This window comes from Corvus hawaiiensis, chromosome 1 (assembly GCF_020740725.1).
Source record: "Corvus hawaiiensis isolate bCorHaw1 chromosome 1, bCorHaw1.pri.cur, whole genome shotgun sequence".
Classification (NCBI taxonomy): domain Eukaryota; kingdom Metazoa; phylum Chordata; class Aves; order Passeriformes; family Corvidae; genus Corvus; species Corvus hawaiiensis.
In genome coordinates, this window is record NC_063213.1 from 5,485,811 (window position 1) to 5,774,168 (window position 288,358).

The following is a 288,358-nucleotide window of genomic DNA, read 5'->3' on the forward strand; positions in this document are numbered from 1 at the left end:
GGACCTCTGAAAGCTCCTTATGGCCTGTTGTGAGGTATCCAGATAGGGGCTGCCACAGGGTGATCCAAGGCTGTGTTTAATACGTGGCTTTCAGAGATTTAACAGCAGAAAGGAAAATGCATTGTCCCTACTTCCCCCCAGAGCGACTTCTGGGCTGCCACAAGGTCCCAGGTTGATGGTTCTCCTGATTGATGGATATGCTCACCAGGGAGAACCCAGCTGGCTGTGTTGATATGGCATTTTTAGGGACTCTTGCAGGCTGGTTCATTCAGCCTAGAGAAGGGGAGATTGAAGGGAGATCTCATCATGGTCTGCAGTCTCCTCAGGAGGGGAAGCAGAGGGACCGGCACTGATCTCTGTGACCAGTGACAGAACCCAAGGGGACAGCACGAAGCTGTGTCAGGGGAAGTTTTGGCTGGATGTTAGGGAAAGGTTCTTCACCCAGAGGGTGGTTGGACGCTGGAACAGGCTCCCCAGGACAGTGGTCACAGCACCAGCCTGACAGAGCTCAAGAAGTGTTTGGACAATGCTCTTGGGCAAATGGTGTGATTCTTGGGGTGTCCTGTCAGGGCCAGGAGCTGGACTCGATGATCCTTGTGGGTCCCTTCCAACTCAGCCTGTTCTGTGATTTTGCTGCTTGAGTGAAGGTCCCCAGCCAACATTTCTTTCACATCCTTCACACTGTGAAACCCCATTCCTGGAGCCCACCCACAGACACATAGGAAGCCACAAAATTAGGAAACAACTTGGGAAAATGCAAGTCTTTGTGCAAAGCAGAGTGTAGAAGTGAATGGAGTTGGCCTAGAAAGCCAGAGTTGCATAAACCCCACTTGTTTTGCATTGAAGAAGGACACTGTGCTGGGACAACATCAAGCTCCCCTAACACATGGTGTGGAGAAATAAGGATGTGCTGCCTACTCTCCTAAAATCACCTCCTGCTGCACAGCAGTGACTGAATAAATGTGAGAAATTGAGTCCTGAGGCTGCTGGACTGGCAGAGGAGGGAGAAAAAAAAAAAATAAAGAGAAAGAAGTGTTGCAATCAGTTAAGGGACAGAATTCTTTTCCAAGGAGGCAGTCAGTAGGGCAGGATACAACACAGGGATGCAAATAGCCTGGAGGAACACGCTGGTGGCTTTAGCACTTCTCCATTAGCGGGGAGGGATGGCTCAGCCGGACACGCGGGGTCACTTTCCGCTGGGGTTCCTCCCAATCAACAGCTCAACCAACAGGTGCAACCCGGTGTTTAAATCTGAACAGGGACAGTGGAGAGCTGCCAGAGCAGCGAGGAGAGGAACGGCGTCAGATGCCGGTGGAGATGAAAGTGGGGATAACAGCACACAGGCTCCAGGGAGGGACAGCGAGGAGAAGAGAGGTTCAGTCCTTCCCCAGCACCACGGCTGCTGGATATCCTGTGTAACATGAGTGGAGGATCGGGACACAATTACAAGAGGTCAAGTATCCACATCAGAAAGCTATGAAAATCACGGGAAGTGATTATTTATAGCCATAGCAGAGACGCTGGGGACTTGGCAGGTGGTCCTTTCACAAGAGGGATGTACCTGTTTTGCAGGGACAGCAAGGTCTTGTCCCTTGGTGCTGTCAATCAGCCCTTTCTCTCTGACAGAAAAGGTCTCTGCTGCAGGAAAAATACAAATGGGAGTGAATAAGAGCAGTAGGTTGGACGTGTGTCCTGCTCTGAGCCACCCTTTATGTGAAACCATGGGCAAAGCCTTCCTATGCCATCCCATTTCCCATCCCACACAAGCAAATGATTATTGTCTCTCTTTCTCTTGTGGCCAAGCATTGGACAGATGAGGCACATGGGAATCATGAGGGAGATGGTTTTCAAAGAACCCCTGGGTCATGCTTAATGCCCTGCCTCATGACTTCTCACCTGTAGGGGCAAAATCTGATTTTCTTACCCTAAAATTTCAGGTATGGGATGTGCCTTGGGGTAGAGAGGATCTGCCCTGAAGAACTGGACTTCCATTGCTTCCAGCAGGCATGAGATCCAGCAGCAACTCCTGCTTTGGGCTGGGTGTCACACATCACAGAAGCTACCAGGTCATAAGCCAGCAATTGGTATCAGCAGTTTCCAAGCTTTCAGCCAGACCAAGGCGGGAGCATTTTCTCTCTCTGGATGGGTGACTTCCCATGGAACAGCCTCGTTTCTGCCAATCCTCTCCTTGGTTTGCCTCCCTAACTTGGGCTTCTCTATTTAATCTAGAATCCAGTTACTCAAAATACCCAATTTACTATCCTGGGAGACACCAGAATGTACCAGAAATTCATGCACATTTCTCCTCAGTAAAACACAACTTGTTTTCAAAATGGTTTCACTTTTGGGGGAAAGAGGGCATGGGACCAAACTCCATCCAGGAGCACCGCTGAGGATGATGCCAGATTTGGGAAACCCCTGAGGATGATGCCAGCTTTGGGGCAAGTTAGTTCTCTGGTCAGAAAAATTCTTTCTCTCTGGGTGTAAGGATGAGAAAGATGTGGTACATGCTGCTTCGAGGGGGTTAGATAGCAAATGCATCCCTGGTGTTTTCTTTGAAACAACTCTTTCTCCTCCACTCTTGTGGAAAAACAGCTTACAATACCTGCATTTCCAGGGCACCTTATTTCTCTCCTAGTCTGAAGCCCATAGTTGTTATCCTGATGCAAAATAAAATATGTAGACATAAAATGGTCAGAAAATCCCTCATCTGCTAAGCAATAAATATGACTAGTGCTGCTTTGTTCACTCTGAGAGTCTGCAAAAAAAGGTCTAAAAATTTGAAAACATAGATTACCAGCAAACCTTAAAGGTCATCTTGACACATAAGGCATTTAATGAATTCTGGATTGATCTTTTCCTTAGTTCTTCTGGAATTGGATTATAATGATTGCATTTGCAGAGTTTTATTTTTTTTGGAAACAAAGTGTTTGGTTTCATTAAATAAACTGGGGGCTTTGCTTCGGAAAGTTTAATTGCAACTAAAATATGGATCTAGATGTTGCAATAATCATCCAGCTCCATTATCGTTTCAGTTATTCTAGTAGTCTGATGTACAAGAAAGGAAATTCAGCTTCGAGTTGAAGGCTATGTATAGTTGGAATTTTTTACTTCAGGGGATATTTATCAGCAGATTATTTTGAGAAAATTCATGCAGGTAGGACTAGGACTGCATTTTTAAAGAGATTGTGTACAGACACCAAAATAAATGATCATAGCTTATGATAGTTCAGCTTGACGATCCTCTAATAATGTAGGTCCAAACACTTGAAAAAACTCAGATCCAGAGCTTCCTTACACAGAGGGCATGACATTTTCATAAATGCTTAAATCTACTCAGGAATTACCACTAATTCCAACTTCCAAGAGCTACATTGAAAATGTGCTTATTTAAAATTGCTATTCAGCAGTTCCTTAATTATAGTTTACAAAGCCTGGGTGTGCAGGAACTCCCACTGGAAGACCTGTAATTTTTGGCAAAGGGCAGGATTGAAGATGTGGTGCTTTTTTTTCATGCTCCTGCAAGGCAGCCTAGGGAGCTTTCTGCCATTCAGCCTTCCTGGTTAAGGCACCAAACCTCTTCAGATTCTGTGTGCAGCTCCCCTATGCCCAGCTCAAGGCTGCAGGGTCCATGAGATGTCAGGGAAATAAAAAGTCAGGATGAATATTGTAGCATTTAACCCAAGTGAGTCAGGTTTCCAGGAGGGTTTATGTCCTAGCACAAACTTCAGCAGTTAGTCCTGTAACATGTGTGACGTTTCTGAAACCTTATCTTCTCTTTATCAGTTGAATAATGCAGGCCTCTGCTTAGCCAGATTAAATGGGATTTTAATTGAATGTTTCCTTTAAAAAATCAATGGCATGGCAACGACAGGGTCAGTGTTGCTTGAGCATGTGCTCCACCCTCCCAAATGATGGCATGCACCCCCCAAACACATCCATGTGAGCAATGCAGCTCTAGTGTGATTACCATTGTTATAATAGACTTCTGAAATCTGCATTCAGCTCTCATTTCCTTGGGCTATGGGTAGGCATACACTTGGGGAGCAGGCAAGGAATTCTAAATGTTGCAGCTGGTGCCCGTCACCTCACCCAAAAAGCCTGAGATGGCTGCAGGAATCGCTGGGCACATCCTCATGACCTTCCCTCACCGTGCAGAAAGGCAAATCAGATGAATACTGTGGTCTCTTCTTGTTCCTGTCCTTGCTAAAATAAAAGTCACCCTGTTCCTCACCCCGTGATTGGTTCCCGAAGGCAAGGGCCAGCTCTCACATGGCTTTTCCAAAAACCCATGCACCACAGTTTGGATGGGCTTTTGCCTGTTCTGATCTGATTGCAGGAGACAGCCGGCCATGGATCTGCAAGGGATGGGGCTGTATTTAAGGGCTGGCCTAGACTTCGGTCTAAACAGAGAAAAAAACGTCTCTCAAAAGGAGTCAGAAGGGCTGGGACTCAATGAGAGCCCTTGGCGGGTTCAGTGCGAGCTTCACCCGTCCACAAAGAGAGCTGTGCCTCAGACTTGGCATCAGGCACCCTTTGTCTCCCAGTTTCAGCCCTCCCCAACAGGAGGGGTGGCCTAAGCAGTAGTTTGGTGGTGGTGGGCTCCCAGCACAGCTCGGATGACCCACCAGAAATGCTTCTGCTCCATCTCCTCTCCATGGATGGGATGGGTATTCCCAGCTCAGCTTCTGCAGGTGCTTCATAGTGGCATCTGCAGCTACAGGGCTCTGTTCCTGCATTTTGCTGCCCCTTCCCATGCCCACAACCCATGTCCATCTATCTGCCCCTTCTCAGTCATTCCCTGTGCACTGCCACAGGGCCAATTCTGAGCCCATTGGTGCTCGCTCAGCTCAGATAAACATGGTGTGTGCTGTAATTCCTGCTGGTTTTCCTTCCTGTGCCCCAAAAGGGACACATCACGTTGTTCCCCCAACCAAACTGAACTTGCTTTGCCAAGTTGGCCCTTTGTTGGGTTTCCTGGCCCCTCTGATGCATCTCTGCAAATCTGTCCCCTTTGCCTACACATCCCCTCTGCTTTCCCCCATCATTCCCTTCACTGTGTCTAGACACACCAAATTTCAAAGCTGTGGCTCAAACAGGGACATTTTTAAGCTCTGTGAGCACTCTAGAGTTAAATCCCTCTCCAGACTTCCCTTTTATTTTTTTTTCTTAACCCAAAATAAGGATGTTTTTTTCTGGTTAACTCATAATATCTGCACCCCTCTTTGCTCCCAGCTACATCTGAGCCACTTCCCAGTAGTAACAGAGAAAGAAGAATTCTGTGCAGTGTGAGCAGGAGAGACAAGGGCTGCTGTGCAGCAGCATCTGCTTCTGGGACCACTCCACGTCTCCACCTGAGCAGAGCTTGCATGGATGACTCAGAGCTAAAAAAGGTGTGTGCCCAGTACAGTCTGCACAGTAGAAATCTAACCCTGTGCTTGTGGAGCTAGAAGCTAAAGAATTCATACCAAGATCAAAATGCAGTTATCCCTTTCAGGTTTGCTGCCAACTCAGTGAGGATGAATATCAGTCATCTTCATCACAGCCTTCTCCAACCATTGCTTTCCAAGCTTTGCTTTCCCAGCCTGAGGTCCCAGGTATTTTCAAAATATTGCAGCAAGGCAGTTGCAGTTTCTGGGACATTGATGCCAGTTTTAACCTACAGAATGAAGAAAACCTTTAAGAATCCTTTTCTTTTTCTTTTTTTTCCAGTTGAAAACTCTGCTTTTCCCTTTAAAAGAGCAGGAACTATTAAAATCAGATGTTCTGTAGCCCTCATAGCTCTAGGATGGGCTATTATTGCCCTACCCATGTTACAGCACATCAATCTCAGTAGCATCAAGGCAATTTTTTTCCCTTTCACCTCCAGGCTTATGTTACCCATGAGCTGAAGGAAATGCAAAAGCTGGTGTTTGACTTCGGGGTGAGCTTTTTGGGGGACCGTGTTCCACTTGTTTTGCCACTTGCTTTGCCAGCAAGGCAAATGTTTCTCCACACCCCCTGCAGTGCTTGGCTGGCTTGGCACCCGTGCTAACCCCACCAGACTCCTTCAGACGGCACCTTGGCTCAGAATCCACCCCCTGGCTCTCCAGGGAAAGGGCTATTAGAGAGAACATGCTTCCCTTCAACTTCCCCTGGCTCACTCAGGCTTGGAAATTCTCCATCCGCAGCTGCTTGTACCAAAGGTCAGGGTTTTCTGTTGGCTTTTTTTCTTCCCTCTCTCTGGCCTGGAAGAAACCAGCAGAACCACAGGTGATGCAATTTGATTAGAAGCTCCTGAGGCTTAAATTAAACAGAATTACTTATCAAGTGTCTCGGCCATTCACCCTGTCTCTAGCAGCAGCCATACCAGGACCTCTCCCTCTCTCCTCCCAAATACATTTCCCTTCCCTTCCAAGGGCTCAGTGAGATCTAATAAAATAAACTAAATACCCCCCTCCTTTTCAAAAAGAGGGAAATGGCAGTGACAATAACTAACAAGTGACAGCAGAGCTGGATGCTGGATGCTTTGCACAGCTCTGGCTGTGCTGCATCCCTGGGGGGCAGTGATGCCCCCCCAAGCCCCTCCAAGGACCATGTGGGTGTTGTGAGGATGGCAGTGCTGCCCATTGCCATTGACCTTTCCTTCATCCTCATCCTCAGCCTGCACAAACCAGCCAAGCCTTCATCTGTATGAATAAATCGGAGTCCCAGGGGCGTGTAAGATCACTGCCAGGCAAATTTGCAATGATGGAGACTGCACTTAGCACTGTGCATTCCCCTGATGCTCTTCCAAGGGCTGATGCTCCCTATGCTGCCACCAATATCCCACACCTCCATCCTCACCAAGGAGCACCCTGAAGAACCAAGATCTCATGGCTGAGACTGTGTGCATTTCGTTGGTTTTTTCCTCAAATTTCTCTTTAGCTTTTTTGTTCCCTAATTGATGAGAATTTAGGTTTCAGGAGAGCTGGACTTGTTCATATTTCACCTCTGCCACAGCAGCTGGGCTTTATCTGGGGCGAGACCTTGTAATGAAAGTCAGACTCTGCTCTGCCTTGTTGATGGAACTCGGAGCCCGAGTCAATCATCAAGTTATTTTGCAACGTAAGGTAAATCCATAGTAGCTGATAATGTGGCAAATGATCTCAGTGTTGCTGAAAGGAAATCAATAAACTGGCTGAGCCTGGAAATTTTTACTTCTCTGGCTTTCACATTTTATGCCATAGGTTCTCTTTGTCTGCTCGAGTTTTTTTCTCCAGGACAAAATCAGTCTGACAGACACAAAATTTCTGTTTACACTGAGAAACTTTGTTCTTTCCTGTTTTCCTGCTTAAGCAAACTAAACACTTTAAATTTTAGTCATCTCCAGCATGCCTGCCCTGCAGGAATGTTACTTGTGCTATTTGCAGAGAAATGATGCTGAATAAAAGAGCACAACTCATCCCTTGGTATTTTACACTTCCCCTACCCTTGGCTGATTATCAAAGGTTTCAGTTCTATTTAGTACTTCTTCCCAGCTTTATCCAAATTATTTGTCTTGAACAATTTTTGTCTTGAAAGCACGTCAAGTTCAGTCTCCCCCATGGGAATTCCAGGACTTCTGCTCCAGCTAGGAAGTACTGTGAGTGCAGCCTGTTCCAAAGCAAATAAATCAGCTTGCACAAGGAAAAGTGGCAGGAAAGCCTCTCCTCCAAAAATATCATTCACCTCTTGGGCCAAAGTTTGGAAACGCTTCTGTTTGACTTGCAGCAATTTATCAGTTCCCAAATGAAATAATCACACAGTTAGATACAGACCAAAGCAATCAGAAAACGTGGGAAATGTGGGGATAAGAAACCCACAGAGCTTCTATGAAGGTTCTGTATTTATTTATATGTATAAAGACAAACTTTACAAATATAAAGAAGATACGGATTTACTGTCTTCAAAGAAGAAAGGTCTGTGTTTCATTTAATATTTAATTACAAGTATCAAACATTAAAGTTCTTCCAAACTCTTGCTTACTAATTGGAGGTCTGTCATGATGCTTTGAAATGGTATTCAAAGGGAACCCGTGTTGAAATAAATGAAGTAATATACATGATTAAGGTAAATATAGCAATTGTCTGATGAGGTATACAAGTAATACAATAAATCTTATTTGAAAGTATGTTCTGACTGCCTCCTGAGCGGGGAGGCAACTAAAAATTAAAAAGGAATGAAAAATCCAGCTCAAAATGTATCACACCAGAACTGTTCTTTAGACAAAGGGCAAAGAAAAGTCCCAAGGCTTAGTGGTCACTCCTAAAGACAGAAAGAATTCAGGCTTTCTGAGTGGACTTTGTTTTTGACAAAACAAGTCATCCCATGTCTGCATTAAATCATAACCTGAAAATAAAGGGCATTTCAAATGTCACAATGATGTAGTGCTCTGACATGGCTGCATTTTGATAAGAAACCTATCTTTAGCTAGATTTCTCTTTAAAGTTTGTCCAGTATCCTTTTCATGTTCTGCTGCAGCACCACAGAGATATAACCTCAATCCTGGCCTTTTTTCCACTTGTCTGAGCTGGGCTGCACAACCTTAAGTCCATTGTCTGTATGTGGCAAATACTCACTTCAAGAAAGACACTGGGGGGCTGGGAGCACGTCCAGAGAAGGGCAACAGAGCTGGTGAAGGGTCTGGAGAGTGAGTTCTATGAGAGGCAGCTGAGGGAGCTGGGGAAGTTTAGTCTGAAGTAAAGGAGGCTCAGGGGGGACCTTCTCACCCTCTACAACTCCCTGAAAGGAAGGTGCAGCCAGGTGGGTGTTGGGCTCTGCTCCTGGGAAATAGGTGACAGGATGAGAGGACACAGCCTCAGGCTGAGCTACGGGAAGTTCAGGGTGGACATCACAAAAAATTTCTTCACAGAAGGGGTGGACAAGCATTGGAATGGGCTGCCCAGGGAGGTAGTGGAGTCACCATTCCTGCAGGTGTCCAAGGAATGACACTAAAATGGAAATTTTAGGGAAAATTTAAGGCTTTCAAAGAAGAAGGAGGAATTGCTGGGTTTAGGAAGTTCCCATAAAAATGCCTGCCTTGAGCCCACCTCGCCAAGCAAAGTCAGGTCTCCTGCGCTCCAAAGTGACTTTGGGCTTTGGTCCAGTTGACACAGTGGGGATTTGTCAAAGGTTGGACTCGATGATTTTAGAGGTCTTTTCCAACCTAAATGATTCTGTGATTCTGTGGAATACAGATCCTATTTTTCCATTTCCTTACTTTTGCTCTGGTCATTCAGATCCATGCAAAGCCAGCGCAAAAAGTCACAACTGTGCTCATGCAAGGTCAGTCAATGCCAGTAATGTTGCCTCAAAGTTAATTGCCCTCTACTTCTGGAAAGGGGGGGTAAAACTACGAATATAATCCTGAATTTAACAAACATAAAAGAGCATTTAATTATTCTGGTTACATTGTTATCCCCAGACACTTTCTAGTTCTGGACAGGATCTGCGCCTCTAGGGCAGGAGGTAATTGCTTATTTCCTTGTACGCTTCAGTGATGGTTCTGGAGTAGTTAATGATTTATTAGGAGAACTGGGAGTGTTCAGCTGCTTTTCAAGTCAGCCAGCATCTCTGTGCCCAGCACCTCCGATGCTGATAACAAAAAATCCAACTGCCCAGAATCGGGGTCACTAATCAGGAGTGCTGCCAGGCGGTGACACAGTGATGACACAGACTCTGCAGAGATTCCCCTCCTGCCATGAGTCAGGCCCTGGGAAGAAAAGATAATTCTAGTGTTCTGACAACTCTCCCACCCCCTGTTTACCTGCTGAAAAAGCCTCCTCCAAGCCAGGGGAAGCCCAGCTGCATTGGCACAAACCCTGTGGTCTGGCTGAAACTCTCCCCAGACTTATAGGTTGTCAAATGAACATTTGCATCAATTAAATTTTCAATGACTCATGGTTGAATGATTCAGTCCCTCTCTGGACAGCCTTCAGATGGATCTGACCTTTCTTTCAGAGCTTGACCTCAGGTTGGGATTTAGAGGAGGAACAGGGGAGCGATTCAAGCACACATGCCAGAGTCAGGCAGCTTTGGCTTGACAAGGTGCAGCTCGCAGAGGAAGAGCTGTGACTGCAGAGATACCCCTGATTCCTGCTTTCCTGCTGCCTTGGATCCATTAGCAAAGAGGACAGCGTGGATAGGGACAGGGCAGGGAAGCCACTGCAGGACAGAACAAGAGCAAGTACAGGGACCTTAATGCTAAGGCTGAAACGTGTCTGTGAGGGGAGACCTACCAGCTGGAGGAGACTTACCCTGCTGAGCCTCTTTGTCCTGGGGTGTCTTTTTCGGCCACAACAAACTGGGACACCTCGGTGTTAAATATCAGTAGAAGGGAGTATGGAGAAGTACTTGTGGGGGACACACCAAATTTTCTGAAAGCAGAAAGGCCCATCCCTTTTCAGCCTCTCTGACAGCTCCTGCAGGTCCATGTGTTGCCCCCAGACACCTCTCTAGTGCACAGAAACAGTGATTTAACACCCAAGCTGTCAGGCAGGGGAGTTTTGATGACCAGTCCCTCTACAGGGTATTTGCAAAGGGCCTGTGGACTCATCACTGCTGGGGAAGCAGAAGGGGCTGCAGCACATGGCTTGAAGGATGCAGAAATCAAATGTGGGGGTGACTTTTGTGCTTTTATAGAGGGGGAAGGCAAAGCTATGAGGGGAGACAAGCACCAGAGCAGGAATCCACTGATACCACTGGGTAAGATTTGCCAACCCACCCCTCTGGATGCATCTCCTGCTCTCACAAAACCAGCAAGGGAGCACACACCTGAAGTAGGTGGTCAGTCAGTCTGAACTCTGTTGTCAATACTTGTCCCAAATTGCCAAAATGTGGTTGGACAAGGTTGGGCTCAGCCTCGCAGTCACCTCCTGAGTGCAGCATGCCACTCTTACCTCACCACCACCAGCTAATGGGCCACCAAACAGAAGCTTCTGGAGGATGTCCTGGCAAAAGACTCACACAAGTCCAGGTCTGCATTCAACCCATGGTGATCATCCTCCACACCTCCCTTCCCTGCCCGTGTCCCATATTCCATATCTACAAAGGTGCAGTATTAAACCGTTTCTCTAAAGCACCTACTTCTTTACACCATCCCAAACAGTTCAGAGGGAAACTCAGGTTGGATGGGACCTGCTCCAGTCCTCCTGTGCTGTCCCACTCTGTTTCTTGGAGGAAAATTAAAGGCTTTCAACGAATAAGGAGGAACTGCTGGGTTTAGGAAGTTCCCATAAAAATGCCTGCCTTGAGCCCACCTCACCAAGCAAAGTCAGGCCTCCTGTGCTCCAAAGTGACCCCATTCCCAACTTCCCTCCCCTTCTTCTTGTGTGTTCCCACTCTTCAGCACCCTCCACATCAAAAATCCTCCTTGCTTCACCCAAAACCTCTTGTTTGCCTCAGTTCTTTGATTTACTCCAGCTTTGGGAGCCACCAGCAGCCTCTGTACCCTGCTGCAGTCAAGAGGGACACGAGCCTGATGTGGAACATTCTGTCTTCTCCTGAAGGCTTGTTTTTTGGAAACTTTCTGTTTTCAGAGGTTACTGGCTTGCTCTTATCATGAAAGCTGCTCCTGGCAACACTCGTCCTTCCTTTGTGAGAAAAACATCCCAGGCCTGAAGTTATATAAGTGTCACATGGGTTTAGGGCATTTTTTCCCCTCTCACTCATAAGTGTCAGCCAGAGTTTCTTATCCATGGGCTGGGAATCTAGGAGCAGTTCGTGTCTCTTTGGCTCCCCTATCTCATCACAGGGCACTTTTCACTTCAGAAATCTCTCTTCTCTTCTCAGGCTGCTCCTCAAGTCAGGAGAAGGATGATCAACTGATGTCTGAAAGGGGGGGGTCAGCCCACCAAGTGGCTTGTTGGGGGATATTTATGAGCTGGAAAGATGCAGGGTTCTGACCCTTTCACCTCACATTTCACTGGGAGGGATTTGCACCGGTAATTTTCCCATGCGTCATCAAAAGGGACACCAAAGAAAGTCCCTAAAAACTGCTCTAAAAACTACACAGCAAGCAGCAAGAGTTCCTTTGCTTGACAAGTGACTGCATTCAAAAACATGTAGATAAGCATGAAAAACTCTGGGAAACAGAGACAAAAAGCAAGAGAAAGAAAAGTAGTCCCAGGCTGTCCCCATACTTGAGCACTGAGCCAGCCACCAGCAGCACATGCAGGCCCAAGCTGGAAAAGCCCAACAAATCTTTGTCCTTCACTCTGTTGTGGGAATGTTCCTGCAAAAGCATTGCCAAAATCTCCCGGAAACCACGGCTTCCCAGGGTGTGAAGCTGTGTTGTTCTCCACAAGAAGCACAAGAAAATCACTAGCAGGAGATAGGCTCAAATTTCTCACACATTGGACAAGATAGATAAGATGGGAAGATGTCATCCCATTTTTTCCTGACCAGAAATAATTCCATTTGTGATGGTTGTGAGCAAGAAGCACAGGATTTGGATGAATGTCTCTCGTACCTCTGAAATTTGTCTTGCTGATCTATAAACTGTTCCCATGACTCAGCCACAAATTCCAGCTAAGGTTTAATATAGCTCTCTTTTCCCTCATGCTACATATGCCTGATTCACCTCTTTTCACAGACTCATAGAACCATTAAGGTTGGAAAAAACCTCCAAGATCAAGTCCAATAAAATAAAATTCAGCTAAATACACGCAATGTCACAGAAACACAGTTGCTGCCATGCAAGGAAATACTTTCCAGAGCTGAGGTTTGTGCTCTTGTTGTCCCTTTCTCCGACATGCTCACAGGTTATGGTTGGCAGAAAAGTTTAATATCTAAAATTAGAGTCCCACTGTGGACACTGTGATGTTAATGTTTCAGCCAATGCCCTTAATCCTTTACAGACGGGTGTAATGCGTTACCTGGTTTTAGTTTAAGTAAATTTTGCCTTTTTTTTCTGATGCTTTGATCTTTTACAAGATCTTTACAGCCCACCGCTGGGCTCTTTTGATGTGAACTGTCACTGATCAGGACTGATGATACAGCAAAAGCCTGATGTGATGGGTTTCTTCACACCTCAGTCATCCATATGTTAATGAGAGCAGTTCCAGATCAATTGTGTTGCTGTGCACAAAACCCTCTAATATAAAATATCTTGATACATAGCTTGTTTTGAGGTTTTATTTGGTTGGGTAATTTTTTTTTTTATTTGATTGGTTGGATTTCTTTACAGGCTACACGAATATATCTTGTTTAATAGAAACTCAAAAAGAGGGCATAAATGTAGACCAAAAGCAACTTAGACCCTTGGTGCACCTACAGATAAGAGAGCAGCTGAGCTATGGCTTTTAGAGCTTGGCTCATGCTGAAATGTCTGTCTTTAATGTTTTTCTTTTGGTTTTTCAGTTAAAGTTTCAAGAGATTGGAATTCCCAATTAATTTTACTTCTCCAGAAGGTTTTAATGGGTCATTAATATGTGCAGTTTATTAAGCAGGCGATAATAGCATTACAACAGGAAAAGAAGGGAAAAACTCAGTGCAGTAACTTAATCAAGTGGCTAAGCCTGCAAAACTGGGCGAGGGCTTCTGGGTTTCACTGACTCCACGTCTGACCTTGAGACAGCCCTGTCCATCTGCTCATTCATCAAAATGATAACCTGCATCACGGATGTGCTCCAAACTTTCAGTCCTGCCTAGGGAGTCCTCGAGGAGCAGGTGATGAGTGGTACCTCCGTGCCCTTCACAAACCGAGTTTGCAGCAGCACGGCTGGCAGGGAAATCCTGCCACGGGAGACAGCGGAGCAGCGCCTGTTAGACCATGCGAGCACCCGGTTCAGACCCCGCTGTTCTCCCACTTACATTTCTTTCAGTAAACTTTTATCATCACCATTGATTGTTCTGCTGATACGGGGCAGCAGCCGACCAGCCCTCGATCAATTACCTGAGCAGGCATCGCGCCCCATCACCTGCCTAATTGCATCCCTGAAAGAAATGATGCTCAGCCCGGTAATGCTCTACTTAAAGGTAATACAGTTGTTATGGGAAGCTGCTAATGCTGCTGTGCCGCGTTCGGAAACAACACAGCTGTTAAAAACTCATTTGGGAGGAAGACGCTGACGGTAGGTATTGAGAGGAGAAGTGATGTAAAGCCTCTGTGCTTGCTGTTCTAATTGTTTCATGCAGGAAAACTGGCCCAGCTTGTCAACTCTGTCTTTGTTTTAAAGACAGAGCCCGTAATGTGAGGGCGGACACGGGGAGGACGGGACACACGGCCACTGGCAGGGGCTGGCACGGGCCCAGCGGGGTCGCCACACTTTGGGCAGATTTTCCATCAGCAGCAAACCTGGCTCTGCAATTGTACCTCTCCAAGGAGATAATTGCATGTTTCATGGCACGCCCTGACTCACCAGAGCAATCCTTGGTGCTGATTCCTAAATAAAAGTGCATCTCGGAAGGGTTTGGCACTGGAGGCACCGGGTGATCTGCTGAGGGGATTAATATGTGCACAAGGACAGCAAAAATACTGGGTGTCTTGCTACACTGGGATGATCCAGACTGCCTAAATTGTGTCTAGCTACGTTGGGATGATCCAGACTGCCTAAATCCCTTCTCCCTTCAGTGGGAGGAGACCTCTGGAAGTTGAAGCCGGAAAGCTGTAGCTGAACCAGCAAGAGCTGGTAGGAGGCACCAGGCAGAGACAGCTACCTGAACTCCTGCCTTTCCTGGAGCTTGGGTCTCCCATCAAATATCTTCAGTCACTTTGAACTGTCTTGTGAAATGAAAGGAGAGCTCCTGCTCTCCAAAACACCACCAGTGAGGGAGCCACCACCCTGCCTGTGCAGGATATGTTGGTACTGGTGTACCCTGGGGCAGCTGACAGATGGGAGGTTGAGTTTCTAAGCAGCAAGAATAGAGCCAAACCTACAGCTCCTCAGTTCCAGCCTCCCACAGGCTGTGGGTGTGCTAAGACTCAGGCTTTCTCCGTGCCCAGCTCTGGAGTTGGAATGGCCAAGATGGACCACTGCCAGGTTAGAGAGATGGAAAATTAGACCATCACCCTCTAGTGCAGGCCACACACAGGAGGACAGAACTGCTTTCTGGCCTGTCCTCACGGGACCATTTCTGAGTTTTTCAGTCAGTGACTGTCTCCTCCAAAGGGAATAAGCCACGATTAAAGCAGGGATCAGCACCCAGGAAGACCCTCAGAGAAGACTCAGCACCACCCAAGGATCACCTGGGCCAGAGTGTCACACGTCACTTCATAGTTAGGATGGCTTTCCCTCAAGCCTAACTTTGATTTTCTTTGATGACAAAATACAGCAATTTGTTCCTGCTCTTCCCACAGAGACATTCCCCACCATCCCAGGTTAGAAATTCCTAGCACACACAATAGGACCAGGACTGCTCATTTCCACATTCTGGTCACCATTTGCTTTAGTCACACCTCTATAATATTTAATAAGTCCTCACTGGATGTGACAGCAGTCATATGCACAAGCACAGACATGGCATTAGTCATATTTCCTCTGGGCTGGAGTAATGCAATCATGGCTGGGTAATTAAAACTGCCCCTTACTAACATTTTGCTTCATGCTTTTCCTTTTATATATTCAAAATCTGGTCATTTTTCCCTGCTGATCAGCCCTGTCCGAAATGGGCAAAACCTTGTGAACTGCACAGTGAAGGCAGTGCCAGAACACCAAGGAATGAGGGACGAACAAATGAAATGAGAAGAAAAAATGGAGAAAGTACACAAAAAACAGTAATGTGGATGGAACAGTGAGGGGGGGACTACCTGCAAGGCACAAACATCTTGGGCCATTTTCCAGTACCCGTGCAAAGTCACCCCAAAAGTGAGGTGGCCACACCCATCCACCTACCTACCTCTAAAGAGGCAAATTTCCTTTTTTATGAAGAGCCCCCTTGGAAGTAATTGAGAATGCTTGTGTGAATAAGGGTTAGTAGGATCACACCTGAAAACTTTTAAGTCATTTGGGTAGGAACCTCACTTTCTCACACATACACAGACACAGGAAGTAAACACTTTAATTCCTGTTAAGTTATACATCGCAGTCAAGACCATGTTGGATCTGTTCTGTGCTCCATTAAAAAGAGTGGATCTACTCAACAGCTGATGGAACTGGAAATCTCATCCTATGTTTGCAGATACAATGTCAGAACCAGAGGGACCCCATGTTTAGGATGAACTCCTTGAGCAGACCTGTCCTTTCATGACCTTCAAGGCATGGTCAGGTATGCCTGTACTAGTAAATTAAATAGGGTGCATATAGAATGGCTTGCATTAATTACTGTGTCTCTTCCTCCCCCCAAACTGGCTACTTTTATCCAGATTTCTCAGGAAGAAAAGCCCCCAGCCCATGTCATCACCCCACCTATGTCCAGGTGTCCCACAGAGGAGTGGCAGATGGCATGGGCCAAGACTGTGATAGAAACTGTGCTGCCACTTTGCATTGTCCTAGCATTCTCCCTGCTGCCTTGGAGTTCCCAAAAGCAGTTTCTCCAGCCTCCTGCCCAGCTCAGGCAGCCCCACTGCTTGGACATAACCCCCTCCAGCAAAGGGATGTTGGACACCCTTGGAGCAGGGCATGGAACTGGTGTGTCACCACGGGGGATTTCACCTGCAGCCAGTGTCCTCTGGCATTTTTTGTCTTTTCTCCACCAAAACGTGGTGGACCTTTGCTGCCAACTGCCTGGAGGTGGCCTCAGGAGGAACTGGGCAGCTGCTTCTGCTTTGCCCCAGCAGGCAAGCCCTGCCAGGGTGAAAGCAGCCCCTTTTGGGATCTGAGCATGCTGAAACCACATCTCTCCTGTCCCTCAGCCTAAAAACAAGATTATACTTCCTTTTATAAGCCCACTCCTTCTTTCCAGTTCCCAGGGATCTCTGAAAGGTCGTGAAAGCTGCATTAACAGTCTTTAGCAATATGTTTCTTTTCTACTTGTGTTACATGTTGGACGCTGCTTAATAAAACATTTACCTGAAGGGCACAGAAACACCCCCTCAGATGCACACACATATATCCTGTGGGTAAAAGATCCTTCTAATTGCAGCAGGATATGTGACATTTCAAACTGGGTGGATGAAGGCACAAATCATCCCTGGTGAGGAACGATCCTGCGGGGATCGGGAGAGGGAGTGCGCAACGGAGCTGCTCCTTTCCAGCTCAGTGCCAATGTGCTATGGAATGTATTTTCTTAATTTAATAAACAGCCCTTCCCTCCCTCACACTACCCACTGCTCAGGAGGCAAATCCGAGGTGGGGAGAGCCTGTGTTGCAGCAAAAGTGGGAAGCTGGTTCTGGTTGTGAGAAAGTTCCTCCACTTATTTGTACCATATGCAAATAAATTATCTCCTGCTTCCAGGTTGTTAAGGAGGCAGGTGGTTCATTGCCATTGACAGACTTGTAGCCTCCATTTAATTCTTTTTTATCTCAAAAGGGAGGAAATCAGTTTCACTTTTATATGAATACAAGCATATATCTTAAATATGCCACACATAAAGCTGCTTTACTGCCTGTCATTGTCCACTCCCACAGGCTGTCACAGCTCCTGCAGGAAAGCCAAAAAATTATAGTAAATTCAGACCTTCACCTCAGTGTAAGCCCACATATATGCACTGGAATACCACTAGTTGAAAGGCACTTGAAATGACACATAGACACACTGACACATGAGCACACAGAAAATAAATTATCCGTCTCTAATTAAAAAAATGCCATCTACCCTCTTCTCACCACCAATCACTCCTTCTCAGGCACAAATTTGCTGCATGGATTATTTTTTCTATCTTTCTTCCTTACCCCACCTCCTTTCACAGGTCCAGGCTCTGCCATGGGATGGTAGGGGGGAGCAAGGCTCAGTCCGGTGTGCCCAATGCCTAGAGACCCAGCACAGGCTGGGCACTGATTAGGTGGGCACAAGGCCCACGAAAGGCCCACCAGGAAGGGCTGATTGCTGCGTGCTTAACTCGCACTCCTCAAGGCTTGAACATGCCAAAATTGGGACAGTGTTGCCATCACCAAAGACACCTTCCTGCAGACATGCTCAAGATGCTTTTTAGAAAGTCTGGTAGGTGGTGCACCTCCTGCCCGTCCTTTGGGCAACCCAAGAAAGGTGAGATTCATCTTGGACTCATCTCAAAAGATGCATCCTTCCCTGCAAAGGCCTTGCCATGGCACATAAGGGAGAGGGAGACTTTCCCTGTGTGGGAGGCTCTCCCCATGCAGAAGAGCATCAGCATTGTTTTCAATGAGCAAGGTGTGCAGGATCAGGCATCAGGGACAGATGCATCTCCAGGCATCACTGGGATGCTCACACAGAAAACAGGAGACACCATTGCACGGATTGAGGAAAAATTGAGCGTTGTCTTCAGCTGCAGTTCAGCATGAAGTGGGTGGTTCAACCACCTAGAGCTGGGAAATGTTTCATGGCTGGCACTGGTGGGCCCCTTGTCCTTGGGCCTTCCTTAGCCCAGAGGTAGCCGTGGCCATTGGAGTGGAGGGGAGGGTGTCAGGAGGGACACAGGCTGGGCTCCTCCCATCTACCTCCCAAAGCAGTTTGGTGAAGGGACAAGGAACATCAGGGTAGGGGACACCCCATGCAGGGACACAGAGGTGAGTACCAGGATATGTGCCCACAGGACACTGAGCATGGCACAGGCAAACCTGACTCAGTGGGAAAAGGGATCTGGCTGTGAGTGGCAGCATCATCCTGGCAACAGGTACCAGGCTTTGGGCTCATGGGAGCTGCAGCAGGGATGTCCCTTGGCAGGGTGTCACCACTACCAGGTGCTCCCCTGGGCCCCTCTCCATCATTGCCTCGCTGGCATCTTGCTTTTCTTGAGCTTCTCATTTCAGTGTTACAGTACAGCTGTACTTGAGGTAAAAATTTGTTGTCTTGGCAGAAAAAAAAAAAAAAAGTAATTTACTGTGAAGCACTGGCTGAAAATCATTTTCTGAACCACTGCACAATTTTAATCAGACGACCATACTGTATCCAATCAAGGGAGGATTTGTGAGGGGGGCAGAGGGGTGTTTCTCTGTGGCCTTCCCCAGAGGACAGTAAATCCAAGCTCTGCTCAGGAAGATGAGACATCTCGGGCTTCACAGCCTGCCCAAACCTAATTTGCACTAGAATTACATGGCCATTACTAATGTATACAGTGACTCAAATTGATTACCTTGCTATTAGTAAGAGCAACACGCTGGCTTTGGTGATGGCAGCTTCCAACAGAGGAAGAGGACAAAGGATCGAGAGCAAAGTGAAGTTGCTGTCTGTGGGGATGAGGGGGATGAGGGGAATGAGGGGGATGAGCAGGTGAGGAGGGCCATGGGGGTGAGGAAGGTCACGCTCCAGGGAGAGTTCAGCAAAAAAAAGAGCATGTGAATGCCTGGACTTCATATTTTCTGTGCTTGTCACATGTTGCATTAAAAAATATCACCTGGCCTTATCTTCAAGTCCCTGAGATCTCAGCCCATGTAACAGGAGTGTCTCTAATTCAGGACTCCTAAGGCCATGGGAAATCCCGGATCTCCCAGGGTTCTCCTGTTCACATGTGCAGCACTGGTGGTGCTCCTGCACCTGCAACATGCTCCTGTGCAGCCTCACCCACCTCTCCGCAGCACTTACAGCCTCTGTGGGGCACAGACCCACACCTTGCGGCACCCACAAGCTCTGCAGTGAACACTGCATCTTCCCTCGTTGGCCCAGTGGCAGCCAAACCTTCTGAGCAGTTTTGGGACAGTAGATGCACTTTAGCAGGAGAGTTCACATCCCACTTCTTGCTACACCCCTACTGAGGACATGTTGCCCCTGCAACTGTGAGCCCAAGTTCAAATCCCCGGTGCAAATCCGGCGCAGGGGTGGTTGAATATTGGCCTCCAGCGTTTCCCATGTGTTTATGTGCTTTTCATATGATTTTGGAGAAGAACATGGCCTGCCCTGGACACAGAACTCCTGGGAAGGGCTCAGGACAGACAAGCCCAGAAGTGGTGAAAGTGCTGCTCTGCTACCAGTGGGACTTACCCTGATGGCAGCAACAGCAGCTTATTTCCTGAAATCTCCCACGCGCCACAGCACAGATCTCACGTAACGAAAACACCACCCTGGAGCCAAAACTCCTCTCCCACACAGCCACACGCTGATCCCAACTCCACACGAACACACATTTTACATTCCTGCCCACGGGAATCTCCTCACACTGTAAAACACCTGAAGACTGGAGCAGAGACAAGAGAGGATGGGGAAATTTCCATGCGGATTTTCGCTGCTCCTGCACAGCTTCTCCCTGCGCAGCTTTTCCCTGTTATACTTGCTTGACATCCTGGGATGCCTGTGACACAGGACAAGGAAAGGAATAAGGTATTGTCTCCCAGGATAACACACACCAAGCAATCTCTGCATTTGCTCTTTAACCCTGGCGGTACTTGCAGGGCTCCAAAGACCCCCACTCCCCAGGCAGCAGGGGGCAGTGGGGAAAGGCAGCCCTGTCACCAGCACACCTCTCACCAGTGAGGTCCTGAACTCTCAGTAAGCACTACTGGATTCCCTGATTAGATTTCTGTCGGCTGGAAAGTCAGTCTGATGTATTAATAATACAAAAATACAGTTAGCAGTAGGGTAGCAGTAGGAGTAGCAATACAGATGTCTTCAAGACACAGCTAAATCAAGCTAGGTGAATCCCAGCACCTTTTCCTGGAGCTCCAGCACATCACAGCTTGAGGTGAGCTGATGCCTCATGTCAGGGGGATGCTCTGTAGTCCCTCAGTTCCCACTGAAGCAGATCAGGTTCAGTCCAAGGGACCTGATGAGGGGCACAGTTTGGCATCTTCCCCTCTAGCAATGCCATCGGTTGGGTCAGCTCTCTCACCTACTTTCAAACCTTCCAGTTTTAGCTTACCTTGCACCTTACAACACTCTAACAAAATCCAAGCTTAAGCTCAGTTTTACAGCCAGGTTGCCTAATCCTTTGTGTCCCACTGTGGCTCCCCAGGAGCTTGTGCATGGCCGCCTCACTTTTGGAGGCACTGCAGCACCAAAGAGTCACAAAACAGCCATGTGGACAGGAATATCACATTTCTTAATATATGGGAGTAAAAGGAGGCAGGCAGGGATACGGGATGGTCTTCCTCCATGTGGATGCATCGAAGGAAAGATGGGACAGGACATAGGGCTGTTGAGCACCAGCAGCTCAGCACGTGCTCCCATTCCCTCCCTGGCTCCAGACTGCTCGATGCCAATCCCTGCTCCATCAGCTGCTGAGAGCTGATAGAGAAAACTTGCATGGGCTTTTATTTGTTGTCTTGGGAAATATTTATTCTTGACACAACCCAAATTTACTTCTGTGATCTGCTAAATAGCTCTGCTCTGTTTCTTAAGCAGAGTTGGAAGCATTTCCTTCCAGACCTGTTTCCTGCCTCTCTCCCCACCCACTGATGGAGACATCAGAATGGCAGCCATCGTATTTCTCAAACCAACATTATCAGCCTTGTGTTCAGCTCTCAGGAATGAGTATTTTGGGAATACTACATTGCCACAGCTGTTCATTTTTCACACAGCAGGTGGGGAACCTGCCCTCTTTGAATGGCACGATGGGAAAGGCCAGTTGTTCCATAGTAATTTACAACATGGGAAGGTGGGGGTTGTTTGTAGCCAGCACCGAGTTCCATCCCAGAGCATCCACACACACACTTCAGATATTTTAAGCAAATACTCAAAGCTCTGGTTCAGTCTTTTCCGCCACACTATGGCAAAAGCAATTGCACGGGTAGATGGTTATTAGGAAGTGTGTGAGAACTGGCTGCACCACCACTGTGTGGGCAGAGCTGATTAGATGGACCTGAATCAAAAAATAACAACAAAAAAAAGAAACATTGAAACATTTCCTACATTTCCTTTGCTGCATAGTGAGAAAAGCTTTTCCCCTGTGACTGCAGAAGACAATTAAAAAATACCAGCAAAATTGCTCCTCACCTCCCCCCTGAGCCGTGTTCTCAGCAACAGCACGCTGGGGTTTATATGCAATTCCTCCACAGCTTCACTGCTGGGAAACAAACATACATGCACCAGGATTGGCACAGGAAGGTTTGGGGTTTCCTCCACCAGGCTGGCAAAGGTTAAACATGTAAAGAGACCCAGGTGCTACAGTACCAGAGGTGCCACTGCTCTGCAAACTGCCTCCAAAAAGTCCCTTCCTTTTCCTCTGCTGTCCCAGCTCTGCTTTACCCACCTGGCTGGCCCTACCTGGGGAAGCATCTTTGGAGGAACTTCATCATGGAGACCTCCCACCAAAACCAGCCAAAGCAAGGTTGCTGTACTTCAACAATCCATTCCATCCACCAGCACAGATGCCAAGGGCACCTGGCAGGCAGGAGACTTTCAAATTCTCTGGGGCTGATACGGCTGTGTCTCCAGCCCCAGGGACAGCATGGTTCTAGCTGCCCAGTTTGGTAGGGATTGCACAAACTGTGGGTTTCCACTAGAAAGGTCAGGGGCTTCACATCCATGAACCAAATCAAAGAAGGCTGTAAAAACACATCTGCTTGGACACCTCACTAAACCAGGTAGTGTAATGGAAGAACAGAATCATAGAAATGTTTAGGTCGGAAAAGATCTTTACGGCCATTGAGTCCAACTGATGCTAAGACTACCACTAAACCATGTCCCTGAGTGCCACATGTACCTGTTTTTTAAATACTTCCAGGGATATGACTCTACTGCTTGCCTGAGTAGGCTGTTCAAATGCTTAACAACCCTTCTGGTGAGTAAATTTTTCCTAAAATCCAATCTAAACATCTTCCAGCATAATCTAAGGCCACCTCCAGCAATCACTGCTTGTCAGATCAGCAGCTTATGCAAACCCTGGGTGTTGCTACCTATTTGTCCAGGGAAGTTGTGCAATCACCATCCCTGGAAGTGTTCAAAAAACATGTAGATGTGGTTCTTAGGGACATGGTTTATGGGTGGACTTGGCAGTGTTAGGTTAATGGCTGAACTTGATGTTAGAGGTCTTTTCCACCCTTAATGATTCTATGATTTATATTGCAGGAGACACATGAGTGTCTTTGTCAGGGAGATGATTCCAGTGATGGAAAAGACACTCAAAGGAGGGTGTTGCAGCACCACTGAAATCCTCTGAGAGAAAAAATCCTAAGATTTCTGGTTGTGTATCTTCTGCCCTTCCAATTGTTGCCTGGTGTATCCAATATACGTCACTTTTTCAGAAGAGAAACCGTTTCTCTATAGTTTAGTGCAGCACTCAACACAACTAGCAAATAAGATCCATCTTTAAAACTACAGGACAAATTGAAAATTGCTCTGAAGTAAACCAACCACACAAAAATAAAAAGTAGAACTTTAAATTCCACTGCCTTCCCCCACCCAATTGTGCTTATAGGTGCAAAGCAACAGCACTGCAAGACATCAGTGCAGGGTTAAATCCTCAGTTAAATCCTCACCTAGAATGAAATTCCTGAAGAATATGGAGACAAAACTGTCTTTATAGCAAATACACAACTTGGGTGGTCAATGTGAAAGCACTTCCAGACATTATTGTCAAAACCCTTATCTAGGAAAAATCATTAGCTTCATACTGCACTTGATATAATGCTTCAATATAATGCTTGAAACAGCTCATTTTAAACGGGTATTTCAGTATCACAGAGAGAAATACAGTTATTATGGGCCAGAGACACTCGATCCATGTCTCCCGTCATTTTTGGCTGCCGGGGCTGACACTGTGGAAGGAGTCTGCCCTCAAAAGGCCAAATACCAAAGTGCACCGAGCGCAGCCCAAAGTCCACGAGCACAGCAACAGCTCTCCCCTGCATTCCCTGCCCATCTGCCTGTCTCCCATCACTTTCACCCTGATTCCAGACCAGCAGAAACAATCAAGAGCAGACAGTCAGGGGAATATCAGAAAATCACTGTATCAGCCTAGCTGTCAACTTCCCCCCGTGATTTGGTTGTTCATCTTCTAAAACAAACATAGAAGAACAGTGGAAGAACAAAGAACAATTTTCTCCATTTCCAGGACTCCTGCTGCTTAGCTGCAGCACAGAGGCTCCCCTTGTCACTACAGATGCACGTGATTAATTGTGCCACAGGAATGACAGATGGACATGGACACCAGCACAGTTCTCATGGACGTTGAATCAATTACTCCCAGAGGTGGCTCAAACAAGTGTGTAAAGCCTCACCCCTTTGCTATTACTCATCTTGTATTTCCTACAGTAAAGAAAGCACATTTTTTTCTCCATGCCAGACTCCACAGTTAATTGAGATCAGGGAACCAGCAGGAGGGGAGCAGGTGAATGTTCACTTTGGCACGCAGCAGCTCTGGAAGTGGTTTCACGGTTCACCACCTGCTGCTGCCCTCCGAGGGGAGCTGAGGAACACCAACCACGCTCAAACAGGGCTGAAAACGATCCCGGGAGCCCAGTCTGTGCTGTAAGCCACGAGGCATGGAAATTATGGTAACTGGGGCTCTCAGGAATCCAAGGGGGCACGTAAGGCCTGAAAAGGTCCTCTTAGGGAGCAGCTGTCGCCATAGCAGGATTCCACAGGAACGCACTCGGCACTTCTGTTGCCATCACAGTGGCAAGTTGACAGCAGCGAGGGAAGGTACCTGGAGCTCCTCAGGGGCACCTGAATTCCTCACATACACCTGGCACTGTCCCAAGGCAGGTTTTTGCTATGGATGGACACGAATCTGTAGCACTGAGATCTGCTTCAGCTGTACGTGGGCGTGTGAGCATCGCAGGAGAGATGTGTAACCTCTCAGCTGAAAGGATGAAAAGGAAGGTGGAAGGCTGAATTTAAAAATGCAAATAATTCAAATAATGGGGTAGAAGAAAGAAAATGCAAAGGGCAATGAACTGGTACCTTTTCCAAAGGGTCACACCAAGGCAGTACCCAAAGGCTGCTCAGACTCCAACAAAGCACAACTGGACTACCAAGAGGCATGTGAAGCATCTGGCAATTTCTTATTCCATGCAACACCCCCTGACAATCTCCCTGCAAAGGGAAATGTGGCTTCTTGTACTGCAATTTACTGTTTTTGTTACATCTGACAGGATTTACAACCACAAATCAAAATGAGCAAACATTTTGTCAGGATTTCACCCAATTTCTCTCTAATTCATGTGAGCAGTAGGCTTTTATGATGGCCTTAGCTAGTGACAATTCTCCGGATTTAAATGTCTGGATTTTGTGTACATGTTCTTGGCAAACAGGAAAGTGTCATGGGAACCATGGCTTGTTTTATGAAGTGATCTGCTTTGGGATACTGCAACTGAGCAGAGATGAAGGAAACTACAGTTCTTAGAACCCCCAGCTGATGATTCACAGCATCCAAATAATGCTCCTGATTCATCCCCAATGAAAACAGCCCCATTCAGCCAGGCACTACATGACCCTTCTTTCATGTGAAAACTACTGAAGGTGTTTATGGCACAAACTCCAAATGTCTATCAATTCTCACCTTCAAAAAAAACTCTACATATTTCCAGATTTTACTCTTTCTTTCCAGATATAAGATGTCAGAGGATACAAATCACAGTAGGTTGCACAAATAAAGCACGAAACTAATGAAAAAAAATTTCATTTAATCTTCCAATAAGATGCAAATCTGAGAAACATCAGTTGCCACTGAAAAAGAACTGGAAATGCATTTTCAGTCAATATAAAAGTTTTGTTGCACAATTTATAGTTCAAAGGCAGATGTTGGGGAAAAAAGCCAGTGACTACCACAACCATGAAGAAAGCAGTGCTCACCTCTCAAATCAAACAATATACAAGAAAACATGTTTATCCAAACTTAGTGGTGAAAATTAAATATTAAGCTTACATTAATTTATGAAAACACAACCTACACTGGTAGTCACTTGTGTAAACTTCAGTTCTGTTAGGGTTTTTTTACAAAAAAATTTGCAGAATTATACATGAATGCAGTAAGTTTGCTGCAAATGACAACAGCTGACAGCTCCTTGATGTCAAGAGGCCTCCTAGACACAGAGACTGGACGGGAGTAAAATAATAAAATAAGTATTTATTTGAAAAGCCTTCAAGGGTACACCCTGAGAGCCACAGGCTACTGCCAAAAATGGACCCCGAGATGGATGGCAGGTCACGAGTTCTTCACACCTTTATAGGTTTGGTTCATTTGCATACCAGGGTTAATTCTCCAAGAAAAGCTTCAGTTCAGTAATGTAATTTCCCCTCTGCTTGCCCCCCTTAGAAGCTCTTTGGATAATACTTTTGGGCCTAGGACAGTCTGGGTGACCTTGGAGAGCAGGCCCGGAGAGGCTTTGTTATGTCTACTTAGCACAAGAGAGCAGAAATTAGCAAGCTACAAGAAACCTCAGAGTTACACTCTAAGCAGTACAGAATCAGGAAAATACAAAAGCTAAAACCTAGGCATCATCCTGACATGCCAAAATATCCAAAGCACACAAGATGAAGAGAGGTTTTGGTTAGTATAACTAAGGGAAGACCATAAGGGGTTCAGATTATGTCTTATAGGTCTCTAATAAAAGTGTTAAATTAAATACTTCTTAATTAATTTTCAAAATATTCCAGAAAGTACAATTGCTTCTACAGCACTGCAGTGAAAGACATTTGTGGGCAGAATTCCATTTAAACATGTTCCAGTTGTACTCCCAAGGTGTCTACTGTCTATTTTTGTGATATTCCTAGAAGGAAATCCACAGAAACCCTAAGTTTGATGTCCCAGGTGGAAAACAGCACAAAGCCTTTCCTGGAGGTCCAGTGATCTACTCAGGCCAGAAAGGGGTCATTTACACTTCCCATATCTAAGTACTGCAGCAAACCACGTGTTTGCATCGTGTAACACAAGAATGAGCATTATTCCAAACCCATCAGCTTCCAAATATTTCTTTATTGTTTTCACAGCTCAAAAACAGAGTTTTTCACAAAAAAGGATGATTCAAGGAGCCCTTGTCTTTGTTTGCTTTCAGTTCCCCTTTCCAAAAACCCAAACAACTTCCTGAGGACTCAGCCAGCTCTCCCCTCTCTAGCTGCTACTGGTTTTTCCTGCAGCAGTTCTTCCTCCTTCTTCTTGTGAAGCTTTAGGAGATACTCATCAGGCTCAATTCCTGCCTCCTGTAACTCTGCCATGGCTTTCTCCAGCTGGCGCAGTGTCCGGGCGCCCTGCACTTTGCGGGCAGTGATGTACAACGTGAATTCCTTGAAGCCCATCAGTTTGCAGGTATCCACCTCACAGATATTTTTAACGTCTTTGGTCTTGTCCACCTGGGGGAAGAAAACTAAACCTGACATTTTTTCCAGATCTTCAATACTGACTTGGAAGTCAGTCAGCTGGTGTTTGAAGCCTATGGGATCATTTGGTACCACGAAAGCGCCCAGGACCAGAGGCTCTGAGGATATTCTGCTCCGTCTGGCGAGGATCACCTTGTACAGGTGGGATGGTACAGCCACGTCATCCTTTCCAATCACCTGCCAAAAGGAAAGGACTGTTACAGGTACAGATCACAGAATCATAGAATTGTGTTGGTTGGAAAAGACCTTTAAAATTATCAAGTGCAATCATTAACCCAGCGCTGCCAAGTCCACCACTAAACCATGTCCCTAAGCACCACATCTTCATGTTCCCTCTCTCTGGAGTCCCTCTACTTTTTATAACTACAATAATTTATATTATAACATATAATAAAAGTTCCTGACCTGACAGTTCCAAATCATGGAGGTTTTAATAAACACTTCAAATCAAGTCTAAGTTATCGTCTGTCACTCATTTTTTCTCTATTACCCACACACAGGAAGCATTTAAAAGCTACATTACCTAAACAAGCATTTTTTGAGAGGACCTGAATACAAAGCACATATAGTAACTGACTATCCTCCTGAAAGAGAGGCCTATCCAAAGAAAATGCACCTATTTCTTCCATAAATTCCACATGATCCAACTTAAGTGCTCGTACATGCTGGGTTTCCTCCTCTGTCCCTCAGACCAGGACCCAGGGATTTAATGGATCCCCAAGAGTGGAGGATCAGGACTGTTAAAATCTCACACTCACATGTACACAGCAGACACCCCACCCCGTGCCAGGGATAACTCCAAGGGAATACACCTATTGATGGCAAATGTAATCTCCAGGACTCAGAAAGTTATCCATGCACTGAATTAGGCTTTTTTTTTTTTTTCTTCACTATTCCTGAACTGAATCTGTCATCTTAAGAGAGTACAACAGGCTCACATGTGGAAAACCTGAGTTTTGCATAACCCTTCTCTAAGTACCTTCTCGTATCTGTGCTTTTATTCTAATTGCAACAGAAGAAGAAGACATAGATCCCTTACAAAAACCACAAAGGCATTTTATTCTATATATAAAATCCAGTAATTTGGTGCTTGCAATACCTGCAAAAGCAAAGACTGCTTGTTTTGATTTTTTGACAGCTCTTTTTAGATACAGTTAAAATACCCTTTCAGGCAAAGCAGGTATTTATCACATCCACTGAAAGTATTTTACAAACTAGTTCAGCGTTATCAGCTCAGACATGCCTTGTCCACTCATATATTCAGTACAACTCTATCACATAACAAACACTTCCTATGTACACCTTTTTCTGAGTATTCAGCCCTTCCTCAAATGAAAATGTGTTTTTAAAATTAAATTTTGCCTGTGGCTACTGAACCAAGGTTCAAGTTAGTAATTCCAACAGTTAATTAAATTTTAGTTACAAATTCTTTCAGTGCTTCAAGTGTGTCCTGTACCTCTGTTGCCAGTTTTTTAAGTGACTGGTCTTTAAGTCTGGTTAGAACAAAACCAGAGAAAGTACCTGCAGGAGAAAACTCTCATAAATTTTTTTCATGTTTTGTGCAGTAACACAGGGGAAACATTACTCCTGTTTCTGGAAAACACGTGCTCTTAGATTTCTTTGCTGTGTTCTGAAATACTTCTCTCCCTGGCCCTAAACTAGGCTATTTAATAGTTTTCCTGTAGTTTAAGCTTTTTTGTTTGTGGGGTTTTTTTGGGGGTGCAGTGGGGTTTTGTGTGTTTTTTGGTGGGTTGGTTTGTTTGTTTTCGTTGAGGTTTTTTTGTTGTTTGGGTTGGGTTTTGGGGTTTTTTTTTGGTTATCAGTTTCTTGTTTATTTGGGTTTTTTCTTAATTATCATGGTTATACCAACCTTCTCCCAAGTAATACTCTGCCTAGACATCAGTCACTGAAACTGATTAAGGAATAAATGCCTTATGCCAAATGTCCTCTTCCTTTCAATGATGACAAACGTGTTGATAGGGAAATTAGAGCTCCTGAGTGTTAAAGCACTTTGCATTTAGCATTCCGTGTAGGTGAAATCAGAGCTACAGCTCCCCAGGACCATAAATAATCAAAACCAACTGATGAACAGGTAATGCTAAAATGTACTAAAACCAACGCAGCAACACTCTGTTCTATCTGGTGAGTTAACACTGAATTACAAAATGAATGGTGCTGGGAGTTTTAACCTATTTAAGATCAGTGGCACTTGAGCTGGGGAGTAAATACTGGGGCAAAATACTGGGGGTGAGAGGGAGGGAGCCAGGAAAATCCCTGAAGGGGAGAGTAAGGAGTTCATATTTCCATATTCACCCAAGGGCACCCAGTGATGACACTGCCAAAGGCAGGAGGCTGGGGCTCCTTTTCTCCCCTGGAGCAGGGAGCTGGCAGAGCCTGCACTGCAATCCCACCTCCAGCATGTTCCTAGGGCAGGGAGGAACGGGAGGAGAGGACAAAGAGGCTGTAGCCTCCTGAGACAAGGCAGAAGTGAGGCTAAACCCAGTCCTCAGCTTCTCCCTGGGCCAGCAATCTCCTGACCTGCAGCATTCCCATGCCTGTACGGCCTTTTCCAGGCCTCTTTGCACACTTTTCCTACTACAAATCCATGGATATGTACTAGGTCCTCCTTAGCTCGGCTCCCTCCTTCTCCACACCTCCCACACACATCCACATCCCGGCATCCTCACTCTGGTGCACAGAAGACCAGGGGAAGGGCGATCACACAGATGGAGCTGTACAAGGATCTCCAATTAGGGGGTTCATGGAATATGTAAAACAAACAGGTGAATGCGTGTGGAGCGAGCTGAGGGAACTTGGGATTGAGGCTGAGGGCTGAGTGGGTGGATAGGGAGGCTGGGGAATGAACAGAGCTGCACACAGAACAGTTAGGTATGAGATGGAAATGCTGAATGCCTGAAGTGGGTGTTAAGGGAAAATAGACTCTGTGCTTGTGTAATATTATGCAAATATATATATTCTATGCAAAATAATGCACATTTATGCAGAGTATGGGCACCTAGGAAGAGAGAGAAGAAAGAGAAAGGACTAGTTCTAAATGAAGGAGGGGCTTTTGAGAAATGTAGATCTAAATTCAACTCCATACATGCAATGGCCAGATATGTAATTTATATACCATTTCAGTTCCATGTAAACTCTCTTCTGAGAATTTAAATAAAATTTAAGCAGTGCACAGGCTTCATACCAATTCTCTGAGCAGCAGCAAACTACTACTGCAATGACTTCACTGAGTGCTAATACTATTAAAGTGGCTAAAACCATCTTCAGCTGCCAAACTGCCAGAGTCCACAGGTGTCCCTTCCTTACTCAAAACAGGGCATCAAAGTTCTATCCCCAGCTAAGTCTGCTGGAGGTGAACACCATCAAAGGGCAGTGCCTGATTTCTCTGACAGAGCAAATATGCATGACTAAGAATAAATGTCTTTTTCTGCAGTTTAACACTTAATGTGAACCATGCACAGGATGCATCACCAGTAATTTCTGCAGTGTGACCCAATGATTTCTGTTAAAAAAGGAAATGCAGCTCTGGAGCACAGTAAATTATTTCCATCATTACTCCCTGTAATATCCCACAATTTGCTTTTTTATGGGAGTAAATAGAGAAGCTGCAAATCGAGAAGATAAATGTTTCCATAGAGCTGCCCCTCCACCAGCTCAGCTAGCAGGGAAAGAAGTAAAGCGTGACCCTGCAAAAGTGAAGTTTGGAATAGAAGCAAGAGGCAGGAAAAGCAAACTCCACAATTCCATTTCCTATTGCCACCTAGAGGATTTTCCTCCTGAACTTCAGCAGCCTCAATCACTATTCAGATCTGCACCATCCCATTTATCTCAGAGCTTTGCCCGACAGAGGCAGAGAGCATATGCTCCCACTGTAACAGGATGGAAAATGGTTCCAGATTATCCATGCACAGATGTTGACTTTGATTTGTGCCTGTCTATCCACAGGCAGCAGATGATCTTTCAGAAATCAAGGCCTGAAACAGCTCTCTGTCCCAGCTGGAGAAGAGCAGCGGTTTTTAAGGGTATCTGTGATTCTAACAGGAATTTTGTGCTCCAACACAAGCAAGAAAATACAGCAGTGGCCTGTTGAAATCACTGCTGTCCCATATGCTTTCACACTATGTGGGTAACAGCCCAAAAGGCAAATTTTTGTGCAGTCCTTTGAAAATTCCCATTTTGCTATTGCTATAAAATTTTGCTTAATCTTTCTAATTTTCAACACCCTCACAACATGAAAAAAAAAATGGCACTCAAGCTAAAAGCCTTCTTTTTATAGCATTAAATATATTTCTTTCCCATCATCATTTGGGAAACCAATGTGAAATTTCAGACACTTTGCTGTCTGTATCAGTTCAACGTAAATATGTGCATTGCCCTAACTTTCTGCAGCTCCTTCTTCCTTTCATTTTTGTTTTTTTTCTTTAACTGAACTGGTATCTCCTAACAATGTAACATTATCATAATACCATTTTCAGAGTAGTGCTTACTATTTTTCCATCATTACTGGCATTGTTACTGACATTCCACAAGTGTGTGTGAATTTGTTACTCTTCTCAAAGCCCAATTAAACATGGGCAGCTGTCACGAGGGCAGGTCATTAAAATGTGTGCAATTCCTGACATTTAGAGATGTTTACACATCACTAAAACAACACACATGTTGGTAAGCAGTTATAATACAAACCTAAAGAGCTCACAGGGACAGATAAGAGCAGAAGTAACATTTCTTAAAATAGAGAGAATTCAGTGAGCTTCGATAAATTCATAGCCAAGTCACTGGATGAGGATTTGTCTTAAGCTTGGTTTTCCTCCCAATTTTGGCCAAATCCTGTTCTTGACTGCAGTTTTTAAAAATAGAGGAAGCAAATTTGATAATATCTGTGGAGTCCTTCAGTATCACAATAAATAATGAAGATATTTGCTAATCGCATCCAGGGTAAGTTTAAGCATCTGGCATTAACTAATGCCACCTTTATGGTGGCAATCAGATAAATACAAGGCAGTCCCTAAAAATGTCACTTCGGAGTTTATGAGATAGAAAAGTCCATTCCTACATGAACAAGTGAGAAGAAATATATGAAGTATAATGGAAGAACAGTTGAGATTATATGGGAAGAAAACAGAGTGTTACTATTACTGGAAATTTAAAATACAAACCAATGTTATCAAATTTTCATTTTACACTGGACTTGTTACAGCTTCCCACTCTGCAAAAAAATTTTCTTCCTCTGCAAGGGTATGGATCATTTTTAAAAGAAAGGGCTTGTGAATCCAAAAGTGGTATTTTGCCACCTAGTGACTAGAAACCGAAAATCAACCGTGCACAGAATTAGCAGAAGGAATTAATGAGCCCTTCATCAGCGAGAGCCAGCTCTGGATTGCCAATTATCCATGATTCTCTCAGAACCTGGCAAACAGAAATCACACTCAATCATGCCTTAACCACCAGCACACACTGAAGACACACACTGACACACACGTACACACACTGTATGTCCTTGCATCAGACGGTACCACTATCAAATACTTTAAAATGTCAGCTCCAGAAACTCCCCGGGCATTCCAGTAGCTGTTTCTTCACTCTCTGTGAAGTTCTAACCTCAGTTTAGAAGTGAGCCAGAACTGCAAACAGAACTGTCTGAAAAGAAGCATACACAGCTCCCTGTGACAGACCTTCCCCCTGCAACCAGCAGTAGCAAAATTAACACTTCCATCACATTCTTGGTGGACAGAATTCAATGAATCATTCCTGTCCCCCAAGCAAGATCAGGTCCATCAGATCTTTCACTGTAGATATAACATTATTCCTGCTGATGTGATCCCACGTTTGACAACCCAGAGCTTTATTATAATTTGATACTGAATTCTGTATAGAAACAGACTTTCTGGCAGTACAAAACATTCCATTTACTATCAGTGTAACTTTATTTACTCAATCATTGTGACAGCATTAACTGCCTTCACTCAAGTTCCTTCTGGGTTTGCTAGGCAGCACTGATTCTGCTGAGAGTGTTTTCCCCCAATATTTGAGAGAGCTCTGTCAGATGGCACTGAGAAGAACTGAGGGGTGTGAAGGCAGGCCTAGCAACACACAAACCAGAAAACACTACAGATAAAAATCATAGTAACAATCTGCACAGCCAAGCACTCCAAAATGCAAATGTATGTACTTCAGGAAAATTTAATTTGTTATGGCTCGTCTGATTGCTATTGCCAAATCATTTGGCAATCCTAAAAAGGAAAGGAAAAAAAAATAAATAAGACATGTAAAAAAAAAAAAAAAAAAAGCTGTTCCTGAGTACAGAGTTATGGCATTAAAACACAGACACCCCAACTCCTTTTTATTTTTATTTAATAAAGAGGGTGGGTATACACCTTATGTATGCAATAAACTGTATTTACATGACAACAGACTACTACTTCCACAGAACCCACTTAGTTTACTTAAAAATGAATCCACCACAGAGCTTAATACCCCTTTTCCTGTAACAGCACAACCTTCAGGATGGGTACAGTGCTAAATAAAAGCAATTCCAATTAATCTACCCTGCACCTTCAGTGTGTCTTCTCCTCCCATCTTAACCCAGTGTCTATTCCGTTCATTTGTACCTCACATCTAAATATAGGGCTGACAGAGCTCTGGTGGTTTACACCAGCTGATCTAAGACAGAGCCCTTTGCACAAAGTTTATGGGACATCTGTAATGGACCTACATCCAGCAGTTACCTCTGTAGCCTTAGGACCACTTGGAGCAACCAACAAACAAGTAACAGCTCCCAGGTTTATTTCCTCCTTTAACAAGGATTCCTCCCCCCATAGTATCTTAGCAGAAGACGACCTCTACTAGTTCTGAAAGTTAACTGGGCAAAACCATAAAGTACCTTCTTGTACTTGAGAAGTGCAATTTGTTTCCCAGTTACTTGCCACAGACATAGATGACAACTGTATCTTCTGGGATGGCTATTGTGCCTCTCTGGCCCTGCCTGGTCATGCAATGTAGAAAATTAAACAGCAAACACAGTTCCAGTATGAACCTCATGTATCAGTTAAAAAGTACATTCAAATGTCTTTTTCAAACAACAAACACAGTATTATCTAAACTGTATTTTCATTTGCCAGCCACAGCTGATTCTTCTTAAATTAGCGTTCACTATGATGGCATTGGGAATGGGGAGGGTGGAACACAGCATGATGCAGTTAATTATTGCAAAATTTGTATTTTAAACTCCAAATCTGCTGACAGAGGAAAATCACTGAAGTGACAGTCACTGGACAGCAGTAATGTATAAGACAAGACACTGTCATTTTGATCTGATCCGGACAAAGATGAAAAACCTGCATCTGCCTCTCCAGTGACACAGAACAGATTTTTCCTGTTGGCATTCTATTCTACATATATTCTCAAAATATGTTTTTCAGATACCAAGCACGGTCATCAGTCTCCTCTTTGCAATAAAAATCGCTGCTGGAGACAGATGAAATGACAGAATATATCTGAGGATACCAGTTCAGCCAATAGATAGAACAATGCTGGCATCTAAGGAGTTCAAGATTAACTCCCTTTCTGGAATTAAAGAGCAAATGGTACCAGAGTCCAAGCAGAAACTGGGAACAAAGCCATGACCGATGCTCTGTTTTTCCTCTATAGTGATCTAAAAATAACCTTTTTGGATGTCTGATGAGAAAAACACCAGCATGTAAACCCATGGATACATATTTCATCACTCCTTTAGCCAAAAATAAGGAAACTAACTAAGATTGAAGAGAGGATCTGAAACAAATCAATGCAGATACATTCACTGTAGCACTTCTGTGTTTTCTTTTTTTCCTTTTCACAGTTCTAGTCTGAGAACAAAAACATCAGAGAGGAGCTGAGCCTTAACAGTGGCACTGGCAGATTACAGGTTGTGAGTTTCAGCACTCTTGTGTGTACTGCAGCACTTCTCCTTGAACAGCACAGACAAAGGAAAGGACATCTTCTCACATCAGCTTCTCATGCCCAAACAATGAAGACTAAAACCCCTTTCAGTCTGAAGTCATTTGTGGGAACTTAGCAGAGTTCACTCTGAAAGACAGCTAAGAGATACCTTCCCTTCACAAGCCTTAGTGTTCTTCATTAGGGGCAGAATCCCAGGCTACCAAAATCAATGGCAATGACTGCAATTATATCCAAGGTGTCTGTTTGAAAAGAACTTCTCTCCGGTGCTTTGACAGGTTGCATTCCCTCCACTAAGTGTATATGTTGATAAAAGAAAGAAAAAAAACAAACAAAAAAACCCAACACACCACTCTACTCTGAAGTCCCACTCCTCAAAGTACAACAGCAATGCAAAGCACAAAAACTTAAGCCATGAAGATATTTCAAAACTTAAAAAAAGTCAACATTCTCAGCCTGTATTTATTTAGAGGACCCAAATCAAAAAATTTAATATTTTAAAGAAACAAACAAACAAAAACCCCACAAAATCATTATTTTACTTTTCCCACCTGGAGACAGCATTATCTGTACTTAAATAAGAATCAATTTACATAATGAATGTCACTGTGGGAAGCTGAGTAAAATGATTTATGAATGTGAACAAGTGGTGACACACAAACTTCCCTTCAGTTCATTTTAAGACCAAAACTGGTAACACATTCCTAAAAGACCTATGTTGTCATCAAACCCAAAGACGATGAAGACAAAAGACAAGAACTGAACAAGATGACAATCACAGCAGCATGAGCATTTTGTCCCACTATTATTTCACCACTGTATTCAGGCATCAAGTTATTTTGAATAAAGCCAGTAAGATGCAGTGTCTGCTCTGATTTTTACCTGTGGAATACTAAAATTTACATTTCAAAACCAAGACTGAGAATGACAATCATTTTTCAGGAAATGCAATCTTCCTCTTCTAAGTAAACACTTTCTCTAGAGAAAAACGAGAAGAAGGTGAGCAAGATTAAAGTGAAACTGTTGGTGGATGCAGCTGATAGATGATTCAACTTCTTCCTGGAAATGATTTCCACTTATAAAATGTTCAAGTCAGCTCAGAATTTTTAATTCTTTGCTATGTTAGACGAATATATATTTTTAAGGATGAAAAATAAATGCAATATCCTGACAGCTACCAGGAAGCAAATCCCAGCAAGCTGTGTGCAAGCCTGGAGAACTCTGTACCATTCTGAGTGACAGTAAGCCAAATGCTCAGTTGAAGATTGTTGAAAGGGAACATCTCCCTCCTGCTCCCAGCTATGTGCTTTTGGACATCTCATGCTGTCACCAGGAAGCACTGGACTACTCTGTGTGCTGCCTCTACAGCAGTACAAAACAAGCCCAGTAAACCCAGTATGGATGGTTTTCCATTGCATTGCGTAATTAAGCATTTTGTGGAAGGATCTGACAGTCACCAGTGCAGGCAGACAAGAGTAAGGCAGAGAAAGGCCTGGGAAGTAGAAGGGGCAATGGTGAAGTGAGCACCTTTGGGTGGCACAGGATGACTGCCAATCTAAAGCTGGCTTTGCTGCTACTAACTTACCATCTGGCACTGGTCATATCCCTTAACCATGGCTTATTCATCCACTTGAAAATGAGCACAGTCTGCACTTCCCTCACAAAGATGTGGTGAGAGATGAAGGTTGGAACTGCCACTAAACAGGAAGAAGGTAACACTACTGCACTTCCATGTACATAACTTCCCCCAAAAATACCAAACCCAAATCCAAAGCTGTGATTTTGTGACAGTCAAGGTTTGACATGTGTAGCTGGGGACATAAGGGACACTTTTGAAGAAGTAAAAAGGTAAAAGCAAACAGGAAAAATCACATTCTATCATGACTGAGTTCCAAGTTCAATCAAGTGGAATTCAGCTGTGTGTTTATAAAGGAGAAATAGTGCCTAACTCTTACTGCTAAACAAGCCAGTGTTGAAAGCTGAACACCTCTCTCTTTTGTGTCTCTCATCCCTCTGAAATAAGGGGTTGTGCTGGCAAGCTCATTCATTGCTCCTCAGAGAACTCGTTGGAAGCTGAATCACTCACGAGCTGAAGCCACAGTTGAACCAACTATTCATTTTCAAGGAAAAGGGGTTTTTCAAGAGGTGCAAAATGCAGCATTTATTATTTTCATTATGCCAGCTTTCATCTGCAACTGAAAATAGCAATGATATCTCACTGTAGTGGGGGCAGAAGGTAACACTCCCTTGAATAACTTACCATGCTCAAACATTACAGATGTCTAAACACAAGCCTACAAGGAGTAAGTCTGGGTAAGCAATAATAAATTCACCTCTCAACTTGATAGCCTGTCCCATCTGTCTGTCAGTTTCTACAGACTGTGCATGATCAATCCTAAAACTTCAGAGTATTTTAAGCAGGTAATAAAAACAGGGGGCTAAAAGAAGGGGAGTATCAGTACCATTGACCCGTGATTACACTGCACTTGAGTGAAGTCTTCCAAGTGACTCTGGCAGGCTGAGAACCTCAGTTGCAAGGCTTCATCCAAGTGATGCCTACGGTGTAGCAGCAAACAACTGTTGGTGAAATTAATGGAGCACAGCACTCCAATACCCTGCAGAGTTCTGAGAGACCCATACTACCTTTGTATTGCACTGTCTCTAAAGCACATGAAGAAACTGACTGAATAGATGCCTGTGCATTAGCAAACCCCACTGACTCTCTGCTTAGATAAACAGTTCTGCAGACCGTGGACATGAAATAGGATGATTTTAAAATAATTTGTTTATTTACAGAGATCTTTCTCATGTCTAGGCAAGACATAACATTTCTGCTCATCTTGTCCGAACAAATATTGCACATTTTATACATTTTGCCTGTACTAGGATGCCCAACTTTTGTTTTATCAAGTTATTATATAAATTTTAAATAAATAATTACTACTGCACTATTATCCCAGCAACATATATACATACCTGATAAGTAACACTCTTCTTTCCATCACCATTTGTTTGAGGCAAGGTAAGAGGTCCAGAAACTACCCAAACATCTTCAAATCTCTCAGTCAATTCCCGACAATACATTTCCATTCTGGAACATATTTGTCAGATAGGGAAAAGTCAGCTGGGAAGATTTAATCTTTTGAGACATAGTGAGAAGGAAAGGGTCAACCACTGACAGGGAGCATTTTTCCAGACTCATCTGGGTGATTCACAAGCCAAAGAAAGTAAAATGTAGGCCCAAGTCCTACTTCCCATTTGTCCTCTGTAAATAAGGTTCATTTATTTACAGATAGACGTGTTACTGCACACATCTGAAAATAGTTTCTGCAGCCTTACCACATGTCTGAATAGCTGAATTCTCTACTTACTCCCACACTTGACACTAGAAATATACTGTTGATGGTCACTTGGGATTAGTAAAATAGAATTGTTCTAAACAGCAAGTCGAAGCATTTTTACTTTGAAAGGTTTTATCATATTATTGGATTTGTATGTTTCTCCCCAAGGATCAAAGTCCTGCAACACAGTTCTTTCTGTAGCTCAAAGTACTGAGCAAACTTTCTATGTGTCATTCCCACTAACTCTACCTCTTTTTTTATAGGTATAAAACTGTTCAAAAATAAAGTAGTGACACCAGAAATACTACCATATTTTTGCTTTTTAAACTGCTTCAGTTTACAGCATATAATATTTCTCAAATAAGAAGGTTTCTGGACCCCACGTATTTTACATAAAACAAAAGATTAACAAGGTCAGGCTGGATGGGGCTTTGAGCAATCTGATGTAGGGGAAGGTGGCCCTACCCAAGGCAGGAGGTTTGGAACAAGGTGATCTTTAAGGTTCCTTCCAATCAAACCATTCTATAATTCTATGATTACAGCCCATCTTTGATCTAACACTCAATTGTTACAGAAATCACATAGAGTGAGGACCCATTGCTCCTTTGCAAAGGTAAGAGTTACACTTCACACAAACGGACAAACAGAGTATCAGATTATCCCAGCTAACTTGGCTGCTTCTGAAAGGGGGAGGTTTCACCCCCTTCTCTGTCTCATTCCTGTTCCTCACACCTCTCCCTTGGGCGACTTGAGCATTCTTCATCTGTCAACAACCCTGAAAAAACTAGTTTGGTTTTTTTTTTGTGCTGGGTTAGTGAGTTAAATCAGCAAGAATGAGCAACACAAATGAGAATGAGCAAGAATGAGCCCTTTCTTCATGGGATACACCAAAGCATTGACTACAAGTGAATTCTTTTCCTGCTGTCACCAGCTTTGCTTCCAAGCAGCAACATATGTGAAATATGGTATCCTTAAAAATGTTCATTATTAAAGAAATGACTGACAAAAAAAGTGGCATCGCTGCCTTGCTCATGCATTTAAACTCTGGGAACAGAGTGCTGGGGTTGGGAAAAAGTGGCAGTAACTGCTTAAATTGCAGGGCTCATAGTACCAGAGGAAATTTTCAAACACTCCCCACGATTTCCTGATTAGGCAGAGATCCTGCTTAAGGGAAATGAAGAGCATTTTCCTGCCTTGAATCGGTACAAATGCCTAGCTTTGGTGTAAGGAAAATTTATGTTCAAACACTTGAATTATTAAAATAAGAAAAAAACCCTCTTAAAATGTTACGGCATTTTATTTGTCCATAAAACAGTATAACCTACTGAATGGCTCATCTGATTTTATACACATTCTTGTAAAAAAAGAAAGCAGTGTGCAGACGAATGATGATGCATTTCTGATGGACTTTTACTACCACACTGTATATAATTTTGCTGACCTTCCCTTAAGTGAACCTTGAGAAATCTGTAATTTTCCCCTCCTGTTTCTGAGCCTTCACATTTTGTAAGTCCTATGCAAGAAGCACTGGATGAATGCTACTTTTGCTATGTTCTCTGCTCAAAGGAAGGAAAGAATAAAAATCTTACATGAAGCAAGTTTAAATTTATCAACCACTCCACCTCAAAGGCGATCCAGTCAGCACTCACAAGTGACAGAGTGACTGCCCGACTGCTCCTTGGGAGCCAGGACCTGAAGGAACACCTCAGACCTGCAGTAGTGACAACTCAGTGGGGAGCGCTCAGTTCTCCAATTCAAAGGGACCCAACATCCACACACAGACATGGGAATACTCTCACTGCAAGTGCTTCTTTGAGGAAGATCTAAACCCTCTCCTTACTTCTGCTGAAACTTCCTTAAGGATGTTAAGCCTGGTACTTTTACCCCACATCAGCCAGAAGAAATAATTACATCTAAATAAATGTCCTCGACAGTTTGATTGAATAAAAAACTACAGTAGTCATTACACTGTTCTTTCACTGAAAGGACTGAGTTGCCTTTCATTTCAGAGAAAGCTCCTATGACCTCTACAGGTAACCTATAAACTGCTGTAGAATAGCTGGATGTGAAGAAACTTCATAAATAAAGCATTTTTGATTGATGCTACTGCCTGGTATTTTTCACTTTGTTTACTTACAAGTAATTTCTCACCTGTTCCAAAACCCAGCATTATTTTCATAATTCTGAGGCACGATGTTAGACAGATAAAACGTTTCAGCCATAGCTCTCTGCATAGAGAAAGAAAATAATATCATTTCACTGAAACATTTACAAGCTGAGAACACATTTCAGCAGTTTTGGGATCAGAATCCAATTTCTAGTTTAGTTTTAATATTTATTAGCACAGAAAATAAGATAAAAACCTAAGTCAGAACACCTACAAAATTGTTTTGGGTTAAGAGGTACATAACTGAGGTGAAATCTTGCAAAGTCATCTACTTTTTTTTTTTTCCCCCCCTGGCAGAAACAACATGATAATGTCCAGTTCTAGAACCACAGGAATTACTATGTCACCCAGTGTCAGTTTGGTAATGTCTTTGAAAGCAACTAGTCATTTTTCATTTTGAATGGGAAGGACACTTTCAAACATGCTTTTCATTTATTTGACTGCTTAATGGCCAACCTTTTCTTTCCTTTCCAAGAAAAAGTTTTATTAAATATACTCATCAATAACGTACAGGCAATGAAATTATTTATGAGACCATTAATGGTCAAATATCCACATATCTGCTTAATTTCATCTTGTAGAAGTGTCATGAACATCTCTGAACAGAAGCTCACATACCTCCAAAGGTGAAGGACCTGATGCTAAAACACTAGGCATATGCAGGGAAATACAGAGGAAAAAAATTCCAAGATCTCAATCCAGAATTTTCACAGGTCCTGCATTTGTCATTATTTTTCACATACTATTTCTGCAAAGTGAAGGGACTGACAGAACACTTTAGGATAATGAGAAAACACTACCTCCACTAATTAGACTGTGAAATTAATTTTTTACTGCCCTGTATTTGAAAGATTGTATCATCTCACTGCATTTCAAGCTAGGTCCAGGAGCTCTGTGCACAGGGAGCTCACCAGCAAAAATTCCCCAGATATCACAAATAAGTAACAACAAAGACACTTCCAGTAGAAATAAAACTACTGATTCTTTCATTTACCACATGCCACTGTGCTGTCAACTCCACCCCACTGAATCCTATTCTGCCTGGAAGAAATACGAATTCAAACTGCTTCTTAATTAACAAATTGCTGCATTAGGTACATTTCACAAGAGGATCCAATAAATTCAAGGCTGCTTTGTAAGTCAGCCAAGGCATTAAGGCATGCTTCTCTTACAGCTTGAATAAATGGCAGGTGAAGACATTTCACAGACTGAGAGAACCACGGCAAAAGGGTCTAATTTACCTCATACACATTGCAAGAAAGGAAAAAGCCTTTTAAATCATCCAGGCAATCCCCTTGCCAATACAGAACAGTACTTAACAGCATCTTTGCTTTGCCCAACCTAGCCTTAAATATCTCAGCAGCTGTTGGCCAGAATGACATCATTGTCCCTGTCTCCCTTTAACTGAGCTTTGAAGACTTCCAGGGCTTTCCTGGTGAAGGTTATCATCTTCATTTTACACGGAGACAATGTGACATGCAAGAGGCTGAGAAGACTTGCTTAACACCACACTGTTCAAAACATCATCTCTGCCAAACAAGCTGATCTAGGTGTGATTTAATTAAGAGAGGTATGTCATCAGAGCATGCACCTGATTTAGATGCCTGAAGCAGACTGTGAGAGCATCCTACACTGCTCAGTCAGGAATAGACCTTGTAACTCCAAATCCAGCTCTGAGCATCAATAATGACATCATGTTCCACCTCAAAACAAACTGCAAAAGGAATGCTGCACATTACTTCTAAGGGTCTTTTGACCCTTTCCAACTGATAAACACAAATTAAAAGGATAGGAGAAAAAAAATCCTACTGTTGAAAATTTGTTATCTCCTGCTGGTGCCATGTGTCCTCGTGACCATCCACTGCCAAGGTAGTCTTCATTGACAGCACTGAACATCAGAGGGATGTTAGGATCTGGTCTGAATTTACAGTGCTTTCGATCTGCATCACCTGAAGAATAACACACTAAATGGTCATCTTATCACAAAACCATCATAACCAGAATACAAAAAGATCTAATTCTGTCACATCTTGCCAAATGACCCATGCTTACGGACTCAGCACATTAATCTGAATTCTGTGCATCTCATGCTCATTTCTTTCTGCTATGTGTTCTAAATCTTTAAGTCCTTACTTACCAAAAAAATATATGGTTTTTTGCATCACAACTTTTCAATCTTCCCCAAACAACACAGGCCTGCTTCAATTCTCAATTCGAGTAGCTACAGACATAAATGAGAGCTGAATGCCTCAAGATGTTTGATTTCAACTTGCAGGTTAGTTGTATCTGACTATTTGGAAAACATTTCATCAATTCAGCCATTAAGGCCCACTTGAAAGTAAGCCTGAAATTACTGTTTTCTTCTCAGAAAGAAGTGGGATCAATGATGCCACTTAGGGGTTGGTCATAATGTTTTCAAGATCATGCTTTTAATTTTGAAAGGTAATTTGAAGACAGTGATTAAGATATATTTAGACGGCTATTGCTTTCATAAAACATTTTACAATTACATGGTTACCTCCATTACTAATAGTCTGCCTTATAAAAACTGAACTAATGCTATAAACTTAATTTACAATGACTGTATACCACTCATATTTCATTCACCACCAACAGCAGAAAATCACTGAGCCTCTGTCTTGCATAAAGAACAGAGGAGTGAGTACGAGGTAAAGCACATCAGGAACTACAACAGAACTGCATCAGAGTAAATAATGGCTGCAGTGAGGAGGTAATGCCCTATCTAGTTTTGAACAACTGCTGATACCCTTTGCTCAGTTTTTATCTCACAAATGGACATTTTCCTCCCATTCCAAGCAAATCTCTACAATCTGTACATCAGAAGCTCTGGCTACCACTGGCATTGACTCCACTGACACAAACTGGACCTCAGAACTAACTCCACTAGCTAAGGAAGGAGCCATTTTTGTGCCCTCAAGCAACTTTGCAGGTCCAAATCAAGCAAGGAAAGGTTAATTTTCATTGTTTCATTTTCTCTCTATTTGTGTTATAAAAAGGTAAGTTGAACTTCCCTCCCAGAGATCACTATAGGATTTTTCTCCCCTGCCTGCTCCAGGGTGCACCTTCTGTGAGCAGCAAAGCCCATTCAGGGCATCACAGATACAAGTAAAGTAAATAAACACCTACATACCCAGTGTCTTTTGTTTCGAAATATGTTCAATCACCCATCTAGGCACCCGTTTTGCCTGGTCATAAGACAGTGCATGATTTGTGTAACATCTGGTCTCTGTTCCAGCCTCAGGAAATCCATATCTTTCCAGAAGAGCCTCTTCTATTGGTTCTAAGGAAAAAAATAGACAGAAAGCCATGCAAAGATGAAATGTGATCATAAGCAAGACAGTAAGAAAAACATCCCAGCAGGTGTAAACCTACTGTGTAGGGAATTACTTGAGGTTACTGCCACAATTAAGACCTAAAAAATATTAAGAGAATTATACTGTTAAACTCTCATCAGACAAAATAGTTGTGGTTCTCACAGTGCTTTAACATGAGGATCTCAGCTCTAGGACTAACTCACCTACTCTAATGCCTACAGAAAGCAGAAAAAAAATCGATCAGATAATTTTTCTTCTACAGAAGAAAAGCTATCAGATATTTAGGGACAAATCAGGCAAAAAGGAGTTACAGACACAGGAGATCAACACACACATTTCACCCTTTGGAGCCAGAAATCGAACTCCTCACAAACTGAGACTTACAAGCTGGGCACAAGCAAGTCCTGCCCTCACTGGGAACGCTTATACTCTGCTGAATGAATAAAAGCTTCACCGAATTTTCGGGGGTTTTTTTGCAAGCAATAATTTTCTCTCATAGAGGAATATTTACAACCATCTTACTGTCTTGTTCATTCTCCAGCCATCTGTCCAACAGCAACTCACGTTTTTAGAGCCATTCTTCCTCCGCTTTCCAACAATCCGGTACCTTTAAAGCCTTGAGGCTGCGGAGAAAACCATTCACTCCCTCAGGTGCCCCGAACATCTCCCCCCACACCTGAACCCCACCAGACCCCAGATTCGATAAACGAGCCTCGGCTCATCCAGGGCAGCAACAGCTGAAATTTAGTTGTGGTCTGACCCGAAATGTGTGTTTAAAACTAAATACACATTCCTCTCCTGCCGCGAGCAGGTGCAAAGGGAAGCGCTTTTAACCACAAGTTACAGCCCAGCATCCCAAATAACCTTCTCCCACCTCAGCCCGGCGCAGGTACTGCGGGAACCTCCCGATCTCCGCGCAGTCTTTGGGCAGACCGGGAATGGAGGAAGGAAGGAAGGAAGGAAAAGTATCTTCTGAGGGGAAAGAGAGGGTTTAGGGACAGAAGCGGCTGTGGGGAGCGGGGCTGCGGGACGCGGGACCACGCTGAGACGGCCGCTCCCGCCTCGCCGGGCCGCCGCCCGTGGCCTCCCCACTGCCCGTGACTCTTACCCTCTGCCGGGGCCCGCCCGGGCCCCGGGCCCGGCTCCGGCTGGCTCTGGCTGCGGAGGAGCCGCCACGCAGCCCAGCAGGACGCGGCGGCCCCGGCCGCGGCCCCGCAGACGAAGCCGCCGAGAAAGCGGCGGTGGCGGGGCAAGGCCGCCATGGCGGCGGCGGGAAGGGAAGGGAAGAAGGGAAGGGGCGGGCACGGCCCCGCAGCGCCCCCTCACGGCACAGCCCCGTGGGCGCCATGGCGGCATCGCCTCAGTGCGGGGGCACGGCGTGAGGGGACGCGGCATGAGGGGAATGAGCCCGGCGGGATTTGCCCGATAGCTGTGGAAAAATAAAGACTGAGTCCCCTCACGGGGACTGCAGGGACAGTCCCGGAAGGGGCGGCCAAACTGCCCCCATCCAGCTTGGCCGGAGGCGACCACCCTGGGCTTCAAGCGCAAAGGATTATTGAATTACAAGACCATAGAATGGTTTGGGTCAGAAAGGACCTTTGAAGTCTTTAGCTGCAGAAGAAAAGCTCATCTCCCTTATCAGGAGAGACTGCGGAAGATGGGTCTGTTCAGTCTAGAGAGGACTGAGAGGGGATCTCATTAATACATATAGATATTCCAAAGGTGGGTGCCAAGAGGACAGTGCTGGACTCTTTTCAGTGATGCCCTGCGACAGGATGAGGAGCATCTTTCTTACACGCCCCCTTTAAGTACTGGAAGGTCACCATAAGATCTCCCCAGAGCCTTCTCTTCCCCAGGCTGAACAAGAAAACTGTGGTATGGGGTTGGCTTTAGGCAATATAGGATGATGTTATATTGGATTTCTTTTCAGGAAAACCACCAGCCTGATTATTACTATTTTTCCCTCCCAAATACTTGCTAATGTTCATATTTGCCTCATATCTGCCCACACTAAGCATTTCCAACCCAGCACCAAGCCAGACGCATTTTTTTTCTGAAAAAAAGGATCAGTTTAGCAATGGCAAACACCAGAACATGAGGATAGCATGGCCATACCATCACTTTACTGCAGGCAGCTTTCCTGGAGAGCTCTGGCCATGCTTCAGTGTGTGGCTGAGGGCATCTTCATACCTCATGTGAGGATTATAGACCTCAGTGTGGTGCTATGAGTACAGGGAACTCAGGCTTTTTTTTTTTTTTTTCCCTCTTTTTTTTTTTTTAATCTTTTTCCTGGTCAAGTTCCCGTGCCTTTGGCTTCTGGCAGTTGCAGCTACGTTGCTGGACTGTACTGATACAGCTTAACATGCACATATTGCCCTGTGTGAATGGTTCTTTGCTAGGAGTGATAAGCAGCGTTACAAGAGGCAACACACTCGAAAGGGCAGTTAAATAATAAGCAGCTAAATAATAAAAAAAATAACAATAACGAAAGGACACAAGTTGCCCCAAGATGTTGTGGATGTCCCATCCCTGGAGGTGTTCAAGGCCAGGTTGGATGGGGCTTGGAGTAACGTGGGATGGTGGAAGGTGTCCCTTGGCAGGGGAGCTGGAAATGGATGATTTTTAAAATCTCTTCCAACTCCAACCATTCTATGATTTTGTGAATTTGAGCTAATTCCCTCTTCTCTCTGGAGGTGTTTGCGAGGGATGGGTAGTAGAGGCAGGCCTCAGCTATGCCTCTGGAGGGACTTTTTAGGGATTTTGTGTAGCAGAAATGCCATTGAAACACCAAAAACATTCATCTAAGAAGAAGGAAATCCTCCTGCTAGATGCCAAAGACAATAAAATAACAATGAGTTTTAATGTCACACCAACAAGGGAAACAGTTATTTGTAATTTACTGTTTATTTTCATATACAAAAAGATAAACTTGAAATAGTTCTTTCTAGGTTTTTTCCTCCTATTTGTTGGGGTGTAGCTGCTTCACACAGGGCAAATACTACATTCATACTGGTTTATTCGGACACCCAGTGCAAAGCTGAAGCAGCAAAACTCCAACTTGGCAGATCTAATTTCAAACTTGAGACTCATTTCTAAAATACCACAGTAAAAAGGAACAAAGATCCACTGCAAATTCATGAACTATGATACAATGTTCTTTCCAAAATGTCTTCATTTAATAACTGCAATACAATGGATGTCTGCATTAGGCCATTTTATATATACATTTTATATATGTATACTTCTGCAGAATGTATATATATAAAATGTACATATATAAAAAAAATCAGCACACTTCAATCCAAAAGGGGTTACAGCAACGAGCTTAACTCTCTGTATACTTTTTTCTTTAACAGGATACTTTAGAATAACTTTTGTTAACTCAGTAGTACAAGCTATCTCTGTTCTACATTTTTATAGCTACAAGAGTGAAATATAACCTACAACATTTACATTTCACATATCTTGGTATACAAACAGTACTTAGTGAATTTGAGCCAAGGACCAAGAGACTCTTTAAAAATTATTTCACCATCTGATAGAGCTTCCTGTAATTTACACTCAGTTTATTCTGCAATCTTCTAAATCATTTAATCTCATAGTTTGAGTTTAAATCCATTCCAACTGGAAATCCTGGAGAAACAGGTTACTGCAAACTCTTATGTATATTCTATATATACAAGTTAAGTAACACAGCGTAATAAGACTTAGCTATTTATCCTAAAACTGATATACACATATTTCACTACGCTAGACAAGTCTTAGGATTTTTATTTTATTTCTTTAAATAAAGCACAAATTTAGAAGTAGCTGGTAAAACTTACAATAAGATGGTTTTAAAATGACAAATGGTTAGGGTGAGATTTCTTCCTGCTGGTGTCAAAACATTTTCTTGTGAGTTTTTGTACTATGCTGTGTTGTTTAACTGTATGCATCTAATGTTACATGCAGAAAGCTCTTTCCACAAGAATTGACATCGAACTGTACTTAAGTCAACTTTACAGTACAAAATTTGTCAAACTTAAGGACGAATGTGAAAATATTAACAGGTGAAAGATCAGGCTTTCAACTCTATCATGAGGATCATGCAGAATTCATAAGCAGATAGTTTGAACAGATTGACAATGGCATTGTGCGGGCTTATGGCATATAATTGAGGCCAAAAATGTTGCTTAGTTTGCAGTAACCACCTCCTTCAATCCTCACCCACTAATAGATTGATTTTTGCATTATAGTTATTCCATTGGAAGGCCAGCAGCATTGCAAAACACCTCCTCCTGGGAGATTTTAGTACTTTGATTTACCAAAGATAATAATCATCAACCATCAATAGCCATAGAAACATTAGGCAGCCAAGAAAAATATGGGGAAAGGGAAATATCTTGTACTCTTCCTTTAGAAACAGTAAATTAATTACTATCCATTCATTCAGTAATTAAATGAATTACTAGTAATAGTAAATTCATTAGTATTTGGACAGGAAAAGCTACTATGCTGTCCAAGTAAAATACAGACTAAAATCCAGACTACATGGATATATTTTTTTAAAAAACAGACATTTGGGAGGGGATCACATACAATAAAATGGTGATTTAAAAAATGGTCTAACTTATATTTTTTCCCCAAAAAAATATAGCCTGAACAGAATTCTCTTCAGCAAAGTACCATTAAGAAGTTGCTGTAGTTGAAGGTCTGATTTTATGAGCTGGTTCTTGGGAGTAGGTATTTGGAAAAAGGAAAGGGGCAGACAGGTTCTAGGTCTTGCCAACACGTTTTTTGTTATCCACAAAGTTGCTCTGGTGCTAAGTCCACTTTCCAAGCCTATGAGATGCTCCAATCTCCTCCTCTGTCATGGCCAGATTTTTGGTTTCAGTTGTTTTTTGTGGTTTATTTTGGTGTTTTTACAGAGGTGGCAATGCAGAGATGCCAGTGACTACTGAATTAGGATTTTAATTCACTAGGATGGTTACTGGTTAAACTTCAGTTCCCCAAAACACTGGAAAATTGAATGAAGTATGGCCTTCCTTGTCACAAAAACAGAAGCCATGAAATTTTCCTAGAACGTTTTAGTTTTGCAATACCAACCTTATTGGAATGTTATAAACTGAGTTTTGGGGTTTTTAATGACTGGAAAGATTAAGAGGCTTCTGCTTCAAAATGGGCCAAAAATGCAGAAGCAGTGTTTTAGTCACATCATCTGCCCCATTAAAATACTGAAATAAAAGGCTAACAAAGGAAGCACTTTTCAGAAAACACTTTTTCTTTCTAGATATCCAGCACAATGCCATTATAGAGCTTCAGAAAAGCCCTTTTGGTTTCAATGTTGGAATACAAAATAAGTTTTGCTTTTTCCTTCAGTCCTTGGGGATCACTTTTCATTTACATATATGTATCATATATATACATGTATATATGTATATGATACATATATATAAACACCAATATAGAGCAAAGTTCCTGTTTGTTTGTGTATGTTACAATATTGTAGTATCAAGGAGAATCCAGATAGCAACACTGTTTAACATGAGGTTTGAGGTAATTGGTTCTTGAAATACCTGGATCACAGACTGCATCCAGAAATAACAGCTGGGCAATGAAAAGTGTTTTTTTCAGACAGAAATAAAAAAAAAAATAAACAAAAAGAAAGCTTACAGCAGTTGCTTTTGCATGGAAAAATAAAGGCACAACAGAATAGCATTACATTTCAGAACAGCTGGATGGACATAACACAAGTATGACCTCTTTCTGTGGACGTGTCCTGAGAAAAAGCATTACTGCTTATTCCATAGGCTACTACTTCAGTCAGGGAACTGAGCATCACCCTAAGAACGAGTCATGAAAAGGGAAGTCTCATGTAAATAAGAGACCAGGTGTGCTTAGAAAATGCTCCAGGAACACAAACGCACACTCGTGGTCACACAGGATTGGATAGAAAATCTCTCACTGGTTTCCACAGGGCCAGGACTTCACCAGAACACAGCTGAGGGACTCGGCAATTGCAGGAGCCTGCTTGAACTAGTGAGCACTAATTGCAGAAGGCACACTGTCAAACCAGCTCCAAGGCAGTGCCATGTGCTGTTTGGTTTAAAGCTTTCTTCAGTACCTCTCACCCACTGACACTGTGCTATCATGGTTGAGAGGACGAAAAAGACTGGAGTGAATTTTAAGTCCAATGGAAAATTAGGTTAAACTCCCCACACACTTTTTTTTTAATTTTCTTTAATATTTTTAGAATACCTTGGATTGGTTACACAGATTTGGAAAGCTCTTTCGCTTAGTAAGACTTTGGACATGACAGCACTCCTTTTTTTTAGTGCCTCCGATGCAGACTGTTAAATCTGATTTTGGGAATACAGAGCACGTATCTGTGTGTTCTGGTGAAGCATGATTAGTTGTGTCACTTCAGAGAGAAGGAATTTCTAGGAACTGGTTTTATCAGGACTCCACTGGTAACAGCTCCTTACAGATCATATTGTCAATGCAGCAGACACAGCTGCTGTGAACGGATACAGCAGCGAGCGAGATCAGCCTGGCTATTTGGCCTCAGTAAATTCTTTACACCCTGACTTCACAACTCACTGCAGCACCACAGCATATGCCAAAAGACACACTGCCCACACATGGATACTCGCATGAACACATGAAAAAACTCCTCCCGAGTTAACTGAAGATGGCCGTAGAAAAGCAATGAGCATCTTTAGCAGAAGGGATGTGACATGCAAGATAACCTAAACATATACTCAGTGCCATCCTCAAAGCATGTCCAAGTACATCCAAACTTGCTCCTCAAACTGTTTTCAGGCTACACTTGTTCTATCCTCTAGACTTTGATGTAGTGCACACTTAATTTAAACATTATATATATATTTCTTTATTTATTTGCTGTGCATACACAGACCTTTCTCCCTTTTCCCTGCAGAAACATATTAGACATTACAAAAATAATCTGTGGTATAAAAGAATTCTCACACAATGTAGAATTTTTGTTTGTATATGTAACTAAAATATATATATATTTTTCCAAAAGTAAAAAAGTCAAAATGTCCTTATTTTCCTCTATTATATAGTCTATTTTATTTACAATGTTACCAAACAATATCCTGTATGTAAAAGTGATAAAAGTTTGCGGGACACTTCCTGCTTAGCAACTTCCCAAGTGGAGTGTGGCTTGAAGAGGACTGCAAAAACAGCACTGTCACACCTTATCACCCAGCACCTTCCTCTGCAGTACAAGTTCCTTCCAGACTAAATGAAACCAGACCTTTTCCCTGCAAAACAGGGCAAGCTCTGACAGTCTGCCTAGAAAGTAGTACAAGAGGAATAAAACGTGTGTTCTCCGGTTTCACTGCTACGATGTTAAGGGGGATCAGGATTCCTAATGGCCAGGCCTGACCCAGCCAGCCTGGAAATATCTGCTTCCACTGAAACCACTGACTTCAAGTGGGAACAGCAGGGAGTTAGGAGACCTAAGGAAAATGCATGGGAATTACTGGGGGGCACTCACAGACCTTCTCTTCAAAACAAAGACCTCGGCACTTCCATAGGTGTAACTGTGTAGCACTGGATATTCTGTAAGAGAATTTCGCCTGAAGAACGAGGCAGAATAAAAAGTGAGTTTCTTTTGTCTTAGAGATTTCTTAATCATCAGGACCATCTAAAATCCTTAATCATAATGAATAGGCCTGGTACTACTTAACTGATGATTAGGCTGGTTTATAACCATCTCTTATAATATGCACATATATTTTAATATAAGCCACATACAATTTCCAGCCTTGCTGTACTAATGCAATTTCATCAGCAAGTCACTGCTCTACCATCTTAAAAAAACTCCCCAGTTTTAGTTCCTGTGGTACTTCCAGTTTAAAAATGTGAACTCAAACTTTCTCCACCCAGGAAACCAGCCCAGCCAGTGCAATAAATTCATAAAAGGGAGTTACACCAGAGAGATGGGGAATCCTGGCTCTTAAAGTCAAGGAGAATTTTTCCTCAGGATATTCAATGCTAACGTTCACCTGAGAACTTCCATACGAGAGAGGGAGATCACCAATAAAATTCTGCAGCCAAATTTTTGAAGAGCTGCTTCCTCTAAGTCTGAATGGGAGGTGGAATTTAGTGCTTGGGAAGCAGCATAAGAGGTGTTGTCACCATCATATTCAAGGGAGTGTTTAGAGGAAAAGAGCTGCAGTTGCTTATGACAGCTACACCTATGGATGTGCCCAATTCCTGACTTGGAAAAAGCCTCTGCAGTACCAAACAGAACCAAAATCATGTTGTCAATGAGAGTTCAAACGGATTAGAGGTGAGGGAACTACTTGCTTGACAGATCAACTGTTGAAAGACCAACAAGTTAATCAGAGCTTGTCTTTGTTCATAAAATAAATAAGTGCCAGTTTAGAAAACAGCTTTAGCCAAATTGGTACAAATTAAAAGTTCAGGATTTCCTTCTCTGCTGCAATAGCAAGACACACGTACCTATATACATATAAAACTTGTTACCCAGCACACACCCAATTTGGAAATTCTTTTTCAAATCAGTTTCTGAATCCTGTTGACAAGATGATCTATAAGGAACCATTACACCAGGAAGATGTAACACTTTACAATCAACATTCGGTCAAGGTTTGTACGGTCGTGCAGTTCCCCGCAGTAAGAAAAGCTACATGTGAGAATTTGTGTTATGCTTTCTCAAAAGAGAAGATTTCAGACACTGTTTAATAGGCTATTAAAATCATATGGCACTTTCAATAAATACTTTAAAGCTTCTTAAAGAAATCAGGATAAAAAAGCAACTGCTGTAATAAGCCTGTTTTAGCTATAATACGTAATGCTGAAGGAAAAAATCCAGAAGAGCAAACAGATATTAACAGTTAAAAGACAGTACAGCTTTTTTCTTTCTGCAGCAATAGGAACTGGCTCCCATTCCCGGGGAAAAGGGAGCAAGCCCACCTCGAAACAAGTATTCACTCAATCTTAACTGCTCTACACTCCACCCCAACGCTTACATCACTTCACTTCTAAAACATAGTCACATTTTCATATAAATCTCAGTGCAGAAATGTATTAAACATGAAAAATACTGATCCTGCAAACATTTACAACCACACTTAACATTAAGTGAGTGCCTAATGTCATGACACCAGAAGAGCTACCTACACCCTCAATGCTAAGCATAGGTATGTTGCAGCATCAGGCCCAAAGGTGCCAACGGCCACCGGGGACATTGGCTGGGTCAAAATGGTATCGTTCTGTCTGGTTTTGTCAAGGTTTTCTCAACAGAAGCACATCAAGAAACAGAAACTTTCAAACCTACACACGGAAACACAGTTACATGTGTGTACATACTAATATGCAATATACATTCAGTAACTTGAAAGAATAGGTTAAGACTTTATTCAGATAGACAAATTAAGGCAATTCTCTTAATGTCTCTTCAAGATAAAGGACCATGTCCTCATTTGTGACCTCTAGGTTTTAAAGCTATACTTTTCAAGAAATATATTTCAATTTTTTTTAATATTTTCTCCAATTAGCGGTTTCATTTGCTTAATAAATTATATCTGTGCAAGGGTGCACACTGATAATTTGGCAGTGTAGAGAAGTCCAATTCATTTACATAATACAGACTTTTTACATTTTCATTACAGGGTGATTAGTTTAGGACTGCATTTTGGCTTAACACAAAGAAAAATTTAGAAGATCTGGCCATCCAATGGACATAACTTTGTCAGTCTAGCAAGACACAGAATTCATGTTATATTCAAAGTAAGAAAAAGAAAAAAAAAAATTAAAAAAATAAAAGAAAAAGAAAAAAAAGATGTACTGTCCTTTCACTAAAACAGACCAAAAAAAAAAAAAATACAGCATGGAAACAGCCTTCACAAATAAGAGTGAATAATGCCCAGGTACCTTATATAGGCAGTTATTCTACAACTGTATACAGTTATTTACAATGGTGCTTTATTAAACAAAACAACAAAAAAAAATGGTAGCACTTCCTAAAAGATTTTGGAACTTTTTTTCTTTTTTTTCTTTTTTTAAAACTCCCTTGTCATAAAAGCCAACTTACATTAAAATATACTTACTACAAGACAACACAACTAACAAAATATATAATAAAACTCATACAAGTAGAAAATTCTGAGGTATTTCTGGTTTGAGGTGGTCTGTGGTCGTGAAGTTTTTAATTTTTTTTCAGTTTAAACCTCGGAAGCCACGTAACGTGTGTGTGTATGTTTTGTGTTTGCTTTTTTTTTTAAGTTTTTTTTTTTAAACATTGCATGTTTTGCAAATTAAAAAAATATTTCAATGTTGAATCAGCAGCATTAGGAACATTCACTGACTAGAGCAAGTTTATGGCATAATAAGAGTAACGGTATTGTAGAATATGCACCATTTTAAGACAAAAGAGTTTCATCACAGAGTAAGGAGAAAGCAGGGTCAAAGAAACCAGTGGGAGAGGTGCTGTGGGAATCACTGCTGCAGCCAGGCAGCTCTCAGGCTTCTCGGATGCTACAGGAGCCAGCTGCCACCATTCAGGTATTTTCACTCTCCCAACCTCAAATTAATAAAGAAGAAAAAATATATACCCACTTTTCACCCTTTTCCTCTTTCCACCGTCTGCACCATTAGTTTGGGTTGACAGATAATCAACCCAAGGCCAAATTTCCTCGACTGACTCACACTTGAAACAAGATGCACAAATTTTCCCATCTTTCAGTATTTTACCAAAGTGCTTCTGAAATCACACTTCCCCACCTGTCCTGATGACATTGCTTAAAAGCATTTTCCTAATACTATCTGGAATTGAAAAATAAAAGTTATAGTCCTGCTTTGTTCTTTTACCGCCCAAACCCAGACTCTGGAGGAAGAAACAAGTGCCTTTCTTCCAACCACTGCCTCTTTAATTCCGCTTTCTCCATGCTCTGCAGCCGTAAATACTCTGCCCAGAAATGTCCTTCCCCTCCTCTAATGGTTACCTGAGAAGTAGCTCCATAGCAAATGATGTTTCCCCGAATGCTGCCGAGTCCAACGTCACTCTCCCCACCCCTATTCTATGCTCGCCCCTTCAATTCTACCATCAAGAATTAACATTCTCTGCCCAGTTACTTTTTTTTTTCCATGTTACAATGACACCCGTTAGATCCGTAAAAGACACATCTGCTGTTTTTTTCTGAAGCTCACTTCCAAAAAAATAAAAAAAAAAAAATAAAAAAGAAACTGAACCCAAAACCAAAATGGGGAAAAAATGCTTTTGAGGAAGGTGTATTCTTTGTATAACAGTCTTAAGTTTCCTCCACAGTTTGCAGCATTGCGTTTTTGAAGGTGGTAGGTGGTTTTCCTGTATGTCACAGAAGCTTATGTCACAGATGCTCCGCTCAGAAGACAGACTGATAAAGAGAAACCCAGAAAACTGAATAAAATAAAAACAACTGAAGTGAGTTTGTTGAGGTTCTGAGGTACCTGCACCTTTTCTGCATTCATTAGTCGGCACCTGAATGCTTGCTGAAATGTCCATTTTTTTTAATACAGTAGAGCAATGTGCTGGTAAAATTGATCCAATCCAAAAAAATAATAATAATAATAATAACAATAATAATAAAAAGTCAAGATAAAATAGCAGCTGCATTCATGGGTTTGTTGAATTTTTGTGATTTTGTTTTTTTTGTATGGTTTTTTTTTAAAACTTTTTTCTTGTCTTTTTTTTTTTTTCTTTGTTTTTTTTTTTTTTAAATCCACTGGGTCTGGAAAGACAAAAGTGAACCAGGACCCAGGACTCAGATACTAGACTCTTTGGGTGGCAAGTCCACGTTGGTGACAGACGTCACGATGGAGACGAGGCAGTCCGAGGTAGTGCCGTTGACGGATTTGCGGATCTGCGCGATGCGCTCCTCGACGCAGCCCGCCGAGAGCCGCGCCTCCGCGTCGTGGTCCCAGCACTCTTCGATGGTCACGCAGAGCTGCGCCAGGCCCTGCAGACAGCAACGGGGAGAAAACGCCTTCAGCAATGTCACCTGCTCTGGGTGATGCCAAAATGACTTTTGCTTTTATATTTCCTTCATATATATTCGTAGCTCTGTAGGCTGTTGTTGTATAGTTATAGTTCCTGGCTAGCTCCAGTACTTTTCCCATCCTGATAGGCAGAAAGATAAAACACATTCCAAAGGCTTCTGTCCTATCTTGCTTTCTCCTGGGAACCGAGGATCAGCTACACTCCCAAGACATTTTCTCATAAACAAAGTACACTGGTACCAATGGGAGGCTCCAGAAGAGGTTGAACCAAGAGGGGGAATTACCTCATCACCTGTGTTTCTAATTGGGGATCCTTGTCAATTTTGCTGATTTGCTAAACTTATAAAACTATTCGCCCTGTGTGGAGTGGGTATTTTTCCATATCTGCCCCTGTCAGCCTCCAATTAAAGACCAGTTTTTGTATCACCTCCTATACTAATGTTGTCTCGAAAATGTGTTGTTTTATTTCTAGATCTTTAAGGCATCATGGACACCACCTTGTCAGGGGGTGGGAAGGTCCACTGAACACAGCCCATGCTCTAAAAAAACCCTACAAGTACTTTTTCCACAGTATGCCAATTACCATCACATACATAAGCTTTAAGAACTACTTAAAATATGTGTTTTCATGGTTTTTTTAAGCATCTGCTTTCTAAGGCTGGGCTGCATCCAGCCCCAAAAGTGTTTTTTTTAATATCAAAATAAATCCCAAGATTTAGCAGTTAGAGCTTTAAAAGACAACAAGTATTGTGATTCCCATGATAAAATTGTGAGAGCTGGCAGCACTGTACCAGTTACGATGAAACCATTTGCTTTGTTTGCAATCACTTCTCTCGATATCCCCAAAATAACTGAATTCATCAGTGCTTGAAGAACGCAGCTCTTATTTGAACTCTCATTGGAAGTGGAACACTCATCTTTTTCTGCAGTCCACAGCTCTCCCTAACTCATGGGAAATGAGTTAGTACACCTGAGTCTAACCAAATCTGTAGCAGTTTGGTCAAAATAGAGGCATTTGACTTCTTACTGAAGCCCAGTGAGATACCATCATCTCTCACCTTCCCGATCTAAGAAAAATCAGCTCTTTTATTAAAAACGTGAGCCTGAAATTAACTACCTCTGGGAAACCCACGCTGCATTTTGCTTCATTGTCTGCTTGCTTTCATATCTAATTAATTTTTCCTCCATAAACTGCTCCAAGTCTTGCATGGTATCTCGCTTTGTGAGGAGTGTGTCTCCAATAGCATGGATCATTTTCTTTTTCTTAATGAAAGGACTTTATTTTCCATTCTTTCACCATATTAAGGGAGTCCTACTAAAGCACCACATGCTCCACATTCAGCACTAGCTAATTATTCAGCTTGTTTAGTCTCTAAATACAAGAGATAAACAGAAAAGGGAGCACAAAGGTGTTGAGCAACCCCTCATTCCCCAGAGCTGACTCTAACACTGGGAATGCATAACCCATCACACAGGAAAATATTTTCCACTGTTAACCAGCAGGGACGTACGGGATGTTTTAGCCAGTGATCCTTGAACACGGGGCGCATCTTCTTGTGAACCACCACTTCTTGCAGGTCCTCAAGGGATGGGTGCTGACCTATTTCTTCTTCAAAAGGCAGCATGTATTCATCCACTGGACCTATGGTGTGCACAGAGAATCAGGTTAGGGTAGAAATGGCCTCTGCAGAACCACGGCCTCCCCACGCATGAGTGAGCTGCAGCTCCAGAGCAACCTCAACCCACTGTAACAAAGCCTGGCGTTCACCTGTCACTGCAGACAAATGTGATTTACATTCCTCCTGCACAATGGTCTTTTCTGTCCCTGCTGCCTGTCTGGCCATGCATTTTCCACCTCATTGAGTTACAAATCCAAACCCTCAGCCGGACCTCCGGATCCCGCCATTTCCTTGAGAAAGTTTGCCAGGTAGTCCGGGATTTATTTTAATAGAAAGAGCAGATCAACCCATCCTCCCCACATTTTAACACAACAATTCAACACACAATAACCTAGACAAAGGTTGCAGCATGAGCATAATTTCATTTTAGCACTGACTAGCAAGGTCAAGCATATACAACACTTATAATTTCTTGCTTTGTGATCTGGCTTGTTCATAGCTTTGAGTCAGCCCTGACACGCTGGAGCCAGATGCACTTGTCCCAAGTACCAGCTCCAAAGTGTAAAATGATTTCTGAATGCTTTAGTTATACCAGTTATGGCTGTGAACTGCCCAGGGCCATGGGAATGAGACAACTGTTATGAGTATCAGTGCAGATGCTGGATGATAGCAATAACTTCTGCTTATTGAAACATCATTTGGCTTTTGGCAATGCATAGATGCTTTCTCAGAAAGAGCAGCCCAGCTTAACTGATGGGCTTCTCACAGTGCTCCAAAGCATCACTTATGGTTTCTCAGTAGCAAAAAGTGACCTCTTTCCAGAGCAGAGATAATTCAAGAGGGTCTTTCCAGACTAAAATAAAAGAGCTGACCACTTCATCTGGTCATGAATTGTGACACCAACAACACGATATTTAAGTACTCTAAAGAATGAAATCACTAAACCAGCTTATCATTATTCTTGTCTACTCAATGGCAACCACTAAACCAAACTGAAACACTTGCTCCAATGCATGGCACAGGGTCACTTATGACTTTCCTTTTCCTCCAAGAGGAACTCAGGCTAAGAAGAGCTGTACTGGTGATCTCCAAGCTAAATGTGCTGCTTACACAACATCACTTCTGAGCTGGAAGTGCAGATGAGGCTCAGTGTAACCCCCTGTAATCCCAAAGGAAGCCTTCCCTCTGATTCAGTGGTGCTGTGTGTGTCACCTGGGGTATCTCAGATGCCTGAATTGGCAGGAAATCCCAAACATGACAGGAGAAATGAAAGTGGATATTTGAGGCACCTCAACAGAGAAGGGCAATTCCTACATGAATGATCTGTGTACCACTGTTTTACCCTACTGTGCTCCTAGCTCCCTGCTTCTCCAGCATTTCACCTGGTTACACTGTACATTTTTGAAGAAGAGACCTTCTGTTACCACATACTTACGGGAGGAATTTTAATTATAATCGAGCTCTTCAGTCCTACTGTAATGCTAACAAAAATATTTCAAGTCTAGGTGAGGTGCTGTTGTTTTATGAACTTGATATTCAGAGCACCCATATCTATACAAGAAGAAAAAAGTTGGAGGAAGCAGCCTTGGAGCTACTACAATGACATGATTGCTTCCCTGTCCTGCACATGGTCACTAAAGGACAGATGTCCTAACTGGACAGAAAAGGTGCCCCACTTTTCAGTATAATTTTAGTATTAAAAAAAAGGAGAAAGGAGACACCATTAAGTTCATAATTTTGGATCCTTCAGGAGAAAGTGAGATCCTCCAAAGCTGTAAATGAAACAATGAACCTAGCCCACTGCTGAGAGAGGGCTTGATCAGCAAAAGTCAAAGGTCAATAACTAATGACTTATGATAGCAGGGAAATGGGCTTGCTGACCCAGGAAGATCCTTCCAGCCCCGTGTTCCTGCTATTTCACTAAGGTGCTTTCCATTCAGGCTACCCCACTGCCCTGCATAAGTGAGGTGACAGCCAAGCTGGCTGTGTGACTCTTCTGTGGAGCCCAAGGCATGCCCTGGTCACAGGCAGGAATGCAGAGTGCCACGAGAGCAGCACAGAGCAGGCTCAGGTCTAAAGGACACCCATACTGTAGGGACCACATTCTCCCTCTCAATTCTCAGAAATTTGCAAGGTAACCAACATAGTAAAAAGCACTTTGAGACTTGGGCACTTAAAAAGGTTACTATCTACAGACCTTATGTAAAAAAACCAAATGAAAAACAGGTTAACTGCTTTTAATAAAAATACGTCATTAGTTATATTTTTTTTTTTTTAAACAGAGACAGATCCATTCTTTGGACCACTAAACCATATTGAAGCAGAGCCCTCCCCAGGGAAGAGAAGATCTTTATTCTTACCATCAACTGCTCTGCATCTGGAGACTAGCTCCCACAACACCAGTCCCATTGCATACATGTCTATTCTCAGGAAGGCGTCTCGTTGGAAGTTGATTGCTCCCTCTAACACTTCGGGAGCCATGTACCTCCTTGTTCCCACCTACAGAGAAAAAACACAGCTCAAGTTACGCTGCATTTGGGCCCCTCAGCCTCTGCTGGTTGGAGGTGAGTGACAGCTAGTTTCATTAGCCTGGAGGCCACTGCTGCTGAAGGTGCACCTCGCTCGAAAAACAAGCAAAGGGGAGCTGTTTCTTCTGACACCGGTTCTCATTAAGATCACTCGAGTCCAGATAAGCTACATGAAGGAGAGAGCCAAAGCGCAAGGCTACGTGTGTGATACTCATTCAGTGCACACTTCAGGTCTGCATCCTGCTGCATGCTGCTCCAGCAGTAAACCCTGCATTAGAAAATGCTGTCCGTGGAGACACACAGAACACCCCGAGGTCAAGTCTGGCTTGGTTATCCTAATTGTTGGGAGGTCAGTCCTCTTTCACTCAAAAAAAACCCCCAAAACCCCATAAAACAAATAGATAGACAGATATAAAAAAAACAACAAAACACACCAACCCCCCCAAAAAGCCCAATCAACCAACCAACCAAAAAAACCAAAAAAACAACAAAAAAAAGCAAACAAAACAAAACAACAACAAAAAACCAACCACCACCAACAAAAAAACCCAACCAAATAAAAAAACCCCAAAAATATCCCCACCAAACCAAAAACAACCAAGGAGAAAAATTGATATATCCTAAATGGTAGGAATGGTAGGAAAATGTGTTGGTTTGACAGCCCTGGGTAAAACAAGTCTCCTACATCCACAAGAGTAGTAAAGCAGGAACCCTGAATAGTCTGCCCTGCCCTAGCTCGCCACGGTTTGGAAAAGACATTCTCTTGTTTTGAGGGAATGCAGTCCTCATTATAGTGCCTCCATTGTTATGTTTTGTATAGCTCATAATGTAGGAGAGTAGACAGGACAACAAGGGAAAAACCACCTTTTGAACATGGGAATCGAAACACCCTTAATAATTTCCTTTAAGGAAATTCTCATCTGTTCTTGCTGTTACCTGAGGCAGTAGGGGCAGAGTGAAGCCAGGATATGAAAAGACGTGCAAAATACTGGAAAAGTCACAAAAAGATGACAAAAATGAGGAAAGCTGGGGAAGGCTAACCCAGAAGAATGTTCATTCCTTCTGAGATAAAGGTAAAAAAGGGAGGCTGCACAGGAGATGGGAATTCAGAAAACCCTGGAGGCACAAGGAGGGGATGACGGACTTGCTGTACCCTGGCATGAGAGCAGAATGAGGGGCTGCTTGCTGCAACACAAAGGCACAAAATTAAGAGCCCATAAAATTGCAGTATATTGTTTACACAGTGCACAGCCAGCTGTGCCAAAGGTCACCCAAGCAGCCAGCCTGGCTGAATTCTTAAAATTAAATCAATAATTTTAGGATTATTAATATTTGTATTGTGGTATTAGTATTAATATTTAGGAGCTTTAATATTTGTGTTAGGGCCTAGAGAAGTGGTCTGTGCAGCGGACTCCAAAACTAAACACTTCTAAGATTCAGCTGGACTGTCTTGCCTTGCTTTGCTCAAGAAATGTTGAACCAGATGATCCTTGAGGTCCTTCCCAACACGGTATTCTGTGATTCTATGATTCTATGGATATTTATTACCAAAACAATAAAGAGTCAATGAGCCCTGTGTCTGAAGGAGGAAGCCACCTGACCCCAGGGCTGGGGGGACCTCACCTGCACACGAGTCAGAAGCGTTTGAGCATCCTCCCCACTCACACAGATTAAAGCAGCTCCCAGAATTTACATCTGAGCACAAGTTTTTATGGAAAAATCTATTTTCCCAAGAGAATTAAATGCATCTATACAAATTAGCCCCCACTCCAGAGGAGCTAGGGCAAGGCCAACTTTTTAAAAAGTTGAAGGTAATGATTACCTGTCCATGAGTGTCCCCTGGAGGTTTCCCAGGTTCAAACCGTACAGCCAGTCCAAAATCAGCTAGCACAGCTGTCAAGTCGTTCTTCAGCAAGACATTTTTACTCTTGAAGTCCCTATGGACAAGCCAAGAAGTAAGGGTTTATCATGTCATGTGTCTAAGTCACATTGCAGTACATTGTATGTCTATAGGCTTAGCAGCTCCCAGTAAATCAGCTCCTTTCTTCCTTTCTTCCCCAGCTTCCCAACTTGGCCAGTGCTGACAAACTTGGCTTCTCCTCACTGCCCTTGTCCCTAAAACACAACCAAGCAGCCCTGAGCTCACCAGCACAGAGTCAGCCAAACTCTACAGTGAATTAATAAAATTAATAAAATAAATTAATACAATTAATAAAATAAAATAAATCTGATCTGAAGGGGCTCTTTTGATGAGAGCAAGCTGCATATAAGGCGCCATTTCTTGCTCCAAGTACCAGCTCTGGACCCCCACATCTGGGCCCTTCTCATTCCCAACAACAAAGCCAAGGCAGGTTAAGGGAGTAGATTACTCTTTATCCTAGTAAGGATGTTTGCTCCTATCTACAGAATTAGGTCTTTTTGGAAATCAGCAGATTCTGGTGAGACTCTCTCCAGCCTGATTACATGCTTCAACAGACTTTTGCCATAGTCATCTATTAGCCTTCTGTTGTAATTGCTGGATTGATCTTCCCTGGAGAATTCGGAGGGTTGGAAAGCAAGCAGGGAAGGGGGTGAGGCCACACTCAGACATGCTGTCAGGATCGAGCAGGCAGCTCACAGGCAGTTGTAAGAATCTGCAGCAGAGATGGTGGGTCTGTGCTTGAAGGGGATATTTGTGTCAGGCCTGTGCTGCAGAGGGATCATTTCAGGGCAGCTCAGGTAAATCTGCAGGGGCTGGGAAGGGTGGGGGTTGGAGGAAGATCACACTAAGATGCCTAACCAGTCAAGCCCTGTTCCCTGGGCTTCCTGCGTTTTCATCTGAAAAGGAATGTTTGGCAATCTAATTAAATTACAGACCTTAGACAGCAGATGGCAATTGTCCTGTATGCTCAGCATTATAATTTCCCTATCATCAATTCTCTCAGTGACCCTGCTGATTGCAGGACATTGCAGGCCTGCACAAAATAATTAATGAGGGCAGATACGATTGTTCTGCACTAGAGAGACCTGTCAAAATTCTTTGTGAAGAGAGGAACTGCTGGACCATAGAGAAGGGGCTGCTCTCTGCAGCCTTGGATGCCAGAATATCAGCCCAAAGCACTGCAAACAAAAATCATCCTGTGCCACCCAGCCCCTGATTCTGAGCTTAAAATATCATAAGAGAGGATTTATCCTTTCTAAGCTAAGCACAGCATGATGGGCATTTCTGGCTTGAGGATTAAGATGGGGTAAGTGGGTGTGAAGTTGGAGGGCATCCTGCAGCCAGTGAACCCCAGCAGAAACCAGCCTCCATCACCTCTAGGACCACAGTACAGCTTTGCAGAACCTCCCAGACACTGGTGCCCCTCCACTACATAGAAAAATTGCATTTACCACTACCTGTCATCTCAGAGACTGCCTGCTCCCATGCTACAGCAGTTTCCCCACAGGCTTAGGAAACAGCCATCATCTAACGACATGGATAAACGCCTTTGCTCGCTCAGGATTAGGGGATTATGCCCTCAGGGTGGTACAGATTGTGCAAGAGATTTTTGCAAAGCAGTGGCTCGATGAGGACCACACAGAAATTATCAGACAATCTGCCTGAACGATGTGGTTCCAAGGTGAAACAAGATGTAAACCAGCATTACTGAAGGGGCACGTGCTGCTGTTGCTCACCGGCAGTGCCCTTTGGGCATGCAACAGTTAACTCCTACATCTTGATACACAATGCAGGGATTTCCCTTTGCAATTCCATTTTTTCCCCCTATTTCCATACATTCCCCCATTTTTTTCACACTTTGCTTCCTTCCTTCCTTCCACAAACCACCTTGAACTGGCAAGTCTGAGTTGCAATGCAAACGTATCCAGGCCAGGGAGAAGGACCTAATTAATCTAAGTCATGCCAAGGAGAATTCCCATAACGTCATAAGCACCATCCTAAAATGGTCACTGACAAAGAAAAGTGGCATGAAAAGAAGAAATGTTCTTGTTCCATCTAGCACTTCAAACTAGAGAATACAGAGCAAACAGACTATGAGTAACGGGTGAGTTAATTCGATTGAGACACCAGAGATTTTATTTTCAGCTTCCACGTGGGGGCACTTTTGCACCAACAAGTGATTCCATAACCGTAATCCTCCTTGTAGTGCCGGGGGCCAGAGAGGAGTTGGCTGAACCCCTGCCCAGCAGCGACTGGGGAGTTCCACCTGGCAACCCCAGCATCTCCATCCATGTGCACTGTGGGAAGCCGTTCAAAAACATCCCCCACGCCCCCCTCTCCAGATTTAAAATGCATTTAGTGTTCTCTTTCAAAAATAAAATTAAAAGGAGTGGGGTTATCCGAGGAAAATCCCTTGTGTCCTGAAATCCCTCCTCCACTAGGTATGTGCTAAATTCACACAAATGCTGCATTCTCCAGCTTTTATCACTTGCTAAATGGACAGGGACACTAATGAGCACGATCTGTTGCTTTAAAGCCTTTCTATAGCCTTCCTCTGTTCCCCACCCTCAGGAATTTTCATCTATAAACCACTGCCTTTATTCTACAGGGACAAATGTCAGGGACACAGGGGTCAGCTCCAGGAGCAGCACAAAGGCAGCTGCAGGTTCTTTCAACAGCCCCCAGCTCTTCAAAACTTTCAGGTTTGGGGAGGTGGGGTGTTTTGGGGGCAGGGATACCCTTGCAAAAACAGGGATTATCTTGCCATACATGAAGCCAGGCCTGCCAGAGAGGGTACAAATTGCTGCAGCTGGACGTGGGGTTTAAGTTCCTCCTGGATGAAATGCGGTGGGTGGCGCAGGAGTATGGCCACGGATTACAGCCTGTAAATCTCTTCTGGAAATCTCCTCCATCCTGCCCTACCACGAGCAAACCACTCAGAAGAGATGCTTTAGTCTAGGGCAAGCAGTGTGGGACTTTAGAGAAGGGCTAAATCATGAGGATGGTTTAACCCACTGCTTTCCTGCTGTCCCCACTGTGCTGCCACCCATGTGGTTTGAAACGTGTGCTAGGAGGTCTCAGAGGTAGGATGGTGTCTGCTGTGGTGTCTCTCATAAGCACTCTGGCATGATTTGGGCCTTAAAAAACTACAGGGAAAAATAACTAGCAGCCATTTTCTGCATTTCCACAGTTTCTCCACTTTTTACCTTTTTTTTAACGTTTTTTACAGATCAAAAGCTCTGTGGGAAGACACGCAGTGGAGTTATCAGTCTAAAAGATGGAAAAACAGAGTCCAACTCCTGGTATGGCCATAGAAATACATGGATTATAATGTGTTGGTATTATCAAGCAAAGTCCTTTCAAAGAGCAGTTCTGCAGTGACCAGTATTCCCTTCCCACCACAAGGGAAGAGCTGATGGAAGAGAGAAGCCTCTGCCCTTCAGACATTTGCCGTCAACCACTACCAACTGTGCTATTCCACAGGCAAGACACTTACTTGCCCTTCACCATTTTATACGTGGTTGAAAAAAATTCTTGTCTTAGCACAGGATTTGCTGGGTTAAAAGGCCTTTACTTCCTAAAAGCACAACCTCCTCCATTCAACAGCATCATTTCAAAGAGGGTGTCAACAAAAGAGGCTTTACCTGTGTGCTATGGCAGGTTTGTGTCCTTCACCTTTGCACCAGGGGACATCTTCATGAAGGTAGGACAAGCCACGGGCCATCGTTTCTGCAACATGGCATAGCTCATTCCAGCTGATAATGTTGCCCTTCAGGTAATCCGTCAGAGAACCCTGCAGAACAGGACACTGTCAGTTCTTAGTCATAGACCCCTATAAGTGATAGATGTGCCAACTCATCAGTTTGGAGAATGATTTAGAGAGTGCTTGAGAAATCTGAGCCTTGATTTAACAGGGGGGGAAAAATCTCTAGTGAAAGTAAAAAGAAGAAATAAAAATCAGAAGCATCCATGAGTTTTTAGCCCTTGACAGCACAGACCTCCTGATGTCTACTTATCTGCCAGGGAAGGGGAGGGAGGTAAGGAAGGGAAAAATCGTCTTTAACCAGAGCAATTCATCTAACCTAAGCAAGGGGAAAGCCTTCCATGCAAGAAGATAATGCATGGTATCAGCTGGTTGTGGCAATGATTGACTCAGCAGACCTTGGATTTAACAGGGGGATAACACTGCTGGCTCAACCCCAGATTTGCCCATTTGTTTTCAGAGTTAGTCATGCTTTGTAACTAAAGCAATCCATGGAACAGGAGAAGTGCCCCAGGCCCCAAAAGCAGACATGGAGCCCATCTGCAAGGGGCAAGTTGGGTCTGCGAAATCTGCCTCCTGTGATGCTCATCTATGCACATCAAGAGATGTTGACCACCGTAGACATGAGCTGTGGCCTTTTGTGCCTTTTTCCCAAGTCCCACCTTTATTAATCCTTGTTTGTGTAGGAAAGCCTTGAAAGCTAAAGGAAAGGCCTTTGAAGCAGGGGAGCAGGAGCACTTTGCTGCCACAGAGCCATGGCCCACCAGGAATGGACTGGATAGATTACAGGGATTATAATCCTGCTCTATCACAACCAGCTCCCTCTCTGCCTTCCCAAAATGTACATGCAATGATACATTACCTTGTCATGGAAAGCTGTGATCAGCCAGAGCTCTGTCTCCAGGTTTGTCCCCCTTTTCTCTGCTGCGATAAATTGCAAAAGGTTTTCATGCTTCATGCCAGGAGTGTTGAAAATCTCCCTCTCACTCTGCCAAGATTGCTTATCCTGAAGCAGGGAGAAATGCACCATCAAAGATCACACTTCCGTTTAAAGCAAACAGCTCCTTCAGTTCAGTCAGAGCAGCTCACACTACTCTTAAAATCATGCTCCAGTGTTAGGATGTGATGTATCCCTTCAAAATGAGCCTGTTTTCCCTAAAGAAGAAAGACTGGAAATTGCTGTCCTTAGTCTGCCCTCTCCAAAATTATCCTCAGCTATTCCTAAAGGACATGTGTGGGGAGTGGAGAGGAAGCCAAACTCAACCTTACTGAGAAATAAGATTTGTCAAGATCTCCTAAGGATACTTGCAAGAATAAAGCCTGTGCATGCAGCACTCAGATCAGCCTTGTAGCTGTAATTGTTGCAAATGCAAAATCTAATCTAGGCTCAATTGAATATTTACTAGTAGGTCACAGCTGACTTGGACCGAAGTTGTGCAGATCTCCTTTAGCAACGCTATGACAACAAACATGAGGTGGAAAAGTAATGAAGGAGACAGCGGAGGAGCACAAAGATGTTTTAGTCATTTTTCTTTCACTTGACTTTTGATTGCTTTACTCTTTTCATCTGCAATTCCTAGAGAATCAAGCCATGAGTGTTCAAAGGTTTCCTAGAGCAGAAGACAGGAGCTGACAGAAATGCTGCACTGCAATTAGCTTGCACAGCACTGGAGCTCTGCCTTTGGAGGCTGTAAACTGCTCACTAGGTTTGGATCCAGATTTACAACCCACCCAGGCAGGACACAGAAAGCTGGGGCTCTGGCCCTTTTTGTGCACTCTGGACACCGCAGCTGCACCCTGCCTTGCTGGATTTAAACAACACAGGCATTTGCAGGGAAGTTAAAATACCCTGTAGATTTCAGAATGTGCTGGGATTTGCCATTCTTGCAACAAGTACTGCATTTGGAAGCATTTGGTAATGAGATAATGCACGGAGAAGTGTAGGAAGGAAGGGTCCATGAACTTTTTCCCCCAGCAGAAGAGCTCAAATGCTTCTTTGTTATGGTCTTAAAAACCATAATCTCCATAGGCACTTAGAGCATCTCAGCACTGGTGAGGAAGCCTCTGGCAAGTAAGAACCTAATGCAGTGTCCCTCTCACCTGAATAGGGAAGATTTTCACTGCTACGTAGTCGTTCATCAGCTGAGCCTTCCACACACAGCCAAAGCGTCCCCTGGCCTTGATCTCCAAGAGCTGCAGGGGCTTTAGGCCAACCAGGGGAGAAGGGGGTGGCGGGCCAGGGTCCTGCACAGGAGAAAAAAAACACTGTCACCAGCTGAAGCTGGACTGTAAAATAAAGGGAGGGGAGGAATGGAGAGACTGCATGTAGGGAAAGAAGTGTGAAGAAGTGACATTTTATTTAATACAAATTATTTAGATGTACTGTTTGCAGCAAGAACAGCCTGAAATTCCCTCTCTTGCTTGCTCTGTAGGGTATTGGTATAGAAGACATATAACAGTCTACACCTCCAAGTGTCACTTCGTGACACTACTGCCTGCCATGCTCTGGGCAAAACCTGAATTCTCCTGTGTTTTCAAAGCAAAAGTTATTTTGGGCTGTAAAGCACTGATGTCCTCAAGGCTACCTCCTGCCAAAAGTGAGAACCTTTTGATCTTTGTGACCAGACAGCAAACTACATTTAAAACCTCCCACTGCTCTTCACTACATTAGTATGTTCCATGTCACCCCAGCCATGGGCAGTGAACAGCTCTGTCAGCATCATACAGATCATATCTGTTTAAACTCTACTTTTGTCCAGGAGAACAACTTAACCCCACAGGATGCGTGGGGTTGGAGCTCTGTCCTACCTGCTTTAGATGGTAGGATAACAGAATGGTTTGGGTTGGAAGGGAACCTTACAGATTATCCAGTTCCAACCCCCCTACCATGGACAGGGACACCTCCCACTAGACCAGGTTGCTCAGAGCCCCATCCAGCCTGGACTTGAACACCTCCAGGGATGCGGCAGTCACAACTTCCCTGAGCAACCTGTGCCAGGGCCTCACCACCCTCACAGGGAAGAATTTTTTCCTACTATCTAATCTAAACCCGTTCTCTTTCAATTTTAATCCATTCCCACTTGTCCTGTGGGAATGCTCTTTACATGCTCTTGTAAAAAGTGCCTCTCCATCTTTCTTGAGGGCTCCTTTCAGATACTGGAAGGCTGCAATTAGGTCACCCCAATGCCTCCTGCATCCATTCTCTGAGGGCTCACAAAACCTGAGCTTCATCAGGGAAAGCATCTTCCCTCCTCCCACAAAACTGGCAGGAGCTTTATCATCTCTCAGAATCTCTGATGCTCTACAAAGTTGGCTGAAATCAGGCAATGGATTTGAGAGTTTGGGAGGAAGGGCAGGGTTGTCTAATTCCCTCCCCCAGGTATCTCAGACATGGTGATAACCCCACCTAAACCCATCAGTCCAACACTTCCATGGAGGCCAACTGTGCCACCAACTTCCAAAAACAGAGAAGAAAATTTAGGCCACCTGAAAAGAGTGAAGCAAAAGTGGATGTGAACATACACTGAGCAGCCTCTGTGCCTTTTGCAAGGCCCAAACAAAGGGGAGTGACTCCCTCACCTCAATGATGTCCACGTGGCCGTAGGGAGGCTTCCGGTGCCGGTACATCCAGAAGGCCAGCAGGATGGCCATGGACAGCACGGCGATGGGCAGCAGGGAGTAGACCAGGATGTTGAGCAGAGAGGGCGTTGGCGGCGGTGGCTCGTAGATGACTGTGAGGAAAGAGCAGGGTAAGCGAGGGAAAAGGGCCTTCAGCAATGCAGCAGCACTGTCAGCTGCACATCCAGATGCAATCAAACCCCATCTCTCTCTCCATTCCAAAGCTGACAATGCTGGCTGGCATGTCCCATCCCGCACAACAGTATTCACAAGGCTCCGTGGTTTTCTCCTCTCCGTAGAAGTACTGTCAGTAATGGAGTTACAATTGCCCAAACCACACTTTGCAAGCTGAGCCTCCATCTGACCTTTATTTAAGATAGGTATTTCTTGCTGGGATACATAAAAGCAGAACATTTCCTCCTCTTAACCCTTCCAAATGTATTAAGAGAGCATAAAATCCCTTGCAGCGTTGCTTTACCTTTCACAGTGATTGACAAGTTGTCAGTTTTTAGTAAAATGCTGCCGGAGCCACAATCAAATGCACTATTCCCACAGTAGTTCTTGTTCCAAATTACATCAGTGCAGTTGAGACACAAACAATGGGAATACTAAATGGAGCCATGTTGCTATGTTGGAGACAGGGAAGGAAAAAATAGCAAGACTTGCCAAATTAAACAAAAACCTGTGAGAGAAAGAATATTTGCTACTAGGTTGCTACGGGTACGTTAATAACAGGAGATAATATAACCCATGTAAACAACTAAAAACCTATCAGGAAAGCCCAGGAAAATCTGATAAAGGTCTGTTGCAACATCTCAGTAAATGCAGGTAGTTCAAAGTGGTGGAAACCAACCTGAGGAAAAGATTCACCTGCTTTAATAGTTTTTATTGAATGATACTTTAAAAAGTATACACCTAAAAGAATCATCATTTTTCTATTAGCCTCTGAAGAAGGTCCTGCTATTACTTTTCTTCCTTGATGCATATCCACAGACTCTGAAAGCTGACACACACCCTTTCCCTTTCAATCCCCAGACCAACAAAATAGAATCAAATGCAAAAATCCCAGAAGGTATCTGGAGACTTGTGACCTATGAAATTAATGAGGAAGGTGTCAAACACCTTTTAAGAATTTGAGACTCAATCCATGCTGTATAAATCACTCTGCCCTCTTTCCCTCGTGTGGGATTTTGTTTTGTAACATCCCACGGTGAACTGTCCACCATAAAGAAAACCTAATTCTTACTGATGGTATCCATTGCTTTAGCCACAGAGTGAAACAGCCTTAAAAAACTGTTCTTAAAGAACTGCAGCAAAAGAATTTCTGACTTTGTAACCAAAACATCCAGCAATTCAATGTTGGCATGAAGTTGAATCGGAGGAGGTTTAGGACCAATACTTGGAAAAGGTTCTTCACCCAGAGGGTGGTCAGGCACTGGAACAGGCTCCCCAGGGAAGTGGCCACAACACGAAGCTCAGAGCTCAAGCAGCATTTGGACAACACTCCCAGGCACATGGTGTGAATCTTGGGGGTTTCCTGTGCAGGGCCAGGGGTTGGACTCGATGATCCTTGTGAGTCCTTCCCAACTCAGGACATTCTATGTTTCTATGAAAGTCATTGGAAACTGGGTCTAGGGGAAGAGACCCCAACTCCCCGTCCTCCCAGTCACTCACCTTCTGGGCCGGTGACTTCGGGCAAATGAGTAAATTTCTCATTGCAATAGTTGCCCTCGCAGCAGCAGAAAAACACCTGAGGGTTTTCTTCTGTGGCTACGCACTCCTGCCTGTGCCAGGGAGGGACAGACACGGAATGAAGAAGAGAGAAAAACAACGTCAGCCAACTCCTGCCTCTTGTCCTTGGGAGCCAATCTGCCCCAAACTGTCTTCTCCACACACCTTCTCCTGCGGCTGTGCCACACAGATCAGCAGTCTCCACTTACAGAAAACAACTTGGCACTCAAATACCCCAGTGGATAGCAAGGACCCTTGAAAAAACTGTGAAGGAAACAAATGCTTCCATTTGTACTGAGGGCATTAGATGGTGAGTAATAAATAACAGCCGCCGCTGCTAACGGAATGAGGAGAAAAACGACAGAGACGCCTCAGTCCCTGAACAGTGACTTTCCCACAGCCCATATGAATGCTGCCAGGGCACAGAAGCATTTGATCATGCAATTAAAGATTGTGCCATAAAGCACACATGATGAGGGCTGAGCTAATGCTGCTCCCACAGCCTTCAGCATCACCAGCTCTGAGCACTTGAAGGGCACCAGACAGCAGCAGCAACAGCCCTGCTGCAGCAGGAGGAGGCTGCAGGTCTGAGGGCATGTAGTGATACCTCAAAGTAATGGCTTTATACTGAAAGAGGGCAGGTTTAGGTTGGATATTAGATACAAATTCTTTACTGTGAGGGTCGTGAGGCGCTGGCACAGGTTGCCCAGAGAAGCTGCGGATGACCCATCCCTGGGAGTGTTCCAAGGTTAGGTTGGATAGGACTTGGATCATCCTTGGTCCTGTGGAATGTATCCCTTCCCATGGCAGGGGGTTGAAACTAGATGATCTTTGAAAGTCCCTTCCAACCCTAACCACTCTAGGGTCCTATGATTCTCATTTTGTTTCTGGAGTTTTTAAGTTTAATTTTCAAGTGCCATGTCCTCCATAAAAAGCTTATTTCTGCACAAAAAACCTTTAAGAAAATCAGGTTGCAGCTCTCATTTTCTGCCTTAGCCTCTTATCCAGGTACTGCTACAGCCTTCCCAGCACTGAGATTTCCTTCCACATTGTGCAAGGCCTTAGGGGACTTCCATGGATCAGACCAACTCCACTTCCACACATCCTCCCTCTCCCCACAGATCAATGCCAAAAGAGATGTGCAGTGATTTTTGCAGTACTCTAGCTGTCATTTCTTTCTGTTTCTTAAATGTTGCTTCCCTTCCCTGCCACCTTTTGCTATGCTACACTCTGCTTTAGTTATTAGGCTTGCAGAGCTGCTCTCCGCAGAGAACTGTATCAAACTATTTCCTGAAACCCAGCTAAATTATATGCATAACTTCCTTCCCTCAGCCACTTGGAGGAAGTAGCAAAACAATCATATGCGTTTGACATTATTACTCATTTCTGAACCCAAGCCAAGCCTCCCTTTCTGTGGTATCACTGACATACTGCCACGAGAAGAATGGAAAGGGCTATCTTCAATCCTAGCACTGGGTAGTTTTCAGTGCTTTATTCCCTTTGAGAGAAAAAACTGGCTATAGCAAAACTGTCTCCTCCAAGGTTTCATCCGGGAAGCACTTGGTTTGTTTTTCAGGCTCTCATTTTTTTAAACTTCAAAGCAAAAAAGTGGCCATTTGACTTATTCAAATGAACAAAGATGTTTCAACAAGTTAAACAATGCTTCCAGATGCTTTTTTGTGAAATCAGATAACAAGCCCTTTGGATTTAACAGCATCAGTGTTGGAGCCTTCAATAGAAAACACATCCTTTGCTAAATCTGTTGGTTAAGAAATCAAGCTAATGAGTGAAAACAGCCTGCTCCACATCTGCAATTCATTATCCCTGCCTCTGAGTGAAGCCATCCAGGTATGTATGACATGTTACACTTAGCAAATATTACAAATGAGACAGTGGGAGAGAATGACACATTTTTCTGTGGCAGTGAGGGCACGTTTCGGAGAGGTTCACGTGCTCTGCAGGGAATGTGAACATGACCTCTCCGGCAGGGCTGTGTAAATAAACGAGCGCACACAAGTCGATTTTTAAACACTACCTTTTTCCTATAACCTTAAATGTACATGTGCCACGTTCTTGTTTCCTCAAGATGAAGAATAGAGTAAGGAGCCATCACCCTCAATGTCCCAACCCTTGCACTCCAAAATTTTTCCACATTGCAGCGACAAAGGAGGCAGCACTCGGCACATCCCAGCGTGTGCTGCCTGTGCTCCAAGAGCAGCAGCAGCAGTCAACAGAGCAGGACCATGCCCTGCATCAGGGAGGCAGAACACAGGTGCATTTGCCAAGGCTGCTCCCAGAAACTTGGCATCCAAAGGTGCCAGAGACACAAAGGGCATCAGCACAGCACCACTGATCGAAAAATCAGCATTTTAGCCTTTTTTGCCACCTTGGTATGCAACACTGCCTGCATGAAAATCTGCCAAGGGAACTCAAGGGAAGAGAAAAAATGAAAAGCACTGCATTTAAAGAGGCTTTATTCCTTTATATAATTAAAGCTAACGTTTATTTCAAATGTTGCTTTTGATATTTGTACTGCTTTTTAATTCTCAGAAGGTGTTTTAGCTTTGCCCTGGAATTCGTGGCTTTGAAAAGTCAGGCTGTGGCATACTGAATGCTCAATTCTATGGCTGCAAAAGACTGGTGAGGAGCCCTGGAAACTTTTTACCATTGTAACAGAGCAACACATTATAGCAAAGTTTAAGAACCACTACATCCCTGCAGAGACACTCAGTGACAATACAAGTGTCACTGGATATGAGAGCAGGCACTGAAAGGAGAAATCTGTTTACAGTAAACACTTCTGCTTGGAAGTAGGAAACTACAGTGACCTTCTGTTCTCAGAAGAATCAGCATTAAGATGACTAATGGGCCAAGGAGGATTGATTTATTGGGAAAGAATAAAAATTTAACTATATATAGAGCCTGGCTACTCAACTGGCAAGGGAGTAGGTGTGGTAGGAAAGTAACCCTGGAGCTAAAAATAGAACAAAGAGGAGGAACAACTCACAGTTGAGATAAGCCAAAACAACAGGCACAAAAGCTGGGGAAGTGTACAGCACCAAAGGGAGAAAACGCTGCAGCCATTGGACAAATCTCGTCCCACTTTAACCCCACAGCTTAGCGCCTGGTGTTCCTAAAACTTTCGGAAGGAGAAGCTACAAACATGCACAGCTGAGAATTGCACAAAGGTGAGATCAACGTACATCGGTGTTATATCGAGGCAAATCCTTGAATTTTATGTTGCTAATCCTTATTGAAAGGGCTGGGCTTGGCTTGGTTTGTTAATCGTTGGTTTGGGTTTTTTTTAACAAAACCCCTGAGCTTAGAGCTACTGAACACTGTCCTTTTCAACTGCGGAACTTCATAGGGCTGTTTTCTTTAGCTGTAATTCTTTTCCCTCCTGTAGAATTGCATCAAGGGAAGTGAGAAAAGACTAGTTAATTTTCCCAGCTATTTAATGAGGCTGGAGCCTTCGTACTACAAAACCTCACTTCTTTTCAGCTCTCTACAGGCAGTGCCACACAAACTCATATTGCTTTTGCTGCCCCACTCTTTCTCCTGGCCCTTCTCTTCACTCAGCCAAGAACGGTGGAACTTTTTGCCACATCACAAGCGCCAGAATATCTCAACCCCTAACCACCCCCAGATATCTGTGCTTTTCTAGACAACTCCAAATGATTCCAAGTTTTCACTTCTATCGCCAAATGCTCCTGGAAGAACATACTGCTCTTCATTTGATGGTACAGGACAGGTTTTTCAATGAATGCTTGAATTATCAAAGCTTTGCTAGGTATGAAAAAAAACAAAACAAAACACAACACAAAACCCCTAAAAGTGCCTTTTGCAGCTTCTATTTAGAAAGTCAAAGCAGGTAAGTGACAATTCTGAGAGCTGCATTAGCAACAGAAGTAATTACAGGGGATGATTTTGCCAATTAACTTGGACTTGCCTTCTTTTCCTCTATGCAAAAAATCACAAGCCTTTGCACTTAGAGGATTGATTAAACCTGTATTTAGATAAACCAGTTGGGCTATTACCTGTCATAGCAGTTGAAGTCATCTAACCAGCAGCCTTTCTTCACCAGCTCGATGGAGCCGGAGTTGTTTCTCCAGGAGGCATAACAGTGGAGCCGCTTGTCCTTCTCCCCCTCACAGCGCTCCACGCCGCTCTGGTTGGTCTTCTCCAGCTCCCAGTTGGCATTGTAGTAGATGCACTCCCTTGTCTCAGCCTCCCCATGGCCTGGTCCTGAAAAAGAAATCAAGCCCCAAGAACATTCAAGTAAAATCAGGAATAAATCTTGGGAAGCATATCTCCACATGGCTGTGTTTTAGGTGATGCATACATTTGATTCCCTGGGAGCTGAGCAGCTCAGCAGTGTGAGCTTCAGCACAGATTATTCCTCTCCTCTGGGTTGAGGTGGGGGATGGAGAGGTCAGGTTTGCCTAAGGTCACACAGGAGCTCATGGTGAAGTCAAGAGGCCAGCTGAGAACTTTCCAGATCTCCTCTGCACAATGCTTCAACCTTAGGACCCTAAAAAAGGCGACACATACCCAGTAATGTCTAACCACAGAAACCTTGATTAGGAAAGACAACCTCCCAGGGTGCTACTTGATGCTTGCTGGGATGTCATGCAGTGGAGTTACTCTCCCTCTCCACCACTACTCTGGGAAACATCACCTAAAAATACAGTTTCTTCCATGGGTAGGATGTAACTGAGAACAGATAATATTCATCCTGCAGAGGAGGGCCAGACCAGTGGCAATTCCTCACTTAGAGCCTGGTTCAGACTTACTTGGGCAAGTTTCCATATGATAAATGCCACGTTTTTAGCTGCAGTTGACACGGCTCCCCGTGCCTCTCCACTCAAACAAGCCTTTCAGCAACAAACTCTGTTCCCCAAAACAAGACTGGCCACCACAAACAAAGGAGTCTCCCTATCCTGTGGGTCTTTCCTGCTTTAGAACCTTGTACCAAAGGACTATGGAGCTCCTACTGTCCCCAGGGAAACAATTCCCCCATAGCCACCATACGGCAGAACTGAAATACAATTGCAGACACATCCATTAAAACCAGAGTCAAGTAAGGGAACACTGATATCTGCAGGTGACCTCCTTTGTCCTAAACCTTAGAAATCTTCTCTTCATCTGGAAATACTCTGTTTCGTGGCATTTTGAGGATTACTTTAAAACAAAATGAAGAATGAAACAAACACACATCTTGTAAGCAGACAAACACAAAAGGTACTGTGTGCCCTGTACCATGAAGCTGATGATTCTGTAAATCCTGAAATGCCCTGCAGCCATCTCTCTTTGGGATTACCCAACCTAAGGCAAGGTCAGGCCTGGCCATTATTTTGATGGATTGCAATCATGGAAAACGTAGGTATCTCAATAAAATATGTTGACAACTGGGTAGAAAACACAAATAGGTCCCGCAGGATGGTAAAACAAAAGTGCTGTGCTCCCAGAATAGCCAGACCTCTGTGAAGGCTAGAACTAGGTTTCTAGATGGAAAACCACAGTTCTGAATAAGCTAGGGATGATGTGTCTAACCTGCTCCCAATCCCAACACCTGGACTCAGCAGTGGGTCATTTTCATGGCACGGAGCAAACTCATCACACTAAGATGTCTTTGCAGGCTGAAGAGGTGTTCAACCCTTCATAACTCTTTTTAGGAAGACTGCTTGATCTGCATCACGGGAGACTGCAAGGGAGTAGGGGTATGAGAATGTCATAAAGCTGACTTCTGAAACTGGAAATTATATTCAAAGCACACATGAACGAGAGCTCAATTTCAATAGCACCTGCAGGTTTTATCAGCGCTTGCAAAGCTCCATCAGAGTTTTCCTCTGACAAGTTGCTTACAATAATGAAAACAACCTACCAATATCCCTCAACACAGAACAATGTCAATATTGACACTCCTTGTTAAAGCCTTGATATTTGTTCTCTTGATACTTACACCGTATATTTTTAGGGCAGATTAAGCACTTTTGCTAAATACTGGTTAAATCAGCAGGAAAGTAAAAGAGCTTTTTCTTGCGTGTGGGGGTGGAGGGCGATATCTTTTTTACTTACAAAGGAAAGAATAAATATCTTAACTTCACAGAATCATAGAATGGCTTGGGATGGAAAGGACCTTTAAAGGTCATCTAGTCCAATATCCCTACAATGAGCAGGGACATCTTCAACTAGACCAGGTTGCTCAGAGTCCAACCTGACCTTGAATACTTCTACAGCCACCACCTCAGTGGACAACCTGGGCCAGAGTTTCACCACCCTCATTGTAAAATGCACCTTCATTGTAACAAGTCTACCACTGTAACACAGCTACCAGCTGGTACCTGACACCTAATCCTCACTTTTCACCTTCTGCACAACTCCTGCAAATACACTCTGTAATATCATTTTCATCATCCCAAACTGAATATCACTTTTGACCAAGACAGAAATTTTCTCTGCCTCCCCAACTCCACCTCCCAGAAAGCTGGGAGGTTTAATGAACCATTTCACTGGAAAGCAGCCCCAAAATCTAATCCTAGCTCAGCCACCAGCATGTGCAACCCCAAGCAATATCACATAGGCTGTGTTTTCTCCACCTGCAACAACGGTCAATGCAATGCACAGAGCTGCGGTGAGATTCGATATTTCCACTGTGCTTTGGAAAGGGAACGTTGAAAAGATGTGAAGCAGGAGCTGTATCGGATATGGGACCAGCAAACCGAGGCTGCTAAATCCTGTGTTGAGCCCAGGCTCCCTTCCCCCAAGACAGTTGTCTTTTCTGGAACAAGTTTCAGCTGAAGACTAAGAGCTGCTTGCAAACACGCAAACCCAACTCTGCAAACAGCAACCGCACCAGGAAAAAGGCCTTTCCCAGTTTTCCCCCCGCTGTCAAAGTTTAGATGATTTGAATAAAAGCGTGCATAAAGTTTTGGATGACTAAATAGATATATGCTTTCTTTATAACAGCTCCTAAGGATGCTTGCATTAAGAAGACACTTTAAAAACCTGCGTGTTTGTTATCTGCTTTCAGATCTCTTTAAAAGCCATTTGGTAGGATCCTCACCCCGCTGGGTGCTCACAACTGCAAGAAACCCTTCTGTTTGTACCCAAGATGGTCTCAGCAGGAAGGGGCACGTCTCCAGGCCTGGGTATTAATTTACCTGCTGCTTTAGCTCATCAAGAAACACTCACACCTTGCTCTGTAATGGATCACGCAGAGACCAGAGTTTGCAGCTAACTGCCTGTTCTGCACTCTCTTCGGTAAAACCCTCACTGAACAGAGGGAGGGGGAGTCAAAACAGGGGCTTTTCCCTTTGAGGGAGAAAGGTGGTGACTAAGAGAAGGAAATCTGAGCTTTGCTCCTGCATCCCCAGGGAGCCAGGTAGTTTTTCCTCCCTCCTCTTCTCACCCTGGGCAATGGATACTCCCAAGGCCACTGTATGTCTGTAAAACACACTGAGCTGGACATTGGGTAATGGTTTTAAACTAAAAAAATATTTGGATTTGATATAAGGAAGAAATATTTTTCTCAATGAGGGTGATAAAACACTGGGACAGGTTGCCCAGGGAGGTGGTAGATATCTCATCTGTGGAAACGTTTATGGTCAGGCTGGACAGAGCTCTGAGCAACTTGATGTAGTTGAAGATGTCCCTGCTTGCTGCAGGGGAGTTGGACTAAATGCGCTTTAAAGGTCCCTGCCAGCACAAACTATTCTTCCAAGTGACAAAGGCATGGATAACCATGTCCTGCTTCTCATTTCAAGTTGCAAGAAGAATCAGAGGGTATTCCCCAAAATATGTGCAGGAAGAGCTTGTCTCCTTTCACACAGCTGATGCATCAGCACAAGGACTTGACTGGGCTCCCCTGTGCCCCCAGCAGTACAACCTGGTCCAAGAGAAGTGTTGCACCAAACTTGAGGATCTAACTGGAGGGATACCATTAATTTTGGCTAAAAGAGCTTTTCCTGAAACAAGTCTTTCAGTGCAGTTACAAACCACAGCCTGAGACAGACTAAAGGGGCTGTGTCCCCAGAGTCCTGCTCTCCCCCTCCTCACAATGCTCTAGTCATCTGCCTCATAGCAGCCTTGGTACATAGGAAAGCTCCTGAGCTCCTTCATTTGGTGGCACTGCCTGGTAATATCCTGCTCATGCAGGATGGAAAATAAAAATCCCAGAGAACTGCCCGGCTTTTGGCAGACAATCAATGGGACTTGGGTGCAATGAGATATAAAACCTTTGCTAAGCAAGTGTTTGAAGATTGCTGTTGGAACCTGGTCTCATTCATTTGGCTCCCATTCCTCTCCTGCCTAAGCCTATTCCACCAAATGCAAAATTTGGGAAAAAAAGTTGCAAAGCAGAAGCATGGATGTGGGGCAGGAGCATGGACATGGGGCAGAAGCACAGCATCCCCAGCACTGCATCCCACTGTCAGCCCCAGCTCTCTCCATGGAAAAGAGCCTCGTGTCAGCAGCCAGGCAAAAACAATCAGCGTTTTAATACCACAATCCATGAATACTTGTTTAAGCAATAAAGCCTGAAGTCCTGTTTGAAATCAAAGTCTAAGGAAGAATCAGGCTTTGCAGGAGCAGATGGGTTTCTGGCATCCCACTGCATCCACCCAGCGCTTCGGGGATGACGCAGTGTGGCTCGAACAAAAGCCACACAGAAATACCTTTACACAAAATACCAAGCCCAAATAACTCCCATACATCATGAAGGCAGAGGGAGGCTACCCACCATCACCCATTTTTGGGGTGGAAATCAACTTTCTGACCTCAGTCCTGAGGAACTGTCATTACGCTGATTCCCCTGGGTCAATTTTGTGCTCCAAATGACTGAAACATCTCCAGGTTTTTGCCAAGCAGGACCCCCAGCACCCATCTGAGGCACATAATGATGGGAAGAGCAGTCGAAGCACCTTGCGACAGGGAAAGACCTCTCCCCTCTACTTGAGAGTTGCAAGGCACAGAGGGAGCTCATTAAAAAAAGATCCTCGTGAACTGAAGGACTTCAGCTTGCTGAGACATGGGACCTTGCTGCTGATCTGAAAGTAAACCCTGCTCTCTTAATTTGGAGTCGCTGACAGATCACTGAGGCTGTATCATTATCCAACAGCTTCTAAATTATAGCCAAGATCCAGTGTAGCAACTCCAGGTCTAGGTGTTAGCAGCTGCTGGGCTCCTATCTCATAATTAGATACATAGGGAATATCTTCCCCAAGGCTGAAGGCTGCTATAAATCTCAGTTCTTTATCTCTGCCTGTCCCCTTTTGAAAACCTAAAATGAAAGTATATATGAAAAGATGGGATGTGTCAAAATAGTCTGCATAAACACTGAGTGATTTACCAGACAGTCTGTTTGCCTGACTGTCAAAACCACCGGGCTTTATATATGAAACAGTGTATGCAGCTGAAGTTATTTGCAAACACTTCGTTATGTCCCTATATAGCTATTTGTACGTGTAACTTTATAATATAAAACGGCGGAGATTGTGCACTGAATTGGGGTAATTGCCCTCTAATTTGGAGGGTAATTGCATGTAGCAATTAAGCAACTGTGGATGCATTCTTGCAAGTCTGATTATGGAAGTTGGGCCCTTTGTTTGAGGTTCGGGTTTGCTTTCAGAGATCTCTCCCTCAAACCATGGCAGGGGTGAGCAGAGCTGGGAAATCCGAGGCTGCTGGGTGCTCACCTTGCAGTGCAGCATCTGCTGGGATGAGCCACTTCACCCCCTTGCCAGGGGATGCTAAACCAGCTGCCTCCAAACCCACAGCTGCATTTTGGCACACCCTTCAATGGGGGACCACAATCTAAGCATTTGTGGAGCACTCTCGGAGGCACTGGTGGGGAAGGAAAAGTAGGGAAAGAGAGCTGCTGCCTCCCAGCTCTCCCTCTCCCAGACACCTGCCCAGAAATCACATGCAGGACTGCAAATTAAATAATTTCCAATAGTTGTTGCTAGAAATTCAAAATCAAGCCAGATGAAAGCTTGCAACTGGGAATGTTTGGAAAATGTTGCTCTGGAGAGACCACCCAGTTGCATCTCTACAAAACGAATGTGCAATTCCTAAGCCTTGCTCCAGCATGTATTCCCCAAGTGGGGTGATTTCATTCCTGCTGTACTTAAATAATAGGGGCTAAATACATTTTTAGGCAAAACATCAAACTCGTGATGACATCTGTGGTTAAGCACATAACTGTACACGAGGATTTGAAAACTTGCTGCTTTTGTCCCCTGTTCTTTCACAAAAGTCTTTAAACAACAGCAGAAACAAACCTCTGTGACTCTGCAGAGCCTCTTTCTGAAGCCAACACTTCACCCCACCTTTGGGGACCTCAGTGGCCAGTGTTTGACCAGGCAGAAATGCCCCATCCAACCAGCTGGATGCAGGGATGGCTAATTAGAAGCATCTACTATTGCAAAATGTTTTGGTTCTTAAGCCAGATCAGGTAAATCTGTGCACAGGCAACACCAAGAAAGCGAAGGTGTAACACCAAGGGAAGATATTACCTGGAACTTTGTTTTCTGTCAATAGATTTGGCTTATCCCACAGTAAAAGAGCTCCAAGTTTTCGAGTCAATCAATGGCTGTTAATCCATTATCTCAGCATATATTGCCATGGTAACCTGCAATGATGCCATTGACAACCACTCTCAAAAGGACAGGAGGCTTTAAGTCATTTTCTTTTAAAATTAAAAAAGGAACTTTAATATTAAGAAATACATCCTCCCTGCTCACCAGGGATGACAACTCAGGGCTTCTATATTCACACCATGACTCACACTTCACAGCTTCCACGGACATCTGTGTAGCAAACCCCCCCCCACCCCCCCTATATATCTCTTTTTTAACTTGGGTTTAAGTCAGTAAACGATAACAAGGAAATTACTCCAAAGAATTAGATCTTTATTAGAATTTTCCCCCAAACTGACAGCAAAACCTGTTCTGTAAAATATAAGGATTGCATTTTAGGAGTTAATACTACAGCTCAGGGAAAGGATGTAATTCTTCTGAATAATTTCCCTGGTATTTTAAGTCAAACGGGTGGGTAGGAAAAGGACATGGAGAAGGACATGGAGCATCCCAGCTCCTCACAAGTCCACAAAACCAGGCGGATTCCTGCAGAGCCAAGTGAGATGACAGCGATACTCAGTTGAGTGAAATACTGAGTGTACACACACACATACGTGCACACAGAGCTGATGAGATTAATCTCTTGGCCCAAAGGGGAGGATCTCTCAGGAAAAGGTTTAGTAAATCATTCCTCTGGCCAGGCAGAGCGATCCAAGGAGGTTTGGCCAGGTCACCGGCTGGCCTGGTGTGCGGCAGGACAGAAACGTTGCCAGCAGTTAATCAATTTTTGGAAGCAGAGCATTTTTGACTTGAACTCAGAGGGTCATTTCTATATTTTATTTAAAGAAGAGATCATTTTAGTTATCCATTAGAAAAATCCTATTTTGTATCATTTCAGTTAAGGACAAAGCCAAAAATGTAATTACATTTCTCTGTTCACATCACTAACTGTATCTGTCTCCCCCAAAAAGATTTTAGTTCTTTAATAAAACCATCAGGGAGATCAATCAAAAGCATTTAATGCCGTGGTGCTTCTGCAGTTCATGTTTAAATGCACTTTGGGTCACAAACGAGGCAATTTGAACAGCAGAGCTCAAACCGGATTAGTAATAACACACAGAAAAGGCCTAATCTCTTTTTCCTTTTTGTTTTTTTGGTTTTTTTTTCACAGATACACACCCCTCAGCTACACCCAAGAGAATGAAATCAAAATGAAGCCAGCAGTGACAAACACAAAGTCACAGATCCAAAAAGGGCACTGCTGCCGCCCGCCCGCCTGCGCACGGCGTGGGGTGGAGAGAGCACGAGAAGCTGTAGATCGCTCATCCAAGCTCCCAGAGCTGCTGAGCTGCTGCCTGTCTGTGTGTGACCATCCCCAGGGATGCCACCTCAGGCAGCACCTCTGAAATGATGCTCTTCCATCCCCCTCAATTCACTAGAAGATACCTCCAGGCTTCCTTTACCCTGCTACACCAAGAAAATTACTTGCTCCACAGAGGAATTCCATAATGGAGAAGTTGTGTTTTCTCCCCCAGACCACAAGTTTCCAAACAGGTATATAGTTATCAAGATTTTTATTTGTTTTCCTTGAATTTGAGGTGTGCATTTATAAAAGCATTAAGCAGGCCATTTATTTGGCTTGTAACAGCAGTGACTACTCTTTGGCATGAAAAATGGCCCCTTGTGGGCTGAGCACTCTGCACACAAGCTACCAAGAAGGTGTCTCAGCAGCCAAACTTTGCAATCTCTGTAACAGAAAATATTAGAGCTTAATTGCAAGATTAAGGTATTTCCAACTGCACTCCTGAAAATCAAATAGAGGGCAAGTCTTGACCAGATGCCACAAATCACTAAGTAAAATATGCAGCAAGTTCTGAAATGACATTTAAAACACAATCATTTGTTCTTTCCCATTCTCCTCGGGAGCCAGCATGGGGTCTCCAAAGAGCATGGGAGGAGGAAGTGAAATCACGTACATTCATAAATATTTTCCCCACACACAGCGAAGTTTTGAAAAGCTTTCAAAGCAAGCCTAAAAAATGAATTTCCTTCCACGCAAAGGAACGAGGGTGTGGGAGCATCTCCTTGTGGAGTGCAGAGGTTTAAGGAACAGCAATAATCATGTGGCGATGCCTTTCCCAGCTCTTTCACGTGCATCTGCTCCATCCCACTGTCCTCATCATCCCATACCACTGCCACCAGCAGAAATGCTTTTCAGAGCTCCTGAGTTTTGAGGTCTTCTCCAGGGAGAGAGTGATGTGTGTCCAACACAGCACAGCACACCTGGCATGCCACAGAGAGCTTTGGTACCCGAACAGCAGCACCTCAATTCATAATCTACACAGGGTCCTCCAAGATTTATCAGTAGGAACATTTCAAATATGCTTTCAAATGTGCTGAGTCTACTAAGATTGGGCCCCAAGTGCTTTTCTATTGATTCTGCTTGACATTTCCAAATACCACAATTCCAAATTTAATTCACTGGTAATTGGAAAAACTGTAATGCATGTAAATGGACAAGAAGATGTGGGAAGTCCAAAAGGTCAAGCATCAGGAAAACGTGTCCCCAAGAATTAAATGATGCTTGTTTGTGTTCCTGTCACCCTCTTCTGCTTGAATAATCAAAGCTTGGAGTTGAGCAGTTTTCTCGGCAGGAAGGAGGAAGAAAGGCAATAAAAAAACCACGACCACTCTAAACCATGGAACTGGTTCAAAAATCACTGTTTTAAACTCCATCATTGACCAGAATTCAAATACACCATAGAGATGACTCACTTAATCAGCAGATTACATGAGCAAGTGAGAAACTCAGGGAAGAATTAATTTGAAAATGCTCTCAGTGGAAGAAGATGATCTCTACCTAGAAAGGTTTCTAAGAGTACCTTTCTGCTACATCATAGCTTCTCCTTGCCAGCCAGTTGAAGGGGAGGCAGTGGCAGAGAGAAAATCTTACAGATGTCTAAGTTCAAACCTCACTTCCAGCGTGATGATGGATGGTTGTTGGCAGGTGCCAACTGGTGTCTCTTCTTTATTCACCTGAGAAAACCAAACTTCTGCTTCAGAGGAACCAAGGGCTTCAGTGACAAGAAATGTTGCAGGACCATGCAGGGGGTGCTTGCGCAGCTCTTTGCACAGAGCTCTGAGCTGCAGCAAAGCTCGAGAATTCACTGTGTTGATGGGGTATCAAGCCCTTTTGGGCAAAGACCATTCACGTACAAAATACACCATGACAAAATCTCCCTATTTCTCCATGTTCTAGAGAATAAAACATGCACATTTTAGCTGCCAGCCTGACCTGCATTCCCCCCAGCACATAAGCAATCACTGACGGTCTGACAGCCTGGTGCATTTCAGCTCAAAGGATAAGAACATGATGGAAGTGCAGCACACAAAAAAGCATGAGCACAGTTTATAGCCAGTCTTACACTGATGAAGGACAAGCATCCATTGCCACATCCCAAGCAGAGATTCCTTCACCCAGCCCACACCAGTACATGTGAAAATACTTGATAACTCCTTGGTGCAAGGGACACCTTTTGCATTACACTCTAGACCTTCAGGTCGTTCAAGGTTTGCAGAAGAAACCACTGACTTTTAAAAAGCTCTTTCCTTGTGTACGCTGGTATTTCAAGAGTTAACAAGCCAGCAGAACCTAGTCTGAAAGAGAAGAGAGGCAGGAAAAAAGCAACTCTCTGGCCCTTGCAATCACAAACTAGCCTTAAGCCCTCCAAAAGGAAGTAAAGACATTCCTAAAATTCTTTGAGGATGAGAAGCAAGTTGCCAGCCAAATCAGAAGTCCAGTTCTCCAGTCTTTATGCTCTTAATGGCAAATCCCACATGAGCAATTTTAAGAGCTTCTTTTACAATGGAATTTTCTCCCAAGTGGCTACAGCACATCTAGGACTTGTCTCATGTTTACAGAAATGTACCTTTCTCCTCTGAGTCTATTGAAAAAAGCTGCTGTCAAACGACCTGAGGAAGGAATGTAGCACAACCCAATACCATCATGCAATTTCCAGTGATTGTTTCTGTTACAATAATGAAAGGCACGGAAGAAACGGCTGGATAACTGCAGTGATTCTCTAAAGACAAGTTATAAAAGAGATGCTGAAGAGATTTTATGTAAAGGGGCATGGGGGGAAATAAAGTCACCTATTAGCTTTCATTTTGATTACATGCATTCACCAGCATCCAGATCCCACTTTGAAATAAAAATGGTTTTGAGCAGATTGTCCCAGGAAATTGAAATCCTGCCTGTTTCTCAGGTGGGAAGCAATAAAATAACTGTGTGCTCTGGGACAGATCTTTGCCTTCCTGGTTTTCTCACACCATAGGAAGACTAAAACACTTTGGACCGCAGTGCACACATGGAGTGAAGGAAGAACTTCCCCTCCATCCACATCTAAACTTTCTGGATGGCATGAGCTCAACAGCTCCACCCCAGAAACTGGGTACATTCCCTTCCAGTTCGACTTTCTATTTAGATGCCCGTTCCCATGGTGACCAGGCTCCAATATTACGTAAAAAAGCATAAAGTAATATTCTAAGATTCAGCACAGTACTCCCAATTTCCTGACCTTGGATAGGTGGCGATCTCCACTAGCACCATCTCTGATGCTGCTAATTAGATGTTGATGTAGGAGAATAAGGAGATGTGGGTGCCCTTTTCTGGGCACTTTCAGAGACACCACAAGTATTTAAAGGGATTTATCTCTGGAAATGCAATGAGAATCCAAGACAAGAGAAGGCTCCGGGGAGATCTTACTGCAGCCTTTCAATATACAAAGGAGGTTTACCAGAAAGGTGGAAGACGACTTCTTGCCTAGGCCTGTAGTGATAGGACAAGGAGAAATGGCTTTAAACTGAAAGAGGATAAATTTAGATTAGGAAGAAATCTTTTCCTGGGTGGGTGGTGAGGCACTGGAACAGGTTGCCCAGAGAAAATGTAGATGCCCCATCCCTGAAGGTCTTCAAGACCAGTTTGGATGGGGTTTGGAGCAACCTGGTCAATGGAAGGTGTCCCTGCCCATGGCAGGGGGGTTGGAACGAAAGGATCTCTAAAGATCCCTTCCAACCCAAATCTTTTGAACGCTCCTCCATAACCTGTAACATGAACAATTTAAGCTGCAGTTAAACCCTCTCCTTTTGCCTGAAGAGCTTCATCAGCAAGATGCAATAATCACTTGTTTTGGTCCATGTGCTTGAGCTGGAAGATGGGAGAGGTGCCTGCAGGAATGCACACACAGAGGAGCGGCAGCTAGAGAGAGATGAGCAAACTACAACCCTGAACACGTCTTCTCACTGCCTCCCCCTGCTCAGATTTACCTGGGGACACAGGCATGCAAACTACTCACACCTCTCTAATAAAAAGGTACTTTATGTGACATTACTGTACACTCCTGCTAATCAGCAGGGACAGAAATGGAAGACATGCTACCAGTAAATTCTATTCTTCACTAAAGAAAATAAAAAGTTCCAAGGCAATGTGAAAAGCTTCACAGTGACAGCAGCCAGTTGAGCAATAAAACCACTAATCTTGCCACTAGGTTTGAACACATAGATCCCAGTGCTCTTCAGCCAATTTCCCTGAACTTTGGTAAGGCGTTGCAGCCATCTGAGAAGAGCAAACAAAGCTTTTGATAACTTTTTGGAGGGTGCAGGACCATCTGCTTCCACATCAACAAGCAGGTGAACACACCTGCCCCAGGCAAGGCAGCAGCACAGATGGGAATCCCTCCACCTTTATATCTTTCTTTGGGAACAAAGATAAAACTGTAGGAAAGTGTCAGCCCACGCTGCTTGTATTCATTTTCCATGGGCATCATGTCACAGTTCAAGTATTTCAATATAAATACTTTAGTACAGGATTCACTGTCTTTAATACAACAACCCCAGGAAAACATAACCTACTATTCTAGCAATATCCTGGGAGCTCTGGTGAACACTGAGAGATCCACTCTTCTTCATGCTGAATTAAAACTGGAGAATAAAACTGCTGATCAACCTCCTCCAGCTCTATGATGGCCTGAGTGGGGCAGCTGCTGAAGAGGGAAACAAGTGATGAAGGGTGAACCAATCACAGCTGGTGAGAGCCAGGCTCAAAGCACACCTGCAGAAGGCAGTTCCTCACCCAAAGGGCAGGTGATGTGGGAATCACAATCTTCTCAGAAGATTCCCCATAATGTTTTAAGAAGAACCACATGCACTTTCTTGTTCTGCCTTTTCTCCCCAGGCATCTTTCAGCAAAAGATGGGGTCAGACCACTGGGCTGGGTGGGCTTTTGTTCTGGCCTAGTCTGGCCATTGTCCAGTTCCTATACTGCATGCCTTCAACCTAAAAACATAATTTAAAAATAATTCAAATGTTGAAAGATCCAAGCAGCTACTGGCCAACCAAATGCAGTATGTTACTGACTGCAACTTTGCTCTTGATTTCCATTCCCATCCATCCAGACAGCCTGCATTTCTTTTCATGTTGGGATTTGAGGAACTCAATCCCTCTGAACAACTGCCCTGAGCCCAGAAGTGCCATTTGGAGCCAACAGCTGCTGAGAGAAGAACACAAAGCCCTCTTCCTGCCAGAGTCCATCCCTGCTGCCCTTGCAACCATTTCCCAATAGACAGAGATTTTGCACAGGTTTTTTGTCTCTTTGCTGGTATTTTCCATCTTAACAAGTTTTTAATGTTTTAAGTAGCAAGGATGCCCCTGCCATTTAAAGAGGGAAGCATGCAGTAGTAATTATTCATTAACAACGCATCATAAGTGACCTTATGAAGCAGAGGAAGCCACGTGCCTGCCTGGCTGTATTCTAGAAGGGCCAAGAGTTTCAAAGGGAGTAAATATTTTCATGCAGGATAGGCAGCTTAAGCTATCTTGAAAAGGTGCCTCATTCTTGAGAGAATAAAAAATGTTTAAAATGTCTCAAATTAAGTATCCAGAAGTCACTACACAGTTTTGCAAAATGTAAGTGGAGAGAAGAAGTCACCATAGTGCTTGGTCCAAGCTGGCATCTCACAACCCCCTTTCAACTCAGCATAGTGAGAAATGAACATTTTGTGTTCCTTGCCATACAAAGAACAATTTCTAGATGGGACAACTAATGGGGATTAGCTGTCTTATCATGAAATATGAAGGGTATTGGTATTTCTACTGAAAAGTAATTCTGCAGATTGAATCAAAATCCAAGGCACAACTACAAGCCCTGCAGCAAGAACTGGAGCCCTTTGTCTGCAGCAGCTGTTTTAGTGGGATACGTAGGTTAGTTTTGCTCATACAAGCCACACATCCCTAAAGCAGCAAAAATATAAATCCTGGTTTTGCAGAAGGAGGTAATGTAGCTCTTTTATTCCTGGAAGAGGATGAGTCCCATCTCTGGGTTGCTGTTTCAGGCGTACATGGATGAATGTAGGAAGCAGAGCATCATACAAGCAAGTGAGAAGCAGATCCAACACACACACACAGAATCCAGGCACCAGAATCATTAGCAAAGCAAAACTAACATACATCACTTTATGCATGATTACATTTTCAAAAGCAAAAAGTGTTAGGAAATATTTTTGAAGACAGTCAGTAATGTTTTGCAAGAATCGCTGACTCAAGCCCTTGATCTGGCCGTTTAGCTGATGACTGGAAAAGAGCCCTGGCTATGTTTATTCTTTAGACAAAGTCCAGCTAAAAATGCATCCAGGCTTAAATAATCTGTGGAACAATGATCTCAAACCCCCAAACACAACACTGCATTGCATGCAGGTTTCCCAACAGGATAAAGCATTGTCAGGACTCATACCCAGCTATCTGCTTTCCATGCACAGTCTCCCAACACGGTGTTTTCATCCTTAGACTACTCTTGGAAGTAATGCACTCTTTCATTTCCATTTGCATTTCAATATGGCCCCAAGGGCTTAACATACATCTGGTCCTCACTGTGTTAAGATTCTTCCCAAACACCATATTGCCTAAAGATGGTGAGACAAAGGATGTGCTGCATTTTGAGCAACCTCACGCGTCGGCTCTCGGCCAGAACAGTGAGCAGCGCATCCTGCATCCTACCCCATTCCACTTTGCAGGTCTCCATGCCAGCACTGCTTTACAAAGAGCAGCAAATGTCACCATCCCAGTTATCACAGGTGGGGAGAGCCGGAGGAGGAGGCACAGCTCCAAGCTCAAGGTTATACATCAAGTCAGGAACAAGCCACCAGGAATATTTGACTCATCCATGTCAGAAGATCCCAAACTTTCCATGCTACCTAAACAACAAAAGCCTAACGGAAGATACTATAACGGGTCTGCTGAGCACAGCTTGGGAACTACAGATCTCACACACAGCCTGGGAGCTTTTTCTCCATCTCCTTGCTGTAAGTGCTTCCCTCTCTTCCCCCACCTCTCTGCCCACCCAGCAGCAGTTTTGCTCCCATCATGCATATCACCTTCAGTGGCAGAGGACTTCATATATATGATAGTCATACACTTGTACAGTATTATTATTTAGAATCTGTGAGCTCTCCCTGAGAGCAAAATGCTGCTTTTTTTCCAGACTGAGGAGTATTTTTATTCATGCTTTCAGTGTCTCCCGCCCCAATGCTGGCCCTAACTCCCCTGGGACACCCACCATCCTGGGGCTGAGCACAGGCAGAGATGATAAATGAGACCAAGTGCCTCAGACCAGCCATGCAGCTGATTAACCCTCTCTCCTCCTCACAGAGCTCGGATTGGTCACATCGGTTTTGCTTGTGCCATCCAGGGGACTGGCAGTGGGGAGACAGTACCTGCTGCCTGGAACAGAGTCAGTATCTGGCTGCTGGTAAGCAGAGAACTGCAGACAGGAGGATCCTGAGACCCATTTTAAAATCATCTTAAAAGAGGGCGCTGCCTCCCAGTCGAGCCAGCAGCACAAGCCTTGCCAAGATGCTGAAGCTTGCAGGCGCTCACTTTTCACATCGGTGTTTACTCCTACCCAGCCACCCACATGTCCCAGCCCATTCCCAGCCTCCACCACCGACTGCTGAGCATCCTTTTGGCACAGGTGTCTTCAGCAAGGGCTCACTGACATGGAGCATAAGACACTTACCTCTCCATATGTAAAATAAATATATAATTTTCAAAGCAAGGACACCAATCAAAGAGCACAGGATGCAGCACAGTGACTCATGCAGCCAGCAAAGTAGAAACTTGGCTGCATCCATGCCTGCACAGGGCATTCTGCATCTCTTCCTATAATTAGTCCTTCAAATGCTAGAGGGGAAAGGAACAAATTCAAAGAGGTTTCACTTCCCAATTATTCACATATTTCCAAATCAAATGGTTGTCTGTCAGAAAGCAACATGCCATTGCCCTAGGATATCAAAATGCAAACTGAAAAGTCTCTCCAGGAACAGGATTTGCTTTCATTACATTTATATCACCTAATTCATTTTAAGATTATATATAATTAGTCTCTCCCTCCCTTCCCCACCCCAATCCAATATACTCTCCCTAGCAATTTCAGAGCATGCCGCACATGCCAATGGCACTTCTAAGGCAGCAGTCTCTTGCCTTTCAAACAATACCTGGAATTTTAATTTCTTTTTTTAGCATTTTCTTCCTTTGACTTGCCAAATCTTTCAGGTGTGCATCAGTACCAATCTGCCTCCACAATATTTTTATTTTAATTTTTTTCTTTTTGAAGCAAACACCTCTAAGGAGCTTTTTATCTTTGCTCTTCATTTGCCTTCTGACTATCTGAGATTTCAGTCTGCCATCCCTAATGTTTCACAGCCATTTTCCATCACCATCAGACTCTGTGTGCTACCTTCATTTGAATGTCTCCATTTTCATTTTAAATCCTCCTGATTCCAGCAGGTAAACCTGCTGTAAGGTTTAATTGAGAGAAAGCCGAAGTGCCTGGATCACTTCCCCATCAACACACTATTACAGCATTGCTCCCAGCAAATGCAATTTTCTTGAATCATGGAATGGTTTGGGCTGGAAGGGACCTTAAAAATGTTCTCATTCTGATCCCCTGCCATGGGCAGAGACATCTTCCACTAGACCAGGTTGCTCAGAGCCCGGTCCGGCCTGGTCTTGAGTACTTCCAGGGATGTGAACTAGAAAAAAGTGAGCCCCCTCATCCTGTAAAAACTCCCAGCAAACATATGAGGAAAGTCCTGAGACAGGCAAGTGTATTCTGACCAGATGTGAATATAAAAGAATTATTTCATTATTGTTAATCTTCTAATAGGGAAGGAGGAGGATCTTTCCCCAAGAGGGAGAGATGGCGTTTGCTGCTGCTTCCTGCTCTGCTCCACCCTTCTGAGATTTCCCTGAATTTAGGGGGGAGAAGTCACATCAATCATCAACCCCTATAGCACAGATGATGTTGGAGCTGGATGAAAAGCATCCCATTTCTACCAGAGGTGAAACAGCACATTGTCAAATACAAGGAATCTGGGGTGTCACCGCCGTCATCCCAAACCACGCATTGGCTTTTGTTGGGGTCCCTCCCCTGCCGTGTAGCCCTGGGAGAGGGGCCCTGAGGGCACAGACACGGGGTTTCCTGCCCCTGCTCAGCCTCGTTCCCATTGGTTGGTTTGTGTTCCCTGCGCGGGCAGAAGGACCCTTGGTCCCGTGACTGGGACAGTTCCTCAGCAGAGCCCCGGCCATGCGGCTGGAGAAATAAACATCTCTGAAACAGCTAGCAAGAATCTGTCTGTCCATATATATTTCCTTTCCACGGGACTCCTGGTTTGATATATGCGTGTTGCAGGATCCCCACTGCAACAAATGGTGGAGATTTGTGAGCAGAACGATCCCCGATCCCTAAGCGACTGATTTGTGTGAGTAAACCCTGGAAACTTTGGATTCCTCTTCTTGGTTTTGCTTTGCTATTCCGTATCTAAACTATGGAGGAACCGTGGGAAGACTCTTGGCTCTCAGAGCCGCATATGGACATTTATCTTAAACTTAAAATGATTCTTGAACAACGATTTGTAAATTTTAGCTTGATTCAAGCTCAAAAAGAACTGAAACACTTCCTGGCATGGTTGTTTAAGAACTTTTTCTATGTTTCTTGGGATTTAATTCTTACCAAGGGCTTTTGGAAAACCGTTTGGACACAGTTAATACTGGAGTCAAAATATATGCCGATGGAAGAATATTTTCGTGAATATTATTTAGTTACCGAGACTGTTGAGCAATGTCAGCTGTGTCCTGGCGAAGGGAAGCCTGGCGCAGGGACCGTGCGGCCCAGGCCACGTGCACCGAGCGCTCTGAGAGCAGCAGCGAGGCAGTTCCCGCGCGCGGGCGGAGCCACGCGAGCCGCAGTGTCGGTGGCGGAGCGAGGCGCGGCGGGACCCGGCGGTGCCCGAATGGCCCCGTGCAGCGCGTGGTGGAGCGAGCCCCGGGAACGCCCGGCTGAGAGGGGCGGCGCGCGGGCGGCGGCTGGCGGCGATGGCGGTGGAACGGAGCCGTGCCCGGCCGAGACGCGCGCTGGAGCGGAGCGCGGGGGAGTCATCGCTCGGGGGCCCGGCCGAGACGTGGGTGCAGCGCCCGGCAGCGGCAGCGAAGCTGCGACCAGAGGAGGCGACGCACGGAGAACTGAGCGGCGTGGCCCAGCCCGGCCCGCACAGCCGCGAACGCGACCCCGGGAAGAGCGCGCAGGCACGAGCAGCCCCGAGAATTCCAACACGGGAGCGACCGAAAGAGACAGCAAAGACGCAGCGAGACAGAAAACAGCAGCCACTCGGAAAAAGGAAAAGATCATAGCAACTAAGACCTTAGGGATAGTAAAATGGTATAATGTTAAGCAAAATTATGGTTTTATAACAAGGTGTGACAACCAGCAAGACATATTCGTGCATAGAACTGCTATTAAAAAGAATAACCCTGAAAAATGCATCCCAAGCTTGGGAGATGGAGAGGTGGTGGAATTTAATATTGTACTAGGGAGAAAAGGGTTACAAGCATCGCAGGTCACTGGGCCTGATGGTGTTCCTGTAAAAGGCAGTATATATGCAAAAAATCGTAGTCATGTTAGACAGTATCTCCATTGTAAGTCCCCCCTACAGTCTCCCTTTCCTAATCCCACCTTTCCCTTTTACCCTATATCCTATTACCCCCAGTGTACTCCCAATCCGTTTTTTCATCCATGGTTTCCCTCACAAAACCATGCTTTTGCCAATTGTTTCCCCAAAAATCTCTTTCCAATGCCGAGTGGGGGATGAAAAGGGGAAGGGAAGAAGTTAAACCCTCTCCTGCCTCAGTTTCCCCACAAAGCATGCTCAGAGTTCTGTCTCCCTTCTGTCAGCCCTAAGATGTTCCACAGAATCTGTTTGGACATTTAAAGACTCAGGAGGGTGGCTTGTTTTGTCTTGAAACTGTTCTTGTTATGTTTATCCAGTTGTTTTCATTCTCCTTTTATTAAAATAAAACGGGTGAGGTGTTGGGGTCCCTCCCCTGCCGTGTAGCCCTGGGAGAGGGGCCCTGAGGGCACAGACACGGGGCTTCCCTGTCCCTGCTCAGCCTCGTTCCCATTGGTTGGTTTGTGTTCCCTGCGCGGGCAGAAGGACCCTTGGTCCTGTGACTGGAACAGTTCCTCAGCAGAGCCACGGCCATGCGGCTGGAGAAATAAACATCTCTGAAACAGCTAGCAAGAATCTGTCTGTCCATTATATATTTCCTTTCCACGGGACTCCTGGTTTGATATATGCATGTTGCAGGATCCCCACTGCAACAGGCTTTAACTGAGATGAAATCGAGTGTTCCCCTAGGGCAAGAAGATGCCACAGGGGTGTGATGAGTCTCAACAGTCCAGGATCCCACAGCATTTTACTGCTTTGCACATTCAGCTGCAGCCCTGTACCTCTTCTCTTCACCCTTTTGAAACAATGGATTTTTGGTTTCTTAAGCAACAAAACAGAGAAATCAGTTTTGAGAGCTTCCTCCACTTTGGAAAAACTACTTTATACAAAAACCCAAAAAACAAAGGGATATTTCACCCAATTTCCACACGTGTCCTGGGCAGCTGGAGCTTGGATCAGCTGTTTAGCATCAGGGCTTTGAGCACCTCTAAATGACCAAGAGAAAAACACCAGAGCTGTTAACTCAGTTAACTCACAGCCCTAAAGGTAACACCAGGATGAAGATGGGCTCATTTTATCACAGAATAAAGGTGAAGGCAACCTCAAAGGAAGGAGCTGCTCTGTGCTGAAGTAGGGACCAGGACTAGCAGGCAGAGTTGTCTGCATGTATAAATACCCAAAGCAGAAAAAGCATTACAACCCCTCATGAAAAGAGAAGGAAAGAAAGAAAATAAAAGGAAAAAAAAAGAGTAACACCATTATTTAACTCTATCAAGGAGAAATGTGGCATCCTGCACTGCTTCCAAGCAGAGGACCCAGGAGTCTAAAATCCCTTTATCCTGCCCAGCAACACTGGTGCTGAGTGTGAGGACACAGGGGACAGCCAACCTGTCTGGGGTCATGGGCACAATGCCAGCTGCACAGGCAGGGAGAGGATGAGGAGGCAGCCTGGTGTGGAAACTTCTGCTGCTGTGAAGGCACCCTGAATGCACCCCAACCCCTCTGAGCTGGGAACTTCTCTCCTTATCCCAGAATCTGTCCAAAGGGGTCAGGGAGGAGAGTTTCTGGTTCGGCATGTCCACATATACAGACAAGCATCAAGAGAGGAGGGGGTGATGGAGGGGTGAGGCAGCCTGGTTTAGGCACATGGAAAGTGTAAAGTACAGTGATAACTTACTCTCATCATAGATTTATGTGGGTTTTTTAGCCTAACGAGTTCCCAGAACCACTTTGAAAAATTCCTCTTCTCCTCACACGACCCTCAGTGCAAACGAGTCCTGCAGAGCTGCCTGTGACAGAGCTGGCTAACTCAGAGCAGGCCTTGTGCCAGCACCCCAGAAAATGCTGCTTTGCAAGGAATTTGATTAACCTTGCTGCTTTTAAAACACTGATCAAGATCAGGAGCACCAGCTCCCATTTCTGTTTTTTCAACTGTTTTTACTTTGTGTTCTCCAACATTAAAACCACTTGTTCCCCTCACTGCAATTCCCCAGTAAGTCCCAGCATCTTATTTCCAGATTTACTCAAGTTTTTTACAAGCTGCACACCTTCGACTGGGGAGGAAAAGTGCTGCTTGTTATCTCTCCCTCCTGGCTGATCCTCAGGTGTGACTGACGTATCATCTGCAAGGGATTTTCCACATCATGGGTTCCTTCTTACAACTGCAGCAGCTGAGTGCTGCCTGCAATGGGTTCGTGGCTTGTGCACACATGGAGCTGTTCCAGCAGAGCTGCTCAGGCTCCTGTTCCTTCTCAATACTCACAGGCGAGCGTGTTTATACTGGAATAATACTGTTTTGTTTCAATTTAGCTTCGTTGATATATTGCAGTGAAATAAAACAGATTAAAAATTAATCCCCACTCCAGATTAGGAATATCTAGATGGATGCAGCCATTTGGGAGCAGCTATTTCACATTAAATTCATATTGCATTTTAATTTCAACAGCTCATGTGACTACATCTGTGGCAGCCACTTCCTAAAAGCTGCAGTGCTGAAAAGCAGGGAAGCTATTGAGTTCCTGCAGATAGTTTCTCCATTCAGGAGCTAGTAACACTTTAAACCAGGTAGGCAAACACGGGGCGTGCTGAGCCAGAGCATTACAACAGCAGTCCAAAGAGCTCTGCCCAAAGCAGCATCCAAGGAGCTGTTGGCAGCAGCACAAGGCAGGTTCATGTCACTGGAGGAAAGCCTCACCTGGATGTAATTTCACTGGTGATTTCACTGGTGATTTCACTGGCAACCCACCTTCCTAGAGACTCAAAGAGCACAGCGCTCAGGACAGGGACACCTTCTCCACTGCATTAGTTGTTTTAGCATCAAGACATGGTTGCATCCAAATTGCCATACTCCTGCCCTGTCCCCTTCTGCAGGCCATCCTCTTGCTCATCATCTAGGGGAGTTTGCAAACCAGAAAGCCACTGCCTTGATTTTATCTGTACTGGAAATCTCACATGCAGCTCCAGGGATGCTCTGTGTGTCTCCCTGTGCTGAAGCTGCCTTGGATGGGGGTCTTCACTTCTAAGAATGATCACCATAAAGGCAAAACGTGCTAAGAGCTGCTGCAGAACAGAAATTAAAAGTCTTCAGGAATGCTGACTATCTGCTCTCCACAAAATCTTTGTTGCAAAAAGCTGCAGACAGAAAGATCAAAGCACATGTGGAAATCCCCACGGACCTGAACAACCCCAAGAGGTGTTTCCAAGTGCCTCAGCAGATATTTCCCTTAGATTCTGGAAGTAGGGCTGAGTCAGTATCATGTGCTTTTGGGAAATCCCCCCTTGCAAACCATCCACCTAAGGGATGGCAAGAACCGAGCACGCTGCAGCAGTGTTAGAAAGCCAGCAACTCTTTCTCGTGCTTTTCAGCACACAGGGAAGCCCAATGAATCTGCAAGATGTTTTCTGGGGCACAATAGGAATCCCAAACTCAGGGCATCCTCAGTAAGAGATTAAGGAATGACCTTTTTTATCAGAGAAATCATCTCCATCAGCTAAAAGTGCATTCCAGGTATTTTCTTCAATGTTATATTACCTCATCTCACTATCCTAGAATGGAAGATGTCTTCATTATCACAGGATGAAAGATTTCTATCTCCTGATTCTTATTTCCATCTTCCACTTAGAGAGGAGGGACACAACTTCTCCCCACACTATCTTCTCACGCTGGACTAGCAGGAGAACTCAAGCAGATGGTTTTCAACTGAAACTCCAGAATGGATATTAGGTTTCTTGGTCCCATTCCTTCAGCAGATCTTTCTGTTGGTAACAACAGCCTCTGCCACATCATGGGCATCTCTGCAGGATTTGGAATTGATTTACCCACTATGATTCTGCTCCTCAGCAGACCCATGCATTTTGCAGCTCAACTGACTGCTAAGCAATCTTAAAGGCTTAAGTAGACTCTTATCTTGGAATGGATTTTAGGCATCCAGCACAAAAAAGACAGGTTGCAGGTATCAGAAGATCAAGTTCCTCTGTCCCTGCTAAGTAGAAGGTTAAATTAGTGCATCACAGTCCTCTTCAACCTTAACACTCAAGCCCGTCACACTAAGCTTCTGCTGGGTAATTCCTTTTGTCATCCCAACACTTCCCTGAATGGTCAGCCTATGCCTGAGTATCACACAGCAAATTCCAAGCACACAGATACATCATAAATCCTGCTGAAGATAGCATCTCTCCAGCTCTGCTTGACCAGGGAAATCAAGTAGGTTTGACTGGTTGCAGTTTTTAAAATGTGCTGGTTGGAAAGAAAGTGAGAAATACGCACCCCACCCTCCAAAAATTAGATATTTTGGAAAGTAAAGCACAGGGCTCATTAGAAATGAGCTTCACTTAATCACAAAGCATTCCTCCCAGCTGGCCTTGTAAAATGTCATGGTTAATCCAGCCTCGTTGCAAGTGGGTATTTTTTGACAATGCATCAGGTGCAAAGCAGTAATTTCCTCATGACGAGGCTGAATTAGGAGGGGCTGCAGCAAAGGCAGCTCCAGCAGAGCAGACCAAGATTTCTTTCCAGTCTGTCCCCCTCTGGGGAAGAGGGAGACATGTGTCACAGATTTTCCACGTGGGCATTTCATGGGGTAAAGATCATTCCTTGCCTGTTACACAGGGACAAGCAGACCATGATCTGCCTCTTTGGAGCCACTGTTCACGCAAGAGGGATTTCCCACAGCTGGCTCAGGTGGCACCGACCCGAGCCCAGCTCTGCCCTCCCCCCTGGGTAAACCACATCCCACACTCCTGTGTGAGCAAGGTGAGATAATGGGACAGAAAGGGAGAATAGGTGAGCAATTACATGTATTTTATGCATTATATGTATTTTTCCTCAACCAAAACAAACCACCTCCATTGTTACTGGCGAGATGAGTGCGTACTTTACATTCCCCACTAAACAATTGCTCTGTTTCAAGAGGATGAGAGATTCAGAAGGTGAAAGAGATATGATCCTCATGAAAGAGATACTGTCCTTGAAGCAGTGATTGCAATGATGTGTGCCCATGAGAGGACACCTCCCTTAAAAGCAGGAATCCAGCTATAACATACAGTGATATAACAGTACTTCCATGATAGGGACAGAGCCCAGCTGAGGGTGACACCTCTGTAACTAAAGGCAGAGGTTTTCATATCAATTTATGTAGCCAGAATCAAGCCTCTCTTTGAAGGATTTCCCCCCAACAGCAAAAAATCTGCCAGGTTTCTGGATGCCTTTAATTACTGTAGCATCTCTGTTCCAAAGCCAGACTGCTTACTCTCTACCCCCAAACAAGAGGGGTTTTTTTGTTAACATTGAAACATTCATTCCCATAAGTGTCCATTCTCCATTTCATTTATAGCACAGTTAAATTGAGAGTCACTGGCCAAGCAAAATTAGCAGTCTAGTGTTCAAAGCATGGCTCATCCTCCTGTATAGTATGGAATACAGACAGATCACATGCACGTTTTTAAATGCAATCTCCTTCAACTTCCACTTTTTTTTTTCCCTCCCCCCCGGAATTCAATCCCTGTGGCAGGTACTATTACAAAAAACGTGTCACATTCAGCAGTCAATGGCTGCATGATGCATGCTCGCCCTCAGTCACTAACACAGCTGGCCAAGGTTGCCCATCCAAGCTGCAGCAGGACTGTGTGGCTGATACACCTCTGCCAGGGGTCACGAGTGCAGGGTGTATATCCCACAGCATAAATCACAGAACAGAGAGATTCTCCACTGATTTTTCCTTCCACCAATATTTTCCACCTTTTTTTATTGTTTTTTAACAAGATTGTGTCAATGTAAAGCACCAACTCTTTGTCAGAAGATGCTTGTTCTGTGTTTACAAAGGAACACAGACTAAGCCACAGCAACCATGGGAGGAATTAATGCAATGGCAGCTCGAATATATCCAGACTAGGGCCAAAATAAGCCCAAATAGAAGCAGCACATCTGCTCCTACCATCCTCAGTGTATTCTTCAAACAATGGGAAGAAAAGCCCGGAGAAGCACTGACCCTCACTTCATTCAAAGAGTGCCCCTGCTCAATTCATGAAAGTTTGCCTTTCCTTTTCAAGTGAAAAGGCCAGAAGAATACTTGGGAAACCAAAAGATTGCTTGGGAAAAAAAATCATTTTAACTGCAGGAGGCTTCAAACCATCAAACCCCACAAACTTGTCTTAAAAGATTTGCAGCAAACTAGTGTGCTGGAGATTTGATTTTTTTCTTTCTGGGTTTTAAAAAAGGGGAAAACAAATACAGTTTTTAAATCAATCCTTCCACAAAGAGATTTACAACGCTAATGTGCTGAAGCATAAACTGATACAGTGACAAACCCCCTTTCTCCTTAAATGTGCTAATAAGGTTGATCCTTTCTCCAAAGCTTTGTTCTTGGGAGGTTTCTGCAATGAGTTCACATCTTTCACCGGCACAGAGCCCTGCTCATGTGGAAATCATCGGGCTGAATACATTCGCTGCTTCATCTGGCCCTCAGCATCAGGTCTCAATTGGGATTTGGAGTGGTGGGCAAATGACTGGACAGCAATGGAAAAAAAAAATAGAAAAGGAAAAGAGAAAAAAAAAAGAGATAAAGAAAAAAGAAAAAAGAAGGGAGGGTTGCTTTTACAATGCAAAGTGAAGCATCGTTTAAAATGATCTGTCTGGGAGTGGGAACATGGGACATGCCAGGGACATGCCAGTCCTGGAGCACAGGGACATGCCAGTCCTGGAGTGCAGCTTCCCAGCACCTTCACGTTAATGAGCAGCAGCATCCACCTGCAGAGTCATCCCAGCTGCCCAGGAAGCCCCATCCCACACCACTCATTTATCAAGGAAGCAATGACCCCACACTATAAGTTTAAGAACAGAAACACTAAACTGGAATTACCTGCAGAGGTAAAAGGCCCTAGAGCAGAAGGTTAAGCCAAATGTAAGAAATCCCACCCGACTGAGACATGCACAGGAGCAGTTTGACTTTTCAAGAGAGGTGAACTGATCAGAAGCAAACACAGCCAGAGGAAGACAGTCAATTCTCAGGGTCAATATTCATTTTGCCCATTAACACAGCAAACTGGGCACCTTGCTAGAAGAGGAAGTTTTGGTGTCACAGACTGATTCCTGCAAAAAGTTAGGCTGAGACCCTTCTCCTCACCCTCCACCTCTGTGCAGCAGCAGATTATCACACTGAGGAGCAACCTCACGGTGCTCCATCCTGCAGCTACCGAAGTTCAACTCATCCCAGTAACCTCCAGGTTTTCTGCTTTTGCAGGCAGCAGCAAACAAAGCCAACAGCCTCCTCCAACTCATGTTGCAAATAGCTGCCAAGAAGTCTTACTCCATGTCCATCAGAGGATGCAAACAAAGGTCAACAGGGACTTTTGCTCTTCTAACACCCTGCAACAGCATCACTTTGAAGACAGATGAAGTTTAAAAACAAACAAAATCCCGCGACTCACAGCTGCTCTGCCACATCGGGGCTGTGGCCAAGGAAGCATTCCTCCTGCAGTATTTTTAGCTGAACACGTGCTACGTTTATTTCTTGAAGACAGGAAAGCTCCTTAAGGCTGTGGCAATGAACACATGTGAGAAGGCATTTAACTCTTTCCCACTCTAGACTCCATGAGACAAATATGAGGATAAATGTCCTGCTGACATTTTACAGGAAGACAGAAATTTTCTTTAATACCCCACAGATTTCAAAATGTTTTTCTCCACCCCTGTACCAAGAGGCATCTCCAAACCCCTTTTACTCATCTGAGTGCCGAATGGCCTCTTCATACCTATGTCCCAGGGAGGAAAATGTATATTACACAGTGTTTTCCAGGGACTTCACAAGTGGGATCATTGCCATATGAGCAGGGCCAATACCTGCTAAAAATTATCATATGCATGAACCTGTGATTTCTCCCAGCCCAAGGTGCCTGAAAATCTTTCCAGTGTTGAAAATTAAGCTGCCAAGGGATGGAGAGTGGAGGCTCTGCACCACCCAGCCCACTTTAACCTCTTAGTGCAGGATGTGGTCCTTGGAAAGGGTCTAAATCCTATTTAAAACTCCCTTCCCAGCCATATTCCTCCATCCACACTGGCCCCTGCATCCTACAGCGCCCTGCTCTTGCTGCTGACTGCTGCTTAGAGCAGTATTTATGGCAGAAGTCTTTCTCACTAAAATAAACATAAACGACTTAGCAGCACAAACACAGGCTGGACACGCAAGACAGAGTATAAATAACCTGCTTACCCTTAAAACCTTTTTCCAGCTCACCTATGCCAAGTGTTTGTGCAGGATCCCTGTCTCAATTTAGAAACCAAATGTATTTTGAACAGGAGCTGACACCAAGCGTCCCCCGCCTCCAGGCGAGCAAACCGGCCACGCCGGCGCCGCTGACAAGCAGGGAGCCAGATCCTTCCAGCTCATGGTTTCACCTTCCCAGCAGGAAAATACTGCAGGGGAAGGAATAAAATAGAGATGAATGCAGAGCCTTCTATTTAGACATGCCTTCTCCTTCCTTTTAAACGGGGCCTACGAGCAGCCTGGAAAGGCAAATCCCAGCCCGAGGTGCTGGGATCCATGGAAGTGGCAATGCCGACCTGATGGCAGCACTCAGGTGAGCTGGCCAAGAGGGATTTGAGGCTTGGCCCCAAAGCCCATCCTGTGCATGCCAGCTGCTTCTCAGGCCCATTGCAAGTTCAGATGCAACCAAGGCTCTTAGGGACAGGAGTTCCGCTAATCTGAGCTCATCTCACCCAGTGCCACGCCGCTGAACTCGAGACATTGACTCTGCAGCACCACAGTGCAAGCCCCACACACTTAGCAGGGGTCTTTCCACCTGTTAATTGGTCCCTCTTTCTGTTTGAAAGTTAAAGCAGCAGCCTCTGTCCAGATGTCACAGAAAGAACAGTTCATGGAGCACAGCTGGAGCCCTGCAGCACCCACCTTCTCCCCACATGGCTTTTTGGCTGTGAAACGTGGTCCCTGCTCAGCTGAGTCAGGGACAGCTCATCCATGAGCTGGCACCAGGCTCCATCACTGCTCTTGGCACAGCCAGCCCAGCTCATCCCCTCCTTGCACCATCCCAGGGCGACAGGGATGACGCCAGGCAGAGCTGATGGAGGGGCGGCTCATCCCAGCACACCTGAATTTTCATCTCTGGTAGTGAAGGTGGAAGGCCAAACTCAAAGTATGCAAACTGGAGTTGTGTTTACTCATGCAATAAGAGATGAAGGGGGCAAGATTATCACAAGATAATCACTCCCTTGATTAGTTATAAAGCAAAGCCAGCTGCTTCTAATTCCTGCATGGTACCGGCTGCTTCCCAAGGAACCCACCAGCACAGGAAAAGTTTCAATTGCTTTCCTCCTGAACTGTTTCATTCCAAACTTTAGGAAATAATCACACTACAAACAGTCCCGCATCCGTCTCCCAAAAGCGCTCGCTGCTTAAACTGAACGGATTGCTGCTTAAACATGAAAAAAACCACCCAGTCATACAAAAACTACTCATTCAAGATTCATCTGCGCTCAATTAAAGAACAGAGGAGCAGCTGACGAAAACATTTACAAGCTATTATTAAATTTTACCAGGTGGGGAAGCCAAGAGGAATCCAGATATTCGAATGTTTGCCAGGATTGATTTTTATTCCATACGCACAAATAAAAAAAGCAGTTGTAGAAGGTTGTTTTGCCTCAACAGAATTGGTAAGTGCAGCTATCAATAACCGTTGCAATAAATAAAACATTTGCAAGGAATAAAATACCTGCATAATCATAAATTCAATGGAAGTCATCTTTCCTAGTACGGGGTGTGCTAAGCACAAGGTGCATGGCCTGGCACTAATTACTCAAACAGCAAAGCACTCCAGGACTTGAAGTGCAGGGGAACAAATGAGAACAATTGTAAGAATGATGAAAACGGGGACACCCCAGAGGGGTTCAGCATCATCCCCATCTCCCACAACATGGGCGTAAGTGAAGAAATCACTGAACATGCTACATTCCTTCCTAGCAAGGGAGAATTGGCAATTCCCCAAAAGCAATCCCAGAAGGAGCAAATCCCTAATTGCCTCATTCCCCAGCACAACCCTCGGGGACCAGCTGTGTGATGCCAATGGGTAGGGTGTCTCCAGAGCACTCATGGGGCTGATTGTGTAAACCCCAGCTCTTTGGGGGACTCCTGCTGGGCACCAATGCTGCCCCTCAAGCCTTGGGACAATTCCAGCAGCTTTTTGTGACCGTGAGTTCACCCAGGAGGCCACATGACACTCGTATGAAAGGGAACCTGCATCATGGAGCTGCTGTGGCAGGGATCAGGTGAGAGCCATGCGAGCATCCCTGCTCGTGTTTCCCTAGCAACTCCAGCTCCTGCTTCCCCTTACACATTCCCTTCCTCTCTTCAAAGTAGGCCAAGGCTGTCTCTATCACTCAGCCACACAAGCCAGAGATTAGGGGAGTTCAGTGAGCCCTGTGTCCATTCAATACAAATTTTGATGGAGGATGCATTGGCATTAAATCCTCTCTCTGCACCTGCACTCAACCTCCCCTACAAACACAGGAGGAACCCCTTTGGAGAAAGGGTATCTCAGCATCCCACCCAAAGCCTCTCAGCACTCAGGAAAAAAACAAGGATGAAGATGGAAGACCAAACTTGGATGTGCCTGGGCAGATATCACTTAAACCCAACAATCACACAAGGGGTCCAACATCCTTTAAGAAATCAGCTCTAAGGCTCAGACCTGACCAGATACTGAGGTATTTAAGTATTATTTTTTTATGGCTGAAGCCTACAAAATCTTTGCCAGGCTGGAGAACAAAGCACAGCCAGGGTGGACACCCCAGACTCCCACCCACCATCACCTTCCTCTCACTCAACACCGACACTTCACCAGTTAAACCAGCTCCTGACACTGCTTTTTTGCTTCTCCCTGTCATGAAAGTGACACTTGGAGTTCAGGCATGAATGCCCAAACTCAGTTGTGGGCATTAATCAAGCTCCATCCATTCAAACCTATCCTACAACAGAGGAATTTGCTTGAAAAGCAGATATTTAATCACCCAACAGTTCCCCCAGCATTGTGGCTGATCCATCCCTGGCTGATGTAGCTACAGCAATAAAAATCTCAAGTACAAGCACTGTGATATCAGTGAAAAAAATACCAGATGGGTGGATGGTCTCACCCAAAATACCCCTGTCTGATCAACAAGGGTTATTGGATATAGTTTTGGAATGTATTAAACACTGAGCTATTTATTTACTCATGTCACAGGTGTAGCTGAAAAAACCTGGAGGTTTGTGATAATTTTTTAGACGAATTCTCAGGGAAAGTGGCAGCTCAGGGCTCAATCCTCAATCCAAATACCCAAAGCAGCACGTAAGCACATGTTTAAACTGAAACTAAAAGATGCTCAAGCTTCTAGGCTTTGTGGAAGCAACCTGGTCTAGTGAGAAGTGTCTCTGTCCATGGCAGGATGGTAGATGATCTTTTAGGTCCCTTCTAACCCAAACCATGCTATGATTCTATGAAGGCACACACTTAAAAAACCCAGCCAAACAACAACAACAAAAATAGAGCAAGAAACACTACAGGGAAGACGAAGCAGACAGTTTTCTCATGAGAAGACCTACCAGATTGCAGCTAAATCTAAACCCCCCCCCACAGGAACACACCTTCATCCCCAACAAAGCCAAGACTGATCTTTCACCCCCTGGATTAAAAGGAAAAAAACACACCCCAAAAGCCCATCTCACAAATAAATTATTTGATCTCTGGTTATTTCTCCTGCTTTTACACTGTGTAGACAGAAGGGATCAAGCTAAACCATTTTGATTATTTGGCATTAAAAGAAAACCCACTGTAATGCTGGACCATTCAGTGCTCGGTGCACACGTGCTTTGCCAACCAAAAAGTCTTGAGACGTGCTTGACAGTACACACTCAAAACTCAGATGTTTTAGGCTAAAAACTGTGGCCAGAATGAGAAAGCACTTCTGTGGCTGAGGAGAAGCTGACAATGAGGCACCTTTGAGTGAAGATTCTCAACCGCACAAAATCCATTACAGCCTGAGATGAAATCCAAGTGCTATTAATAAAAAAAGGTGGGAAAAGGCAGCAGCTGTAGAAGCCTGCAGGATTGCACGAGCTCTGGGATGCCCCATCCACCAGAGGTTTGCTGAACGGGTTGCTGGAGGGCTGACCCATGGGGCAATGCCTCCTGCAGCTCCACCTGGCAGCTGGGCTTTGTACCCCAAAACCCCAGACAGTCCAGATGGGAGAAAACATCTGGCCAAGATGATGGCAGAGCAGAGCTCTCACAAGCCAGCAGCCTTTACTTGGGACAGCTGTAGGAACACACGTCACCTTCAAAAAGTCCATCCGTTGGAGTTGGCACCAATATCAAAAGGCTGAGCAGGAACAGAGAGGGCAGAGACGCAGTGCCATCACCAAACACCTTTCAGGAAATACTTGGGATAAGAAGAGCTCATGGAAGGAAAGCCCAAGATATGGCAAAGGACTTAGACAATTTTCTTGAAAAATAGCTAAAACCTGGAACATTTATTTCACCTGGATATAAAAATGTGGGTGATAAACAACTGTGTCCTTGAACTGTTAGAAAAGCTGATAGAAAGATGTCACTGCTACATTCCACCTACACGTCCCCCTCAAAGGCTGCCTAACGTCTGGTTAATGTCATTAAAAACAACCAGTTCAGAGCATTCAGACCACATGCTTTAGTCCACCTCTTTCAGCAAAGGCCTTAGCCATGACATTAAGGCAATATAAATTAATACATGCTGGGTCCAAACAAGAATAACAACATGTGCTCCACTAAGCAGGGACCAAAACTGGGACATAGGATGGCTTCAGTCAAAATTTCATGTTCTTGGAGTGAATTGAGCAGCTTCAACAGTAGAATACATGAAAAGAGAGGGAAGTTTTGCTTTGGAAGAACTAACATGCTCAACTCTACCCTGCACCCAGCTGCCCCATAGGGGAGGACTTCACTGTAGACACTGCAACCTGGAGACTGCAACTCCAGCTGCAAGGGATGGCAAGCAAAATGTATTTAAATCGAATTAAAACACTAATGTACCATAACTAGCACTGGCGGTGAATATATGTTTATTTTATATTCATGTATTCTCTTTAAGTGTGCATGTGTGTATACATGGTATTTTAAAAATTCAATAGTAAACCTTTCACTGGCCACAAATCTCTTTTTTTTTTCCTTCCACAAAAATGAAGCATTGCCTGGGTTATCTGGCCACAAATCTCTGCAAATTTTTTTTACTTTTTTTTTCCCCCAAGAATGAAGTACGGTGTAGGTTTGGAGATGAGCACCATGGATCCAGCACAGCTCCATCACACGTGAATCCTCCTCACGCCAGGGAACACTTTGTATCAGCCTCGTCAGGTTATATGGGAATATAATTAATAAGGTGACACATTCCACATAAATAACTTATGAGAAGCCTGTCGCTTGGAGGAGACATGGGAGCCAAAAGGTATCTTAATTCACACTAATAATGGATTGAGGCGAAAATACAAACACCTGGATGAAGCATCCATCTTTGCACTGTCAAATATCCTTGGCTAAGGGGAATCTGTGCATCAGCCTAGCAGATATCCTTTTGTCTTCCTTTCCTCCCCCTCAGCCCTTTTTGAAGTTGGAGGGTGGCATTTGCAGCACATTGTAGTTTTGAGGTAGTGTGAAAATGAGTGAAGGCAGAACTTTTGGACAAGATGGGCTTTTTATTATTAAACATCCTGCAATGAGTTGTTGGGATCACACACCCTTGTCCACCAAGGGTGACTCTACACCACAGTGAAAATCAGGTGAGATGTCAACTACCAGCTAGGCAAAGGAGAAAAGTTTATGAGGAATTTTCAGAAGTGGTAGATCAGCTATTGAAAGGCAGAATAATCTATAAATCACTCCTCCAAATTAATGGAATGAATGAAATGGCTTTTGAGCACAGTAATCTGACAGTCTCCTCAAAATAGCATTTTACTCTTTTAAATATTCCCAGTAGTGCATGTTAAACAAATTTGAAGTAATTTAGTTTATACCAGACTTGGCATCAGGGCATTCACTTAGAATCATAGACTTATTAAGGTTGGAAAGGACCTCTAAGATCAGTCCAACCATGAGCCCAGCACTGCCAGGTCCACCCATGAACCACATCCCCAAGCACCTCATCTACACCTTCCCTCTCTGTGGAGCCCCTCTCCTTTCCCATCTGTGCTACGAGTGCAGAGCTTCTTCATGTGTCCTTCCTTTCCCCCTGCAAACTTCTGCCTTGGAGCTGCCACCACAAAGCCACTGAACCTTCCGACCACCTGAGGTCACCCCAACCCCTGGGTTTTTGCACCCCTCTCCTGCCCTCATAATAAAACCAGCTTCTTGAGTTGTTGTTTCACTTTGGTGGAGAGGGCAACAAGAAACCACCTCAAGGTCCACCAGCACATTGCTCCTACCACCCCTTATGAAGGAGCACAGAGCATTTCAGGAGGTACATTAAATCTTCAGCTATTACATGCAACAGCTCCAGATTATTTGGTATTTTATAGTGATGGAGCATGGGACACCTTGGCATCGCTCCCACTCTTTGAGCGTAACTAACCTCCAAGACTGCTCAGACTGTCTGGAGGCTGATTACATGAAATAAAACACTGCATTTGACTATTAATTAATATTGACTTCACTGTTTGACCTCCGAACATGTTGAATTTATAGGATCACTCTCCAGGTTTATTAGGGCACTATTAATAATCTGAGGAGTATTTGGAGTCAGGCACCTTAAGGAACTCAAAAGAGCTCTTAGGTATGATGCATAGACATCATCTCGGGCTACTTTCAGCTTGGAAAAAGCATTTGGCTAATTTTCAATTTGTCAAGTGAGCCTCTGACAAGCTGGTAACATATCACAGAGCAGATCTTCGGGAATCTCCAGCGGGCTTTTTCCCAGCCGCGCTGGCCACAGCAGCGTGGCACGGGGATATTACAACAAGCAAGATAATAACCAGACGGAGCAGAGCAATCATCTAGGCTATTTTGGTAGATCCACTGCAGATGAACATGATACAAAAGCCAATTAACTCCAATATATCTGACATGTAAAATGGTTTCACACTGAAATTCTGGGCGGTTTTTTTCTTTTTTCCTTCCACGTTTTTCCTCCAATACTGGGCCTTCTTAATATACGACAGTCTGAATGAAACACAGAACCAGACATTTCAAAAAAAAATTCAAAGGAAGCATTCAAGTATGGAATGTTTTTGAGTCCATAGAAAAGTGGAAAGAGTTAACAAGTTTTCTTAAAAACTTGGGTTTCTACAAAAAAACACAACCCAACCCAAACCACAAATTAAAACCACAACCCACCTTGCTATTTTCAAGCTTGTTACTTGAAAACTAGAAAGCATCTTAGTTTCTTACATGTGTCACATATAAAATTGTTAAGGACTATATTTTTGGGTAGCTTCTTCAGTGGCAGGGAAGAGACTTACAACAAAGTCTCCAGAAATCTTGTTTCTAAGCCATCTCTTTCTTTACAAAACCCAACATGTTTTTTAGAAAGACCAAAATCTGTGAATATGAATCTCTAAACACTACAAAGGGTGATTTTAGTCAGCATGCTTTCTCCAAAAGAATAAATAAGCAAAGGATGTGCTGAGAGAACTAGTAGCATCCAGCATTTTATCTTCTAAATCTGTTTGTGACTCACGGGTGCTTAAAAGCAGTGGTCCAAGGCCTGGGAGCTCAGTGCCCGAGATGTTAAAAGCACTTTAAATCCTTTAGGCTGCTTTGAAAAATCTCCACGTCTTTGCCACATGTGGATATTTTGCAGTGCGGAGCCAGGAATCAATGCAAGCATTTAAACTTCCTTTTGTCGGGAATGACTTAAAGCAGAGAGCACGGAGGCTTGTAAACAAAACTGCTGACACCTCCCGCGTTATTGAAAGAGAACCATGATGCAGCATTAATTGAACGAGCACCTTCAATCTGTCAAGTCAAACAACACCCACAGGGGCTGTTCCTGGCAGAGCTCGGGTTGATGCTGCGGCCGTCAGGGCCGTGCCATTAAATCGGGAATTTTTCAGGATACCTGAACATCTGTGACAGCACTCGGGTCATCTTGGAAAGATGAAAGGACCAGCACAGCTGCTGAGCCTGGGCTTGATTATCAGTGACTAAGTGGCTCCTGGGAGTCTCACTCCAGTTGAAGATTTCTTTCAGATTGGCTGATTGCCACCTCACTAGTAGATTGTCACCTCTGATGAGTCTTCACTGACCCTCCAGCCCATGGAAGTGGATTTTCTCCCACTGAAACAGGTCCTCTAACCCCAGAAAGCGGATGTTCTCCTCCATATCCCCACACACACATTTGTGTTGTTTCCGCCATGGGAAGTATCAGTTGCAGTGGGACAGCTCTGTTTTCTCACCAGGCAGAAAAAGAATAAGAAACTCAGCACCTCATCCCAACACAAAAACCAAACCATTCCTTTCCAGCATTGCAGAGTCACCGCAGCAGGAGTGCTTGGTTTTGCACAATTTGCTGAGAGGACCCCAAATAGCTACAGCAGAAAGGAGCTCCAAGAAAATAAAAAATAGCACCATCACAAGGAACATAAAAACTGATGAATGTCTGAGCCACCAAACCAGCACGACTGCTCCTGCAGAGCTCATGCCTCTCCAGACCAGGAGGCTACACTAGTCACCAGTAAACTTCACTGGTCTGAGTGAATGACGATGCCAAAGAAACAAGCCAAAAATGAAATCTGGTTTAAATGGCTCAACTGTTTAAAATCACTTTTATGACGAGAAATCAAGTCTTCCAGTTTTCTCTGTGTTAAAACAGGAGAGAAATAGAAAAGAGTAAGAAGATGTTTTATTTTTAATCCCCTTCATTGCTACCTCTGCTCAGAGGAGACCTGCATTACACTTCCTTTTAAATGAAGAGTTAGAGAACGCAGTGGAGAACACAGAAAAACATGCAACAAAATTAAAGACTAGCTAATTTAGAACCAAGTTTACAACCAGCAGAGCTCCAAATTGTTAGAAAGTGACAGATAAAAGAAGGACAAGACTCAACACAAAGCCTATTATCCCAAGGATCTTCTCTGATGGGGAAAACCAGAAGCGGGTGGGGTCTGACCCTAAGCCCGTCGGACACACCTAAAGCAGCCATCAAGCAGCCCATTATCGTTAACACCTCACTAACGAAAAGAGTGGTTTTACCTTTCCTTTCAACCCTCCATTCTTCTCCATTTCTTTAGGCCATGGCATTTTGCAGCAGAAGCTTCTGCTTGGCACTAGAATTAATTCTCCCTGCAGGCTCATTTTTGGTAAAAACCTGTTAGTATGAACACTTGAATTTGACAGACATTTGCACTATTCACTCCTGCAACTCAAGGCACAAGACCTCTCAGAACTCTCTCTCAGAGTAAAATTACTGTTTTTTCTTAATTACACCGGTGGTTGCAACCTCTGACAGAGAAAAGGTTGAACATTTAATTTGGCAAGGTTTAGTGCCAATCTGCATTAGGCCACAATGATTTAACCTCTACCTCCGTGGCACCGTGCCTACATCATTCTCCTAATAGCACATATCCCTGCCCTACATATTTCACTGGGATCCCTATGGCAGCTCTGCCAGAGTGCCCGGGACCAGCAGCTCTCAGAGAGTCACCAGGGACACTGCGACCCTGTCATAGCAACCTGTATTCTTCCTTACCACCAGTACACTATTTCAGATGTCAAAATCAAGACTTTCGTTAATTAGAAGGATAATTATACTTCTAACTACACAGTACACACCAATATGCTCCTTTGCACAGAGTTGTGGTTTTGAGATGTGCAATCTCATACTCCGAAGTTCAAACAGAGAAAGTATCCAGCAATGCTTTTACTGCTGAAATAACCCCACAAACCCCTCTCCATAACTTCCATGCACGTACACATATGAAAACATAAGCACATAAGTAAAAACATAAGTAGCAATAAAGAAGAGATTTTTTGGTTGGGGATGATGCATTTTGCTCTTTGCACACTGAACTCACTTGAAGTCCTTCAATCCAACCCAAACTCATGCAATCTCATCACCTAAGACACCTTATACTCATGCAGGATTATCACAGAGGCAATCTGCATATAACCAGGAGACAATTTCATAAGGCACATGCTGGGTGAGTACATAACTGCTCCTTAAACTATTATTTGTGTACTTATTTTTCTTATAATTATTCATTCGTGATTGTTATTTATTATTAATAAACCATTAATAATGCATTAGTTTTTAATTATTATATCTATTATTTGAGTACCCCACGAACACTGATACATCACTTCCAGCCTCCCAGGGCAGCTGGAAAGTGTTTCCTTTGGCTACAGGCATGGGGTTGGGGCGCTGGAAGACAAAGTGACTTATGGAGGGCTCTGGGGAAAATGAGCAAGAGAGCAGTGGATCAACCCAGGACTTTCCACATGCCCAGCATGTCTGATGTCTGTTTCATCCTTCCTCTCATCAACAGGATGAAGCAAAAGTGGCCCTCAAGTATGGCTATAACATCTATAAAACCAATATGGCCATAGGGTCTTTGAAGAGGAACAAGTCTATCTTTTCATTCCCCTTTTTTTCTGGCTTAGCAGAGGAGTTAAACATGAAGTCTCGTACTTTGTTTTGCCTGTCATTCAAACAAGCAGTGTGGTTTCAGCCTCTCACCACTGATGCATGACCTTCCAAGCTGCACCAGGAAATGTGAATCCCCTTCTGGAGTGGTGAAACTTGGGTGCATTGCACCACCTCAAGCAGAAGGTTTTCAGCTCCTAACTATGAGCATAGATGCTTAGAGGAAAAAAAAAAATCCTCTTATGATGCCAGGTTTTAACTTAAAATGCCTCAATACAGTAAAAAAACAAACAAACAAACAAAACCAATGTAAAATGTGGAGGCATTGTGCCACAATCAGCAAAAAGAAGGGTTTGGCCCCAGAGACAGCAGTAACTTCCTAACACCCTGATGTGGTCCATGAACTGTGCAACCCAGGAATGAACCAAAGTCCACACAGGAAGGCAATCACTGCCAGCAGCCCCCAAAGTGCTTTGGGTGTTTGTTTCTCATGTGGCACCTTCTGCTCTTAACATCTCCTTAGTCGCTATCTCTCGTTTATTAGAGAACAACACTTCCCTATCAGCTACGGTTCCACAAACAAGCCAAGGCCACCGATGAGAGGGAGCTCCCAGGGACCAGGCAGCAAAAAGCCTCGCTTGGCTCATGTTCCTTAAAGCTGGATGATTTAACTCTTCCAGAGTTGTGACTGTAAGAAGGCTATTTGTCAAAAAAAAAAAAAAAAAAAAAAAAAACTAACAAAAAAACCAAAACAAACCAAAACAAACCAAAACAAGAATAAAACCCTCCACATAAATAGCATTTTATCACAGAGATAAGAGTGTCCCTCTGGACACTGGAGTTCTTGTTGCCAGAGAAGGCGAGGATGCATTGGCGACCTCTGGATGAGGCTCAGCACGGCAGCGATGCCGGGGAGCCCCTGGAGGGGCGGCCAGTCCCTTTGCACCCCCTCAGTGTCCTCACAGACCTTCACACCAGGAAAGGGGAGGAAAGGGGCAGAACCACAAGCTGATGATATCTGTCTGCTTCAAATCATCTCTAAGGCAAAGGGCTGAGAAAAAGGAACTTTCAGCATTTTAAATGGATCATATCAAAGCAGAGCTGCTCACCACGGGCGAAACAAACAAAGTGTGGGACTTCGTGCTTTACTCCTCTGCTAAGAGAGGGGTGAGAAGATAAGCTGGGTGCAGCCAAGTAAGGGCTGGGTTTGAGGAATCACCCGCCCCTTAGCACTGCCAGGGACATCAGCCCCCTGTCCCATTCCAGAGGTTCGAGCCACTCCGTTGTCTCGGCACTGCGAGTCCCCAGCACAGACACACATGGCCGGGCAGTCACTAATTTCCAGCTACCAATGCACTCTCCCCACCCAAACCCTGTGTTTGCTCAAACAAATGCAGCAGCACCTCTAAAACACCTCCCCCACCCCCAGAGCCAGCATCAGGCAGAAAACATAGCCCAGGAGAAGGATCAAACCTGGTCGGGAAGGAGGTGCCCCCATGTCCACTTCTTTACAGACTCTCCAAACAGTCCCTTGCAAACTCCCAGCTCAGCCTGACGTTTGATCTCTGACCAGCATGAGCAAACACCACCGTGCAGAACAAATTGTTCCTTTTCCAAAGTGGAAAGCCAGCCCTCCACGTCTGGGTTCCATCTGGGAGCAATCCTGGAGCCTCAAAGAGGACAGTGCCCCACCAGGAGTTGCGGGTTGCAACCTTCACTTGAGTTTAAGAGAGGGCTCTGGCGACCTTCTTCACTCAAATTCGCCTAATGGCATTTCCAGCCACCAACTCCCACCCCATCCCATTCCCTCCTGAGGGTCCCACTCTGATCCAGACACCTGAAGAATTTAGAAGGGGGGGGGGGGGGGGGGGGGGGGAAGCATCCCTGGGTCTCTCAACCAATCCTGCATTTTGCAGCATTTTACATTTCACCTTGGGAGATCAAAGCAGCCCTGACATCACAACAGCACAAAAGAAACTCCGTGTTTCAGGTCCTCCTGCTTGGAGCTCTCTGTGTCATGATCCAAAAGCAGAAATTACAAAATCCCAACCTAAACCTCTATAAAAGAAATATCAGCAATTCAAATGAGGCTGATTTTCTTTTGTCCTTTTACTCTAGCCACATAAATCAGATAGTGAAAAATAAGACCATGACACAAAAGACCAATCATAAAAATAGCCCTATTAATTTTCCTCTAAACAGTTCAAATAAATAGAGTGTCATTCCTGCATTTTGAGACTATTCAATTACAGAAGGAAAAGAAAAAATGATCCAGCAACACAACGCAGTTATAGCATTTGAACAGCTATGAAACCAGAAAGAAGGAGATTGATTTCTTTTTTTTAAATTAACACTGCATTACCCGCATTGCAGGATGGTCAACACAATTAGCAGGAAGCTTCAAACAAAGAAAAACCAACATAAAAAAAGGGAAAGTCCCCAAAATATTTAAGAATGCAAACCCCACAGTGTATGGCTTTCCTGAAGCACATTGTGGAGGATCTGAGGTTATTCTGGTGACAATAACTGCTAAATCACATCAGGACACAGCACAGGCAACCATAAACACTTGATTCTATTGTCCTGCCTCACAAGCAATCATTTCCTCATTATCATCACTATTAAAATCCAGTGCTGCCATCATCAGCTGATCAGTTGATCCCTAACGTCCTGCTCTTTTTTTTTGCAGTGTTAATTCATCAGTTTGAAAGTTTTAAGGAAATCTTACCTAGTTGAGTAAATCATTAACTGTACTTCTTAGACATCGTATTCTTCTATCATAAATGTTTCTCACTGAGTTTGCAAACAAACTATCATAAAGAGAGGGAAAAGTGAAAAATTCCCTAAATTTCTACTTTTCGCACCTGGTTTTAGTTTGTCATAACTCATTGAAATATTCAAATTTCAGACTAAAATTTAGCAAATCCAAAAAAAAAAGAAATTTTGTGCAGTTTTTATTGGTTTTAAACGTGAAAGCCAAAGACCCCCAACTCTCCTCATCCTCTTTCCTTCCCACAAACCTGGCAGGCTCTCCAGGCTGAGCTGTGGTTTTCCTAGGAAGCCTTTCAGTGGAGCTGAGAGAACTGGACTGAGGGAAGTCAGGTGCTCCCCATTCCAATTCAGTCTTTATTGAAAAAGCGTCTCTAAGTGTTCTGATAAAAATTCATTTAATTCGATAGTAACTGGCATTTAATCCGTGCTTCTATATGGCACTTAAAAGTGCTTTTTACTTGCTTCTTTAATACATATATAAAGAGAAAAAGAGATAAAAGTCTTCTTTTAAAAAGTCTTTGATTAAAAATCAGTTATCTATGCACTGAGGGGAAAAATGTATTTATGAAGCATTGATTTTGAGTGTTTCCTTCTAGTCTATTTGCACAGCCTCAGTTGTACCAGGGTGCCATAGTAATTGAAGAAGTCGTCACCATCCCCTGGATGGGAAGAGCCTCAGCAGCAGGTTTGGGGTTGTGAGTGCTCTTTGGGGTACCCAACCAACAGCTCAGCCCCAGAGATGATGGGGGACAAGGGAGCAGTGCATGACGGTCCCATCCCTTCTGCTGCAGAGGGACCATTCCCACTTCCCGTGCTTGGAAGTCCAAAACCCACTGGGATCTTGGGCTGTCCTGAGAAGCCTGGGACACCCATCCACACGTGCAATGCCCCAGTTCAAACGCAGCGTTTCCAGACCAGAAGAAAAAAGGCAGAAGAAACTTGAGTGACATCAGAAGCAGTTGTAAAATCACACCCAAAACCTACCTGCTTTCCAACCCGGCACCACTTCACCAGGGATCCTCCAGAGCATCCTCATGTGCTTCCCGAGGCCCGAGGGACCAAGGCCGCCCGCAGCATCACCAGCCACCCTGCCCGCAGGCAGCCATTCATAAAATCAGAGCCCAACAAAAGACACACACACGGAGACATCCGCACACACCTCTAACCGGAGAAAGACCATCTTACTCACTGCTCTCTCCTTCCCACGCTACCTCAAAACACTCATCTGCTGAAGCAATGCGCTGCTTGGCCGGCAGCCAGCTGGAAGCCAAAAGGGGCTTTTCCTTTCCTGCCGCTCAACCTCATTCAGGCACTTCTTGCTTGTACACAACAGCTATTTATAGCTGCTGGCGAGCACCCAGGCGCAACCCAACCGCAGAGCCCCAGCGGTTCCAAAAAAAAAAAAAAAACCAACAACAAAAACCAAAAAAAAAAAAAAAAAAAAACCAAACCAAAAAACCAAAAAAAAAAAAACCAAAAAAACAAACAAACAAAAAAAACCAAACAAAGGAAAGAAAAGAACAGGAACCCAAAAATAAAAATAAATTTTAAAAAATATAAAATAATAACAACAGGAAAATAAACTCAAGTGGAGTCGGCTCGTTGCTCTGCTCCCGCAGACCCTGAAGTGGGAGAGCGCGGTGCAAGGGAGAGGGAGAAGCGCGGATGGGCTGATCCGAGTTAAAAATAACCCAGCCAAAAAAGCCACCGCAGGGAAGCGTGACCTTTACTACTACTACAGGAGGGAAGCACGCTGCACCCTGCGCCTGCCTGGGGAGGGAGAGCTGCTCCACAAGGCAGGATTCAAATTAAAATTGGGGGTGGGGGGGAGAAAGGAAGATGGAGAGAGAGAAAAAAAAAAATATGCGCCAAGAAAAACAGATACTGAATTTTTTAAAAAAGCAGCTTTTTTCTTCAGAAATGGTTTGTTTTTCTCACCTCCAAAAAGCAAAACTCTCATTCCTTTGCACACCTCTTTGGAGGGAGTGACTCTAAAATATGGTTTGTTGGGGCAGAGAGTGACTCTGAAATACGGTTTTGTTGGGGGAGAGAGGAAGAACCAGCTTAGTTCCTTGCAGATTTTGATAATAATGATGATCATAATATTAATAAAAATAATAATTACAAACACTGTATAAAACATATAATATAGATGTAATAGATACTATATATATTACAATATATCCTTTATTACTGTTACTGTTGTGGTTGACGTTGTTATTGCTATTATTATTACTACTACTACTACTACTGTTATAACTATTATTTTTGTTTTGGAAGGGAAAGGCAGTAGAGAGGCTGCAGTTTCAGTCCTAGGAAGAGCTGGCCCCCAAGAGAAGCTGCAGCAGGGGCTTCACCTGCCTGCACCATCCCTCCAGTGCCAGGTGCTAGCAGTGATGCCACAATAAAACCCATCCCTCAATCCTCATGGTTTGCACCCATTTTCCTCCCAAATCATGTTTAATCCCAATGGAATGGCACTGCTGCCTGCAATGGAGACTTCAGCTGTTCACATACACCAAAAACATCCTTTGGCCACTCAGCATTGAACTGCCCCCAAATCAATGACCAGAGGAGAGTTTTGTGACCACTACTTTGGCCTCTCCCAGCAAAGTGACTGGAGCTGAGATTTTCACAAAAACCAGAGGGTTTTGGCCCTTTCCTCTCTGCTGTGACATCCCTGGAGACAGAACATGCGTCCTATAGAGAACACTCAAAATTTCTTTGATTTTGGGGAAGAGTGGCAGGAACTGGCAATGATGTGTCCTGAGCAAGCATGTGCACGTGAGAGCAACTAAACATTATAAATTGGGCATTTAAAAAACACATCACACCTCATAAAGGGTGGAAAATGGGGGAACAACCCCCCAGGTCAGCAAACATCAGAGACCCCATCCTTCCCTCCCACTCCCCTATTTTTTCTCCCTCAAATGAAAACACTTTGATTTTGCCAAGACAGGTGTTTCAGATACAGCTTGAAAACTAATTAAATCATATCTGCAGCTTGAAAACTAATTAATCCTTTATTCCCTATTATAATAGATAATTACAATGCATGATAGGAAACGACTTGTCAGGTTTTCTGTTCAAAATCCTGGCATTTTATGGAAAATAAAATGGGGGAAATAGGGGGCCTTCCCATTCTCCTGCAGGCCACCAAGGGAGGCTGCTAAAAGGGTGGATTTTTTTTGATATCGAGTAAATAAAAATTAGTTACTGAAATTTGCATGTATGATCAAGGGGCTACTTGTGAGAGTTGAACCTCCATGCAAACAAACAGCAAAGTAAAGCATCTGTAGTTAGAATAGCAAGCAAGGTAGGGTTCAGCATGTGAGATGGGCAATAGAGATGCTCCTTGCTTCCTCTCCAACACCTTTTCCTCTTCCAGAGTAACACAAAGCCAGTAATCCAGTGCCACCAGGAAGGTGAGAAAACACCCACACTTACTCAACAGCAAAGGCACCCCAGAACCCGCCCCCCCACCAGATTTCTCTTAAATGCTCTTTACTCCCACAGCGAGGTAAAAAACTATGATTGTGCTGAAAGTTTCTGTAACCCCTTTGTAAAAAAATTAAATTCCCAGTTTTGCTCTGCCTTTAAAAAAGGAGAACTGAATGGATCAAAATCTATTTGATCCAAATTCTCAAAACCATAATTCAAGGGATGAGGACTTTGAAGGTATTGATGCACAGACTGCTTATGAAGGGTCTAGGGAAGCAGCAAATAAAAGCAAGTCTATTGCTCTATTGCCAGTATTATTAAAAGGTGCTCCCCAAGACCTGTAAATCCTTAGTAAAAATGTGGATGGGCCCACAAAACCACATTGGACAAAACCAAACAGGCACCAAAAAAACAAAGTGATTCCAAGAGCTGGATAAAAGGTTATGATGTGATTTGCACTCGATAGAAAGTAGCGTGCAACAAAGACACCATGGATGGCCATTTTCCATCAAAAAACTAAACTAACTCCAGTCTTTTTCTGTGTTTACTTTTGCCTTCTCTTCCACTTGGTTGCTATTCTGCAAAACTTCATGACCTTGATGCAGCTCCATGTTGTCACACACCCCCATTTTGGGGAAAGCACAAAGAACCAAGGGCAAGCAATCCTGCTCATTACTTCTTTTGATTTACATCTTTGTTTCTTTAATTTATTTTAGAAACAGATTTTTCTAAAGTACCTAAAGGTGAGAAGAACCCTCCAAACCCCCCAGCTCCCTACTAAGTCCACATGGGCTTCCTCTCCCAACTTCTACCACTTCCTCCAATCCCCCCAAGCAGCACTGAAAACCAACCACAACCAATCACATAAAATGATCAAAAGTATAAGCAAGGTTGTTTTCTTTCCAAAGAAACTCTCTGCTGCTCAGGAAAACCTCCAGAACCTTGCATAGCTGGCAGCAGGGAGAGGAATGACACAAGCAATTAGCATCACAGACAAAGATCTTCAGCACATTCTGGTGCCAAACTCACTTATCGGAGAGTCCCTAAGCAAGACATCCTTGGGAGCAATCGCCCAGAGATTGATTGAGGCCCTGTACACCCCTAATGAGGTTAATTAAAAGCTGTGTAACCAGCAGGGGGACTAAAGGGTGTGAAAATAACTCAAAAGTGCCATCTCCCCTCTTCCCTTCCCAGGGAAGGTGTTATGCTACCTGGTTTTCCTCTTTCCACAGGAGGATGAACAAAGGTCCTACATCCAACAGCGGTTTTAGACCACACCTCATCCCAGCAAAAAGCATCCCCCACCTCCAAGGCATCCAAACTCCTCCTAAAGCAGCCCTCACCGTGCAAGCCACAGCCTCCCAACTCCAAAAAAGGTCAGTACATCACCCAAATTCACAAACAGTGGTCTGTTGCCGATAGGATGGATATGTAAAAAGATTTGGGGAGGAGGAAGCAGAAAGAAAAGAGGGGAAATAGGTTTTAAATCAACACAATTAATGGGTTTGGTATTTGTTCATATATTAAATTAGTAGACTCTTATGCAATTAAGAATCCTTGGTACGAGGATGCCCCATGGCAAGCTTACCCTGCTCCTCCTGCCATTTAAGAGACTGGGATGGAAGGGAGGGAGGGAGGAAATTCCACTATTTTTTGTTAGGTTTTTTATTATTTTGTGCTCAAAGAAGATATTTCCAAAGTTTGCACAACTCGTTAAGATACTAATTTCAAACTAATTCTTTGCATTTATCACTTTCCTTTAGAAAATGGAATTTTAAGTAACTAAGAAGAAACTAATAGCTGTGTATGAAAGAAGAATATCAGAGAGAAATTAAACTCTCCGCCTTATTTTGGCTACACTGATTTATTTTCTATTTTTCACCCCAACGCAAACCAATACTCTTCTAAAAATATTTAGTGAAACCTATAATGGAAAGAAGTGTTTCTTCCAGCATTAAATCATCTGAGGATACTTAAACTGACATTTCATATATATTAGAGCCTATTAAAAAAACCCCTCATCCCTTCACATACTACTGACTTCGTTTTCATTGCTATTGTCAGTATCTCATGGACCTTTCTACCCATGTGACTAAAACCCCTTCCAAAGCCACCGAAGCATAGCTTGGGGGATGGATTTGAAATACAACTGAGGTTATCTCCTAGCTTTGATCACTGGAGCACAGCTCTCCCTCCAATTTGGTATTGCTTAATCTCCACCACCATCCTAATGCTGTTTTTCACCCAAACACTCATTTCCTACTCTTTCCGTAATTAAGGTTGTAATGGAACAGCCTGGCAGCACTTAATGCTGTTTTTATTAATGCTGTAATGACTCGAGTTACAAGATATTGGGCCATTTTCATGTTTTTGCAAACGAGGGTAAGGGCTCCCCCCTCTGCTGCAGGGTTTCTTGTCCTCCATATTCCTGTTCAATGGATCATTTAGATTCCAGGGCAACACAGGCATTCCTAAGGAAGGCACAGCCCTGCAGACTTGCCAATTGAACTATAAAGTCTGGGCACAGAGAAAGAATTTTTCAAAACTAATTATATCATAGCCTTCATTTTTTCTGGTGTCCAGTTGTGTCCCAATTAAAGGGTCCTGACTTTCTAAGACAGCACCAGCTCTTTATCCACTGAATATAAACCCCTTTAAATAGATACCTCTATTTTGAAGCCACTGAAGGCACTGACAATATTTGTAAGACACTGACCCAACATCTTGTTGTTATGCTGAGAGCTACTCAGTGGCATGTCTTTTGGTCAGTAGTAACAATATTTTCTTTAAGGAAACTTTGAAGTGGTTTCAGGCAAGTTACAAGACATATTAAAAATGACACGCCATCTGCTTCCCAATGTGATGTTTTGCATTGTGTAACTAAACCAATTTAAGAACTGAAGCCTATTTGACATCTAATTAGTCTGTTTGGTAGCCTGATCACTTGTAGATGTTTTGGAGGGAAAGAAGCACTATAACAATCTTGATCTTTTTTTAAAAAAGACAACAATTAAAAATAATTAGTCACAGAACTGCTTTTCCTTCCTAAATATTTTCTTTTTTCCCATTTAGGAATCAAGACATATGTTTCTGCCATGCTACCCTCTATTTCTGGTTGAATGTAAATCTAACCATGCTTTTTTGGGTACCACAATCACAGAGCTTTACCAGAGCCTTGGGAAAGGAAGAGGAACATTCCCTGGGTTGCAGAATCGAAGGATCAATCATCAACACCCAACACCACATGGCACTGTGCCAGGTCATGCCTTTGCTTGCTCAAGTTAATGGTATTCCCCAGGAAATGCGTGGTCACCTCAGGAGTGATTTATCCTGGCAGGGGAGGACTAGGGGATAGAAGTGGTAGGCGCAATCCAAACAGAAACAAAACAGCTCATACCAGAGCATTTAAAATTCAAAGCCTACCCTCCAGCTTCCAGACTGCTGCAGCTTCCTCACTGGCTACTCCAGCACGAGGGGGAAGACTGCAGATAGTAAAATATCAAAGCAGGCCAAACTCAAAATCAGAACCTGCTGCGGTCTGCGCACCACGGATGGGGATGTTCAGGTTCACCTACCCACTGGGAAGGCACAGAGAGAAATAATTGAAGAGCATTGTGCTCGGGACAGCCTGTATGGTGGTCACACCAAGGAGAAATGACTGTTTTTCACAAATGAGTGGATGATGGACAGGGAAGGGCACACAGCTTCTCCAGAAGTGTTTCAAATATGCCTTGTAGAAATCAAAGAAGACAGTTTGCAGTGCTGCAGACCCACTGCATGCTCCAAATGTGGACGCACGCCAGAAGACCAGCGAGAAAATTTGATTCCAGCATCAGCCATGAACAACAGCATTGCAGAAGCACAATGCATTGCTCCACATACCATCCCTCCAGAAAAAGTCCAGTGGTTCTAACCCATGACATTTGTGTCAGGTACATTCACACCCTGATGGACCAGCTGGGGAAGTTAATGGCAACATCTCAAGCCTTTCCCAGGAGCAGCCACGTCCATCCTACCTCGTCTTTGGAGACAACCCCATCTCCAGCAGTCTCTGCCCATAACCCACAACTGCTGCAAGCCCCAAACCTGCTTGGAGCTATTTTGGATAGGGGGGGGGAAGATACATGAGTGAGAGTTATGATTAGGTAAGGGTAACAGTTGGAGGGAGGGTCAGATCAGGTCATTCCCAGAGGATGTTGTTCCTGGAACAACAGCTGTGTAACCTTCATCACCTCCTACAATGAAATATGACCACTCTTCTGGCCTGTCTTGTTTTCCAAGTTTTATTTTCTATTGTTCTGTACTAAGCAACTGCCTGCCGTTATCAGCACTGTCCTGGAGCCACTTGTTTTCCTGTTACCTTCAGGAATGGCTGAAAACTCCAGTTTTTCAGCCATTCCTGGACGGGCATTTGGAAGATGTGATGAGTTTGGTAGTCTGATCTAATTACCGCCTTGCTGAAACAAGTCAGAAAGAGAAGAAAGAAGTGGGGAAAAAAAAGACCATTTCAGCTAGTTAAACATGCTGCTACCCAAAAAAAGGAGTTGGAAGGAGACGAGGGGAATTTGCTAACTTTCACTGAGCAGCAGAGCAGGGCTGCTTTCAATGTGCCATATTGACTTACCGCTGCTGGAGGCACAATAAAGGCAGCCCTTGGAGTCAATGCGGGCTCCCGCGGCTCTGTGTAAACTCCGCTTAAAATGTATTTCAAGGAACTTGATCTATTGACATGGCAACTGTGAAAACTTGAGGCCATTTGAAATTTAAATAGCATTTTCACCCCTCAGTAAATGCCAGCCGCGGGGTGGGCCCCACGGCCCTTGTGTGGAAAATGCTTTCACTGGAAGACATCTCCCCCAACAGAATGCCTCCAGACACAACTGCTCTCCTCAAAAGCAGCCAGCACAACTGATTGGGACCCCTTTTTGATGCAAATTCATATTATTCTGTTGGGGAACAGCAGGTGTTCAGCCATGCTTTCCTTTAGAAAAATTAGGACCATGCTTGCTCCCCCCTCCTTCTTGCACTTGGTTCCCGGTTAGCTTCGATGGCTCTCACCCTCGGCACACACTTGGGTGCCTCCTGGGCTGGGAAATACAAATCAGCACTACTGAGGAATGGGGCAGTGTGTCCTACAAATCAGTAAACATCACCTTTATTAAACACGACAAATGCTCGCCAAAGAGTGCTCTGAGTCTTCCCGCTGTGGTGAGCACACCTCCTCTTTTCAATGGCATGGCCATTGAGACCCAGTGTGACACAATGTGAGGTTAAAATACAGGAGAAGCATTTCACAATCAATATTTTGTTTGACTTATGGAGCTGGGCTATCAGGCACCTTACCAGCAACCGTGCCCCATAAGTAACTTACTCCAGCTTTAGGAAGGAAATAACTCCTTGCTGAGTATCACAATGTCATTGTGGCCCATATAAGAGATACGTGAAATTGCCTGCCCACAGTCAGCACAAAGTAACCCCAGGAAGGTGCCAGGGGATGGTTAAGTTGTGGAATTTTGTGTGTCACTCAATGAAAAAGCCTGTATTAAAGTAGTATCAAAAGGTCTGAAACAGCACAAAGCTCTCACACTGGTAGGAACCATCAAAAAAATGTGTTGATGCTTGGAGACATCTGGTGGGCCTCGCAATACTGGGTAAATGCTTGGACTCAATGATCTTGAAGGTGTTTTCCAGCCTTAATGATTCTATGATTCTGTGAAGGGTTCCTGCCCTTCCCCCCTCTCTGCTCTGCCACCTTGTCATTTGCAACTTAATTTGAGAAGAAACAATAGAAAGGGAGAGCAATAGAGATAAGAACAGAAATCCACAAGACACATAGATAATGTGATTTTATACAGGCACCACCTAAAATTCTTTGGGTTTGGAAAGTTCCCTTATCATCCTGTGGAATTTTATCTCCAGGATTCTCTGAATTATCTAAGTAAATCTAAAGGGCCTTTTTCCTGGAACAGTGTGAATACCAACCCTGTGTAGAATCCCTGGAGTCTTAAAGAACAATTAGAAGGAAGAAGCAGCATCTTCATGGACCCATTTAAGGAGCACTGAAAGAGCTGCTGTGGACACCCACAGCAAAGCCAGACAACTGGATGATTAAGGCCGGCATGGTCCACGTGAGGACCAAAGCACCACATCACCTAAGTGACTGGGGATGGAACTTGAAGGAGAAGGAAAAGGAGTTTAAAAACAGATTGTGTTATGCTGGGGATGGAGGACATGTTGGAGGGGAAAAGGAAAGACTGGGGGATGTTCAAAGAAGTGAGGGATGGCTGGAGTGTTCGTGGGTGGAGAAGAAAGGCCAAAGGAACAGAAGCCAGGAGCCTTGACATCAGAGAGTATATACCACTTGTCCATCACTACAACTTACTTTAAAAACTAAAAATTAAGAAAAAACAGTAGAAAGGGTGGAAATTTATGCCTGACATCTTCTACTCCAACTCAAACCTGCTATTTGCAGTTGAAGGCGCCTATTAAAAAAGATACACAACCAATATTTCATCTGGCCACTTAGAAAATACTGTCACTTCTGTCCTCTTCAGTAATAAAAAAGGAGAAGAGTGACAAACCAAAGTGAATTTATTTCAGCTCTTCAAAGTCAAAACAAATCATGAAACCTGTGGGAATATTAGGCTAACTTAAAATTTCTAATTTGAGACCCGTTTATTTAAGCACAATGTTAAGATAGACATCTGAAGTTATGAAATCACAAGACACATCCAGCAAATTTGCCACTTTTTATTGCCAATAATGATCACTGTCTCTATTACAGGCTCCAGTTAGGACTCTATTATGCTGGGCTCTTTATAAAATACAATCCACACCATTAAAAACCTACCTGGCTCTCTTACAGCGGTTGGATGACACAAAGAAGAATAGCTAATAAAGATCTGAAAGAAGGTTTGAAAGTCTTCTCTATATTTCTTTTTACAGAATATTTTAATCAAACAGACCAATACTCAGTGGTTATAGCTGCAATGCTTTTTTTATATCTTTATACATTTATATATATAGACATACACATGAACATATATATAAATTTTTCCTTCATTTGTAAAAAGCTCGGGCAAGTCCTCTTTGGAACAGCTTGATGTAAATAGACAAGCAGAGCTCACAGAAGCAGTCCCATCAGTTTAGCAGAGATGTAGAACACAGGCTGAGGAATTCATCCACCAAGAGCTGCTCACAGCACTAGCAGTGAAGTGGCAATCAAATGTTCAGTAGTGAAAGATAAGGTGCTTTTCCTTTCTTCTCAGCCATAGAGACATAGAGCAAAAGCAGGAACATGCTGATGCAAACTAACTAGTTTTAGACTGTATCAAACTTTCAGCTCTTATTTTCCACCAAGAAATCAATGTCCATTCCTCCAAAACTCCACTTGAAACTATTCTTAATGCCTCAAGACCCATCTCTGTAATGGCACAATATTTCTCAAATGAGGGAAAAAAGGCAAAAAACTAAGTAAAAAAAAATTGAGCACATACAAAGATTTATGCTGCTAATAAATACTTTTCAAGATGAATGGATAAACAACATTTTCAGGAGCACCCTGGTCTGCCAGGAGCATGGCTTCTTCTGTGACCAGCATGCATGGAAAGGATGCAGGAAGAAATCCAGATTGCCAGAGAGAAACCTGGGAAATAAATGCAATATTGAAAGAAGAGGTTTTACAACAAATGCAAAAAAACGTGGGAAAGATACTTGTGTTCCCATCATTTCATATGCCTGGCTAAATATCCGTTAACAAATTAAAAGAGACATGCTGAATCAAAGTCAATGTCAAAGTACAATGCCTGACATTTGTTCTTCAAAAATTAGTTATTGGCAGCATCTAAAATGCACTGTCACACCAGAAGTACAGCCATATAATTCACTTTTTAGCTGCTCAGAAAGAAGGATAACAAAAATGTATTGGCCAGTCACACCATGGTTCGTATTAGCAACACTCCCAACATCTGAAGTTGCTTCATTCTGCCTTTGGCAGAAGTTTGGAGTTTCATTCTTGAAGTTGTATAATAGATACTTTTGATTTGTGACTGAATGGAAGATTATAATCAACCTTGGGACATTCACTCACTCATGGAATAAAGCCGCTCATTCCACTATAAATATTTATAATTTTCCCCACATTTGTTAGTATAATTAAAGAGAATGAAATTCAATGCAACAGTTGGGGGAGGGAGGGAAGTAAAACCTGTTATTTACAGTGTCCTCTGAAATTAAATGTATAGACATTAATTGCTTATTACACACACTGTTACTCAACTAGCACCACACAGGGAAAACTGAGCCAAAGCGAAGAGTCTGCTGCTTAGAAACACCCTGCAATAATCTGTCCCAACCGGTCATTCAGACAAGAACAGGCACAGGGCATCTTGTTCACTTCCGTCGGTGCCAGCAGCGAATCCAAGATGCCGCGGCAGCAGGGCGGTGTCGTTTTACACCGCAGCACCCCCGTGAGTGACTGCTCCGTGTCAGGTGCCACCAGCCCGATTTAGGAGTGTTTTATACCGCTGCATCCCAAGATAAATTCAGCTGGCCCTGTTATCTCTATATGTGAACTACCTATGAGCACCTGGCAGGAATACAAGGGCATAGAGGTAGGGAAGTGCAGGTTGTTCCAGCCCCATATTTGCTGCTGTTCCTCTTGGAGGAACAGAAGAAAAAGAAACCAAAAAAATGCACCCATCACCTGGGTACTAAATTTGTGAAGGTAAACAAGCACCTCGCCACAAGCTCAGAAATTCAAAGTTTGCACTGCAGTCCCCAAGGAGAAGCTCCGGTTTTCAAAAGGGTCAAATATTTTCACTTAGAGGTTTTTAAAGCTTCTCTTCAGCAAGAGGAAGGGAGATTTTATTCTGGTTCCATCGCCTATTCATTCCTTCTTTAATAATACATGGTTCTGTTAAAAAGGGCAGAGCACTATTTTTAGACTATCCCATAACATATAAGAAAGCATTAGCTAGGGGATTTTTTTTAAGCCTGGTACTGCAAAGGTTTGGGAGTCTGGAAAAATGGGGCACAGGTAGGAGTTGGTCTCAGGTTGGAGGGAAAGATTGGCAGTTTAGGTGAGGAAACACGGAAAATGTGTCTAGCTTTCTTCAACTCTTCTCAAACCTGAGATGTGCCGACAGAAAAGGAGGGAGAGAAAGAAAGAAAACAAAACCACTGAAGTGTTATTGCTTGGAAACCACCTTAATGAAAGCCACTGCAGAGTGTAAGCTACTGAACATACCCTGACAGGGAAAACAGGCAAAGAAAATCCACATAGCCACTTCTACCTGCCCTCTGCTACAGAAATAGCTGGATAATAACAATTTCACAGCCCAAGACGTTTGCAGGATCCAACGCCCCTCTGAACCTAAAGACAGAAGGAAACCCTTCTGGAAGCATCAGCTTTGAGGCAGGAAGATCCTTCTTTACTGCTGCTGCAAAGGACAAAGAGCTTATAGGAATTAAGGGATGTCTTAGTCCCTTCTCAGTGAAATACTGGTTCTTCTTATTTGCCTTGTTATAAATAGGCTTAGATTTCTTTTCTTTCTCTCCTCTCTTTTCAACACAGGAACACAGTGCAGAGAGAGTCTCTAAGGGATGATGCCTATGAAGAAAATAAAAAAAGGGGAGGAAGGGGAAAAAGAAGAGATGGGGGAAAAAAGGGGGGGAAAGGAAAAAAAAATTAAAAGTGAAAAAAAAAAAGCATTTTTGCCTTTTGGCAGTGAAACTGAGCTCCTGCCTCAGGATTTGATAAGCAATGCTGACTTTAAAGCCCTGACTCTGGGCACAAATGCAGGGCATTCAGACACCAGGCTCTACAGCAGGATCACATCCAAAACAATACATGTGGAAAAGGTCATTGATCCAACCTTTGCTCATTAAATACTTCCCAGAGCCCAGCATAGTTTGCTTACCAGATATAATGGCATCTCTCAAAAATGTGTGACACCTGAGCCTTAAAGCAGATCTCTGAACCTAAAGAATAAATGCCGAGCCAGAGGCAGCTACTTATGCCAAGGGACATTCTGCTCATATAAACCCAAATGCATTTTAAACCTGCTCTGTTGGATAACTGTGTCCATCCAGCACTCCAGGCCTACCTGGATGTATTCTTGTGCCATCACAGGGAATGTCGCTTGTTTCTCAACCACAAAAACAGTGAGAAGCTAAAAAACAGTCACAGAATGGTTTGGGTGGAGATGATCTCAGCTTTAGGAATCCCAATGGCAAATGGGTAAATCAAACAAGGAAAGAAAAAACAAACCAAAACCTACCCAAGCCTAAAACTTGAATTACTGTTCTCTAGCCCCAATATCTAAAAAAACCACCAACCTACTCTGCACTGTTCACACAGCCAAGCTGTCATGGGATTTGTATCCTAATCCCACCTTTATTCTTTTCAGGCCATTCATTATTTTTTAAAGAAATCTGAGTTCAATTGGCCCAGGCTTTATAAAGCATGAGGAGAAGGTTATCACTCTCTTCCAGCAAAACCAGGAAGTGACCCAACCATGTGCTACCTCTTTGGACCAGCAAAGGTTCATGGCTGAGCATCCTGCCCTGTCAGCTGGAGCATTTGGAGGCGTTGATGCAGTGCAGTGGCTCTTCCAAGAGTTTACACATGTATTTTCTGAGCCTCCAGCCCAGAAAAGCACTTCTTTGTGTTGCAACACCAGTATGTACTCCTGCTGCAGTCAGCCTAAACTGGAGTCCAGCTAACCACCCGAACCCCACCAAATTCATCCATGAGAGTGACAGTCAGGGGCAGGGGCTCAGCTTTCTGGATTTTTCTATATTCTCTGATCCCTCCTCCAATGCCAGCTGTTGCAGCACAGGGACGGGAACAGCCCCCCATTAATCACAGAGAACATATTCTTCTGCCATGAGAAGCTACTCTGGGATGAAGAAAACACCACTGTGACAGTCTTCACCTGCTAAAGAGCAGGAAGAGCTCTGTCCTCTCCCCCTTCTCTCAGAGCAGCAAGATTTCCGTACCGTAGATCCGCTTAAGAGCCACCACTGCTCCTCACCCCTGGGGAGACTTAGAGAGCCTCAGCAGGAATACGTGCAAAATCCTCATCAGCTGATCAAAAGCTTTGCTTACTACCACCCCTTACGTAACCAGCAGCATCCTAATTATCCAGCTAAACGTAATGAATTCAACTCGCCTTGGCTTCACACACTTTCACTAGATACAAATTAGGGCACCGGGAGACTCATCCCATAGCACTTTAGTGAAAACTAGAGAGTTTGGGGAGGTGGAAATGCTGGGTGAAACCATCCAGGTCTGCAACTGAAACGTTAACCTAGATCAGGACCAGCAAAACCTGAGTATTCCCAGAGGAAAGTCCCATTTACTGCTTGGGGTGGGGTTTTCCAGTGCTTTTCGCTCAGCCAGAGATGGAGAAGCAAGATAACAGCTGCAGCAGAGGAGTAGATGGATCTTTTTTTCATTGGTCCAGTTCCCTATTGCACTGTAAGTAATCTCTGCTTTCATCAGCAAGAATGCTTGCAATGACTGCAGAATGTAACCCAAATTTTCTCTGTTGGGTCCCTCTACCCTGACTTAACATCTATATTAAGCCTATTTTCTACCCTCGGTTTTCAGCTTTGGTTGTTGTGTTGGGTTTTTTTTTTTAACTGAAGCTCACTGTACTCCATCTGAGCCTTGCACGTAATGAAGTAAACAGCACCACAATGCATTCCTCAGCACAAGCTGAAGCACTAAATAGCTGCCTGGAGTCTGAGGCCAAAGCAGCTGGGTGTTGGATTACAAACGCAAAACAAATGCCAAGGCATGGCCGTAATATGTGCGATACATTGATGACCTACTGTGCTTAAATAACTCCTTGGAAAGCAGACCGGCCACTCAAATTGGGTTTTTACACCTGAGAGAGAGAAGAGAACAAGATCTGTGCTGATAATGAAGATTTGAAAAATAAGAGGGAAAATTTTAGCAGGTATAAAAATCACCCTGGTGAGCGGGGGCAGGGGAAAATTCAGCCCAGCGCGGTCGGCACGCTGGGAGGGACAGCGTTTCAATGCTTCTGAAACATTTCCAAAGGGTGAAATCCCTCCCCACCAACGCCAGGAGCAAGGCTCTCACTCAACACAGCCAGGCAGAGGATTTCCGAGGCTGATCACAGCAATTTGAGCCCCCTCAGATCCTTGTTTTCCTGCCTAGAGCAGAGCAGTGCTTTCCAAACCACGTGGAGTCCCCAGCAAAAATCCCCAGCCACAGGGCACATGGCATTTTGAAGCACAGTGTATTAGCACACCACAATCCCAAGTACACCCAAGTAAAGCTCTCCTGGGAGTTTGTTGAGTGCCTTTGGGTTCCAGACAAGGTATGCAGGGTCTCTGACCCCGTGAACAGCAGGATGAAATCGGGCGTTTTCATTCAAACCGCAAAATAAATTAAGATAGAGCCGCTAAAGAGCAAAATTTCCCCAAATTTGTATTTTTATCACAAGGTAACAATTGCATTATAGCCCTACCCCTCTGAAATCATCAGAAAGGCAAAACAGGGGCATTCTCACCACAGTTAAGCGAGGTCCTGGGAGGTCACCTAACCACGTCACCATGAACACTATGTGTCCAGCAAACCTCACAGCACAGCAAGGAGGATGCAGTTTCTTGCCTTCCCACCACAACACTCCTATTTGGGTGCTGTCACAGCTCCCCCTCACCTGGTCTTCCCCAAAATCAGAGCTTGGCCTAGTTTAAAGCTGTTGTTTAAAGCCACATGATATTGGACCACAAGCAACACTTCAAAACCTTAATTTGGTGCTGCAGAGTCAGCTGTGGGAGTCTGCACCGTACAGCTGCCACTCTGCAACAAGAAATGAGCTGCCAACATTCCCAGTATCCCACTTTTGCTAAAGTGCATCAAAATGGAAGCAAGTCTTTGGCCAAGACTGCAAGGAGCTGTAGCACTTCCAAGGTTTTCTGTGGAGTGACAGAGGGGCTAGCATCCACCTCCTCTTTTGCTTTTAAATGCTATGTTCGGTGCAGACAGGAACATCTCAATCTGCAAAGACTATTTCAAAGTGGTTCTAAGGAGTCAAAACTTCTTTAGTAATTCAGCAGCAGATGGGATGTAACCAGCAGCATTTCCCCAGATCTGTATCCTTCTTGGTCAACTGGTTGGAGCAAGTCACAGACTCTTGAATACAACACTTGAAAGCGTTTGGAAATTTTTCCTTTAGGAGACTGTGGAAAAGGTCCCCCTTATGTTCAAATATCATAGAAATCCTAGAATGCTTTGGGTTGGAAGGGACCATAAAGATCACCTGCTTCCAATCCCCCTGCCATGGGCAGGGACACCTTCCACTAGATCAGGGTGCTCAAAGCCCCATCCAACCTGGCCTTCTCTGGGCAACATGTTCCAGTGCCTCATCACCCTCACAATGAAGAATTTCTTCCCAATATCCAACCTAGACCTACTTACTTCCATTTTGAAACCATTCCCTCTTGTCCTATCATTACATGTTCTTGTAAAAAGACCCTTTCCACATTTCTCGTAGGCCACCTTCAGATACTGAAGGTCATACCAGAGCCTTCTCCAGGCTGAACAACCCCAGCTCTCTCAGAAGTTCCTCAAAGGAGATGTGTTCCATCCCTTTAATTGTGGCCCTATCTAAACTGCTAAATATCCCTGAGAGCATGGCACTGAAGCTGGATTCATTCAGTACATCACCCCAGCCAGTGGTGGCAAGGCTGTGTCTGGACTTTGCTGCTCCTGGACAGAGTGGCTGCCTCCAGCTGTCCTGGGTGGGTACCTGACAGCAGACAACAAGCAAGAGCAGCAAGAAAACAAGAACAAAATTCCTATCTGTGTGTGCCTGATTGAAAACCTGATGGATTAAGAGGCGACTCAGACTGGGAGGGAGAAACATTTAAGGAGTCAAAAAGGACATATGCTTCAGAAACCAGAACTTGGCTCTCTCCATTTTGCTCAATGATAATATTCTTCCCGGTGAAAGATGGGAGGTGCTGCTGGGAGCATTTTTGACAATGCATCCAAGAGAAGAGTAACTCGGAAACCTCTGTGGCTGCCCTGTGCTCAGTCCCCATCCAGCCCACCACCCCTGCCCCAGATGCTCAGGCAGGGAGGGAGGATGACGAGCTCTCAATGCACAACCACTGCCCTCAGTTAAAGGGTTCAGGTAGACTCTTGGGAAGGCAGAAAAGCTCTGAGAAACTGGATTGGGCCTGAGAGCAATAGACTGAGGCAGGTGTGGAGAGACCACCAGGGGAAACAGAGATGTTCACAAGTGCCAAACTGGATTAGGATCAGGGCAAGTGTACCTGTCCCCAGTGGACCCCTCCTGCTCCCTGCTAGATGTTCTGCTGAGTTATCTCAATTACTGCAAACTTTTCCTCTACTCCCTCTGCTACTGGGTCACCAGTTGAGTGCAGCAGAGGAAGAGTCACCTCATCAGGGGGGTGGAAAAACAAGGAAAACTCTGCTATAAGAGGAAAAGCAGCTCTCTCCACTCTGTCCCCTCACATGTGCCATTGTCTCAGGTCACCAACTGCCTGGTGGAGGCACAGGAACCATCCACCACAAAGGAAACCACTGCCCTTTCACGCTGCAGACTTACAGCCCTCTCCCGGTGCTGACACAGCTCAAATTTTAATTAAAAAGTGCAGGATTGTGCTTGTAGCAGAATAAATGGCGGGGAGGGGTGGTAAACCGCTATGGCAAAATACTATTTCTTTTTTTGGGACCCACTGTGTATGAAACCCTGGCTGGTTTTGCCAACAGCTGGTCCACAACCTGCACAGTATTTCCAGAAGTGTTTCCAGTCCAATCTACTCAATTTAGCTAGAATAACTCACTCATTTCATAACGGCAGCTGGAGAGGTTTGAGCACTGCTGCTTTTAAAGAGGAGAAAATGTCTGGATGATTTTTAGGAATGCAAACAAAACCAAAAAGAAGAAGAAAAAAAAAAAAAGATGCAAATCTTGATTCAGCTGTGATTTCACATTAGATGGCACTCTCAAACGCAATTCTACCAGGACAGCAGCAGCTTTTCCACACAGGGATTTTTACTCAAAGCAGTTCCTTCTTAGATGGAAAATCCTGACTGCCTCTCCAAAATATGCACTAGTGCCTGGAAACAAGGGGTACGGGAGACCCACCATGGGCACCCTCCAAATGCACGCAAGCCCCCTTGCTCCCCTGGAATGACTCCCCTGAGGATCCCCAGATCTCCTTCACCTTCCTGCTGCTCCCCACATCACACCAACTGCACGTCCCCACACCCCTTTGGTCCATCCTGATGTCCATCTGGGGTGGGATGGCTGTGCAGATGTCCCTCAGGCCACAGTGGTGCCTTGGAGAGCAGCTCCCATCCCACAGCCTGGCTGGTGGCCCGTAGACAACACGGAGCCAATGTCTGGATTACAGTGTGGTTTAAAGGGCACCCAGCAGAGTATCAGGGAGATGAGTGCTGGGACAAGGAGAATCAGGAATGTTGGACGAGATGCAACTGTAGAAGGGGGTGTGGGCAGAAAGTGTAACAGCAGAGCACCCAGCTGGCTTGTGGCTGCAGAGCTCCCCTCCCTACATGCTCGTGGGACAGGGACCACCACATCTTTCTTCTGGCTCTTCCCATTCTTGGGCTGCACCCAGCAGAGAGCCCAATGAGAAATGCAACCCCAGCCCAGCACACTGCTGCACCAATATGGGATATAGATGGGACAGAGGAGCAGCCAGCTCACCAGCCAGCTGTTGGGTTTTGGGAAATGGGATGAACTGAGAAGTTGCTGCCTTTCCTCCTGGAGACACCACACGTGCCAAGGAAAACTGAGAAAAACACGATCTTTCAGCAACTTCTGCTCCCAACGACAGGCATTTCATTGCCTCAAACATCCCTGCAGCAGCTGCAGCTGTTCTGCCAGTCCAAGCACCAGGAGCTGGAATAAGGGCAGGGCATGCAATGGCTCCCACGCCAAGGCGGGACCGCCCATATCTGTTGGCTGCTGATGGCACAATCCAAACTGTACAGTCGTGGAAAGCTGGATGGCAGGCCCAAGAAACCCTCACCCTGGCACAAAGTCAACAGAAAGTATCACAGTGCCTCAAAGCCAACACTGTTACACAAAGACCAAAAAAAAGCAAGCAGAGCAGCAGTTGGAAAGTCCTACCCAGGCTTATAAATACTAGACCCCACTGAAAAGAAAAACATTACAGTACGGAGAGGTGCTTTATTTTCTGTAACCTCTGGCTGAATGCTTCCTGGGGGAGGGACTGCACCTGCTGGAGCACAGGCAGGATGCACTGGTAACTCCTTCCTCTCAGAAGCACACTGCAAACTTGCAGCTCCTCCACAATGGAGGGCTAAAAAGGGAGCAAGAATCTACTGCCTCCACTTACAAGCAGGGAACATGCACCATATCAGCCATAAAAGCAGAGGGATCATTAAGGAGACTTCTGTTTGACAGAATGGATGCACAAGTTTTGGTACACATCTGCATCCCAACATGCACCAAGTGAGGCACCAAACATGTCAAGGACCCAACCAAACTTAGGAAACTCATGGAAGAATAATAAGTCCTCACCACAGAGTGAAAAACCCCTCATTTTATACAGTTGTAATTCAACCTGAAGATTAATACACTGTAAGGATCTAAAGCAACTCTGAACCAGCCCCGCCATTTCCATTACAAACCTCCTCTTTTCAAATAAGCAAAATGTCAGATGGCATCAGGTCAGCCTCAAATGGGATTTCTCTTCCCCTGCTCTGACTGCGAGCCACTTACCCAGCTTACCTTGAAGGACATGTGGTACAGATCAGCTGAGGTGAAGCCTGGAAGGACACAGGTTACATTATTCCCTTCGCAGATGGAAGGTTTGCACATACAGTGACCTCCGTGTTTTGCAGAAAAGATGATTTTTTACTTGAAAAATATTTATGTCAGCCACCACAACCACTTGAGGAGGAGAGGTTGCAATGTGCTCTGGCAGACAAGAAACAAGAAACCGCTGCTGGGTTTTGGAGCAATATCCCTGTTCCAGAAATTCTCCACGGCTGGGTTTTGTCTTTTCTTGGACAACACTGGGGCAAAATTTCCAAAGTTTGTACTTTTACTGACAAATGAGGGGAATTAGTTCATCAGTCACTTCCAGAAAATCTATCTCTTGCACCAAAATCTGACCTTTGTCAGTCCCAGCATCCAGGCCTGGCTAAATGCCAGCACAGCTCACAGGAGGGTTGAGCCTCATGCCTTTACAGAGAAGGAAATAGCACGAAAAATTTAGGTAGCTACATCTCATTAAAAGATATCCGCCTGAGACACTTACATAAACTTCAAGCTGTTTTTTCCCCCTGCATTTCCTGAATACCAGGGATTTCCAAATATGCTCTGGTACCCACAAATGCCCCACTGCCCATGCACGTTCTCAGCTACACATCTGACAAGAAACATCAACATCTCCATGAGAAATTCAAAGGGGCATCAGTGCTGAGAATGCTCGGAAACACCTCCCTGTTACTTCATAATTGCTAATTCACATCCCAGGGAACCTGAAATAACACCCTCTGTGTGTGCCACCCCCTTCTTCCACCCCCATCCATGTGCCCGAGTTCCCCTTGTAGAGCCCCAGGAAATGAAAGCCAGCATTTCAACAGGAAGGGTTGAGCAGAAGGATAATCAGACATGTAGAAGATGCAGACACCGTAAAATAACAGAATCATAGAATAGTTTGGGTTGGAAGGGACCTTAAAAATCATGTAGCTCCAGCCTCCCTGCCTTCCACTAAACCAGGTTGCTCTAAATCACATCCAGCCTGGCGTTGAACACTTCCAGGGATGGGGCATTCACAGCTTCTCTGGGCTGCTGTGCCAGTGTCTTACCACCCTCACAGTAAAGAATTTGTTCCTAACATCTAATCTAACTCTCCCCTCTTTCAGTTTAAAGCCATTAGCCCTTGTTCTATCACTCCATGCCCTCCCCAGAAGTCCCTCTCCAGCTCTCTTGCAGCCCCCTAAGGTACCATAAGGTCGCACAGGGTCCTTCTCTTTTCCAGGCTGAACAATTCCAGTTCTCTCAGCCTTTCCTCACAGGAGAAGTGTTCCATCCCTCAACGTTAAGTGCTCCATCCATCAATGTTAAGTCACGTGAGATCAAGATCCGGAGGCAGAAGAGGACAAACAAAAAATAATGGGAGCACTGACAGGCCACCTTGTCTCTCTTCCTGCAAATCTTCCCGTTACTCCACTCCTTCCTCTCTAAATCGTGTTAATGCTCCCTGTTCCCCTTCCTTCTCTTCCCTGGGAACTGGACCCTCTAAAGCTCCAAACCTGTGATAATTAAACCAAACAAAACCAGCCAAACAGAAACACAAACAAAAACCAACACTTCCTCCCCCTGCCTGGCAAAAAACCCCAACAAACAACAAAACAAAGAAAAACATCCTCCATAAAACTATTTCTCTTGTACCTTATCTCTTTAAACAAACTTTGTATGCCACTAAACTGCAGTATTATTTTAAACACTTATTTTCTGGTGCTAGATCAGCTTTGAAAACAGAAAGGAACTGCTGCTTTTCCTTTTCAGGTTCATCTATGGTAAATAAATACCAGAAAGCCAGAGAAACAGGTCATTCCAAGCTATTAGGGTTTTCTTGCTTTGTTTTGGTTTTGGGGCTTTTTTTTAAGTGCCATTGAAGAAGAAACATCTAAACAAAACCATTACATTCATGATGCTGACCAGGACACTTTAAGCCAGTGAAACCTCAATAAATATTTTTACAATGAAGCCTGCAAAAAGAGATAATACTTCAGACATTTATTGGACTTTTATTTCTCTATAAATGTATCATGAAAGTTGAAAACACAGAATTATTATTTCCATTCCAGCTTTGAAAAAATTAGGGAAGAAAGGAAAAAAGATGCCAGAACATTTACTAAGAGGAGGCTTTCATGGAAGACCTCTCTCAGGAGCTCCCATCAACTCATTCTTGCTGCTTCTTTGAAGCCACATCAACAACAATAATTTAACTTACAGTCCAAATAAAAAGACATTTCCAAAGATGTGAGGGGAGGAAGAAGGGGTTTAGTAGGGCATTCCCAGTTTAATTCAGTCCAGCTACCTACTGCCTGTTTGGGATCTAACTCCTGACAGCTCATCCTCCACCAAACAACAGAGCTGCAGCAGATAACTGTGTCCCAGATACCCAGGGGATGGAGGAGGGACGAGTGTCACACAAGAGAACCCTGTGACGTCTTTAAATTGCAGCCAAAATGGATCGAATCACAGCGGGCACTGCAAAAAAATGTGGCAAACATAGTCCTGCTGGGAACAGGAGATGAGCCCAGGACAGGGGATGCTCCAGCCAGAGGGTTTGATTCTCCTCCAGGGCTCTTGGAAGACAAGGAGCAGGAAAAGAAATAAGCATAAAGCATTGCAAGCATCCACCCCCAAACATCTACTTAGAGATAGATAAATAAAAAGCTTTTATCAGGCATGGTTTTAAGGAGAATAGACTAATGGCAAATTGTCACTAGAACCCCAACAAGCAAGCCAGAGGATCTTCAAATGGTTTGGGTTGGAAGAAACCTTATAGGTCATCTCATTCCAATCCCCTGCCATGGGCAGGGACACCTTCCACTAGACCAGACTGCTCCAAACCCTGTCCAACCTGGCCCTGAACACTTCCAGGGATGGGGCATCCTCAATTTCTCTGAACAATGGAGAGGATCACACATTCAGTGGGGAAAGAGCAGGGACAGGTTTCTCCAGTTCCACGGAGGCTCCTCCATCTGTGAGGAGCAATGAGCACTTGGGGAGGGAAAGAGTTCACTGCAAACACAGAAGGTTCAACAGGACCATCACAGCAGGATGATCTCCATCACATCTCCAGTGATGGAGATGCTGCAAGAGGGTCCCTGCCCACAACCCCCATCACTCCTCTCCTCTACTGAACTGTGAAGATTGACTTCAGGCCACCCTTCCCTGCAAACTGGAGATAAAAATCTGCAAAGGCATCTAATCTATAGCAGAGTCTGGCTTTTCTGCCCAGCACTGCTGATGAGCTCAGCAGCAGCGTCCATAAAAATACCCTGGCAAAATCCCTGCACACACACAAACAAAAAAATCCACCAGCCTCAGCTGCTTTTGTTCTGGTAAGTGAGGAAACAATTACTGAAGCTGGAACAGACAACTTCTTGTAAAGAGAAAGAAAGGTGGAGAGGACACAAACAAAAAGCAAAACAACCCAAATAACGAGAGAAGTAGGCAAGTTGCACAAGAAGTGATAAAAGGTTAATAAAAACTCACAAACCAAGCTCATGTATCACTTGCTACTGGCCATGTTTCCCATTAGGAGAAACCTCCTGTAAACACCACACCTGAGCATTGAGCAAACCAGGATGGACACAGGTATGAAAAGGAGGTGACCCTCATGAGGTAGGGACAAGGCCAACACCTTACAGGAGGTGCCTGATTTACAGCCTGCTGGATCAGGAGGCCAGCAAACACAGCAGACAAGTGAACAAAGCTGCTCTAATCACTGGTGGTGCTCTGGCACAGAGTAGGGGTGACATTTTAGAGCTGCAGTAGGAACGGTTTGTCTTTCCCAGGAAAACTTCCTCCATGACAAATTGCTCAGGGACACCAACCACATTCTGCTCCACATGGAACGCCCCCACAAGGTCCAGAACTCTCACATAATCCATCCTCCAAGTGGTACCTTAACCTGCAGCACCAAGAGAGCTGCTGGCAACAGGGTGGCACCATAAACAACAAAACTACTCTTTGTTTGAAGAAAGCAAGCAATGACAAACACTGCCTCTGTCCAGCTGACAAGAGCCAACCTGTCCCTGCAGATATGGTGGCATCAGTTCTTGCCCTGTTCTTCCTGCCCAGGATTTCCCACTACCCCATGAGGAGCTGGATTTTTGCTGCTACACTCCTCAGGGACATTTAGAAGATGTAAAACATTGCTTTTCATTTAAAGAAAAATATTTTCCAGCCCTCAAAGAATGGGAAAAGAAATACAGAAAAGCACGAAGGCATGATCAACATGCATTCTTGTACCTGAAACCCCAGAAAACAAAACCAACCTCATTATTCTGTCTGCTTTCAATTCCCAATATCTAAAGCCAAGTCTGCAGGTTTTACTGGGAGGGAGGGAGCAGAACAATGAACTCATCACTTCTACCACACTGAAAACAATCTGCTCCTCGGACCTGTCTGTCCAGCATGGTGATGGAAGGGGAGGAGCAGCAGTATTTCACACTCCCAGATCCATGGTCTACATCCATAATCAGCTCTCCAGTACCTCCACACGCTTCAGGAGAAGATCCAAGCAGATTTATAGGAGGCTGATTCTGGATTACTAGTCCCCAAGGAAATTTTCCTCCCAACACCCACAAGTCAGAGGTTGATTTATACCCAAACTATAATAGACTGTATTCCTTAGAGACAACTCCTTGTCTCCAGCCCTGCTGCCATTGCTGAAACTGGAGGTTTGGCTTGGTTTAACAGTTGCAGAGTTTATAAATACCGAAAGCAGCACTCAATTTAGGCTGGAGACAGTTAAACTACCTTAGACCAACAGGATGCCACACAGTAAGGAACAATAATGAGATGATGACACATTCATAACCTAAAGTTTTCACTAAAAACTCACAGCCTGAGGAAGCTCACCCCTCCAGAGCACAAATATTCAGTTCTCCTAATTACTCAAAGAGCAAATTTTTGCACAAACCGGGGAATCCAGGGGAGAGCTCCTGAAGAGCACATGTATCCATTAGGCAGGAACTGGAGAAGTACCAACCAGGGGGTTGTAAATGAGGTGGTGCACGACCCATTTCTGATGCCACTCAGCACCTCAGCGTGCATCATGCAGGGAGGAGTTGCTGGTGGTGGTGAGGTTGGGAGCCCCTGTAAGCAGATTCAGGAAAAAGCAGGACTCCTGAAAAGAAGCTGCTAGATACCAAAGTCCGTGGATAGAGCTTTCTCCATCTACAAGCACAATACAGTCTCTTTTCCAGTTTTTACTTGTTTTTAAGGGCATAATGTGTTGTCTGAGCAGAGCCACAGCACATAACGCGGGCTGACTGCAAAACCAGGCAGTGTTTGTCATATCATCCATCCAAATAGAGGTGATGGAAGCCACCAAATTTTAGACTCTCCAAAACCTTGAGAAGGAAGCTCTGCTAAAGCACAGATTTAACTTTTATAGCTGTGCAAAGTCAGATCTAACTGCCAGTAACTGGGAAAGATCCATTTATCTATCCAACTAGAAAAATATCTGCTGGTTAAAGAAACAGCAATCAAACAAAGAAATGGCAAGCGTTGGCTATGTTTTACAATGCACAAGTCAGAGCCACAAAAATACGTTCCTGGGAGTGCCAACATCCCAATGAAAACAAATCCCAGAACACAAAAACAGGGATAAAAGCACAATACAAACCTCTTTCTTTCCCCCACAATTCTTCCCCGTGACCGTGTGCCACAGAAACAGAAATCTGGCTTGGGTAGAAGGCTTTTTTTCCCCACCAAAAAAAAAAATTAAACCCCTTTTGTTTGGATTTAAAGATAAAGTAATGCCAACCACTAATAAATTTTGGGTTTGTGAAGTTTTATGTTTTTGGGGTTTTTTTATTGTTTAAGAGCACAAACCAAACTGAGTGGTTGCTCTTTCCAGAATATCTCTTCCTACTTTTCAACACAAGATGAAGAGGTTGAATATCCCAGCTCTCATAACCCTTGTCACAAACAGGAGCCTTTTGGGAAAGAAACACCACAAAAAGAGGAAACCAGCAACTTTTCATCCCAGGTCATTTTTCAGACCTTTCTCCTTCATGGGGTTCATGGAGCAGGAAAAGAAAGGGAAGCCGTAATGCGAATTCAGATACAGAAGTACATTTAAGAAAGCAAAGCACCAAGATTGATTAGAGTGTTCCTCTGCTTTAATAAAGAGCCTAATGATGTCCAAATTATAGCAAAGCTCAATTGTGTAACCAAGGAGCCAAGATTTCATCCTTGATAAGGACATGGATTTCTGTCTTGCAGGAGAAGCCTGCAGTTCACTAACAAAGATGACCTTTTATATTATATCCTTCAAGGCCACAATTAGCTGGAGAAATACTGGACTAACTTGGCAACATGAGTTTTTATACACTGTGCTAATTTTGAGCAGAAACTTGCCAAGACCATTACCATCATCTAACAAGGCAAAACAAAAAAAAACCAAATACAAAACCCACTGCTCTCCAGACCCAAATTACTTTCCACAATTCAATGCAGTTTTAATTAAGATGATTAAATTACAGCAAAAATGATTAAGATGATATCCCGCAGCAAACCACTAAAGGTATAACACCTTAATCCAGAAGAACCTGGAATGCACATATTCGTGATAAAGTATTCATGAAAAGCTAGAATTTTACACATGAACCAATTTTACATCACTCAAACAATACCTTGGGAGATATTTGTCACAAGTAAAAAAACAGTGACATCCATCAACAGAGCACAGATTTTCTGAGACTACACAGAAAGAAATCTACGCAGAAAAAAATTCAAAAGGCTACAATTACTTTGACAATGTTTCTACAGCTCAGAGGAATTTGGGGGTTGAAATAAGTGGTTTCCTTCTCCTTCACAGGGCTCCCAAAATCAATTTTATATATAACACTTTCCTTTTTTCCTTTCTCTTCTTCTTTTTTTTTTTTTACCAGAAGTCAGATCAGAAGTGCATGTGAAATCAGGTCACTGCAATAACCATGTACATGGTACATTTCCACTATTGCCTATTAACTATGAGGTTTAAATGAATGAGCAAAGTCTCAGATCCATATTTCACCAGTGGAAATTATTAATATAAACATAGCACAGCTCAGGTTTTAACCTTACCATCCAACTGGGCCTACTCTCCTTTGGAGAAGGGTAAATGGTATTAAATTAACAGACAAGGTTCAAAAGGCAGCTACATGGAGGCATGGATTCCATTAAGACCTGGGAAACAATCCTGTGATAGGAGCTCTGGACTTCAGGTAGCTGCTTGTGGTGCTTCAGCACTGGATAAATTCTAGCCTGAGATCTCCAAGGAATGGTAGCTTCAGCTTGTTTTTTAAAAAAGCTGCGCCACTGTGATGAAAAGAAGTGACAAACCAGCTATTTCCAGGTGCAATCTTCTGGAAACCCTCCACAGGGACAGGGCGAGGTGACAGGACATGGTGGGAGAGTTTTGCAGGGAGGAGGATGCAAACCCAAATTGTCTTAAAAGTTGTGGCTGAATACATGAGAAGATACCAAGTAAGGAAGCTTTGCCTCACTCCAGACCTCTCTGCCCCCAAGACTGACCCACACCAAGGGGTTTTACAGAGTTAACTGCATCAGAATAAAGTCCCACAAAGCAGATCCATTCCCAAAATGCGGCTATGCTTTGCATCTGAGACTCCTTTGGGGCTGTTTGCTTGTTCACACAAGAGACCTGCTAGCTCTCAAAATGGGGAGAGGGGTGGAAATCACTAAAAAGTAAAAGGAAAGAAGAAATCTACATGTTGCACTGCATGGCCATACTAGGGAGCTACTAACACCTGAATCACCCATTCAGGACACAAAACCCCTGGAAAGCTCACAAAGAACAAGTGCACTAGAGAAACTTAATGATTTTTTTTGTTTGCTTGTTTGATTAATATGGCTCTGAATGGCCCAGTCACCAGACAGCTTCCCCCCAGTTGTAATGGATCTGATGAGAGGCGAGCCTCAGTCCAGGTGAGAGGTTAACTTGGTATTTTTCTTAATTAGACGAAGAAAAGCCTAAATCGAAAAAGATAAAATTCCAACATAAATCTCCCACCGAGGCTGCTATGAAATAACTCTTTTGTTTAATTATTATGAGTTGGATCGGCAAACACTGGATCCCGATGGACAGAGAGCAGCTGTTACTATAACAGAAAGACATTCATCTTCCCTTCTCGGGACCCTGAAACTCTATCAACAATGCCTGTAAAATGACTCTCAGCTTCCCCCCCTCCCAGTTTTTGCCTGTCTTTCATATTCAGACCTATTTTTAGCCAACTTTATTTTGTTGTACCACATTTCAAAGCTGTGCATGTTAGCTCATTCGAAATCGTTTCTAAGTACAAAAAGCATCGGGGTGACTCTGGGGTGCAGGAGAAGGGCACGTCCCTCGCTCAGGGTTTCTTCTTTCACCAGGGATTCATTGAGAAGGAGCCTACAGACACAGTTACACAGCCAGACACACTTGCGTCTCATTTACCTCTGAGGCTCACGGTTACCTTGGAGGGCTTCTTTTAGCTTCTACCTAATGAAATAGTCAATCTGTACATGATTGCATGGGAAACAAAATTCTGTTACCAATTAAGAAAAAAAAAAGTTCCTCATGTTTGCTTTTAGCAGCACTAACTCTGCCGCATTAGATGATAACAGAAGCTATGTATCTAGAGAAAACTTTCTACAGCAATAAAAATTAGCTGTAAAAGACTTCCACAGTTATCTAAGGCACAATATAAATGTTAAAATACCCTCCAGGAATGGGCACATCCAGCCAATCTCCAGCCAGTGTGAACAGGCAGAGTGTCATGGCATCAGGAGACAACAGCCCTGGGGACAGCACATTCAGCGGCTTGGGTTTTTTTTCCTTTCCTTCTTTTTGGCATCCATCAAAATTCAAGCTGAATGAGCTTTGTGCCACCAAGCTGTAGTCACGAGAGGAAACACCCAGTGACAGCAAGCGTGCTCATCAGAAGGCTCCATCAGGCATTGCTGGTCTTTATCCCATGCCTAAAGAAGCCTGGAAATTTCAAGCACTGTAAAAGGTGATTAAAACATACACGGGGATTTCTTGCTATTACTGAGCCCTTCCACAGGGCCCAGCTTCATGCTTTCACTTTGCAAAGATCCTCCAGGAGCCTGAAGAAGAGACTAAGGTCTGTCCTAACACTGAGGCATTAAAACAACAGCAATCAGATCAAAACATTCATCTCCATGAGTTTTGGGTTGTTGAGGAGATTTTTTTGCTTTTTCTGAGGTTTGCCTTTTTGGGTGAGGAAGCTGGCCTTTGTGTTTTGGTTTGGGGTTTTTTTAAGCATTTGTCTTTGAAATATTTCAGAGGAAGCCCAGGAGCATGGATGAGACAGCTCAGCATCAGGGAATGCCCCATGACAGCATCCCCACCTGAGGTTCCACGCAGAGATGGTGATGCTACAGCTCCAGAATTGTCACCAGACCTAGGCACTCCATTCCACACCACATCTGCCAGCAGCCAGAACCAGCATCCCACTAAGGCAGCACCTAGCATCAAAAGCACCATCCTGCTTCAGGTTGTGTTGTGCTTTATCTGCATCCCAGGCTCCTTACATAAAAAGGAATTTCACAGCAGGGAACTGACCCAGGTGTGTGAGCACCAGTGCCTACTGCCCACAACAAAAATCCACTTTTTAGGAGCCAGGCAGGTGAGTGCTTTCCAGCACAACTGCAATAGTTATTTGGAAAAATGCCTTACCCCAGGTGTAAGAATGTGCTTTAACAGAAACTCCTATAAAACTAAAAGTGCCTGATAAGCTTTGGGTGCATGTGAAAGCAAAGGATTATGAGTTCAAACTTTTGTGCACCCAGGAGCTGCCCAATAGCTGCTGCCAGGCTGTAACTGGATACTCTCGCCACAAAAACCCAAGGACAACTGAATTTCTCAGCCTGCAAATATAGAGGGGAATTAGCATTCTTAACCCATTAATTACTCTCAGGAGCTAAAGTGGCCGTACAAATCCCACTGTTTCAGTTGCCACACTGAGGGGGAAAAAGCTCAAATCATAAAGACTTGGAGAAAGAAGAGAGCTCTGAGCCTTAAGGTCACATTGCCACGGCTCTGTTGTCCCAGAAATCCCAAAAAACCACCAGGATAACCACAAATCTGCACTTTGCTGAGCAATTGCATCCCAAGTCAACTGCATTTTCCCTCTGCTGAGTACAGGGACTCCTGCAAATCCATGTGGCAATGCACAGGTCTGAAGCAAAGCCAATGCCTTCCCATATTTGAGTGCCTACAAAGACCAGTGCCACAGCCTTCTCACAACTTTCCTATTGTAAAGCTCAGCTTGCTGCCTCAGAGAAAGGCCTGAATGTCGATTTTGCAAATCTCAAATGCCCTCTTTTCCCAGAAGAAGAAAGTATCAGTAGCAAACAGAGCAGCTGGAGAGGGGAGTTTGCAGACAGCTCAGCCAAACGGCAGCAACAACCACCAGCCCTCAGAAGCAACCCAGAGACTGCAAAACATGAGAGGAGCACTAAAAGGGCTTTAAAACCCTGCAATATTCTCATTTTCTGAAATGCTTTTAGAAAGTCACAAAAAGGAGACAAGAGTTTTGATTGAACATTTCTTCACTTCAGAGGCATGGTTGCATTCCTCCCTCCCCAGGAATTCAAAGCAGTCTGCAGAGGTAAATTATGTATAAGCAAAATATTCCTAAAAGCCAAATTTTAGAAGTTGCACACATTACACAAGGCATTTTTAAATAGCTAAATGTTGGAGAAAAGAAGGGTTAGCCACCTAGATTGACCATTTGATAGATCAGGCACAAATGGAGCTAACTTTATCCCTCTCATCCACTCAAGGGCTTATCATCTCACACTTTAGAGGAATAAATTAGGAAGAAGCATTACATTAGCACTACTGCCACCACATAGAAAATTTAAAGTTCTGCTCCCATTTAGAAAGCAAGTTTTATAATGGGAAAAAGCTTTAAATTAAAAAAAAGAAAATTAAAAAAAAAAAAAAAAAAAAAAGGGCAGAGGCAGTCCTGGCACCTAAGACCCTACAATGTCGGCTACTATGGAATTTTTAAAATGACAACCTTTGCTGCTGTGGTTGGGACTCATTCAGCACAGGTCTGGGATTTGGGGTTGGTCCGAGAAGTGCCAGAGATGCACTTATTTCCCCCAGGTTTTGTTTATTTCTCTATAAAACTGACAGCAATACATTCCATTTCCAGCTTTACTGGAGGAGGATTAACTCACCCCCTCTGCTCCCAGGAGCACCTTTTTCTTCTCCCGTTGTCACACAAGGGTACATATTAGACATAAAGAGTCCAGTTCAAAATCCATGTCTAAATTTGCATGAATATCCACTTCAGTGAAAATTAATGGAGCTCAGATTGTAAAGCACTGCATCTTTTCATGCACGTGCTTTATTATCTTTATTTAAAGAGGAGGCACTCGTACACGATACATTATTATGAGACTGAGACAGGAGAAAAAAAAAAACAACAGAATGATACCTCTGGTTTAATAAAATTACCAGAACATTCCATTTTTCCCAGCAAATTTAATTCCAGGTGGACAAAAAAGGATAATGTGGTGGTCAGAGCACCAACCGTGGACCCAAGAGGATGAGGAGCAATGCCCTTGCCCTGCCACTGACTTCCAAGATCTCAGAAAAGTCACTCCCACCAGGGAATAACTGGTAAATTCCCAGATGAAACATCCAGAGATACAAGTTTTACTTCTTTCAGAAGTAAAACATTTTCAGAGGTTTATTTCAGCTCCTTAATACCCCAAACCCATCAGTGTGGCAAAAAAGGGTGCTCCAGGTCCAGGCTGCCTCTTGCCCTGCAGCCAGGCCTGTGCCCTCCTCCAAACAGAGCTCCCCCAAAGTCCAAAACTGAGTCTGTGATGAAATGGCACACCAAGGTGGAAATCACAGAATTATTAATGAGAAACAGCTCATTCACATCTTCCTCCAGCTGGGCACAAACAGGCTGCTCCTTCCTCTGTATTTCTTTTTGCACACCCGTATGCATGAGCCAGTCCCTGCTTGCAGGCAGCCCAACCTAAGAGAAAGGGATCTTTCCAAGACCAAAAATACATCAACCACCCCTAGCAGAGTCACCAGATGAAAAGAAGTTCAATAATCACATAAGATGGACAGAGCACCCCCAGGCTGCAGCCAAATTTTACCCCATACTGAAACATTTCCTCACGCAGATTAAATTTTTAGTACAGGTACAAAAGATTTGGTGTGACCTTGGGTGAGCCACTTCATGATTCAGCAGGGAGCACTTGCAAACAGTAGAATTTTCTCCCTCTTGGCCCTTCTGCTCAGTGTTTTTGGGGCAGGGACCCTCTCTCTACACAAACAGCACTTTGCAAAAAGAGGAGCCGTATTTTTCTGAGGCACTTAGACACCAGTTACAGATTTTTTTCTTAAGTAGCATGATGGACCAATGCCACATGCAATAACCTAATCAGAGTAAAAGACTCAAATACTGGCAAAATAAGAGGCACTTGGAGGGAAGCATATTATTATTTTACAATGTACACTGACAATTGCTGCTCTTAACTTTTAGTTTGAATTGAAGCTATACGGTAGTAAAGGAAGAAGATGACAGAGAGAAAAGAACATGAAATTGGTGAAAAAGACCAACAGTTATATTCAAATCTAAGCATAAAATGTGCTGGGTCTGCAGAACACAGAGAGAGTGTTTCATCTTTAATTTACTTCTTTGCCCCTCTGACTTCAGTGGCTCCAAGAAACCTTACAAAGAAGATTGGGGGGGAGTGGTGTATATTTTTCTAATATACCTTAAAGGAACAAGTGGCTAATGAGATACAAAATTATTTCAGAATGAAGTAATAATGAAGAGATTAGACATTAGTTGATCCTCAATGGTTAACAGAGGGGAAAGGGAAGGGGAAGAGTAGAGCTAATACTGGTGAATACTTCGGCCACAAACACCTCTCTTAAACACATCCAATTTCACTGATGTGAAAATCTCCACATGAAGGAACAGGCGAAAAAGAGCTTGAGTGGGAACAGGGTGCAGAATGCCAAGTGCTACACTGAATAATTCAGATCCAGGCAGTGCTATTGGCCAGGCAGGAAAATCACACTCCCCTGCTAGTTTTAAAATCAAAGGCCAAGGAGGAATAAAAGAGAAAGACAACACCTCTTTAAAGCAGAGATTACACTCTGCAGTTCCCATTTCCCAACTTCCCACAACGTTTTGTTTCAGGGAGAGTGCTGGAGCCCGGGTGCTTCGGTGGTGCCGAGGCACAGCACCTCACTGCCCACCTCCCTGCCCGCAGCTGACCGAGGGACCTGGGAAACTCAGCCACCTGCCTTGGTGACACCACTCCTCCAGCCCAGCAGCAAGAAAATGCCAACTCTGCAGCAGGCACCCACCAGCCCTGACTTCCCAAGCTGCCTTCATAAGACTCTGAGTGCACAAGCACTTCTCCAGTTGCCAAAGCTGAGGGCAAGACCCCATCAGGGCTTTCACGTGGGTCTAGATCACCACTGAACTCTAGCAGGTTCTCTCCCCTACCTGCACCCTTCCCAAATTACAGTCACCCTTCTCCAGTGCAAGCTGACAGGGCTGGACACAGAGATTTCCAGGCAAGGGATGGGAGGCACCTGGAGAAAGGAGAGCCGTGCCTGGCATTGGGTGTGGTGCTCCCTGCAGAAGGGGCATCCAGGGTCTCTCCTTGCCTGGGCCCTGCATAGCCAGAAGCAGGGGGTTATCAAGTCACTTTCACAACTTTTAGGCCACTGTCCTGGCTGTGTTTGATAGAAAGATGTTACATTTCATGGGGATTGAAAGATCCTGTGCTCCTAAAATCCCATTTAATTCTGACTATTCTAGTGCAGCACCACAAGGTCAACTACTTTTGACGCTAAATTTTAGAAATTCTTCTAAAAGCAGGTCCTGAAACACGACAACCAAAACACCTTCTGCTACAAGGCCCCGAACATGGAGTAACTTTGACTTCTGTTTATTTTATTTTAAAGGTGTCCCAGCTTTCTAGGAACAGGCACCTTTTCCTTTGGGCAGAGCACACAAACACATCTCTGACAGATGCCCAGGCTCAAAAAATCTCTGCCACCCACCTCCTTCACCCTTGATAAATAAACATCCCTTGGTTCCTTCTACACCTGCAGGAGGACCCACTCCATGGACAGGCACGATGCAAATCACAGCAGCAGGATTCCCATCATCCCATTACCAACGTTTCAAAAGATGCCCTCCTCCATCTCTACCTGTGCACTGGTCTTGCTCCCCAGAACTGGAGAAGCCAGGGAGCCCTCCTAGGCTGATCTGCAATGCAAGGAGTGTGTGCATGGGGAAGGGGGAAAATGGTGGGAGGGAGAGAGGAGAACAAAAACAACAACAAAACAGAAAAGAAAAGAGAAGAGAAAAAAAAAAGGATGGGGGGGGAGGAAAAAACAGTGAGGCTGGCCTGTTTCTTTCTTCTCTACCATCTATTCAGTGTCAGCAGGGGAGGTCCACAACTGTTGCGTCACATGGAGCACAAAAAAACCTGACAAGCGTGTTTTAGCTGATGGAGAGCAGAGTGGACAGGAGGCTGGTGACAGCTCGAACGCGGGGAGTGCGAGCCCTCCGCTTTAATTGGCTGTTTCTTCCTATCGCATCCAGCGAGCAGGAGCCTCACAGCCTGCATGGGCTGCTCAAAGGCACCAGCAATGGCAGAAATTTCAGCGTGTAAATACTTTAGTTAACTCCCCAGGCTCAGGTTAGACCCTCGCTCTGGTCCAGGGATATGGGATTTTTAACGCTGCTTGATCCGCAGAAACCAAAGGAATGATGCAGGAGATGCTTCGAAATGGAGAGTGGGGAGAAGGGGGGAGTTAAACCACAGGTTGTGCAGGACCTGGAGAGGTATTTATAAATAATGCCACTAAAAATAATACACTGATCACTGGCGTCTCCAACACAGCATTTTCTTCTCCACAGAACTCTGACAGCGGTTATCTCGGTGGTACAATTATCTAGATTTGATAGCAGATTAAAAATATATATATCCTAAACACCTGTTCAAGAGTTTTGTGTTTTTAAAGGCCATTGCCATTAACCTTGGGCCACGCACTTCATTGTGTTTAATTAGCAAGCCAATGAAGCCAGTTTTATTCCCTTTCTCAAGCACAAGAGGATAAATACAAGACAGTGAAAGAGGAGACCAGATCCATTTGCTGCACAGTTCCTTGCTGCATGGCATTACTTAAACTTGCGCCGAAATAAAAGTAATGCAATGGCTCGGAAAACACATAAGCAATGCATTCTGCAAGGCAAATCCTTTTACACCTTCTGTATTTTCTCAAGCTCATCGATTAAAACATGATTTCTGAACATTTGGGCTGCAGAGAATTTGCAAACAAAGGGCTAAAAATGAACATAATGTTTTCCTCAATGAATCCTCAGTATTCCAAAAAATTAAGCATAACAGAGTCTTTTTTTTTTTTTTTTTAAAGAACAGCAGCCCGTGCTTGCTTTGTTACAGCCAGCCAAGGTAGCGATGAGAAGCATCAACAATGGAGGTCAAGCAATTTTCGAAAAGCCCACCACTTTCACAGAGCCCTAACATGTTCACACACAAAAGACATACTTTGAGCAAAGCCCAGTGCTCTGAATCCCAGCAACACATTCCAACTTCGGGTATCTGAGCTTGTTTTCCTCGTTTTTTTTTTTACTGAACAGCTTTAGGAAAAACTGGACAATGAAGATCACGTTGATAAATACTCATAAACATCACAAGAAAGGCAGAAAGGCTTTAAAAGAGAGTGAGGGGTTTACAGAATGGCTAATGCACTGATTTAGTGATCAAGAGGACCTCTCTAAATAAACAGAATTATATTCATTTTTGGGGATTTCTTTATTGTATTTTCAGGGGACGAGGAAAAAGTCAGCACAGGTATGCCCTGTCAGATTATCTTTTACATAACATGATACATTTAAGAAGGTTTCAGGGTGCCTTTTTTTTTTTTTTCCTAAGAAATTGCTTTTTTCCCCTCCAACTTAGATTTCAGTCACTGTGCACAGAGCCACAGGATCAGGTTAAATACCAAAATCAAACCAAACAAAAACCCAACGCCATACCCAAAACAAAACAAAAAAAAAAAAAAATCCGGAAGCCATCTCTTTTATTGAATCACCCGAGATAAAAGGATTCCAAGATATATGGAAAGAAAATACATTGACCATAAATCTCCTTTATGCACATAATAGAATTTTCCAGCCAGGAGAGCTGTTGTGATGATAGCAACGCCAAGCACCAGGAATGCTGCTGGCACACACACCCCCCACCCCCCCCCGCCCCCCCGCCTGCTCCTTCCAAAATACCTGCTCTCCTCAGCACTGCCATGTAAATACAAACCCGCACAACCCCCTTCCCAACACATGGAAACAAAGCTGCGTACAAGTGTCCCAACCATCAGATAAAAAAGCTCGAGCTGGCTTTGCTCACTAAGACATTATTTTTTTTTTTTTTATTTTTATTGTCCGCTCCCTTTTTATTGCCACTCGCGCACACTTTCGGTGTGACTTAAAAAATAATGAAGCGCTGGCACCGCCGGTAATGGCAGAGGCAGGCGGTGGCAGCGCATATTTAATGGGCACTCGGAACAAAGGAAGCCCGGTTGCAGGAGCGCCCCGGGGCCGGCTCCGCGCCCGCTCCCCTCGCTCCGCGCCGCGGCCCCGCCGGGCAGCTCCTTCCCCGGGGCGGGGGACCCGGACACGCGGGGAAACCCCCCCTGGCCCCCACCCCTACAGCGGAGCCGCGATGGCAAAGCCGCCGGGAACTCCCCGGCTGCCCATCGCGGAGCGGGCACGGCCACAGCATCGCTGCCTCCGGCACCCTGCCCCCGGGAACCCCCGGCCACAAACAGCCTCCCCTCGGCCCCGTCCCCCTCCCGCATCCCCCCAGTCCCCGGCTGGGAGATGGAGGGAACGTAACAAGTCACTGCCCAGCGCCGGGGCGGGGGGCTGCGGGCTCAGCCCCGGGGGGGTCGTGGTTACCAGGCAAGGGGGGGGGGGGGGGACAAAATTGCACCCGCACCGGTTTCTCCTGAGGAAAATGCAGCGATAATAAAAAGCAATAGGGAAAATAATAATAATAATATAAACAGAAATTAAAATGAGGGAAAGTGGGGAGCGCGGGGATTTCCAGCGTGCCCGCGTTTTCAGTGCTAGGAGCAGCACAGGGATCTGACCCCTCCCGCCCCCCCGAGGGTTGCGGGATGGGGTACCCCATGGATACCCCTCCTCGCCTCCCAAAGCGCTGCCCGGGTGCCCCCTCCAAGTCCCCCGGCCGTGCCCGGGCTTTGGGCGAACTTCCACCCGCGTCCCTCGGCACGACGCGCACCCCGCAGGTTGGAGGTGAAGTTTGGAGGCCAGCCCATGTCCGTAAAACAAATGGGATGAAGAAGATAGAAAATAAAGACTCTCCTCCGCCACAGAAGCCTCCTCCGGAGGGATGCTCCCCAGGCACCCCCTGCCGCACACACCCCCTTTTTCCCAACTTTCTCCCGGCTCCCCGCGGAGCCAGCCAGCCCCAATAGGCTCGTTCCGTGCTAACCCCCACGGGACCGCGGCGCCCCGGGGGGCTGATGAGGAACCGGGGGGGTCTCTTCGGGGCGGAGGCGGGGTCCCCACACCCCCCCGGGTTACACAACCCGAGCCCGGCAGGAGCAGAGCGCACACATGGCCACTACCTGAGAGACCCCGCACCATTCCGGAGCGACCCCCAGGTCTCCTCCCGCTGCTCCCAACTTCTCCCCCCCACACAACCTCCTCGGCTTCTCCCCCACGCCCCCGCCCAGAAGTAAATGCCCATTTTTGCAAAGTTTCCTCGAGATCGCGCCGTGTTTACATTGCCGTGAATTCCCACAGGCTGCCTGGAGGGAACAAAAAGCAGCACGGGAAGGCTCGTCCTGCGAGCAGGGAGAAAACGGAGAGGGAGGGCGAGGGAGTGAAAAGAAAAAGAGAATAATAATAACAATAATAATAATAATAAAGGAAATTAAGCCGATGCAGCAGTGGGGGGATTCCCCAGCTCGGGTGCTATGCTCTGCTTCCGAGGGTGCTGGAGGGCGGCTGCAAATAACCGCACGGCCCATTCAATTCTGCATTTGGAGACGCGACCGAGAGCCGGAGCGGGAGGTAAACACGCCGAAAGGCTCTTACCTGCACAGAAAGTTCCCCAGAGCACGGCGAAAGTCAGCCACGAAGCAAACATAGTCCTTTACTTTTTTTTTCCCTCGCGTGCACCTCTATCCCCCAGGGAAACAAAAATAAAAAGATCGAGCGCGTGAAAAGAGGGGGGAGAAGCCCGGCTCTGCCCTCCCTCTCGCTCTCAAAAAGAAAAAAAGAAGAAAAAAATCCTGGGGGCAGGAGGTAGGGAAAAAAAAACAACAAAACAAAACGAAAACAAGAAAATCGGATTTAATTCCTTCGCAGTTGCAAAATTTATCCAGTGGAGACGAACAGACCCGGACGGTTCGACCTGCTCCTGCCCGGCCCCACCGTTCGCTCCCAGCTTTCCAAGAGTTTCTTTCCCTGGGCTTTTGTGCTGGGAGCGCGGCGTGCACCACACACCGACTCCCCCTCCTCCTCCTCCTCCTCCTCCTCCTCCTCCTCTTCCCCTTCCCCCTCCTCCTCCTCCTCCCAACCCAGCCCCTCCGGCTCCCCCAGCAGCGAGGGGCGAGCGCACACACGCACACGCCCCCCCCCCCCCCCCCCCGCGCGGTTCCCGCGCAATGCCCGCGCAGCCGTGCGCAGGTTGCGCGCTCCCCCCCTTCCCCTGCACACAGACGCGCATCCCCCCCCTTCCTCCTCCTCCTCCTCCTCCTCCCCTTCCCCGCGCAACCCACGGGCGCTCCCCGCGCCGGCAGCGAGCGGGGCGGCGGCGGCAGGACCGGGACCGTGCGCGGTTTTTACAGACCCCGCATCCCGGGAGGCTGCGGAGCGGCAGGCAAGGGCCGGCGGAGGGGGCGCGGGGCTGCCGCGGGGGGCCGGAGGAGGAGGAGGAGGAGGAGGAGGAGGAGGAGGAGGAGGCGGCGGGGGGCCGCGGCATCGCGGGGCTGCGCGGGGCGGCGGGCGCGGGGGCGCGGCGGGAGGTGCCATGTGCGGGATGGGGAGGCGGGAGAAGAAAATTTAAAAAACAACGTGGAGGGGGAAGGGGAAGGGAGTTTTGTTGGGGTTTGGGGTTTTGTTGTTGTTGTTGTTGTTTTGGGGTTTTCTTTTAATAATTTAAAAAAAAAAAAAAAACCTGAACCGCGTCCAAAATGGCTTCTAAAAAAAAGGGAGAAGCCAGCGGGGAAACCCGGATGTTGGATACAAAGGGGCTGGAGGGGGCGGTGCGGCGCGGGGGCTCCGCGGGCGCTGAGTGGGGAGCGGCGCTGCCCGTCACGGCCGCGCCCCGCGGGGAGGCCCGGCGGGAGCGCTGGGGGCGGGGGGAGAAGGGGCAGGGTTAGGGGCAGGGGGCTGCGGAGGGTGTGTGTGGTTAGGGGCAGGGGGCTGCGGAGGGTGTGTGTGGATATGGGCAGGGTTAGGGGCAGAGGGTGGGGTGAAGCTTTAGGGGCAGAAGGTGTGTTTGGATAGGGGTAGGGGACTGCAGGGGGAAGGTTTGGGTGAAGATTTAGTGTCTGAGGCTGGAGGGAGAGGTTTAGGGGAAAAGTATGCGGAGGGTGTGTGTGGATAGGGGCAAGTTTCAGACCAGAGGGCTGCAGTGGGGGGAGGTTTAAGGGCAGAAGGTGGCTGAAGATGCGTGTGCCTAGGGACAGTTTTAGGGACAGGAGATTTAGGGGCAGTGGATAGGAGTGGGGATTTAGGGCCAGAAAGTGGCAGAGGGTGTGTGTGAGTAGGGACAGGTTTAGGGGCAAGGGGTGGCAGGAAGAGACTATGGGGCAGGGGGTGAGGGAAATGCAAATGGCACAGAATGGCAGAGGAGGCTGGCGGGAGAAATTTAGGGGCAGAAGGCTTGGGCGGGGGGAAGATTTAGGGGAAGGGCAAAACGAAGGATATGTGTGGATAGGGGCAGGTTTAGGGACAGGGGGATGCAGGGGGAAGGTTTAGGGGAAGGGGGGAGGTTTAGGGACAGAACATGGCAGAGGGCGTGTGTGGATAGAGGCAGGTTTTGGCGCAAGGGGCTGCAGGGGGGAGGTTGAGGAGAGGAAGGGAGGCTTGGGGGTAGGGGGGCAGTTTTAGGGGCACTGGATAGAGAGGAAGGTTTAGGGGAAGAGGGTGGTGGAAGGCGTGTGTGTGGATGGGGCAGGTTTAGGGGCAGGGATGGCTTAGGGGGTTTTGGGACAGGGGTCGTGGGAAGTGCAAATAGGGGCAGGGGGTGGTGGGGGGAGCTGGGGGGCGACGTTTAGAGAAGAGGATGGGGCAGGGGGTGGTAGAGGATGTGCGTGGATAGGGACAGGGGATTGCGAGGGGGAGGGTTGGGGCAGGAGGCTGCAGGGGGCAGGTTCAGGGCCAGGGGGTGGCAGGGCACAAGATTTAGGGACAGGGAACGGCTGGGGGAGCAGGGAGTGGGAGGAGTGTGAACAGGGGCAGGGGTTGGCAGAGGGGACTGGCAGGGCAGGTTTTAAGGGCAGGGGGTGGCTGGGGAGGTTTGGGGTCAGGGAATGGTGGAGGGTAGGGCTGTGGATGGGGTGGGGGGAGGGGTAGCTATAAGGCAAAGCCACCTCAGTGTCTTGGAAAAATTCTCTGGCCCCTTGCCTTCCCAGGGGAGAGGGCAGCACAGCCCCCACCAGGGGAAGGAATAAACCGTGTCCTTGCAGAAAAACCAGTCCTTCTCTTCCAGGCAGTGGGATGTGTGCTGCCTGCTCGTGTCCTGGAGCTCCCTTCACCCACAACAGTCCCTTGACCCCAAGATCCAGCAGCAGCAATGGCTCAGTGACAGTTTCCAGGGACCCCAGGGTTGAAGGGGCACCTCAGCAGAATCCATTTTTAGACTATTTCAGGGTTAATAAGGTTTTCTCCGTTACCAGGATTACAGGAATTGAATGCTCTCCACAATTTATTTTAATTCTAACTAGATAATATGGCAATAGGGAGCACCAAAGGAATCTTAAGGGGAAGGAAGAGAAAGGGGGAGATGCTGAAGTTGGGTTATTCTCAAGACTTTGGGTCTGCAAGGTCCACTGACTCATTGGAGAAAGGGCTGTGGCCTGGATGGACGCTGTGCACAGCAGTGAATCGCAGGTCAGCTCCCTCGAAGTTGTCCGATGGGGACTAAGGCTGAAAATATTCCTAAACTCATTTTCTTTTTCCTCTGGAGGGAGATAAGAGTAAACATGAATCATTCTTCTAAAAGTTTGAGAAGCGTTTTGTTCCAAGAAGAAATATGTAATTTTTTTTTTCTTCTTACAGTAACAAGTTCACAGAAAGCTTCAGGAGGCTTTTACAAAGGCTTGTAACCACTTTGAAGCTGGAAACTGTTTTTATATACGTACAGCACTTGCGTAACAAGGTCTTGACAGTGAATGGGATTCCTGGGTGCAGTTGCAATAAAGTGATTAATAGTATCATTCATGGTATCATACCTCACTCATAGGTTTCCTGTAAGTTAAGAGGAATACATTGGCAGGAACACACTGGTTGTGACTTTAAACACGATACTCTTGGGGGGAAAGTTACAGCTAACACATGCACTGAAGGGCAGTGCAATTAGTAAAGCTACGTAAAGGGCTAAAGAAAACAATTTTTAGAGCAAAAGGTGTGGAAAAACAGGACCACAAAGATCTAGTTCTGAGCTAGTTCTGTGGCACAGAGAAAGCTAAGTGGATATTGCCACACAGGTGGTGAAACCAAGGACAGAAAACAAGATGTGTCTGTCAAAGGGATGGGTCAGGGGTGATCACTATTCAGAAATACACAAGTTGGGTGTGCGTTTGTTTGTTTTTTTTGTTTTTATTTTTTTAATCTGGACAGAGGGAGGACTGATTTTGTCACCAAAATGTTTGTCACTTGCTTGTGGCACAAATCACTGAGAAGGCCAGGCAAGATGCAAAAGAGGGTGCAGAGCACTTGTCAAAGGAGAAGTAAATGTTCTGGCTGTGGGCTGCAGCAGCTTGGGATGCATTTGGAGCCTCAAGAGAAGTGACAAGATTTTGGGTCAATATTCCCTAAAAAGCGGCTTATTTCATTTGAAAGCAAATAATGGGTCAATATTTCTGCTTATTTCGTTTGGGGATTAAGTTGTTAAACAGCTACCACGCGGCTGAAGCATGGAGAAATGTGCGCGGGGTGATAAAATACGACCTAGTGTTTCACTGTACCAGCATCCCATGATTAGCTCAAACGAGACATTTAGCTCGGTCCAAGAAAACATCAGCCCTCGGGAACAGGCGGGGTGAGTAACACAGGATCGCTTGGGCTGCGTCCCTGCCCAGCCTCAAAACACTCCCTGGCCAGCGCTGCTCCTATTTTTAATCGCTGCGCTATGAAAAGCCCCGTTTCTCAGCACCTGACCTGGCGCTGCGCAGGCACGGACTCGGCAGCGCGTTTATCACGCGGCTGTCATCGCTTTTGAGGAAACGGGCCCAGGGCGTTTCGGATGTTGTCCTAAAGCCACCCGGTGCGACAGGCACAGCGTGGCCTTTCTGCACCGGGGCAGCTCCTGCTGCGAGGCGCAGGCAAAGCGATCCACCCACGAGAGCTGGACCCGAGGGGATTTTTGCCCAGAGCTGAATGGCACCCCGAAGTTGCATTTATTAAATTGCCTCCCGTCTTGTTTACATTGTTTCACAGGGAGGTGTTTACCCGCCCGAAAAGCTGAAATGTTTCCTCTACTTGCAACACAAAAGCGCAGGAGTGAGTATTGTCGCTGGAGATAATGTTACAGCTTTGGCAGGATGAGGCTTAAAAACTTCATCAGCCTTCCAAGAATTTCGGAAATAGCGATGAATAAGGGCAGAAAGTGCTAAGAGCAGGCAGTGCTTGCAAGAAGTGCCCTCACCAGCAGCGCTTTCAAGAGCTGTTTTCTGTTTTCACTTATCGTTAGAGCTGCACAGCTCAGACTGCTTTTAAATAATTATACTTAACAGTTTAAAAACCCTCCCGTGCTAAAATAAATTTTAGCTAAGATGGTTTATGCTTTGCAGCCTCACATGACACTCAATCTTTCTCGTGTGACTCTTGTAACAAGTCAAATTCATGTATTTTGATACTGCGCACGTGATTAAGATACTTGGATCACTTAAGCCCGCACAAAACTGCAGTGCTCGCATGTCATTTATCTTAAAATCCCATTGTAGCGCTCGTGAAGTGTAATTTCTTCAGTGAATGGAAATTTATACTGACAGAGGTGTTATAAAACATGGAAAATACTGGGAGGAGAGGGCCCAACGTTTTCTTTATCTCTTCAAGCGTTCACTAACGGGGATTTATTTTTCAGCTCGGCGCACGTTACAGAGCTCTGGTGCAATTAAAGGGACCCGTTTCCAGACTTCTTAAGCAAAACTCCCATTACTTGCAACAGGTGGGGACTGTGTGCTGCGGCCTCGAGGCAGCAAACTGGTTCATGGGCTTCACTTTCCATGTTGGTCCCTAAAGCTACTTGCAGAAAATCACCCAAAGAAACTCCTGGGATCCCAGCCTCTACCTCCCCGTTTCAAAATGCATGGGTAAGAAAAACCAATTTATATTCATAACCTTGAGTAAATAAATTGTCACTTTAACTACACATTTTATTGTAATTAAGCGCTTCCCGGTAATAACCAACCCACACTATGGAGCTGTTTCCTAATATAACGGTAAGGCAAGTTCTCAGCTGAGAGCACAATTAGGAAGCTTTTAAAAGCACAGACCAGTTGGTACAGCAGGGTGATGTTGCACAGTTCTCAACATGTGGAGAAAAGGTAGTTTTGCTAAAGAGGTTTGTCCTTATTTTCAAGAAGTGCTGTTGCTGTGTGGTCAGCAAAATCAAATCTCACCTGCGGAATTTCCCAGCAGGATTTTTACCCAGTATTAGCTTGAGTCCCAGTGGATTTGTCTAACACCAAAGGGAGCATGACTGAGGCAGATTTAGACCTTCCCCAGCTTTCTAAGGACTCGTTGCTGTCACCTCTCCATAATGTGGCTACAATTAACTTTGCTGGAATTTCTATATTTGAAGCAGCTTGAAATTAGAGCCTGAACTTCCAGACATGGATGCAGATAGTCTGTGCTACTGTCTGTATGACCCCTTGGGCTTCACACTAAAAAAGCCCACTTATGTTGACAAATTTGCCCTTTGCAGTCTGGCTTCATTGCGGCTGAGCAAAAATAGCAAGTGATACAGCAGACAGAATGGGCCCTAAACTATATTTTTTGATAGCTTTTCTTAGCTCCAGACTAAAGAGCAAGGCATCAGATGTTGACAAATTAGCAGGGAATATACGGAGCAAAGGGATTTGTTACTGAAATGCCCACAATCCAGCAGTTTTGCCGTCCCCCAGAATTTGAACTTTTCCCTTGGTTTTCAGTTGTATTTTGATTAGAGTGTAAATACCAGCCGCTGGCACATGTCAGCTGGCATCAGAGCCGCGTGCCAAAGCTTTGTTCAGGTTGGAGCTTTAGTGTCGTTTTATTCATCCACGGATTTTGTTAGGACTTCTGGGGCATAGCTCATTATTTTTACCACTGTAACCACCAGTTGTTGTATAATTATTCCTCTTTAAATCCAGGAGAGCTTGTCCGGCCTTTTGGGTGGGGAAGTTAATTGCACGAAGGCTCTGGAGGATGGGTGATGCTGGATAGTAACTGTGCTGTTGGTGTGTTACCTGCCCCCAAAAAGGAGAATCCAGGCACTAATCCATGCCCCCAAGCCATGCCAGCTTGCTGGGTACCAGAGCACACCCACACTGAGCTGGAGACTTCTGTGCTGAGACAAGGAGGATTATGGGCACCGCGTGACTAATTCTGCAATCACGGTATGTGTTTAATTGGTGAACAACTGCATTTTCTATCCTTTTTTAACCCAGGTCACAGTGCCAAAGGACTGCCTGATGTTTGAGGTTCCTTTCAGGTATTTTCTTCATAGAGATGCACTGTGCTTAAGGTTACTGTTGTTGCCAGCTTTGTCTTATGCCCTCAAGCACTACTTTGCCTTCTAGTGTTGAGAAACCAGCATTCAAATTCCTCTGAAACACCAGGCTGTGCTGCTTTCACAGCTCACAGAGGGCCTTCCCTCAACCTCAGATACAAAAGCTCTGGCTTCTCCAAAGCCAGTGACCAGGAGTCAGGAAAAGCACAGTTTAGAGACATATATATATATATGTACATAAAAGCAGACTACAATCCCAAACTTTAGACATGTCCTGCTTTTAAGCTCTCTGCCTCAGATGCCCTGTGAAATACAAATAACAGCATTGATGATGTTAAGCTCATAAAAAAGTAAGTATTTCTAACTTCCAAGAGTGTGTGTTGCAGTCAGTTGAAGTCAATGCAGGTTGAATTCAGTGGAAGGAAGGTATTTCTACCAGCTGATGGTACATAACCATTCAAACAGTTTACCAAGTGCCACGGCAGCAAAATTCCTTCTGTTTAAGACTGCCCGGTTGCCTGGCAGGAAAATGTTCCCAAATTGGTGTAGTAACACTGGAATCACTTCCTGGTGACAGTCCTGTTGACTGACAGCCTCCAGTAATGGCAATCTATTAATCTCTTGCTCTGTGGCCATAAAGCATTTTGTCCTCCTTCCATTAAAAGCTGAAAGTAAATAAATACAGGTCCCATCATCAGATCATTTTGCTTGCATTCTTGCTGTCTACAAAGCCTCTGCATGAGATGGACAAGCAGAAGGGCTAAAGAAAATGTCCCCATCATTGGCATAAGGCCAGCCAAGATGTGACACTGCAAACGTGGGGCTCAGGAGCTACTGAGTTGCAGGGGTCATTCCACTTTGCTGTGCACAACAGCCCACGTTGCTGACATTGTCGGGGGGAAGGGCGAGGTGTGAAACCTGCTCTGAGCTTGGAGCATGTTTGGGCCGGGTCAGGGCAGCCTGAAGTGCTGCGTGCCTTTGGGTGGCTGCCAGCAGAGCCTCTGGGGTTTTGCAACACCTGAAAAAGAGCCTGGGAATACAGCAGCCCTTGAATCTGCAGTGAGGAGAGCCCTTAGTCTGCCCCCCAACTTTTTCTGCTTAAGTTACCATCCCCTGTAAAAGAGGACAGGAATTCTTTACCCACATTGTGTTCAGGTGTTGATGTTCTACCTGGAAATGCAATGCAGGTCTTTTAAAGCACATATGGTGGCTACAGCAGCCTAGAGCCAAAGCCTGTCTTCTCTCCTGCTCCCTCGCCTTCCTCTCTCCCCAGGTGTTTAGTTGGCAGAAGAACATCTTTCAAATTCCAGTATTTTATTTAAAAAGCTCGACTCGGGGATTTTAAACTGGTTGCAATTAAGATTTAACAACGGGAAAGTTCTTACAGAGGTGCCATGTCCCTTTGAAATGGCTGTGCTGAGGAAAATCATCCCTATCCGTCCTGCAGCCAGCTGGACTGCACTGCAGGGTTAACTTTCACTGTTACCTGTGGCCTTGTGCCTCCTGACACACTCAAGGCATGTGTGGAAGGACGAATAAAATATGTCCTGGAGTGTTTGGTGTATTTTTAGAGTTTGTCCCAGATTATTGGCCTTTGTCCCAGATTTCAGTGGTTAGGGTATAAGAATGCCCGGTGGGGCTCAGTGCTTCCTGCCTTGCTCTCAGGAAGGCTTTAATCAGGAAAAATACCCTCTCAGAGAAGGCAAATAATTAAGTTTTTGTGGCAAATCCTCTATTGCCATTAGCAGGAGATGATAAACACTCAAGACCACAGTATAAATAGAGCAAGGCAGATGCACTAAGATTTGAAGTGCAACATTTTTGTGTTACATGGTATTGAGTAATGAATTGGACACCATAACAAGGTAGTTTTCCTTTTTTCTTTACTGGGACCAGAGTTTGTTTTTACACTGTAAATTATCTGTCTTGTGGGGAAACGCTGGTGCAACCCTCCTGAAGGAAGCTCATCCCACCTGCTGGCAGTGTGCAAGCAGGCAGCTAACGATGGAAGGGATCTTCACGTATCATCCCATCCATCCTACTCTGTTGGCACTGGTTAATTGATGTATGGCAGTCCTGGCAAATGCTTATCCAACCTCCTCCTGCAGTGCCCCTGCCTCCCAAGGCATTACAAGTTTTGCGTGCAGAGCTTTTTTCCTCCTGTGCAACCTCAGCCTTTCCTGATGTAATTTGGTCCTTACTGAGCACATGGGGAACAATTCCTCCTTTTCCCTCTTCTTCAGCTTTGTCACATGGGAAGATGGTCTTTCTTTATAATGCCAAAGCCAAAACAATCAAATTCTTTTGTCCCTTCCTTGTATTTCTGGTTGTGCAGCATGACCCTCACTCCATCCCTGGGCTGCTTAGCCATATCTCAGGGGCTAAATTCCCTTGCTGAAGTCCTGGGCTCCCGAAGCCAACATATCTGTCATCCACTCCTCAGCTCTGGGGGACTTCTCTGGATTCATCCCTCCCAGTGACATTGCAGGTCATTGGGATGCTGGAGAGCTCCCTGATGGACTCATCCAAGCAATTTCTTGCTTTCATGTGCTTCCACCTTGGTCTTGCCTCTTTACCTGCCTACCAACTACTTCTTGTCAAGCTGCCTTCGTGCACTTTCTGCATAGGACATTCCATGTGTCACAATAAATACGAAGTACAAAAACTATTCTGTGAAGATTCCAGTCACTGATGCACCAGTTTTGTAGGGACGTGAGAGTGACACATTGCCAGTACAGATGCAGATAAAGTCCTGCTGCACCCAGTCGTGCCTATGAGAACTTGCTTTCCTTCCCAGTGCTCCCCGGTACTCAGCTCTTGGACATTTTGGCACATTATCAGTGATAAATGTATTCACAAGTGAGAGCAGACAGTCCTGCAGGTTCTGATGCCAGGGTATTATGGGTTCTTGGCATCAGCAGTGCCTCTCTGTGGATTTCAGACGAATGAAACAGAAATATTTTTATAGTCAGCCTCAAGTTTTTATCTATTTGTAGGTGTCTTGGTTCTCCCTAAATAGGGATTAGGTCCTTTGGAAGGAAGACTGCATTTTGTGTCTTGTCTTTCCTGGCCTTTAATGCACCCAGGCTGCTCTTGCTCCCAAAGGCCACTGATCTTGCCCTTTATTTTTACCAGGAAGCAATAATACAGGAAGCAAACAATCTGTTTTCTATTTCTTGTGGCCTACCCATGCTGTGGGATGGTGCACAGACCCTTAATTATTCACCTACATTAGTTCAAATGCTTGCAAGTGGCTACTAATATCAGGTGTGAAAAGAATTCAATAATAATGGAGGGAGAAGGATGATTTTTTTTAAAAACCAAGGATAGTGTGAGGCAAGGGTGAGAAGGGTGAAGGACATACAGCAGAGGTACTGGCTGGGGTATTCTGGTGTCCTGGGTTCCAGCTCAAATTTCTGCAGAATTTCTGATAGGCTTTTCTTTACTTATCTGTTAAGTCCAGATCAGAATGGGAACAACGGACTTTATCCGCAGAAGTAATTAAAATGTTGCACTCCCTGGCACGGGAGTTAAAATCAATTTCTCAAACGCAAGATCAAGAGCAGTTGGCCAGGCTTCTGCCATGTGGAAAAAGATCCAGGACTGTGATGCTTGGGAGTACAGCTGAAACCCAGTGCTGCAAAAATCCAGCAGTTCTCCTGAGGTGCCTGTTCTGAGGGGCACACACTGCAGAAGACATGGGACAACCCCTCCATTCCACTTGGTGAAGGTCTTAGCTCAAGGACAATTTCCACACCTCAGGAAACACATGGCTTAGCTGGGAAAAGCCCAAAGAGGTGCATAAAGAGTTGCTGGAGGTGTAGAAAACTTGCCTTTGAGGTAAAGCTGGGTGTGGTCTGAAGAGGGGACTGAGCTGACACAAAACAAGTTGCCAAATACATGCAAGGCTGATGCAAAGAGGAGAGGCACAATGTGTCCTTGTACCTTCTGCAAGTAGGGTGAGTGTAATCGGCTTCAGCTCCAGCAGGAGGTAAAAGATTGGGAAAAAATTCCTGGTGCTGGGGATAGTTTAGCTCAGGGATATTCCCACAGACTCTTGTGGAATTGGCACTGCAGGAAGTTGTTAGACAAAGCTCTTGCAGGGATGGTTGAGGTGTTGTTGATTGTACTGGGAACCTCTTAAAGGGATTTATCCAACTGGTTTTTTTCCTATTTCTTCCAGTTGCCACTGAAATCATTGGAATTCAGCTCTTCAGTGTTTGGGAAGACCTGCCACAATAGCAGTCCCCTGTTTGTAATCAAGAGGATTGCAAGAGCAATCAAATGCATATTGAGCTGATGTGCAGCTCCCAGGATTGTGGGGGGCACAGAATCAAGCTGAGAAGTACGTGTGCCATAGCTGTAGAAGTTGGTCCTTCTAAAGCATTGAAAATCCAGCTTTTCTTTCACAAGGAGATGCTGCACGTGAGGAATATCACAGGTTATATTTAGTGTTACAGAGGCACGAGGGAGATCTCATTAGAGCCCAGCGACAACCATCCGTTATAAAGGGAACAGGAGCAATTTCTAAGTCCTCAAAAAATAGTGTGTCTCTGTTCTGCCCTGTCCTCACTGCCTGCTGCTGCTCTAGGACACAGCTTTCCTGAGAGAAGGATCTGTGCCTGCCTGCTCAGTTAGCCCTGATACATCACGTTTTATTTGCTGGGGGACTTGAACAATGAGCAGCAAACACTCCTGTTCCCATTTTAAACACATGGAAACTGCAGTACAGAGAAATAAAATGACTTGCACAGAGTCACAAAGCAATTTCATGGCAGGGCTCAGACCAGAGTCTAGCTCCCTTGCTCCCAAACCCATGTGCCAGCTTTTCTTTTCACTGACCCTTAATTTTAATCACCTTCCAATAAATTCTGTTGGCCTTTTCCAGTTGACTTCCATGGGACTAATGCCAGGTACCAAATGAAGTCACCCAGAATATCGAAGCAAAAGGAGGCAGTATTAGATGCAAAGAAAGAACTGATGGAAGAGGACAAGTAGATTTTACAAAAAAGAATAAAAAGGAGTAAGTTCTAGTGCCGCTTCCATAATATCATTCCCCTTTTAATTTGTGCCTGATCAAAATTAAAAAAAAAAAAATAGATTGCTAATATTAATAAATGAAATGAATCTTGAATTTTATAATAGTGGAGGAAATGAAAGGACCAAAGTAATATTGTGTTGTTAACTGAGATTTTAATAATGATTCTGTCTTCAGTTGGTGCATTTATTCCACAGAAAGTAAATCATTAATGAAGAGGAGGGGAAAACAGTTTTGTGGTGATGGATTTTTGAAAGAAAAGTTTAATTTTGCTTAACTTGTAGAGACTCTGAAATATGCTTGGAGCACTAAAACTAAACTACCACCACCTCAAAAACCATTTTTAGAGGCAGAATTTAGCCAAGGGGCTGACAGTGCCTGGGGTAGGATGGAGAGATGCCCACAGCTCCGTTCTGGGAGAGCTGAGATGAGTGAAGAGGTGGGTTAGAGATGTTGGTTTGATGGAGGGAGGAAGGTTTGCTGTTGCTTGGTTGCATTCTAATAGGTATTTCTGAATGACACCTGGAGAGCAGTAGGATATCATCCTGACCCTAAACCAAGGGAGATCCAACTGGGCTCACCCCACATTTTCTGTGGACTTTATCAAGACCTGCTTCCACCATGTCCTCTGCAGTGGGGAGCGTGGACTCAAACCCCTCTCAGTTCTTTGAGGGTATTTGACTTCCCAGGTGAAGAAAAAGAACCCACCAAGGCTAATGTGTCCACTACCCACCACTATCTTCAGCCACCTCCAAGGCGTCCCCAAAAAAGGGCTCCCTGGAGCAGCCCCCTGGTTTGAAATGTCAAGCACAGGGAGGTCTCACAGCAGTGGAGAAGAAAAACATCTCTGTAGTTGAGATCTGCTGCCTAAGAAAAAGCAAATACAGAACGTACATCCCTGTGTGTGCATGAAGGAGGTGGGGGAAAATGCAGAATTCCCCTGATTCCTTGATGAGCACAGCACCCCGAAAATGAATGTAGAAATTTTCAAATTAAACCACATTTCTGTATCTAAATTACCAAATCAATAAAGAGATGTAAACATTAAGCAACATTATATGAGAGCCTGGAGTGTCACCACAAAAAATTAGGACTCTGTAATTAAAAGTACAATGCAATTTATTTTTATATCTTTCTTCATTCAAATCAACAAATCTTATTACTTACCCAAAAATGTAAAGCAGGCTGCAAACTAATTCAAAAGATGAAGATGGAGTGGCTATTGAAAATCCTATGTTTCTTGTTCCCTTACATCTGGCAACAGTCATGATTTAATATTTTAACTACTGTGATAGGTTTTACTGCTGAAGAAAAGTGCATTAATTACTATGGGAAACCTAAAAAAAATCTAATTAAGAACAATAAAATCACTCTTATTGACTGGGAAAAATAAAACTATGTAAAGGGAAATGAGAGATGAAAAAGCTGACAACACACAAATACTAATAAATGTCTGTGCCAGGTAGAAAACACACTTGTGCTGTTACTGGGGGTGTGGATTTGAAGTCTGGCTGGAGATCACAGTTTGGCTAAAGCTCTTCTCTCACCCACTGGAAGCACCTTCTAATTATCTGCAGCTCAGGGAGTTGAGTTTGCTCTGAATTCAGCTCAACATGTCTGTGCAGAGTCAGCCCCACTGGCTGTGTCTGAAACAGCACACTAGAGCAGGAGATTGAACTGCATTTCTGGGTGTAGTGTGGAGTAATGAAGTAATTATCTCAATAGGTGCCATCCTTCCTGCAAAGTCAGAGAGGACACGTGTGAGAAAGCAGCCCTGTGTCCCAAACACTCATCGTGTCCTGCCCAGGGACGCCACAAGGAGGAATCACCACGGGCAGATGTGAATCCATCTTTCAACCAGCCACAGCCACTTTGAAATAATGTAAAAGGAACCTTTCTGTGTGAAATATCCACCACCTTGTTTGCTCAGCCCCAACTGAAGCCATCTGTTGGCTCTGCCATAAGGAAGGACTGGCACCCCCATCCATGCCTTCAGAGGACCCCCAGGGATGTAGGGCTCCTTTGGGAGCAGGTGCCTCTTGTATCGGCCAGAAACAGCAGCCAAATGTGTTAGGAGGTGTTTGTCTGTATTTTCCAGATGTGAAACTAGATTGGACTGTCTGGTTTTGTCGTTGTGGGGATCGGATTCTGGGGCTGTGATTTTGAAACTCCATCCCTCATGATCTTGAGCATTCTTGTGATGGCAAGACTCATTTTCTGCCCAGCTTTACTGCCCTCATTCCTAAAGATCTCACCAATGTTGAAATGTCTGTGGATTTTAGAAAGGAGAAGATGCCACAGGGTCAACATTTATACTAAATATTTAAATATGTACATGTGATTTAACTACTTCAACTGATATTAATAGTATTAATGCCTTTTCAAGCCAGAGGTAGTCCTTTGATCATGTATATTTACTTCACACATAAAATAGACTGCAGGAGTTTGACCAGTTCTCTGGTACCAAATCCAGTAGCTTGCATATCATTAATATCTCCAAATATGAAAAATTAGTAGTATAAATTTTGCACAGTCCTTCCAGGATTTCAAATCTTCGTCAAAGGCAAGAGGAATTGTCTGAGGAATAAGGACTTCTCAATTCAGTGAGTGCACACTGTGCCAGAGAGGAAGAAATGAAATTAAACCTTCGCAACAGATGATCCTATTATAGATGTGTGCTTGCACAGAAAGCCAGAAAAAGGGGGCTGCAGCACCTCAGCTATATTTTGGAGGTATCACTGACACCCAAAGTTGCACAGCTTTGTGCTCAAAGGTAAGTATGTTCTCCTTTCCCACCTTCTCCCCCAGGAAAAAAGGTTGCAAAGCAAAAAGCATGGACAGGGGTTTTATGAAGGAGTTTTGATTGACTGGGGGTTATTTTGCAGCACAAAAACATCCAAGCAGTAATGCCTTTTGATTTGCAAAGAATTTTTATGTTGAACCTTGCAAAACACCTGAGGATTACTCAGGAAGAGTGTCACATACACCATGTGCAATGATCTACACAAGGGTTGCAGAAACAGCCTTTAGATATAAAACAGGAATAAGCAAAGCTTAAATTCACTCTTTGAGAGGAAGATAGAAGGGGTTTTGATGTGGTAGCATCTGAAGGTGTTGTATTAGGACTTGCCACGCTGTACATGCTCTGCTAATCCAGGATCCATAGACATAGGACTTTGTATAGTCTATGTGGAGCTCTGCACTGCCAGGCACCCAGGGCTGATGCAATCCCAGCTCACACACGGCTGTGCCTCTGGTTTGTGCATGGAACTGGGAGCTTGGGGTCTTAGGGGCACACAGAGGCTGTGAGCTGTTGCTCAGGGGTGGAATGTTTCAGCTACCTGAGTTTGGGACTGCCTCTCTGTTGTGGCATCCCTCAGTCCAGCTGTAAATCTCTGTGCACTGCAGGGTACAGGGAGAGCTGCACCACCAAGTGCCTGAGGTGCACCAAGAGCACCAGGGCAGGGGAAGGTCATGAGGGCAGTGGTGGGATTAGACTCAACTCATTTCAGGTATTTACAGAGTAGACCTCTAAGTGAGAGCTGTCACGCTGGGCTTTCCAGGCAGCAAGGAGAAATAGGTGGGTTTACTATGCCATTCATCTGCTCTGTTTTAACCATCTCCTTTAGGAAGAGATGAATCACTGTAGACTCCATCAACAGTATTGATTGGCTCTCCATTGACTCGCAAGGGAACCACAGGTGACCTGCCCAAGTGCAGATTTCTGCTTTACTGGGGTGAACCTGCTGAGAACTTTGTGCCCATGGTGTAGGACTTGGCTGCTCTGAGCATCTCAGACTGTGGCATTTCAGTCAATAACTACTTCAGCAAGCTTGGTATTTTTGGAGAAGCGACACCCCTCAGGAGGAGTTTGCGGTGTTAAGTAGACAGAAGAAACAGCAGGTGGGAAACAGAGATGCCCTGTGGTCAGTAGGAAATAAAGTCTGTGCTTCCTGCTCCCGCAGCACGTGCCTCAAAACCTGCCTCTCTTTTATAGCAGGTTTTCGTGTCTTCACAGAGAGATTAGTTCAGGTGTGAACTCATCATACTGATGATAAGTTCATGATGACTGCTGTCATCTCCCTCCAAACTGAAGGGGTCCTGTTGAAGCCGTATCTCATCCCCTGTGGCTATTGCTGCACCTTGTCCTCAGAGCATCAGCTGCTTCTGAGGAAGCCTTGGGTCATCAGGAAATAAACTGTCTGGGTCATCAAGAAAGCATGTGCTTGAAAGAGAGAAAAAACCCATCATACTGTAGGAGCAAAAAAGCAGAAAACCAGCCTACACGTGTAAGAGTGGCAGCCTCTACAGTGTGGTGTGTGTCCACACGTTGTTTCAGAAGCCATCTCCCTTCGGCTGTGATCACTCTCAACTGTTTGCAGTCTGTGTGCGGTGACGTGCACGGAATATTACTATGAAAATGTGCATTCTTGTTAATAGGTATAGTTTAGGATGATTGTTAGCAGAGCATAAGGCCTTATTGATTGAAAGTGGCATATGGCAAGGATGTATAATGATTCGCTTTGGCTGCTAGTTTGAAATCCTATTCATGGGTGAAAAAAAACCCCACTCGCCTTTGCAGTCAGGCTTCATTCTTTCTGCAGCATGTTTTTCAAACCAGGCCATTTTACAAGTGATCCGTAGGAGAGATTTCCTGCTCTCCTGGGTGTGTGCTCAAAGCTTTTTTCAGTCTTGCAAGGGCAGGTCACAAGAACAAAAACTGAAGCTATCATATGCCTCCCTTTGAGGGAAAGGTTGGTTGTCTTGCAGTTCTCTCTCTAAAACTCTATTTCTGGGCGTTTAGTGTTTAGGAAAGGTGGTGGACTTGAAATCCTGATCACAGTAAATGCCAGGGATAGGTACAAGGCTGGTTTCCAGCAGCATTCCTTGGTGCCTGGTGGGAGAGGGTGTAAATCCTCACCTGCAGCAACAGCCTTGTGGAAAAGGTTTTAATATTTTTTCCAATTGCATTTTTGAAAGGCAAAGATGCCAGGGCTCCAGCAAGCTGCAGGGAAAGTGAGCTCTTCTCTGGATCCAGCTTCTCTTCACAGGGGGAAAAAAATGCATGTTCCTACATGGCATTGGCAAATACAGAGTAATTAACCTGAGGTAAAATCCCAAAGTAGACAAAGTATTAATAAATGTGAACTGACAGAGATAAGCCCTGAGGACCTCATCTATCTTCCCCATGCTTTAGCAGGTCCAAGTGAAGCTGAAGTTGTCTCACCTGTTCTGCCTTGTGTGGACTGACAGGGTAAGCACAGGCCTTGCACTGGGTAAAGCTGGCACCTTGTGAGTCCTGAATGCCCCCACCCCCCATCACTGCTGCTTCTGAGGAATCTGTTGAACCTCAAGAGAGTTGTCCTGAAGGATGACAGCTCAGAGTGGCACTGTCCTGGTGCTCAAGAGCAAATATGGCTGCAACTGATCCCAGTACTGACCCCAGCACCCCCTCAGCCACTATTGCTGGGGGGCAGTGCAGGGAAGGGTTTTGCCAGGTTGGCTGGACATTGGAGGAGAAGGTGATCCCAGCAGCCCAGAGCTATCTGGGTTGCCTTCACTGAACAGGGAAAAGCTGCAGGGACTCATCCTAACCCAAATGGATCAGCTCATACAGGAAGATAACTAGCTGGCAGAGGAAAAGGGTATGATCTGTGCCCATTCCTATGAGCCTGCAAACCTCCTTGACTTTTATCTGGCTGATGTTCAGTATTATCTGAACACTTTTCCTGGCAACAGCACCAAGAACAATTCAAATGGCACTCACTTCACTACTGGAGGCACAGCTCTTGTGTTTCTCCACCAGCAAATAAAGAGCAGAGCCGAGCCTTCATATATGTCTTTTCTGGGAACTGATGCTTTCTAAGAATTGCTTACAAAGAATTAAGTGATCTATTTGGTTGTCATCCAGAAGTCCTGGGCTTGGTAAATGATCTTGCACAATTCTTTTTTCCAGGAAGATACTCCTTCAAGAAGGTCTCAAGGATTTGCCTGTGGTAGGCAAAACAGGGCTCCCTTGAATAAAATAACCCAGAGCAGGCAAATAAATGGAATGTCTTTCATTATACCTGTCACCAGTTTATTTACTCTGTGTCCTCTTTCTGCCATAAAAATCTTGAGTGATTTCAGCACAGTAAAACATCTGCACTCATTTTCAGAAAATAACAACTGCCAATGTATGAACTCACTATTTTCTCAGAACGCCTATTGTTCTGTGTCCGGCCCTTATTGTTTCTCATCTCCTGTGAGTGGTTTACAATCAAATCCGCTTTATTTACAGTGGAAAGCAAAATATGTCAGAGCAAGACAATTGACTATAAGCCTTCAGTCAATAACAGCTTATTTTTGTGCATGCTAAAATGTAGTAATTTCTTGCCTTCATTGAAACCGGTGGCAAAATTCCCATTGGGAGGTGTCAGTTCAGTCCCGTGCCAGGTGCTGGGCTCCTGCTAAGCCTAAGTTGGTACACCTTACCATGCACCTTCTAAACCTGGATACAGCACACACAGACCATCTTTCCACAGGCTCCACAAGCCATCGTGCAGTGAGCACTCACAATTAAGGCCTTGTATCAAACAATACTTTAGCATTGTTCAACTGGTTTGGTGCTTAGGGACTTTTGTAAGATACTGAGCTGTCAGCAGGCAGATCATCTCTATCCCACAGTGTCTCAGTCTTTACTCTTGGTTTGTGGCCAACATCAACTCCCACTGAAGGCCTTTCTTATATAGTTTTCCAGTGAATGCTTTCCATGGGGTCATCACATCTCAGAGATAAACACTGAAAAGCTGAAGCGTGCTATTAAGCTTCTTAAAACATTAGAAAGACAATCATTTTGACAGAAGAGATGTTAATCACACTTCTATAAAAGCTTTTCCTCTTCAAAGCATTTAACCAACATTAATTACAGGTAATTGGCTTTTCCACATACATCATGCAAAACACACCTTTCATGTCACTTGTCTCTGCTATCTTACCCGGGATTTCTGAGACAAAGCTGTGCCTCTCCAGTGCAGCACAGCTTCCTGAAGCCACCTGAGGCCTCATCTTGCAAATCCCAAAGGGCAACATTTACAACAGCAGTTGTACAGAATACAGACACCTCAGCTGAACTGAGAGATCTGGGAAAAAAATAATGCCATCCCACTCGGGTGACTGCAAAGCTGTGTCTCCATTTCCCCGACAAAATCATCTGAGGAGACTCTCTGAAATTTTGATGTCCCCCTTGCCTGGGGACGTCCCTGTCTTCACCAGGCCTATCTAGGTCCCACACCCACATTCTGGTGTCTGCCCAAAACGTCCAGGACGCCCTAGCCAGAAGCAAGCTGCTCTCTGGACTCCAGCAGCACTGCATTTGATAGGCTAGAGTAAAAAGAGAAGAGACCACATTTTCCATGGATACCTTGTGTCGAACCACTTACCCAAGAAGTCGAGAACTTGGGTCCACTCCCTTCATCTGCTGGGGGATGTCTGAAACCCCCATCTGCCACCACCTGCCTTGCTTTTCTTGCATGACCTTTTCATTGGAACAACTGCTACATTCAGCCACAAACAACCTGAGAAAGTTAAGATTTTTATTCCATTTTACAGCATGTGTGAGACAAAAAAACTTTCTTGCCCAGTGAACTGTCAGGATTCAGCTAGGAAATACGAGTTCCATGTGTCCTTGGAAGAGCTGGCTAGTATTCAAGCTCCCTGTTGCTCAGGGCTGAAAGAAAAGGATTTTGGAAGCATAAGTCACAAAACAGTAAATTTCACCCAAAAGGCCAAATGAAGAAAATGCCCAAGAAAAGAAAAAAACAAAAATGTTTACAGGGACTAGTGCACAGAGAATTTATCCTGGACATGAGCACTGGTTGGAGGATAAGGTTCACAACAGGTAAGAAATAAAACCCAGGCACTATCTGGGATCAACAGCACCACTCAGGTCAGGAGATAGGTGAAGGTCCTGATAAGTGTCTTCCCTCTGTTTGGCTGCCTTTCAGAGGGCAGTATTGAAGGTGATATTATGCTTGTTTTCATATTCAGTGTAGAGCTATTTACAAGCTGATTAGCTCCATCACTGTTTATATATGTAGCTAACAGAGCTAAAAAATGTGCTGTTAGTTCAATGGCTCATGAAGGTATGAAGGCTCCACCTGGCAGCCTGGCATTCCTGCATTGCCTTGAAGTAAATAAAGGTGCTTTCCCAAAAGTTCAGGACTTTGCTAACTTTTATTCTTGGCCCTCAACTTTTATTCTTAACCCTAGATGGCTGCAAAGCCCTCTTGCCCCCTTAGCTGGAGTGGCTGTTTATTTTGAAGACATCTTCACGACCTCATTCTCAAGATTATAATTCAGTTGTTGGCCACACAGTTCTGTCAGACTACTCCCACCCTGGAAGTTAAGTAAATGGTTATTAAGTAAGTGTGTTATTGGTTCAGAACGAGGAGACTCCACCTTGCTGGATTGAGCCCTGTATTCATATTTCCTTTTAAACTTCTCCAAGTAAGCCCATACAGGCTGGCAACACTGAGTGCAACGTTACAGGAGATGACTGTGGCAATTTCTGAATGACAAGAGCATTTAAAAGAAATGTCAAGAGTCTGTGGGCTGCAAGCTTTTATGTTTCAAGGAGAAACAAGAACAAAGGAGGGACAATAAATCAAACGCAACAGCTTAGCATGCTCCATGTCTGAGAGTTAACCTCTTGAAAGCCACGTCCCTGACACAGCGAGGGCCACACTCCTTTGATCGGGTCCATTATTTTGTGCAAAGTGATGGAAGCAGCAGGGTGGGCACCTCTGTGCATGCCCAGGGGCCATGTACACTGTGCTTTGCTTGACATGTGCTATGCATTTATGGGTTAACATCAAACATGAGCTGATTTATAATTTTTAATCAAAAAAGGATTATAACCTAATAAATCATAATAACGTATTCTGTCTGGAGGTTATGTGGTGTAGTCATATAATATACTGGTAGCTTTGCTCTCCTGAGCCTGGAAGATGGTGTAAAGTTCTTGATTTGTCAGTAAACTGTTCCTTGGAAATGCTTAAATGGATCAAGACCCTCCAAGCACCATGATGCAAATGACGATCCCCTTGGGTGGAGCCTTTCCTGCTGTCGCAGGTTTTGGAGTACTTGAATGAGACACATTTGGAAGCTTGCAGCACCCCTGTGTAATGAGGATCTCTTCTCACTTTCAGATGCCAAGTGTTTCTGGTTAAGTGCTAATTATTGACAGTTAGCTATTTGAATCTAAGCATTAAACATATCAAACACATCACTGATCTTAGAGCCCTAAGGAGTCCTCCAGCCACCAGAGGGTAAGCATTGGTTTGTAAGGGCCCATCATTTTTTGAAGTTAAAAAATTATGGCCACACAAAGGAAGACTTAACCCTCGCTACTGGATTTCCTGGGTTTTGGTTCTCCCACCCAGATAGACTGGTATTATCCTGGGGAATCTTTGAGCAGGAATCTTTGTCAATTATCAGAGGGGATTTCTGAGCCTTCTGTTCCCAAAGAATGATCATCTTCCCTCCAATCCTTACTCTGCCTCCCAGCAAAAGGCTGTCCTGGAAGAACACTTACTTCCCAGGAGACCTAATTAACATTACAAGACTAATGGAGACTAAGCGTAAAGAATTTTTAAAAAGTCCTTTGACTGCAGTGCCATTTTTAAAGCTGCTCCTCCCTGCTCTTTGTTTGCACACAATAGCTGAACAACCACAGTGGGGATGGGGCAGGGGTCAAGAGGTCCAAGGTATTTTCAAGCTAGTTTTAACTATCTTGCTGTTACCTCACACTCTTCCGCTATGTTTGCACCCATCTGTTGTTTGTTTCAGCCTCCTCCTAAAGCTGCCTTCTAGCCAGGGATGTCCTCTTTGTGTGAGTGCAAGTGCATGTCCTGATAATGCTCCATGGGTGGTCAGTAGAAAGGCCTCAACAGAAGCTCTTAGTCTTGCCACATCTTCACCACTGCTGGAGGATAATGTCACCGGGGGCCTGATCCAAGCCGTAGGAATCTCAAAAGCAGTTTGGAGCTTCTCCTTTAACACTGGTTTACTAATTAAGGAAAGATTTCCGAACCAATCAGATAATGAAATCCATCAGGATCAACCAAGTCTATGACAGTAGAATCGCTCTCAGGTGTCACAGAACCACAGAATCATTTAAGTTGGGAAAAAAACCTCCGAGACCATGGAGTGCAACCTTCGAGCGACCACCGTGTCAACTCCACCATGGCACCGAGTGCCATGTCCAGTCATTCCTTGAACACCGCCAGGGATGGTGATTCCACCACTTCCCTGGGCAGCCCATTCCATTGCTTAACAACCCTTGCCATGAAGAAATTTCTCCTCATGTTCAACCTGAATTTCCCCTGGTGCAGCTTGATGCTGTGTCCTCTCAATCTGTCAAAAATGAGAATGTGGAGAATGTGTCCTGTGTCAAGAGGAGAGGATGTTTCTCAGAGGGGATCCACTTACAACCCTTTGGTTAGGAATTTTTTTCCAGTACAGCTGCGATCTTGTAGATATACACCTGGAAAAGGCAACTTTTTTGGCTTTTTTTCCACTAGGCTATAGTTGAAGCTTCTACTTTCTCCAGGGTTCAGCTAAAACCAGCCTGGGCTGACAGTCTTCAGTTGCAATCTTTTGTGATACTCAACTAACAGTGTTTCCCAATAGGTCTTAGACATGGAATTCTTACACTTTCATCTTAATTTTACCAAAGCATCCTAAAATACTGCTCCTTCCACACTCTCTGTGTAAAGAGGGCACACAAAGAGTGTCTCCTCTCTCCCTGGCTCAGAGGAAATGGTTGCCTTCAGTTTTTATTGTACTAGCATTGACTGTATTCCTATAATAAAAGCATCTGCCTGGTATTTCCAAAGTCGTCTTCTGGGAAATAGCAGCTGTGCTTTCACTGTTTCATTGAAATTCAGGATGAAAAGGGGTGTCTGTCTCCCCACCTAGGCCCAGACATCCTCACCATTTCTTTCCTTGCACTCTTTGAAAACCTCTTCTGCCCTTTGCTTCTTAATGGTTCTGATACAAAAGCAATGAACACAGCAGTGCTGTTCCTAACAGCCCATGAGCCAGCCAGGCTGTGCACAGATGAAGATGTTAGATCCGAACCTATTTCCTGGGAGAAAGGGATGCCTGTGTGAACAAACAAAAGCTCAGCCAAGTTCTCAAAACAGAAAGTTTTCTGCAATCTCTGAGTGGGATTTATCCAAAACCCTGTCATTTCCAAGAACAGGACTTGTTGGACCAGACAGAATCCACCCAAAATTCCTCCAATTTAAAGACTGCTGCAATTAGAAATTAATTTTTAAAAAATAATCTCAGTTTAAAGCAAAGTCCAACTGCAAACAAAGAAATGAAAAGCAGAGGAGTCTGCCTAATTCAGACAAAGTGCTACAGAGAGGAGCCTCGCTCACCGCAGTCATTGCCTTTCACCAGTGTGTTTCTGGAATGTGAAAACTGGAGTTTGGAGAACAGGTAATTCACAGACCCAACTCAGCTTTTAATTCTGCTTTGCTCTTAGCACATCTTGACCCTAACCCCGATCCAAAAGGATGGATGTTACTAATGGCTGCATACAACAGGCAGAGTTCTAATCTCCTCTCCCCTCCAGCCAGTCTCCACCGTATCTGCAGCATCTGACTGTGCCCTTAATAGGCAGCTGGATGAGCCCATCTATTACCACCACAGTCTTTGCCAAACCCGAAGGCTTTCAAGCCTAAAATGGGGAGCTGCCACAGTTTGGATTAAAGACACCAAAGGCTGTCTTGGTGGAGCTGCAATAGATCTTTTCTCTGAGGGTGAGATAGCAAGAGAGTCATGCAACACACACCTATGGCTTCTGTCACCCAGCTTCCCAACCCAGCCTCTCAGACTCCCTGCACAGCTGCGTTTTGGGGAGCTGGAGATGCAGTCCTAGGGTACAAAGCAATTTCTGCAGTCCTGCTGGGTGAGACACAGCGAGCTGGGAATTCTCAGGGAGGTTGTTTCTTTACCTGTGAATGTCCCTCGGCAAAAGCACCTAAAACAATTCATGCTGCAGTTTTGGGTTTACAATCAAAGTCTGAGACTGTATTGCAGGTCTTAAGGAGTTGTTACCATTTTTTATGAAGGCAAAACACTCATTAAGGACTTCTTTAATTGCACATGAGCCCTGATCTTTGTAGCTCCAATTTTATAAAATGTGTTCATCTCTTATTGCCTTAAACCATCAGAGGTTACAGAATTGTCCCCAGGTTTTTAAAGACCTGATTTTTCAGTCACATTTTAGAGTGTCCTGGGACTGTTATGAAAAATGAGGCTTTAGCCTTGCTAATAAAGAAGTGATAATAATTAGAAAATCTCCTGGCCAGTGCAGGTTTTATAACTCCATAGATACCACAGTATTAACATTCTGTTTGTCCACCTGTTAGAAGAAACAGATCTGAAGAGTCATAACTCTAAAACAGTGGGTGACAATTTAATGAAAAATTGAGCTCTGCATTTAATTTCCTTTTAAGTTCAGTTGAGCATTCTGCGAGATCAAAGGGGCTTTGTGGCTTGCAAATGATCTATGATATCAGAGAAACAGATTATAACCCAGGCACAGTTTGGTATTTAAGTAAGTATCCGCTTTTAATACCGATGTTTAAAGTAGGCTAATGGAACTAAAGCACAAGGATAATTTCCTATGATACAACTCTATAATCCAGTTTAACATATCAGTTGAACACTAAAAGCATATTTTGAATTTATTTCAGTGCTTTGGTCCCCTGTGGAAAGTATCCTGAGACACCATAAAACATTTTTAACAAAACAAAAGGTCCTGCCTTAGTTTGTAAGATTTGGGGGCAGGGACTGCACTTATGCACTTGTAGAATGCCTGGAGAAATGAGTGCCTCGGGTTCAGTGTATGGAAAATAGTTAAGCAACAGCAACACTGCATGTCAGTGAGGATTTACTTTTAGTGTGGGTTCTTGAGTTCTACATAGAAGGTTGCTATCTCCCCCCTTCATATCCATGCAACATAATTGTGGGCAGTGGACTTGAAAAAAAGAAAATAAAAAGAAAGAAAGCTATTCAAGGTTAAAAGGTGCCTCTGTTTTGTTTTCTTTGGGTTGTTTTTTAGTTTTTGCCTTTTTTAACAAGTCCCTACAGTGGCAGATATCCCATATTTTCCTTTTCAGAAATGATCATGCTCCAAATTACACCTAGCCAGGGGTTTCCCTCCATGGCTTAGAGAAGATGCTGCTACAAACTCACTTCTGTTGCTTGAACTCTTCTTCCCCCTTACTACCTTAAATTTATGGACAATTCATTCTTGTTTATTCTCCTGATAGTGTTGTCCTTCAGGCTAATAGGTCTATTCCCCCCTTAATGTTTACCTTCCTGATAGGTTTATAAGCCATCATTATGCACATCTGTCTTTCCCAGGCAGAAGGAGTCACATTTGTAATCTGCTCTTGCAGAGCAGTTTGATGTTTCCCTGATCAGTGTTCCTTCCTGCCTCTGTCTGAATTCATCAGTTTTGAACACCAGGGATGGGAATTGCTCACGCTGTTCCAGAGGAGGCTTCACCAGCCACGTGTACAGTGGCATTAATACAGCTGCAGCTTTGCTAGAAACGTCTCCTGGTGCATCCCAACCTGGCATTAGCCTGACATGACGCGACATGGTGTTGGGGGCTCAGACATCTCATGATTAACCAGTGGATCTGGGTCTTTCTCTGCAATCTCAGCAAATCCACAGAATCTTTGATTATGTCAGGAATTAAAGCAAAGTGCACTCAGGGTTTAGTTTCACCCCCTCTCTGCTATTTTAATCTGTGAAGTCATCCAGACATTCCTGTAGGGTATCTGGGGCCCTTTCAGGACTGATAGTGCCTCTCAGCTTGATGTCACCAACACATTTCTTTCCCTCCCTTCTACCCTTGGTGCTAAGACCTATCTGTATCTTTTGTCCCCTAAGAAAGGTCACTGCTCAACTCAACTGATTCATATCTTCTCAAGATAATTCCTTGCCCTTCTCGTAGTCTCTTGCTTATTCTTGCTTTTGCCCACTAACTCATCATTTCTCATGTTCCATTGCATAAAAAGCAAGATGAGAGGTTTAGGTGGATGGAGAATGACGATGAAATCCCCAGTCAAACTAGCACCACATTTGGAGTTAGATCCATTTTACTAATGCCCACAAGGACTAGTCTGCTGCACATCTTTGGTCTGGAATATCAGTTGTCTTTTCTGTGAAAACAGCAACAAACCCCCTCGTGTTTTCCTGACTGGAGGTATGCTGGCGATTTTGATTTCCTTATCACTGATTTGTAGAGATGAATATTTTGCTGCACTCATGATTAAAGCAGCTCTTTGAGCTGGCTCAGGCAAGGCTGTCATGGCTAGTTTGGGATGCTGTTGATGCTGTGGTAGTGCTGCTACCTGTGGCCTCACAAGGAACAAGGCTGGTATTTTCAAACAAATTCAGAATATATGCTGAAATACCAGCAGGACCTGATGCTTAGTTCCTCTGCTTTGAAAGTCGAAATTTACAGGCATAACACTTCACATCCCAAATTCTATTTCTCATATCCCAAAGTGAAGGAGGAGGCATCCAACTAAGAACAAAAATGCATGATTTGGTTGTCAAAATAGGTATGTGGTAAATGGATGTGGGGATATCCAGGACACTTGGGGCAAGTCAATACCATGTAAAATCTACTTGTGCTCCTCTGCAGCAGCAAGTGGGAGAAGTTTGACCATTTCAGATGGCACTAGATACATATCTCCAGGGAACTGAACATGCTTCTTCTGGCTAATGGAAAGAATTTGCTTTGAAGAACATTATTGGGCAAATGGATACAAACCTACTGCACAAGACTGAAGTTTCGGAACAAGCTGAAGAATAAAGATTTGAGGTCTGCAGGGAGCCTGTAATGCAGAAAAATTGGAAGAGTTGGGTCCTGGGAGCAGGGCAAGAAGAAGAGCAAACTTTGGGACTGCATCCCAAAGACTTCTTTAACATCATTGACCCTACTGACCCATTTTTAACTGAGTTCCCTCTTCTGAAGCTGGACAGACTGAGGTCAGCAGCTTTGCTTGGACAAGAGGAGCAGGAGAAGCACAAGAGAAAGTATCTTAGGATAAATTAAAACATAGAAGTATCAAAGCTTGATCATCAGTTGTAGAAGAAAAGTGTAGGTGCTCCAGTTTTTACCTCATTAATCCAGTTGTTCCACTGGAAAACAACTCTGCCTTGCAGTTAATCTTCAAATAAATATGATCTTAAAATCCAGTGGGTACTTATGTAACACAGGATAACTGTCTTAGTGAAGCTAAATTAAATGCTTTTGGATAAACTTAATTTGGCATCCTGCTGAAATGGTTTTCTGAATGAGATGGAGAAGAAATGCTTAACTCTTGCTTGGAGTAAGGATGGTGGCACTCACTGACAGCCAAATACTCCAAATAGTCTGTTCATGTTCACCATGGCAGAACTGGGTTTTAACTTCTCACATGAATGGTCAGTTCCTCCTTGAATCTCCATGAGTCCTTGACCTCTACAACCTCCAGTGGAACTGAGCTCCACAAATCCATCACATTTTCCATGGTGACATCTAATCTTGAAATTCCTGCCTTCTACTCTTTCATTTTGCACTGTGTGTTGGGAGACATGAAAAAAACCCAAACATGAGCCTCCCTTCCCTTTGGAGCCCTCATGTCCTCCAGCCTAGCAGGATTTCTGGCTCCTTCCTGATACTCCCAGCTCTCCCATCACCCTGCCTGATGCCTTCCCCAGTGGGCTCAGCAGCCCGTCTGCCTGCAGGCTCAGGCATTTTCACACCTCCTAGGTTCTTTCACCACTCCCCCTCTTTCTCTTGCCACAGGCCTGACAGCACGAGCTTTTATCACAGAACTTCTATTTAGCTCCCTTCCACCGTAAACACCACTTATCTTTTCAATCTCTCTCCATATAAGATTTTTTTCCCCCCCAAGTCTCAAATTATTCTTGTCATCCTTATCTGAACATCCTTTAATTCCCTTGGCAGTGACTTATAGCATTCCAGATGAGAGAGAAGCCTTGGTTTTATACCACACTGAAATTTACTCCATCCCATTTCTTACACATCCTAACCTTTTGTTTGCCTGTTCGACAGAAGCTGCACCCGAGCTGAAAACTTAAGTGAGAAGGGTGCAAAAATGATTCAGAGATATTTCTGTTGGTCAGTGCTGTTACTAAGATAATTCATTGTTTCTAAAGCTTTCTGCAAGGGCATTCCCCCTTTGAGCTCATATTTCCAATGCAATACTCCAGACAGGGAGCTGCAACCTACCTCCCATTGCTGCCAGCTGTTCAGGTCCTCCAGGGTGGAGGAGGCACCTGTAATTAGTGGCTGCAGAGATAAACATTAGCTAGTCCCCATAGAGGACTGGTATTGAGCCAATATAAGTTAACATAACTCAGGATTTTTCTTCCTCTAATTAAAATCTTTGTGATTAATAGAAGTATCTTGTAAACCCTTTGAAGTCCCTTTAAATTACCCTGAGACCTCCTGCCATCTATCACTGCAGCAGTCTTATGATAGTGCTGCATCTGCAACTGATAAGTGTTCTCATATTCCTTGCTACCCCTTCTATATGGATTCTTTCAACAGCAATGGCTGAAGGATAGCAGGGCAAGGTCTCTCACCTTGATGTGGGTTTATGTGGTGCCTAACAAAGTAAGACCTTGATCCACAGCTAAGCCCACAAAATAAGGCTGCTGCTAATACTGACTTGTCAGGTCTCTTCATGCTGTCCACTCGCCTATTTCAGTTATGACCTTCAGAAATACTTTATCACCTATTGTGGGCACAGGAGCAATGTTAGCCATAAATTTTACCACCTTGCTTTTCCATCCTTTTCCTCTATTGCTCTTTCTTCTCTATTAGTTTATGTCTTCTTGACTGTCAGTTCTACATTTTAAGTTATTTTGGATTCAAATGTTCCCTTGTTGAATATATGGTCTAAGATGCTATGCACTCTTCCAAAAACAAATATAAATTAATAGTACCTTTATCACACGAACCAGCCCACTGAAGTTAAGAGAACTCCTGATGGAAATGGGCCCAAGGTAAATAACAGTAGTAGAACGTGTCCCTAAGAGTTTGTCTTAATTAAAAGTATAACTACACACATTAATAATTTACAACTGAAAAGGTTATGAATGTGCACTGTTTAATAACAGTAATGCAAAAAGGTGATATTTAGTTTCCAGCACTCGCACGAATGTTCATCCTCTGAATTTAGAAATAACTGTGGCTGTGTGGTTTGATCTGTAATTAAGATTTAATTAATCCCTAAAGCTCAGTTCAAGTTAGATTAGACCTATATTGATTTGAAATTCTTTACAGTTGCACTCCTGGTGTAGCAAACTCACCTGCTCCTCATGGTGTTGTTCATAGGGACAGCAATGCATTTCAGGGGTCTCTCTGACCTTTAACAAGGGTGTCACCAAAAATCCTATAGAAAAAGTGGAAAATCATCCAGCTCACTTTGTTCTGCATGCCATAATGAGCAATTCCTGATGCAACATGAACATCAAACATCACTTCTTCCAGAACTTGCCTTTTACCTCTCGGGTCTGCGTGGTAGGAAACACAAACCAGTGTTCATCAAAGTCGATGAGACCTCTTTCCCCTTGATCACAAACACATAGCTGTGGTTCTGACAATGAATTTATCTTCTCATAGAGGAGGCAAAATCCCCAGAATGGCTTTCATTGCCAGTGATTACCAGAACTGGAGGAGGTAAGGGCACACCTGTATCAAGGAAAGTTCAACTCTTTCCTGTGAGGGTGGTGAGGACTGGGCAGGGGTTTCCCAGAGAAGTTGTATGTGTCCCATTCCTGGAAGTGTTTAAGGCCAGGCTGGACAGGGCTCTGACTAATGTGGGATAGTGGAAGGTGTCCCTGCCAACTCCAGAGGGGCTGGAACTAAATGATCTTTAAGGTCTCCTCCAACCTAAGCCTTTTATGAACCTGTGACTTCCCAAGGCAGGAATAGACCAAAAATCTTCATGCAACCTCCGTTGAAAATCTCAGTGATGGTCGGTGCAATTCCCATGGGGACCCCTCACTTGGTCATTACAAGACCAAGAAATCTTGGACCTGGTTTGTGCAAGTCCAGCTTTTCTGGCTTCAGCAGAACTGCAGATGATTGTAATGGCTCTACCCAATGGGGCTCAGTCACTCAGAACAAACATACCAGGCTGCAGATCTCGGCTATGCTAAAATGAAATAGGGAATAATAAAATGTTTCTCCTAGACTTCACATTAGTCATCCAATAACAAAATCAGGAAATCAAAGAAAGGGACTTCTAACCCTGACTGAAGACTTGGAGAGCAGCACTCCCCACAGAGTCTGCAACAGCCTCTCATGTATATGTTGGTGGCAGAGTTTTGGCCTGACTCTCTTCTCCCATGCCTAACCTTGCTGCCTCAGACAGAGATGTGCTGAGCTGGAAGGCTACCTGAACACTCAAAAAATCCTCCTGCAGATGCTTGCCCTGTGCCTAACAAGCAGCTCCTCTTATCCAGCTCCTGAATGAAACCATCTGTTAAACAAGTCCCGTGATCCACATGAGCTCTACAGGGGCTCTGGAGTTACGACTGCGGCAAACCAATGCAGCCAGGCTTAAAAGGCATTATTAGGAGGATTCATGGGGACTCCATAATATCCAGAGATATATTTTATATAATATATAAGCAGATATAATATTCCGCTTTCTAGGATTATTCAGTTGAATATTTGTTTTCAGGACCTGCTGGCTACCTATTAGCAGCATATTACCCTGAAGTGGCACTTCTAAAATAGCAAATTAACCTCCACAGAGCAGACAGCACCCTGCCCACAAGAGGATACCTGGAAAATGATCAACATTTGTTTTCCATGTTAGACTGCCTGGTAATGAATGGCAGCTTGTTACAGCCCTTGCAGACGGAGTGAAAGGGTGTTGGACTCGTGTCTGTTGCAGTGTGGTTTTTTCCCCTGGGTCCCTCCATGTTTTAAGAGACGTTTCAGAACAGGGCACAAAAAGTCAGACTCATTGTTCAACAATGACAGCTGGTGGGTAGGGATGGTCCAAAGGCAAAATCCTGAGCTCCATCCCCAAATGTGTAAGGAGGGGAATTTCAAAGGCACCCACCTGAGAAAGTCCTGGCTTTGAAGATGTAGTAACGTTCATCTATCACTGCAATTGCAGATACAAAACTTGGAATAAGAGTCATGATCCCTCCTGTTTAAAGGTGCTAGCATCCCTGCAGGTAGAGGTAATGGCTTTCTTTCAGCTCCTAGAAATGGGAAACACTGTGTAAACAAGACTGGAGGCTGTGTTGTGCAGGTTCCTGAGGTCTGAGCTCTTTGTTTCTGTTCCTAAAGAAGGGGCAGATCTGTAGAAGTGGAGAACATGAAGACTACAGCAGCTGCTTTAATCCTGCTGGTGATTCACACAGTGGCTCTGCCTCAGGGAGAACAGGAGAGATGGTTCTGGGGAAATCATATAGACAATATGTACTGTCTGGGTTATAAAAGGAAAATCCTGGTTACTGCTCACAAGTAAAAACACTGTGCACGGTGTAGCTTCATATTTAACACAATCTGACATGCAGTCTGCTGCTGGAGGTACAAAGGGGAAGGTTCCTGATATCACCTTGCAACCCAGCACCTTAACCTGGGCAGGCAGAGAGCTACATCTCCAATAACTGGGAAAAATTATTTTTATATTTATTTTTTCCCTCACATCATAACCAGAAGACATGGAGGACACGTTGCCTTTCAAACTCTTAATCTCAAAAGTCTGTTTAGTTTGGGAGGGTGATTTAATTGTTCACAGCTCAGGTTATCTGAAGTCCTGTGAGGATCAAAACATTCAAATCTAAAGAGTTTCAGTTTGTGTTTCCTCTGTTCCCATGCAGTCTGAAAAGGGTGCTGTTACACAGTTTTCTGTTTATGGCTCCTGCTGCTTGTCTGAAACAAGCTCCCCTATCCACAGATGTTGCACCCATGGTGGCTTTCCCTTGCTGAAGTGACATGCAAGGTTGACAATTTCTGCCCCTACTCAGGGGAAACTGGGGTCTGAAAAGGGATAATGAGCATTCAGAAAAGAACAGTCAATCTAGGTTTCTAGATATCTCCAAATTTGTCTCGAAGAAAATTGGCAGAGCTTCCTTAAGAGCTGTCATCATGATGTAAGATTAAACCCAAATTTTGGTCCATTAGTTTTGATACTGTTGAGTCTAAGATCCCTTTAGCCACTGGCTCTGGAGGTGGCCTTTAAGGTCTGTATCCCTTCCTACACCATATAATTTCTGAACACCCTCTTATATAGACTTGAAAACCAACAGGAACCTTCCCGCTCACCAAGAGCACTTGCATACCATCAGCAGAATTCCTGGTCACCTTGACAGTGTGAAAGCAGCTAAATATCCCAGTGGCACATTTTAACAGCACTCTTAAACCCTGTGCACACTCGACACAGACACACCATCACAGTTACAGACCTGCAGGAACACACACCTGAAAATCTGGGTAACAGCCTTCCAGAAAGACCCCAAATATTGCCCATCTTTCCCTGAATCTTTTGTTGTGCATTCGATAAGTCCCATTCACTGGAAAGAGTTTTGCTTATACAGTAGTTCTCTTTGATTATCATAGTGCCCTTTGTCAGATTTCGAGGCCACCTTCCATCACAGAAGAAGTCCAGCCTGGAAGAAAAACCTGTGTGGTTGCTGGATCTCCACCCACAGAGGTTTTCCTCTGAAGAGATTGTCCTGACTGGACATATATATTCACTTTGTGTTCTGCTTTTTCAGGTGTTTTCTCTAATATTTCATATCAAGTCCCCCGCATTCTTCAGATCAAGAGAGAGGGATTTGTGCAGAAGAGAAGGCACAGTGTCATTTGGCAACTAAAACAGCATTCACAAAAAGAGTGAGTTCCCAAGCACTTTCATGTGCCTCTGTCACAAGTATCTATGCTGACCAGAACAGGCTCAGAAGGAAAAAAAAAGAACAACATGGAAGTTCCATTCCCACTTCTGTCTCTGTGCCATTTAAGTCATGAAAACTTTCTCAAAGTGTAATAAAGCTGGGAAAGCAAAGAGATAAAAAGCCATTTCTAGGAAAGGAAGACCAAGAAGCTTCCAAAATGACAAATTCCTCATTTTCTTAATTCATTTTCTTACTGAGAACTTGGAGCTGCAGAACATGTACCCATCAGTGATGAGAGCAAAGGTAATAAACACTGTCATGTAACCTTGGCTGTTCCCTGCAAACTGCAGTTACCCAGAAGCCCAGCCACCTAACATAAAAGGAAACTATCCACTTTAATTAGCAGAGCAATCAAAAGACTCTTACACAGTAAAGCATTTATCACCAAATAGAAAATGAATGATACTTTAAAATTAGAATATGCAGAATTCATAGCCAAAGGCACTCAGGGGAAAACGAGCTTTGCACCAAACAAGACGGGGATTTTTTTTTTGGCTTCAGTCTAATGAACTTTAACAATAGATATCAAATTCTGTCTGGCAGCACATTTTAGCAATGGATCTGATTTTTCAGAACTACTAAGCAAACCTCACCAGTTACAGGAGGAGGAGACTAGCATTTAGAAAACCATTATTAACCTGTATTCAGATCTCAAACCCAGATCCTTGTAAATCTGGTTTGTAAAAAAATTCTTTGCTTATACTTTAAAAGTACAGTAGAAATAAGCAGCAGGGAAATTTAATTTTAATTGTTCATGTTGATGAAGGTTTCATTGTATCCCACTTAAATGCTGTGCAGGAAGAAACCAGACAACACCACATTTCATTATCAGGAGTTTGGGCAGAGCTTGAATTGGAAGATGAAGAGAAGAAGATGAGGATGGAGAAGCAATCTTCTCTTGGTCTTCCTGTACTTAACAAAAAAAGGAAATGCCCAAAAATCAGGGAAGAGCTACAGATAAAAATACCTTCCTCTCAGCTTGAAAGCTTACAGGGATATTGAAGTATAGAAGACTGGAGATGTTTTGCAAACAGTAGGAAATGTGGTCACTAAGCGGTCAGTCTTCTTAGAAATCATTAAAAAGCAAAATACAGATTTTTCCACAGAGTTTACAAATCTCATCTCGGAAGGGAGCTGAAACCCATGGGGACTAAGCTTTAGCTCAGACAAAATGCAGTTCCATACCAAGGCAGTTCCATAATTACTGCAAAAAGACAACAGTAAGACAGCCTGCTACAGACTCCCAAGTACAGATGGGATTATTTGATTGCAACATTTCAAAATGCACAAGCTTTGGTTCATATCAACACAAATTACCCAAGTTACCTTAGGTCTGCAAAATTAGGATCCCGCAAGTTGCATCCAACAGGAAAGTTGGTCTAAAAGGTAAGTAAGGTCATAATGACAGATTTACTCAGTAGCTATTCAGCCATTTGATGTAGAAAGAGCATAAAGGGAATGAGACAGGGTGTGGGTTCTGATAAACAGAAGGGAGACAATTCAGGAAGTCAACGCATATTCACCCTATTTGTTTCTGCTTTCTTCAAAGGCCCTTTAAGAAGATCTGTGATTTTTACAGACCCACTGGGGTTTCCGTGATCTGCCGACTGTAACTTTTAGAACTACGATATACAAAAGGTACTTTGTCCAGGGAACGTAAGTTTGGGTCCGCAGTGTATTGCTCCAGCTTCATATTCCTCAGTTCTGGGAGTGGGCAAGGGATATCTGTGCCTTTGGTTACTGTTGAACTCCCAGTTCTTTTTTTACCAACCACTATAAGCAGGCTCACATGTGGTTTAGCTGCAACAGATTTGCTGGATCAGAAAGTGCTAATGCAGAACTGTGTAAACAAGAAAATCACGATCCAAGAAGAAGGTCCTTGTCTGAACCCAGCCTCGCTTCACATCTCCACACAACCAAGCAACCCTAATTCCATCTACTTCCAGCTGGTACTTGCCTTTTGCTTTTGGTATCCAGGATGTTCTGCGCTTCAAAGACACTATAACCACCAAGATAATTCCTGAAGCTCTGGGCACTAAAGATATAAATTTGTCTGCAGAGATTTTAGACGCACTTAAAACCCTCTGTATGTAACCCTGCTGTTTGCACAAAAAGATCTCTTAATGCTTTAAGTGCACTTGGATACCAAACTAGCATGGCTAGCACAGATATGAACAGGATAATCTAAATGACCCCTTGTTACATCCGGGCGGAACAATGACTTCCTCAGCAGAAGATTTGAAGAACTTTGTTCAGCTCGCTTGAGAAATGTGTCTCACTCAGTAGCTGGTAGCAGTCATAAGCTGTGGAGTGGGGAGGGTGGTATCTGGGTAAAGTCCTGCAGAACAGGTCCATTGCCATCTGCCAGGAACGGCCTCAGAATTACTCAGGATGGCAAATCCATCACCATTTTTCTGTTCATGGTTTCAATGGAAGTGGAGCTGGAGGTTGCCTTTTGGATGGTCATATCCTATCTCGGGGCATTTAAATCTAGACCTGGAAACAAAAATCAAAGTATTAGAGCTGCCACTGGAAATCATTCCATGGTGTAAGAGATTGCCTTGTTAAGAAATTATCTTGATTTCTAGGGTGGCATTCCTCTGGTAACACTGTCTCTGCCTGGCTCTGTGGGGTCCCCCATGCACCCATATAAGCATGAGTGGGTTCAGTATCACAGTCAGCAGCAAAGAGTCCAGAAGGGCATTTGGGTGCGTTCTGGCAGGAGCATTTATTGCTGCTACGCTGCCGAAGGTTGCAGAGGCAAACACAAACATGATCCCAAAGCTCAGTTTTATCTGGGGGCAGGGAAAAGGCAGGACTATGGAATGGGGACCAATGGGGAACTCTGGGGGAATGATGAGGGGTAGAGGCTGACAGCCAGCTGGGGAATCCAAACTGGGGTAGATTAACATAACAATGCATCCTGGGAGAAGCCTTTTTGGTCACCCTAACATGAAGTGGTTCTTGTGGTACTAGGGACTTGTACTGAAAACTCTCTGTCCCTTGTAATGTGTGTCCACTGGCAACCACACTTTGGCCCAGGCTTCACCCTCTTTAGACCATCTTATGAACGCTATAAGATGGACATGTGGAGTGATGGGAGATTCCAGATCTTCTTCCAAATGGTCTGGCTTGACTATGCAGCACCACATTGGTGCCCTGGCTTTAATCAAGCCTCCAGTACCCGCAGGAGCATGGAGATCTGCCCAAGCTCATTAGGCCTCCATCTCAGTTGCAGTCGCTGCTCCCGATTTGGTAGAGGCACTCTTTCCACACTCCTTCTCTGCCTTAACAACGTCTCCAAGGTTATCTGCGTAGGGACAGTATAAAGGACATGCCTTTGCAGCAAAACCAGATGCAACCGGAGCTGGAATGATTCCTACCTCATTGAAAGGCGTTGTAAGTATCTCCATTGTGAGTTTGCGTGGATTTGATAACAGCCTGAAATGAAGACAAGAGAGATCCGCGGAAGAAATGTTGAAAATATTGAACAGGCCAAACACAGTCATGGAAGCAGCAGTCTGGCTACTTACAGCATTAAAGGAAACACTGAGCTTCTGGTGATCATTTGCAAACATGGAAAGGAAAAGAGAAAGACCCTTTTCAGAGAGGACTGGAGGTAGCTCCACTAGAGGCAAAGCTTGAGTTGTCCCCAAGCACAGCCAGCACAGCTCCTGCAATTATACGGAACTGTGGTTTGAAGAAGTGGGCACCTCTTGGCAGCACCTACCCCTCAAGATGGACCTGTGCAGAAAATGGGATCAGCAGTTCCAGATAACCTGCATTTACCCTAAGCCCAAAAGTTTCTTGCCAGCCTTGGTGAAGGAACTCAACTCTGGAAAAAGGGATTGATACCGCAAGGAAATAAACAAGTTTTATGAAGTCAGTCCCTCTGCAGGGAAATGCAATTGGTTGAGAGCAGTGTGGAACATGTTGTTCTTTGGCTTCAGCATCTCTAAGACCATTCTGCCCATTTGGTCTCACCTCCCTCATAACGTAGACTGCAGACTCTCCCTATGGGAATCACGAATCAGACTCTTGACTTTTAGCTAATTTAGTGTATTTTCTAGGAACACATCCAGACTTGATTTAAAGCTGTCAGATGATGGGGAATTTAGGTAAGTTGTTCCAGGAGCTAAAAATGCCTATGGTTATGTGTGTATGCTCATTTTTAGGTTGAATTTTGAGATATTCAGCTTTCAACTACTGTATTTCATCATGGTTTTGATTTTTCTCTGTTGGGGGGAAAACACCCCTATCCCAAATACAAGCTGTAAGTATATAGCACACAGTACTAATGCTGCTTGTAGTAATTCTACTCATGAAGAAAGTGAAATGGGCCTCCTTGTACTTACTGAGCCAGGAGAGTTGTTGCACCCTTTACCTCACTGTGCAACAGCTTCCCCAGGTAGCCTTTAATCTGCAAGATGAAAGAGCCTTCTAATAGTGTATCAGGAAATTTACCTGCACAGTATGATTAAGTCTCAAGTAAATTTCTTTTTGCTAAGTTAAACAGAATAAACCTCTTTTCCCCTCCCTCCCCTTTTATGGCTGGTGCAGATGCTATGGGATATTCCAAATTCCAGAAAATCCTGATCATCTTCTGTCCAAAAGGCGCCTAGTTCTTTCTTTCTTAAGTCAGAAATTGCTAAAGACTTTCTGAGATACACTGCAGATAGGGATTATTATTTTTTTCTACACTACATAAAATAAGGAGACATGAACAGAATGACTATTAGGAACATATATAATATGAAAGCATAAAAATCTTCTTGTTGTTAAAGACTTTTATAAGATGCTGTAGGATCACAGGCTATTTACTCTGACATCTCTGCAAAAGTTGCTGAAGCTGCCAACATTAAAAAAAACCTTAGCAAAACCAGTGTCTTTGGGGATTTCTCCAATGATAGTTCTTTATTTATGACTCCATTTAAAAAATTTAACTCAGAGCATTTGTTTACTTAGGATGGGATTGGCTTCCCCCATCCCACATGCCTTTGTAGGGGAACAAAGGAGTGCCAAGAGCTAGCCCTATAGCAAGCCGCCCCACGGGATGAGTTAGTGCTCTCTCTCCAGCATTTTTCCCATTATGCCCAGGGCAGGGAGAGAGTCACAGCTTGGCATATAGGAAGCTAAGAGGAAATTAATCCCTTGGGCTCATGTGGGGGGCTCATACCCAGCACTTGTGACAAGTGAGACAGCATTCAATGCTCCTGGACGGGAACAAGGTCAGCTTCCAGCGTAGGAGGGGTAATCCAGAGAAAATATGGGAAAAATTCAGTCACAGCCTGAATCCCCAACAGCCAGCAAACCCTGATCCTAACAGCACTCCTATCACCCCCAGAATTAACACCCCCTTTTCACCCCACTGTGGATACAAATCCCTACCACAGCCAGAAAGAGGGAAATGTACCCTCTCCTTGTCCCCAGCTGAAAAAAACCTCAGGTGATTTGTGGGGAAATAGAGCCAAAATCTAGGTGGGAAGGCAAAAATGAGCCAGCATGGGACAAGGAATGAGAGAGACGTGCTCAGTCAGCAGGCAGCAGATCACTGAAACCTGTACCCACTCGGATTTTGGCATCAGCTTGTCAGCATGGAAAGAGCTGACTGCCATCATCATTCTGTGCTTGAAACATCCAGAGGTGCTCAAGCAGAGACACCCCAAAGCCTGCCCTTAAAACTTCCTATACCTTAAACACCCTTGCCGTTTGCAGTAGTAAACGAGGGCACATTTTTTACATTAAAGATGGAATGAAAAGGTTTTGAACGTGCTGGATTTCTGCCTGGCTGCAGGACTGGATTGTGTTAGAGAAACTTCACAGAGCTTTAAAAGGGATTGTGTAAGGGCAGCCATCCCCCTCCAAAAAATAAATGTCTCTCTGGCCTGAGTTTTGTTTCCCCATTGTCTTCCTTCAGCAGCCCAGTAATCCTAGCGCTTTGCTGTTTTGCTTTGTCCTATTCAGAAGGAAACCCCTCACACAATGAGAACCCTTTGGCACAGGCAGGACATCAGGGGTGTTGAGCTGTGAAGAGCTGTGTCAGTTGTAAGCCTGGTCAGAATCAGCATGGGGTGTTTTTGTCCCCAAAATTTGATTGAAACAGGGGAAAAAAGGAAAGGAAAAAAAATAAAGAATGTGGGGGGCAGAGGAGTATGTGCAGACCTCTGAAGTCTTGAAAACAGTAGGAATGTCCCATTTCCAAGTGCCACTTGCAAGTGCAGCTACATGGATGAGCGAGGGGAGCTGGAAATCCCGGTGCTCACTTCCACCGGCAGGCAGATGCCCCCCAGGCTTGCAAAACGTCTGGCTCCAGGGAGCAGAGGATGCTGAGCCCTGCCTGAGCCGCCCACAGCCTTGGACATGCCATCAGGGACAGCATCAGCACACAATGCCCTTTTTCCATCCACCCTCTTTGAGGATTTGTTTTTGCCACGAAAGGGCTGAATGTGAAGCTTGAATGTCTCCTTAGAGCAGTGATGATTTACCATGTTGGAATAAGTCTGTAAAGTGGCTTTTACACAGCAGCAGGCCTCCAGCCAAGGGGCCTTTTTTTCGTACATACTTCTGAATGGCAGAAATTGGCATTCATCTCTCCAGGCAGGTTTCTGAAATGTATACTGTCCTTTAAATGATTCCTTAATATTTAATATCATGGTAGGATGAAGTCTGATTTTATGGTTAAAAATGTCAATTTTCACAGCTGATTGAACTTATTTAAATGGCAAGCAGTTTACTTGTATCAAAAACCATATAAACAAATCAACTTATTTACTGACATTAAAAGAAGAGGGTACTTTATACTCCAAAGATTTCTGTTTTTGAAACTGAAAATGAGCTCAGATGACTAAGTTCATTTTGCAGTTTCCCCCCCCAAAGGCAGATTGATTGTAGTTTATAAAACAAGCCCATGTATCTGGCAGCAAAAGGAATTGCTTAAGATGCTAAGCCACCCTTTCAAAAGTCCTCTGTAATTAATTATCAGCTGCTTGCAAGTCCATTCTGTTTTTCCTTTTGTTTGTATTACTTTAATGGTGACTGTAACATACATATAATGAGAAAAGCTGCATCTTATAAACATACAAATAAATCTTAAGACTTTAAGCAGGATTAGGCAAGCTAAAAAAAAACAAAACCCACCCTGAAATCCAGATGCGTGGAATCACAGAAATCAGCTTTGTTAATGCATTCCTAACTCTGAAGCCAATTAAAGCATTCATGGACATGAAGGAACCAGAGTTCATACTGGCACAGATTTCCTGTGCCTCTTCATAAAAATAGCTGGAAGATCCAGTCCCATGTCTGTGCTATTAAAAAAAAAAGAAAAAAAGAAAGGTATTTTATTTTGATTCGAGGGAAACAGGGAATATAAAGAGGTCTGGATGTGGCTAGCAAGTCTCCTGCCTCATTAATTGGTCTAAGGATCTTACCAAAAATTCTGGTGGATGGAGGAGTTCGACATGTATCCATTAGAGGACAATGCACTGTCCACAGTGATGTCAACGAGCAGCAGCATGAGCTTCAGGAGGGGGCAAAGAGAAGGGCAGAAGTGATAGGCAAAGAGAAAACTCAAGAATGAGGGCTTGGGTGGTGACTGGAAGATGTGCTGGATGATGTGAGCCAAAAGCAAATGCAGACGACCAGAGGGTAACATGGAGCACCAGACCCCTGACAACATCTGGCTGATAGGACCTACAGGTTTGTCCTCAAAGGAGGGCAGCCCAAGAGGGGGCTTCTTCACAGGACAGTTGTCATCAGCAGCTGGGTGACCCTCATGCAGTCTCCATAGGCAATGACCAGTGGAAACTCAGGGTTCAACAGACAACTGAGATCAGTCTTTAATATCTAAAAGGCCTTAAAATTTTGAGCTTGCAAGGGGAACCACCATCTGTCTCTGAAAGCTGAAAACAGTGAAAAAAGTTCTTCTCTGCCAAAGTGTTCCCAGGGACATGATGTTTTTAAGGAGCTTGTTTGCCTTCCAGTTCTTGCCCCCAGGGCAACTACTGAATTTGCTGTCTGAGCCAACTGCTAAGGCTTCCCTTGAAGACATCAATTCCCCATCACCTTCCCACAGTGCTGATGGATCTGCTTCTTTGGAGACTTTCCTGGGAACAGCCCCAAGATGACGAAACTAATCCAACCTGCTATGTCTGGAGATGCCCCCCATCACCCATCCCAGGCTAGACACAGGTCCACAGCCTGGCTGAAATCCCTTCCAGAAGACGTGGGCACTGTCCCTCCACACCTAGCTGGAACTTGCAGGGCTGCTCTCAGCAGGCAGCTGGGATGTGGCCTCCCTTTCTTTTCAGAAGAAGAGTGTTTGCCCATGTGGATGCCAGCATGGCCGTGCCAGTTGGCAGGAAGATGGGAGGATGGGTGGCAGCCTGCTGTGGTCACTGGTCCAGGCATAGCCTCGGGAAGCACTGGCTGGGAGATAAGGAGCAGCACTGTGAGCCTTGCTCACCAACCACCTTTTTATTGCAGAACGCTTTGAATGACGGGGCAGAAATTGTTCAGTGAAGAGAGAGTGAAGAAGGCACTTGGTTATCACTGAGACGGCTGCTTTCAAGAGAAGAGTAATTTGTCTAATATACAATCTGTCACCCTCCATTCATGCTGGAAAAGTGAGGAGCTGCTGGAAGCTAACCACACATATGGTGACATTGCTCCATCATTAGCTTGGGTAGGAGACAAATCTCCCCACATGGCTTTGGCATGCTGCACTGCAAACACTTATCTCTTGGGCTTGTGTTAAAAGACTGGCCAAGATGGACCCCTCTTTCCACCTGCTTTCCCTCACAGGCTGTGTTGTCACCACACAGCCTCCATCAGGAAATAAATGTTTCTCTTAACTCCAAGCAACTTGTCCCTGGAAAAGTTAACTGGTTACACTGGGGAGCTCTGTGCCATATATTCAATGAAGAAAAATACAATATATATGCATACACATAAATCAGCAATTTTGGCTCCCGGTGTAACTCCTCCCTGCATCAAAACACACCTCTGTAAGTGCCATCTTCTGTGATATTTTAGAGTATGCAGAAATTGCCTGCTGGGTGGGTGTGGATATTGCCTCTGGTTCTTCCTTCAATGCAGTGTTTTCCTAATAGAGTGTCTCCAAAAGGATCTCTTCCCACTTACTGGGATTTCCTCAGGCTTCATTTTGAAGGACCAAGGAGGGCAAGGAGTATTTATTACACCAATAATAATAATTAAATAACTACTAATTCAATTACCATGTCTAATAATGACGATAACTGCCTGCAAATTGTTCTTTCAGGGCTCTCCCTACAGCAACAGAAATTTTATGGTGGCTCTTCCAAAGACGCCTGAGGAGTACTGCGTAAATATTAATGGTAAGGGGGGGGTCTAGGTCTTCCTGACAGCATTGAAATACTCAGCCCCGCTGGACAGAGGCTCATGCACAGCAGTTTTGAGGTGGTGTAACTCTAGCATCGGCAGAGTTATTTCAGATTTACACCCCGGCAGCCGGGAGCAGAGTCAGGCTCTGATCATTTAGCAGAGCCTATAAAACAGCAACACATCCCCCTGACTTCCCGCGAGCCTTGACACCTCCACGTCAATATTTATTTCCAGCCCTTCTCACTTTCCCCTGGCATTCAGACGTACGGCCAGCCTTTGCTAAACATTTTATTTGTATTGCGTGTGGCTGAAACAAGTTTATGTTGGGTGAGGGATGGTGGTGGGTTTGAACATACACCGGCTACAAGGGCCCTCTGTGCGCGGCGGCGGGCACTGGCTCTGCTCCCCTCCAGCAGCTGCGGTCCCAGACATGCACACCCTCACACGGCGCTCTGGTCATGTTCATCTGACAAAGACAGCAGCAAAGCTTTAAAAAGGCTGTGGGATGCAGACCCTAAAGAGAAACCCCCCAAAAGGAGATGTTTCAGGAGGGCTAGCTGGCTCCCATGTCCTTTTGCAACCAGCGGGTTTTGCTTCTGACTTGGACTTGGTGGGAAGGTACAGAACCCCTTTGGAAGCAAAATAAACTTTGATGTTTTCTTAGAATAAAGGACTGGGCACAATGAAGTAAAATTAAATAATCTTTCCATGCCACCAGCCTTCCCCCAGCCTTGCTCCTTTCCCAAACCCCAGGACAGCAGGCTGCCTTGCTGTCTGCCTAGGAAAAGCAGCTCTTAGGTGGTTATTCTGATACACAAACACTCTGCCAGGTCCATGGAGGTGGCTCGGCTGCCTGGATTGTGGATGAAATTTTATTCCAATAACACTGGGGCGGGTTTCTCTTTATGCTAATCCCCCGTGCTTCAGGGTGTCACAGTGCAGGGGAAGCACAAAATCATGCTTTATGAGTGTGATCTGTCTGCAGACTCAGTATCACTTCCCTCCCAATCCTACCTGCCACAGTCAGCCAGAGATCATAAATACACCCCTAATGCCACGATTAGCATACGCTCTTGAAAGAAAATTGTGCTTGTAGCAAGAGTCCCCGAGGGCCAATATCAACAGAGAGACATTACAGAGAGAAACTGGAGATTGGGGCTGAGCTTTCAAGTCCGTGCTCCCTTGCTAGGCAATGGTTTCTGCAGAGATTATTCCTGCTTTTATCAGGAACAGACCTTGCAGAAGGACTGCACATGGTGACTCTGCTTTGACTTATGGTTAGACCATCTTTTTGGTGGGGCAATAATCAATACCAGGCTTTCAGCTCCACACTTCACTAAATCTGGCTGAATAATTATAAAAAAACTCAAAACCAACCACCCTATTATTTAGCTTAATTTTCTTTCTCTTTTCCATCGGTTTTATAAGCTGCTCCTGGCAAAGGGTACCAACTCTCACACCAGCTCTGACGAGATAGATTGACAGAGTCCCTGCATAAAGCACAAAGGAGAGATGGAGAGGAGAAAGCAAAGGAACAAGAGGAACAAGATCTGGTCTTTGGTTTGGGTGTTTGTCATCGCAAAACGAGGTCCCATCTTGCACACCTTTTTTAGAGGAGTAGAGTTAGGCACCTGCTTAGGGGTTTGCAGCTGGGGTACAGTGCACTGCAAACCCTCCCCAGCAGCCTTGGAGGAGTGTGGGTTTGTCTACTGCCTGCTCTAACAAGCCTTTGATCTTCCTGAGACTTCTAATGTGATCCAATTGCAACTGTAATCATAAATAAGTGAAAAATATAAAATAGGTAACAAAAGCCGCATAAATGTGTTGCCACTTGAAGGTTTCAAATTCCTCCCTTACTCAGCGTGGGGTGCCAAAATAAATGGAAACAGCAGACCTGCTGAGGAGGAATAGTGACATTTTGTGGCACCTGATTTGTGATGCAATGGGGATGCTGGGGGGCAGTGGGGACAAATTTTCACTTTATATTCTGCTCAAATGAGACAAAGATTACAGTTAGGAGTCAAGTACTATCAAATTATTTATTGAATTCTGTTGGGGTGGAGAGGGTATTTGCTCTTTTTTTCCAGAAAAAAATATTGATTCTAAGGATGGCTTTGATATCAATTAGGCTCAACATGAGAGACAGGCAGTCACTTTGTATAGGGAATTTAATTAAAAGCTCTGTACTTAGTCAGAAGAGTGTTCTAAGGATAAAATTGTTTTCCCTCTTTGGGTCAATTTTCTGTTATGTTTGTATAATGCAATTAAAGAAGGACCCATGCCAAGCAATACTCATGCCTGGTATAAAACTGTCCATGCATAATGACTGACTTCTTGGACTTCCAGTCCACAACAGATTAATGAGTGTTAGCTGCGTTTAGATGTGGTTATCTCTTGTTTTATTGCTACAAGAACACATTCTTACAGGTGCACACCTCTTATAAGGCCCTCCAAGGACTGCTTAGGCAAAAGCAAGGAAATTATGAGAAGGGTGAAATTCTACAAAGCTCTTTTCTTTTGAAAAATTAGAAGTAAAACTGACTTGATCTGAAACAGTTGAAGTTCATAAATAGTTACTACTGAGGGGTTCATCTCAGAGCTTGTAAGATTAATATTTAATATAAAATAAGGGCACATAAATGGGCAGATTGTTTGACAAAGAGCTATAAGGGGCACAAATCTAATACCTGTTTGTTGCCCTGGAGCTGAATCACTATCACTGGGTACATGATGGTCTTGCACAGAGCTGGTTTTCAGCCCAGGACTTCCCATCACTTCAGGGGGTTTTGGAGTATCAGTTGTCTGGTTTTCCCTGCAACAGAGCTCAGGAAGATCACAGCAACCAGCTGGCAAAAGGCTGAACCAGAGCTGGCCTCGGAGGATCCTGAGGACTGCAAGTGCTGCAGTCCTGTGACTTCTCTGCAGACTCCTCTTGGCTCTCTGGGTGTGAATAAGTGGATTGTTCCCATGACTTACATGGAAGTTTGGGGCTGTGGGTACAGAATGACAGAATGGTTTGTGTTCGAGGGGACCTTAAAGATCATCTTGTTCCAACCCCCCTGCCATGGGCAGGGACCATTTCCACTAGAGCAGGTTGCTCCAAGCCCTGTCCAACCTGGCCTTAAACATTCCCAGGGATGGCACATCTTCTCTGGGTAACCTGTTCCATTGCCTCACCACCCTCACAGGGAAGAGTTTCTTCCTAATATCTAACCTAAACCTACCCTCTTTTAGTTTTAAGCCATTCCCCCTTGTTCCATCATTCCATGCCCTTGTCCAAAGTCCCTCTCCAGCTCTCTTGTATCTGCTTTAGGCACTGGAAGGGGTTCCAAGGCCTCCCCAGAGCCTTCTCTTCTCCCGGCTGAACAATCCCAATTTTCTCAGCCTATCTCTATAGGAGAGGGGAATACCCAGCCCTTTGATAATCTTTGTGGACTCCTCTGGATTAGTTCCAACAGGTCCATGTCTTTCTTGTGTTGAGGGCTCCAGACCTGGACACAGCACTGCAGGAGAGGTCTCACGAGAGTGGAGCAGAGGAGGAGAATCACCTCCCTTGACCTGCTGGCCACCCTTCTTTTGAGGATATGGTTGGATTTCTGGGCTGCAAGCACACATTGCCTTGATTCTGAATTTATCTGATTTTTTATATGTATGTATATATATATATATGTGTGTGTGTGTGTGTGTGTGTGTAAGGATTCTGATTCCACATCTATATATATAATTCTGAATAAGTTTTGAACACAGCTAGTTTCCATTTTGCATATGATATTCTTTTCCTAAAAAACTATTTCCATCTCCTCCATTTTAACTCCTAGTTAGACATGTAACAAGTAAGACTTAGGCCTGGACAGGTAGGAAAGGGTGTCTGAAGCCCTTCTGATTTTCTGGGAAAGTCACAGCCAATCACCTTTTGTTTGTTGGAGGATACACAGCAACTCCAGGCTGTTTCTGATGCAGGATAAGGCAGGATACCCAGGAGAACTCAGCCCTGCTCTGAGTCTGCTCCCAGTGAAGCTGGCGGGAGACCCCTCATCTCAGCAGAGTCAGAGCAACAGTGCAGGATAACTGAGAATCCCAGCCACAACTTTGGAGGAAAAGTGCAAAGACAAACACGCACAGGAAAGAAGCCAAAAGAAATTGGCATTGTGGAGGATGATTCCTGCCTTATACACTGCAGTGGTGGGTACTAGGGAAAATAAACACATAAGACAGTTATGTAAACAGAGAGGAGAATCACAGACAGACACAGTACACAGGGCTGATGCCAATCCCGCTTAAGTCAACGAGAACCCAAAAATGGATGTACCAGATAACTTCAGAACAGGTTTAGGTAACAGAAGGGGTAAGGGAAAAGATCCTGCTTGAAGCCAGTCTTTCAACAGAGAGCTGCTCAGATGACTCAAGCAGACACTGAGCCTCTCAGAACAATGCACAAACACCTCTTTTATCCGTTCGTGCTCTGCCGTAGCACGTGCAGTCCTCACACGTCCTCCTGGAGAGGCAGAAAGCCCACACGAGCCTCCTGCAGCACTGAAACCCTCCCCACATGGCTTGCAGCATCCTCTGCAGATCCTCCTTGCTGGAGAGGGTTTTGCTCAGATGGAGTTTATTACACATGATAAAGCTGGTTGGTGTATATTTGCTCTGGTGCAATTATCGTTTTACAGCAAGAGGCTGCAAATCACTCAGAAGCCTGCCTTCCCAGTGGTGCCCGGGATTTTGGGGACAGGTAGGCAGCAAAACACCTTGGGGGACAGTCATATCTCTTGCCTTCCCCTCCATCTCTGTCAGGAATTTTCAGCCTGTGCTGCACCAACTCCATTCCCTCGCTGCTACAGCAGCAACAAGTTTCAGGACCCTTTGCACCCATCAAGGAACGTATGGAGGCTGTGACCCCACACGAGGCCCCATGTTCCAAGTGATTTCTCACTTGAATGCCATATGGATATGCCAGCACATGCAGCCTTTTTTTTTTCTCTTCCCCTCCAATTTCCATCTGCTAAGAAGGAGCCAGAGTGTAGGGCTTTGCAAGCAGTAGATGAAAATGTTAAAAAACTGAAAAAAACCCACAGTGTTGTTCAGGGAACATAAAAATAATGTTTGTTGGATCTGATTTTTCTGTTGTACACAAGGAAAATGTCTTTCCTTCTCTCCTTGTACCCTGTTCTGCAAATCCCTCAGTCTAGCAGAAGCAGTTGCCTCAGGGATGCTCCCAGACACACACAATTCCTTTGATTTTAGTGGGGCCCTTCCAAACTTGGCCCTTTTGACAGCTGAAATGTGGTTTCATTGGCTTCCACTGATTTCCCCGGAACCAAGATCTAGCCTGTTGTTCTGGCTACACAGAACAACAGCAACCTCTCAATTATTAATATTCTGATATTTCTTTTGAGTCCTATAATCATTATTTGCACTCACTTGAGTAATTTCACAAAAAATGTGGACATCTTGGCATCAAAATTATTATGCTTTCCCATCATAACAGGGATCCTGAAGCAAGCTTAGGCCATGGATTGATGACACACCACTTCTGGCTTTGGGGTCAAAGTTCTGGATCTAAAATACCCTGTGGCATAGAGAATTGCTTTGGTAGGGGCTTACCAGTTGTTCAGAACTATTCAGAGATTCACCCCATATCAGGAATTGCTCTGTCAGATCAAGTGGTTAGTCTTCCCACAATTATCTTGTCCCTTTCCTGCAAGTTCATGGAAGGTATGTGGCTGCCCAGACTCAGGTCTGTAGAGGTGTCTGATCTGGCCTTGAAGAGACCTGACACTAGAAATCATGGAAGGGTGATTTTAAATTTGTAGCAGCAGAGTTCCCCTCCACAAGACAACCTTCCAGCATATTAAGTTTCAAATATTTTGTAAAAGGAGAGGTGTGGAAGCAGCGGCAGCCCCTGAAGGCATTTGCACCATGTACACTTAAACAACCTTAGAAATGAAGCAAAGATGAGCAGATTTCTAATGACAAGCAATATGCTGGGTGATAAAAGTGTGGGAAGACCCACTGCCACCCAGACTGCACTAAGGAAAGATGCCCATTATTCCCCAGAAAGAAGAGATTCATTTACCTAACCATCATATGCAGGTAAGACAGCAAAGGAGGTGTCACAAGACAATACAGACAGGCACAGAAGCCCTCCCTTGTGAAATAAAGTCCAGCAATACAAATGGAGCTTTGTGTACGTGCTTGCAATGGATTTTAGCTGTGCCCTCTAATCAGAGACCTGGTCAAAGGGAAAACATCTCACTACCAGCAATCTTGGGAGCTAGGAATTCCTCATGATCGTCATTGAGTGTTATGGGTTCGTACTAACTGGGATATTACCACTGTGGGAAGCAGCACCGACAGCCTCATCAGCTACTGAGACCTGCCCTACCCTTCCTACTCCTCACTGCTGAGCTCAGCTTTAACCCAGATGCAGAGAAATGCCCTCTTACACATCCAGTCCTCATCCCACTGATGGGAGAACACATCCTTTTTGCTATTTAATTCCTCCACACACACAACTCCACACATCCCTCTCAGCATGGGACATCCCACACTGACGGATGGAGCTGCTGACACACAGGAGCTCACAGTGCCCAGGCTGCACCTCTGCATCCATTTCCCCCAACACTCAGACCCTTTCTGCTCCCTGAACCTGTAGCAGCAAGAACAGAGTTACCCTCCTTGGAATAACTGGGAAACCAACACTGAAAAGAAAGCCCTGTCATGCTGTTTTAAAAAGCACATTTCTCCCATGCCAGCCTGTGTATTTTGTTCCCTCTTTCTGCTATCCAGTAAGGAATCCTGCAGAGACAATGATGGTCTCTGTGTCTTCGAGTAGTGCAGCTCCTGCTGGCAGCAGTGCTGCATCCAGCATCCAGCAGAGCATCCTTCCTGCGCCCTGTACCCACCACCCATGGAGGCTCAGACCCCCCAGCTCTGCTGCCACCCCTCTCAGGGTCACACCAGCACCTCACCCTGACACGAAGCTCTGTGCTCCTCATATGGCTACGCAATTTCTTTGTCCTCCAAGCCTGCAAGGATCATGTTGGGAAACAACAGCAGGCCCTCTCCAAGCCCACGCAAGTCAATGGGAGTTCTCCCATTAAATTAGGTCCCCAAGGCATATGCCTCAATGGCCAATAACCTTTTAAATGAATTATTTTCCTGCGCTGGTTTCAGGAGGCCCAGCTAGTACAGTTATTTCAAAAGACACTGCTACAGGCATGATCTTAACATTTAATTACATAACATTTTAATAAGTGCCCGAGAGCATTTGAATATGTCTCCCACCCTTTCTGATTCTGCCATGTTTGCTTCTCCTAAAAAAAAAATTTGAGCAAACAGTGCAAACTAGGGTCTAGTTGTTTCCAGCTACTAAGATCTCCTTAAATTTCCCCAATGAGTACAGACTCTCTGCAATAGACAGATCCTCATTCATTTTAGGAAGAAACTGGGACGGAGAGAGTGGGGGAGAAGAAAAGACAGAGATGGAAAAAAAAAGAGGCTTATGTTTCAAAGATCACTACAGGCCAAATATTCTCAGGCACCCGGCTTTTACAGAGAAATCCTTAACAGTATAAAAATGGAAACACTTCAAAGATAAAATAAATAATTTAATAATAGTCTGCTTCTCCAAAGGGTTTTGAACAAGTTTTATATTTGCCAGTGAATGTTTCCCTTAGGCTGTAGGCCAGTGGAAAAAAAAAAGGCACAGTGTGCCTCTTCTTTCGTAAAATGTACTTTGTGTTATTTTATTTCTTGATAAGATTCAGAAACAATTCTTTCCCCTCTCACCCTGCCTCCACAGAAGGAAAAAAAAAAAGCTTTTTTTTTTAAAGAAGAGCCAAGGACTGTACAGATGCAAATGATCCCTTATATACAACACACTCTAAAATAATTGTTGAAATAGATCCAAACCCATCCAGATTGCATATTTTCCTTTCTGGTTGTTTCACTTACTATCACCCACTGAGAAGCACCTCAGATTCTTCAGCCAGATGTGTTTAAAGGGAAGCCATTTGAATATCCCAAGAGCCTTTTGTGTAATTAAGACAGTATTTATAAGCAAGACTCTACAGTATTTATAGGCTTGTAAGGAAAACACACAAGAGTAAACTGTGGCATTAGTGGTTGTAACATACTTGATAGGTCAAACAGGCTGCTATTCCAGTAAAAAAACCATTTATTTGGCAATCACATGAACAGTAGGAAGGACTGAGCTGCATTAGAGTCCTCTTCAGACACTACACTGCCTGGCCTCTACATTCTACATGGTTTCATCTCAGTTTAAACACCATTTCTTGCAATTATTTACAAGGTAAAAAAGATGAGAGGCTGCCTTGGTTTTTTGTGGCTGAATGTTGTCTTTTTCTTGTCTTCACTGATAAGACTTGCCTTTAGGAATCGCAGAACCCTGTATCAAAGTATGGAGCAAGGAGAGTTGCCCTTGGTACAGTAGGATCAGGTTAGGTTATACTTGAAATATCTGAATATACAGAAGTCCCTGGAACCTTGTGGTGTGCACCCAGGAGCGCTGAAAGACCTGGCCAAATGTCACTCTAAATTATTTTTGGAAGGTCATGGCAACTGGGAGTGGTTCCTGAGCTCTGGAAGCAAGCAAATGTCACTAAGGTCTTCAATACAGTCCAGTCAGCCCTACCTTGATCCTTGGCATGATGATGGAGCAAATCTTCTTGGAAGCCTTTTCCAAACACATAAAGAACAAGTGGATAAATACCTAATGTGGGGGCGTAAAGAGGATGGAACCAGATTCTATTCAGTGCTGTCCAGGGACAGGACAAAAGGCAATGGGCATAAATTGAAATATGTACAATTCCATTTAAATGAAATAAAATCTTTTTTACGGTGAGGGTGGTCAAGCACTGAAACAGGTTGTCAGAGACTGTGTGGTCTCATTTGGAGATACTAAAAACTCAGCTGGAATAGGTCCTGGGCAACCTCCCCAGTGGCCCAGTGCTGGATGGGGTACGCTGTCCCCATCCTTTGCAGAGCACATCCCCAGCACACTGAGTGCAGGGAGCTCTCCTGCTAGGACTGGACCAGCTGCTTCTGTGGTTTTGGGCATTGCAGGCTGTGGTGCAGACTCCAACAATTATGATAATAAAACCAGTCTTTTCCAATGATTTCACCACCTCTTTATTTTATTCTGTGGTTTTCCCATGTTATCTGAGCATAGATGCCTGTGATTTCTTTTTCTGATCCATTACTCTCTCTGTATTAACCTCTTCCTACCCAATAGCTTTCCTTTACCAAGGTGTGCTTAGATATGTGTGCAAAGTAAAAATTTTAAGCCACATTACTCCATATATACCCACATTCAAGGGCAATAATGAGGTCCATACTTTGGCCAAAAAGAGAGGAGACCAGAGGAAGAGAAGTGATGAATGGTGAACAAAAGGTCAGACATCTCCCTTCCACTGTAACCCTTTCTTCACTTTTCCATGGGCTACAGCATTACACTCAGCATTATGCAGACTGCCTTTGAACAAGGTTGTTGTTCAAAGGGATGTTGACAACCACACATAGGATCTGACTCCTTTCTCGTGGATGCTGACACAGGGCAGGAGGATCTTCCTGCGGATATCCAGTCCCTCAGTGCTGAAGGTGTCGGAGCAGGAGACTCACAGGCTTCATAATGGCAGATTTGGGAAAGAGGCAGAAGGAAATTAGAGGGCTGGACTAAGAATCTGGGTAATGGCTTGACCCTCTTGAACTAGCACAAATCAAGGATTATTCTGTTGCCATCCAGTGAGTTATGTGGCTGTAAAACTGGTACAAGTGGAGAAACAAGCTCTACATCTTCCTGACGCTGTGTCAGTAAAAAACATTTTGACTTATTTTGTCTGTGTCACCCTGATATTTACCACCATAACTGTTTCCTCTGACTTTTTTTATTACTGGTTCACTTTAAGCCAATCTATATAGATGCACAATATTACCTTTAATGTGCAAGATCATCCCTCGGTCAACACACCATTCACTTGTGAGATGACATTCGGGCAAAATGGGGAATTTTCACTTCTCCCTTTCCTGTCCCTTGCTTCCTATCAAGCATGGGATATACATGGAGATAACATACTAGACCTGATCCTTATCCTGGTTGCAGCCTTGGCATTGATCTGGATTTACACAGATGTAGCAGAACAGAACTGAGCTTGCTGTCTGTCTCTTTTTCATGCATACACATCACAAGTCGAGATTTTGTTCTGACTTCAAAGCAAATGCGGGATGTAGATTAATATGCTCTACCTCAAAGGAAGTTGTCACCAGGCACACAAAGTGCTTCTTCTTTTATGATAACTCATAATTTATCAAAGAAAATCAAATCAATTTGTTGGTAAAAGAAACATGTTTTTCATTAATTTAGACCACGATGAAGGTTTCGATGACAAAGCAAGAGAAGGCTGAATTAATCAGACTTGGCATCTAACACTCAGTGGGAAAGAGCACAAAGCTCAGCTGGAACATTTATTCTCCTGGGATCTCAGTCCCCAGACGGCAGCTTTGTCCCCTGGTGTCACTTGCCCTCTCCTCCCATCTCCCTGCTGCTCTTTGCCCTCTGAAGATCAATAACTGCATGGGGTGGATGTAAAACTCGAGTACATCCTGATGCAAACGACTGCTTGGGGTACAGGTCACTGGAGATGGAGCCAGGAGCTGATGTATGCAGAGCAGCCAATGTCCCTGTGCTTCCAGGGTAGTGTCCCTTGTCACAGGCACAAAAATGAAGGCCAATTTCATAACATACCCAGAAGTTGTACCTCAAAGCCAGGCAGAGATTTTCTCTCACTTCCCAGTGTTTCAGATTCAGGGTTTCCATCAGTGACCTCTCTATTTAGTTCAGAACCAAGGAACATTCTGCAAACATAAAACAAACAAAAAAGCTGGAAGAATAGGACAGATGACACCATCAAATGAAAGGAAGAGCAGAGCAGCATCCTACAGCTTATATAGAAAGGTGATAGCTGAAATAGTCACGTCTAGTACACATCCAATCCCAGGGCTGGATCCCAAGGGACATTGTGTGCAGACAGACAATACAAAGATTGTTATGAACAAGGATTACTTCACCACCTCCTGCAGCCACTTCAGAAGAGAGTTAAAGGTAAGACTTGAAAAGTGCCTGGAAAAATTGTAGCACGTCTGAGGGCAAAAAGTGTTATATTTATAAACCAACAGAACTGAAAGCGCCGGAGCTGGAAGAAAGATACCGAGTCCCAGTCCCAGGGCAGGTTCAGGTAGAGCTCAACTATTCCTGATGTTTTTTAACCTATTTTTTTTAACCTCTAAACTCTCCAGCAATGAAGTTGCTACACCTTCCCCAGGACAGAACCAAACAGGGATTGCTGGGAGGCAGCTGGGAGCAGACCCTCCTGTTTTGTGGCAGATGAAGGGTTTAACTATGCGCAAGAAAGCTGGGCTGGGCTACCTGTGCTCAGATTCATTTCATTTACTAGCACAGGTATAGCCCTTTTCTAATAAAGCCTTTTTATAATTGCAAGCAACGTTCTCACCTTTTTAGCAACATTTTTTTTGTAGTTCTAATGGATCTTTCTCTGGCTTGGAGGACCAGAGCTGCACACTGTACAAAAGATGTGGTCACACCTTTAGTTCAGCATGCTGTTTTTAGAAAGCCTTCTCTTTTCTGTTGAGACCACTTGGTAATTATTTGGCAACACTGGGCAATATTGTTGGAGTCTTGATAAGCTTAAATTTAACAAACGCACACATTCTTGAGATCTCTATAATTGAAAGAGTCTGGTTACAGCAATCTAAGAGAAGAAAGGATGATTTTCCCTGCTGGCATGGTTTTATGTAATTGTATTATTACTTGCTCCTTTTTGAAACTAAGTCAAATGAAATGTGCCCTCTCATGATGCATTTTTAACATGCTGATATAATTCCTTAAGTACAATATTCATGGCACCAAAATGCTCTTTAGTATTAATTACTGTGACAGTGACACAGACTTTTTTTGTCAAATGCCTTTGCAGCTTAGCTGGTCAAGGCTCCTTTTCATCATTCATACTCTGCTTTCTCCACAGTAACTCCTGCTAAGCTTGTGATGCAGACTGAACTTAGCAGATGGGCCAGGTTACATCATGGAAGAGCAGAAATACAAAACTCCTAAGCTCCAAAGCCTGCTCTGGAGACAGACACGATGTAAGACCCTTGTCAGGGAGAGCATAAACCACATCCTCTTAAATTTGTTCTTATTAATCAGAAGTAACAAGACCAGCTGTAATTTATATGTGCTGGTTGGTCATGATTTTCCTTGTACAAGCAGCCAACATATGCTTTCAGTCTAACATCACCTAGTTCAAAGAAGACAATAAAAAAGGACAAATGTCAAAGGACCATGAACATCAGCTCAGCAAATGTGTCTTGTCTGTAGCAGGCAGTGGCTGTGCCAAGGTTTCAATGACAGCCTCTTGCCACACAGGCAACGATCTGGAGCTGCAGAGGAGTGGTGTGTGGAAGACAAGATGCTGTAATTTCGGCCAGAGCCTGGAGCAGTTTCTCTCCCCTTCCATGATGATAATCACTACTGTGCAGTTCTTAAACTTTAGGCAGTAGTAATAAGGCCAAGATGAGTTTTGTGCCAAGATCAGTTTTGTTTGTTTTTAAATGGGAGTTCAAGTCTTCTCACTATTTTCCTTCTGCAAGATCAAGCCTGCTGATTATCTTTCACTTGTCTGGGCTTGGGACTCCAGCCATTCATTTTTTGGTTCCCCAGTGCAAGTTTCTAGTCTGTGATTATTTGTGGCAAGTCTTCCTTCAAAAACATCCACATTTACACATAGTAATAATGTTTGTATTCTTCTACCTCCTCTCTGGGCTTCATTTCAATGCTCAAGTGTTGCTTAAAGCAACAAACAACATGCAGATATGTTAAGAAATCTTGGGTGTTTTGTTCTCCTCCTTTCTCTGTGCTGGTGTTGATTTACCCTGTGAAAATATTCGCCTCCTGATTTTGTCTTTCAACATGTTTAGCAGTGTCTTCCAAATTGCCCTGTGTGAAGGTGAAAGGCATAATCTCTGTCTTATTAAAGCTCAGATCTCTCAGAGGGGTCTCTTTCCCTCAGCTGAACTAGTTGATGCTTTCAGAGGCAGGCAGCACCCTGGGGCATAGCAGCGAGGAGAGAGTGAAATTTCAGCATTGATGTATCTAAGAAGTAAGTAAACAAAACAGTGCCCAAATAACATGTCAGAACTCCGTTTTCGTGGGTTTATCTTTGGCTGGACCACTGCAAAGCACTTCTAATTCTGCAGTATAAATGCCAGGCAGTTTAGGAATAGTTCCCAAGCATTTCCAATGATGCCAGGGCCATCAACGTGAACAGAGTTTTAGAGAAAAATCTGGGTGTTGCATATGTCCACCATGTCAGGCTCAGAAGTTCCACTGAACTAATCCTTTTGAATGTAGTCATGCCAAAATGCTTTCCAGACAGAGATGAAGAATCAGGAGAAAAATTTTAAATAAAAGCTGTAGCATGCTAATCTACTGCTCTTCAATCTACACCCCTTTTTATATACATCCGCTTTACAATTTTTGTTCCTAAAATGCTTCTCAGTTATGAGAAGCTCCTGTCAATTGCACAATCTGATTCTGTATAATAAATATTAAAAGAAAAAAAGCAAACCAGAGTAAAAATATCAACTTTGTTTATAGTGATGACCCTTACACACCTCTTACACCCCGTGTTCCTTATACCCCTTTGTGCCATCCACCTTCTCCTCAAGAAGACGAAGTAGGGAAGCACGTCTATGACCCAGACTGTAAAAGTCAAACCCACCAAACAGCTTTTAAGCAGTGAACTCCTTTTTCCAATCTCGAATGCAAGAAGGTCATTTGCAGTCCTCAGGGTTCTGAGATTATTTATGAAGCAACAGCCACTACACTCATTGTACCTCCTGCTCTCAATGGGACTCATCGTTCAGAGCTCTTGAGCAGTTGGGAACAATTACAGAGGATAAACTGAATGAAATATGTGATGCTGTGAATGTGTCAAGATTTCAACCAGTGGAATTTACATACATGAATAAATATCGAATGCTGTTTAGTAATGGCACTCCTGCATGGCCTCTGCACTGAGCATCCTGCAATGTAAAAATAATCACTACCTTTATTATCAGTTACCAGCCCTAACAGCAAGGAAGAAGCAGCTTCAAATCTACTCAAGACAGAGGGGGAATTAGGACATGTATCTCCATTAGCTTGTGCAAAGTGTAAAAGCTCCCTCTTAGCCTCTTTTTTCAGCAGGGAGAGTAAGTGGACTGTAGTTTTCTCTTTGCCTAAATTTAGACTATGACGAACAGAAACATAAGCATGTTGTGGATTAAGATAAATTCCCCCAAGATGTTGTTGTAGAAGTATTAGGACCAAAAAAAAGGGATTCTAAAAGTCAACTGAGCAAAGCTGTTATTCACAGAAGAGGAGTGATCTCCAGACACACAGTGATTTCACAATCCTGGCTGGGGCCTCAATGTTCAGGGAGGCTCATTTCCACCATGACTCAAGCCCCAAATAACTCTTTTGCTCAGCCAAGCACTTCCTTGGCTTGCTGAACCTGGCTAAGTGTCCATCGGGTACGAACGCAACATCTGAACCGGAATCACGCAGACACGTGCCAGGAAAGGCACCCAAACTTTCCTTTCCTCAAAAAGCATGTGGTTTGTAAGATGGAAAGCCTCATGGGGTTTCAAAAGCTCATAGCTCTTCAAAGGGTAGAATTTTGCCTACAGCTCCTCATCCAAACTGAAGTGGCAATGGGTTGCTTTTCACTTCAGGCTCGGTCATGGACACAAACTTCCCTGACTCCTTTCCATCACGAAGAGGGAAGGAGATGTATAACACAATATGAATGTGCTCAGTGTCCCAGGCCAGAGAGCTTCCCAGCATTGTAAGCTTAACAATAAGGGAAATAAGAGTAATATGTGGAAGAAAAGGACAAAAATGAATCAGATTTTATGATAAAGATCACAAGATCCCAGTTCAGGGCAGTATTGCTGTCCAGGGTAAACTGGAGAAAATTCCTGATATAAAAGCACCCAGTCAGTAGTGGCCAAGAAATGACTTAAGCAAAATGCCCAGTGGGCTGAAAATGGCTTGAAACCAGTTTCTAAAAGAGGTGTGACCCTTTAAAAGGCAGAGAAATGCATTCGCTGTTTCTGAGTTCTTGGATAGCTCTTGACCATTTTAGAGGGAACTTTAGCCCAAATGTAAAGTTAAATATTTGTGTACAAGTTGTCCTAAATGCAGAGCTGTGGGTTTGGTCCAAGGCTCTGCCATGTGTCTCCTGCACAAAGAAGTCCTAATTCATTCATGCAACTGGGGATTTAGAGTGCTCTGGGGAAAATGATTCTGCACTTCTCCCATCCCATCCATCCCTGCTCCTTTACCTACTGCAGGTTCTTCAGTGCAGGTTTTGTTTCCTATGATGAGCCTTAGCTCTTGCAGGAGCTCTTTGTCCACGAGGCTTTCCCATTCCTGAGGACAGGAAGGTAAGATGGATGGATGGAAATATTTGTTCTTTCCTGCTTTTCCTCCCTTTAACATCACAATGCCAGTCATAAGGCTCTGAAAGCCACATTATGTTCTCCTAATCATCCCTTGCTAACTCATTAATTCATCAATTGCTATTGTTTGGCCCTGCTATTAAATGCAATTAATTGCAAGAGCTGATGAAGCAATGCAGTTGGGTTCACCTCCCCGTTGGTGTTTACAGACCTCTGAGGAGCACACCAGCACCAGGCTCTGGGCTACACCAACCTCTGTGTCTCTGCCCTGGCAGCAGCTCTTGTGGAGGCAATAAATGGAAGGATTGCAGGTTTTTCAGCCACAGATTGGAGTTTACAGCAACACTACTCCAAAAGCTGACATGATAACTCCTGGCCTGTGAATAGTAAGGTGAAAAATACCCACGTTGTTGCTTTGTCCATCAGATGTGTCACCTGCAGGTTTAAACATGGAAGTATTGGTTTATCTTGCCCCACTTTATATTAAAAGAGGATATCCTCATCAAACCTCTAAACAACCATTTTCCTATGAGCCATGTTACCTCTCTGGTTCAAAAAAGTATTTTTGTCCTTTTTCTTCCCCAAATGAGGATGGAGGTTAAGGAAATTTTTCTTCTGTTTCCACTGGTAGATATAATGTATATATATATATATTTTATAGATGCATACATGTACTTTGCTCTGTGACTTTCAGCTTCATCAGGATGAACATGACCTGATTTTTGTGCCAGTTGCACAATGGATCAGCAAGAGCTGATGAGGGTCTGGATGGTTTTGCATCCCCCCACTTTGACAAAACCAGGAGCATCAGGAAAAGCACCTATTTGATTCCTGGGCTGGGAATATGAACAAGTCCCAGGTAATTATCCAAGTTTCTAAAGGACTTCCTAGCAACCTGTGGGCCTGGGGATTTCTTTCCATTTTAATGAATGTTTGGTTGGGTAGAATTCAAAGGCAATTTACAGAGTGAAACTTCCTACTTGCTACGAGCTATTGACATTTTCATGTTCTGTTTATATGTCAGCTGGATACTCAGAAGTATTGTTTAGGTTTTGAGGGAGAAGTGTGCTGTTTTAGAAGCACAGTTTTCACAGAGGAGTGCTCTAAGATTTCTGAAAATCACCTCTCTAAGGGGTTTTAATGTGCACACACAAATAATGGCATCCAACCCCACTGAAATCACTGTATTTGTAAATCTTGGCCAAGTCTTTGCCTAGTAAATATTTTAATGCTGTTTTCTTTTTTTTTTCCTCTTTTTTTTTTCTTCTTTATTCTGACACATGCAACCACCATCTATGTTAGACTATAGAGACAAAAGGTTATATGGGCCACACACTGGATCTTTCACCCCTCATATTTTCTTTCATCCCAGTCTGGTCCAAAACAGGCTTGGAACACATTAGCATGATGATGTCTCACCCTGCCTGGAGTCTATTCTGTCACTATTCTGGCAACAAGCAGAGTTGTCAATCTGGCACTTTATACCAGCTCGGGGTACACTTAAAAATGTATAAACAACAGCAAGATAGAGAAACTTCCTTCAGCATTTATTTACCAGATAGATAGGATGAGAGATGCCCTGTTCATTTCAGTGAGCAATATGCATTTTATGACCTTCTCATGATGGTTTTATGCCTATTGTGATCGGTTTGCCTTTTTTATCAAATAAAGAAAAGCTAATGTAAAGAGCTAACATTCAAATAACATTTAAAACTGAGATAAAGTGACAAAGCTCTGCTGGGCTGACGTTATGACTGATATTTTGTCCTTTGTTGGGAGTGGCAAAAGGATAGAAATGCAAGGGGAAACAAAGGAAATAATTTCCAACCTTCCATTTAATTATGGGAGATTCTGACAATTAATGTCACAATTCATCATTTTAAGGCTAGGCTCCTAAAGCTGTAACAACAATTCCTCTCTGAGCATCACTTGCTGCTGTTGACAACCTTCACATGCTACGTGGTATCTGCATGGAAAATTTGGGTCCAGCGGCTCCCTGGATGGAGGAAATTATTTTCTACTCATAGCACTCTGCTACTCTGCTGTTCTGTAGAGTGGAAGAAGCTAACCTCAGTTTGAAACTTCATTTTTATCCCTGGCTTCTTGGACAAGTGGCTATTCCCACCTTTAAAATGGAGGTGAGGATCCCTGGCTAAGAAACGGTGAAATAATGATGACACTAGAGATACTGATAACTCTGGAAAAAGTGATATTGATCCATGCATTTTTCCCTCCTCCCCTGCTTTCATAATTGAACAGTTATGAAATAAAGTGTTCTTTCCCCCTTCTGTACTTGGAACATGGTGATTTATCAGCATAGACAGTCTGAGGCCCAGCAGATAAAATGCAAAGCATGAACTGAAGTAAATAACTGAAGTTCACAGCATGAACTAAATCACATTTTATTACCTTTAATAATTCAATTGCTTCTTAGCATGAGAAGCAGAGACCAGGATGCATTCAGGAGCTCTAAACCTCCCTCTCCTTTGTATGGCTTTAGTCTTTCTCCTCCTTCTCCTGGGAAGCCATCCTTCACTGCATGGAAAAGCAGAGATCCAAATTCACCCTCCTCAGGAACCAGCTCTGGGATGTGGCAATTTCAGGATTCCTCACAGAGCAGCTCATTAAGGAATCTAAGCTGGAAATTTAATCTCTTTGGGCTGCTTCTGTAACAGAGGGAGCCGGGACTCCCCAGTGAGGCATTCAGATCTCACACACCTCAAATTTTTCCCCAGCAGGTGTATTTTTCTCTGACATTTATGGAGAGCATCTAAGGCACTTCAGCAATCCTACCAACAAGCTGACATGCTTGGCAAGATCAAAAATCATCTTTTCTCCTGCCATTCTCCCAGTAGTTTATTAACTAATATCAGCTGTGATTTCCATTTTGAATCTGGCTGACCCTGAAGATTCTTTTAGTGTTTCAATACATTCTTTCCTCTTCAGCAGACCATCTCTAATGTGTTCAATCCTCTTCAGTAAATCAGTGTCTCCTGCATGGGTCAATTCAGACTGAAGTCTGCAGCTGCATGCAGGCTGGATGGCAGAAGGACTTCTCACCTGGCTCTTCCATAGTCCCTCCAGAGAAGAGAAACACATGGGAATTAAAAGCACACTGGATGAAAAACTATGGGCTGTAGCTCATTAGCAGAGATCATGACTAAATGACTTGCTGCAGGAATTTAAGCATGGAGGAGTTTGCTCACTTTCTACTAATTCTCACGCCTGAATCCTTTATTTTCATGTTCTACCACCCTCAAGTCAATTATTAGATCCCCAGAACCACAGATAAATAACCACAGAAAATTTTTAATAAACTGATTTTCACCTTTCAGCACCAGAAAGAATCACCGCATTAAACTTTATTTATGATCACTGAACATTTAAACACTTCTACTCCAAAAGTTTCCATTTTTTATGTTTAGGAATTGGTTCAATTCTTATTCCTAGATAAAACTGTATTGGGCAAACCAATTACTTAAAATGACTGACTTTTGCACCAACAGAAAAATGGGAAGAAGGGGTTATAGCACAATATATTTGGGAAAATCCTCTGTCTTGCAAACCAACAACTGCAAACTTTTATTCAACTGCTCTCTCAAAAGGCTTTACAATTTCATACACAAGTGTATTGGCAGTGTCTACTGAATGAATATGAGGATGATTCTTTTAAAAGAGTTTCCTGGAAAATACCACCTTTGGTTATTTTTCTTTTCCAGGAATTCTGAGAGTTTACACAAAAGATTCAGTGGAGCTATACACACAGACAAGTGAACGTGTTATTTTCAAACTACTCTGCTGCTACTTTCTCACCATTTCATGCTTTTTACTCAGCCATTCCGATCATCTTTTCATTATCAGACAAATCCTTAAGAATTTCCTCTGGCGACTTATCCGCTGCAACAAGAGAATGTTTTCCTTGAGCAAGGATGAATCAACATTAGGTAAAAGCTTCAGGATTTTACCGAGGCTTTAAAAGGCTGGAAAGTACCAAGCTAAAGCACATGTGTCTTTTCAGCCTCGTTCTCCTTTCACCTACCACACTTAATGCAGTCATCCTCATTTTACATCCACTGTTCCAAGATGAAAAGCTTGTAGAGGTGCCAAGTGTTTGTAAATCCAGCTGAAGTCATTAGACTGAAGGATCTCAGCAATTCTGAAACTCGGGGTGTGTCTTCCTTCCTTTTGCTTCCCTGATTGCTATAAAGGAGATCTTCAGACTTGTAACATCTGCTGCCTTATGCACATCTCCCAGCACGAAGACTGGGACCTGGGCACTGCTGCCATCCTAAACCACGTGTCCTTAAAGCCAGTGCAAATGTTTGGGGTGTGCTCTCGCCCACGAACTCTTTGTTTTCATGGGCTTGGACAGCTCATCAACAAAAGCCAGGTCAAAATTCTCCAGTGCCACCTGCCAAAAGCTGGTTTCCATGTAGGCTGGTCCTGTGCCTGGTGCCTGTGTCTCAGGGAGGAGCAAAGGAGCAGCCCTTGAGCTGCTGGAATTGCAACGAGGGCTGGGAAGAGATGGGTCTCTCCATCCTCTCCTGCCCACTGAATTGCCAGCAACAGATGAATTCTTCCCTTGGAGGGTTTCTTTCCACTCACATCAGTGCCACCTTTTTCCCTTCACAAAATTGCTCATCTCCCCAGTCCTAATGTGTCTTTTCTTCCCCAGCTCACCTTCCTCTAAGGGGAAAATTATTGCAGTGATGAACAGATTTCCCAAGCAGGGGTATAGCTCAAAAGCAGGGTAGAGGCTGAAAAATTGCATTATGCATTAGGCATTATGATGTTTTAACAGGGCTCAGGATCACTTTGCTTCCAATCACCCAGAGATCCAGCTATTCTTCTGCACTGGGAGCACCAGTAAATATTTGATCTGTTCAATCTGCAGTCAGCCAGCCAAACAAGGACTGACTGTTCCACTAGTCTCCTTATTTTCTTATCCCATGCTCTTTGGAGGGATTCTTAAGTCAACAGACTCTCTCTCCCTCACTCCCTCTCTCCTCTCTCAGATAATGCATCTCAGCCTTGATTTCACCGTTAAACTCCATAGCATGGTGGAAAATGCCAGCCACAGATGTTGCCTCCACTTCATTATATTGCATGCGCATAACAAATTCCTCACCAAAATTTTCCAGGGCTGCATTATAACTTATCCCATAATGTAGGAGAGGAGTTAAAGCAGGGGGATGGGAGCTCAAGAATGCTCAGACACACAAATATCCCTGTGCACAGACCCTCTGAGCTGTTCCTTAGCGTGGAGAAATGTTTATACCCTTAAGTTGTGGTAGGAGTGATAATAATTTCCCACAATACTAATTCCCCACAGCACAAATTTAGCAATTCATTCTCCTTTGAGTGGTCAAAAGAAGCTCAGCAACCGTAAGATTTTATAATTAAAGAGCTGGAATAAGGCTTGAGAGAGGTAGGTTGATTTATCTTCTTCAAACTTGCATATTCTCGAAAAACACTTCACTTCCCCAGACAATGCTGGCTGATGTGACTCGTGATTTTGAATGTTCCTCTTGACATACACAGCTTTTCAGAGATTGCTAAGCACCTGGAAAGTTAAATCCCTGCCTGGCAGCTGCAGGCATCCACTAGGGTAAAAATGAAGAAGTTCAAAGCATCTGGCCATTGGAGATGCCACAACCAGCACCAGAGCAGCTCTGCCCAGCAAAGGATTAAATGTGCCATTGAATTAGGACCCACAAAGCATCCAGGCTCCATGTGCACCCATAAATAAAACCACAGCTTCATGTCCTGGCCTGGCCTGCAGTGACCCACATGGCTGCACTGTCCCTGGGGTGTTTTTTGGCTCATGCTCTCTGTCCCTGTCCCTGTCAGGGGTTTGTGCACCTGGCCACGGACAGGAAGCAATCTGGACACAGCCACTCTGAGACTGTGAAAGAGAAAAGAGGGAAAAAGGGTTTAGCAACTCAAGTATAAAGTGTGTTACTTCTCCTGGCTTCAAGCGAGGGAGCAGTCCCTTCTTGTTACCAGCTTCAGCCACAGCCACCATCCACAGGCTTGGGCATGGGCCTCTGGAGCCCAGGGAGTCTCAGTGGGCATCCAGAGGTGATGGATCAGGATGTTCTCTTTGGAATGTTCGAGCATGGCCAAGCAAGAGGTGGTGAGGTCAGAATGGCCAAGAAAGAGGTGTTGAGGTCAGAAAATACATCTGGGCCCAGATGTAGAACTTTAGGTCTTTACTTTCCTCAGAAGAGACTTTAATGTTCATGTTTCTGTTGTCTCTCTTTTCCCTCTCTATGAAGGAACAAGCCCCAAATAAATAAATATACAAATGAACGAAGCCTCTGTTTGATACTTTCCATCAGGAGACAAAAAGTTTAAAAGCTGGGAGATGTTACACGTACAGACAGCTGGTACATTCTTTTGCTGTCAGTTCTCTCCAGCAATCAATATTATGAAATGTTATGATTATTATCAAATATCATTATGTTCATTTTGAAGCTGTTATGAGTCCCATCTACTGCCGTCATTACACTTTGAATAAATGATCTGAGTTTTAAAAAATAACAAAAAAAAAGAAGAAAAAGTGTTTAAGACAAAACTCCCTGCCTAGCTGTTAACTAACAAGGAAGATTTAGGTAGGCAGACGGATCCGCTCCTTGTGGTGTTCAGCTTGATAAATCGTGGCTTTCCTCCAAATAGAGGCAGAGTTCAGTATTTCACACCATGACAGGTTCTCTCTGTACTTTGTGGATAAGGTTGCTTGGATCAGAACCAAACTTGCAGCTATTCACGGAAGGTGGTAGAGTTTCTAAAGAGGCATGTCTTTATTGTGTGCTGGGGCTGCTTGCCGCAGGCAAGCTGAGCCCCCAGTGCCAGAGTGCCAGGCACTGCATAAACACAGGGAAGAGACAAGGCAGCTATGGAAAAAAGCTGTATGGAGAAGCTGGAGAAAGGCTGTAGCTGGGGTCTTGCTGCCCAGTCCTGTGCTCTGTAGCCAGTGGACCGGATGTTTCATCAAAAAGCTTCTCAGACCTGTAGCAGGCAAACACAGTCATTGCAAGGCTGGTAAGAACATTACAGGTTATCTTAATGGCTACAGTTTTGAGGTGAGGAATATCTGACCGTGAGAACTTGCAGAGGGAAATTATAGGACATCATCAAAAGCAAACGCTGCTGTCCCAAAGCGCACTTCTTCACCCTTAGGGATCTGAAGCTTTGCGGTGTTGTTTCTGCTGCTCTCCAACTCACCTGGATTTCATTTCACACTTGAAGCTCAGCTGTGTTTTCTCAGGATGGTGGTGGAACCCGGGGGCTGCTGATGCTGGTTTATGGCCCTGAGGTGCAGAAGCCAGGTGCAGACTTGCCAGGGGCTTCAGGTCTGCTTTCCCCCCAGTCCAGGGCTCCCTGCAGCTGGCTCTCCCCTGGTCATGTGAGGCAGGAATGCCTGCGCAGCCTCATGGGAATCTGTGCGGCATCCACCTCTCATAAGCTGGATGAATCTCACAGTTTCCTGGTATTTGCATGCCAATGCAGAAAAAACACAGAGGGTAAGGCTGAGATTTGCTGCTGAGAGTTTGGGATTTGCAAGAGTGCCAGATTCAGAGACGCTCCAATGACAAACAGAGGGTTAAGGCACAAAGGTTAAACAAGCAAAAATAAAAGAGTTTGCACCAAACCCTGCAAGCAAAAACCACCCAGCTAACTTCAGCTCTGAGGTGCAAGCATGAGGCTTGCTTCCCAGGTTTAAAAAATATACACTCTGCTATTTCAGACAGAGAATTAAATAAAGCCACTCCTGCTCTTCTCATCTCACATGCTAACAAAATTAATGGCAGTGGTTTTTTTGAGCCAATCACTCATTAGCCTCTTTTCCCTGCTCTCTAAACCTCCACAAACACAAGCCAAAATCCTCCCTGAGAGAGATCTCCACTGCAGTCAGGTTTTGCTTCTCTCCGGGCCGGTGTGAGATTATAATGCTTCTCAAGGTGTTCCCTTCCTCATAATGAAGCTCCATCTGTTCTACAGATGGTAAAGATCACAAGAACCAGCACTAAATATCCCTCCCCCACTGAAGAGTTTTTACCTTATGGTAATGTTGCTCTTTGTTTTCCCTGCCTTTCCCAGGAGCACGGGGACACCTCTATTGCCCCAGCCAGGCTCTGTGCTGGTGGCTGCCTCTGCACGAGGATGGCTTCATAGATTTTGTCCAGGGGAAAGGAAATTTTTTTCCACTGAATTTTCAGGAAGCTTCACAGTGGCCAACCTTGAACACTTTTTATCTCATCTCCTTTCGACTGCTGCTCGCACCAGCCCCAGCTTTGCCCCCAGCAGACACCTCCCTTTCAAGGGCAAACTGGAATATGCCATATTAAGGACCTGGCAGGTGAGACACAAAGGGAATTCAGGAGGTCAGATCCTCCAGGATGGGAAAGAAATTTATAGGTGTTAACTGCTAGTCTCTGCCCTACATATTTCTGTATGCCTTTGGCTCAGGAAAAGAATTTTTTTTTTTTTTTTTTTTTTGATACCTGAATGAACATTTGAGCCTGTAGAGAGGCCAGCAGGGCAGAGCTCCTGGGTGTGCTGCAGTCTCCAAATTTTGGCCTCTGGTGTAACCTTGCTAAGCACCTAGACACTGAAGCAGAGAAAATGGAGTTATCCTTGATGGTCTTGCCCTCCATACATAATCCAAATAATTAAATTCACTTAGCTAGATAAACAAGTTTTACTTCTGAAACAGGATAACCACAGTGGATCTTTAGACAATCCTCTAAGGCAGCTGGCAATGGACTAACTTCATTTATGTGGTTTAACATTTGCCTAGCAGAAAATACTACTACTTTTCTCTTCTTGACAGGTAGATAATCCTAAGAGGTTTGACTACCACATTAACATCCAAACCACAAATGATGGGTAATCTAAAAAGCTGGATTTTCTGACACACATGCACCCTTTACATCTGCTTTCTACATCAGAGCCTGAATTAGTTCTAATGTTGTGTTTGTATTAAATATGTAGATTAATGGAGCTCAGCAAGAGTGCTGAATTAGCTCTTCCTGTCTCCAGTGGATTTGGACTGTAGCTCCCCATGCAGAGGCAGATGTGCAGCTCGTTACATTTTGTGTTTTGCGCTTGGAAAAACGTGGCTCGGTACTAAATCAACAGTTGCCTGTTCAAAAGAAGTGATTCCGGACATCTCTTGGAACTAAATAAATTTGGAAGTGGCAAAGTCCTATGGGGAAACATTTTGAGACTGTTGGCTCAGACTGTAGCCCACCAACAGTGCCATCGCTCAGGGAAAACTGACCCCTTCCATGCATAGTAAAAGACCAAAGTCCTGATCCAGGAAGATTTAATGGCACTGGGGAACCCAAACAATGAAGATATTTTGCTTCAATGTCCTGGCTCTGTCGCAGCTCAGGTAATTATTCCCACTTATCTAAATTTCTTCCTCCATTTTCCCTGGCATTTAGCAATTTTCTTTCCTTCCTGTCCAAAACAGCAGTTGAACAGCCCAGCTGGCTGCTGGACACTCACTGTCCTTTGAATCATGACTACAAGTCCCCTCTGTGCAGTTTGAAAGGCACCTTGGGACCTTAGGAATTGGGCAAAGGAGACAAGCAACGTGAAAGTGATGGGTTTTGTTTCCTTTGTTATTGGTCTTGCAACTGGGAGCACTGGCAGCACAAGATCTTAGAAGCCAAAAGGAAGTAAAGCAGCCTTTCCCTGAGTTCAAAACTCTCTGAAAATAAAGGAAAAATCACAATGAAGCTTGCCATAACCAATTTCCCCTGGCAAATGCCTTGGTGAAATAATAGTGTTAGTGGATATGCTCATGACTGAGGTGATGGTGACACCTCAGGCTACCTGGCTGTAGAGTAGAAGCCACAGCGGAGAGCTGGGTTTCAACATCACTTAGGAAGAACCTGAAGGTACATCAGGCTCTGAACCCACAGATTGGGGCACCACAGGTCTGGAGTTGCACTGGGCTGCAGATGTTGGTGCCTCAATCAGGGCCATGGACAAGATGACATCAATGCCACCCCCTGGAGCTGCCTGTAGGCACAGGGACTGAGCTGAAGAGTATCTGCAGATGGGGAAGGGAAAACCTGTCTTCCAAGCCTTCTGCAAAACTGAGCCTGCAGCTCCCTGTTCTTCAGGTTACAACAAGTCTGGGGTGACAGCCTCTCCTTTTCCTTCTTTTAAATATAGACGAGCATACAGGAATCACAGGATCAAGCAAGAGGGGCTTTGGCTTTGTAGCCCAACAGTTGGGAGGGACAGATCTGCATTGGTGTGACTCATTCCCTAAAAATATCTGCATCTCTCCATTGACTGTGCAGGGAGCCCAGGGTGACCAGCTCGATGTAGATGTGCACTGTGGAGATGTCTGAAATTAGACGAAGTAAATCCCGTCCCCAAAGCCAGTCTGGTAGGAGGGAGTGTGGGATGGTGTAATGCAAGAGTCTACATGTGAGCTGGAAGTCTGCACTCCCACTGCCAGCTCCGGGGATCTGGTTAACGTGGTCGGCGGAGCCTAGGAAGCGATTTGTCTCACTGTAAAGCAGACTCCTACGTCTGGTCAGTGAATCACTCTCTATACACCCACATTTCTGTGAGATGGATCCTATCCCTGAAGTTAGGAGAGATGAATCTCACCCCTAAGTCTTGTTCCTCTTTTTTGTGTCTGCTGCTGAGTTTCCAACGTGCTAAAGCACTAAATCAGTTGCTCAAGTTAGGTTTTACTTCACTTTTCCTCCATCTCGAACTGAACCATGATAAAAACGTTTTGATGTTTATTTCTCAAATTCAGCTTTCAAGCTGAAGTCAAGCTCAAAATCTTCCAACACTTCCTCAGTTTGAGCAAAGCCCTTCAGTATATACACACCTCAGCAGTGCACCAGGACCTTCTTCCTCCTCCAACTTTTATGTTAAGCTTTTAAAACTCTCCATTTTTACAGAGAGCTCAACCTGGCTGGCTCTTTTGGAGTGCAATTGAAATAACACACATCTTTTCACCATTCCTTCTTTCCCATCTGGATACTATGGAATGTTGCAAAGGGAGAGTTTATCTTAAACAATTGCATATCAAGTGCACAAATTATAGAACTAATACAGGCTGTGATTACAATTTGTGTACGGGTTTTCAAGGCATATGATAATGAATATTAATAGAAAATATTTCTCCAGTAAATGATTATTTTCTCAAGAGTTGGTGTAAATAAACCCACTTGGATACAAAACAGATTTTCTGATGTCTATATCAAACAAACGCAGAGATGTATTTCCACAAGAAAAGGCACACCTGCCAGTATACAACAGTAGAAATGTAAATATTTGCAACTTTTGTGATAATTAAACCCAGTCCTCCATGCCCATCTCGCAGCATCTGAAGACAGAATTTAGGTTCATTAGCTAACAAAGAAGGATGAGGCACAAAACCAGATAGATTGAAATGAAACTTGAGAAATCAGCCTGAGAAGGCAGAGTCTGCCTTGGCAACCTCCAGGTGCCTGGAAAGAGATGTCACAGGTGAGTTGGTCACTCAGAAAATCATTCCCTCACAGTCAGTGGAGACAAACAAGTACCTAAGGCAAGATTCTCTCATCCATTTTAAGTGCCTAATTTAGGATGAAATGAATCATTGGTTCCCTGGACTAGACCTCCACTGACTAGAGAGGGAACTGAGGGTGACCAGCCAAGATTCAGGCAGTTAGTCTGATGTACATAAGGTATAACAGCCCACCTTATAAACATACTTTTTTGAATAAATGCAAGTTTTGCCAATTTTAAAATAAGGGAAGAGTCATAGCCCCCAGACTTTGCTTATTTATCTATTTGAGGGAGTGTCAACTTCATCTTCCACTCCTTTTTATTGCACTCTAGTCAGAGCAGCTGGAGATGTAGCCTCCTCTGAATTGCTTCACTTAGCAAGTAACACTTGTGTAAGGATGGAGTTATAGAACTAGAGAAGAGTAGAGTGGTTTGGGCTGGAGGGGACCTTAAAGATCACCTGGTCCCATATCCCCTGCCATGGGCAGGGACATCTTCCACTAGCCCAGGTTTCTCAAAGCCCCATCCAACCTGGCCTTGATAGGTAATGGGGCAACAACATCAAATTGAGGAGGATATCAAGAGAAAAATTCCTAAAGGGAAGAGAAGCCAAGGCAGGGCAAGGGAGGAAAAAGGAAGAGAAAGGAAATTTGTGTGTAAATGTCAGTCCTTTCTGCCGAAGTGGAAGTCTTCTTCAGGAAGCAGATGTTATCCCTAAAGAGCTGTGTTTACTGAAACATTAAAAATAAAAAGGAGTTTTGACAGATTGTTTCTGGCCTCCTACTGTTTAGTTGCAGTCAAATCTGTCAATATGAAGTGGACAGGGGACTTGAGGGAATATCTTCAGACATCTATTCTGAGGGGATCAAAGGGAGCTTCACTGATGAATTTGCTGTCCTACTGACTCATTTTTTGCAGAATTTCTAGACACATGGAGGGGTGTTAAAAAGATGAAGGGGTAAAAAAAAAGAACAACGTTCTTCTCTTCAAAAAAATAACAAAACTTAGTGTATGACATCCTCCAAACCTGGCTTCAATATCTTTTGAAGGGAACAAATATTGAAAGAAATGAAAAAGCTGTAACAGACCTATTAGCTCTTACACTATCTATACATGTGGGTTATGGCCTTTTTAAAGCATCTAATCATCCAACTAAGCCACCAAGTGCTCTTCTCATGCTTTCAGTGTTGCTTCTTTCCCTTTCCTTTTTTCTCTGCTGCATTATCTTCTATTAGATCACAATCTCTTCAAGGCAGGGATCCTCTCTTGCATTTGTATAAGCAGGAGAGACATCTGTCATGGCTGAAGCCCTGAGGTGCTGTCATGAGACACAAGAAGGAGCAGGAGGAAAAGTGGGGTTTAAGAAGAGAAAATAAAAACCAGACAAACCGGGTTCATGAAGTCTTTTGTTCGGTTACACTGTTAAAGTGTCTGACGTGCTGCGCTTGGATGCTCCATGGTCACTAATTCTCTGTTGCCTGTATCCTTACCTGGCTCAAAGAAATACAGGAAACAAAAAGCAAAGTACTCCAGAGTAGGCTGCTGCTTTCCAAACAGATTCAAGAAGCTCAGCTGAACTTTGCATTAAACCAATTTGTCTTCATGAGCAGAGAAGCAGAGCACTACGATCCCAGTTTAGCACAACGCTTAGACACGTGGTTCGATTTAAGCACGTGAGCAGGATCCTGAAGTTAATGGGATTAATCAGAGGTCTTGTACACTTGTACATGTCTTGCTTGGTATCACTGTAAAGTGTCACAAAGATGAGCTTTTCTGAGGGAAAACACTTCCATTCTCCATCAGGTTTCTTTTCCTCTAAGTGAAGAGGAAATAAAATTGCTCTTGACTTGCTCGGACCCTGAAGTGCCTTTCACAGTCATTATTTCCCTTTTAAGAAGGGCAAATGAAGCAAATAAAAACAAAGACCAGACCCAGAAAAAACATTTTAATATCAGATGCCTGTCCCAACCCCACTCATGCCATCAAGACTGCTCTGGGCATACTGCTGGGTATGTACCTGGCCCTGGTTCATAGGCTTGAGTAGTCCTAATTCACTTCAACAAGACACAGATTCTCAAAAATAAGGCAGTTTATAGATATTTTGTCTTGGTGACAGCAATGGGGTTAAGACCTTTAAGAGGAGCCTTCCCTACTTGAAGTGCTGAAATATACGAGTTCACATGTCCCAGGTAAATGGCTTGAAATTGGCCACTTTTTAGGAATATAAGTTCCATGAGTCAAAAAAAATCCTTGTTCTGCAGCCTGTTTTGTATACTCAGGAAGGGGTAGGGTGTTTTGGGGCCCTATCCTGCTTTCAGTCCTGATTATGAAGTTGATATTTAATGGTATTTTTTAAAAACACACAATGACTCCCTTGAACACAAACCCAAGCTTCAGTGGTATGACTCTCTTTTCCCAGCTGAATAGTGCAAAAAGGAGGAAAAGGAGAGAAGCAATATAATAGTGATGAAGTAAAAAGGAAAGTTCAGACCCATTTCTCGGCAGTTCTGTGGAAGATTTAAGGAATATGTTGCTTTTTCTTGGTAGGGGAGGATTTCAGTGACAGATTAGCCCTGGTGTCAGTGAGACACACACATGGCACAGTTCTAATGCTGCTTAATTGCCAATACAAAAGATATAATCTCCACTGAAGCATGAACCCAAGGCTCTGATTTTCAGGAAACTGGTAGGCAAAGCTGTGGGAGGATAAAAAAAAAATCCCATCTTGTTTGCTAAATCAGTTGGTGGATGTGGTAACGTAGGGACTGAACTCACCGAAAGCCATGCTGGAAATCATACAGCCACTTTTCCCCAGGCTGAGCTCAAGACTGTGTGGTCTGTCCTGTGAAAAGTAGATGAGGAATCCAAAAATAAAACAGCTGACAGTAAGTTGCAAACCATACATATGTAAATCGTCGCTGACCCTGAGAAGAGCTGCCTCCACAATATGATAAGGTCTGAAACCTGATTGAAATTTTTCATAAAGGGCATTATTTTGGAGGTGATCCTTAAACAAGCAGAGCAGGCAGATCATCAGCCTCTTTCCTCAATAGGCAGAAAAATAGGTTACTGGTGAAAGGGACTTTGGCCAAATGAATTTCTTTTGAATTCAGCCGCTGAATTTTTTTATATCTTGGAGCCCTCTTTAATGACAGTGTAGTTCTGGGGCACAATTATATAATTATTATTGTACTGATAATGCACAGGAATTTCCTTGTGTTATCACCACTGCCGTTGCAATCTAGCTGATAAAGGGCTTTCACAATGCAATATTAATAATACCAGAGTGTGCTGGATGCTGTACGGCGTCACTGTCCCTTATTGTGTCCTTTTAGCCTCAGTGAGATGATGGAGCAAAATGACACAACCCACCACCATGACAAATGCATTTAGGCCATTAGCATTTTTACTTTTTAATGAAGAAAACTGAAACAACAGAAAGATTAGGAGTTTGTTCCCACATTTCTCAGCTACAAGAGGGTCTTTAATTTTTTTTCAAGAAGTCTGAGGATTTTATATTAAGTGAAAGCCAAAATTATTTCTCTTTTCCTGTGAACAAGACCAGGAGCAGGAAGGGCTTCCTCTCTGCTCCACATGTGAGCCATGCTCTTGCAGCTTGCAGGAGGAAAGGAAAGCTGGGTCTTCAAAGATCCTCTGTTTAGGCTGGTGCCTCTGCACTCAACAATATTCAGATCAGACCCGTCTTCCTAATATATCTTTCTCCCGATTTCTCTTGCTTCAAATCTCAGAGTCACTCATTTCCTTGCTGTTTGCCCAACAACTGCCCATCTGAGAGGCTGCAGATGTTTCAGCAGCAGCATGCTCCCTTGGAAGAAGGATCACAACAAGCTCCAAGGCTGCCCTTGCTGTGGCTCTGCTGTTCACTATGCTGTGCCAAGAGCCTCTCAACAGCTGTGGATTTTACCTATTTCCATTAAAATATCCTATATATGCAGTGGGATGGGCCAGTTCGGATGGGAAAGACTGGCTGAGTTGCAAAGGTCAGTCTGTCACCTCTAATAAGCAAGTCTTAATGTGTGTACCTTCAGTCATCTGGGAAGCCATGGAAAGCCCATTCTTCCCATCCTTCTGTGTGCCCACAATTTTGCCTGTCTCCTAACGCAGCAGCTGGACCTCACCTGACCTGCTGTCACCCCCTACACCTAAATTCTATTTCACCTCTCATCAGCTGTGCCCCAGACTGCCTAAAGATCCCTCCCAATGACCCTCACATCACATCTTCCTGGCCTAGGGCAGATGCAGAAATTTCATCCCTTTTCCACCATCAACCTCAACCCCTGTCAAGGCTGACTCATTTCTCTGAAGAGAAGGGAGATCTTTTACCTGCCTGAGCCATTCTAACTGCTACATCTGCTTTTTTTCCCAACCCACCTTAACTATTACTCTCAAAAAACCACAGTGGAGGAGAAGGTGGAAGATGAAAGCGAGGGAACTACTCTGGGGGTGGAGGAAGAAGGACATCTCCACGTCTTTGCTCACAGTCCTGCTCTGCAAATGCTCTTTTGTGTGAGTTCTCTCTTCCACCCCAGGATGGTGGGTGTTTCTGCACACTGTCCCTTTGAGTGTTTGTATGTTGTGCTAAGTAAGCCATCTTTCCTAAATTAGCCCTGTAGCTTTTCCCCACCCTGTCTCCAGGTACATCTTCTTCCTTCCCATTTCTTTCTCCCACCTACAAAGAGAGAACATTCCTGATTTAGTAGTCTCTGCGCTTCTGCCTGTGGGAGTTTGTGTGTAAGGCTCACAAATGGAAAGGACAACTCTAAGGCACAAGTATTCTGCTGTTTTTGGGCCAAGGCTGGCAGAGGAGAAGGAAGGAGGGTTGCTTTCAGGTTCAGCTGAGGCCAAGCAGATCTCAATTAATCTCCTGTTCATGAAAAGGGCTGCAGCATCTGTTGGATACACAGAGCTTCCCTTGGCTCTCCAGAAAAACAGGCTGTCCTGAGTCCCTTCTGTGCTCTCTCTTAGCTCCAAGCAGCCTCGCTTGCCCCCACACAGCACAGACCAAGAACCAGTGACACTATAAATCCCAACCACGCTTGCAGTGGTGGGATGTTCCAAAAAGACTCTCTTCAGCTGTGCCTGGCAAGCAAAGAGAGAGCCAGGGATGCCATGGGTGCTGCATCCAGCCACCTGAGTGACTACCCCAGGTACACCTGCACTGAACTGTGGACCTCTGTTCTCCACCCCAACCTTCATGAAGCTTAACTCACACATGCAGATTGGGTTCTCACCTGTGTCCATGACCACACACTGCACTGAACTGTTACCCAGATCTGCTCAATATTCTGGCTGTTCTATTTTTAACTCTATGTTTTACAAGCTCTACAAAAATGTACAGGAGAAGGCAGACTATGCATTGGTTATGGTGTAGAATTTCCCCTGGTAACCCCAGTACCAGGACTTAGCTGATGCTCTACAGAATCAGTTCCAGACACCTTCAGAGTAAGACCTGTACCTGCCTTCAGACAGGAATTAGATTCACAGTCTATGAATTTATACGGGCAATGAAAAGGAAAAACTCTAAAATAACCTGCTCACCATAAAAAGACTTGAAGAAATTTCCAATGAAAGCATTTCCAGGTGGAACATAGCTTGGAATAAGTTTTTATATCAACTAGCACCGGGGTAGTAGACATTTAACACCCACAAGAATTTAAAGGAGTTGTTTTATCTGCTGGAGGAAAACTGTACTATTCCACTAGTGTGATCAAACAGACTGAAATTTATAGAATGAAGGAAGAAAGCTATTTGAATTGCATCAAAATCGCCTGAAAGTTCAAAAGGGTTGTACATACAAGACACATAGGAACAACACTTGCAAAGACCTGAGGTTTGACACTTTGTGTCAAGTGATGTGGGACTGGAATCTTGACATAAGTCCTTCTTTTAAATTCTGCTTTTTGTTCACAAGTCTATCTATAGCTGGTGCCTGTAATCCAGTAATGTATTAAAGTAACATTAGGGTAAGAGGGTTTATAACAAAACACTCAACTATTAAATCCCCATTGTCTCCAGACAAACTTTCAAAATCCTTATCAAGTTCAGTGCCTATTATACAGCATATGTAAGAATATTAGAGCTTCTTCCACCCTGGCTTCAGGTAACTACCCAGACTTTAAATCTGAGACTCATTTATTTATTTATTACCTCTAGGCAGACATATTAAGCCCATTGCTATTCTCATTAACAATCAGTGGTTTCCCTGTACATTACTTCAACGGCCAACTATTTTTATAATTAGCTGCAAATTTTAGCTCAAAGTAACACTCTCCTGTCTTAAGATGTTTTAACAAATTCAGGTCCTTGGTCTTGATCCAAGTGAAAATCCAGTGAAATTGGTGGTAAGGTTTGCATGGACTACAAGGGGCTCTGGAGTAGCTCCTATGAACATGCCATAATTTGTTCTTAGAAATGTGGTTATTTATAATCCCATCCATGGATAAACAATACTGTTTTTACAGAAGCTAATACTGCCTATCACTAATCCAAGCCAATGCTTTTCATTAAAATGTTCTGCTTTCCATTTCCTACAACCCTGCAAATTTTTGGCTGTATAAGAGAAGGTTTTCCACACTGAGTGTTTGCCTCAGGTTGATACTTTTCAATCTAATCAAAAGCAGTCCAGGGTTTTCTAAGAACACTCTTGGGGAAAAGCAGTGGGTGAAAGTCCAGCTTACTAATATTAAATATCACTATACTTTTTTTTCCAAAACATCCCATCACTTTTTTCCTTCAGATGAGAGACTTGATATTTGGGAGGAAGGGTGTCATTTTTTATAGCATTTTTTACAGCATTTTTTACACCCCAAAACTGGCTGTGATGTTTTGATGTGCTATTGTTTCTTGATATGTTGTTCTAATCTCTGTCTAGAGGAGTGTAGATTTTGGGAGAAAAAGAATATTTTTTACTTCACACTTTGCTCATTTAACTGCCACTTTTTATTTTGGTCTAGGTGGATCACCAAGCTGGCAAACACTGTGATCCTCATGCCCTGGAGGGACAGCAGAGGCAAGAAAAGCCATCTTCCTAAAGAGCCTGTGAGTCCTCTGAATCCCCTTCCGTTCCCAGCATGGACTGTATGTTTTAAGAAGCACTCACTTTCTGACTATTTTGCCAAGTGTTTTTTCTACCAATACCTGAGGCTGTCATTCCTCTGACTGCACTCATCTGCCAGAAAGCAAAATCTCTAGAGAGCTGGGTTTGACATCACTAAATAACATATCTAAAACCATATTTTCATAGCAATTTATTTTTTTCTGGATGTCAGTGGGATACCTTTTCCATATACCTTCATGGTAACTTGGCTAGGGTTGCCTTTCCTGTATCAGATTTTCACATTAGCGGGCTTGGCCTTGAATATGTGTTGTCCTTTACGATATGGTGGCTGGACAGAGAGAAAATTTTGGAAGGCAAGCACACTCAAACACAAGGAGACACGTCCATGTTCTCCTGACATGAGCAGGAGGAACAGAGAAAACAAGAAGTGGCCAAAAGATGACATTTCACCTCATCTCCTGAGTAAGGCAGCAGAAAAACCAGGACCCTGCACAGACACTGTGCCACAGGGCTAAGATGGAGAGGCAGGTAGTTATGGGTCTGTGTGGATCCTGGTGTCACTGCAGCTAAAATGAATCCAGTATCTGAATGACCTTGTTGGAAATCCAGTGATGTGTTCCTTGCACCACAGCCTCAGGAACGGCGCTCAAATGCTAAGGATCACAAAGGTCCAGCGGGATTTTTGCAATTCATATTTTTATCCTGCTGGCAAATTGCCACTGAAAATCTTGAAGGAGGAGGATCTCTCTGATGCCCTGACCAGCACTCCATCTCCATAGGCTCCACATCCATCGGTGAGCCCTTGCTGAGCTGACAGTCCAAGCAGCACATTGCATTGCTGCTACTACACCAATCCATTACTTTGCAAAGCACACGGTGAGTGTACAGCTCTAAATAAAACCACACTATTCCCTGCTGCGTGGTGCTGAATATGTCAAAAACAAAAAAAAAAAAAAAAAAAGAAAAGAAAGGTAAGAGAATTCCACTACAAGTGCAAAAATGTTTACTGTTGCTGCTGTTGCACAGCTCTGCACCCAATGTGAGACAATCCCTCTCTCATTAAGTTGTGATGAATGATAGATATGGCCAGCGGCTAAGACTGGTTCTTAGATTAAATGTTGTGAGAAATGCCTCTCTACCACCAGGCAGGTGAGATAATTTCTTTTTCCCATTATACCAGTTTCTTCTCTCTGTTCCTGAGTAACACAGCATGATTTGATAGTTTCTGCCTCTAAACTATTGACGTATATTTGCTTTGAGAGGGGCCTCCTAAAGCGTGAAGAATGGGCCAGAGAGCTCCTAACTACTCACAAAGAGTGTGGCTGTTAGGCTGGAGCCTTTGTAGTCCTTAACTCTTTGCCAGGTGTTATAGAATTAGGGGACTCCAACTGGTCTTGTAGGATTTTCTTCAGGAGAAGCAAGAAGGCAGCTTTCCTGCATTCTCTTTCCATCAGCTGCAGCCTCTCTCGAGCTCTAGATATTCTTTATCTGCCTCTACCTCTTCAGAGCTTGTACTTGCACATTCCCAGGTGAAAAACCACCTTCAGCAGTACTGCAAAGTGTCCTTCAGAGGGGACAGCAACAGCTTCTTCATTGAAGGAGACACTCGGGAGGGTTGGGTGGACTGATGCTAAGGAGAACAGGATTTTGTTTCTGGTGCTATTCCCAGCTGATTTTGACCATGAGCAAACTGCTCCTTCCCCGCACTTCTCTCAGTCAATGCCTTGTTCATTGGGGCCCTGACTCTGCAGATTTCCTCCTGTATCAAGTTTCCATGCGCAATATTAAGCAGAGCTATGTATTCTTGGAGGATTGAGGCCGAAGACTGCAAGGAAATGTCTTTACAATTAATCCAAAGAGGTCTAGGGAGGAAGCCACAGTGCTGATCCCCTAATCACCATTGCTGGTCCCCTTCCTTGCTGGTGGTGTCCAATCAGACTTTAACAAGTCTAACAAGCGCTAAGAATTTTAACTTTTTCATTCATAGCTGAAAAGAAAAAGGGAAAATCTCATGTGCGCTTTACTAACAAGCAGAACTTTCATTCCTATTTCAAGGTGGGACAAGGAAAGAGACGGAGAGTTATGTAAACCCATGTTTGTAAACCTTGGATGCTTCACCTGGACATGTTAGTATGGATTGCTCACGAGCGACAAAACAGAGTTGGAGGTGAAAGGGCAAATTCTAAACCTTATGTTACTTGAGGAAAATAAAAATTCAATTAAAAAATACCTTGCAATCCCTTGGAGAGGAATATGAGTTGCAGAAGTTGGGTCTGGATCTCAAACTCTCCAGAGTTCCAGGATATTTATTCCTGTCGAGAATTTTGGCTTGGATTGTTGGCGGGAAGAGTCAGCCATGAATTTTGGATCTAACTTCAGACTATACTATCATAAGTTCCAAAGAACTGGATGTTCTCATCTAGGAATTCATTTTTTTCTTTAAAAAGTGATTCACTCAGCATGACTAAGGGCATGTCTACATGGATGGATGAACAACTCCTTCCCACTCATCCCACCAGCCAGCTCTTTTCCAGGGGTCATATATGGCCACCTTGGCATGGTGCTGCATGTGGGTTAGTAGAAGTACTATCAAACAGACAGATGTCTCACAGTAAACGCTGAGAAGTGAAGAACAGCAATTGCCTCCTTTTAGAGCTGACCTCAATATGCAGAAAATAGAGAATTTTCTTTCAGTATTCAACAACAACAATAAAAATTAATCTGAAATATATGTGTGTATGCATACATGTTCTCCAATACATACAAAAAATCCCTTTGATATATCCTTAGACTCTGATCCTATAAAATTCCTGTCCATTTGAATGGAATCCTACATGTAAGTGTTTTGTTGGTTCAGGGCCACTGCCAGGAGAGTGGAAAGTGCTTCCCATATTATTCTAATTGCATAGCAAAAGGGATTGTAATTAATATCTGCATCACATTCCAGCATATTCAACCTGTGGCACAAACAAAGCTGGAGTATAAGCACCTATATGCTCTTTTTTTAGAGTGCTTTACCTAATAGAAGCTTAGTAAGTGTCTTGTTAACACCAGAAAAGTCAGATATAAAGATAGATAGAATGTAAATACAGAAGACAGCACTGCCCGTAACTGGAGCTTCACAGTGTCAAATAGAAACTTTTCATTTAATTTTTCATGTAACTTTTCATTTAAGGGTAGAGGACCCAACACCTAAGAAAAAAATAGATCTTGGAAAGAAACACATAAAGCTCTTATGTCCATCTCTAATTCCAGTGTGCATAGGGTAGACCAGAAGTGGTGAATGAGTGTCCTAAAGTAAACAACAAAAATCTCTGCAACTTGAAATAAAGCCATTGCATTCTCCTAGCCAGACATTTCAAAAGTATTTCATTTTCCAAAGCAATACTTGTAAATCCTATCAAAAGACCATATATTAAGGCACAAACATATAAACCACATTTAGTTATTTACAAAAGGATCTAGATAGCTCAAATCCTGCTTCAAATGAAACCTAAATGCTCGAAATTCATCAAAAGTCCCAAACAGGCTATGTATACACCAAGACTGTCTTGCCCTGGAGCAGTCTAAGGGCACTCAAAGCTTGCTGGCTTCATAGGTGTGGTCACCAGCTCTCACCAGACATTCTTGATTCAATACATAAGGGCTGTCTCTTATTTTGCTAGAGGTACTAAGACATGATCAGGGCCTCAGCAAAGATGGTGGTACAGGGTGGTGGATTCTCTCTGTCAGTGTTCATGATGGTAATTTTTCTAGCAATTAAATCCTCACTGGGATGTCTTGGATGTTTCCCAAGGACTAATTAAAGACTGGGGAAAGGAGTGACTGGTGGTCAAGGGAAAAGACCTGGGCTTCTGGTCCCTGCTACAGACCTTTCCAGTGTTCCTCCCTTGACGAGTTAAGGAAAATGACACAGGATTGCCAGAAGCTGGGCCTGGAGCCCAGCTTTGATTTCCTCCAGCTCAGAGTCCTTACAGTTAGGCTAAAGCTAGATTTTTCCTTCTCCTCTGGCCAGCCTTGTGTGTCTGCCAGTCCCGGCTGTTCTGCAGCCCCAGGAGAGCAGGGAAGGCAGAGATTGTCCCAGCACTGTTGGGCACTGATTGGGGTAGACAAAAGAGGTCCATGCCCCTCCTGCTGAGCACAACTTAGAGACCAGGGTCTTCCTCCTGGCTGGATGTGTTACTGCTGGGTAGTGGCACCCACGGCTTAGATGTCTTAGGAGAATTGGGCAATATCACCTCCATTCTTCCCCAGGATGAGGCACCTAGGATTCCAATGAAACAGCATAATAAACATCAAGCAGTGAAGCTTGGCCAGTGGCTCGCCACTCTCATGTCAATGCTCATGGACAGGAGAAGCCCATCTGGTTCATGTGTGCTCTTCATGCAAGAACAGCGCAGGGAACGGACGCGATGTCAGGGAAGAACGGCACACATGAGGGAAGTTGTCATCCCAGATTAGGCTCATCTCTTCTATCACTCAAAATCAGGGAGCAGAGTCCCTGACTCCCAGCATTTCAGTGCCCCTGAGCACCAGGGGAATTTGGTTTTCCCCTTTGATTCCCAAACAGGGCAATAATGTATGCCAGGTGACATGAAAGGACCAAAGTTCTTAGAACTCAGCCTAAAACTGGGCAATCTCTGTGGTAATTATGCACCATCAAGCATCTTGATAGTGACAGAACACCAGGTCCTAGTGGGCTTTTTAAGCAAAGAAATTTTAGCTGCTAGATTCAGACTGTGGAAGTTCAATTCATTTTGAACAGAAAAATGGCCATGTTCCTTTCCTAAAAGTCATGTAATGCAAAAATTGAGCAGAATACCAAGAAAAAAAGAAAGATTCTCCATGGACTGTGTTATCTGAAGCAAAATGAGAATTTTTTCTGGAAGAGAATACTTAGCTGGATATACCACTAGGATATACCACTGGCATAGTTACAACGGGATTCTTAGTTTTGTTTTCATGAGCTGTTCTAAAGGTTTTCTGGCCTTAAAAATGAATAAAATTTGTTCTCTGGTTCTATAGCCATTGAAAATTCAATGGTCTTATAAAAATCAGGCAAATTTGAGTCGATTATGTTTAGATTTTAGATATCTGCCAGTGAAAACAAACATTTGAAAACACTGGTCTTACATAGAAGCCTCAGCGCATTCCTAAATTGGAAGATCATGATTTGTACTGGGTGGGCATGTGATACCTTCTAATAACAATTTCCATTCTAAATAGCAGCATATTCAAATATTTCCACATTTCCCATGGACCAGTATTTAAAAGATATCTTTGAGTGTTTAATTTAAGAAAATACATTCTGAACTGTTTCAGAACAAAATTGCTATTTATAAATTTATTTGGTTCCTTTCACACTATTTTGTGACAACTCATTAGTTGCTGTGGTTTATACCTGTCATATAATGGGGTCACAGCAGCATTATCAAAGTGTGTATTTTTGTTCTTAGAGCCTGAGAAGAAGTTGTGATTTAATATTGATTGAGGAATCCTATTTAGCAGCCCATCCTCTCAGAGTTGTAATGAAATAGCTTTGTGCTCCGAACAAGGAGAAAAGATGAGATTTCTGTGTATTCTCAGAACAGTGGCTGTTTTCATTTCTTGGAAGAGATTTCTGAGTATCACAATAAGTGGTACAGAAAAGGCATGTTTTTCTTAACCAATTGAGGTGCATAAATTGTGTTTCTCTCTTCTGAGTTTTCTGGTGGAACCATTCTGTTTTCCCCATTGAATGTGACCAGGACAGCCTAAGAATGGGAGATGGCTCACCCCAGCGCAAAGAAAGACAAAAAATACTCAGGATATGCCCCAGTGGGTGGCAGACTCCACACAGGAGGCATGGTTGGATTTTGGTATGGCTCTGCCCAACAATCTCACCACTGCAATTCAACCAGCCCTGTTATGACAACTCTGTAGAGAAATCTAGAGAAGCACCTTGGGGAATTTCTGAAGATTTCTGGACATTCAGATCATTTAGTTGATGCCCACTCTTCAATTACCAGGTCAAATGAAATCCTCATCTCCTTGAATGCTTCCTTTAATTCAAGGTTCATTCCTGTTTCACATGCTAACTATGACTTTATATTTTCAGGAGGGGCAGAAACCCACCATTGAACTGAAATCCACTGAAGTTGCTTCTCTGGGGCAATCAATCTGGTTGCTGAAACTGGATCTGGTTTGAAACCTGGACAACCATTTACTCGAGTGGGAGAGATGAGATGAAGAATTTGGGCTTGGCAAACATCAGGCTGATTAGTTTGGAGCTGGTTAGCTCTGTTTAAGCGGAGTCCAGCTCTGATCCTCCCAAAGGCCCAGCATCCTGGAGTCCATGATTCTGCTTTGATTCTGCCTTAATTCACATACATCTTTGAGGAACATTAGCTCAAATAATAACATCGCTGTTCCCATACTGGCCATGATCAGAAAGACAGTGAGCTTATGGACCCTTAGCCTCACCCAGTAGGTTTCTATATTATGCTGTAAGCTGCATGCAAAACAACATACACTGAGAACACTAAAAGTATATTGCTACTGAGAAAATACAGAACTTTTCAGAATTCACCCTTCCCCCTTTCCCATAAAAATTATACATATAAAACAAAAAGAAACCAAAAAGAAAAGGAGAAGAAACAAAGAGTTGGCAGCAAAATGAAAATCAAGATTAAGGGTTTATCCTCAGAATGCATATGGTTTAGGTAGCTCCAATGTGACCTTCTACTCAGATCTGACCTATGAAGAACACAGCTAAATTATGTATAATGGTTTTGTGATGAAATGCAATGCCAATTATAGGAGTGAGATGAGGCCATAAACATACTGCACATAAAAATCAGAGAAGGAACTTAAATCCCAGTCCCAGAACCAAAAGATTAGTGCTCTAACCACTGACTGTAGTCAAAGCTTCCTTCTGGAAATGAAGGTTACATTTCTTCTTGTATTCCTGCTGTGTGATCAGGAGAGTAATTTAAATGCTTTCAATAATATGGAGGTTAGAGTTCTCATCCTTTTTCTTTAGTAGGTCTTCTACTTTTAGTGCAATATTTTTCAATCAAAATTCAGGCAATTTACTTGTAAGGCTAAAAATGGATAATGACTTTTCGGTCAATTGCTTTTGACTGTCAATATGAAGCCCGCATTACCATTCCACAATATCATTAAACAATCAATAGCAATTAGTGTCTAGTCAAGCCTGGTGTTTTAATCATTTAAATCAAAATGCCCATAATTGTTATTGTATGTAAATATTTGAAGATGTTTATAGTGGAGATGAATTTTACCCATCTTGCCAAGAAAACTAGATTTAGAGAGAGCAAAGGCAGCCTTTAAGCCTCATTTCTCCTCTTGCTGAAGCTGGGACAAAAAGGATTGGGACCTTTCCATATCGTGGGCCTATCAAGGGCCATATAAGTTTGTTGGTGATTGACCACAGTGTTCTGGGGCTGTCAGAGATTTGCTTTGTGCAATTTCACAGAGGCTTAGGAAATCCAGAGATTGCACAGTGCATTCAAACCATGGGTTGAATTTATTCTCCATATCACAGATTAGCACAGGCTTTTTGTACTCAGAAGAGCCCCTGGCTCACAGAAGTAATTGTGGACTATTTGGGCTAAAATATCTCCAAGGCACAACACAAGGAACTGGAACTCAGGGCACTGGACCTGGGGTACTTGGTATCTCAGCATGCACAGGGGTATTTTCTGCAATCATTCTCCAGAACATGTGATAGGATTTCACATTTAGGGACATTCTGCTGATGGTGCTTTGTGCCTGTAGCAGTGATCCTTAAGCAAATGACAGAGCAGCTCTCCCCACTGCTGGCTTTACCCAGAGTTGTCTCAGCTGAGCGCAGGGAGTTACATCCAGGGCTGCTCTAAAACTCACTGAAATTGGGCAGAGAAGGAATTTGTCCTGTTGAGCAGACCAAGAATCTTTCCAAGTTACAGCATGTGAATTGCTTTTAATGGGGTGGACTAAAGCCTCACAAACCACAGTTGCAGGGGTCAGCTACGCGTCCCCTAGCCTGCCACATCCATGTTTATAAATCCGCATTTATTTGAACACTTCCCGGAATGATGACTCTACCACTTCCCTGAGCAGTCTGTTCTAATGCTTTGCAACCTTGTAGCAAAGAAATTTTTTCTAATATCCAATTTAAACCTTCCCTGCACATCTTGAGGCTGTTCTCTCTCATGTTACTGCTTGTTCCTTGGGAGAAGAGACTGATCCCCACCTGGCTACAGCCTCCTTCCAGGTAGTTGTACAGTGATAAGGTCCCCTCTGAGCCTCCTCCAGGATAAACTCCAGCTCCCTCAGCTGCTTCTCATCAGACTTGTGCTCCAGGCCCTTCCCCAGCTCCATTGCCCTTCTCTGGACTCACTCCAGTGCCTCAATGTTTTTGTTGTCATGAGAGGCCCAAAAATATGAGTAACTAGCTCATCTGGGCTGATCCATCCCTCTTTCTCCTGTACAGATCAGCTCCTAGTACCTGTAGGAGTGATTTTCCTTAGTCAGACAGCATTCAAGATCCTGGGTTCCATTTTGAAATCCATATGGGAAACAACAGCAGGAGGTGTTTGGAGTTGCATCACTAACAGTTTCAGATGATTAAACAATCATTAAAAGGGTGTTAACTGGACAAAGAGAAGTTTGGAAGAAAGATACATGAGTCATAATGTTCATGATTTGGGTGTAACAGGACACATTAACAACTGCAGCAGTGATTTATTGTGGTGGCCTGTTCCCTCCCTAGCCTTGGCCACTCCCTCGGTTTCTCCCTGTTTGTTCTGTACCCCAACCCCACCCAGGGACCGCCCCTGGGCCCCTGACAAAACCACCCCGCACCCAGACCCCACAGTCTCTCTACCTCTGAACATCGTGGGGACAAGATGCGATTAAAACCATCTCAAGCCCTCATGAGAGACCCTTCTCTACCTTCTTTACCAGCACTGCCCTGTAACGCTGCTGTGTGCCGGAGCCAGATCTCAGGGCTGTCCGAAATGGACTCCGGGGTGCGACTGATCGCATGGCCCGAGGAAACCCTCGCTGAGCTCTCAGGGAGCAGCAGCCTGCTAGGCAGAGTCCAGTGGTTACAACAATTTATATCCAAACATTTTTAGGAAACACAGAATGGTCTTTGAATTCTGCTGCAAATTAACATGTCCACTGCAATCATTAGAAGGCCAAAGAGATAAGTAAGAAAACCAGGAAACACAACAGAAAACAGCACAGGAAAAGCATGGATCATCCTAGCCTATTGCTGGAGCTGCCATGCAGCCAGAGCCATTCCATGAATGCGAACCAGGCTACTACCACAGGCAGCACATTCATTTTCCAGTTAATACAAGGAACAGAGATTAACAAAGTACTGCAGGAACATTAAAGACAACCCCATGTCATGCAGATCAGTTCAGAATATGGAAATACAGAACCTGTTTTCTTTCGGTTCAGGTCCCAGAAGCCTAAATATTTTAAACCTGCTTCTTGGCATTCTACGCCACCATCGGCAGTTTATTGTCCTGGTAACTAAGCCAGGGTTCAGCCTGGGAAAGGCTTGCATGTATGCTTAACAATAGGCTCAGGTAGTCCCAATTAAGTCCGTGTGTTCAGGGGGTGAAGTCCTTGCAGGATCAGGGCCTTAGACCTTCTGGACTTTTTGTCTGTGTCAGAGCTCTGCCACAAAGAACAGGAGGTTCTTTGTTCTTACCTGGGTAAATGGTAAGGCAAAGTCCAGAAAACAATTTGCACACATGTCCACAGCAGCAAAATGTTTAACTCCAGAATGGAGCAGAGGCAGAAGGACATTTTGTGTTTGACATTTCAGTTCAGTGGAGTCTCCATGGCTCAGATGTTCCTAATGTCACATGGATACTTTCTAGGAGGACTCTCTGTTGCAATCTGAGTGTCCCACTGTTAGACACAGCATTGTTGGGAGTAATTCAGTCCTGGCTGCCTGAGCAGCCCAGTTTTGTTCTTCTGGGATGTCTGAACAAATCATTCCCCGAATAACCAGTGACTACTAGGAAACATAAAATTGCTGACCAGAAGGGAACCTCTGCACAATTGGGATTCCCAGTTCTCCCATTATACACAATTTCTCCTGGCTTTGATAGCTCATGAACAATCAGGTTTTAAATGTTACTTTCTTCAGATTATTTTCTTGTGTAAACCACCAAACTGCAGCCTGAAATAGGTTCAGCAGAACTGATGCAAAATATCAAAGCCAGCCTCCTACACCCTCAAAGTGTTAAGAGCAGAGCCTGCCTTCGGAATCTGAGCCCAATTTCCAAAATACCACACCAAAGGAAGATGCAGCACCAGCATACAATGCCCCCAAACAGAGAGCTTCAGAAAAAAAACCCAGAAAAAGCCATTTTACATTTCAATAACAACAGGTTGTGTGTTCAAAACATCTCGCAGAAACTTCACATAGCTGCAATTAGGAACTTTATTCCTTGAATACTGTAATTATATTATGTTTGATGCCTAAACTAACAGCAACATTCATGAGATTCCTGGAGCAAAGAGAAAAGACCTGGTTAAAATGTTCCACCTCCCAGTGTTGCTAACAATTTTGCCACTCTATTTTTGGTCCCTCCTTCCCCATTCCTCTCCTTCTATTTCTCTGCAGCACGTGCAGTATCTCTTTACCATTTTGGCATCTGGGGGTATCAAAAATGAGCCTGAAAGTCTGTTGAATATCTCCTAATAGACATTGCAGCTAAAATTTTTCATCTGATTCCAGTCAGCATCCAGGTTTTTTAAGAGACAAGCCAGCAGTACTGGACAATCAGTTCTCAAAGCTAAAGGCTCTCCAATAACATACCAGCAGAGGAAGAATTTTAATAGAACCCACAGGAATTTAGAGACTACAGTTTTTTGCTTATATCCTTTTTTTCCTCTCTTTCTCTCTCTCTCTCTTTTTTTTTTTTTTTTTTTTGGTAAAGAAAGGCTTTCCCTTTTGGTGAACTCAAGCAACAGGCAATTTCCATTCATCTCTTGAGTTCAGTTATTCAGACTAATGGCCCAGATGCACATGCATTGTTTGATTTTTCAGTGAAGTCCCCGCCCAGTTCCAAGGCTTAGGATTCCAGCAAGGCTATCACAGTAAATTTTGGGACACCCTACCTTAAAAACCAGTAGTGCAGCAGGACTGACATGTGCAGCCACAACCAATTTCGTGGGTCACTCCACTGAAGGGCTTTATCATTCCTACAAGTAAACTGCTCCCATGCAGGATGATGTCAGGACCCCTACAGGAGCTGCTTCCACAGAAAACCAGGGAGAGGAGGAGATGGGGAAGGGGGGGGGGGGGGGGGGGGGGGGGGGGAGGGGAAGATGCAATGAAAGATTTTCAACAATTTTCTAATATAAAACAGCTCTGCAAAACGAGAAAAGTGGCTGTGGGAAGCAGTCAGAAATCTGTTCTTTATCCCATCTCAGCACTGCTAAATGGTGAGAAACTTGGCAGAGGGCCCACACTTTTACTTATCTTCTAAGTCTAAAATCATGCTGCTTTATTCCCCCGTCTTATTTCTGTGCTAGGCGTTGTGCATAGAAGGGAAAACACTGCTTTAGGTTTGAATTCAGCAGTAGTGAGACTGTGGCATTTGGGTGTTTTATTCTATCAAAATGAGCTTTTCTTCCAAGGTGAAGTGTACAATGTAACATTACTTAATTGCCCACACTGCTTGGTGGATGCTGACATGTATTGTAGAAATGTTAACTGTTTTACATTTCAATGCATTCCCTCTCCCAGCCCTGCTACTCCGCTGCTTTGCTGGGATGAATCTGGCCAGCTGCCAGATAGGAAGCTTATTTTTCACTGGTGATCATAACTCTGGCTGGTTGTAGCAAAGAACGTAACTGGCGGTGTTAGGAGGTTTATACAGGAAGCCCTGCTGCGCTGCCTTAATTGGGATCACTCTGCTAGCGATGGAGTAAAAAGGCATTAAGTTAAGATAAATGAACTGCTTATTGGAAACTACGAACGTCTCTCTGCATCAAGTTCACACATAGGGGAAAGCGAACGCCGCTCCTCTCCCCTTTCTCCCGAGCCCCTCCTTCCATTATCGCAGCTCCCCGGCCGCGCATTCCTCTTCTCCAGCCTAGCAATACAGCTTTACAGCCCCGGCCGAGACTACATGCACTAGTCTGCCCTAAAGACCGGATGGCATCCCGGGGCTGACTCAATTTTCCCTTGTTCTCCGTGCCCTGCAGCCCTGACGGAGTCAAACTGCGGGGACTTTTCTCTGGGCTGGAGTCTCGTACACATCTGGCCTCTGGTTCCTTTATAACCCTGCTCTCTGGAGGGCCTCCCCACTGCATTGCATGGGACTCAAAACACAAGCCACAGGCCCACGGGAAGAAGGCAATAAACATTTACATTGTGTGGCTCTGGTGGTGCCATGAGACGCAGTGTCAAGCTCGAGTTTCCTATAGCCAGGACCAAATTTTGTCCCTCTATTGTGAGGATGCTTACTCCAGAGACATGCAACACACATCCCACAGATCCTCCCTGTTGTCATCCCATTGTCTTCTTAGATCCAGGCAAATTGAATCCAGGGATCTGCCCAATTTTCAGGGGAAACTTGGGAAAGACACATTTACACAATCCTACAGAGACTGAAATGTCACATCAATGCATTGGTCCAGCAACCAGTGCCCACAAGAGATGCTGAGAGCTCTGAGAAGGACCAGCTGAGCTGCACTGTGTAAAGAGACAGGCTCTACCTGCAGTAATGCAATGAATCAATGCTTTCAAATGGTTGGAATTAGGTTAAAAAAAAAAAAGTGAAGAACCTTCTAGGTGCTGATTTACTCCAGGGTCATTCAATTCTGTTTAGCAAGGTCCAACAGGTCTCTCTCACCCTTCTAATCAAGCTGATCTAAACCTGCACTTGACAGAATCCATGCCAGCGCAGGAGGTGGCATCAGAAGCCTTGACTCATCACCCATGCAGGTCATTGTCTCCCCCTGGAGCTAGGAAAGAAGGAGATCAGGAAATCCTGCTGACATTCTTGCAGCAGCACACTGCTTTGCCCTCAGATATGTACCATTAGGACAAAAGGAAAGCAGACCTGATTTAGATGATTTGGGTCTGATCACTGATTCCTTAGGCTTCTGTAAATTGAACATTTAGGCCACAGCTTTCTCTTTGTGGTGGTGAAACAAGTTCAAACAATGCAAGGACTCCGTGGGCACCTCTTGGAGGAGCTGAATTCCCTTTCCTTCTTCACTTGGTTAGAAAGGATGCCCTGAACTGCTTCAAACTCAAACCCTCTCTGAGCTTGCAACTAAAACTCTTTTAGGTGCATAAACTAGGCCAGCTGAATCACACCTGAAGCAAAAAGGGTGTAAATCCTCCACCCTGTTTCTCACAGGAATTTGCTCCCCTCCAAAGAATGGTGCAGCACCAGGAGGCTTCCCTAGAAGTGACCATGCTTCTTTCACTTCCATGGGATAATCAAACACCCTCTGCAGAGCAGAAGAGTTCCTCAGCCTGAATCTTCACCCACTTGAATGCAGCAGGAGAGATCCCAGTGGTTTTCCTAGGACCAAGACTTGGGAATCAGCTAAAGACCCAGCCAACGTTTTTGGAGGACAAACTACATGCAGCAGAGTGTACAAATTACCCACTGCTGCACCAATAGCTCACTACCTTCCAGGCATACTAGTCATTCTCTGCTAGTCATACTTCAATAGCAAATGAACTCATTCTTCATGCAAGACAAAGGTCTGACATTATCCTTCAGTTTTGAAAATACTTAGGGGGCAGGCAAGAGAGTGTTTTAAATCATGGTAAGTATTCCCTTTCACCTTTTAAGTGTAGTATTTTGGCGTGTGCTCTATGTTCAAGGAGCATAACTGAAACCTGGGTGATCCAGCCCCCATCCAGCTTCCTCTGCCTCATTTCCTGGAGGCCAGGGGTAGGGGTCACTCCATTCAAAGCCCCCACAACCATAAACTGGTGTTTCAGTCACGCTATTGTCCTTTGAGACTTGATGGCAATTCAGCAATAGCCTGTTTACAACCAGACCCACCAGCAATCTGACTGATTTGATGAGTGCTGCTCCTCCTCCTATAAATACCTACAGTGATGAGCTCACTGCTGCTCCACCTTCCAGAGCTCATCATCAATCTCCTCCTTGCTCACAGGATTTGGATGTAATATCAAGTTTGACCCCATCATAGCCAAGAAGTCTGCCAGGCTTTGGTCAAGTCATGTTGATCCATAAACATTGTGTAGAGCTGCCCATGGGCTCACCCCACCCCAGGCTGCATCTGAAGACTCTTGAAGGAGGAATTCCCTGTTTTTGGCCATGTTTAGACAAGGATTTATGCTGATGAAATAAAGTCTTACAAGAACAAGGTCCTAAGAAGAGACAAAAAGACAAGCTGCTTGCACTTAAGGCTCTTTAAGTGAATGTGGATGCCTGTTCATTGCCCCCACTGCATTTAGAGAAACAGGATTTTGTTGACATTCTTTGGTGAATAGATGAAATCGTATCAGTTTGGTACCTGGCCCACCTCTCTGCTTCCTCACCCTAAAAAAAACAACCTTACAAAACTCAAATACTGACCTGCCATGAGGGCAGCAGTTGTATTTCCTTCTTTTAGCTGGTTTTTGCACTTGGACGTGGTGGCAGAGCAGGAGTTTGTGAGAGAAGATTTTTCTCCTCTTTTTTCCCTGAAGAAATCAGTGCCCATATCCATAGCAGGTTTGGGTGGGCTGTCTGCCCTTTAGCACCCACAGCAGGGACCAGGCACCCTCCAGTGCCACTGCCCTGGGTTGGGAATCATGGTGCCATGGCAGGAAAAAGCTGAACTTCGTCCTCCAACCCGTGGGAGAGACCTGGAGCACCTGGGAGATGCCCCCAGTCACATCCCACTTCTGCAAGGGGTGATGAAGAGCTGGAAGAAGTCGTGGTGGTGCTGCCATGAGCAGCAGAGCAGGGAAGAGGCAGGCAGGGAAGAAGACCTGCATGTCACCACCACCTTCTTCCACTCGGATGACACGGTGACAAATTGCGCGGTGACGTTCCCGTGCACTGTCTTGACAACCCATCAGAAAGGTGCAAACAGCAAAGTGTGGCATGATAAGGGGCCTGGCATAAGGGCTTAGGCAAAAGTGCAGGTAGGCTGGAGAAAAGCCCGCAGTTCACACGTACACATGACAAGGGTGCTATGTCCACAAGGCTCAGAGATCTAAATTTTGTCCAAATAAGAGATACCAATTTTTTTTTGCTTTTCAAGGACAGTAATGTCACAGCAGTATTTATCCAGGATACATCAGCACCCTCAGTGTCTGTAAGAGAACCCTGACCCATTCACACAACCCCACAGCCCTCCCCTATGTACTCCCCACGTCTCTCAGCCCTGTGCATGGCATGGTGCCTCCTGTGTGTGATCCCATAGATCCCACCATGGTTTGCATCCTTCACATGCCCCCAAAAGACTACCCAACTGTGTAACACCACAGTCCTCCTCCTCCCCGAGCCACATACTTCTCCATAAACCTCATGCACCAGGCCTGGACTGGGATCCACCAGGAGAGAGGGATGCTCAGCTGCTTCCCATGGGCACTTCCAAGCTGCCTCTCCTTGGTCTCATCCTACCACAGCTTCTAATCCCCGCCACTCAGCTGGGACCAAGCTGACTGGCACAATCACCCCAGCTACGGGGTTTCTTGGAGGCATCATGTTATAGATTCATGCTAGGAGTTTAGGAACCTACCTCCATCAGCAGGGAGATAAAATGGTGCTTTAGGGAGGACATACTTTGAGTTTATGGGGATCTAGAGACACTGAAATTTCCCCAACAAAGAGAAGTAAATAGATAGCGAGGAAGGCTTAGGAAAGAGATTTGTTACACTGAATCCCATGTAATTCAGGCATGGGAATGGAGCACTCATGGCCTTTCCACAAGCCACAATTCCATTTCATACAGCTCATGAACACAATGATTTTTGGCATTAATAGGGACCGACGTTCATTTCTGGTCCATCAAACAAGCCTGAAAGACTGATTCAGACCTTGGAAAAGTTTTCTAATTCCTGCTTCAAAACACTGAACAAAAAGCACCTGCCCAGCCCAAAACACTTCACCCCATGTTGCCAGTAAATCCTTCCAGAGCAGACATCAGCTCCAGCCTGCATCTCTGAGTGATTTTCTCCTTTTTACACATTACTGCTCCAGAGATGCTTCTGTCGAGCTGCTTTCCCAGTGCCTCTCCATCGAGATTTGATCTGGTTGTTTATTGAGCTTTGTACAGTGTTTGTTATTTAAGGAATTCACAAGATAGAGGTGAACACTTCCAGCCTAGCTGTGCTTTGAGTTACCAGGACAATCATTTAACAAGTCCCAGGCTCCATGGGGCTACTCGCCAATTTAAAGGGTTCCAGCAGGCTCCTGTTAACCTCCCTGTATATTAAAGTGAAGTAATTTTTATCCTTAGTTCCTAAATTTCCACAGAAGTTCTTCAGTCATGCCCAGAGCCAGGCAACCTGCTGGCTATGAGCAGTCTCAGAAAGTCAGCTTCTTTTCCCTTTTTGTGACTTTGCCACTAATAGATGCTGATCTTTCCCAAATCTGCACCTACTCACACTTAATTAGCTCATCTGGTTTATACAAACCTATGCTGTCATCAGGATTGCTCACACACTGATCACCACAGCTATGAACAAAAGGATCCTGGTTCCTCATCTGCTCTTCATGCTGCTGGGACCATGCACCTCATCCCACCCTTTAACTACATAAACTGAGAGTCACAGAATTGCAGAATGGTTTGGGTTGGAAGAGACCTTAAAGATCACTCAGTTTCAACCCCCCTGCCATGGTCAGGGACACCTTCCACTAGACCAGGCTGCTCAGAGCAATCCAAATCCAAACCCACTGCTGTCATATGCTGACAGCAATGGCTCCCAAGTCTTTCATATCCTCATTTTGTGAGACCCCTCCATATCTCCCTGAATTTCACCTTAAAATTATATGGTGAAGACATTCCATGGATTGCCACCCAAACGAGTCTGTTTTTTGCTGCTGTTCTTTCTTCCTTTGGAGCCCCAGGGATGTGGGGTTTCACATGGACCACACTCAGGTATCCCTCATCCCATAAGGGGAATTTCTTGCACACACCTTTATATGACTGCTATGATCCAGCAAGGATGAGGAGACACCTAAATTTTGCCCACACAAGGGTTCACGTCTGCTCACATGATGGAGGAAATAGAAGGTCAGGAAGGGAGCACAGGCACTACTCAGGTCCATTTGGGGCCAACCCCAAAAGTTGGACTTCAGTGGTCTATTCAGTTTCCTGCTGTCTTTTCAAGCGAACCAATTTACCTACGTATTTCTATAGCCTCATTTCTCAACTCATTCTAAACAACGTCCATGACAGCAGTGAAGACAGACTGGGGAAATATCCAACATGACTGTCACCAAAGGGACAGTTTCATCCTTGCAATGACAGGGAGGCATCCTGTATGTGACAAGAGGAGGGAGCATGCCCGCTACACAGCCGGACATCCGAGTGTACGTAGGTACTGCGTGGTGAGGGTTGGGTGCATTTTGGTCACTCTTAGGTGGTTCTCCAGCATTTTTGGGATCTCACATGGTAGACTGCCAGAGTCACCCACACAGTCCACAGCTTTCCCAAGGAATAAGAACTTAGGGGAGAAGGGAAAGAGAAATGAGCTGGCCAAGCTCGCCCATGGGCCACGGCACAAGCAACGCTGAGCTCTGGAAAAACACAAGTCCTGGAGCATGAGTGTTTTTGTGTGAGTGGTGGGATGGCAATCTCATGGATACCTCCAGCCCTGCCTTTTTGCACATCCAGCTGCAATCAGTATGTCACAAGAATCTGTAGACAGTCAAAAAAATTACAAAAACATGGCGTGGGTTCTTTTTCCTTTCTATGAGCCACCTGCTCCCAGTCAATGTGGAGCACAATGCTTTGTGTAGAAAATCCAATAAACAAAACTGTAAAGCATCTGTCCTGCAACTGGATCCCAGCCCATGGCAAAGAGTGAATCTGAGCCATGGCAAACAGCTGGGAATAGCTTTTAATTCTTGCACTGTGCCTCACAGCCTGTACACAGCTTCCAATCAAAACCAAAAAAGACGGGGAGAAAGAGAAAGGTAAAGGAATTCTGCATCGTGAGAGGCTCAGGAAGTATGGAAGGAAATGGAGTTTGCCACAGTTTTATCATGACCACATACTACAGGTGAGCAGCCCAGCTCTGCTCTTATTAAACTAAAATGCAAAATTTCTGAGGGATTTTATGCGATTAGGAGAAAAAAACCCCATAGGTCAACTTCATCTACATGATAAAGCATCATCCTCAGCAGACAGAAAGCCTTGACTTAGTCTTTCAGTCAGAAGAGTTCTGAGTCCTGGTAGGCCAGGAGCTAAGCTTACAGCATTCAGGGCTAGATTTAGGGAGTTGCCATGTCAACACACCTCCACCGTTAGCAAGAACACCTCAGAGACTGGGATGTGAACTAGAAGCCCTATTTTTAAGTCTCCATATTCAAATTCAGCACAACACAAACCTCGGACTAAATTTCCCCTGAAACTGGAGAAATGCTCTCCGCTTCACCCAAGGTGAAATTTATTCCACAGCCCCATGACCACCTTGGGCCAATAAAGTAAAAAAAAATGTCCTTTCTGCTGAGCAGTGGCTGGAACATCCTTCTTCCTTAGAAGAATATCAGCCCATGGAAAAGTAAATTCACTCAGATATAACATTTCCAAGGGGGCGATTCCTCTCTCTCACTCTCAAAATGGGGGAAAGCTCTTTGCCAGTATGTAATTTCTTTCCTAATCACATTGCAGTGTCACATACCAGTGAGCTAAGGGCTCCCACAGCAGCGTTATTCTCCAGCATATGTGACTTTGTATAACATGTGCTTCGCTCGGCAGTCATCAGCAACAGAGAGCAGGAGCATACTTCTTCCTCTATGACATTATTAGGCATTAAAAGCACTACATAGCAGTGCATTTCAGCTTCTTTATTTTCTCCCAGTAAAAGCAGCTTGGCCACCTGGTGTGCTGCACACACAGTTAAATTCCAAATGTAATGTATGTTGTAGCGAAAGAGATTAGAAAGCTGCTGTAATGAATCTCATTACCAGTGTCTTTATATCCTCATCTAGTTGGAAGCAGAGATCATCCAGACCTAGGTACCATACGTATTTAAAAGAATATCATCTACCTCTCAACCCTGTCATTACAAGACAAATTGTTTCCTTTGGCCTGATGTTCCAGCCATGTTTTTCTCAGTCTTAAGACATGTTAGCAGCCAGATTTTCTCGACAACTGAAGGCCATATTTCTAAGTGCTCAGCACCCACAACTGGGCTAGATTGTTTTACAAGTGTTTGATTCCCATTTAGACACCTAAAATAAGAGCCAGATTTTCGGATACGCTTAAAAGCCTCCATGATCTTCCAAAAATCTGGACCTAGAGTTACTCCAGCAACTTGCCAAATTAGTGGAAATTAAAGTAGACAGCATCTCATCATGTTACTCTCTGCAATGATAAACAAGCAAATTTACTGTTGCTTCCATTTCAAAGCCCCATCCCCCTTTTAAAGGCAGTTACTTGCTGGTCTATTCAAACACAGGACATTTAAAACTGTGATTTCTGTGTTAAAAAATCCAGATTTTCATATCATTCTTATATGTTCTCAGAAGAAGAGAAAGATATAATTTAAGCTATATTGGGTCAACATTCCAAGGCAGCCCATGTACAGGGAGAAAGATATGGCCAGGAAACTTCAACCCAGAAAATGAACATTGGGAACATAACTGCAGCTGGTGGGTTAGAGGGCAGAGTTGTTTGCATCTTTGAAAGCTGAATGCACACATCCTCCCCTGACCACACCTGGGTTACGGCAGACAGGCCTCTCTTCCTGACTTTTCAAGTGTATGATTGGTCAAGTATGTGTAATTACATCACTTTTTCACTCTGTAAGTGCTTCATAAGACTGCAACTGAAATGAAAGGACCACCCTCCCTTTCAATTCCATCGCTGTGCTCTTCCCTGACCTAGCACTTGACAAATAGATGTGGGCCAAAACTGATTTTCCTCTCTCAGAAATGTTTCCAAAATTCCAAGAATTTTCATATGAGCCTGACAGAAAGCCTCCAGAATGAAAATTATGGAGAGGTTCAATCACCAAGGAGTAATTGTGCAGGAGAATTCTTTAACTAGTTCCAGCCAGAGTGGGGATTGCTCTGAGCTAAGCTTCAGATTCTGCCAGAGCTGCTCCTCTTCTGCTCAAGTAACTTAATATTTATTAGGCAAGCAAATAAGATTTACTAGCTATCATCTTGGTGGTTGTAATAAACAGAACATTTCAGTTTCAGTGAGACACATTCTCTTCTACTCCTTCCTCGGATGAACCTTCACATTTGCTGATTTATAAGCATTGAGATTTCAGATCAGCCAACTTCTGACTCGTGCTTCTATTTATCTATTTATTTACATAAACTTGTCTGATATGACTGTTCTTGCATGTGCTGCACCACATCTCAATACAGATTAACTCCTTCATCTATTCTGAACACTTCAGTGCAAATACAGAAATTAAAGAAGAACATTTGAATTTATCCACAGTGGATCTTCTGACTGGATGGGAACACATTTCAAGTATCCTTTGTAAGCAAGTTTTGCCTGTTCTAGAGGTAAGTAATATATTTCAGTGTGAAAATATAGCAGATTGGGATGATACAATTTGTCTTATGATCAAAACTCGGAAAAAAGACCTGGTTTTAGTTTCCTGATCTGATGATACAGATTTTCTGTATGACCTTGGGCAAATTATTTAATGTTAGTTCCTCTGATGAGGACAAAGTCACCTCTTTCCTCCCACTCTGTCTGATGGTATGGTGTGGTCTCTTCCTATTTGTTACCATGCCAAAAAATTAAATTTAGGACTTCTGCTGCACAGTATTTAATAACAAAAGTATTTTAAGGAGAGCAGAGAAAAGGAGCCAGCCAAATGTGCATGCACCATTAAGAAAATCTCAGTCATTTCAGGTGACAGATTCAGTGCCAAGTAGGAACAATACTCACATACATATTCTAAAGAGAGCTTTCAGGTTTCCTCAATAGCCTTTTCTACCAAGGCTGGCTCTGGAGCACCACCCTGCAAACCCTAAGGGCAAAGACATGCTCTGCAGATCGTTTAGAGACTAGCAAATAGGGAGGAGATCTGCTGGAAGATGCAAGGGAAAAGCCAGGCGAGTGAAAATGCCATCATTTACAGATAAAGAGAGAGCACATTTTATTTTTGAATCCACGAGGTTTGGTAGGCACAACAAGTTACCCGTCCCTGCTGCTATCCTTCATCTCTTGCTCCAGTCTATCAGCATTGTAAGTCAGTGTATCTGGATGAGAAGCACTCCCCATCTGAATGGGCCATTCATCTTCTGACACCGCGCGGGCAGAGCATGTGAAATGTCGAGAGATTACACACTGCCAGAGTGAGAGATTCCTTGATGCAATTAAAGCGTGGAGAACACATAAATCCCGGGTTTAAATGACTCTATCCAAAGAGCCACCACACAAGGCCCCCTCCGCCAACAGGGTGGGCTCAGCACCCCTGAAACCAGCCCTGAATCCAACGGAGAAGCTGGTGTTTGGACCATGGAGATGGAGGTTTCCAGGGTGCAGCCTTTCCTAACGGGCTGTGGTTGAGGAGACAGTGATGGGTTGCTCTGACAGGTGAGGCAGACCTGGTGAAATGGCCCAGGGAAGCAGACTGAGGAGCAGAGGCGAGATGAAACAGCAGTATCTGAATAAAACTGATGTCAGGGAGGCGGTCATGCTGATATAATATCAGCAATGAGAGGGAGAATGTAAGAAAAAGTACATGGTAAATTAAGCACCAAGGCTGTTAAAGGTCCTGTTATTTTCCAGCTAGTTGCCTTCTGATTGTTCGTTAAAGTAGAATATCCAGCCCTGAAAAACAGCCAGTGAAAGTTCACTCATTTTTCCTGTTGGCAAGTGGTCACAGGATCTGGAGACAACCTGCCTCCCCAGATCTTGACTCACTGCAGTGGTGCCTTGGCCATTAATATTCATATAGAAGCTAATGGTGCAGAATTGGGTGTTTGCATTTGTCCTTCCTGGTGTTTCCTACACTTGAATGTGGGCAGCACTCCCATTTTTCACGGGACAGGCACATAACTTGGTACTGTGCTCAAGCCCTCCCAGACACAAGATGGGAACACCTATTTTCCATTAAAAAACAAACCAAATAAAATAATGCATTCCTCAGAGCTGAGGACTAAAGCATGACCTCTACGTCAAAAACACTAGAGGACAAGGGAGAAGAATTGATTTCTGTTTGGTAGAAATCTTATGATTTTTAAGCCAGACTCCTGATCGTGGCAGTGCTGAGCGTGATGTTTTTAGCATTTTCTGAGTCATCAATCCTGGCTCTCCCGGCAGGAGAGGAAAGGAGATGCACAAGCAGCAGTGTCCTAAAACACCATGTTTCCAGAAAAATGAAAGAAAAAAGAGAGTCTGTGGTGGCTTAGGGGAATTCTCATAAAATCTGTTCCTCAGTCCTTAACCCCCTCAGTGCCCATGGAGGCAGCCTTGGCTGCAGCCCCAGGATTAGCAGGGTATTGACTCCCCAGCACTTCTCTGCCATGGGCCTGCAGGCAGGGAGATGTCCACTACAGCAGGCTCAGCAGGGCACTGCCGGGTCCCTCGTGCTGCCCACATCTGGCACCAGGGACGGCCGCTCAAAACCCTGCCAGGTTGACTGTGACCCGGGGCCTTATAGGGAAGGCTAAAATCCCTGACTCCACTCCCAACCCCACCACCAGTAAACTTGTGATCATGGCAAAGCTGACTTTCCTAAACATGCCAAACTCCTGCGACTCCCGCCTTGGTCTGTAGGAGCTGTCAGCAGCTATGCCCGATGTGCAAAGGGTGCAGAGGCTTCACTGCTGCATGCCCAGAGAGGTGCTGAGGGCGCAGGATGCTCCCCACGCAGGCGGGGTCTCTATCAGCACCCACAGCAGGGCTCCCTCCTGGAAGGGACCTGCCATGGCTGCAGACATGAGCCTGCCCCTTTTCGTGCCACCACTGAAGGGCTGTGACACCCTCCCCCAGCCCTGTTCCCTGCCACAGGAATGAAGTGAAAGCAGCACCGTGGCTGAGCGCTGGTCCCAAACGCCTGGATCCCGCCGCGTGGGCACGGCGAGACGAGCTCGCCGCCTCCCAGAACGTCGGCGGGCGGCATTTCCCTCTCCCTGCAGATATCACTCCATCTCCGAGGACGGTGAGGGGGAGAAACAAACAGCTAGAGATGCAGGCTGGCTGAAGGTACGCTGAAGTGCCCCGTGCTAGCCTTGAAATGCGGGGCACCGCCGTCCTCGTTCGTGCCTGGCAGCGAATCTCTGCCGCGTTTGCCCCTGCTCGTCGCGCTCGCAGCGGGGACTTTTGGGGCAGGGACCTGCTCCCGGGTTGGCGTCGATTCATCTGCCGCGCAGCGTCGCGGGGCTGCGGTAGCTGGCAGGAAGCTCCCACACTGATTTTGTCAAGAGAGCCGGGCAATAATGGAACGACACCTCGCCATGTTTGCAAACAAACACTGCCTCCTTTCCCGTTTAACACCATCTGCCACCCAACCCAATTTCCCTGCCCCCACCCCTTCCCAAAAATGACAGCCAGAGACAACTCCAAAAAGCAGCTGCTAAGCCAAACCGTGCTCTTTTGTGCTCAGTTTTGAGAGGTGCTGGCAAGGAGTCTGCGGTCCCACGCACGGCACACACCTCGCTGCACGCTCACGGCTGAGCAGCCGACTGGGATGGGGGTTTATTTATTTCTTTTCTGCAGACACAAACTAGTTCAATGTAGGTTTGCTTTTGGGCTCTTCCACTGCATGACCTTCGTGACCTCTCTGCTCTGCAGTAGGAGCTGGTGTGGACATGGGAAGGAAAGGAAGAAGAGACTACACTCCCCATCTCCATCAGCAGATTAGTTCAGCTTTTCGTTTCACGGGTCCTTGTATCCTTCTCTAAGAGCACTTGTAGGCTCTAAACCTGGGCTGATCGGGTTAAGGCACGTATCTGGCACCTACACAATCGCAAACATTTGTTGACTGATGTGCCTCCAGGGAGCTGATGAAAGTCTTCCAGACTAGCCCAGCTTTTCTCATATGCTCTCCTTGAAACAAAGAAGAGGGAGTAAAAGGAAATAACTTCATATAACCAAGGAACAAGTTTACCCAAAAAGGATCAGGCTCCTCAGGGCTTCAATGAAGGAGGGGGAAAAAATTATTCCTTGAGCAAAGAGACTGTTTGGTTGAAGAAAACCAAACACTCCTCACAGCACTGCAGGTGGGAAGCTGCTGCCTTATTTATCACAGAGCTGCAGAAAAGAGACAATGAGGCTGTTGCATTCCATAATGCCCTGGTTAAGATATTAACACTTGTGTGACATCCATCTCTCCATTGCATTAACAACCAAGACGATTAACTAGAGTTCATATGCACTGCATTAAAAACCAGAGGCTCTTTCATGTCACTTATTTTATACCTGTTCCCCATGGCACCCATGTCCTCTCCTTCACATGGCAGAGGTGTCCCCCTTTAATAGCCAAGGAATTGAGAAGGTTCCTTACTATGAGCCCAAGTGGTGCACACATATCTCATGGTCTCAGCTCCTTCATGGAAGAGGAGCCAAAGCTCCAATATTTAAACATCACCTGGTAGACACACTGTTGTGATATGGTCTTAAGCCACAGACACCACTTGGAATCAAAACCATTAGATGGTTTGGGTTGGAAGGCACCTTAAAGATCATCTCATTCCAAACCCCTGCCATGGGCAGGGACATCTTCCACTAGACCAGGTTGCTCCAAGCCCCAACCAACCTGGCCTTGCTCAGAAAGTCTTCAATATGTCCACAATCATTACTTTTCAACCTCCACAATCCCTACTGGTTGTTTCTGTGTAGCTGCAACTGGTTTGCTCTCTCTGAACTCCACTAGCAGTGGAGACCACTGAGGTGACCATGAACATCCTTGTTCTATGGGTGTGTATGTCCCACAGCACAAATTTTTAAATCACAAGAGATCAATCCTACATGCTGAGCATCCCAGTGGTGCTGGGGAGGGACAGGAGAAGAGAGTTCCTTGCAAGAAACCATGCTGATGGACTTCTCAGGTCCTCACCAGCTTTGCAAATATTTTAGACAAAAATACTCAAGGCATTTGATACAATTCTTGGTCTCTGAGTGTAAAACAGTGTGCACTGTGCACAGAGCATGTGATGAGTCCAAGCTACCACTTCCCTGGGCTGGGGTAGGAGATGTCCTCTCTTTTTTGAGTGACTCCATCTCTGCAGTTGTTGGTAGAGGGAGGATGTCTACATTAGCCTTCACCTTACAGACTATTTCCTTTTTGGGGTGCACTGGCCAGCCTGCCCTTTTTCCATGGAAGGATCCTTTCAGTAGGCTATGATCTGCCAGAAAAATAAAGTACTTCCCATCTAGACAGAGATGAAGATGTTTTATTCCCAGCACAACAACTTAGCTTTCTTTTATCAGCTAATTTAGTCTTTTCTGCCCTAGTCACTGACCTGAAGATGAAGCCATCTGTCCACCCTCCAGTTGCCTTCACATTATGTACCAAAATGTCACAGGATGTGGCACTGATGATCTTTAAGATGGTCCAAATGGAAAGCACTTGCCATGACCTCATGGCTTTCTATATTTCTCATGATCCTCTCTGACTTTTCCCACTGGTACCAAATCACCTCAGGTTTTCATGTGATGACTCTAAAGGAATTTAAATATTTGAGAGCAACTATCATAATCATTTTTTCAACTGTGTTTCACAAGTTAGTTGCCTCTGAGGTGGCTGGCCTATTTAAAGGCCACAAGTGAACACTATAAGGTAAATCCTCTCCCTGCCCTCCAGGTACTGCAGGTACTACCATTTAGACCTTACAACACTTCTGGTTTTACAAGAGAACAGACACTTGGTTATGAAGTCATGCTGCCCCCAGTTACTGAGATAACTTCTCTTGCACTTGAGGCCACCACCTATTCTTGCTGTAAAATACAGGCTCCCTTTCAGTGAAGTTTCTTCTGCTCTTTGATGCTCTCTGAGGCTTCTCATTGCCTGTTTTGTTCTCCTGGTAATCAGATCCTCACTGTGTTCATCTATCACTGTCTGCAGAGATTGCTGCTGTGCACCCACTCCACTAAGCTTTCCACCCCCTTGCCCTGCCCTGACAGCCCATGTCCGAGGGATGGGATGCTTGTTTCCTCCAGAGACTTGATCCCATGTGGCTTCATGCTCAGTTGCTGCGGAGGAAACTTTTTTTTTCCTGATACAAACACAAAGTGCAATGGAGGCAGATAAGAACAGCTGTGAATGATGCCCTCCTTCACCACCCCTCCTCAATCCTCCCTCCAAGGGCATGGGGAGCTAACCCTACCAGCAGCTATTTTGGCATGAGCCCATCCTCTCCATAAATCCCTGTTATTCTCCCTTCTAGATGTCCTAACCCTTTATTTGCACCTGCATGTATTTTCACAGAGAAATAGTGTTATCTGCAGGCTCTATTTGACATTTCCCTTTTAATTCTTGCAAACAATATCTGTCTGACAGGTTTTGGGTTTGGCCTAGGTATTTAGGACAAATCCATATTTTATCTCTGCATTTGAGTTTTGGAGAAACAAACCATGAGTCTGTCACCAGAAGGAGTCCTCCAAAGCAAGCCCACATATCAGTGTGGCACTCAGCAGTAGGTTCAGTCCTCTTTTGCCATTTGGGGTATAAATTCATTGATGGGTGTTGGATGTGCTTCTGTGGAAACTGACAGGCAGTTCAACTCTACTTTTACACCATAAAGTCCATCATTGCCTTTTAGAAAGCAGATATTTCTTGCATCTTCTGCCTCCTCAAAATAAAACCCTCCCTCTGCTGCCTTCCTTTACCTCTGGATGAAATAGTGGATTTCAGAGGCTGTTTTTGAAAGCTGCCATTGCTTTTTTTGTCTGCACATCCCATCTTGAGGCATAAATGACTCTGAGCTAGCTCATATGCAAATTTTTCCTACAAAACAAGCTGCTCTTTCATTGAGTTTTTCCATTTTATGGTTGGTCAGCTCAGTTGATTCGGGTATTTATAAATACTCGTCTTTTCAGCCTTTCATTTTCTTCCATTGCTGCTGCTGACAGCGCTGTTCTGGGCCAGGTGAAGATCTTCTCCACCAGCAATCAGCGATGGTTTATGGCACTTGTAATGATGAAATTCCATCTGTCTCACAGCAGATCCCTCAGGAGGTTGCTAATCAAACAACATTCAATTAGCCCCTCCAGCTCTGCCACACATTCAGCTACATCATCTCCTCAGCCTATGAAACTCAAAGGAGACGACCAAATTGCTTGGCTGTGGTGCACAATGCTCTATTACATCTTCTGTAGCTTTTCCAAGCATTTATCTCCTCTTTTCTGAGGTTGTAACAAACTTCTCAAAGTGAGTCCGTTTAATTGCTACAGAAATCAATTTGCTTGGTGCCTTTTGGTTCTTATCTATAATCTTTTCTGAAAGAAAATAGTGGCCCTACTATCCACTATATTGCTTGCAGTCCTCATTTTCTTCCTTAAGGACTTCAACTTGTCCAAGGAGTTTTCAGTTCCAGTTGGTTTTTTTTACAAAGGATTTTTCAGGCCACAGCAAACTCTTTACTCAAACTGGGAACCTGTTGCTTTGCTTAACCTGTTGCTTTGTTTTGTTTAACTGCTTTGTGAACTTCTGCTCACAGAACTAGGGGAAATAGGGCTGGATACCAAAAGCACCAAGCATCTCTGCTTAAACCCTTTTATCTTTGTTAACACAACCTTCACTGTTGTCTCCAGAGATCTATCACAGTGATTTTAGTAAGGAGACTTGGAAATGTGTGGAGGTAGAATTGAGTCCTTTAACAGCACTGGGGCAGAGGGACATCGATTTTGGGGAGCTACAGCCACACTCTGCCTGAATAATGGACAGACGACGTGTTATTTAGGATGTCAATTGAATGTCTTCTAGGTCATTTGGTTTGAATTAGTAAAAAAGACATTCGTCTGAATTGCAGTAATTGATGAGGGCTGAAAAGCCACGATAAGATCTGGAGTTAGAGGATATAACCTAGGCTCTTCCCCACAGCTGTGCTGGGTTTTAACAGGACTATTTCAAGCCTATTAAGTGAACACGATGGAGCCAACACAATGGAGAGATATGTCCTTCCCACCCATCCAGAAAAACCCTACAAAAACATTGGCTAACAACAGAATTTGTGTGCAAACTTTTGAATAGAGCTTTTCCAAGCCTGGAGAAAAAGGTCAGAACATCCCCAGACACTTGGGGCTATCTTTTATTTTACACAAACCTGTTCACCCATCACTGGTCTCAGGGAACGACCTTCCATAACCTACATGCTGGGTTTGGTTTGGAAGCAATGTCCCTTGAAAGGAGCTTCACAAGCATCTTTCCTGTCCTGCATGAAGTAGCTGCAATGGCGTGGCTCTGGATGGCAGCAGGAGGTGGGCAAATTGGATTGCATGTCCCAAAAAACACTTGATCTTCAGCAGGGGCTTATCTTGTGTTGCACATCATTATCAATAAGAGGAAATATCAGGAAATATTCAGGACTGTGCTCCTTGTCCAGACAGCAGACTGCCCTTAAAGGTTTGGAGGGTAAAGTGCGGTGTTGGATTTCCTTTTTCGTACAGCCTCTGTTTTTAATGGCAGACAAGGATGGACAGATCTAACAAAGTGTGGAAGTGGGATCAGGCAGAGCTGGGTCCATTGCACTCACCTGCTGAGGGCTTCTGTGCTCTTGATCAGTGACATATTTTCTCTGTGGCTGCCATGCAAAACACAGACATGATATTTCTCTCCTCCAATGCCTTCCTTTCATGTTCAGCTTAAAGCACATCAGGCAATGGTCTACTTCTTACCTTGTTTTTACTGTGCTGCCATCACTGCAGAGCCTTGTCTCACTTTAGCTGTCTAGACATGACCACAGTGCAAATATTAAGCAGCACTGACAGCTGAAACCCTGCTTCCATCTTATTTCCTTAGATGTCAGCAAATAATATCATGCCACAAGGGATGATACACCATGGCCCGACATAACAGAAATGACACAACATGCTGAAACCAAGACATGACAAAAATTCCAGGCATACACATATTCACTCCTGAACCTCTTTGCAGTTGGCAGGGAAGAGACAGGAGTAGACCCTGCGAAGGACATCACACTTTGCAGGAGTTTTACAGCTTCCAACAGGTGAACCAGCTGAACCTGCAGCTTGGCTGGGTTTTGCCTTCATTGTTAAACTGCTCAGAGGAAGAGAACAGCACCAGACATCAGGCTGTTAGACAGGAGGAAATACGAGGCTTTATTTCTAGGTCATCATTTCCAGCTGAGTCTTGTGTACCTCACTATTAGTTAAGAGCCATTGTCACTTGACTTCCATTGTGAATTGAACAACAGTAGACTTTGCCACCACCAGAAAGGCTTGATGGCTGAGGGAGAATGGCATGGCAGGACTTACAGACCCTGGTGCATCCATACTGAGGTGGTGATGGCTAATCTGCTCTCAGTGCTACCAAGAGCTACACAAAAACAGACTTAGAGCTCAGTAATTCCTCTTTCAAATCTGTCCTGCCCTTTGCCCAGGTCCTCTCTGATGTGTGTGTACCCACAGCGGTGAGGAGCCAGGTTCCCAGCATCCCCACCTCCTCCCAGGCAGCCTGTGCTTCTGCCAGCAATAGCATCCCCCCTGCTGCTGAGGCTATTTTTCTTCTGCAGATCAATAGTGAACTTCAGCTCTGTCTCATCCCAACTGCACTAAACAAGTGGCACTTCAATACCACAATGACAGCTTTGTAAAATACTCCATGACAGATAGTCAGGGAAAGCCCCATGGGTTAGACTGGAGTGGGGCAGAGGAATGACACCCATCCAAAACATTAAACTTTCCTCAAGGCTGACCTGCCCCTGTCCCAGCCCCAGAAATGAAGAGTTTTCCTTTGCCACAGGGCTGTGGCCTTTGCCATTTGCAAGGCGCAAGCAGGTGGTCAAGGCAGAATTTTGTTTCTTGTCCCCTTGATCAGCACCTCAAAAGCTGAAGGTAAGTCCTTGTGCACACAGCAGGAAAGAAGTCTTTCAGACAGCCTTGCATCTGCAAACCCTCTGCTAAACACAGACTTTCTGTCACAGAGAGTTCCTCCTTGAAAAGAAATGTGCCCATGACCATTTTGGAGCAATCTGACCTTTTTCATGGAGATATATGCCTCCCTGTCAATGGCTCATAAATGGATGAACAGCTCAGCTCTTTTTAATAGAGTTAGGCACAGGGTAATAATAGACTTGTGCAGCTCTCTCTCTTTGCTTAATTCATCTTTCTACAAATCATTAACATTGTTGGAATAACTGCTATCATTAGCTTGGATTCCTCCTCGCAGCAGCCGACAGCAGCATTGCGGTGAACAGCTCGTGGAAAATGGGGTTTCCCACTCCTGTTTGCACAACAGAGACTCAGAGCAGGGCCCTTCATTCTCCTGTCAAAGGAGGAAAGGTGCTGAATAAAGCAGACTGAACTCCTTTCCTCCTCCACCAAAGAGCAGATCACCAGGATAAGAGGAGAAGCGTGGGCTTCAGCTGAGGCTCTCACCTCAGAGGTTGTAGCCCAAACCCAGCACAGATAAAAGCCATGCAAGCATCTCCTACACCTTCTAACCCATGCAAATGATCCTGTGGTCTCCACACGCAAGCAAATGATGCCTTCCTGCTGCCACAGTTGCTGTAAGGATGATGCTCAACTACCAACAATGGTAAAATTTCTCCGCTTGCTCTTATTTTCATAATTTCTGAGCCAAGACCCAAGTGCCTACAGGCTTCAGGGTACAGCATAGCCACAACAGTGATGTCCCTGTACAGCATCTAGCAGGTTTAATGCCAGGATGATACTCCTTTTGAAGTGTTGGCAGCTGCTGGAAGCTGAACAGAGCCTCACTGCTGTGTGGCCTGGTGGATCCAGAGCTGGGCTGAGCTGAATTCACAGCGGGCATAGCCTGGTGCTGGATCAAAGCAGCCTGTTCCTGGCACTGGTCTGGGCAACCTGCCTGCCTGCATGGTGGAGGGAGCTCTGCTTGTTTGCTGCTGCCAGCCACAGGGACATCATGGAGAAGGAAGCAAAAACCTCTGGGTGCATTTCTTGGCATGTGCTTTGGTTCATCAGCAAAACAACCCAAAGCCCAATCCTGTGGTTCATCAGCCCCCAAATCATTAAATAAGTCCACAGCAGCGGATGGGGCTCAGCCCTCAAGAGCTCTGGGCCTGATCCCATGGTTGGAATCTGCACATGTATCTGATTAGCATTGTGGGATCATCCTTTAATTAAATTTACTGTGTTTGGTTTATGAGCACAGCGGTCTGGACTTGATGACAGCAGTACACAGGATGGGGTCCGTGGCTATTTATGCGTGTTGGGGCACGATGTACGCTCTCTTTTCATGTGCACAGCCCTAAATGATATCCCTGGGATTGCACATGTGCAACCGAGAACAGCAATTGGCCTGGGCTCGGCAGCATTGTGTGACTCTTCCAGTAATCTGAAATGGTCATTTCCTAGCAGTCTGTTTGTTTCTGTGTCAAGGGAAATAATCTAATTTGAGCGCTGTAAAATTTACAATTATTGTGCAACAATTTTAACGAGGCGGAGTAGGGGGGGGATATCAGGAGAACATTGGGATAAATTGATGCGGTGTGAAGGTGAAAAGCAAGGCACAGCTTCTCCCCAGAAACCAAAATCTACGACTCCCTTAACAGTGGTGCTATATGCAATTAATGAAGGCTCAAGAGTGAACCCAGTCCTCTCATATACCATGAGCAGAGATATGCAGAGATGAGAGACCTGTAAAGCACATGGTTTAAAGGCATCCACATCTCACAAAGCAAGCTGAGCTGGAGTTTGCTGCTCTGACACAACTTTTTCCAGTAAAGTGTCTGGGCCAGATTACGTGTACTATCAAACCTGCTCAGGCCACTGGGAGCCAAAGTGCCCTGGGCCAGGTTTGTGCACACTGTGTTCTCTTATAAAAGATCTCTGTGGTGAGTCCTGTCTCTCCTGCATTCAGCCTATCCCAGTATTATAAATTTTCAGTCCGGTGGTTCTGGTTTGGTGCAGAATTGAGGCCGTTTTCAGGTCTGTACTGGGATTGACTCAGAGACCAGAACCCACCCAGCCATTAGCACCAACTCATGCAAGGCATAGTCCTTGGACAGGGGATTGTAGGGGCTTCCCTGGTAGCAGTGTAAATTAATACCCTCCGGATATGGATCTTGTCTGGATCCTTTATGCTCACAGGGACACATCCAAGGATCCAGACAAGATTTTGACTCTGTGTTCCTAAAGTTCTACTCTGCTCATTACTTCATGTGCGTAAAGCCAGGCAGTCCTGTTGTATTTAGTTGAAGGAGAGAAACCGCTATGGAGGTGGAAGCATAGCACAAAAGGTCTGCTATGCTCCTTTGGGGTGGAAAGCCAACCTGCAGATCCTTCTGGTATGGGGTAACACAACAGTCCCACCTCAGTGAATAGTCTTTGTGACAGGCAGCTGGGATGAGAAGAGAATGGACTGTTGTGTCCTTGGCAAGGTGGGAAAACCTCACTGTCAGGGGACTTGACTGGTTCTTCTTGCTGCTGTTGTGCCCAGTGAACGCACTGCAGAGAGAGTGACTTGCACCAGTGCCTCCCAGAGCTTTGAGGGAGCCAATACTGTGGCACTTGGTCCTAATTTCCTCTGAGAAGGAGTTTTGCTGGCTGCGTTTCTAAGAGAAGAGCCCTGCATTCTGTGTCATCATTGAACCACAGTTATACATGTACCATGTGGGCAAAGACCACAAGCACCGACCAAGAGATCCCAGGGTAAGTTCTCTGGGGTTTCATTGCTGTTGGCAGGATGATGAAGGAGAGGATGGGGTTGCCTGCACAGAGTATTGAATGATCCTGCTCATGTTTCCCCCATAACACTGTGCTCATAATGCTGGGAAGAGTCTTCTCTCTGTTCTGGCATTGCCCATATCTTAACAAACAACTTGACCAAGTGCATCTTTAATCATGCAAGTCAATCCCTCTCCACTGCCTGGGCTGTGTTCATGGTGGCCATTATCCCATTCCTCCTGTCCCCCTCTGGTGTCAGACAAAAGGGGAACCACATCTCGACCACAACTGGGGTTTTGTATCTTGTTTAAAGCATTCCCCAGGAGGACACTTCATGTTTCTGTCTGAGCCACTTTATTTCCATCACAAAAGCAGCACTCCAGCTAATGCACAGTGAGAGCCCTAGAGGGAAGTTCTTCAGGAGGAGGTATGAGCCAATATGCAAAGTGGTTAATGAGCTTGTCAAAGGCAGCAGTGCTTTGAGTTACCACTACCAGAAGTGGCTAGAGCCAAGCAAACAGTCCTCTTCTCCAGCACCCTCAAGCCTCTCTCTGCCCCAGGGCCAGGAGCACTGAGAGCAGGCAGGATGAAAGGGAAAATTACATCTCATAAGCCCGAGGCAAGCTAGATCATTGAAATAATTGTCCCTAATGCTCAGGGGAAGAAGTAGGAGAAAAACCCCAGAAGATGTTACACCTCCCTCTGCAAGATCAAGCCACTCACATTGGTGCTCATGTGGTCTCTTCCAAAGCATCTGGAATGAAGAAAACAAGCCCCAAAGAACAGGAAAATGGGGGTGTAAAAGATAAAAACCAGCTCTGGGAGGAGGAGGAGGTGGAGAACCAGAACAGCTCCTCCATTCCTCCTTTGGACAGTCTAGGTTGAGGTAACACTATTCCCTTAACAGTAGCAGGTTGGCAAGTACTGCACAACTTTTAACAGATATCACATAGCTCACAGGATAAATTCAAAATTCGGCAGGAGACTGGTACTTGGCACCATGTGTAATCCAGCCATGCTGCACCAAGGAAATGATGGCATCTTGACCAAGGCTGAGAGCTTGGAAGGATGCAGAAAAGGGAAAAGCCATTTAAACAGACCTCAGACTATCCAGATGTGCCATAGACTTAATTAAGGCACAGATTTTGGAATTGAGTGCAGCAGAACGGAAAGACAAACCTGTCAGGGCACTTGGCAATGTCTAACCAAGGAAACAGGTGTAAACATGGTAGGAGAAAAGTCATCTTCTGGCTGCCACAGGGCTCTTCAGCTATCCCCTGGTGATGGCCACTGGCTGCTGTCCTAGGCTGGTAGAGCCTCTCTTCACCATAATTTCCCCATGGTGCATTGTAAACCCCAATAATAAAAGAGGAGACAGTGCTGTTGGGGATAGGCACAAGGGGCCATGAACCAGAGGCCCAGTGTCACTTTTAAGAAGCCTAGAAAGCAGATCTGGTCTATGGGTTCATGTTTTCATAGTGCTGCAGTGTTGCAGCACTGAGACAAGTCATCTGTCAGCCCAAAGAAGTGCATGATGTCGAGATGAAATAGATATGGGAACAGGAGGCTCTTGACATTTGCAATATGCATTTCCACAAAGAAAACAAACACTAAAAGAAAGGAAAATACAAAATACAAAGCAATCATCTCACCAGCTCCAAGTACGGGGGGAAAATGAAAGGGAAAATTTCCACCCAAGCTACTTAGAGTGAGATGAAAATGCAAAATTTACACAAGGCTCCTTTTCCTCACTTCAAAACCCACAGGGTCTCTTGACACAGGTCAGCATTCCTCTGCTTTACACACTCAACCTGATTATTCACCTGATGGTTACAGCACAGGGATGAACTGTGAGAGCTTCTGTTGTGGCAGCATGAGTAGATACACCGTGTACCTTCATCTTTCCTCATTTGCTTCCCTTCATAAGTAAGTACAGCTCAGCAACAGTCACTGCTCAAAGGGTGTGAGGGGATGGATCTTGACCTTTTAATGTTGTTAATGTACAACGAGACTAAATCAAGGACCCCATCAGCACCATGCTAATTTCAATACATCATTCTTTTTAGGCCTCCAATCTCCTTCCCCACAGAAATGATAAATCATGGAAACATGTAAGAGATGGACTTGAGGCAAGGAACAAGGACAGGACAAATCATGCTAATTTAATTTACTTGCTTAATTACATTTCATATCTCATTTATTTGAGATATACAGATGAGCAAAATTCATATGGACACAGATATTGAAAAGCCAAAAATAAAGCCATGAGCAGTTTCATCTTTGAGTTGTGCAGAAAATGAAAGTGAGAAAAGGAGAGAGAGAATGTGTTAGCTAGCAGATGCTTCAAGAGGACAGGGAAAATACAGTTTGTTCTTCCTGTAATGTCTCTGACCTCATCTTTCCCTTTCACACACTATTCCATAATTATTTTTGTCTTCTTGGTTCTATTGCTACATTTTCCCATTCTTGTTTTTGTTTTGCTCCAGAATCCAACCTTCTTTGAGAGGATGTTCCCTGGGCCACATTCTTCTGGTATTCATTGAAATACTTCTAGTGGATGACCAAAGGAGATTATAAATGACTTTGAGTTACTCAATCTACAACTCAAATCCATCAAAAGTAGAGTTTCTCTGACTTACACATGTGATCCTAAGAAAAAGTTCCAACAAGCAGGATTTCCTAATTTTAATTCCTGAAATGAATGGTACAAAAAACCCCCAGGGATCTGCCAGTTCTGTGCCACCCAGAGCTTCAAATCCTAATTTTATTGCTGTGTTGTATTTCGAGAGCAGCTGGGAACAGTTGAGAATCTGGGCCTCTATCTTCACACATCCAAATCTGTCTTTAAATCTCACTTCTTCAAACAATCTCTCCTTACTTTTTTCAGCGCTGACAAGTTCCAGGTGCCCCCATACTCTTCTCTGATGTCTGCTTATCATCTTAAGTGTTGTTCTTACTTTGGAAATAGACTAATCCTCATTTACAACCACACAGAGCAATAAACATGACCATAAAATTATGTTTTTCAAACTATCAGCCAGTGGCCAGATGTGAAGCTTCACAGAGGTACACTGGCACAATATTTCAGCTCCATGAAGTCCTGCATTCTTGCAGAACAACAAAATTGTCGCCTGGAAGAGTCTCCAGTGCTCATGACTACTAAGAAAAGCCTGGATAAAGCAGTGGCAGGTTCACCCAGGTCGTAAGCCTGGACAATCAGATAACAGCATGCCTAAAACCTCAAAGGCCTCCTGTCCCTCCTCTGCCACCAATGGCACAGAGCCTCCCCTGTTCGACAAGAGAGGTACAGCCTTCCTGCCTCCCACTACCTCCTCCTGACTTTCACAGATCACATCTCCATGTTTGCTTTATGCCTACATGTAAATCCTATGATCAACATCCACCCCTGATCTCCAAAAAAAAACCAACAAAAACCAAGGCCTGTAGATCATTCAGTCTAGTCTGGGGCACTTCTTAGTCTAATTATGAGTGTAAGAGAGTTCAGATGCATGGACATGAGCTGTGAGATGCCAGTGGCTCTAGCACCAGAGCACAGGCCCTGGCCTATTTTATTTATAAGCACAGATGTAAGCATTATATCTTTAGTCACCATGTTTTTTGCTTCTCTGCATCTTAAACAATCCCATCCAAAATTCCTCATTCACACAGGTCCCAGCAATGCCTTACACTGAGATAAGTCACACTTGATGTTGCCTCGAAATACAGGAAGCAAAAGTAGCACATTATTAGTTACTGAAGAACAGAAGTCAACAAATGAAAGAGTTAACTCACAGGAATCAGATCAGTATGTGATCACAGTTCTCAAGGAAGTGAGCAACAAATCATCATCTTTTACATCATCTTTTTACATCATAGTGATGATTTACTTCATCTTTGGCCTGGGCTAACACTGTTTGCTCCAGTCATCACTTCACAACCATCTGAGAGATCCGTGTCCAAAGCCTGGTGGAAGAGATTCAGCTGACCCAGTGCTTGCACTGGCACTGTGAATGTCTCCACTGGAGCTGAACCACCTGTACAACTGACTCTGTATCCATGCAGAGAAGCAGACATTTGTGTTGTGCAGTTCACCTCATCCTAAACCACGCAGCTCTAGTGTAGTGGTTTGGTCCAAAATACTCATTACTGTTTATCTGCTGTGAGATAAGAATTAGGAGAAATGCAAAGCAGGCACTAAACTTGAAAGAATATAAAGAAGTTTATTAACAGACCTAAAAGAAGGAAAAAAAAAATTATACCACCTTCAGAACTCTCCTCCTCCCCCCACCTTCCTCCCTTCTCCCACTGACAATGTGAAAAGACGACCCTTAAGATGTTCAGTCTGTTTACCACTTCCATAATAACCTTGTTTAGTCCATTTAGAAAGAGAAGTCTCTTCTTGCTCATGCTATGAAAACATTATCACAACAAGACAGCCGCCCACTTCCAAATATTGTTCAGTCCATTTAGGAAGAGGAGTCTCTCTGCCTGCGTGTGAGTCCTTTCCCCCGACTTGCAGCTTTTCTCGCAACTGCTTTCGAGGGTCCACTCTTGAAGTTTTTTGGGGTACAATTTTAAGGTTGAGCCGTTCAGAAACAAAAACAGAGGCCCTTCTCCTTCCCTGGGAGCAAAGGGTCTTCATCATCTTCATCGTTAGGACTATCTCTGGGAGCATCTCTAGGAACTGAGGTTTTCTCCTTTCCCGTTTGGAGCAAAAGTCCTCATCTGGTTCATCTCTCCCTGTCCAAACGTCTCATGAAATTACAGCTGCGTCAGCATCTGCCTATCTCGGCGCAGGTGCTTTTGCTCACGAGTTGAACACTCCACCCCCCATATCTTCATGAAATTACAACAGGATACTCTGATATATCATAGCTTCACAACAGAATTTCAGCTTTAAGCATCTCCTCTCTCTCTTCCCTCAGGTTTTCAGCTCTTCACAGCATTAAAAGGGTTAATCTCACCTCGGCCTTGCAGCTTTGCAGCTGGAATGTTGAATCTTTCTTATCGCAGTGGAGAGGGGGGAGAGCCGAGCTGCTCCGGCTGCCCACGGCAAGGCAGTGGGGGGGTTCCACGGCTGGAACAGGTCCGTCGGCTCCAGGATGGCCGTGGCCCGCTGGGCCCTGCTCGGGCCCTGCAGCCACCTGTCCCAGCGCCGGAAACGAGAGAGAGCTTGGAGGGGGAGTTTGCCTATTCTTAAATGTGGATAACAGAGGTGATCACAACTTTAAGTGGCTTAGAGAATTGTCCATATTCAAACTGGCCAGCTGATAGGTTCTATCAGTTCCCAGAGGAAACTGTAAGCACCCCTTAGCAAGGACGTCCCTTCCGGGACTATGCTTGCTAACCTATGACATCTAGGGTCAGATAATCACACTCATTTCTACATTGGCTGTAAAAGAAGCCATTTTTGGCACCTTCAGTGCCCACCTCTGTCTCTGCTCTGACCATCATGCCAACACCCAGGCCAGGCAAATTCCCTGAAATACGGGATTGGTGCCTTCAAGCACACTCTGTAACAAACACCCTAATATTTATCTGCAGGTAGGACTGTGTTGGGAAATTATTTGGCATTTCCCCAGCAGGCTCTTGAACACACAGAATTCACAGATGTATCAAATTTATCTTTTTCCTGTCCAGGTCTAGCACCATTAAACACACTGAGAAGACTTTCAGTACCATCCAAAAGGAAACTAAATCCTTAAAAATGGTCCTCACACAGTTTAATCTGAATCAGACACATGCTGGACTATATAAATATCATTGTTATGTCTCATTCCTATAAAAACAATAAGTATTGAGAGCTTTGCTGTTTGCCTAGGAGGCAAAGCTGGTGCCAGGCAGCACCAGGCAGGCTGCCAGGCAGGAGGTGGACATGGTTACAGAAACAGTCTTTTCTAGATCTGGCCTCTGAGTCTGGTGAAAAAGGCTTCTGTGAATGAAGGAGGTTTTCATACAGGTTGCACATGAAAGGCAGGCAGATGCAAAGGGAGGCTGAATGCTGCACTGATCTCACAGCTTGAGTGAGCTACAGGGGCAAACTCAATGGCTCTTTATTTAAAATGAGGGGAATCACATTAATTTTCAACTCTAATTATGCCTCCCTATCCTCACTTACAGAAGAGTTTTGAGTTTTCAACAGAAATTTAGATATTCCACAAATTCTTCAGAAATGTGTCGTTTTTCATCTAAAAGTGCTGCAGTGTTTCCTGAAGCTGTCATTGATTTATTCCATGCTCCTATCTCTATCATCATTACCTACAGACCAGCTGGATTACATCCTGCGTGACAAATGTCAGCTATCTTTTGGGAACCCTTGTTTGCAGCATAAAGGACAACACAACAGGAACTCAGGCCTTAGAGGGCAGTGGATGAAGTAATTTCCACAGGTCCCTCCAGTTTTTACTCTTCTGCCAGTATCTTTTTTGTGTTTGTCTATTTGAAAGCAAGAGTGCTTGTCATGTTAAGTAATAAAAGTTTTGGGAGAGCTCTAAAATGGTCTTCCTTCCCACCTCATCCCTAGCACCCATCTGGAAACCCTGACCTGCTGTATCTCTGAACAACTGCATCCTTACATGCAGCACGTGGTGAAAGGGTGGTTAGAGCTGTTGCTGCTCCCTGGGTAAAGCTCATAGTCAGACACAGCAGTCCTCAACCCCATTTCACAGATGTTTAGAAACAGGTATTTTATTTTACAGAAATTTACACTACAAATGATCAGGTCATACTTGCCAGTAAGCACTTAGGAACTATAATCCTGTGCTCTGGCAGAACAGTAAAGTCAACCAAGCTACATTTACAGTATTTCCTTTCTATCATACATATTTCAGCCATAGTAAAAAAAAAAAAAAGGTCATCAAAACACAGCCAAGTTGTAAAATCTGACCATCTGCAGGGTGGTTGGTGGAAAACCATTTTTACTTTGCCTTGAGAGGCATTTTTCCAAAGCTGTCTAACAGCTACCACCAAAGACCACTAGATTATTTACTAGTCCAACATCTGTCAAGAAATAATTAGGTTGTTAAAGGGAGATTGTTAGTTACCGGCATTAGGTGTCCATTAACATTAATTGAACTCCTCAGAATTATTTAGGAGCAAAGTCTGGCCCCATTGAAGTTAATGGGAGCCTTTCAATTAACTCTTGACTGACTTGATGGATTTGACTCCTGGCAGATAGAAAAGTGATGGGTTTCTTTTCAAGCCATAGATCCATGAATGGCAACATCTGCTCTAGGGACATTGTCTCAGAGAGGCTACATACTGAGGAAGTGTTTGAAACAACCCATCCACTTTGGGGTGCTCAGTAAAATCTCATCTCCCCCTGACAAAGTGCTCACTTGCCATGTTTCTTCTGTGCTTGAACTGGAAATACACACTGGGGCATTGAGGTGCTTGCTTCTAAGTCAAACCACACATCCCCCACACTCGTATCAGCACACCATGTTTTAAAGACTTAGTTTTTAAATCCATCAGCCTGAACCCAGGGCAATCCTTGGGGAGTATGCATCAGAGCATTCAGAGGATGGTTCAAGGTGTAAGTCAGGGCAGTCTGCATGGTGCCTTAGTCCACCCTGTCCTTCATCAGGATGTTCTCCTATTTGAGCTGATGTGGTTCTGGTCTAACACAAATTTCTGGTCTGCTAACAAAAGTTTCTGTGGTGATTTTGGGATACCAGGGATCGGCCCCTCTGCAACAGTGGGGTAAATGGAAAGGTGGATCTCGCACGGCTGAATTTCAGCCCATCACCCACAGTCCTGAAGCTTAGAACAAGCACACTTTCACAGCCACAGGTGTCTGAAAGAGAGCAATGAAATCATTGGTGGGTAATTAGCATTGCTGATATTTATACCATTAAGGATCCAGGGAGAAGTGAAACAAGGGTGTGCCATATATTTGCTGATTGGAGATGATTATGTTTCTGCTGATGCTGAGATTTCAGTGTAATAATTTGCCCTCACCATGTAGTCCACAGGGACAGGTTTGATTTGATCTTCTGGTTGAGAAGAGAGGGTCTAACCTCAATGTCACCTGCAGCATGGAACAATAGACTTTCCAAATGAAAAATGTTAGTTTTGCAGTAATACATGAATACAGATTTCTGGACTTCACTGCTAGGTTAGGAGTTAAACTTTTAGTTATCAGATCCCTTGTGTGATATAAAGCATCATTATGAGATACATTTTCTTTCCATTATGCTGTAATAAAACCCTCTTGCTTATAATATAAATATATACATTTCCTCCGAGGCATCCTATTTGCTAAAGAACATCATGGAAATCTAATCTCCTTTTAACCAATAAAACACCAAATGATGTTTCTATTTAATGCAAACTTTGCTTCTTACCATGTAATGAACCTGTTTCTATTAAGAACACAGCCATTAATGGAATAAGTAATGCATTACTACTATTCCAGTGCTACAGTCAGGTTTCTCTTAGTATTTCCATTATAAACTCAACTATTTAAGAGTCTGCAATTTTCTGAGCTGGTTTGCCTATAAAATCCTTTTATACTGCTTGAGGGCTTGGGGCTTGGGGGCATGGCTGGTTATTGTCATGTGCAGGGTCTCTCTCTCTTGCCCAGCCACAGACTCACTGTATGACCCTGATCAAGTCATTTAACCTTTCAGGACTTTAGTCAGGCTAAATGGAAAAGGGTCTAAAAACGAGAGATGCCTCAGAGGCAAGAGAGATCCAAGTTTAACTACATTTGAAAGAATGACCCTGGGGAATGATAATGGACTGGAGAGACTTTTGCTTTTGGGACATGAGTGCAATTTATTGTAAGCCAGTAATGAAAAGAAAATGGAAGCATGGCATTTTGCCAAAAATAAAAACTATGGGTGACTGCTCAAACCATTTCTGATGGATGCCTATAAGAAGAGATAAACAGCTGTAATGTGGGCCAGAAAATACTTATGACCCAACCTCTGCTTTTGCGAAGGTACCCTTTATTCCTGCTTTTGTCAAGCTATTGCTGAAGGAAGTTCAAGACCTTTTTCTTCATAAGATGCTCATCCAGAATATTTTATATCCTTATTGGGTTGTGGTAGATCTCAGTCATACTGTTTCTATTATCTGATAAATGACAGGGCTTTCAAGAAAAAGGACAAGAAACATGTATTAAGAAACTCTGAAACATGTATTCACTGGAGCAGAAGTTGAAGGGAAGTTGAAGATTAACAAACACTTTGATGAGCAGACAGCAAAATAAAACGAGGGGACAGACATTTCACAGCTGAATTTCATGCTCACACTCTCATGAACGCTGCTGTTACCTCCCATGCAAGCAGATTAGACTGTGAGACTGGATCCTCCAATAGGGCAGGGGAACATGCCTCCAGTGCAAAAGGTCTGTCCCTTGCACGGATTGCTGATCTGACATTGCAGTTAAAGGCAGCAGTGGTAGAACAGTTTGAATTTCAAGCTGGTTTGGCAGCTCTAGCACAAAATAAAAGGGAAGATAAAGCTCTACATGCTAACTAGTGCTAGGGTCCAAATTACCTTCCCTTTGCTCTTACTCCAGCCTGAGTGAAGAGGAAGAACTTCTTCACTGTGCAGGTGACTGTGCACTGGAGCAGATTGCCCAGAGTGATTGTGGAATCTCCTTCACTGGAGATATTCTAGAACCGTCTGGATACAATCCTGTGCAATGTGCTCCAGGAAGAGCCTGACTGAGCAGGAATGTTGGACCAGATGACTCACTGTGGTCCCTTCCAACCTCACCCATTTTGTGCTTCTGTGATTCTGTGAAGGACTTGTAGGACAGATGTGTGTGAAACAGCCTCAGTGTACGAGGAAATCTGGCTGCAGGAGAACTGGAAAGGCCATCCTTGATTCCTCTTTCTTTCTCCCTTGTCTCTGAACACTGAGACTGAATAAAGGTAAATTATAGGGAACATCACAAGAGGGGACACCACAGCTTTGATCCCTCTTAGACAGCTTGGACACCAGCCTGGAGAACACTTGTCCAAAAGTGCTAGACAAGGCAAGGCCCTGAGGGTCAATAAAAGATCCTCTCTTATTAATCCAGTAACCAGAGTATATTTGCTGGCACTTACTGCCATCTTCAGTTTCCAGTCAAAGCTAAGGCATGGATGGCTTGGCACTGTGGCTTCGGAGTCTGGCAGTGGGACTATGATTCCCTTGTCATGTTCTTCCAAACTATTGTGTCAGTTGCCTCTACACATGTATAGATATTATTTTTCTCCATAATACTCAGTTCACATTTCTGAGTTTTACTTCACAGGTGTGAGTAAGACCCACCTTTCTAGACATGGGAGTGAATCCCTACTCTGATTGCCTGACTCAGGAGCCACAGACAAGACCTGTCCATAAATATGGAGGAGAAAAAGCAATAGTCACTGTCTCCTCTTGACAACTGAGGGAACATAAAGCATGAACGACGTTTAAGGTCATTGGAGGTCCCCATGGCAGAGTCAGAAACCAACATTAGTTCTCCTAATCCCAACAGAGAGCCTTAATCACGAGATGAGCCAGGTATGATGTACATGATGTACAACAGGTCTTGACAAAAAAAGATGTCTGAGGTGTTTCCTGCGCCTGAAGATCCAGGAGGGTGGTCTGAGGGAAGGACCAGTCTATCCATAATGTCCAGTTACCAGCCATGACTGCACTGGTGGAGGGGGCAGGGAGGAAAAGCAAAGGAGGAAATTGGCAGAGAGAGCCATCACATCCAGATGCTTTATCCTAGCACAGGTAACACTTTCTTTATTTCACATTAATTTTCTTGCCATGTTAAGGAAGGGGAAAATAGACACGCTTATTTCTCCTGCTCATTTTCCTGGACCATCTGGTGCTGAAGCAGAGATGACATATCACTGCGAAGAAGGGGAAGATGTCACAGCTTTCACTAATAGCTGTGGGAGGAAAATAATTATTTTAAAAGTATGTGGGCTGTACAAACCGTACTTGTTAAGTCAAACTACCAGGAAACTTATTTCAGACACAAAACATTTGATATTAAGTAATCAGTAATGTTAGAGATCAGCAATCCCAGCCATAAATGTCAGGCTCAGTTCTGCTGTAAGCACAGCCCTAACTCAAGCACCACTTCACTGAGGCCAGTGCACAATCTTTTGGGGTTTCTGTTTCAAGTAAGAATGAGAAATTATAGACAAGTCTATGCCACAGATTATTCACAGTATGTATATCAGGGATTGCAATCAGGTAGGGAAATAGGTCAGGAGAAGAGGTGAAGCCAATAATGTGACATGTATCACCTTCTAAGCAATGACAAGAACATATTGATTTAGTCCCCCTTAGCTCTGGTTCCTTCTGTATTGTTTCTCTAAAGCCCTCAGGGTGTCTATGTACACTTGCAGCTCCAGATAATTTCATAATTTATAATAATTAAACTTTGAAGCACCAGAGATGGGAAAAGAAATTAAGTACTTGTGCTACATAGAGATACTCAGAAACATCAGTCTCACTGAGTAGAAACAAGGGAAATTTGCAATTGTCATTCAGCAGCTTTTTTAGGGGTCTTTTGGAAATATCTTGAAAACTTTCTAATTCAGATGAGAAACTTGCAAGCTGCATGGAATGATAATTGAAAATAGGGCTTTTTTAAAATCAAATTGAACAATTTGACTCATGAGTAGTCTTCATTTTTTGGAATGAAGTGAGCATTTCCTCTTCCTCCCCCCAAAAAAATCTGTTTCACTGAAATGTTGGCATTTGAAAAATGTTGATAAACTCTAGTTACAATGAGAGCTATTATTAGTTAGATTAATTAGCTATTATTAGAGTTACAATTCAGAGAATGGAAACAGATTTTGTAAATGAATATAAACAAAACAGCTTGAATTTGATTCCTGGTATTTTGTGGAATTGCTTTGCTTGTTCTTTGTAAACAAGTAGAGCTAGGGCTTTGGGCATTCAAAAAAAACCAAACACAATGCCCAGAATGTTTCCAAATTTGTGCCAGACTGAATAATATTCAGAATTCAATAAAGCACAATTCAGTGTCCTATTATTTTCGGAGTATACTTTTAATCAGATGGGAGCCAGTCACCCAGTGGAAGTAGCGGATGTGCAGAATGAACAGTTTAAAAAGCAAACACCTGACAATTGTTGTCTGAAAAACTTATTGAGTGCTGAGTAGCAAATACTCATGAAGACATTTGGTTTATGTCTAGACAAAAGCAAGATGGTGTTCAAAATTTCCCTCTTTTCCATAGATATCTATGGAAATAGAGAAACATGCCCCACTCTACAGTACATCATCTCCTTACTCCGCAAAAAAATATCATCTTGGAGTGTTCTAGACAGTCCTATGAGTTACATGGCAAATGTAAGTTTTCAAGTGTTGTCAACCCAGAAAATTTATCAATACCAGTTCAAAGGTATGTTTTCTAACAAAGTAAGTACCTAATCCAACAGGACTTTGCTAAAAGTTCTGGAGAGAAGGTCACAGATAAGACCTGCAGAGGTTTTTGTTGGAAACACTGCACTTGGTTCTTTCTCAAAGGGAGATGCCATATCCAATTGGAAATAAAAGATGTGTATTGGAAACTTAATGCAATTTTATTGGAGCTAAATTCAATCTCTCTGTTTTTGATGCAGTAATGGGTGAGCAAACAGAACTCAAGAGTGCAGCCTCAGACAAGTAATGTTGCTGTGGTCAGAGGTGCCACTGGCAGAAGTGCACTTCATAAACAAGAAACTCCTGAAATTTTTTTTAGAATATTTAAAAGAATAGTGCTCTTCTCAGTCACTACAGACCTGCAAATGCTCACCAACAAGGTTTTTCCCAGCTATCACCACAAGACCAAGCTTCAAACAGAAAAGCCATGCCCTAGATAAAGAAAATCACTTCTCTAATGCTATTTTTTTCTCCTTCCTCAAATAGGTTATATGGCAAACTCTCTGCTTCAGCTGATTAAAACATGCCATGAATAAGGGAGTGGGAGACACACACACAGAATCAGACCCTCGATTTATATAATCTCCATTGGCTTCAGTAGAGTGCCACCAATTTATAGCAAGAAAGGGTCTGCCTATGGACTCCTAAGGGACTCATTGGTAACCTACAACAAGCCATTCCAGGGAGTAAGGCATTTTTGTGAGAATGATTCTTCCTATGTCTTGAAACAGAAACTAACAGAGGCAGAGATTACACTGTGATATTTATGATACCCAAAATGGAACACAGTGTATTTGAAATGCTTCATAGTCCAATTTACATGTTTATTGTGCAAAAGAGCCATTTATTTACGGGCAAAAATCCACCTATACATTTATAAGCAGTTTTTTTAAAAGCGAATGATTTTGAAAGAGCAAAATGAGAAAACATTTTTCAACTCTTTTTCTTACTTCTTTCTCTTGCCTTGGTCACTGGGAAGAAATACAGTAAGGTAACACTTCAAACGGTAGAGATCATTCATAGCATCTCCATCCACTTTCCATGCCTGCTTTGGCAGCCTGGCTTGTATCATAACTATCACAAACTTATTTATAGTTCAGGGATGTTGTGAGAGGTCAAGCAAGGAGGAAGATATTCTGATAAAACCACTAGGGAGTCCAGAGAGGAATTTGTTATGCTGAGGGTGTTCTTGGAGTTGTTTGGGTTTTGTGGGTTTGTGTGGAAGGTATCTTTTCAGGTTTATACCGGCTAGCACTTGTATTTCAATGCCTTAGAAAGTCTCGAGCAGCCTTGAGAGGTAGCAAGGGCGTTCTAGCACTTTAGTAGCTCTAAAATCGGTATCTGTATCAGCTGCAAAGCAAATACCATCAGCAGAAGCAAAGAGGGAGAAATATAGCTCCCTGCTCACTCAATTCCCTGCAGTTAGAAGCTTTTAAATGAGACAGATAACCAGAGATGTTCACAGGAAAGCAGCTGAGCTGAGAGAGAGGGCGGAGCCTCCCCTCGACCATCTTTTATTCAGAGAAGGGGAAAGGGGCGGACTGGGGGCGGACCCGGGGTGACCGGCCAATCAGACACTGCTGAAGAGTCTGAGTTACATTTGGCTTTGCCCGCGCTTGGAACAAAGGAGCTCGGAGCACATGGGCAGGAGCACGTGTCTTTGGGAGGGGGAGGGGAAGCTCAGAACAGGCAACAACAGGTTTGGGTTGTTTTGTGTTTGGTTTTTTTTTAGTTTAATGCTCATTTACAAAATAAAATGTCTTGGAAGTTATTCCTTCCTTCAATTTCTCCATGTTCTTCCTGTGTGGCTGTTTTGGCAGTGATGCTCTAGAAAAGAATGAGTGCTGAAGACTCTTCTCAGAGATGACACAACGGGTCACGTGAGGTTTCTGTGTCGGTGGCTCTTGGGGAGTTGTCAGAGATGGTCCTCTGTGGACTCAGCCTGAAGAAGAGCTGGTACCCTGCTGTCAAGAGTGGCCTGTGCTGTCTAAAGGCTGGTCTAAAAAGTTGCAATTACAGAAGCAATGAGCTGCCCTGAGCTGGGAGAATTTATGGGCAGGCTTTTCCTCACTGCTGTCTTCATAGATGAAAGAAGCAGTGGTTACCAGCCAAAAATTCTGACTCCCTGCTCTCTTTCCTGGTGGTCTCTATACACCAGCACCAAGGAAGGAGCCAGGTCCAAATTCCATGCAGGACTGAACCGTTTGCTTCCTCTCTTTCTCCTTCAGGCATATCCTTCCCTCCACAGGCTGGGTGCTCTGTAGAGGGGTGGAGAAAGACAGGTCTCCCTGACATGGTATAGAAGAAAATTTAAGATAGAGGGTTGCAGTGCACCTCAAAGGACTCCTGGGGTAAGAGTGGGCACATCCTGGGAAAACCAGGCTCTCCTGCCATCTGTTGTGCAGCAGAGCTCTCTCTGCAAGCTGGAATGGGGGATATCAAGGACTCCCTTGAGCGAGTACAGGATAACAATTTCCAAAGCTTTGCAGGAAAGGTGTACTCAGGGTGCTACTTCTTCAGCAAGACAGTAACACGGTCGTGGCAGGTCAAAACCAGTTAATACAGCAGCTTTCAACTGGAATTCACTTGGTACATGCAGATACAGATGAGGCTCAATTTTCGATCTCATGCTGCCTGTAACACGACAGGGTCAACAGGTTGCTGTAGAGATCAAGAGAACAGATCAGCCTTCCGAAAATTCAGTATTAATTATTGAATATTTATGTTTACCAGGGGGAATGAGTGATCAGAGTTTCCCTCCAAGGCTGTGTATGAATCTTTGTATTTCAAGAACAATATAAATCAGGCCTTTTTATTTGTCATTTGTGTGAGATGAAAATTAACATCACAAGCATTATTAATAAGGCATGAATGACAGAAAGGAGAGGAAACAGAGCAGCTTGCTCCCTATAAGTTTCTCTTTCTGTATATTAAGTAGATTTATCATGTGCTAATTCCCTGCTCTACTCACTTCTTCTCCTTTCTTTCTGGCAAATTAGAGTTTCAATAGCATTCACATGCCCCTGATTAATATACCTGCCCCTCAGCCATCAAATTATAGCCTTTAACAAATATGAGCAAATTCATCCTCACAGCAACCCTCGTATCAAAGGCACCAGGTACCAGATCTGTTCTCTGGGGTGGCACTGGGAGAGGCAGATGGAGGTCTCAGGAGTGAGTTAAGGCACAGAATAACAAGACACCAGCGCTAACATAGAGGCTAAAGGACTGGTACAAAGAATGTGCAGAGGAAGGTTATGCGGACAAGACCTATCGATCAAAGCGGTCCTTCTGGCCTTCAGAATCCACTTAATAAAAGTTAACTCTCCTTGTCTTCAGGCCCTTTGGCCATACATCTCCTCCTGTTTCATAAAGGGAATTATTGTCCTCAGTATTACAGGTGAGGAAAGTGAGAATCCAAGAAATTAGAGCCCCAGGCTCTGGGATACTCAGGTGTTTGACTTTAACAGAATTTCACTTAAAACTGCAAGTCTGTCAGGTGTGTTGGCTTAAGAGCTTAACCCTCAGATTTACAGCCCTTTTGCTCAGTCTGAGCACAGAGGCAATGTGGAGGGCAGTTTTTGTCCACCTGTAGTGGTTTGGTCCAAAATATTCATTACTATTTACCTTCTGTGAGATAAGAATTAGGAGAAAAGCAAAGCAGGCACAAAACTTGAAAGAATATAAAGAAGTTTATTAATAGACCTAAAAGAGGGGGAAAAAAAAAAATCACACCACACCTTCAGAACACTTCTCCTCCCCCCCACCTTTCTCCCTTCTCCCACTGACAATGTAAAAAGACAACCCTTGAGATGTTCAGTCTGTTTACCACTTCCATAATAACCCTATTCAGTTCATTTAGGAAGAGGAGTCTCTCTTGCTCATGCTGTGGAGACATTATCACAATGAGACAGCCGCCTGGGTTGGTTCTCTGCTCGCATCATGTGGGAGTCCCTTCCCACGACTTGCAGCTTTTCCCACAACTGCTTTCAAGGGTCCAATCTTGAGCTACTGGGGTACAATTTTAAGGTTGAGCCGTTCAGAAACAAAAGTTCTCTTCACCCATCTCTGGGAGCATCTTCATCTCTAAGAACAGAGACCCTCCCCTTTCCCTGGGAGCAAAGGGTCCCCTTCATCTTCATCTCTAGGACTATCTCTGGGAGCATCTCTAGGAACTGAGGTCTTCTCCTTCTGATTTGGAGCAAGAGTTCTCATCACTTCCATCTCTCCCTGTTCAAACTTCTCATCAAATTACAGCTGCTTCAGCATTTGCTTATTCCAGCACAGGTGCTTTCGCTCACAAGTACAGTTTGAATGTTCCACCCCCCATGCTTTCATGAAATTACGACGGGTACTCCGATATATCATAGTCCATCACCACCATAGCTTTACAACACAATTTCAGCTTTAAGCATGTCCTCTTTCTCCTCCCTCAGGTTTTCAGCTCTTCACAGCACTAAAAGGGTTGATCTCACCCAGGCCTTGCAGCTGGAATTTCGCTTATCGCTGTTGGTCACATGATCTTTGCCGGGCAGCGGTGCAGCTTCAGCTGAATTCTTTGGCCGCACTGGAGAGGGGGGGCCATGCCGTCTGCACATAGCAGGGCTGGGGGGCTGCAGGTGGAATAGGGCTGCACGCCTCCAGGATGGCCATGGCCCGGCCTGGCCTGGCCTGAGCAGGACCTGGCCTGGGCCCGCCGGGCCCAGTACGGGCCCTGCAGCTACCTGTCCCAGCACCAGAAACGAGACAGAGCTCCCCCGGGCTTTGTCCATTCTTAAATGTGGACCACAGAGGTGGTCAAAATTTTAAGTGGCTTAAAAAATTGTCAATATTCAAACTAGCCAGCTGATAGGTTCTGTCAGGTCATAGAGGAGCTGTAAGCACCTCTTTGCAAGACCATCACTTCCGGGACTATGCTTGCTAACCCATGACACCACCTTAGTCCCTCTGGGTGACCAGAGAGTGGACACGCAGATGCTGATACTCACAGAGAAGTCCACAGAGCTGAGGACAGGCAGCATCTCCCTACCCACCTAGAGCCCTGAACATTTGGCACAGACACCAATGTGTGCAGATGAAACTCCTCCAGCAACCACCAAAGCTCCTATAACATGGAAGGAAAAGTTCTAAGTGGCTGTTTGGATCACCCCAGGGACAGTCCCTGGGCTGCAGTCACCCCTCTCAGTGCTCAGCAGCAGAAAGCTGCCTTTGGACAAAATACATCTTGGCAAAAACATTGCTGCTGGTGAGGTTTGAGTTTCCTTAAAATGGGCTGAAGAAATGATGTTCATTCAATAGTCAGTTTTTCCAATGTTTTGTTTTAAAATGCCACTTTCTTCTGTCTTCTCCCCACCCCCTACAAAAATCCCACACAGTCAGTCTACCACAAAATAGCTTTTTGACTGTTCTCCTCTCACTACTTGCACCCTTCAAATTCCCAGACCAGGTGTGTGTCCAATGGGTAGATGCGTCTCCAGCTATAAAGGCAAAATGTCCATGACTGCTGAGAAATCCTCTCTCATGCTCTTCATGCTATTTACCATGCAATATTTATATATTACAATATTACACCTAATCATAATTAACAATGATACTTAGCAGCATCTATATGGCTCTTCACACCTTTAAAGTGCTGTGCAAACACTCATTAATTAATCTTTGCTTCGGGGATCCTGTGCAGCAGTCTCTTCCACAGGGCACCACAAGCCAGTCCGCAGGAATGGAGCTGTAGCTGCCAGAGCATGCCTGGTGCTGGGGGATGGAAATTTCTCCTGCAGGGAAGGTTCAGCTCTCTACTTCTGGGATGCAAGGAGGGCTGCCTTGATGTCCCCAGGGGAGATATGAGTGGCAAAACCCTGAAGGAACGGGCAATATAGACAAGAGGGACAAATGCTGGTGACTAACTGCTCTTACTCCCCAGTGCTGGTGCTGGTCCAGAGTAGGGACCTGGAGCCATCTAGTAAAGGTCAGTGCCTTTTCTTGGGGCAGCCCCAATCCTGTGTGCTGGTGAGCCCAAGGTCCCCACAGTGAGCCCAGAGTGGGGGGTAAGGAGGAGGAGGGAGGTGATGATGGGACAGGCAGGGCAAGGGGGGTGGCCAAGGCCACTGGCATGGGACCTGCTTCAGGGGCGCACTGCAGCATCTGCTGCTTCCAGGTCTCCTTCACACACCACTCCCCACTGTCCGTCTGCGCCCTTGGAGGGGAATTCTCTCCAGTTTGAATGAACAGCAGGTACTATTTTTTGCATCTTGTGCAGTCCATTCAGCACTGGTATCTCTGCCTGGATGGAATACGTCTTTTCTCAGCTTTTCACTGTCTTGCTCTGAAATCTCTGCTCCCATCCCTCCGCAGAGCTCAGTAACAGCTTGCTTCATCTTCCTACTGTCAGCACTCTGCTTTGACCCTTTAATCAGGGGACTTGGCTTTTATCTGGAAGACATATGCCTTAGGTGTCTTGTATAAGGTGCCACACAAAGCAAATTCAGCCAGGCCTGCCAATAACACATCATCTAACCAGATGGGGATAAACAGACTTGAATTCATTTGCTCCTTTTTCTCTACTCAGTAGCACCAGAGAAAAGGCTGTTACTAGCTTTATGTAATGTCTCTGGGTACAGGGTTTTTGTGCTTTGCCTTTGAGGAGAGCTTAGGTCAGCCTCACAGCTTCTTTCCATTAGAGAGGGTTGGCATTAATAAAATGAGAACCCTTTTGCCACTTGTCCCTATGATATTGGAGGAACCAAATATGAATGATGTCATGCATAGAGGGATTTTTTTTTTTTAAGCTCAGTGAAATCTCAGTTGTGCTTTTTGTGCAATTTGGATAAAGTAAGGAGAAAGTGTGAGGCGCCCTAGGCAGAGATATATGGTTTGTGTTGAATCGTCAATGGAGAAGTGACCAAGCTCATTTTTTTTTCCTTTGGTGACCTCAGCAAGATTGATATCTAGATCTCATCAGCTGAAGTGAAAGAGTTATTATTACAGAGCCTGGAGCAGAGCTGACATACATGCAATGAATGAAGCTGTTTCTAGCTCAGGGAATTCAAGTGGCCAGGGACGTGATCTATACAGTAGCAGCAGAGACACCAGCATTCAGACTGACAAAATGGGCCTCAGCTAGTCAAAAGAACAAAGAAGCACTTCTGAAAACAGTTTTCTTCTAAAAGTACTAATTGGAATATTCGACAGCAGTATCATTATCCAGTTTTACCCCCCGCTTCCCCCCAAATATTTTTTAAAGAGATTATCTTTCTTTGGGCCCTCTCCATTAAAATAGTCCGTTTTTCTCCTTGGGAAATTTCAGAAATGGCAGAACATTCTTAAAGCATATTTTCAAAGCAACCAGATTTTATCTAGTTAAGAGCAAATAGACATGGAGACAGTTGCCTCTCTGTGAGGGTACATATTCCTCCTGTAACAAGGCCAACCTGTTCCCTGGATTACACTCCTTGCCATTGTCACAGTTGAATTACAGCTGTGAGTCAGAGACAGTGACACACTGTGAAAGTCCTTGGCCATGGGACAGCATCCCTCTGGGAGGGTGGCAAGGCTTGGTATTTATTATTGGATGTAGTTGATCCAGAAGGAGACACCAGCCCCCACATCGCCGTCCTGGAATCTGTACAAACGGTGTTCGTGAGGAGCTCGCATTTTAAATAAAGCAAAGTGCGTGCTCATTTACTGATTGGGATTACAGGCACATGGAGATTAGGGCCTTGATCAGACACCCCCTGAAGTCAACAAGAGAGGAAAAAAATTGCGATCAGCTTAAGTGAGCATATGGCCAGTCACTCTCAGAGTCAAGGTCATCTGGGAAACACGCAGCATCACTGATATTTCACACGCCAGGTGAATGCATTAACCCTGCTTGGAAACAGTCATCTCTGTGCACAAACCTCAGCCTGAATTTAAGCAGAAGCAAGGCTGTGATCACACTGCCTGCCAGCTCCTACAAAAATTAACAGAGTGGAAGAGGTCTCAAAGACCATGAAACTTTCGGAGCTTAATTAAAAGCAGCATCTGGGCAAATTAAGGGAGAGAGACTGAAATCAGTGCCTCTGCAGACAGAGAGGCAGGCAGCACCTTGCTGCTGCACATCTGCCTCTGCCCAGTCGGGGCTCTGCAAGGACCTGGAGACACAACAGGGACAGCTCCCTCCACCTCCTCTGTCACCACTCAGGAAATCACTTGGTTTTGATTGAGACTGTGCAACAGCACATGTATGTGAAGGTATGGGACCACATTTAATGGATATTTTAATATGTATTTGTTGGGGGAAAACTGTGCATATGTAAAATAATGGAGGATACTATGTATAAGTAGCATTTAAACCTACTTTAAATATCCTGGGCACTCAGAAGCCAAAATAAAAAAAGCCAAGCAGGCCACTTTTCTGCTTTACAGAGGTTTTTGGTTTTGTCCACACAGACCTCAGTTCCATCAGCCTGTCCACAATTGTCTTTTGAGATGTGCCGCAGCACAGCTCAACCTTGGGCCTCCTTAATCTGATACAGCAGAGTGGTGAAAATAGGCAAGGCCAGATGTTTAAATACCTCACTTTGGCAGCAAGAGAAGCGAATGGAGTAAGAGGTCAAGGGCCAAGAGAAGAGAAATGGAAGAAAGGCTGCAACTTTCAGTAAAAAAAAGTACCCAAGCTCAGAAACGGCATGGAAGCAAAATAATGAAGTCAAGGACCTCACATACCTCTGCTGCAGCTGGAAAGAGCTTAAGCCTGAAAGTCGGATTTAGATCTGTCACAATAACACTATAGATTTCAGATTGATTGAATTATAACTCACAGGTGCTCCTTGTTCCATGCATTTCTTCCTTCTTGCCCCCACAACAGGCTTTAAACTCCAGGACACAGGACAGATTAAAAAGGTTGTTCCTTGCATTCTCCTGAACACCACCAGGTCTCTGTTGTATTTGCAAGCATATTTTAGCATGAAGGGCCCTATGGAGGAAACTCAACTGCTGTCAGAGAGGGCTGTTTTGATGGACTGAGTAAACACGATATTTTGGTGACAGGTAATCTTCATACTGAACTGATTAATTCCAGAACACAGGAACAATGGCCTTTTTCATCTGCTGAATAATGCATGGATGGCTTTGCCACTGGTAAGCAGCAGGGTTCCTGGTTAGCGATAGAAATTCACACACCCATGCTATTTTAATAAGCTATCACTGTTAAAGAAGTCTATTTACGTTATTCATCTTCAACATTTGCACAAACATGTCAACTGGGGAAGTGTGTGGGGGGAGGTAGGAGGGAAAAATGAGGTCATATTCATATACACTTTCTTAGCTCTTTAATTTATATAAGCCTGAAAATTAAGCAAAAAAACCACCTTAGTTCCAAGGGAGTTGAAAGCACCATGACCACACCTGAAAGCTGGATAATGTGAACACAGAGCAAACAGACCATAGCAGAAGAGAAAAGCCAGGTCAAGGATTATATGGAGAGCTGGGCATGGGTTGCTCCAGAGCTTTGTCAACCAGAACCATCCTGGGTTTTAGCCATCAGGCTGCTCCACTGTGCCACTGGTCCCTTTGGAGCCACCAGGGCCATATCCTTGTCACTGTCTCCCCATGAACCAGCCAAGAGCTCCCAAAGGAGCCAGACCTAACAGGCGTCCCAGCCAGTCTGCTGTAATACACTGGGGCTTGGGACACAGGCCACAGTCCGAAGCTCAGGGCTGTTCCACTTGGGTTATGAATTGCAGGCAGCAAGAGGAAGGAATCAGCTCTTAGGTGTGGGATCAAAGGTCAGATTGACTCTTAAATGTAGGTGTTTTGTGAGCTAGATGCTTAATGTCTTTTGTAGCCAATGGAGATCTAGTCAATGCTCATCATCTGTAGAAGTCCATTGCTCTTGATTCTACATAATATTGATCAGGAGATAAAATATTTTGCATAAAAGAGGCATCTGGTACCATTAGAGGTTCTGGGGTGTCCTGGCTCGTTCCCAGCTACTGCTCCCTGGGGGTGCAGTTTTCCACAGATTTTGGGTAATGTTTACCAGCCCAGGGAGACATTTTGGATAAAAGAGGGCATTTAAAATGACATTAGATGCCTGTATTTAGACAAATGCATGGCATTGACCTTCAATGACTGTAATGGGAATTTGGACAGGTGGACATCTAAATCTGTGGGCTGAATCCCACCCAAAAGTGTCAAAGTCTACTTGTTTTCAGCAGAGCAGGCTATTAGAGGCCAGACTTTCAAGAAAGCAGCTCCTCTTTTGGCATCCATTCAGCTGCAAATCTTGCAAGTGTGATCAAAGCAAGACTGAGTCCTTCTGAACGAGACAGGGGCTGAGCAGGGGAAGTTCATCTGCTCCCCCTCTCCTCATGCCCCAACTACTCAGTTCAAAGTAGAGGTTAAATCTAGTCTGAGGACAGGCCTGCAGATCTGGAAGGCCCAGACCCAAGGGTACAACGTGTGTGCAGTGGATCTACATGTGCACAGCATGGGACACACAACCACATGTGGTCCCACATGACACTGAAACCAGCAGATCACCCTCCCACCAACAGCACCGATAGAAATATGATAATTGTTCCTTTTCCTCATGTCATTGCATCCCTTACCAATTTCCCTCAGAAATAAAGTTCTTTTAAAGCAGGGAGCAAACTGGTCTACCCCAAGTAGTTCATCTCATACTTGGCTTCTACTTTATTTCATAGTTTTGGATCTTGATGCTGGTCCAATTTCATCCCCAGTGACCTCCCATCTAAGGCTTAATTTGCATGGTAAGTACTGCTATCCTAACATTCATTCCTTTAAATCATACTCCCAAATTTTGCTGCTTCTTAGCTGCCTAGAAGGATATTTCTCTCCCCTTTTGGGGCAGGTTTCTCTGGAAAGCTACAGGAAGAGTCTTCCTTCCATTTGGAGAGTGGGGCTGTTCCCAAAAGAACAGAAGAGTGGTATAAATGCGTTTTTCAGTGCATGACTATTTTACTACATAACAGCCCAGTGATTTATAGCATTCTATTAGAAACTTTGAGCCTTTATTTATTTTATTTATTTTGGCTTTGCAAATAGAAAAATGGGGGGTTGGGGGGGGAGGGAAATTACCCAAATCTTTGCTATGGGACACTCTGGAATGTATTAATGTATGTGGGGGTTGAGGAGTACCCAGCTGTGAGAGGAAGGAGTTGGAGCCCAGGGGCAGCCCCAGCATCACATTGTGAAATGTGTTTTTTCAGTCTCTCTGGGGACCAGTAATTGCACACGTCAGAAAAGCTTTAAGGTAACCAATGTAGAGGGTAATGGCTGCATAAGGAGACCAACTGGCAGAACACATTGAACTAATTTTCTTCCAACCTCCCCCAATTTTTCTTTAAAATCCTTCCCGTTCTGTTTGTGGAGAAGCATGAGAAACTTCCCTGAGGTTTTCTGAGAAACCAGGGGAGGAGGAGGAGGAGGAGAAATGGTGGTCAGTTAGGGAACCCTTTCTTCCTTTGTGGCTCTCTCATCTCCCTAGCCCAACCATAATTAAACTTTCTCTTGTGCACACCGTGCTGGTCACTAACATGAAAATGCAAATAGACATTCTCCCTCTGCAGGGAAGATATTCCAAAATGATAAGACCGGAGAGAATTGCTGTGCTGTTAGCACAGCTATGGTAAGCAATGGGGACTTTTTAAAAGTTATTCACCAACACCTCCAGCCAGCTTTTTAGCACCTGCAGACAACAGGGCGTTTGCTCTTCTCAAACAAAATTTTGAAGGAACTGATTTTGTCGGCGCTGATTTCAGTTGTTTGCTGCGAAACACCACAGAAGTGTGGCCTGGTTTTCAGCAATTTGTCTTCTAATACTCCAACCTCACTTAACCTGGCTCACTTTTTTTGAATATCTTTTGAGCTCCCACACAGTCTATAATGGGATTTTCCCCATAGCTCCCTGCAGAACGCTACTCTGCAGTGATTTGGAGGAGCGAAGGAAGCGGGAGCTGAAGGAGAGCGGAAAGGGAGGCTATTTTGAGCACAAAGCCTCTAGGCAGATGTAGCTTGTGGAACTATCACACGCAGCCTAAGTTATTGGAGCAAATCAATACTAATTATTTTAAGGCTGAGGCCTTATACTGGGGCTTCTCAGAGTGCTCATGGTGATCTTTTATTGCTTCTTTTGTAAATTTGTGGTGTGAGCTGTTATCGCGGTGTGCAGAGCTAAGGTGCTCTGAGGCAGGGGAAAGTCCCACTCTTTAGTCTCACCATACTCTCCAGCACCCTTGTACAATCTCTGTCTGCAGCAGGGTGTGCAAAGCCCGGTGAGGGATGGATTTCATACTACAAGTCCTTTGCAGAATGGGAGGTTTCCAAAACCTCCCCTCCTCCAAGGATCGGACCATGCTCAGATCTTTGCTTTAGGAGAAAAGATTCCTTCAAGGTCCCTTCAAGCAGCCTCAGCTACAAATGAGGAGAGAAAAGAGTTTGAGATCCACAAACTGAACACTGGTGCCACCTCAAAGCAGGAAGACTGAATGTTCCTGAATCAGTGCAGCTGAGGGAACCTTCTGCACACTCCTCCATCAAGGAAGATGCTTTATCCCCTTCACAAAGGCATCATTCCCTTGCCCATTGCCAAACTCATTTATAGGACTCAGCTCATGCAGTTTTCAACCATAACTCAAGACCAGGATCCTATCCAGAGTACAAACTCTCCCTCCAACCAACACAGCTGTTATTGGGTCTCCACCAATACCGAAGAAGAATTTTTGAGGGAAAGTTGCTTTTATCTGGCAACCAGATACCTAAAACTCTCAACCTGGTGGCTGCTTAGCCCAAACCTGAGAGCTATCCTGTGGTGAGGGCTGAGGTTTCACATCTCACTGCTGTCCAGCACAGGGTCTGTGGGGTTTGGAATTACCCATACCCCAAACGGGACCATACAACAGAAGTGATCTGCAGCAGCTATCCCACAGTATTTTTTACCAGCT

The 288,358-nt window shown here is 44.4% G+C and overlaps 2 protein-coding genes and 2 long non-coding RNA genes across 11 annotated transcripts; 2 read left to right on the forward strand and 2 right to left on the reverse strand.

Annotated features, from left to right (window-relative positions):
* Positions 1 to 26,846: 26,846 nt before the first annotated feature.
* On the reverse strand, positions 26,847 to 45,349 carry EXOG (exo/endonuclease G). The gene is made up of 6 exons (XM_048319884.1): positions 45,172 to 45,349; positions 43,880 to 44,029; positions 42,538 to 42,677; positions 40,713 to 40,789; positions 38,197 to 38,311; positions 26,847 to 27,444 (listed from the first exon to the last, which is right to left on the reverse strand). The coding sequence occupies exons 1-6, from the start codon at positions 45,323 to 45,325 to the stop codon at positions 26,983 to 26,985; spliced, it is 1,098 nt and encodes a 365-aa protein (XP_048175841.1). The 5' UTR covers positions 45,326 to 45,349; the 3' UTR covers positions 26,847 to 26,982.
* A 1,599-nt stretch (positions 45,350 to 46,948) lies between these two features.
* On the reverse strand, positions 46,949 to 154,111 carry ACVR2B (activin A receptor type 2B). Its single transcript, XM_048320012.1, has 11 exons — positions 153,659 to 154,111; positions 75,293 to 75,500; positions 71,199 to 71,308; positions 69,486 to 69,637; positions 68,007 to 68,150; positions 66,769 to 66,912; positions 65,788 to 65,936; positions 62,045 to 62,159; positions 60,055 to 60,193; positions 57,587 to 57,717; positions 46,949 to 56,035 (listed from the first exon to the last, which is right to left on the reverse strand). The coding sequence occupies exons 1-11, from the start codon at positions 153,708 to 153,710 to the stop codon at positions 55,841 to 55,843; spliced, it is 1,539 nt and encodes a 512-aa protein (XP_048175969.1). The 5' UTR covers positions 153,711 to 154,111; the 3' UTR covers positions 46,949 to 55,840.
* LOC125333832 lies at positions 71,890 to 86,806 on the forward strand. Its single transcript, XR_007206988.1, has 4 exons — positions 71,890 to 71,902; positions 72,393 to 72,394; positions 74,202 to 74,206; positions 86,715 to 86,806. It is a non-coding gene; the product is annotated as an uncharacterized LOC125333832 (long non-coding RNA).
* A 2,028-nt stretch (positions 154,112 to 156,139) lies between the features above and the next one.
* Positions 156,140 to 198,200, forward strand: LOC125333878. 8 transcript variants are annotated; one of them, XR_007207053.1, is made up of 9 exons: positions 156,693 to 158,293; positions 158,877 to 159,105; positions 160,444 to 160,487; positions 164,689 to 165,528; positions 167,269 to 168,316; positions 188,099 to 188,187; positions 195,031 to 195,229; positions 195,827 to 195,902; positions 197,338 to 198,200. It is a non-coding gene; the product is annotated as an uncharacterized LOC125333878 (long non-coding RNA). The 8 variants fall into 8 exon arrangements; XR_007207047.1 differs by lacking the exons at positions 188,099 to 188,187; positions 195,031 to 195,229; positions 195,827 to 195,902; positions 197,338 to 198,200 and adding an exon at positions 169,173 to 174,462; XR_007207057.1 differs by lacking the exons at positions 188,099 to 188,187; positions 195,031 to 195,229; positions 195,827 to 195,902; positions 197,338 to 198,200 and adding an exon at positions 171,500 to 174,462.
* The last annotated feature ends 90,158 nt before the right edge of the window (positions 198,201 to 288,358 follow it).

Coding starts and splice junctions, on each gene's coding strand:
- ACVR2B (XM_048320012.1), bottom strand. CDS start 153,710: ATGTTTGCTTCGTGGCTGACTTTCGCCGTGCTCTGGGGAACTTTCTGT. Junction 65,937..66,768: donor TCACAGCTTTCCATGACAAG/GTAATGTATCAT, acceptor CCTGTTCTGCAG/GGTTCTCTGACGGATTACCT. Junction 57,718..60,054: donor CAGATGCAGAGCAGTTGATG/GTAAGAATAAAG, acceptor TGCACACCATAG/GTCCAGTGGATGAATACATG.
- EXOG (XM_048319884.1), bottom strand. CDS start 45,325: ATGGCGGCCTTGCCCCGCCACCGCCGCTTTCTCGGCGGCTTCGTCTGC. Junction 42,678..43,879: donor TTCGAAACAAAAGACACTGG/GTATGTAGGTGT, acceptor GTTATTCTTCAG/GTGATGCAGATCGAAAGCAC. Junction 27,445..38,196: donor AGAAGAGTGTTACTTATCAG/GTATGTATATAT, acceptor TCCTTTTGGCAG/GTGATTGGAAAGGATGACGT.